The sequence below is a fragment of the Stegodyphus dumicola genome, chromosome 3 (assembly GCF_044657685.1).
Source record: "Stegodyphus dumicola isolate Sdum_Otavi_A_Nest chromosome 3, ASM4465768v1".
Classification (NCBI taxonomy): domain Eukaryota; kingdom Metazoa; phylum Arthropoda; class Arachnida; order Araneae; family Eresidae; genus Stegodyphus; species Stegodyphus dumicola.
The window spans coordinates 1,159,377-1,447,734 of NC_140770.1; positions in this window are offsets into that span (position 1 = coordinate 1,159,377).

Consider the following 288,358-nt stretch of genomic DNA (forward strand, 5'->3'; position numbering starts at 1 on the left):
GGGAGAAAGGCCGAAACCCTGTTAGGCCACGTCTCAAATTTCAAGTCGATCGGACAATTAGGGCCCGAGATATGGGGGGTCAAAATTTGTCCCATTTCCGTGACCATTTCCGTGACCCTATCGAAAATTCGGTCGCTTGCGAGGGGGTCAAAAATTGAGCTAGGAGAAAACGCTCGCGAGGGATTGTTTATGTGTCTGAATGGGAAGTGCTGTGTGAGCGGTTTAAAATTCGGTGCAACGGTTATAGGGAATTCTAGCGGCCGAAATGTGTCAAATTCGTGAAATTTGACCCTAAGAAAGTCGGGTCCTATTGGGCCTAGAGAGAAACTTTTTTTTTAAATTGATGTACTCTTCGAGAGCAACATTTTGGCTATCTCGGATTTTTAAAATTCGCGAATGGAGCTTCTGCAGGGAATTTCCGTTAGATTTTAGGCCTATTTTTTAAACATTCAAAAATTCGCCATAAAAAAACTATAGAAGCTAGGACCACGAAATTTGGAGGGTTTGTAAGTAAAAATAGGGAGCCCTTTCACACCAAAATTTGCGACATTCTATCGAACCGTTTCGGAGATATTTGCGAGTTTTTGTTTTAGTATTACGGCGTAAAGGTTCAGACCCCCCCCCATGGTGAGCCGCGACTGGCGAGCATGGGGAGAAAGGCCGAAACCCTGTTAGGCCACGTCTCAAATTTCAAGTCGATCGGACAATTAGGGCCCGAGATATGGGGGGTCAAAATTTGGCCCATTTCCGTGACCCCATCGAAAATTCGGTCGCTTGCGCCGGGTTCAAAAATTGAGCTACGAGAAAACGCTTGCGGGGGATTGTTTATGTGTCTGAATGGGAAGTGCTGTGTGAGCGGTTTGAAATTCGGTGCAACGCTTATAGGGAATTCTCGCGGCCGAAATGTGTCAAATTCGTGAACTTTGACCCTATGAAAGTCGGGTCCTATTGGGCCTAGAGAGAAACTTTTTTTTTAAATTGATGTACTCTTCGAGAGCAACATTTTGGCTATCTCGGATTTTTGGAATTCGCGAATGGAGTTTCTGCAGGGAATTTCCGTTCGATTTTTGGCCTATTTTTTAAACCTTCAAAAATTCGCCATAAAACGACTATGGAAGCTAGGACCACGAAATTTGGAGGGTTTGTAGGTAAAAATAGGGAGCCCTTTCACACCAAAATTTGCGACATTCTATCGAACCGTTTCGGAGGTATTTGGCAGTTTTTGTTTTAGCATTACGGCGAAAAGGGTCGGACCCCCCATGGTGAGCCGCGACTAGCGAGCATGGGGAGGAAGGCCGAAACCCTGTTAGGCCACGTTTCAAATTTCAAGTCGATCCGACAATTAGGGCCCGAGATATGGGGGGTCAAAGTTTGGCCCTTTTGCGTGACCATTCTCGACCATTTCCGTGACCCTATCGAAATTTCGGTCCCTCGCGCCGGGGTCAAAAATTAAGCTACGAGAAAACGCTTGCGGGAGATTGTTTATGTTTCTGAATGGGAAGTGCTGTGTGAGCGGTTTGAAATTCGGTGCAACGGTTATAAAGAATTCTAGCGGCCGAAATGTGTCAAATTCGTGAAATTTGACCCTAAGAAAGTCGGGTCCTATTGGGCCTAGAGAGAAACATTTCTTTTTTAAATTGATGTACTCTTCGAGAGCAACATTTTGGCTATCTCAGATTTTTAAAATTCGCGAATGGAGTTTCTGCAGGGAATTTCGGTTCAATTTTTGGCCTATTTTTTAAACCTTCAAAAATTCGCCATAAAAAAACTATGGAAGCTAGGACCACGAAATTTGGAGGGTTTGTAGGTAAAATTAGGGAGCCGTTTCACACCAAAATTTGCGACATTCTATCGAACCGTTTCAGGGATATTCACGAGTTTTTGTTTTAGCATTACGGCGAAAAGGGTCGGACCCCCCAATGGTGAGCCGCGACTGGCGAGCATGGGGAGGAAGGCCGAAACCCTGCTAGGCCACGTTTCAAATTTCAAGTCGATCGGACAATTAGGTCCCGAGATATGGTGGGTAAAAATTTGGCCCATTTCCGTGACCCCATCGAAAATTCGGTCGCTTGCGCCGGGTTCAAAAATTGAGCTACGAGAAAACGCTTGCGGGGGATTGTTTATGTGTCTGAATGGGAAGTGCTGTGTGAGCGGTTTGAAATTCGGTGCAACGCTTATAGGGAATTCTCGCGGCCGAAATGTGTCAAATTCGTGAACTTTGACCCTATGAAATTCGGGTCCTATTGGGCCTAGAGAGAAACTTTTTTTTAAATTGATGTACTCTTCGAGAGCAACATTTTGGCTATCTCGGATTTTTGGAATTCGCGAATGGAGTTTCTGCAGGGAATTTCCGTTCGATTTTTGGCCTATTTTTTAAACCTTCAAAAATTCGCCATAAAACAACTATGGAAGCTAGGACCACGAAATTTGGAGGGTTTGTAGGTAAAAATAGGGAGCCCTTTCACACCAAAATTTGCGACATTCTATCGAACCGTTTCGGAGGTATTTGCGAGTTTTTGTTTTAGAATTACGGCGAAAAGGGTCGGACCCCCCATGGTGAGCCGCGACTAGCGAGCATGGGGAGGAAGGCCAAAACCCTGTTAGGCCTCGTTTCAAATTTCAAGTCGATCGGACAATTAGGTCCCGAGATATGGTGGGTCAAAATTTGGCCCATTTCCGTGACCCCATCGAAAATTCGGTCGCTTGCGCCGGGGTCAAAAATTGAGCTACGAGAAAACGCTTGCGGGGGATTGTTTATGTGTCTGAATGGGAAGTGCTGTGTGAGCGGTTTGAAATTCGGTGCAACGCTTATAGGGAATTCTCGCGGCCGAAATGTGTCAAATTCGTGAACTTTGACCCTATGAAAGTCGGGTCCTATTGGGCCTAGAGAGAAACTTTTTTTTTAAATTGATGTACTCTTCGAGAGCAACATTTTGGCTATCTCGGATTTTTGGAATTCGCGAATGGAGATTCTGCAGGGAATTTCCGTTCGATTTTTGGCCTATTTTTTAAACCTTCAAAAATTCGCCATAAAACGACTATGGAAGCTAGGACCACGAAATTTGGAGGGTTTGTAGGTAAAAATAGGGAGCCCTTTCACACCAAAATTTGCGACATTCTATCGAACCGTTTCGGAGGTATTTCCGAGTTTTTGTTTTAGCATTACGGCGAAAAGGGTCGGACCCCCCCTGGTGAGCCGCGACTAGCGAGCATGGGGAGGAAGGCCGAAACCCTGTTAGGCCACGTTTCAAATTTCAAGTCGATCGGACATTTACGGCCCGAGATATGGGGGGTCAAATTTTGGCCCATATCCGTGACCATTTCCGTGACCCCATCGAAAATTCGGTCGCTTGCGCCGGGGTCAAAAATTGAGCTAGAAGAAAACGCTCGCGAGGGATTGTTTATGTGTCTGAATGGGAAGTGCTGTGTGAGCGGTTTGAAATTCGGTGCAACGGTTATAGGGAATTCTAGTGACCGAAATGTGTCAAATTCGTGAAATTTGACCCTAAGAAAGTCGGGTCCTATTGGGCCTAGAGAGAAACTTTTTTTTTAAATTGATGTACTCTTCGAGAGCAACATTTTGGCTATCTCGGATTTTTAAAATTCGCGAATGGAGCTTCTGCAGGGAATTTCCGTTAGATTTTAGGCCTACTTTTTAAACCTTCAAAAATTCGCCATAAAAAAACTATGGAAGCTAGGACCACGAAATTTGGAGGATTTGTATGTAAAAATAAGGAGCCCTTTCACACCAAAATTTGCGACATTCTATCGAACCGTTTCGGAGATATTTGCGAGTTTTTGTTTTAGTATTACGGCGTAAAGGGTCGGACCCCCCCCCATGGTGAGCCGCGACTGGCGAGCATGGGGAGAAAGGCCGAAACCCTGTTAGGCCACGTCTCAAATTTCAAGTCGATCGGACAATTAGGGCCCGAGATATGGGGGGTCAAAGTTTGGCCCTTTTGCGTGACCATTCTCGACCATTTCCGTGACCCTATCGAAATTTCGGTCGCTTGCGCCGGGGTCAAAAATTAAGCTACGAGAAAACGCTTGCGGTAGATTGTTTATGTGTCTGAATGGGAAGTGCTGTGTGAGTGGTTTGAAATTCGGTGCAACGGTTATAGGGAATTCTCGCGGCCGAAATGTGTCAAATTCGTGAACTTTGACCCTATGAAAGTCGGGTCCTAGTGGACCTAGAGAGAAACTTTTTTTTAAATTGATGTACTCTTCCAGAGCAACGTTTTGGCTATCTCGGATTTTTAAAATTCGCGAATGGAGTTTCTGCAGGGAATTTCCGTTCGATTTTTGGCCTATTTTTTAAACATTCAAAAATTCGCCATAAAAAAACTATGGAAGCTAGGACCACGAAATTTGGAGGGTTTGTAGGTAAAAATAGGGAGCCGTTTCACACCAAAATTTGCGACATTCTATCGAACCGTTTCAGGGATATTCGCGAGTTTTTGTTTTAGCATTACGGCGAAAAGGGTCGGACCCCCCCCTCCCATGGTGAGCCGCGACTGGCGAGCATGGGGATGAAGGCCGAAACCCTGCTAGGCCACGTTTCAAATTTCAAGTCGATCGGACAATTAGGTCCCGAGATATGGTGGGTCAAAATTTGGCCCATTTCCGTGACCCCATCGAAAATTCGGTCGCTTGCGCCGGGTTCAAAAATTGAGCTACGAGAAAACGCTTGCGGGGGATTGTTTATGTGTCTGAATGGGAAGTGCTGTGTGAGCGGTTTGAAATTCGGTGCAACGCTTATAGGGAATTCTCGCGGCCGAAATGTGTCAAATTCGTGAACTTTGACCCTATGAAAGTCGGGTCCTATTGGGCCTAGAGAGAAACTTTTTTTTTAAATTGATGTACTCTTCGAGAGCAACATTTTGGCTATCTCGGATTTTTGGAATTCGCGAATGGAGTTTCTGCAGGGAATTTCCGTTCGATTTTTGGCCTATTTTTTAAACCTTCAAAAATTCGCCATAAAACGACTATGGAAGCTAGGACCACGAAATTTGGAGGGTTTGTAGGTAAAAATAGGGAGCCCTTTCACACCAAAATTTGCGACATTCTATCGAACCGTTTCGGAGGTATTTGGGAGTTTTTGTTTTAGCATTACGGCGAAAAGGGTCGGACCCCCCATGGTGAGCCGCGACTAGCGAGCATGGGGAGGAAGGCCGAAACCCTGTTAGGCCACGTTTCAAATTTCAAGTCGATCCGACAATTAGGGCCCGAGATATGGGGGGTCAAAGTTTGGCCCTTTTGCGTGACCATTCTCGACCATTTCCGTGACCCTATCGAAATTTCGGTCCCTCGCGCCGGGGTCAAAAATTAAGCTACGAGAAAACGCTTGCGGGAGATTGTTTATGTTTCTGAATGGGAAGTGCTGTGTGAGCGGTTTGAAATTCGGTGCAACGGTTATAAAGAATTCTAGCGGCCGAAATGTGTCAAATTCGTGAAATTTGACCCTAAGAAAGTCGGGTCCTATTGGGCCTAGAGAGAAACATTTCTTTTTTAAATTGATGTACTCTTCGAGAGCAACATTTTGGCTATCTCAGATTTTTAAAATTCGCGAATGGAGTTTCTGCAGGGAATTTCCGTTCGATTTTTGGCCTATTTTTTAAACCTTCAAAAATTCGCCATAAAAAAAACTATGGAAGCTAGGACCACGAAATTTGGAGGGTTTGTAGGTAAAATTAGGGAGCCGTTTCACACCAAAATTTGCGACATTCTATCGAACCGTTTCAGGGATATTCGCGAGTTTTTGTTTTAGCATTACGGCGAAAAGGGTCGGACCCCCCAATGGTGAGCCGCGACTGGCGAGCATGCGGAGGAAGGCCGAAACCCTGTTAGGCCACGTTTCAAATTTCAAGTCGATCGGACAATTAGGGCCCGAGATATGGGGGGTCAAATTTTGGCCCATTTCCGTGACCCCATCGAAAATTCGGTCGCTTGCGCCGGGGTCAAAAATTGAGCTAGGAGAAAACGCTCGCGAGGGATTCTTTATGTGTCTGAATGGGAAGTGCTGTGTGAGCGGTTTGAAATTCGGTGCAACGGTTATAGGGAATTCTAGCGACCGAAATGTGTCAAATTCGTGAAATTTGACCCTAAGAAAGTCGGGTCCTATTGGGCCTACAGAGAAACTTTTTTTTTAAATTGATGTACTCTTCGAGAGCAACATTTTGGCTATCTCGGATTTTTAAAATTCGCGAATGGAGCTTCTGCAGGGAATTTCCGTTAGATTTTAGGCCTACTTTTTAAACCTTCAAAAATTCGCCATAAAAAAACTATGGAAGCTAGGACCACGAAATTTGGAGGATTTGTAAGTAAAAATAAGGAGCCCTTTCACACCAAAATTTGCGACATTCTATCGAACCGTTTCGGAGATATTCGCGAGTTTTTGTTTTAGCATTACGGCGAAAAGGGTCGGACCCTCCCATGGTGAGCCGCGACTGGCGAGCATGGGGAGGAAGGCCGAAACCCTGTTAGGCCACGTTTCAAATTTCAAGTCGATCGGACAATTAGGGCCCGAGATATGGGGGGTCAAAATTTGTCCCATTTCCGTGACCATTTCCGTGACCCTATCGAAAATTCGGTCGCTTGCGAGGGGGTCAAAAATTGAGCTAGGAGAAAACGCTCGCGAGGGATTGTTTATGTGTCTGAATGGGAAGTGCTGTGTGAGCGGTTTAAAATTCGGTGCAACGGTTATAGGGAATTCTAGCGGCCGAAATGTGTCAAATTCGTGAAATTTGACCCTAAGAAAGTCGGGTCCTATTGGGCCTAGAGAGAAACATTTCTTTTTTAAATTGATGTACTCTTCGAGAGCAACATTTTGGCTATCTCAGATTTTTAAAATTCGCGAATGGAGTTTCTGCAGGGAATTTCCGTTCGATTTTTGGCCTATTTTTTAAACCTTCAAAAATTCGCCATAAAAAAACTATGGAAGCTAGGACCACGAAATTTGGAGGGTTTGTAGGTAAAATTAGGGAGCCGTTTCACACCAAAATTTGCGACATTCTATCGAACCGTTTCAGGGATATTCGCGAGTTTTTGTTTTAGCATTACGGCGAAAAGGGTCGGACCCCCCAATGGTGAGCCGCGACTGGCGAGCATGCGGAGGAAGGCCGAAACCCTGTTAGGCCACGTTTCAAATTTCAAGTCGATCGGACAATTAGGGCCCGAGATATGGGGGGTCAAAATTTGGCCCATTTCCGTGACCCCATCGAAAATTCGGTCGCTTGCGCCGGGTTCAAAAATTGAGCTACGAGAAAACGCTTGCGGGGGATTGTTTATGTGTCTGAATGGGAAGTGCTGTGTGAGCGGTTTGAAATTCGGTGCAACGCTTATAGGGAATTCTCGCGGCCGAAATGTGTCAAATTCGTGAACTTTGACCCTATGAAAGTCGGGTCCTATTGGGCCTAGAGAGAAACTTTTTTTTTAAATTGATGTACTCTTCGAGAGCAACATTTTGGCTATCTCGGATTTTTGGAATTCGCGAATGGAGTTTCTGCAGGGAATTTCCGTTCGATTTTTGGCCTATTTTTTAAACCTTCAAAAATTCGCCATAAAACGACTATGGAAGCTAGGACCACGAAATTTGGAGGGTTTGTAGGTAAAAATAGGGAGCCCTTTCACACCAAAATTTGCGACATTCTATCGAACCGTTTCGGAGGTATTTGGGAGTTTTTGTTTTAGCATTACGGCGAAAAGGGTCGGACCCCCCATGGTGAGCCGCGACTAGCGAGCATGGGGAGGAAGGCCGAAACCCTGTTAGGCCACGTTTCAAATTTCAAGTCGATCCGACAATTAGGGCCCGAGATATGGGGGGTCAAAGTTTGGCCCTTTTGCGTGACCATTCTCGACCATTTCCGTGACCCTATCGAAATTTCGGTCCCTCGCGCCGGGGTCAAAAATTAAGCTACGAGAAAACGCTTGCGGGAGATTGTTTATGTTTCTGAATGGGAAGTGCTGTGTGAGCGGTTTGAAATTCGGTGCAACGGTTATAAAGAATTCTAGCGGCCGAAATGTGTCAAATTCGTGAAATTTGACCCTAAGAAAGTCGGGTCCTATTGGGCCTAGAGAGAAACATTTCTTTTTTAAATTGATGTACTCTTCGAGAGCAACATTTTGGCTATCTCAGATTTTTAAAATTCGCGAATGGAGTTTCTGCAGGGAATTTCCGTTCGATTTTTGGCCTATTTTTTAAACCTTCAAAAATTCGCCATAAAAAAACTATGGAAGCTAGGACCACGAAATTTGGAGGGTTTGTAGGTAAAATTAGGGAGCCGTTTCACACCAAAACTTGCGACATTCTATCGAACCGTTTCAGGGATATTCGCGAGTTTTTGTTTTAGCATTACGGCGAAAAGGGTCGGACCCCCCAATGGTGAGCCGCAACTGGCGAGCATGCGGAGGAAGGCCGAAACCCTGTTAGGCCACGTTTCAAATTTCAAGTCGATCGGACAATTAGGGCCCGAGATATGGGGGGTCAAATTTTGGCCCATTTCCGTGACCCCATCGAAAATTCGGTCGCTTGCGCCGGGGTCAAAAATTGAGCTAGGAGAAAACGCTCGCGAGGGATTCTTTATGTGTCTGAATGGGAAGTGCTGTGTGAGCGGTTTGAAATTCGGTGCAACGGTTATAGGGAATTCTAGCGACCGAAATGTGTCAAATTCGTGAAATTTGACCCTAAGAAAGTCGGGTCCTATTGGGCCTACAGAGAAACTTTTTTTTTAAATTGATGTACTCTTCGAGAGCAACATTTTGGCTATCTCGGATTTTTAAAATTCGCGAATGGAGCTTCTGCAGGGAATTTCCGTTAGATTTTAGGCCTACTTTTTAAACCTTCAAAAATTCGCCATAAAAAAACTATGGAAGCTAGGACCACGAAATTTGGAGGATTTGTAAGTAAAAATAAGGAGCCCTTTCACACCAAAATTTGCGACATTCTATCGAACCGTTTCGGAGATATTCGCGAGTTTTTGTTTTAGCATTACGGCGAAAAGGGTCGGACCCTCCCATGGTGAGCCGCGACTGGCGAGCATGGGGAGGAAGGCCGAAACCCTGTTAGGCCACGTTTCAAATTTCAAGTCGATCGGACAATTAGGGCCCGAGATATGGGGGGTCAAAATTTGTCCCATTTCCGTGACCATTTCCGTGACCCTATCGAAAATTCGGTCGCTTGCGAGGGGGTCAAAAATTGAGCTAGGAGAAAACGCTCGCGAGGGATTGTTTATGTGTCTGAATGGGAAGTGCTGTGTGAGCGGTTTAAAATTCGGTGCAACGGTTATAGGGAATTCTAGCGGCCGAAATGTGTCAAATTCGTGAAATTTGACCCTAAGAAAGTCGGGTCCTATTGGGCCTAGAGAGAAACATTTCTTTTTTAAATTGATGTACTCTTCGAGAGCAACATTTTGGCTATCTCAGATTTTTAAAATTCGCGAATGGAGTTTCTGCAGGGAATTTCCGTTCGATTTTTGGCCTATTTTTTAAACCTTCAAAAATTCGCCATAAAAAAACTATGGAAGCTAGGACCACGAAATTTGGAGGGTTTGTAGGTAAAATTAGGGAGCCGTTTCACACCAAAATTTGCGACATTCTATCGAACCGTTTCAGGGATATTCGCGAGTTTTTGTTTTAGCATTACGGCGAAAAGGGTCGGACCCCCCAATGGTGAGCCGCGACTGGCGAGCATGCGGAGGAAGGCCGAAACCCTGTTAGGCCACGTTTCAAATTTCAAGTCGATCGGACAATTAGGGCCCGAGATATGGGGGGTCAAATTTTGGCCCATTTCCGTGACCATTTCCGTGACCCCATCGAAAATTCGGTCGCTTGCGCCGGGGTCAAAAATTGAGCTAGGAGAAAACGCTCGCGAGGGATTCTTTATGTGTCTGAATGGGAAGTGCTGTGTGAGCGGTTTGAAATTCGGTGCAACGGTTATAGGGAATTCTAGCGACCGAAATGTGTCAAATTCGTGAAATTTGACCCTAAGAAAGTCGGGTCCTATTGGGCCTACAGAGAAACTTTTTTTTTAAATTGATGTACTCTTCGAGAGCAACATTTTGGCTATCTCGGATTTTTAAAATTCGCGAATGGAGCTTCTGCAGGGAATTTCCGTTAGATTTTAGGCCTACTTTTTAAACCTTCAAAAATTCGCCATAAAAAAACTATGGAAGCTAGGACCACGAAATTTGGAGGATTTGTAAGTAAAAATAAGGAGCCCTTTCACACCAAAATTTGCGACATTCTATCGAACCGTTTCGGAGATATTCGCGAGTTTTTGTTTTAGCATTACGGCGAAAAGGGTCGGACCCTCCCATGGTGAGCCGCGACTGGCGAGCATGGGGAGGAAGGCCGAAACCCTGTTAGGCCACGTTTCAAATTTCAAGTCGATCGGACAATTAGGGCCCGAGATATGGGGGGTCAAAATTTGTCCCATTTCCGTGACCATTTCCGTGACCCTATCGAAAATTCGGTCGCTTGCGAGGGGGTCAAAAATTGAGCTAGGAGAAAACGCTCGCGAGGGATTGTTTATGTGTCTGAATGGGAAGTGCTGTGTGAGCGGTTTAAAATTCGGTGCAACGGTTATAGGGAATTCTAGCGGCCGAAATGTGTCAAATTCGTGAAATTTGACCCTAAGAAAGTCGGGTCCTATTGGGCCTAGAGAGAAACTTTTTTTTAAATTGATGTACTCTTCGAGAGCAACATTTTGGCTATCTCGGATTTTTAAAATTCGCGAATGGAGCTTCTGCAGGGAATTTCCGTTAGATTTTAGGCCTATTTTTTAAACATTCAAAAATTCGCCATAAAAAAACTATAGAAGCTAGGACCACGAAATTTGGAGGGTTTGTAAGTAAAAATAGGGAGCCCTTTCACACCAAAATTTGCGACATTCTATCGAACCGTTTCGGAGATATTTGCGAGTTTTTGTTTTAGTATTACGGCGTAAAGGTTCAGACCCCCCCCCATGGTGAGCCGCGACTGGCGAGCATGGGGAGAAAGGCCGAAACCCTGTTAGGCCACGTCTCAAATTTCAAGTCGATCGGACAATTAGGGCCCGAGATATGGGGGGTCAAAATTTGGCCCATTTCCGTGACCCCATCGAAAATTCGGTCGCTTGCGCCGGGTTCAAAAATTGAGCTACGAGAAAACGCTTGCGGGGGATTGTTTATGTGTCTGAATGGGAAGTGCTGTGTGAGCGGTTTGAAATTCGGTGCAACGCTTATAGGGAATTCTCGCGGCCGAAATGTGTCAAATTCGTGAACTTTGACCCTATGAAAGTCGGGTCCTATTGGGCCTAGAGAGAAACTTTTTTTTTAAATTGATGTACTCTTCGAGAGCAACATTTTGGCTATCTCGGATTTTTGGAATTCGCGAATGGAGTTTCTGCAGGGAATTTCCGTTCGATTTTTGGCCTATTTTTTAAACCTTCAAAAATTCGCCATAAAACGACTATGGAAGCTAGGACCACGAAATTTGGAGGGTTTGTAGGTAAAAATAGGGAGCCCTTTCACACCAAAATTTGCGACATTCTATCGAACCGTTTCGGAGGTATTTGGCAGTTTTTGTTTTAGCATTACGGCGAAAAGGGTCGGACCCCCCATGGTGAGCCGCGACTAGCGAGCATGGGGAGGAAGGCCGAAACCCTGTTAGGCCACGTTTCAAATTTCAAGTCGATCCGACAATTAGGGCCCGAGATATGGGGGGTCAAAATTTGGCCCTTTTGCGTGACCATTCTCGACCATTTCCGTGACCCTATCGAAATTTCGGTCCCTCGCGCCGGGGTCAAAAATTAAGCTACGAGAAAACGCTTGCGGGAGATTGTTTATGTTTCTGAATGGGAAGTGCTGTGTGAGCGGTTTGAAATTCGGTGCAACGGTTATAAAGAATTCTAGCGGCCGAAATGTGTCAAATTCGTGAAATTTGACCCTAAGAAAGTCGGGTCCTATTGGGCCTAGAGAGAAACATTTCTTTTTTAAATTGATGTACTCTTCGAGAGCAACATTTTGGCTATCTCAGATTTTTAAAATTCGCGAATGGAGTTTCTGCAGGGAATTTCCGTTCGATTTTTGGCCTATTTTTTAAACCTTCAAAAATTCGCCATAAAAAAACTATGGAAGCTAGGACCACGAAATTTGGAGGGTTTGTAGGTAAAATTAGGGAGCCGTTTCACACCAAAATTTGCGACATTCTATCGAACCGTTTCAGGGATATTCGCGAGTTTTTGTTTTAGCATTACGGCGAAAAGGGTCGGACCCCCCAATGGTGAGCCGCGACTGGCGAGCATGGGGAGGAAGGCCGAAACCCTGCTAGGCCACGTTTCAAATTTCAAGTCGATCGGACAATTAGGTCCCGAGATATGGTGGGTAAAAATTTGGCCCATTTCCGTGACCCCATCGAAAATTCGGTCGCTTGCGCCGGGTTCAAAAATTGAGCTACGAGAAAACGCTTGCGGGGGATTGTTTATGTGTCTGAATGGGAAGTGCTGTGTGAGCGGTTTGAAATTCGGTGCAACGCTTATAGGGAATTCTCGCGGCCGAAATGTGTCAAATTCGTGAACTTTGACCCTATGAAATTCGGGTCCTATTGGGCCTAGAGAGAAACTTTTTTTTTAAATTGATGTACTCTTCGAGAGCAACATTTTGGCTATCTCGGATTTTTGGAATTCGCGAATGGAGTTTCTGCAGGGAATTTCCGTTCGATTTTTGGCCTATTTTTTAAACCTTCAAAAATTCGCCATAAAACAACTATGGAAGCTAGGACCACGAAATTTGGAGGGTTTGTAGGTAAAAATAGGGAGCCCTTTCACACCAAAATTTGCGACATTCTATCGAACCGTTTCGGAGGTATTTGCGAGTTTTTGTTTTAGAATTACGGCGTAAAGGGTCGGACCCCCCCCCATGGTGAGCCGCGACTGGCGAGCATGGGGAGAAAGGCCGAAACCCTGTTAGGCCACGTCTCAAATTTCAAGTCGATCGGACAATTAGGGCCCGAGATATGGGGGGTCAAAATTTGTCCCATTTCCGTGACCATTTCCGTGACCCTATCGAAAATTCGGTCGCTTGCGAGGGGGTCAAAAATTGAGCTAGGAGAAAACGCTCGCGAGGGATTGTTTATGTGTCTGAATGGGAAGTGCTGTGTGAGCGGTTTAAAATTCGGTGCAACGGTTATAGGGAATTCTAGCGGCCGAAATGTGTCAAATTCGTGAAATTTGACCCTAAGAAAGTCGGGTCCTATTGGGCCTAGAGAGAAACATTTCTTTTTTAAATTGATGTACTCTTCGAGAGCAACATTTTGGCTATCTCAGATTTTTAAAATTCGCGAATGGAGTTTCTGCAGGGAATTTCCGTTCGATTTTTGGCCTATTTTTTAAACCTTCAAAAATTCGCCATAAAAAAACTATGGAAGCTAGGACCACGAAATTTGGAGGGTTTGTAGGTAAAATTAGGGAGCCGTTTCACACCAAAATTTGCGACATTCTATCGAACCGTTTCAGGGATATTCGCGAGTTTTTGTTTTAGCATTACGGCGAAAAGGGTCGGACCCCCCAATGGTGAGCCGCGACTGGCGAGCATGCGGAGGAAGGCCGAAACCCTGTTAGGCCACGTTTCAAATTTCAAGTCGATCGGACAATTAGGGCCCGAGATATGGGGGGTCAAATTTTGGCCCATTTCCGTGACCATTTCCGTGACCCCATCGAAAATTCGGTCGCTTGCGCCGGGGTCAAAAATTGAGCTAGGAGAAAACGCTCGCGAGGGATTCTTTATGTGTCTGAATGGGAAGTGCTGTGTGAGCGGTTTGAAATTCGGTGCAACGGTTATAGGGAATTCTAGCGACCGAAATGTGTCAAATTCGTGAAATTTGACCCTAAGAAAGTCGGGTCCTATTGGGCCTACAGAGAAACTTTTTTTTTAAATTGATGTACTCTTCGAGAGCAACATTTTGGCTATCTCGGATTTTTAAAATTCGCGAATGGAGCTTCTGCAGGGAATTTCCGTTAGATTTTAGGCCTACTTTTTAAACCTTCAAAAATTCGCCATAAAAAAACTATGGAAGCTAGGACCACGAAATTTGGAGGATTTGTAAGTAAAAATAAGGAGCCCTTTCACACCAAAATTTGCGACATTCTATCGTACCGTTTCGGAGATATTCGCGAGTTTTTGTTTTAGCATTACGGCGAAAAGGGTCGGACCCTCCCATGGTGAGCCGCGACTGGCGAGCATGGGGAGGAAGGCCGAAACCCTGTTAGGCCACGTTTCAAATTTCAAGTCGATCGGACAATTAGGGCCCGAGATATGGGGGGTCAAAATTTGTCCCATTTCCGTGACCATTTCCGTGACCCTATCGAAAATTCGGTCGCTTGCGAGGGGGTCAAAAATTGAGCTAGGAGAAAACGCTCGCGAGGGATTGTTTATGTGTCTGAATGGGAAGTGCTGTGTGAGCGGTTTAAAATTCGGTGCAACGGTTATAGGGAATTCTAGCGGCCGAAATGTGTCAAATTCGTGAAATTTGACCCTAAGAAAGTCGGGTCCTATTGGGCCTAGAGAGAAACTTTTTTTTAAATTGATGTACTCTTCGAGAGCAACATTTTGGCTATCTCGGATTTTTAAAATTCGCGAATGGAGCTTCTGCAGGGAATTTCCGTTAGATTTTAGGCCTATTTTTTAAACATTCAAAAATTCGCCATAAAAAAACTATAGAAGCTAGGACCACGAAATTTGGAGGGTTTGTAAGTAAAAATAGGGAGCCCTTTCACACCAAAATTTGCGACATTCTATCGAACCGTTTCGGAGATATTTGCGAGTTTTTGTTTTAGTATTACGGCGTAAAGGTTCAGACCCCCCCCATGGTGAGCCGCGACTGGCGAGCATGGGGAGAAAGGCCGAAACCCTGTTAGGCCACGTCTCAAATTTCAAGTCGATCGGACAATTAGGGCCCGAGATATGGGGGGTCAAAATTTGGCCCATTTCCGTGACCCCATCGAAAATTCGGTCGCTTGCGCCGGGTTCAAAAATTGAGCTACGAGAAAACGCTTGCGGGGGATTGTTTATGTGTCTGAATGGGAAGTGCTGTGTGAGCGGTTTGAAATTCGGTGCAACGCTTATAGGGAATTCTCGCGGCCGAAATGTGTCAAATTCGTGAACTTTGACCCTATGAAAGTCGGGTCCTATTGGGCCTAGAGAGAAACTTTTTTTTTAAATTGATGTACTCTTCGAGAGCAACATTTTGGCTATCTCGGATTTTTGGAATTCGCGAATGGAGTTTCTGCAGGGAATTTCCGTTCGATTTTTGGCCTATTTTTTAAACCTTCAAAAATTCGCCATAAAACGACTATGGAAGCTAGGACCACGAAATTTGGAGGGTTTGTAGGTAAAAATAGGGAGCCCTTTCACACCAAAATTTGCGACATTCTATCGAACCGTTTCGGAGGTATTTGGCAGTTTTTGTTTTAGCATTACGGCGAAAAGGGTCGGACCCCCCATGGTGAGCCGCGACTAGCGAGCATGGGGAGGAAGGCCGAAACCCTGTTAGGCCACGTTTCAAATTTCAAGTCGATCCGACAATTAGGGCCCGAGATATGGGGGGTCAAAATTTGGCCCTTTTGCGTGACCATTCTCGACCATTTCCGTGACCCTATCGAAATTTCGGTCCCTCGCGCCGGGGTCAAAAATTAAGCTACGAGAAAACGCTTGCGGGAGATTGTTTATGTTTCTGAATGGGAAGTGCTGTGTGAGCGGTTTGAAATTCGGTGCAACGGTTATAAAGAATTCTAGCGGCCGAAATGTGTCAAATTCGTGAAATTTGACCCTAAGAAAGTCGGGTCCTATTGGGCCTAGAGAGAAACATTTCTTTTTTAAATTGATGTACTCTTCGAGAGCAACATTTTGGCTATCTCAGATTTTTAAAATTCGCGAATGGAGTTTCTGCAGGGAATTTCCGTTCGATTTTTGGCCTATTTTTTAAACCTTCAAAAATTCGCCATAAAAAAACTATGGAAGCTAGGACCACGAAATTTGGAGGGTTTGTAGGTAAAATTAGGGAGCCGTTTCACACCAAAATTTGCGACATTCTATCGAACCGTTTCAGGGATATTCGCGAGTTTTTGTTTTAGCATTACGGCGAAAAGGGTCGGACCCCCCAATGGTGAGCCGCGACTGGCGAGCATGGGGAGGAAGGCCGAAACCCTGCTAGGCCACGTTTCAAATTTCAAGTCGATCGGACAATTAGGTCCCGAGATATGGTGGGTAAAAATTTGGCCCATTTCCGTGACCCCATCGAAAATTCGGTCGCTTGCGCCGGGTTCAAAAATTGAGCTACGAGAAAACGCTTGCGGGGGATTGTTTATGTGTCTGAATGGGAAGTGCTGTGTGAGCGGTTTGAAATTCGGTGCAACGCTTATAGGGAATTCTCGCGGCCGAAATGTGTCAAATTCGTGAACTTTGACCCTATGAAATTCGGGTCCTATTGGGCCTAGAGAGAAACTTTTTTTTTAAATTGATGTACTCTTCGAGAGCAACATTTTGGCTATCTCGGATTTTTGGAATTCGCGAATGGAGTTTCTGCAGGGAATTTCCGTTCGATTTTTGGCCTATTTTTTAAACCTTCAAAAATTCGCCATAAAACAACTATGGAAGCTAGGACCACGAAATTTGGAGGGTTTGTAGGTAAAAATAGGGAGCCCTTTCACACCAAAATTTGCGACATTCTATCGAACCGTTTCGGAGGTATTTGCGAGTTTTTGTTTTAGAATTACGGCGAAAAGGGTCGGACCCCCCATGGTGAGCCGCGACTAGCGAGCATGGGGAGGAAGTTTGAAACCCTGTTAGGCCTCGTTTCAAATTTCAAGTCGATCGGACAATTAGGTCCCGAGATATGGTGGGTCAAAATTTGGCCCATTTCCGTGACCCCATCGAAAATTCGGTCGCTTGCGCCGGGGTCAAAAATTGAGCTACGAGAAAACGCTTGCGGGGGATTGTTTATGTGTCTGAATGGGAAGTGCTGTGTGAGCGGTTTGAAATTCGGTGCAACGCTTATAGGGAATTCTCGCGGCCGAAATGTGTCAAATTCGTGAACTTTGACCCTATGAAAGTCGGGTCCTATTGGGCCTAGAGAGAAACTTTTTTTTTAAATTGATGTACTCTTCGAGAGCAACATTTTGGCTATCTCGGATTTTTGGAATTCGCGAATGGAGATTCTGCAGGGAATTTCCGTTCGATTTTTGGCCTATTTTTTAAACCTTCAAAAATTCGCCATAAAACGACTATGGAAGCTAGGACCACGAAATTTGGAGGGTTTGTAGGTAAAAATAGGGAGCCCTTTCACACCAAAATTTGCGACATTCTATCGAACCGTTTCGGAGGTATTTCCGAGTTTTTGTTTTAGCATTACGGCGAAAAGGGTCGGACCCCCCCTGGTGAGCCGCGACTAGCGAGCATGGGGAGGAAGGCCGAAACCCTGTTAGGCCACGTTTCAAATTTCAAGTCGATCGGACATTTACGGCCCGAGATATGGGGGGTCAAATTTTGGCCCATATCCGTGACCATTTCCGTGACCCCATCGAAAATTCGGTCGCTTGCGCCGGGGTCAAAAATTGAGCTAGAAGAAAACGCTCGCGAGGGATTGTTTATGTGTCTGAATGGGAAGTGCTGTGTGAGCGGTTTGAAATTCGGTGCAACGGTTATAGGGAATTCTAGTGACCGAAATGTGTCAAATTCGTGAAATTTGACCCTAAGAAAGTCGGGTCCTATTGGGCCTAGAGAGAAACTTTTTTTTTAAATTGATGTACTCTTCGAGAGCAACATTTTGGCTATCTCGGATTTTTAAAATTCGCGAATGGAGCTTCTGCAGGGAATTTCCGTTAGATTTTAGGCCTACTTTTTAAACCTTCAAAAATTCGCCATAAAAAAACTATGGAAGCTAGGACCACGAAATTTGGAGGATTTGTATGTAAAAATAAGGAGCCCTTTCACACCAAAATTTGCGACATTCTATCGAACCGTTTCGGAGATATTTGCGAGTTTTTGTTTTAGTATTACGGCGTAAAGGGTCGGACCCCCCCCCATGGTGAGCCGCGACTGGCGAGCATGGGGAGAAAGGCCGAAACCCTGTTAGGCCACGTCTCAAATTTCAAGTCGATCGGACAATTAGGGCCCGAGATATGGGGGGTCAAAGTTTGGCCCTTTTGCGTGACCATTCTCGACCATTTCCGTGACCCTATCGAAATTTCGGTCGCTTGCGCCGGGGTCAAAAATTAAGCTACGAGAAAACGCTTGCGGTAGATTGTTTATGTGTCTGAATGGGAAGTGCTGTGTGAGCGGTTTGAAATTCGGTGCAACGGTTATAGGGAATTCTCGCGGCCGAAATGTGTCAAATTCGTGAACTTTGACCCTATGAAAGTCGGGTCCTAGTGGACCTAGAGAGAAACTTTTTTTTAAATTGATGTACTCTTCCAGAGCAACGTTTTGGCTATCTCGGATTTTTAAAATTCGCGAATGGAGTTTCTGCAGGGAATTTCCGTTCGATTTTTGGCCTATTTTTATACTTTCAAAAATTCGCCATAAAAAAACTATGGAAGCTAGGACCACGAAATTTGGAGGGTTTGTAGGTAAAAATAGGGAGCCCTTTCACACCAAAATTTTCGACATTCTATCGAACTGTTTCGAAAATATTCGCGAGTTTTTGTTTTAGCATTACAGCGAAAAGGGTCGGACCCCCCATGGTCAGCCGCGACTGGCGAGCATGGGGAGGAATGCCGAAACCCTGTTAGGCCACGTTTCAAATTTCAAGTTGATCGGACAATTAGGGCCCGAGATATGGGGGATCAGAGTTTGGCCCATTTCCGTGACCATTTCCGTGACCCCATCGAAAATTCGGTCGCTTGCGCCGGGGTCGAAAATTGAGGTACGAGAAAACGCTTGCGGAGGATTGTTTATGTGCCTGAATGGGAAGTGCTGTGTGAGCGGTTTGAAATTCGGTGCAACGGTTATAGGGAATTCTAGCGGCCGAAATGTGTCAAATTCGTGAACTTTGATCCTATGAAAGTCGTGTCCTATTGGGCCTAGAGAGAAACTTTTTTTTAAATTGATGTACTCTTCGAGAGCAACATTTTGGCTATCTCGGATTTTTGAAATTCGCGAATGGAGTTTCTGCAGGGAATTTCCGTTCGATTTTTGGCCTATTTTTTAAACCTTCAAAAATTCGCCATAAAACAACTATGGAAGCTAGGACTACGAAATTTGGAGGGTTTGTAGGTAAAAATAGGGAGCCCTTTCACACCAAAATTTGCGACATTCTATCGAACCGTTTCGGAGATATTTGCGAGTTTTTGTTTTAGAATTACGGCGAAAAGCGTCGGACCCCCATGGTGAGACGCGACTAGCGAGCATGGGGAGGAAGGCCGAAACCCTGTTAGGCCACGTTTCAAATTTCAAGTCGATCGGACAATTAGGGCCCGAGATATGGGGGGTCAAAGTTTGGCCCATTTCCGTGACCATTTCCGTGACCCCATCGAAAATTCGGTCGCTTGCGCCGGGGTCAAAAATTGAGCTACGAGAAAACGCTCGCGAGGGATTGTTTATGTGTCTGAATGGGAAGTGCTGTGTGAGCGGTTTGAAATTCGGTGCAACGGTTATAGGGAAATCTAGCGGCCGAAATGTGTCAAATTCGTGAAATTTGACCCTAAGAAAGTCGGGTCCTATTGGGCCTAGAGAGAAACTTTTTTTTTAAATTGATGTACTCTTCGAGAGCAACATTTTGGCTATCTCGGATTTTTAAAATTCGCGAATGGAGCTTCTGCAGGGAATTTCCGTTAGATTTTAGGCCTATTTTTTAAACCTTCAAAAATTCGCCATAAAAAAACTATGGAAGCTAGGACCACGAAATTTGGAGGGTTTGTAAGTAAAAATAGGGAGCCCTTTCACACCAAAATTTTTGACATTCTACCGAACCGTTTCGGAGATATTTGCGAGTTTTTGTTTTAGTATTACGGCGAAAAGGGTCGGACCCCCCCCCATGGTGAGCCGCGACTGGCGAGCATGGGGAGAAAGGCCGAAACCCTGTTAGGCCACGTCTCAAATTTCAAGTCGTTCGGACAATTAGGGCCCGAGATATGGGGGGTCAAAGTTTGGCCCATTTCTGTGACCATTTCCGTGACCCCATCGAAAATTCGGTCGCTTGCGCCGGGGTCAAAAATTGAGCTACGAGAATACGCTTGCGGGGGATTGTTCATGTGTCTGAATGGGAAGTGCTGTGTGAGCGGTTTGAAATTCGGTGCAACGTTTATAGGGAATTCTAGCGGCCGAAATGTGTCAAATTCGTGAACTTTGACCCTAAGAAAGTCGGGTCCTATTGGGCCTAGAGAGAAACATTTCTTTTTTAAATATATGTACTCTTCGAGAGCAACATTTTGGCTATCTCGGATTTTTAAAATTCGCGAATGGGGTTTCTGCAGGGAATTTCCGTTCGATTTTTGGCCTATTTTTTAGAACTTCAAAAATTCGCCATAAAAAAACTATGGAAGCTAGGACCACGAAATTTGGAGGGTTTGTAGGTAAAAATAGGGAGCCGTTTCACACCAAAATTTGCGACATTCTATCAAACCGTTTCAGGGATATTCGCGAGTTTTTGTTTTAGCATTACGGCGAAAAGGGTCGGACCCCCCCATGGTGAGCCGCGACTGGCGAGCATGGGGAGGAAGGCCGAAACCCTGTTAGGCCACGTTTCAAATTTCAAGTCGATCGGACAATTAGGTCCCGAGATATGGTGGGTCAAAATTTGGCCCATTTCCGTGACCCCATCGAAAATTCGGTCGCTTGCGCCGGGTTCAAAAATTGAGCTACGAGAAAACGCTTGCGGGGGATTGTTTATGTGTCTGAATGGGAAGTGCTGTGTGAGCGGTTTGAAATTCGGTGCAACGCTTATAGGGAATTCTCGCGGCCGAAATGTGTCAAATTCGTGAACTTTGACCCTATGAAAGTCGGGTCCTATTGGGCCTAGAGAGAAACTTTTTTTTTAAATTGATGTACTCTTCGAGAGCAACATTTTGGCTATCTCGGATTTTTGGAATTCGCGAATGGAGTTTCTGCAGGGAATTTCCGTTCGATTTTTGGCCTATTTTTTAAACCTTCAAAAATTCGCCATAAAACGACTATGGAAGCTAGGACCACGAAATTTGGAGGGTTTGTAGGTAAAAATAGGGAGCCCTTTCACACCAAAATTTGCGACATTCTATCGAACCGTTTCGGAGGTATTTGGGAGTTTTTGTTTTAGCATTACGGCGAAAAGGGTCGGACCCCCCATGGTGAGCCGCGACTAGCGAGCATGGGGAGGAAGGCCGAAACCCTGTTAGGCCACGTTTCAAATTTCAAGTCGATCCGACAATTAGGGCCCGAGATATGGGGGGTCAAAGTTTGGCCCTTTTGCGTGACCATTCTCGACCATTTCCGTGACCCTATCGAAATTTCGGTCCCTCGCGCCGGGGTCAAAAATTAAGCTACGAGAAAACGCTTGCGGGAGATTGTTTATGTTTCTGAATGGGAAGTGCTGTGTGAGCGGTTTGAAATTCGGTGCAACGGTTATAAAGAATTCTAGCGGCCGAAATGTGTCAAATTCGTGAAATTTGACCCTAAGAAAGTCGGGTCCTATTGGGCCTAGAGAGAAACATTTCTTTTTTAAATTGATGTACTCTTCGAGAGCAACATTTTGGCTATCTCAGATTTTTAAAATTCGCGAATGGAGTTTCTGCAGGGAATTTCCGTTCGATTTTTGGCCTATTTTTTAAACCTTCAAAAATTCGCCATAAAAAAACTATGGAAGCTAGGACCACGAAATTTGGAGGGTTTGTAGGTAAAATTAGGGAGCCGTTTCACACCAAAATTTGCGACATTCTATCGAACCGTTTCAGGGATATTCGCGAGTTTTTGTTTTAGCATTACGGCGAAAAGGGTCGGACCCCCCAATGGTGAGCCGCGACTGGCGAGCATGGGGAGGAAGGCCGAAACCCTGTTAGGCCACGTTTCAAATTTCAAGTCGATCGGACAATTAGGGCCCGAGATATGGGGGGTCAAAATTTGTCCCATTTCCGTGACCATTTCCGTGACCCTATCGAAAATTCGGTCGCTTGCGAGGGGGTCAAAAATTGAGCTAGGAGAAAACGCTCGCGAGGGATTGTTTATGTGTCTGAATGGGAAGTGCTGTGTGAGCGGTTTAAAATTCGGTGCAACGGTTATAGGGAATTCTAGCGGCCGAAATGTGTCAAATTCGTGAAATTTGACCCTAAGAAAGTCGGGTCCTATTGGGCCTAGAGAGAAACATTTCTTTTTTAAATTGATGTACTCTTCGAGAGCAACATTTTGGCTATCTCAGATTTTTAAAATTCGCGAATGGAGTTTCTGCAGGGAATTTCCGTTCGATTTTTGGCCTATTTTTTAAACCTTCAAAAATTCGCCATAAAAAAACTATGGAAGCTAGGACCACGAAATTTGGAGGGTTTGTAGGTAAAATTAGGGAGCCGTTTCACACCAAAATTTGCGACATTCTATCGAACCGTTTCAGGGATATTCGCGAGTTTTTGTTTTAGCATTACGGCGAAAAGGGTCGGACCCCCCAATGGTGAGCCGCGACTGGCGAGCATGCGGAGGAAGGCCGAAACCCTGTTAGGCCACGTTTCAAATTTCAAGTCGATCGGACAATTAGGGCCCGAGATATGGGGGGTCAAATTTTGGCCCATTTCCGTGACCATTTCCGTGACCCCATCGAAAATTCGGTCGCTTGCGCCGGGGTCAAAAATTGAGCTAGGAGAAAACGCTCGCGAGGGATTCTTTATGTGTCTGAATGGGAAGTGCTGTGTGAGCGGTTTGAAATTCGGTGCAACGGTTATAGGGAATTCTAGCGACCGAAATGTGTCAAATTCGTGAAATTTGACCCTAAGAAAGTCGGGTCCTATTGGGCCTACAGAGAAACTTTTTTTTTAAATTGATGTACTCTTCGAGAGCAACATTTTGGCTATCTCGGATTTTTAAAATTCGCGAATGGAGCTTCTGCAGGGAATTTCCGTTAGATTTTAGGCCTACTTTTTAAACCTTCAAAAATTCGCCATAAAAAAACTATGGAAGCTAGGACCACGAAATTTGGAGGATTTGTAAGTAAAAATAAGGAGCCCTTTCACACCAAAATTTGCGACATTCTATCGAACCGTTTCGGAGATATTCGCGAGTTTTTGTTTTAGCATTACGGCGAAAAGGGTCGGACCCTCCCATGGTGAGCCGCGACTGGCGAGCATGGGGAGGAAGGCCGAAACCCTGTTAGGCCACGTTTCAAATTTCAAGTCGATCGGACAATTAGGGCCCGAGATATGGGGGGTCAAAATTTGTCCCATTTCCGTGACCATTTCCGTGACCCTATCGAAAATTCGGTCGCTTGCGAGGGGGTCAAAAATTGAGCTAGGAGAAAACGCTCGCGAGGGATTGTTTATGTGTCTGAATGGGAAGTGCTGTGTGAGCGGTTTAAAATTCGGTGCAACGGTTATAGGGAATTCTAGCGGCCGAAATGTGTCAAATTCGTGAAATTTGACCCTAAGAAAGTCGGGTCCTATTGGGCCTAGAGAGAAACTTTTTTTTTAAATTGATGTACTCTTCGAGAGCAACATTTTGGCTATCTCGGATTTTTAAAATTCGCGAATGGAGCTTCTGCAGGGAATTTCCGTTAGATTTTAGGCCTATTTTTTAAACATTCAAAAATTCGCCATAAAAAAACTATAGAAGCTAGGACCACGAAATTTGGAGGGTTTGTAAGTAAAAATAGGGAGCCCTTTCACACCAAAATTTGCGACATTCTATCGAACCGTTTCGGAGATATTTGCGAGTTTTTGTTTTAGTATTACGGCGTAAAGGTTCAGACCCCCCCCATGGTGAGCCGCGACTGGCGAGCATGGGGAGAAAGGCCGAAACCCTGTTAGGCCACGTCTCAAATTTCAAGTCGATCGGACAATTAGGGCCCGAGATATGGGGGGTCAAAATTTGGCCCATTTCCGTGACCCCATCGAAAATTCGGTCGCTTGCGCCGGGTTCAAAAATTGAGCTACGAGAAAACGCTTGCGGGGGATTGTTTATGTGTCTGAATGGGAAGTGCTGTGTGAGCGGTTTGAAATTCGGTGCAACGCTTATAGGGAATTCTCGCGGCCGAAATGTGTCAAATTCGTGAACTTTGACCCTATGAAAGTCGGGTCCTATTGGGCCTAGAGAGAAACTTTTTTTTTAAATTGATGTACTCTTCGAGAGCAACATTTTGGCTATCTCGGATTTTTGGAATTCGCGAATGGAGTTTCTGCAGGGAATTTCCGTTCGATTTTTGGCCTATTTTTTAAACCTTCAAAAATTCGCCATAAAACGACTATGGAAGCTAGGACCACGAAATTTGGAGGGTTTGTAGGTAAAAATAGGGAGCCCTTTCACACCAAAATTTGCGACATTCTATCGAACCGTTTCGGAGGTATTTGGCAGTTTTTGTTTTAGCATTACGGCGAAAAGGGTCGGACCCCCCATGGTGAGCCGCGACTAGCGAGCATGGGGAGGAAGTTTGAAACCCTGTTAGGCCACGTTTCAAATTTCAAGTCGATCCGACAATTAGGGCCCGAGATATGGGGGGTCAAAATTTGGCCCTTTTGCGTGACCATTCTCGACCATTTCCGTGACCCTATCGAAATTTCGGTCCCTCGCGCCGGGGTCAAAAATTAAGCTACGAGAAAACGCTTGCGGGAGATTGTTTATGTTTCTGAATGGGAAGTGCTGTGTGAGCGGTTTGAAATTCGGTGCAACGGTTATAAAGAATTCTAGCGGCCGAAATGTGTCAAATTCGTGAAATTTGACCCTAAGAAAGTCGGGTCCTATTGGGCCTAGAGAGAAACATTTCTTTTTTAAATTGATGTACTCTTCGAGAGCAACATTTTGGCTATCTCAGATTTTTAAAATTCGCGAATGGAGTTTCTGCAGGGAATTTCCGTTCGATTTTTGGCCTATTTTTTAAACCTTCAAAAATTCGCCATAAAAAAACTATGGAAGCTAGGACCACGAAATTTGGAGGGTTTGTAGGTAAAATTAGGGAGCCGTTTCACACCAAAATTTGCGACATTCTATCGAACCGTTTCAGGGATATTCGCGAGTTTTTGTTTTAGCATTACGGCGAAAAGGGTCGGACCCCCCAATGGTGAGCCGCGACTGGCGAGCATGGGGAGGAAGGCCGAAACCCTGCTAGGCCACGTTTCAAATTTCAAGTCGATCGGACAATTAGGTCCCGAGATATGGTGGGTAAAAATTTGGCCCATTTCCGTGACCCCATCGAAAATTCGGTCGCTTGCGCCGGGTTCAAAAATTGAGCTACGAGAAAACGCTTGCGGGGGATTGTTTATGTGTCTGAATGGGAAGTGCTGTGTGAGCGGTTTGAAATTCGGTGCAACGCTTATAGGGAATTCTCGCGGCCGAAATGTGTCAAATTCGTGAACTTTGACCCTATGAAATTCGGGTCCTATTGGGCCTAGAGAGAAACTTTTTTTTTAAATTGATGTACTCTTCGAGAGCAACATTTTGGCTATCTCGGATTTTTGGAATTCGCGAATGGAGTTTCTGCAGGGAATTTCCGTTCGATTTTTGGCCTATTTTTTAAACCTTCAAAAATTCGCCATAAAACAACTATGGAAGCTAGGACCACGAAATTTGGAGGGTTTGTAGGTAAAAATAGGGAGCCCTTTCACACCAAAATTTGCGACATTCTATCGAACCGTTTCGGAGGTATTTGCGAGTTTTTGTTTTAGAATTACGGCGAAAAGGGTCGGACCCCCCATGGTGAGCCGCGACTAGCGAGCATGGGGAGGAAGTTTGAAACCCTGTTAGGCCTCGTTTCAAATTTCAAGTCGATCGGACAATTAGGTCCCGAGATATGGTGGGTCAAAATTTGGCCCATTTCCGTGACCCCATCGAAAATTCGGTCGCTTGCGCCGGGGTCAAAAATTGAGCTACGAGAAAACGCTTGCGGGGGATTGTTTATGTGTCTGAATGGGAAGTGCTGTGTGAGCGGTTTGAAATTCGGTGCAACGCTTATAGGGAATTCTCGCGGCCGAAATGTGTCAAATTCGTGAACTTTGACCCTATGAAAGTCGGGTCCTATTGGGCCTAGAGAGAAACTTTTTTTTTAAATTGATGTACTCTTCGAGAGCAACATTTTGGCTATCTCGGATTTTTGGAATTCGCGAATGGAGCTTCTGCAGGGAATTTCCGTTCGATTTTTGGCCTATTTTTTAAACCTTCAAAAATTCGCCATAAAACGACTATGGAAGCTAGGACCACGAAATTTGGAGGGTTTGTAGGTAAAAATAGGGAGCCCTTTCACACCAAAATTTGCGACATTCTATCGAACCGTTTCGGAGGTATTTCCGAGTTTTTGTTTTAGCATTACGGCGAAAAGGGTCGGACCCCCCCTGGTGAGCCGCGACTAGCGAGCATGGGGAGGAAGGCCGAAACCCTGTTAGGCCACGTTTCAAATTTCAAGTCGATCGGACATTTACGGCCCGAGATATGGGGGGTCAAATTTTGGCCCATATCCGTGACCATTTCCGTGACCCCATCGAAAATTCGGTCGCTTGCGCCGGGGTCAAAAATTGAGCTAGAAGAAAACGCTCGCGAGGGATTGTTTATGTGTCTGAATGGGAAGTGCTGTGTGAGCGGTTTGAAATTCGGTGCAACGGTTATAGGGAATTCTAGTGACCGAAATGTGTCAAATTCGTGAAATTTGACCCTAAGAAAGTCGGGTCCTATTGGGCCTAGAGAGAAACTTTTTTTTTTAAATTGATGTACTCTTCGAGAGCAACATTTTGGCTATCTCGGATTTTTAAAATTCGCGAATGGAGCTTCTGCAGGGAATTTCCGTTCGATTTTTGGCCTATTTTTATACTTTCAAAAATTCGCCATAAAAAAACTATGGAAGCTAGGACCACGAAATTTGGAGGGTTTGTAGGTAAAAATAGGGAGCCCTTTCACACCAAAATTTTCGACATTCTATCGAACTGTTTCGAAAATATTCGCGAGTTTTTGTTTTAGCATTACGGCGAAAAGGGTCGGACCCCCCATGGTCAGCCGCGACTGGCGAGCATGGGGAGGAATGCCGAAACCCTGTTAGGCCACGTTTCAAATTTCAAGTTGATCGGACAATTAGGGCCCGAGATATGGGGGATCAGAGTTTGGCCCATTTCCGTGACCATTTCCGTGACCCCATCGAAAATTCGGTCGCTTGCGCCGGGGTCGAAAATTGAGGTACGAGAAAACGCTTGCGGAGGATTGTTTATGTGCCTGAATGGGAAGTGCTGTGTGAGCGGTTTGAAATTCGGTGCAACGGTTATAGGGAATTCTAGCGGCCGAAATGTGTCAAATTCGTGAACTTTGATCCTATGAAAGTCGTGTCCTATTGGGCCTAGAGAGAAACTTTTTTTTAAATTGATGTACTCTTCGAGAGCAACATTTTGGCTATCTCGGATTTTTGAAATTCGCGAATGGAGTTTCTGCAGGGAATTTCCGTTCGATTTTTGGCCTATTTTTTAAACCTTCAAAAATTCGCCATAAAACAACTATGGAAGCTAGGACTACGAAATTTGGAGGGTTTGTAGGTAAAAATAGGGAGCCCTTTCACACCAAAATTTGCGACATTCTATCGAACCGTTTCGGAGATATTTGCGAGTTTTTGTTTTAGAATTACGGCGAAAAGCGTCGGACCCCCATGGTGAGACGCGACTAGCGAGCATGGGGAGGAAGGCCGAAACCCTGTTAGGCCACGTTTCAAATTTCAAGTCGATCGGACAATTAGGGCCCGAGATATGGGGGGTCAAAGTTTGGCCCATTTCCGTGACCATTTCCGTGACCCCATCGAAAATTCGGTCGCTTGCGCCGGGGTCAAAAATTGAGCTACGAGAAAACGCTCGCGAGGGATTGTTTATGTGTCTGAATGGGAAGTGCTGTGTGAGCGGTTTGAAATTCGGTGCAACGGTTATAGGGAATTCTAGCGGCCGAAATGTGTCAAATTCGTGAAATTTGACCCTAAGAAAGTCGGGTCCTATTGGGCCTAGAGAGAAACTTTTTTTTTAAATTGATGTACTCTTCGAGAGCAACATTTTGGCTATCTCGGATTTTTAAAATTCGCGAATGGAGCTTCTGCAGGGAATTTCCGTTAGATTTTAGGCCTATTTTTTAAACCTTCAAAAATTCGCCATAAAAAAACTATGGAAGCTAGGACCACGAAATTTGGAGGGTTTGTAAGTAAAAATAGGGAGCCCTTTCACACCAAAATTTTTGACATTCTACCGAACCGTTTCGGAGATATTTGCGAGTTTTTGTTTTAGTATTACGGCGAAAAGGGTCGGACCCCCCCCATGGTGAGCCGCGACTGGCGAGCATGGGGAGAAAGGCCGAAACCCTGTTAGGCCACGTCTCAAATTTCAAGTCGTTCGGACAATTAGGGCCCGAGATATGGGGGGTCAAAGTTTGGCCCATTTCTGTGAACATTTCCGTGACCCCATCGAAAATTCGGTCGCTTGCGCCGGGGTCAAAAATTGAGCTACGAGAATACGCTTGCGGGGGATTGTTCATGTGTCTGAATGGGAAGTGCTGTGTGAGCGGTTTGAAATTCGGTGCAACGTTTATAGGGAATTCTAGCGGCCGAAATGTGTCAAATTCGTGAACTTTGACCCTAAGAAAGTCGGGTCCTATTGGGCCTAGAGAGAAACATTTCTTTTTTAAATATATGTACTCTTCGAGAGCAACATTTTGGCTATCTCGGATTTTTAAAATTCCCGAATGGGGTTTCTGCAGGGAATTTCCGTTCGATTTTTGGCCTATTTTTTAGAACTTCAAAAATTCGCCATAAAAAAACTATGGAAGCTAGGACCACGAAATTTGGAGGGTTTGTAGGTAAAAATAGGGAGCCGTTTCACACCAAAATTTGCGACATTCTATCAAACCGTTTCAGGGATATTCGCGAGTTTTTGTTTTAGCATTACGGCGAAAAGGGTCGGACCCCCCCCATGGTGAGCCGCGACTGGCGAGCATGGGGAGGAAGGCCGAAACCCTGTTAGGCCACGTTTCAAATTTCAAGTCGATCGGACAATTAGGTCCCGAGATATGGTGGGTCAAAATTTGGCCCATTTCCGTGACCCCATCGAAAATTCGGTCGCTTGCGCCGGGTTCAAAAATTGAGCTACGAGAAAACGCTTGCGGGGGATTGTTTATGTGTCTGAATGGGAAGTGCTGTGTGAGCGGTTTGAAATTCGGTGCAACGCTTATAGGGAATTCTCGCGGCCGAAATGTGTCAAATTCGTGAACTTTGACCCTATGAAAGTCGGGTCCTATTGGGCCTAGAGAGAAACTTTTTTTTTAAATTGATGTACTCTTCGAGAGCAACATTTTGGCTATCTCGGATTTTTAAAATTCGCGAAAGGAGTTTCTGCAGGGAATTTCTGTTCGATTTTTGGCCTATTTTTTAAACATTCAAAAATTCGCCATAAAAAAACTATGGAAGCTAGGACCACGAAATTTGGAGGGTTTGTAGGTAAAAATAGGGAGCCGTTTCACACCAAAATTTGCGACATTCTATCAAACCGTTTCAGGGATATTCGCGAGTTTTTGTTTTAGCATTACGGCGAAAAGGGTCGGACCCCCCCCATGGTGAGCCGCGACTGGCGAGCATGGGGAGGAAGGCCGAAACCCTGTTAGGCCACGTTTCAAATTTCAAGTCGATCGGACAATTAGGTCCCGAGATATGGTGGGTCAAAATTTGGCCCATTTCCGTGACCCCATCGAAAATTCGGTCGCTTGCGCCGGGTTCAAAAATTGAGCTACGAGAAAACGCTTGCGGGGGATTGTTTATGTGTCTGAATGGGAAGTGCTGTGTGAGCGGTTTGAAATTCGGTGCAACGCTTATAGGGAATTCTCGCGGCCGAAATGTGTCAAATTCGTGAACTTTGACCCTATGAAAGTCGGGTCCTATTGGGCCTAGAGAGAAACTTTTTTTTTAAATTGATGTACTCTTCGAGAGCAACATTTTGGCTATCTCGGATTTTTGGAATTCGCGAATGGAGTTTCTGCAGGCAATTTCCGTTCGATTTTTGGCCTATTTTTTAAACCTTCAAAAATTCGCCATAAAACAACTATGGAAGCTAGGACCACGAAATTTGGAGGGTTTGTAGGTAAAAATAGGGAGCCCTTTCACACCAAAATTTGCGACATTCTATCGAACCGTTTCGGAGGTATTTGCGAGTTTTTGTTTTAGCATTACGGCGAAAAGGGTCGGAGTCCCCATGGTGAGCCGCGACTAGCGAGCATGGGGAGGAAGGCCGAAACCCTGTTAGGCCACGTTTCAAATTTCAAGTCGATCGGACAATTAGGTCCCGAGATATGGTGGGTCAAAATTTGGCCCATTTCCGTGACCCCATCGAAAATTCGGTCGCTTGCGCCGGGTTCAAAAATTGAGCTACGAGAAAACGCTTGCGGGGGATTGTTTATGTGTCTGAATGGGAAGTGCTGTGTGAGCGGTTTGAAATTCGGTGCAACGCTTATAGGGAATTCTCGCGGCCGAAATGTGTCAAATTCGTGAACTTTGACCCTATGAAAGTCGGGTCCTATTGGGCCTAGAGAGAAACTTTTTTTTTAAATTGATGTACTCTTCGAGAGCAACATTTTGGCTATCTCGGATTTTTGGAATTCGCGAATGGAGTTTCTGCAGGGAATTTCCGTTCGATTTTTGGCCTATTTTTTAAACCTTCAAAAATTCGCCATAAAACAACTATGGAAGCTAGGACTACGAAATTTGGAGGGTTTGTAGGTAAAAATAGGGAGCCCTTTCACACCAAAATTTGCGACATTCTATCGAACCGTTTCGGAGATATTTGCGAGTTTTTGTTTTAGAATTACGGCGAAAAGGGTCGGACCCCCATGGTGAGACGCGACTAGCGAGCATGGGGAGGAAGGCCGAAACCCTGTTAGGCCACGTTTCAAATTTCAAGTCGATCGGACAATTAGGGCCCGAGATATGGGGGGTCAAAGTTTGGCCCATTTCCGTGACCATTTCCGTGACCCCATCGAAAATTCGGTCGCTTGCGCCGGGGTCAAAAATTGAGCTACGAGAAAACGCTCGCGAGGGATTGTTTATGTGTCTGAATGGGAAGTGCTGTGTGAGCGGTTTGAAATTCGGTGCAACGGTTATAGGGAATTCTAGCGGCCGAAATGTGTCAAATTCGTGAACTTTGACCCTATGAAAGTCGGCTCCTATTGGGCCTACAGAGGAACTTTTTTTTAAAATTGCTGTACTCTTCGAGAGCAACATTTTGGCTATCTCGGATTTTTGGAATTCGCGAATGGAGTTTCTGCAGGGAATTTCCGTTCGATTTTTGGCCTATTTTTTAGAACTTCAAAAATTCGCCATAAAAAAACTATGGAAGCTAGGACCACGAAATTTGGAGGGTTTGTAGGTAAAAATAGGGAGCCCTTTCACACCAAAATTTGCGACATTCTATCGAACCGTCTTGGAGGTATTTGCGAGTTTTTGTTTTAGCATTACGGCGAAAAGGGTCGGAGTCCCCATGGTGAGCCGCGACTAGCGAGCATGGGGAGGAAGGCCGAAACCCTGTTAGGCCACGTTTCAAATTTCAAGTCGATCGGACAATTAGGTCCCGAGATATGGTGGGTCAAAATTTGGCCCATTTCCGTGAACCCATCGAAAATTCGGTCGCTTGCGCCGGGTTCAAAAATTGAGCTACGAGAAAACGCTTGCGGGGGATTGTTTATGTGTCTGAATGGGAAGTGCTGTGTGAGCGGTTTGAAATTCGGTGCAACGGTTATAGGGAATTCTTGCGGCCGAAATGTGTCAAATTCGTGAACTTTGACCCTATGAAAGTCGGCTCCTATTGGGCCTACAGAGGAACTTTTTTTTAAAATTGCTGTACTCTTCGAGAGCAACATTTTGGCTATCTCGGATTTTTAAAATTCGCGAATGGAGTTTCTGCAGGGAATTTCCGTTCGATTTTTGGCCTATTTTTTAAACCTTCAAAAATTCGTTATAAAACAACTATGGAAGCTAGGACCACGAAATTTGGAGGGTTTGTAGGTAAAAAGAGGGAGCCCTTTCACACCAAAATTTGCGACATTCTATCGAACCGTTTCGGAGGTATTTGCGAGTTTTTTTTTTAGCATTACGGCGAAAAGGGTCGGACCCCCCATGGTGAGCCGCGACTAGCGAGCATGGGGAGGAAGGCCGAAACCCTGTTAGGCCACGTTTCAAATTTCAAGTCGAACGGACAATTAGGGCCCGAGATATGGGGGGTCAAATTTTGGCCCATTTCCGTGACCATTTCCGTGACCCCATCGAAAATTCGGTCGCTTGCGCCGGGGTCAAAAATTGAGCTAGGAGAAAACGCTCGCGAGGGATTGTTTATGTGTCTGAATGGGAAGTGCTGTGTGAGCGGTTTGAAATTCGGTGCAACGGTTATAGGGAATTCTAGCGGCCGAAATGTGTCAAATTCGTGAAATTTGACCCTAAGAAAGTCGGGTCCTATTGGGCCTAGAGAGAAACTTTTTTTTAAATTGATGTACTCTTCGAGAGCAACATTTTGGCTATCTCGGATTTTTAAAATTCGCGAATGGAGCTTCTGCAGGGAATTTCCGTTAGATTTTAGGCCTACTTTTTAAACCTTCAAAAATTCGCCATAAAAAAACTATGGAAGCTAGGACCACGAAATTTGGAGGATTTGTAAGTAAAAATAAGGAGCCCTTTCACACCAAAATTTGCGACATTCTATCGAACCGTTTCGGAGATATTCGCGAGTTTTTGTTTTAGCATTACGGCGAAAAGGGTTGGACCCCCCATGGTGAGCCGCGACTGGCGAGCATGGGGAGGAAGGCCGAAGCCCTGTTAGGCCACGTTTCAAATTTGAAGTCGATCGGACAATTAGGTCCCGAGATATGGGGGGTCAAAATTTGGCACATTTCCGTGACCATTTTCGTGACCCCATCGAAAATTCGGTCGCTTGCGCCGGGGTCAAAAATTGAGCTACGAGAAAACGCTTGCGGGGGATTGTTTATGTGTCTGAATGGGAAGTGCTGTGTGAGCGGTTTGAAATTCGGTGCAACGCTTATAGGGAATTCTCGCGGCCGAAATGTGTCAAATTCGTGAACTTTGACCCTATGAAAGTCGGGTCCTATTGGGCCTAGAGATAAACTTTTTTTTTAAATTGATGTACTCTTCGAGAGCAACATTTTGGCTATCTCGGATTTTTAAAATTCGCGAATGGAGTTTCTGCAGGGAATTTCCGTTAGATTTTAGGCCTATTTTTTAAACCTTCAAAAATTCGCCATAAAAAAACTATGGAAGCTAGGACCACGAAATTTGGAGGATTTGTAAGTAAAAATAGGGAGCCCTTTGACACCAAAATTTGCGACATTATATCGAACCGTTTCGGAGATATTCGCGAGTTTTTGTTTTAGCATTACGGCGAAAAGGGTCGGACCCCCCATGGTGAGCCGCGACTGGCGAGCATGGGGAGGAAGGCCGAAACCCTGTTAGGCCACGTTTCAAATTTCAAGTCGATCGGACAATTAGGTCCCGAGATATGGGGGTCAAAATTTGGCCCATTTCCGTGACCATTTTCGTGACCCCATCGAAAATTCGGTCGCTTGCGCCGGGGTCAAAAATTGAGCTACGAGAAAACGCTTGCGGGGGATTGTTTATGTGTCTGAATGGGAAGTGCTGTGTGAGCGGTTTGAAATTCGGTGCAACGCTTATAGGGAATTCTCGCGGCCGAAATGTGTCAAATTCGTGAACTTTGACCCTATGAAAGTCGGGTCCTATTGAGCCTAGAGAGAAACTTTTTTTTTAATTGATGTACTCTTCGAGAGCAACATTTTGGCTATCTCGGATTTTTAAAATTCGCGAATGGAGCTTCTGCATGGAATTTCCGTTAGATTTTAGGCCTATTTTTTAAACCTTCAAAAATTCGCCATAAAAAAACTATGGAAGCTAGGACCACGAAATTTGGAGGATTTGTAAGTAAAAATAGGGAGCCCTTTCACACCAAAATTTGCGACATTCTATCGAACCGTTTCGGAGATATTCGCGAGTTTTTGTTTTAGCATTACGGCGAAAAGGGTCGGACCCCCCATGGTGAGCCGCGACTGGCGAGCATGGGGAGGAAGGCCGAAACCCTGTTAGGCCTTGTTTCAAATTTCAAGTCGATCGGACAATTAGGTCCCGAGATATGGGGGGTCAAAATTTGGCCCATTTCCGTGACCATTTCCGTGACCCCATCGAAAATTCGGTCGCTTGCGCCGGGGTCAAAAATTAAGCTACGAGAAAACGCTTGCGGGAGATTGTTTATGTGTCTGAATGGGAAGTGCTGTGTGAGCGGTTTGAAATTCGGTGCAACGGTTATAGGGAATTCTTGCGGCCGAAATGTGTCAAATTCGTGAACTTTGACCCTATGAAAGTCGGCTCCTATTGGGCCTACAGAGGAACTTTTTTTTAAAATTGCTGTACTCTTCGAGAGCAACATTTTGGCTATCTCGGATTTTTAAAATTCGCGAATGGAGTTTCTGCAGGGAATTTCCGTTCGATTTTTGGCCTATTTTTTAAACTTTCAAAAATTCGCCATAAAAAAACTATGGAAGCTAGGACCACGAAATTTGGAGGGTTTGTATGTAAAAATAGGGAGCCCTTTCAGACCAAAATTTGCGACATTCTATCGAACCGTTTCGGAGATATTCGCGAGTTTTTGTTTTAGCTTTACTGCGAAAAGGGTCGGACCCCCCATGGTGAGTTGCGACTGGCGAGCATGGGGAGAAAGGCCGAAACCCTGTTAGGCGACGTCTCAAATTTCAAGTCGATCGGACAATTAGGGCCCGAGATATGGGGGGTCAAAATTTGGCCCTTTTGCGTGACTATTCTCGACCATTTCCGTGACACTATCGAAATTTCGGTCGCTTGCGCCGGGGTCAAAAATTAAGCTACGAGAAAACGCTTGCGGGAGATTGTTTATGTGTCTGAATGGGAAGTGCTGTGTGAGCGGTTTGAAATTCGGCGCAACGCTTATAGGGAATTCTTGCGGCCGAAATGTGTCAAATTCGTGAACTTTGACCCTATGAAAGTCGGCTCCTATTGGGCCTACAGAGAAACTTTTTTTTAAAATTGATGTACTCTTCGAGAGCAACATTTTGGCTATCTCGGATTTTTAAAATTCGCGAATGGAGTTTCTGCAGGGAATTTCCGTTCGATTTTTGGCCTATTTTTTAAACCTTCAAAAATTCGCCATAAAAAAACTATGGAAGCTAGGACCACGAAATATGGAGGGTTTGTATGTAAAAATAGGGAGCACTTTCACACCAAAATTTGCGACATTCTATCGAACCGTTTCGGAGATATTCGCGAGTTTTTGTTTTAGCATTACTGCGAAAAGGGTCGGACCCCCCATGGTCAGTTGCGACTGGCGAGCATGGGGAGAAAGGCCGAAACCCTGTTAGGCCACGTCTCAAATTTCAAGTCGATCGGACAATTAGGGCCCGAGATATGGGGGGTCAAAGTTTGGCCCTTTTGCGTGACCATTCTCGACCATTTCCGTGACCCTATCGAAATTTCGGTCCCTCGCGCCGGGGTCAAAAATTAAGCTACGAGAAAACGCTTGCGGGAGATTGTTTATGTTTCTGAATGGGAAGTGCTGTGTGAGCGGTTTGAAATTCGGTGCAACGGTTATAAAGAATTCTAGCGGCCGAAATGTGTCAAATTCGTGAACTTTGACCCTAAGAAAGTCGGGTCCTATTGGGCCTAGAGAGAAACATTTCTTTTTTAAATTGATGTAGTCTTCGAGAGCAACATTTTGGCTATCTAAGATTTTTAAAATTCGCGAATGGAGTTTCTGCAGGGAATTTCCGTTCGATTTTTGGCCTATTTTTTAAACCTTCAAAAATTCGCCATAAAAAAACTATGGAAGCTAGGACCACGAAATTTGGAGGGTTTGTAGGTAAAAATAGGGAGCCGTTTCACACCAAAATTTGCAACATTCTATCGAACCGTTTCAGGGATATTCGCGAGTTTTTGTTTTAGCATTACGGCGAAAAGGGTCGGACCCCCCAATGGTGAGCCGCGACTGGCGAGCATGCGGTGGAAGGCCGAAACCCTGTTAGGCCACGTTTCAAATTTCACGTCGATCGGACAATTAGGGCCCGAGATATGGGGGGTCAAATTTTGGCCCATTTCCGTGACCATTTCCGTGACCCCATCGAAAATTCGGTCGCTTGCGCCGGGGTCAAAAATTGAGCTAGGAGAAAACGCTCGCGAGGGATTGTTTATGTGTCTGAATGGGAAGTGCTGTGTGAGCGGTTTGAAATTCGGTGCAACGGTTATAGGGAATTCTAGCGACCGAAATGTGTCAAATTCGTGAAATTTGACCCTAAGAAAGTCGGGTCCTATTGGGCCTACAGAGAAACTTTTTTTTTAAATTGATGTACTCTTCGAGAGCAACATTTTGGCTATCTCGGATTTTTAAAATTCGCGAATGGAGCTTCTGCAGGGAATTTCCGTTAGATTTTAGGCCTACTTTTTAAACCTTCAAAAATTCGCCATAAAAAAACTATGGAAGCTAGGACCACGAAATTTGGAGGATTTGTAAGTAAAAATAAGGAGCCCTTTCACACCAAAATTTGCGACATTCTATCGAACCGTTTCGGAGATATTCGCGAGTTTTTGTTTTAGCATTACGGCGAAAAGGGTCGGACCCTCCCATGGTGAGCCGCGAATGGCGAGCATGCGGAGGAAGGCCGAAACCCTGTTAGGCCACGTTTCAAATTTCAAGTCGATCGGACAATTAGGGCCCGAGATATGGGGGGTCAAAGTTTGGCCCATTTCCGTGACCATTTCCGTGACCCCATCGAATATTCGGTCGCTTGCGCCGGGGTCAAAAATTGAGCTACGAGAATACGCTTGCGGGGGATTGTTCATGTGTCTGAATGGGAAGTGCTGTGTGAGCGGTTTGAAATTCGGTGCAACGTTTATAGGGAATTCTAGCGGCCGAAATGTGTCAAATTCGTGAACTTTGACCCTAAGAAAGTCGGGTCCTATTGCGCCTAGAGAGAAACATTTCTTTTTTAAATTGATGTACTCTTCGAGAGCAACATTTTGGCTATCTCAGATTTTTAAAATTCGCGAATGGAGTTTCTGCAGGGAATTTCCGTTCGATTTTTGGCCTATTTTTTAAATCTTCAAAAATTCGCCATAAAAAAACTATGGAAGCTAGGACCACGAAATTGGAGGGTTTGTAGGTAAAAATAGGGAGCCGTTTCACACCAAAATTTGCGACATTCTATCGAACCGTTTCAGGGATATTCGCGAGTTTTTGTTTTAGCATTACGGCGAAAAGTGTCGGACCCCCCAATGGTGAGCCGCGACTGGCGAGCATGCGGAGGAAGGGCGAAACCCTGTTAGGCCACGTTTCAAATTTCAAGTCGATCGGACAATTAGGGCCCGAGATATGGGGGGTCAAAGTTTGGCCCTTTTGCGTGACCATTCTCGACCATTTCCGTGACCCTGTCGAAATTTCGGTCGCTTGCGCCGGGGTCAAAAATTAAGCTACGAGAAAACGCTTGCGGGAGATTGTTTATGTTTCTGAATGGGAAGTGCTGTGTGAGCGGTTTGAAATTCGGTGCAACGGTTATAAAGAATTCTAGCGGCCGAAATGTGTCAAATTCGTGAACTTTGACCCTAAGAAAGTCGGGTCCTATTGCGCCTAGGGAGAAACATTTCTTTTTTAAATTGATGTACTCTTCGAGAGCAACATTTTGGCTATCTCAGATTTTTAAAATTCGCGAATGGAGTTTCTGCAGGGAATTTCCGTTCGATTTTTGGCCTATTTTTTAAATCTTCAAAAATTCGCCATAAAAAAACTATGGAAGCTAGGACCACGAAATTTGGAGGGTTTGTAGGTAAAAGTAGGGAGCCGTTTCACACCAAAACTTGCGACATTCTATCGAACCGTTTCAGGGATATTCGCGAGTTTTTGTTTTAGCATTACGGCGAAAAGTGTCGGACCCCCCAATGGTGAGCCGCGACTGGCGAGCATGCGGAGGAAGGGCGAAACCCTGTTAGGCCACGTTTCAAATTTCAAGTCGATCGGACAATTAGGGCCCGAGATATGGGGGGTCAAATTTTGGCCCATTTCCGTGACCATTTCCGTGAGCCCATCGAAAATTCGGTCGCTTGCGCCGGGGTCAAAAATTGAGCTAGGAGAATACGCTTGCGGGGGATTGTTCATGTGTCTGAATGGGAAGTGCTGTGTGAGCGGTTTGAAATTCGGTGCAACGTTTATAGGGAATTCTAGCGGCCGAAATGTGTCAAATTCGTGAACTTTGACCCTAAGAAAGTCGGGTCCTATTGGGCCTAGAGAGAAACATTTCTTTTTTAAATATATGTACTCTTCGAGAGCAACATTTTGGCTATCTCGGATTTTTAAAATTCGCGAATGGGGTTTCTGCAGGGAATTTCCGTTCGATTTTTGGCCTATTTTTTAAAACTTCAAAAATTCGCCATAAAAAAACTATGGAAGCTAGGACCACGAAATTTGGAGGGTTTGTAGGTAAAAATAGGGAGCCGTTTCACACCAAAATTTGCGACATTCTATCGAACCGTTTCAGGGATATTCGCGAGTTTTTGTTTTAGCATTACGGCGAAAAGGGTCGGACCCCCCCATGGTGAGCCGCGAGTGGCGAGCATGGGGAGGAAGGCCGAAACCCTGTTAGGCCACGTTTCAAATTTCAAGTCGATCGGACAATTAGGTCCCGAGATATGGGGGGTCAAAATTTGGCCCATTTCCGTGACCCCATCGAAAATTCGGTCGCTTGCGCCGGGTTCAAAAATTGAGCTAGGAGAAAACGCTTGCGGGGGATTGTTTATGTGTCTGAATGGGAAGTGCTGTGTGAGCGGTTTGAAATTCGGTGCAACGCTTATAGGGAATTCTCGCGGCCGAAATGTGTGAAATTCGTGAACTTTGACCCTATGAAAGTCGGGTCCTATTGGGCCTAGAGAGAAACTTTTTTTTAAATTGATGTACTATTCGAGAGCAACATTTTGGCTATCTCGGATTTTTGGAATTCGCGAATGGAGTTTCTGTAGGAAATTTCCGTTCGATTTTTGGCCTATTTTTTAAACATTCAAAAATTCGCCATAAAACAACTATGGAAGCTAGGACCACGAAATTTGGAGGGTTTGTAGGTAAAAAGAGGGAGCCCTTTCACACCAAAATTTGCGACATTCTATCGAACCGTTTCGGAGGTATTTGCGAGTTTTTGTTTTAGCATTACGGCGAAAAGGGTCGGACCCCCCATGGTGAGCCGCGACTAGCGAGCATGGGGAGGAAGGCCGAAACCCTGTTAGGCCACGTTTCAAATTTCAAGTCGATCGGACAATTAGGGCCCGAGATATGGGGGGTCAAAGTTTGGCCCTTTTACGTGACCATTCTCGACCATTTCCGTGACCCTATCGAAATTTCGGTCGCTTGCGCCGGGGTCAAAAATTAAGCTACGAGAAAACGCTTGCGGGAGATTGTTTATGTTTCTTAATGGGAAGTGCTGTGTGAGCGGTTTGAAATTCGGTGCAACGGTTATAAAGAATTCTAGCGGCCGAAATGTGTCAAATTCGTGAACTTTGACCCTAAGAAAGTCGGGTCCTATTGGGCCTAGAGAGAAACTTTTTTTTTTAAATTGATGTACTCTTCGAGAGCAACATTTTGGCTATCTCGGATTTTTAAAATTCGGGAATGGAGCTTCTGCAGGGAATTTCCGTTAGATTTTAGGCCTACTTTTTAAACCTTCAAAAATTCGCCATAAAAAAACTATGGAAGCTAGGACCACGAAATTTGGAGGATTTGTAAGTAAAAATAAGGAGCCCTTTCACACCAAAATTTGCGACATTCTATCGAACCGTTTCGGAGATATTCGCGAGTTTTTGTTTTAGCATTACGGCGAAAATGGTTGGACCCCCCATGGTGAGCCGCGACTGGCGAGCATGGGGAGGAAGGCCGAAACCCTGTTAGGCCACGTTTCAAATTTCAAGTCGATCGGACAATTAGGTCCCGAGTTATGGGGGGTCAAAATTTGGCCCATTTCCGTGACCATTTCCGTGACCCCATCGAAAATTCGGTCGCTTGCGCCGGGGTCAAAAATTGAGCTACGAGAAAACGCTTGCGGGGGATTGTTTATGTGTTTGAATGGGAAGTGCTGTGTGAGCGGTTTGAAATTCGGTGCAACGCTTATAGGGAATTCTCGCGGCCGAAATGTGTCAAATTCGTGAACTTTGACCCTATGAAAGTCGGGTCCTATTGGGCCTAGAGAGAAACTTTTTTTTTAATTGATGTACTCTTCGAGAGCAACATTTTGGCTATCTCGGATTTTTAAAATTCGCGAATGGAGCTTCTGCAGGGAATTTCCGTTAGATTTTAGGCCTATTTTTTAAAACTTCAAAAATTCGCCATAAAAAAACTATGGAAGCTAGGACCACGAAATTTGGAGGATTTGTAAGTAAAAATAGGGAGCCCTTTCACACCAAAATTTGCGACATTCTATCGAACCGTTTCGGAGATATTCGCGAGTTTTTGTTTTAGCATTACGGCGAAAAGGGTCGGACCCCCCATGGTGAGCCGCGACTGGCGAGCATGGGGAGGAAGGCCGAAACCCTGTTAGGCCAGGTTTCAAATTTCAAGTCGATCGGACAATTAGGTCCCGAGATATGGGGGGTCAAAATTTGGCCCATTTCCGTGACCATTTCCGTGACCCCATCGAAAATTCGGTCGCTTGCGCCGGGGTCAAAAATTGAGCTACGAGAAAACGCTTGCGGGGGATTGTTTATGTGTTTGAATGGGAAGTGCTGTGTGAGCGGTTTGAAATTCGGTGCAACGCTTATAGGGAATTCTCGCGGCCGAAATGTGTCAAATTCGTGAACTTTGACCCTATGAAAGTCGGGTCCTATTGGGCCTAGAGAGAAACTTTTTTTAAAAATTGATGTACTCTTCGAGAGCAACATTTTGGCTATCTCGGATTTTCAAAAATTCGCGAAAGGAGTTTCTGCAGGGAATTTCTGTTCGATTTTTGGCCTATTTTTTAAACATTCAAAAATTCGCCATAAAACAACTATGGAAGCTAGGACCACGAAATTTGGAGGGTTTGTAGGTAAAAAGAGGGAGCCCTTTCACACCAAAATTTGCGACATTCTATCGAACCGTTTCGGAGGTATTTGCGAGTTTTTGTTTTAGCATTACGGCGAAAAGGGTCGGACCCCCCATGGTGAGCCGCGACTAGCGAGCATGGGGAGGAAGGCCGAAACCCTGTTAGGCCACGTTTCAAATTTCAAGTCGATCGGACAATTAGGGCCCGAGATATGGGGGGTCAAAGTTTGGCCCTTTTACGTGACCATTCTCGACCATTTCCGTGACCCTATCGAAATTTCGGTCGCTTGCGCCGGGGTCAAAAATTAAGCTACGAGAAAACGCTTGCGGGAGATTGTTTATGTTTCTTAATGGGAAGTGCTGTGTGAGCGGTTTGAAATTCGGTGCAACGGTTATAAAGAATTCTAGCGGCCGAAATGTGTCAAATTCGTGAACTTTGACCCTAAGAAAGTCGGGTCCTATTGGGCCTAGAGAGAAACTTTTTTTTTTAAATTGATGTACTCTTCGAGAGCAACATTTTGGCTATCTCGGATTTTTAAAATTCGGGAATGGAGCTTCTGCAGGGAATTTCCGTTAGATTTTAGGCCTACTTTTTAAACCTTCAAAAATTCGCCATAAAAAAACTATGGAAGCTAGGACCACGAAATTTGGAGGATTTGTAAGTAAAAATAAGGAGCCCTTTCACACCAAAATTTGCGACATTCTATCGAACCGTTTCGGAGATATTCGCGAGTTTTTGTTTTAGCATTACGGCGAAAATGGTTGGACCCCCCATGGTGAGCCGCGACTGGCGAGCATGGGGAGGAAGGCCGAAACCCTGTTAGGCCACGTTTCAAATTTCAAGTCGATCGGACAATTAGGTCCCGAGTTATGGGGGGTCAAAATTTGGCCCATTTCCGTGACCATTTCCGTGACCCCATCGAAAATTCGGTCGCTTGCGCCGGGGTCAAAAATTGAGCTACGAGAAAACGCTTGCGGGGGATTGTTTATGTGTTTGAATGGGAAGTGCTGTGTGAGCGGTTTGAAATTCGGTGCAACGCTTATAGGGAATTCTCGCGGCCGAAATGTGTCAAATTCGTGAACTTTGACCCTATGAAAGTCGGGTCCTATTGGGCCTAGAGAGAAACTTTTTTTTTAATTGATGTACTCTTCGAGAGCAACATTTTGGCTATCTCGGATTTTTAAAATTCGCGAATGGAGCTTCTGCAGGGAATTTCCGTTAGATTTTAGGCCTATTTTTTAAAACTTCAAAAATTCGCCATAAAAAAACTATGGAAGCTAGGACCACGAAATTTGGAGGATTTGTAAGTAAAAATAGGGAGCCCTTTCACACCAAAATTTGCGACATTCTATCGAACCGTTTCGGAGATATTCGCGAGTTTTTGTTTTAGCATTACGGCGAAAAGGGTCGGACCCCCCATGGTGAGCCGCGACTGGCGAGCATGGGGAGGAAGGCCGAAACCCTGTTAGGCCAGGTTTCAAATTTCAAGTCGATCGGACAATTAGGTCCCGAGATATGGGGGGTCAAAATTTGGCCCATTTCCGTGACCATTTCCGTGACCCCATCGAAAATTCGGTCGCTTGCGCCGGGGTCAAAAATTGAGCTACGAGAAAACGCTTGCGGGGGATTGTTTATGTGTTTGAATGGGAAGTGCTGTGTGAGCGGTTTGAAATTCGGTGCAACGCTTATAGGGACTTCTCGCGGCCGAAATGTGTCAAATTCGTGAACTTTGACCCTATGAAAGTCGGGTCCTATTGGGCCTAGAGAGAAACTTTTTTTAAAAATTGATGTACTCTTCGAGAGCAACATTTTGGCTATCTCGGATTTTCAAAAATTCGCGAAAGGAGTTTCTGCAGGGAATTTCTGTTCGATTTTTGGCCTATTTTTTAAACATTCAAAAATTCGCCATAAAACAACTATGGAAGCTAGGACCACGAAATTTGGAGGGTTTGTAGGTAAAAAGAGGGAGCCCTTTCACACCAAAATTTGCGACATTCTATCGAACCGTTTCGGAGGTATTTGCGAGTTTTTGTTTTAGCATTACGGCGAAAAGGGTCGGACCCCCCATGGTGAGCCGCGACTAGCGAGCATGGGGAGGAAGGCCGAAACCCTGTTAGGCCACGTTTCAAATTTCAAGTCGATCGGACAATTAGGGCCCGAGATATGGGGGGTCAAAGTTTGGCCCTTTTACGTGACCATTCTCGACCATTTCCGTGACCCTATCGAAATTTCGGTCGCTTGCGCCGGGGTCAAAAATTAAGCTACGAGAAAACGCTTGCGGGAGATTGTTTATGTTTCTTAATGGGAAGTGCTGTGTGAGCGGTTTGAAATTCGGTGCAACGGTTATAAAGAATTCTAGCGGCCGAAATGTGTCAAATTCGTGAACTTTGACCCTAAGAAAGTCGGGTCCTATTGGGCCTAGAGAGAAACTTTTTTTTTTAAATTGATGTACTCTTCGAGAGCAACATTTTGGCTATCTCGGATTTTTAAAATTCGGGAATGGAGCTTCTGCAGGGAATTTCCGTTAGATTTTAGGCCTACTTTTTAAACCTTCAAAAATTCGCCATAAAAAAACTATGGAAGCTAGGACCACGAAATTTGGAGGATTTGTAAGTAAAAATAAGGAGCCCTTTCACACCAAAATTTGCGACATTCTATCGAACCGTTTCGGAGATATTCGCGAGTTTTTGTTTTAGCATTACGGCGAAAATGGTTGGACCCCCCATGGTGAGCCGCGACTGGCGAGCATGGGGAGGAAGGCCGAAACCCTGTTAGGCCACGTTTCAAATTTCAAGTCGATCGGACAATTAGGTCCCGAGTTATGGGGGGTCAAAATTTGGCCCATTTCCGTGACCATTTCCGTGACCCCATCGAAAATTCGGTCGCTTGCGCCGGGGTCAAAAATTGAGCTACGAGAAAACGCTTGCGGGGGATTGTTTATGTGTTTGAATGGGAAGTGCTGTGTGAGCGGTTTGAAATTCGGTGCAACGCTTATAGGGAATTCTCGCGGCCGAAATGTGTCAAATTCGTGAACTTTGACCCTATGAAAGTCGGGTCCTATTGGGCCTAGAGAGAAACTTTTTTTTTAATTGATGTACTCTTCGAGAGCAACATTTTGGCTATCTCGGATTTTTAAAATTCGCGAATGGAGCTTCTGCAGGGAATTTCCGTTAGATTTTAGGCCTATTTTTTAAAACTTCAAAAATTCGCCATAAAAAAACTATGGAAGCTAGGACCACGAAATTTGGAGGATTTGTAAGTAAAAATAGGGAGCCCTTTCACACCAAAATTTGCGACATTCTATCGAACCGTTTCGGAGATATTCGCGAGTTTTTGTTTTAGCATTACGGCGAAAAGGGTCGGACCCCCCATGGTGAGCCGCGACTGGCGAGCATGGGGAGGAAGGCCGAAACCCTGTTAGGCCAGGTTTCAAATTTCAAGTCGATCGGACAATTAGGTCCCGAGATATGGGGGGTCAAAATTTGGCCCATTTCCGTGACCATTTCCGTGACCCCATCGAAAATTCGGTCGCTTGCGCCGGGGTCAAAAATTGAGCTACGAGAAAACGCTTGCGGGGGATTGTTTATGTGTTTGAATGGGAAGTGCTGTGTGAGCGGTTTGAAATTCGGTGCAACGCTTATAGGGACTTCTCGCGGCCGAAATGTGTCAAATTCGTGAACTTTGACCCTATGAAAGTCGGGTCCTATTGGGCCTAGAGAGAAACTTTTTTTAAAAATTGATGTACTCTTCGAGAGCAACATTTTGGCTATCTCGGATTTTCAAAAATTCGCGAAAGGAGTTTCTGCAGGGAATTTCTGTTCGATTTTTGGCCTATTTTTTAAACCTTCAAAAATTCGCCATAAAAAAACTATGGAAGCTAGGACCACGAAATTTGGAGGGTTTGTATGTAAAAATAGGGAGCCCTTTCACACCAAAATTTGCGACATTCTATCGAACCGTTTCGGAGATATTCGGGAGTTTTTGTTTTAGCATTACTGCGAAAAGGGTCGGACCCCCCATGGTGAGTTGCGACTGGCGAGCATGGGGAGAAAGGCCGAAACCCTGTTAGGCCTCGTCTCAAATTTCAAGTCGATCGGACAATTAGGGCCCGAGATATGGGGGTCAAAGTTTGGCCCTTTTGCGTGACCATTCTCGACCATTTCAGTGACCCTATCGAAATTTCGGTCGCTTGCGCCGGGGTCAAAAATTAAGCTACGAGAAAACGCTTGCGGGAGATTGTTTATGTGTCTGAATGGGAAGTGCTGTGTGAGCGGTTTGAAATTCGGTGCAACGGTTATAGGGAATTCTTGCGGCCGAAATGTGTCAAATTCGTGAACTTTGACCCTATGAAAGTCGGCTCCTATTGGGCCTACAGAGGAACTTTTTTTTAAAATTGCTGTACTCTTCGAGAGCAACATTTTGGCTATCTCGGATTTTTAAAATTCGCGAATGGAGTTTCTGCAGGGAATTTCCGTTCGATTTTTGGCCTATTTTTTAAACTTTCAAAAATTCGCCATAAAAAAACTATGGAAGCTAGGACCACGAAATTTGGAGGGTTTGTATGTAAAAATAGGGAGCCCTTTCAGACCAAAATTTGCGACATTCTATCGAACCGTTGCGGAGATATTCGCGAGTTTTTGTTTTAGCATTACTGCGAAAAGGGTGGGACCCCCCATGGTGAGTTGCGACTGGCGAGCATGGGGAGAAAGGCCGAAACCCTATTAAGCCACGTCTCAAATTTCAAGTCGATCGGACAATTAGGGCCCGAGATATGGGGGGTCAAAATTTGGCCCTTTTGCGTGACTATTCTCGACCATTTCCGTGACACTATCGAAATTTCGGTCGCTTGCGCCGGGGTCAAAAATTAAGCTACGAGAAAACGCTTGCGGGAGATTGTTTATGTGTCTGAATGGGAAGTGCTGTGTGAGTGGTTTGAAATTCGGTGCAACGCTTATAGGGAATTCTTGCGGCCGAAATGTGTCAAATTCGTGAACTTTGACCCTATGAAAGTCGGCTCCTATTGGGCCTACAGAGAAAATTTTTTTTAAAATTGATGTAATCTTCGAGAGCAACATTTTGGCTATCTCGGATTTTTAAAATTCGCGAATGGAGTTTCTGCAGGGAATTTCCGTTCGATTTTTGGCCTATTTTTTAAACATACAAAAATTCGCCATAAAAAAACTATGGAAGCTAGGACCACGAAATATGGAGGGTTTGTATGTAAAAATAGGGAGCCCTTTCACACCAAAATTTGCGACATTCTATCGAACCGTTTCGGAGATATTCGCGAGTTTTTGTTTTAGAATTACTGCGAAAAGGGTCGGAGCCCCCATGGTCAGTTGCGACTGGCGAGCATGGGGAGAAAGGCCGAAACCCTGTTAGGCCACGTCTCAAATTTCAAGTCGATCGGACAATTAGGGCCCGAGATATGGGGGGTCAAAGTTTGGCCCTTTTGCGTGACCATTCTCGACCATTTCCGTGACACTATCGAAATTTCGGTCGCTTGCGCCGGGGTCAAAAATTGAGCTACGAGAAAACGCTTGCGGGGGATTGTTTATGTGCCTGAATGGGAAGTGCTGTGTGAGCGGTTTGAAATTCGGTGCAACGCTTATAGGGAATTCTTGCGGCCGAAATGTGTCAAATTCGTGAATTTTGACCCTATGAAAGTCGGCTCCTATTGGGCCTACAGAGAAACTTTTTTTTAAAATTGATGTACTCTTCGAGAGCAACATTTTGGCTATCTCGGATTTTTAAAATTCGGGAATGGAGTTTCTGCAGAGAATTTCCGTTCGATTTTTGGCCTATTTTTTAAACATTCAAAAATTCGCCATAAAAAAACTATGGAAGCTAGGACCACGAAATTTGGAGGGTTTGTATGTAAAAATAGGGAGCCCTTTCCCACCAAAATTTGCGACATTCTATCGAACCGTTTCGGAGATATTCGCGAGTTTTTGTTTTAGCATTACTGCGAAAAGGGTCGGACCCCCCATGGTGAGTTGCGACTGGCGAGCATAGGGAGAAAGGCCGAAACCCTGTTAGGCCACGTCTCAAATTTCAAGTCGATCGGACAAATAGGGCCCGAGATATGGGGGGTCAAAGTTTGGCCCATTTCCGTGACCATTTCCGTGACCCCATCGAAAATTCGGTCGCTTGCGCCGGGGTCAAAAATTGAGCTACGAGAAAACGCTTGCGGGGGATTGTTTATGTGCCTGAATGGGAAGTGCTGTGTGAGCGGTTTGAAATTCGGTGCAACGCTTATAGGGAATTCTCGCGGCCGAAATGTGTCAAATTCGTGAACTTTGACCCTATGAAAGTCGGGTCCTATTGGGCCTAGAGAGAAACTTTTTTTTTAATTGATGTACTCTTCGAGAGCAACATTTTGGCTATCTCGGATTTTTAAAATTCGCGAATGGAGCTTCTGCAGGGAATTTCCGTTAGATTTTAGGCCTATTTTTTAAAACTTCAAAAATTCGCCATAAAAAAACTATGGAAGCTAGGACCACGAAATTTGGAGGATTTGTAAGTAAAAATAGGGAGCCCTTTCACACCAAAATTTGCGACATTCTATCGAACCGTTTCGGAGATATTCGCGAGTTTTTGTTTTAGCATTACGGCGAAAAGGGTCGGACCCCCCATGGTGAGCCGCGACTGGCGAGCATGGGGAGGAAGGCCGAAACCCTGTTAGGCCAGGTTTCAAATTTCAAGTCGATCGGACAATTAGGTCCCGAGATATGGGGGGTCAAAATTTGGCCCATTTCCGTGACCATTTCCGTGACCCCATCGAAAATTCGGTCGCTTGCGCCGGGGTCAAAAATTGAGCTACGAGAAAACGCTTGCGGGGGATTGTTTATGTGTTTGAATGGGAAGTGCTGTGTGAGCGGTTTGAAATTCGGTGCAACGCTTATAGGGACTTCTCGCGGCCGAAATGTGTCAAATTCGTGAACTTTGACCCTATGAAAGTCGGGTCCTATTGGGCCTAGAGAGAAACTTTTTTTAAAAATTGATGTACTCTTCGAGAGCAACATTTTGGCTATCTCGGATTTTCAAAAATTCGCGAAAGGAGTTTCTGCAGGGAATTTCTGTTCGATTTTTGGCCTATTTTTTAAACCTTCAAAAATTCGCCATAAAAAAACTATGGAAGCTAGGACCACGAAATTTGGAGGGTTTGTATGTAAAAATAGGGAGCCCTTTCACACCAAAATTTGCGACATTCTATCGAACCGTTTCGGAGATATTCGGGAGTTTTTGTTTTAGCATTACTGCGAAAAGGGTCGGACCCCCCATGGTGAGTTGCGACTGGCGAGCATGGGGAGAAAGGCCGAAACCCTGTTAGGCCTCGTCTCAAATTTCAAGTCGATCGGACAATTAGGGCCCGAGATATGGGGGTCAAAGTTTGGCCCTTTTGCGTGACCATTCTCGACCATTTCAGTGACCCTATCGAAATTTCGGTCGCTTGCGCCGGGGTCAAAAATTAAGCTACGAGAAAACGCTTGCGGGAGATTGTTTATGTGTCTGAATGGGAAGTGCTGTGTGAGCGGTTTGAAATTCGGTGCAACGGTTATAGGGAATTCTTGCGGCCGAAATGTGTCAAATTCGTGAACTTTGACCCTATGAAAGTCGGCTCCTATTGGGCCTACAGAGGAACTTTTTTTTAAAATTGCTGTACTCTTCGAGAGCAACATTTTGGCTATCTCGGATTTTTAAAATTCGCGAATGGAGTTTCTGCAGGGAATTTCCGTTCGATTTTTGGCCTATTTTTTAAACTTTCAAAAATTCGCCATAAAAAAACTATGGAAGCTAGGACCACGAAATTTGGAGGGTTTGTATGTAAAAATAGGGAGCCCTTTCAGACCAAAATTTGCGACATTCTATCGAACCGTTGCGGAGATATTCGCGAGTTTTTGTTTTAGCATTACTGCGAAAAGGGTGGGACCCCCCATGGTGAGTTGCGACTGGCGAGCATGGGGAGAAAGGCCGAAACCCTATTAAGCCACGTCTCAAATTTCAAGTCGATCGGACAATTAGGGCCCGAGATATGGGGGGTCAAAATTTGGCCCTTTTGCGTGACTATTCTCGACCATTTCCGTGACACTATCGAAATTTCGGTCGCTTGCGCCGGGGTCAAAAATTAAGCTACGAGAAAACGCTTGCGGGAGATTGTTTATGTGTCTGAATGGGAAGTGCTGTGTGAGTGGTTTGAAATTCGGTGCAACGCTTATAGGGAATTCTTGCGGCCGAAATGTGTCAAATTCGTGAACTTTGACCCTATGAAAGTCGGCTCCTATTGGGCCTACAGAGAAAATTTTTTTTAAAATTGATGTAATCTTCGAGAGCAACATTTTGGCTATCTCGGATTTTTAAAATTCGCGAATGGAGTTTCTGCAGGGAATTTCCGTTCGATTTTTGGCCTATTTTTTAAACATACAAAAATTCGCCATAAAAAAACTATGGAAGCTAGGACCACGAAATATGGAGGGTTTGTATGTAAAAATAGGGAGCCCTTTCACACCAAAATTTGCGACATTCTATCGAACCGTTTCGGAGATATTCGCGAGTTTTTGTTTTAGAATTACTGCGAAAAGGGTCGGAGCCCCCATGGTCAGTTGCGACTGGCGAGCATGGGGAGAAAGGCCGAAACCCTGTTAGGCCACGTCTCAAATTTCAAGTCGATCGGACAATTAGGGCCCGAGATATGGGGGGTCAAAGTTTGGCCCTTTTGCGTGACCATTCTCGACCATTTCCGTGACACTATCGAAATTTCGGTCGCTTGCGCCGGGGTCAAAAATTGAGCTACGAGAAAACGCTTGCGGGGGATTGTTTATGTGCCTGAATGGGAAGTGCTGTGTGAGCGGTTTGAAATTCGGTGCAACGCTTATAGGGAATTCTTGCGGCCGAAATGTGTCAAATTCGTGAATTTTGACCCTATGAAAGTCGGCTCCTATTGGGCCTACAGAGAAACTTTTTTTTAAAATTGATGTACTCTTCGAGAGCAACATTTTGGCTATCTCGGATTTTTAAAATTCGGGAATGGAGTTTCTGCAGAGAATTTCCGTTCGATTTTTGGCCTATTTTTTAAACATTCAAAAATTCGCCATAAAAAAACTATGGAAGCTAGGACCACGAAATTTGGAGGGTTTGTATGTAAAAATAGGGAGCCCTTTCCCACCAAAATTTGCGACATTCTATCGAACCGTTTCGGAGATATTCGCGAGTTTTTGTTTTAGCATTACTGCGAAAAGGGTCGGACCCCCCATGGTGAGTTGCGACTGGCGAGCATAGGGAGAAAGGCCGAAACCCTGTTAGGCCACGTCTCAAATTTCAAGTCGATCGGACAAATAGGGCCCGAGATATGGGGGGTCAAAGTTTGGCCCATTTCCGTGACCATTTCCGTGACCCCATCGAAAATTCGGTCGCTTGCGCCGGGGTCAAAAATTGAGCTACGAGAAAACGCTTGCGGGGGATTGTTTATGTGTCTGAATGGGAAGTGCTGTGTGAGCGGTTTGAAATTCGGTGCAACGGTTATAGGGAATTCTTGCGGCCGAAATGTGTCAAATTCGTGAACTTTGACCCTATGAAAGTCGGCTCCTATTGGGCCTACAGAGGAACTTTTTTTTAAAATTGCTGTACTCTTCGAGAGCAACATTTTGGCTATCTCGGATTTTTAAAATTCGCGAATGGAGTTTCTGCAGGGAATTTCCGTTCGATTTTTGGCCTATTTTTTAAACTTTCAAAAATTCGCCATAAAAAAACTATGGAAGCTAGGACCACGAAATTTGGAGGGTTTGTATGTAAAAATAGGGAGCCCTTTCAGACCAAAATTTGCGACATTCTATCGAACCGTTTCGGAGATATTCGCGAGTTTTTGTTTTAGCATTACTGCGAAAAGGGTCGGACCCCCCATGGTGAGTTGCGACTGGCGAGCATGGGGAGAAAGGCCGAAACCCTGTTAGGCCACGTCTCAAATTTCAAGTCGATCGGACAATTAGGGCCCGAGATATGGGGGGTCAAAGTTTGGCCCTTTTGCGTGACCATTCTCGACCATTTCCGTGACCCTATCGAAATTTCGGTCGCTTGCGCCGGGGTCAAAAATTAAGCTACGAGAAAACGCTTGCGGATGATTGTTTATGTGTCTGAATGGGAAGTGCTGTGTGAGCGGTTTGAAATTCGGTGCAACGGTTATAGGGAATTCTCGCGGCCGAAATGTGTCAAATTCGTGAACTTTGACCCTATGAAAGTCGGCTCCTATTGGGCCTACAGAGAAACTTTTTTTTAAAATTGATGTACTCTTCGAGAGCAACATTTTGGCTATCTCGGATTTTTAAAATTCGCGAATGGAGTTTCTGCAGAGAATTTCCGTTCGATTTTTGGCCTATTTTTTAAACCTTCAAAAATTCGCCATAAAAAACTATGGAAGCTAGGACCACGAAATTTGGAGGGTTTGTATGTAAAAATAGGGAGCCCTTTCCCACCAAAATTTGCGACATTCTATCGAACCGTATCGGAGATATTCGCGAGTTTTTGTTTTAGCATTACTGCGAAAAGGGTCGGACCCCCATGGTGAGTTGCGACTGGCGAGCATGGGGAGAAAGGCCGAAACCCTGTTAGGCCACGTCTCAAATTTCAAGTCGATCGGACAAATAGGGCCCGAGATATGGGGGGTCAAAGTTTGGCCCATTTCCGTGACCATTTCCGTGACCCCATCGAAAATTCGGTCGCTTGCGCCGGGGTCAAAAATTGAGCTACGAGAAAACGCTTGCGGGGGATTGTTTATGTGCCTGAATGGGAAGTGCTGTGTGAGCGGTTTGAAATTCGGTGCAACGCTTATAGGGAATTCTTGCGGCCGAAATGTGTCAAATTCGTGAAATTTGACCCTATGAAAGTCGGCTCCTATTGGGCCTACAGAGAAACTTTTTTTTAAAATTGATGTACTCTTCGAGAGCAACATTTTGGCCATCTCGGATTTTTAAAATTCGCGAGTGGAGTTTCTGCAGGGAATTTCCGTTAGATTTTAGGCCTATTTTTTAAAACTTCAAAAATTCGCCATAAAAAAACTATGGAAGCTAGGACCACGAAATTTGGAGGATTTGTAAGTAAAAATAGGGAGCCCTATCCCACCAAAATTTGCGACATTCTATCGAACCGTATCGGAGATATTCGCGAGTTTTTGTTTTAGCATTACTGCGAAAAGGGTCGGACCCCCCATGGTGAGTTGCGACTGGCGAGCATGGGGAGAAAGGCCGAAACCCTGTTAGGCCACGTCTCAAATTTCAAGTCGATCGGACAAATAGGGCCCGAGATATGGGGGGTCAAAATTTGGCCCATTTCCGTGACCATTTCCGTGACCCCATCGAAAATTCGGTCGCTTGCGCCGGGGTCAAAAATTGAGCTACGAGAAAACGCTTGCGGGGGATTGTTTATGTGCCTGAATGGGAAGTGCTGTGTGAGCGGTTTGAAATTCGGTGCAACGCTTATAGGGAATTCTCGCGGCCGAAATGTGTCAAATTCGTGAAATTTGACCCTATGAAAGTCGGCTCCTATTGGGCCTACAGAGAAACTTTTTTTTAAAATTGATGTACTCTTCGAGAGCAACATTTTGGCTATCTCGGATTTTTAAAATTCGCGAGTGGAGTTTCTGCAGGGAATTTCCGTTAGATTTTAGGCCTATTTTTTAAACCTTCAAAAATTCGCCATAAAAAAACTATGGAAGCTAGGACCACGAAATTTGGAGGATTTGTAAGTAAAAATAGGGAGCCCTTTCACACCAAAATTTGCGACATTCCATCGAACCGTTTCGGAGATATTCGCGAGTTTTTGTTTTAGCATTACGGCGAAAAGGGTCGGACCCCCCATGGTGAGCCGCGACTGGCGAGCATGGGGAGGAAGGCCGAAACCCTGTTAGGCCACGTTTCAAATTTCAAGTCGATCGGACAATTAGGTCCCGAGATATGGGGGGTCAAATTTTGGCCCATTTCCGTGACAATTTCCGTGACCCCATCGAAAATTCGGTCGCTTGCGCCGGGGTCAAAAATTGAGCTACGAGAAAACGCTTGCGGGGGATTGTTTATGTGTCTGAATGGGAAGTGCTGTGTGAGCGGTTTGAAATTCGGTGCAACGCTTATAGGGAATTCTCGCGGCCGAAATGTGTCAAATTCGTGAACTTTGACCCTATGAAAGTCGGGTCCTATTGGGCCTAGAGAGAAACTTTTTTTAAAAATTGATGTACTCTTCGAGAGCAACATTTTGGCTATCTCGGATTTTTAAAATTCGCGAAAGGAGTTTCTGCAGGGAATTTCTGTTCGATTTTTGGCCTATTTTTTAAACGTTCAAAAATTCGCCATAAAAAACTATCGAAGCTAGGACCACGAAATTTGGAGGGTTTGGTTGTAAAAATAGGGAGCCCTTTCACACCAAAATTTGCGACATTCTATCGAACCGTTTCGGAGATATTCGGGAGTTTTTGTTTTAGCATTACTGCGAAAAGGGTCGGACCGACCATGGTGAGTTGCGACTGGCGAGCATGGGGAGAAAGGCCGAAACCCTGTTAGGCCACGTCTCAAATTTCAAGTCGATCGGACAAATAGGACCCGAGATATGGGGGGTCAAAGTTTGGCCCATTTCCGTGACCATTTCCGTGACCCCATCGAAAATTCGGTCGCTTGCGCCGGGCTCAAAAATTGAGCTACGAGAAAACGCTTACGGGGGATTGTTTATGTGCCTGAATGGGAAGTGCTGTGTGAGCGGTTTCAAATTCGGTGCAACGCTTATAGGGAATTCTTGCGGCCGAAATGTGTCAAATTCGTGAAATTTGACCCTATGAAAGTCGGCTCCTATTGGGCCTACAGAGAAACTTTTTTTTAAAATTGATGTACTCTTCGAGAGCAACATTTTGGCTATCTCGGATTTTTAAAATTCGCGAGTGGAGTTTCTGCAGGGAATTTCCGTTAGATTTTAGGCCTATTTTTTAAACCTTCAAAAATTCGCCATAAAAAAACTATGGAAGCTAGGACCACGAAATTTGGAGGATTTGTAAGTAAAAATATGGAGCCCTTTCACACCAAAATTTGCGACATTCCATCGAACCGTTTCGGAGATATTCGCGAGTTTTTGTTTTAGCATTACGGCGAAAAGGGTCGGACCCCCCATGGTGAGCCGCGACTGGCGAGCATGGGGAGGAAGGCCGAAACCCTGTTAGGCCACGTTTCAAATTTCAAGTCGATCGGACAATTAGGGCCCGAGATATGGGGGGTCAAAGTTTGGCCCATTTCCGTGACCCCATCGAAAATTCGGTCGCTTGCGCCGGGGTCAAAAATTGAGCTACGAGAAAACGCTTGCGGGGGTTGTTTATGTGTCTGAATGGGAAGTGCTGTGTGAGCGGTTTGAAATTCGGTGCAACGCTTATAGGGATTTCTTGCGGCCGAAATGGGTCAAATTCGTGAACTTTGACCCTATGAAAGTCGGCTCCTATTGGGCCTACAGAGGAACTTTTTTTTTAAAATTGCTGTACTCTTCGAGAGCAACATTTTGGCTATCTCGGATTTTTAAAATTCGCGAATGGAGTCTCTGCAGGGAATTTCCGTTCGATGTTTGGCCTATTTTTTAAACTTTCAAAAATTCGCCATAAAAAAACTATGGAAGCTAGGACCACGAAATTTGGAGGGTTTGTATGTAAAAATAGGGAGCCCTTTCAGACCAAAATTTGTGACATTCTATCGAACCGTTTCGGAGATATTCGCGAGTTTTTGTTTTAGCATTACTGCGAAAAGGGTCGGACACCCCATGGTGAGTTGCGACTGGCTAGCATGGGGAGAAAGGCCGAAACCCTGTTAGGCCACGTCTCAAATTTCAAGTCGATCGGACAATTAGGGCCCGAGATATGGGGGGTCAAAGTTTGGCCGTTTTGCGTGACCATTCTCGACCATTTCCGTGACCCTATCGAAATTTCGGTCGCTTGCGCCGGGGTCAAATTTAAGCTACGAGAAAACGCTTGCGGGAGATTGTTTATGTGTCTGAATGGGAAGTGCTGTGTGAGCGGTTTGAAATTCGGTGCAACGGTTATAGGGAAATCTAGCGGCCGAAATGTGTCAAATTCGTGAACTTTGACCCTAAGAAAGTCGGGTCCTATTGGGCCTAGAGAGAAACATTTCTTTTTTAAATTGATGTACTCTTCGAGAGCAACATTTTGGCTATCTCGGATTTTGAAAATTCGCGAATGGAGTTTCTGCCGGGAATTTCCGTTCGATTTTTGGCCTATTTTTTAAACCTTCAAAAATTCGCTATAAAAAAACTATGGAAGCTAGGACCACGAAATTTGGAGGATTTGTAAGTAAAAATAGGGAGCCCTTTCACACCAAAATTTGCGACATTCTATCGAACCGTTTCGGAGATATTCGCGAGTTTTTGTTTTAGCATTACGGCGAAAAGGGTCGGACCCCCCATGGTGAGCCGCGACTGGCGAGCATGGGGAGGAAGGCCGAAACCCTGTTAGGCCACGTTTCAAATTTCAAGTCGATCGGACAATTAGATCCCGAGATATGGGGGGTCAAAATTTGGCCCATTTCCGTGACCCGATCGAAAATTCGGTCGCTTGCGCCGGGGTCAAAAATTAAGCTACGAGAAAACGCTTGCGGGAGATTGTTTATGTGTCTGAATGGGAAGTGCTGTGTGAGCATTTTGAAATTCGGTGCAACGCTTATAGGGAATTCTTGCGGCCGAAATGTGTCAAATTCGTGAAATTTGACCCTATGAAAGTCGGCTCCTATTGGGCCTACAGAGAAACTTTTTTTTAAAATTGATGTACTCTTCGAGAGCAACATTTTGGCTATCTCGGATTTTTAAAATTCGCGAATGGAGTTTCTGCAGGGAATTTCCGTTCGATTTTTGGCCTATTTTTTAAACCTTCAAAAATTCGCCATAAAAAAACTATGGAAGCTAGGACCACGAAATATGGAGGGTTTGTATGCAAAAATGGGGAGCCCTTTCACACCAAAATTTGCGACATTCTATCGAACCGTTTCGGAGATATTCGCGAGTTTTTGTTTTAGCATTACTGCGAAAAGGGTCGGAACCCCCATGGTGAGTTGGACTGGCGAGCATGGGGAGAAAGGCCGAAACCCTGTTAGGCCACGTCTCAAATTTCAAGTCGATCGGACAATTAGGGCCCGAGATATGGGGGGTCAAATTTGGCCCTTTTGCGTGACCATTCTCGACCATTTCCGTGACCCTATCGAAATTTCGGTCGCTTGCGCCGGGGTCAAAAATTGAGCTACGAGAAAACGCTTGCGGGGGATTGTTTATGTGCCTGAATGGGAAGTGCTGTGTGAGCGGTTTGAAATTCGGTGCAACGCTTATAGGGAATTCTTGCGGCCGAAATGTGTCAAATTCGTGAACATTGACCCTATGAAAGTCGGCTCCTATTGGGCCTACAGAGAAACTTTTTTTTAAAATTGATGTACTCTTCGAGAGTAACATTTTGGCTATCTCGGATTTTTAAAATTCGCGAATGGAGTTTCTGCAGGGAATTTCCGTTCGATTTTTGGCCTATTTTTTAAACATTCAAAAATTCGCCATAAAAAAACTATGGAAGCTAGGACCACGAAATTTGGAGGGTTTGTATGTAAAAATAGGGAGCCCTTTCAGACCAAAATTTGTGACATTCTATCGAACCGTTTCGGAGATATTCGCGAGTTTTTGTTTTAGCATTACTGCGAAAAGGGTCGGACACCCCATGGTGAGTTGCGACTGGCTAGCATGGGGAGAAAGGCCGAAACCCTGTTAGGCCACGTCTCAAATTTCAAGTCGATCGGACAATTAGGGCCCGAGATATGGGGGGTCAAAGTTTGGCCGTTTTGCGTGACCATTCTCGACCATTTCCGTGACCCTATCGAAATTTCGGTCGCTTGCGCCGGGGTCAAATTTAAGCTACGAGAAAACGCTTGCGGGAGATTGTTTATGTGTCTGAATGGGAAGTGCTGTGTGAGCGGTTTGAAATTCGGTGCAACGGTTATAGGGAAATCTAGCGGCCGAAATGTGTCAAATTCGTGAACTTTGACCCTAAGAAAGTCGGGTCCTATTGGGCCTAGAGAGAAACATTATTTTTTTAAATTGATGTACTCTTCGAGAGCAACATTTTGGCTATCTCGGATTTTGAAAATTCGCGAATGGAGTTTCTGCCGGGAATTTCCGTTCGATTTTTGGCCTATTTTTTAAACCTTCAAAAATTCGCTATAAAAAAACTATGGAAGCTAGGACCACGAAATTTGGAGGATTTGTAAGTAAAAATAGGGAGCCCTTTCACACCAAAATTTGCGACATTCTATCGAACCGTTTCGGAGATATTCGCGAGTTTTTGTTTTAGCATTACGGCGAAAAGGGTCGGACCCCCCATGGTGAGCCGCGACTGGCGAGCATGGGGAGGAAGGCCGAAACCCTGTTAGGCCACGTTTCAAATTTCAAGTCGATCGGACAATTAGATCCCGAGATATGGGGGGTCAAAATTTGGCCCATTTCCGTGACCCGATCGAAAATTCGGTCGCTTGCGCCGGGGTCAAAAATTAAGCTACGAGAAAACGCTTGCGGGAGATTGTTTATGTGTCTGAATGGGAAGTGCTGTGTGAGCATTTTGAAATTCGGTGCAACGCTTATAGGGAATTCTTGCGGCCGAAATGTGTCAAATTCGTGAAATTTGACCCTATGAAAGTCGGCTCCTATTGGGCCTACAGAGAAACTTTTTTTTAAAATTGATGTACTCTTCGAGAGCAACATTTTGGCTATCTCGGATTTTTAAAATTCGCGAATGGAGTTTCTGCAGGGAATTTCCGTTCGATTTTTGGCCTATTTTTTAAACCTTCAAAAATTCGCCATAAAAAAACTATGGAAGCTAGGACCACGAAATATGGAGGGTTTGTATGCAAAAATGGGGAGCCCTTTCACACCAAAATTTGCGACATTCTATCGAACCGTTTCGGAGATATTCGCGAGTTTTTGTTTTAGCATTACTGCGAAAAGGGTCGGAACCCCCATGGTGAGTTGGACTGGCGAGCATGGGGAGAAAGGCCGAAACCCTGTTAGGCCACGTCTCAAATTTCAAGTCGATCGGACAATTAGGGCCCGAGATATGGGGGGTCAAATTTGGCCCTTTTGCGTGACCATTCTCGACCATTTCCGTGACCCTATCGAAATTTCGGTCGCTTGCGCCGGGGTCAAAAATTGAGCTACGAGAAAACGCTTGCGGGGGATTGTTTATGTGCCTGAATGGGAAGTGCTGTGTGAGCGGTTTGAAATTCGGTGCAACGCTTATAGGGAATTCTTGCGGCCGAAATGTGTCAAATTCGTGAACATTGACCCTATGAAAGTCGGCTCCTATTGGGCCTACAGAGAAACTTTTTTTTAAAATTGATGTACTCTTCGAGAGTAACATTTTGGCTATCTCGGATTTTTAAAATTCGCGAATGGAGTTTCTGCAGGGAATTTCCGTTCGATTTTTGGCCTATTTTTTAAACATTCAAAAATTCGCCATAAAAAAACTATGGAAGCTAGGACCACGAAATTCGGAGGGTTTGTATGTAAAAATAGGGAGCCCTTTCCCACCAAAATTTGCGACATTCTATCGAACCGTTTCGGAGATATTCGCGAGTTTTTGTTTTAGCATTACTGCGAAAAGGGTCGGACCCCCCATGGTGAGTTGCGACTGGCGAGCATGGGGAGAAAGGCCGAAACCCTGTTAGGCCACGTCTGAAATTTCAAGTCGATCGGACAAATAGGGCCCGAGATATGGGGGTCAAAGTTTGGCCCATTTCCGTGACCATTTCCGTGACCCCATCGAAAATTCGGTCGCTTGCGCCGGGGTCAAAAATTGAGCTACGAGAAAACGCTTGCGGGGGATTGTTTATGTGCCTGAATGGGAAGTGCTGTGTGAGCGGTTTGAAATTCGGTGCAACGCTTATAGGGAATTCTTGCGGCCGAAATGTGTCAAATTCGTGAACTTTGACCCTATGAAAGTCGGCTCCTATTGGGCCTACAGAGAAATTTTTTCTTAAAATTGATGTACTCTTCGAGAGCAACATTTTGGCTATCTCGGATTTTTAAAATTCGCGAGTGGAGTTTCTGCAGGGAATTTCCGTTAGATTTTAGGCCTATTTTTTAAACCTTCAAAAATTCGCTATAAAAAAACTATGGAAGCTAGGACCACGAAATTTGGAGGATTTGTAAGTAAAAATAGGGAGCCCTTTCACACCAAAATTTGCGACATTCTATCGAACCGTTTCGGAGATATTCGCGAGTTTTTGTTTTAGCATTACGGCGAAAAGGGTCGGACCCCCCATGGTGAGTTGCGACTGGCGAGCATGGGGAGAAAGGCCGAAACCCTGTTAGGCCACGTTTCAAATTTCAAGTCGATCGGACAATTAGGTCCCGATATATGGGGGGTCAAAATTTGGCCCATTTAAGGGACCATTTCCGTGACCCCATCGAAAATTCGGTCGCTTGCGCCGGGGTCAAAAATTGAGCTACGAGAAAACGCTTGCGGGGGATTGTTTATGTGCCTGAATGGGAAGTGCTGTGTGAGCGGTTTGAAATTCGGTGCAACGCTTATAGGGAATTCTCGCGGCCGAATTGTGTCAAATTCGTGAACTTTGACCCTATGAAAGTCGGGTCCTATTGGGCCTAGAGAGAAACTTTTTTTAAAAATTGATGTACTCTTCGAGAGCAACATTTTGGCTATCTCGGATTTTTAAAATTCGCGAAAGGAGTTTCTGCAGGGAATTTCTGTTCGATTTTTGGCCTATTTTTTAAACATTCAAAAATTCGCCATAAAAAAACTATGGAAGCTAGGACCACGATATTTGGAGGGTTTGTATGTAAAAATAGGGAGCCCTTTCACACCAAAATTTGCGACATTCTATCGAACCGTTTCGGAGATATTCGGGAGTTTTTGTTTTAGCATTACTGCGAAAAGTGTCGGACCCCCCATGGTGAGTTGCGACTGGCGAGCATGGGGAGAAAGGCCGAAACCCTGTTAGGCCACGTCTCAAATTTCAAGTCGATCGGACAATTAGGGCCCGAGATATGGGGGGTCAAAGTTTGGCCCTTTTGCGTGACCATTCTCGACCATTTCAGTGACCCTATCGAAATTTCGGTCGCTTGCGCCGGGGTCAAAAATTAAGCTACGAGAAAACGCTTGCGGGAGATTGTTTATGTGTCTGAATGGGAAGTGCTGTGTGAGCGGTTTGAAATTCGGTGCAACGGTTATAGGGAATTCTTGCGGCCGAAATGTGTCAAATTCGTGAACTTTGACCCTATGAAAGTCGGCTCCTATTGGGCCTACAGAGGAACTTTTTTTTAAAATTGCTGTACTCTTCGAGAGCAACATTTTGGCTATCTCGGATTTTTAAAATTCGCGAATGGAGTTTCTGCAGGGAATTTCCGTTCGATTTTTGCCTATTTTTTAAACATTCAAAAATTCGCCATAAAAAAACTATGGAATCTAGGACCACGAAATTTGGAGGGTTTGTATGTAAAAATAGGGAGCCCTATTACACCAAAATTTGCGACATTCTATCGAACCGTTTCGGAGATATTTGCGAGTTTTTGTATTAGCATTACTGCGAAAAGGGTCGGACCCCCCATGGTGAGTTGCGACTGGCGAGCATGGGGAGAAAGGCCGAAACCCTGTTAGGCAACGTCTCAAATTTCAAGTCGATCGGACAATTAGGGCCCGAGATATGGGGGGTCAAAGTTTGGCCTTTTTGCGTGACCATTCTCGACCATTTCCGTGACCCTATCGAAATTTCGGTCGCTTGCGCCGGGGTCAAAATTTAAGCTACGAGAAAACGCTTGCGGGAGATTGTTTATGTGTCTAAATGGGAAGTGCTGTGTGAGCGGTTTGAAATTCGGTGCAACGGTTATAGGGAATTCTAGCGGCCGAAATGTGTCAAATTCGTGAACTTTGACCCTAAGAAAGTCGGGTCCTATTGGGCCTAGAGAGAAACATTTCTTTTTTAAATTGATGTACTCTTCGAGAGCAACATTTTGGCTATCTCGGATTTTTAAAATTCGCGAATGGAGTTTCTGCAGGGAATTTCCGTTCGATTTTTGGCCTATTTTTTAAACCTTCAAAAATTCGCTATAAAAAAACTATGGAAGCTAGGACCACGAAATTTGGAGGATTTGTAAGTAAAAATAGGGAGCCCTTTCACACCAAAATTTGCGACATTCTATCGAACCGTTTCGGAGATATTCGCGAGTTTTTGTTTTAGCATTACGGCGAAAAGGGTCGGACCCCCCATGGTGAGCCGCGACTGGCGAGCATGGGGAGGAATGCCGAAACCCTGTTAGGCCACGTTTCAAATTTCAAGTTGATCGGACAATTAGGTCCCGAGATATGGGGGTTCAAAATTTGGCCCATTTCCGTGACCATTTCCGTGACCCCATCGAAAATTCGGTCGCTTGCGCCGGGGTCAAAAATTGAGCTAGGAGAAAACGCTCGCGAGGGATTGTTTATGTGTCTGAATGGGAAGTGCTGTGTGAGCGGTTTGAAATTCGGTGCAACGCTTATAGGGAATTCTTGCGGCCGAAATGTGTCAAATTCGTGAACTTTGACCCTATGAAAGTCGGCTCCTATTGGGCCTACAGAGAAACTTTTTCTTAAAATTGATGTACTCTTCGAGAGCAACATTTTGGCTATCTCGGATTTTTAAAATTCGCGAGTGGAGTTTCTGCAGGGAATTTCCGTTAGATTTTAGGCCTATTTTTTATACCTTCAAAAATTCGCCATAAAAAAACTATGGAAGCTAGGACCACGAAATTTGGAGGATTTGTAAGTAAAAATAGGGAGCCCTTTCACACCAAAATTTGCGACATTCTATCGAACCGTTTCGGAGATATTCGCGAGTTTTTGTTTTAACATTACTGCGAAAAGGGTCGGACCCCCCATGGTGAGTTGCGACTGGCGAGCATGGGGAGAAAGGCCGAAACCCTGTTAGGCCACGTCTCAAATTTCAAGTCGATCGGACAATTAGGGCCCGAGATATGGGGGGTCAAAGTTTGGCCCTTTTGCGTCACCATTCTCGACCATTTCAGTGACCCTATCGAAATTTCGGTCGCTTGCGCCGGGGTCAAAAATTAAGCTACGAGAAAACGCTTGCGGGAGATTGTTTATGTGTCTGAATGGGAAGTGCTGTGTGAGCGGTTTGAAATTCGGTGCAACGGTTATAGGGAATTCTTGCGGCCGAAATGTGTCAAATTCGTGAACTTTGACCCTATGAAAGTCGGCTCCTATTGGGCCTACAGAGGAACTTTTTTTTAAAATTGCTGTACTCTTCGAGAGCAACATTTTGGCTATCTCGGATTTTTAAAATTCGCGAATGGAGTTTCTGCAGGGAATTTCCGTTCGATTTTTGCCTATTTTTTAAACATTCAAAAATTCGCCATAAAAAAACTATGGAAGCTAGGACCACGAAATTTGGAGGGTTTGTATGTAAAAATAGAGAGCCCTTTCAGACCAAAATTTGCGACATTCTATCGAACCGTTTCGGAGATATTCGCGAGTTTTTGTTTTAGCATTACTGCGAAAAGGGTCGGACCCCCCATGGTGAGTTGCGACTGGCGAGCATGGGGAGAAAGGCCGAAACCCTGTTAGGCCACGTCTCAAATTTCAAGTCGATCGGACAATTAGGGCCCGAGATATAGGGGGGTCAAAATTTGGCCCTTTTGCGTGACTATTCTCGACCATTTCCGTGACCCTATCGAAATTTCGGTCGCTTGCGCCGGGGTCAAAAATTAAGCTACGAGAAAACGCTTGCGGGAGATTGTTTATGTGTCTGAATGGCAAGTGCTGTGTGAGCGGTTTGAAATTCGGTGCAACGCTAATAGGGAATTCTTGCGGCCGAAATGTGTCAAATTCGTGAACTTTGACCCCATGAAAGTCGGCTCCTATTGGGCCTACAGAGAAACTTTTTTTTAAAAGTGATGTACTCTTCGAGAGCAACATTTTAGCTATCTCGGATTTTTAAAATTCGCGAGTGGAGTTTCTGCAGGGAATTTCCGTTCGATTTTTGGCCTATTTTTTAAACCTTCAAAAATTCGCCATAAAAAAACTATGGAATCTAGGACCACGAAATTTGGAGGGTTTGTATGTAAAAATAGGGAGCCCTATTACACCAAAATTTGCGACATTCTATCGAACCGTTTCGGAGATATTTGCGAGTTTTTGTATTAGCATTACTGCGAAAAGGGTCGGACCCCCCATGGTGAGTTGCGACTGGCGAGCATGGGGAGAAAGGCCGAAACCCTGTTAGGCAACGTCTCAAATTTCAAGTCGATCGGACAATTAGGGCCCGAGATATGGGGGGTCAAAGTTTGGCCTTTTTGCGTGACCATTCTCGACCATTTCCGTGACCCTATCGAAATTTCGGTCGCTTGCGCCGGGGTCAAAATTTAAGCTACGAGAAAACGCTTGCGGGAGATTGTTTATGTGTCTAAATGGGAAGTGCTGTGTGAGCGGTTTGAAATTCGGTGCAACGGTTATAGGGAATTCTAGCGGCCGAAATGTGTCAAATTCGTGAACTTTGACCCTAAGAAAGTCGGGTCCTATTGGGCCTAGAGAGAAACATTTCTTTTTTAAATTGATGTACTCTTCGAGAGCAACATTTTGGCTATCTCGGATTTTTAAAATTCGCGAATGGAGTTTCTGCAGGGAATTTCCGTTCGATTTTTGGCCTATTTTTTAAACCTTCAAAAATTCGCTATAAAAAAACTGTGGAAGCTAGGACCACGAAATTTGGAGGATTTGTAAGTAAAAATAGGGAGCCCTTTCACACCAAAATTTGCGACATTCTATCGAACCGTTTCGGAGATATTCGCGAGTTTTTGTTTTAGCATTACGGCGAAAAGGGTCGGACCCCCCATGGTGAGCCGCGACTGGCGAGCATGGGGAGGAATGCCGAAACCCTGTTAGGCCACGTTTCAAATTTCAAGTTGATCGGACAATTAGGTCCCGAGATATGGGGGTTCAAAATTTGGCCCATTTCCGTGACCATTTCCGTGACCCCATCGAAAATTCGGTCGCTTGCGCCGGGGTCAAAAATTGAGCTAGGAGAAAACGCTCGCGAGGGATTGTTTATGTGTCTGAATGGGAAGTGCTGTGTGAGCGGTTTGAAATTCGGTGCAACGCTTATAGGGAATTCTTGCGGCCGAAATGTGTCAAATTCGTGAACTTTGACCCTATGAAAGTCGGCTCCTATTGGGCCTACAGAGAAACTTTTTCTTAAAATTGATGTACTCTTCGAGAGCAACATTTTGGCTATCTCGGATTTTTAAAATTCGCGAGTGGAGTTTCTGCAGGGAATTTCCGTTAGATTTTAGGCCTATTTTTTAAACCTTCAAAAATTCGCCATAAAAAAACTATGGAAGCTAGGACCACGAAATTTGGAGGATTTGTAAGTAAAAATAGGGAGCCCTTTCACACCAAAATTTGCGACATTCTATCGAACCGTTTCAGAGATATTCGCGAGTTTTTTTTTAGCATTACTGCGAAAAGGGTCGGACCCCCCATGGTGAGTTGCGACTGGCGAGCATGCGGAGAAAGGCCGAAACCCTGTTAGGCCACGTCTCAAATTTCAAGTCGATCGGACAATTAGGGCCCGAGATATGGGGTTCAAAATTTGGCCCTTTTGCGTGACTATTCTCGACCATTTCCGTGACCCTATCGAAATTTCGGTCGCTTCCGCCGGGGTCAAAAATTAAGCTACGAGAAAACGCTTGCGGGAGATTGTTTATGTGTCTGAATGGCAAGTGCTGTGTGAGCGGTTTGAAATTCGGTGCAACGCTAATAGGGAATTCTTGCGGCCGAAATGTGTCAAATTCGTGAACTTTGACCCCATGAAAGTCGGCTCCTATTGGGCCTACAGAGAAACTTTTTTTTAAAAGTGATGTACTCTTCGAGAGAAACATTTTGGCTATCTCGGATTTTTAAAATTCGCGAATGGAGTTTCTGCAGGGAATTTCCGTTCGATTTTTGGCCTATTTTTTAAACCTTCAAAAATTCGCCATAAAAAAACTATGGAAGCTAGGACCACGAAATATGGAGCGTTTGTACGTAAAAATAGGGAGCCCTTTCACACCAAAATTTGCGACATTCTATCGAACCGTTTCGGAGATATTCGCGAGTATTTGTTTTAGCATTACTGCGAAAAGGGTCGGACCCCCCATGGTCAGTTGCGACTGGCGAGCATGGGGAGAAAGGCCGAAACCCTGTTAGGCCACGTCTCAAATTTCAAGTCGATCGGACAAATAGGGCCCGAGATATGGGGGGTCAAAGTTTGGCCCATTTCCGTGACCATTTCCGTGACCCCATCGAAAATTCGGTCGCTTGCGCCGGGGTCAAAAATTGAGCTACGAGAAAACGCTTGCGGGGGATTGTTTATGTGCCTGAATGGGAAGTGCTGTGTGAGCGGTTTGAAATTCGGTGCAACGCTTATAGGGAATTCTTGCGGCCGAAATGTGTCAAATTCGTGAACTTTGACCCTATGAAAGTCGGCTCCTATTTTGCCTACAGAGGAACTTTTTTTTAAAATTGCTGTACTCTTCGAGAGCAACATTTTGGCTATCTCGGATTTTTAAAATTCGCGAATGGAGTTTCTGCAGGGAATTTCCGTTCCATTTTTGGCCTATTTTTTAAACATTCAAAAATTCGCCATAAAAAAACTATGGAAGCTAGGACCACGAAATTTAGAGGGTTTGTATGTAAAAATAGGGAGCCCTTTCAGACCAAAATTTGCGACATTCTATCGAACCGTTTCGGAGATATTCGCGAGTTTTTGTTTTACATTACTGCGAAAAGGGTCGGACCCCCCATGGTCAGTTGCGACTGGCGAGCATGGGGAGAAAGGCCGAAACCCTGTTAGGCCACGTCTCAAATTTCAAGTCGATCGGACAATTAGGGCCCGAGATATGGGGGGGTCAAAGTTTGGCCCTTTTGCGTGACCATTCTCGACCATTTCCGTGACCCTATCGAAATTTCGGTCGCTTGCGCCGGGGTCAAAAATTGAGCTACGAGAAAACGCTTGCGGGGGATTGTTTATGTGCCTGAATGGGAAGTGCTGTGTGAGCGGTTTGAAATTCGGTGCAACGCTTATAGGGAATTCTTGCGGCCGAAATGTGTCAAATTCGTGAACTTTGACCCTATGAAAGTCGGCTCCTATTGGGCCTACAGAGAAACTTTTTTTTAAAATTGATGTACTCTTCGAGAGCAACATTTTGGCTATCTCGGATTTTTAAAATTCGCAAATGGAGTTTCTGCAGGGAATTTCCGTTCGATTTTTGGCCTATTTTTTAAACCTTCAAAAATTCGCCATAAAAAATTATGGAAGCTAGGACCACGAAATTTGGAGGGTTTGTATGTAAAAATAGGGAGCCCTTTCCCACCAAAATTTGCGACATTCTATCGAACCGTTTCGGAGATATTTGCGAGTTTTTGTTTTAGCATTACTGCGAAAAGGGTCGGACCCAACATGGTGAGTTGCGACTGGCGAGCATGGGGAGAAAGGCCGAAACCCTGTTAGGCCACGTCTCAAATTTCAAGTCGATCGGACAAATAGGGCCCGAGATATGGGGGGTCAAAGTTTGGCCCATTTCCGTGACCATTTCCGTGACCCCATCGAAAATTCGGTCGCTTGCGCCGGGGTCAAAAATTGAGCTACGAGAAAACGCTTGCGGGGGATTGTTTATGTGCCTGAATGGGAAGTGCTGTGTGAGCGGTTTGAAATTCGGTGCAACGCTTATAGGGAATTCTTGCGGCCGAAATGTGTCAAATTCGTGAACTTTGACCCTATGAAAGTCGGCTCCTATTGGGCCTACAGAGAAACTTTTTTTTAAAATTGCTGTACTCTTCGAGAGCAACATTTTGGCTATCTCGGATTTTTAAAATTCGCGAATGGAGTTTCTGCAGGGAATTTCCGTTCCATTTTTGGCCTATTTTTTAAACATTCAAAAATTCGCCATAAAAAAACTATGGAAGCTAGGACCACGAAATTTGGAGGGTTTGTATGTAAAAATAGGGAGCCCTATTACACCAAAATTTGCGACATTCTATCGAACCGTTTCGGAGATATTTGCGAGTTTTTGTTTTAGCATTCTGCGAAAAGGGTCGGACCCCCCATGGTGAGTTGCGACTGGCGAGCATGGGGAGAAAGGCCGAAACCCTGTTAGGCCACGTCTGAAATTTCAAGTCGATCGGACAATTAGGGCCCGAGATATGGGGGGTCAAAGTTTGGCCCTTTTGCGTGACAATTCTCGACCATTTCCGTGACCCTATCGAAATTTCGGTCGCTTGCGCCGGGGTCAAAAATTAAGCTACGAGAAAACGCTTGCGGGAGATTATTTATGTGTCTAAATGGGAAGTGCTGTGTGAGCGGTTTGAAATTCGGTGCAACGGTTATAGGGAATTCTAGCGGCCGAAATGTGTCAAATTCGTGAACTTTGACCCTAAGAAAGTCGTTTCCTATTGGGCCTAGAGAGAAACATTTCTTTTTTAAATTGATGTACTCTTTGAGAGCAACATTTTGGCTATCTCGGATTTTTAAAATTCGCGAATGGAGTTTCTGCAGGGAATTTCCGTTCGATTTTTGGCCTATTTTTTAAACCTTCAAAAATTCGCTATAAAAAAACTATGGAAGCTGAGACCACGAAATTTGGAGGATTTGTAAGTAAAAATAGGGAGCCCTTTCACACCAAAATTTGCGACATTCTATCGAATCGTTTCGGAGATATTCGCGAGTTTTTGTTTTAGCATTACGGCGAAAAGGGTCGGACCCCCCATGGTGAGCCGCGACTGGCGAGCATGGGGAGGAATGCCGAAACCCTGTTAGGCCACGTTTAAAATTTCAAGTTGATCGGACAATTAGGTCCCGAGATATGGGGGTTCAAAATTTGGCCCATTTCCGTGACCATTTCCGTGACCCCATCGAAAATTCGGTCGCTTGCGCCGGGGTCAAAAATTGAGCTAGGAGAAAACGCTTGCGGGGGATTGTTTATGTGCCTGAATGGGAAGTGCTGTGTGAGCGGTTTGAAATTCGGTGCAACGCTTATAGGGAATTCTTGCGGCCGAAATGTGTCAAATTCGTGAAATTTGACCCTATGAAAGTCGGCTCCTATTGGGCCTACAGAGAAACTTTTTTTTAAAATTGCTGTACTCTTCGAGAGCAACATTTTGGCTATCTCGGATTTTTAAAATTCGCGAATGGAGTTTCTGCAGGGAATTTCCGTTCCATTTTTGGCCTATTTTTTAAACATTCAAAAATTCGCCATAAAAAAACTATGGAAGCTAGAACCACGAAATTTGGAGGGTTTGTATGTAAAAATAGGGAGCCCTATTACACCAAAATTTGCGACATTCTATCGAACCGTTTCGGAGATATTTGCGAGTTTTTGTTTTAGCATTCTGCGAAAAGGGTCGGACCCCCCATGGTGAGTTGCGACTGGCGAGCATGGGGAGAAAGGCCGAAACCCTGTTAGGCCACGTCTGAAATTTCAAGTCGATCGGACAATTAGGGCCCGAGATATGGGGGGTCAAAGTTTGGCCCTTTTGCGTGACCATTCTCGACCATTTCCGTGACCCTATCGAAATTTCGGTCGCTTGCGCCGGGGTCAAAAATTGAGCTACGAGAAAACGCTTGCGGGGGATTGTTTATGTGCCTGAATGGGAAGTGCTGTGTGAGCGGTTTGAAATTCGGTGCAACGCTTATAGGGAATTCTTGCGGCCGAAATGTGTCAAATTCGTGAACTTTGACCCTATGAAAGTCGGGTCCTATTGGGCCTAGAGAGAAACTTTTTTTAAAAATTGATGTACTCTTCGAGAGCAACATTTTGGCTATCTCGGATTTTTAAAATTCGCGAAAGGAGTTTCTGCAGGGAATTTCTGTTCGATTTTTGGCCTATTTTTTAAACATTCAAAAATTCGCCATAAAAAAACTATGGAAGCTAGGACCACGAAATTTGGAGGGTTTGTATGTAAAAATAGGGAGCCCTATTACACCAAAATTTGCGACATTCTATCGAACCGTTTCGGAGATATTTGCGAGTTTTTGTTTTAGCATTCTGCGAAAAGGGTCGGACCCCCCATGGTGAGTTGCGACTGGCGAGCATGGGGAGAAAGGCCGAAACCCTGTTAGGCCACGTCTGAAATTTCAAGTCGATCGGACAATTAGGGCCCGAGATATGGGGGGTCAAAGTTTGGCCCTTTTGCGTGACAATTCTCGACCATTTCCGTGACCCTATCGAAATTTCGGTCGCTTGCGCCGGGGTCAAAAATTAAGCTACGAGAAAACGCTTGCGGGAGATTATTTATGTGTCTAAATGGGAAGTGCTGTGTGAGCGGTTTGAAATTCGGTGCAACGGTTATAGGGAATTCTAGCGGCCGAAATGTGTCAAATTCGTGAACTTTGACCCTAAGAAAGTCGTTTCCTATTGGGCCTAGAGAGAAACATTTCTTTTTTAAATTGATGTACTCTTTGAGAGCAACATTTTGGCTATCTCGGATTTTTAAAATTCGCGAATGGAGTTTCTGCAGGGAATTTCCGTTCGATTTTTGGCCTATTTTTTAAACCTTCAAAAATTCGCTATAAAAAAACTATGGAAGCTAGGACCACGAAATTTGGAGGATTTGTAAGTAAAAATAGGGAGCCCTTTCACACCAAAATTTGCGACATTCTATCGAATCGTTTCGGAGATATTCGCGAGTTTTTGTTTTAGCATTACGGCGAAAAGGGTCGGACCCCCCATGGTGAGCCGCGACTGGCGAGCATGGGGAGGAATGCCGAAACCCTGTTAGGCCACGTTTAAAATTTCAAGTTGATCGGACAATTAGGTCCCGAGATATGGGGGTTCAAAATTTGGCCCATTTCCGTGACCATTTCCGTGACCCCATCGAAAATTCGGTCGCTTGCGCCGGGGTCAAAAATTGAGCTAGGAGAAAACGCTCGCGAGGGATTGTTTATGTGTCTGAATGGGAAGTGCTGTGTGAGCGGTTTGAAATTCGGTGCAACGGTTATAGGGAATTCTAGCGGCCGAAATGTGTCAAATTCGTGAAATTTGACCCTAAGAAAGTCGGGTCCTATTGGGCCTAGAGAGAAACTTTTTTTTTAAATTGATGTACTCTTCGAGAGCAACATTTTGATTATCTCGGATTTTTAAAATTCGCGAATGGAGCTTCTGCAGGGAATTTCCGTTAGATTTTAGGCCTACTTTTTAAACCTTCAAAAATTCGCCATAAAAAAACTATGGAAGCTAGGACCACGAAATTTGGAGGATTTGTAAGTAAAAATAGGGAGCCTTTTCACACCAAAATTTGCGACATTCAATCGAACCGTTTCGGAGATATTCGCGAGTTTTTGTTTTAGCATTACGGCGAAAAGGGTCGGACCCCCCATGGTGAGCCGTGACTGGCGAGCATGGGGAGGAAGGCCGAAACCCATTAGGCCACGTTTCAAATTTCAAGTCGATCGGACAATTAGGTCCCGAGATATGGGGGGTCAAAATTTGGCCCATTTCCGTGACCATTTTCGTGACCCCATCGAAAATTCGGTCGCTTGCGCCGGGGTCAAAAATTGAGCTACGAGAAAACGCTTGCGGGGGATTGTTTATGTGCCTGAATGGGAAGTGCTGTGTGAGCGGTTTGAAATTCGGTGCAACGCTTATAGGGAATTCTTGCGGCCGAAATGTGTCAAATTCGTGAACTTTGACCCTATGAAAGTCGGCTCCTATTGGGCCTACAGAGAAACTTTTTTTTAAAATTGCTGTACTCTTCGAGAGCAACATTTTGGCTATCTCGGATTTTTAAAATTCGCGAATGGAGTTTCTGCAGGGAATTTCCGTTCCATTTTTGGCCTATTTTTTAAACATTCAAAAATTCGCCATAAAAAAACTATGGAAGCTAGGACCACGAAATTTGGAGGGTTTGTATGTAAAAATAGGGAGCCCTATTACACCAAAATTTGCGACATTCTATCGAACCGTTTCGGAGATATTTGCGAGTTTTTGTTTTAGCATTCTGCGAAAAGGGTCGGACCCCCCATGGTGAGTTGCGACTGGCGAGCATGGGGAGAAAGGCCGAAACCCTGTTAGGCCACGTCTGAAATTTCAAGTCGATCGGACAATTAGGGCCCGAGATATGGGGGGTCAAAGTTTGGCCCTTTTGCGTGACAATTCTCGACCATTTCCGTGACCCTATCGAAATTTCGGTCGCTTGCGCCGGGGTCAAAAATTAAGCGACGAGAAAACGCTTGCGGGAGATTATTTATGTGTCTAAATGGGAAGTGCTGTGTGAGCGGTTTGAAATTCGGTGCAACGGTTATAGGGAATTCTAGCGGCCGAAATGTGTCAAATTCGTGAACTTTGACCCTAAGAAAGTCGTTTCCTATTGGGCCTAGAGAGAAACATTTCTTTTTTAAATTGATGTACTCTTTGAGAGCAACATTTTGGCTATCTCGGATTTTTAAAATTCGCGAATGGAGTTTCTGCAGGGAATTTCCGTTCGATTTTTGGCCTATTTTTTAAACCTTCAAAAATTCGCTATAAAAAAACTATGGAAGCTGAGACCACGAAATTTGGAGGATTTGTAAGTAAAAATAGGGAGCCCTTTCACACCAAAATTTGCGACATTCTATCGAATCGTTTCGGAGATATTCGCGAGTTTTTGTTTTAGCATTACGGCGAAAAGGGTCGGACCCCCCATGGTGAGCCGCGACTGGCGAGCATGGGGAGGAATGCCGAAACCCTGTTAGGCCACGTTTAAAATTTCAAGTTGATCGGACAATTAGGTCCCGAGATATGGGGGTTCAAAATTTGGCCCATTTCCGTGACCATTTCCGTGACCCCATCGAAAATTCGGTCGCTTGCGCCGGGGTCAAAAATTGAGCTAGGAGAAAACGCTTGCGGGGGATTGTTTATGTGCCTGAATGGGAAGTGCTGTGTGAGCGGTTTGAAATTCGGTGCAACGCTTATAGGGAATTCTTGCGGCCGAAATGTGTCAAATTCGTGAAATTTGACCCTATGAAAGTCGGCTCCTATTGGGCCTACAGAGAAACTTTTTTTTAAAATTGCTGTACTCTTCGAGAGCAACATTTTGGCTATCTCGGATTTTTAAAATTCGCGAATGGAGTTTCTGCAGGGAATTTCCGTTCCATTTTTGGCCTATTTTTTAAACATTCAAAAATTCGCCATAAAAAAACTATGGAAGCTAGAACCACGAAATTTGGAGGGTTTGTATGTAAAAATAGGGAGCCCTATTACACCAAAATTTGCGACATTCTATCGAACCGTTTCGGAGATATTTGCGAGTTTTTGTTTTAGCATTCTGCGAAAAGGGTCGGACCCCCCATGGTGAGTTGCGACTGGCGAGCATGGGGAGAAAGGCCGAAACCCTGTTAGGCCACGTCTGAAATTTCAAGTCGATCGGACAATTAGGGCCCGAGATATGGGGGGTCAAAGTTTGGCCCTTTTGCGTGACCATTCTCGACCATTTCCGTGACCCTATCGAAATTTCGGTCGCTTGCGCCGGGGTCAAAAATTGAGCTACGAGAAAACGCTTGCGGGGGATTGTTTATGTGCCTGAATGGGAAGTGCTGTGTGAGCGGTTTGAAATTCGGTGCAACGCTTATAGGGAATTCTTGCGGCCGAAATGTGTCAAATTCGTGAACTTTGACCCTATGAAAGTCGGCTCCTATTGGGCCTACAGAGAAACTTTTTTTTAAAATTGATGTACTCTTCGAGAGCAACATTTTGGCTATCTCGGATTTTTAAAATTCGCGAGTGGAGTTTCTGCAGGGAATTTCCGTTCGATTTTTGGCCTATTTTTTAAACCTTCAAAAATTCGCCATAAAAAAACTATGGAAGCTAGGACCACGAAATTTGGAGGGTTTGTATGTAAAAATAGGGAGCCCTATTACACCAAAATTTGCGACATTCTATCGAACCGTTTCGGAGATATTTGCGAGTTTTTGTTTTAGCATTCTGCGAAAAGGGTCGGACCCCCCATGGTGAGTTGCGACTGGCGAGCATGGGGAGAAAGGCCGAAACCCTGTTAGGCCACGTCTGAAATTTCAAGTCGATCGGACAATTAGGGCCCGAGATATGGGGGGTCAAAGTTTGGCCCTTTTGCGTGACAATTCTCGACCATTTCCGTGACCCTATCGAAATTTCGGTCGCTTGCGCCGGGGTCAAAAATTAAGCTACGAGAAAACGCTTGCGGGAGATTATTTATGTGTCTAAATGGGAAGTGCTGTGTGAGCGGTTTGAAATTCGGTGCAACGGTTATAGGGAATTCTAGCGGCCGAAATGTGTCAAATTCGTGAACTTTGACCCTAAGAAAGTCGTTTCCTATTGGGCCTAGAGAGAAACATTTCTTTTTTAAATTGATGTACTCTTTGAGAGCAACATTTTGGCTATCTCGGATTTTTAAAATTCGCGAATGGAGTTTCTGCAGGGAATTTCCGTTCGATTTTTGGCCTATTTTTTAAACCTTCAAAAATTCGCTATAAAAAAACTATGGAAGCTAGGACCACGAAATTTGGAGGATTTGTAAGTAAAAATAGGGAGCCCTTTCACACCAAAATTTGCGACATTCTATCGAATCGTTTCGGAGATATTCGCGAGTTTTTGTTTTAGCATTACGGCGAAAAGGGTCGGACCCCCCATGGTGAGCCGCGACTGGCGAGCATGGGGAGGAATGCCGAAACCCTGTTAGGCCACGTTTAAAATTTCAAGTTGATCGGACAATTAGGTCCCGAGATATGGGGGTTCAAAATTTGGCCCATTTCCGTGACCATTTCCGTGACCCCATCGAAAATTCGGTCGCTTGCGCCGGGGTCAAAAATTGAGCTAGGAGAAAACGCTCGCGAGGGATTGTTTATGTGTCTGAATGGGAAGTGCTGTGTGAGCGGTTTGAAATTCGGTGCAACGGTTATAGGGAATTCTAGCGGCCGAAATGTGTCAAATTCGTGAAATTTGACCCTAAGAAAGTCGGGTCCTATTGGGCCTAGAGAGAAACTTTTTTTTTAAATTGATGTACTCTTCGAGAGCAACATTTTGATTATCTCGGATTTTTAAAATTCGCGAATGGAGCTTCTGCAGGGAATTTCCGTTAGATTTTAGGCCTACTTTTTAAACCTTCAAAAATTCGCCATAAAAAAACTATGGAAGCTAGGACCACGAAATTTGGAGGATTTGTAAGTAAAAATAGGGAGCCTTTTCACACCAAAATTTGCGACATTCAATCGAAAAGTTTCGGAGATATTCGCGAGTTTTTGTTTTAGCATTACGGCGAAAAGGGTCGGACCCCCCATGGTGAGCCGTGACTGGCGAGCATGGGGAGGAAGGCCGAAACCCATTAGGCCACGTTTCAAATTTCAAGTCGATCGGACAATTAGGTCCCGAGATATGGGGGGTCAAAATTTGGCCCATTTCCGTGACCATTTTCGTGACCCCATCGAAAATTCGGTCGCTTGCGCCGGGGTCAAAAATTGAGCTACGAGAAAACGCTTTCGGGGGATTGTTTATGTGTCTGAATGGGAAGTGCTGTGTGAGCGGTTTGAAATTCGGTGCAACGCTTATAGGGAATTCTCGCGGCCGAAATGTGTCAAATTCGTGAACTTTGACCCTATGAAAGTCGGGTCCTATTCGGCCTAGAGAGAAACTTTTTTTTTAAATTGATGTACTCTTCGAGAGCAACATTTTGGCTATCTCGGATTTTTAAAATTCGCGAATGGAGCTTCTGCAGGGAATTTCCGTTAGATTTTAGGCCTATTTCTTAAACCTTCAAAAATTCGCCATAAAAAAACTATGGAAGCTAGGACCACGAAATTTGGAGGATTTGTAAGTAAAAATAGGGAGCCCATTCACACCAAAATTTGCGACATTCTATCGAACCGTTTCGGAGATATTCGCGAGTTTTTGTTTTAGCATTACGGCGAAAAGGGTCGGACCCCCCATGGTGAGCCGCGACTGGCGAGCATGGGGAGGAATGCCGAAACCCTGTTAGGCCACGTTTAAAATTTCAAGTTGATCGGACAATTAGGTCCCGAGATATGGGGGTTCAAAATTTGGCCCATTTCCGTGACCATTTCCGTGACCCCATCGAAAATTCGGTCGCTTGCGCCGGGGTCAAAAATTGAGCTAGGAGAAAACGCTCGCGAGGGATTGTTTATGTGTCTGAATGGGAAGTGCTGTGTGAGCGGTTTGAAATTCGGTGCAACGGTTATAGGGAATTCTAGCGGCCGAAATGTGTCAAATTCGTGAAATTTGACCCTAAGAAAGTCGGGTCCTATTGGGCCTAGAGAGAAACTTTTTTTTTAAATTGATGTACTCTTCGAGAGCAACATTTTGATTATCTCGGATTTTTAAAATTCGCGAATGGAGCTTCTGCAGGGAATTTCCGTTAGATTTTAGGCCTACTTTTTAAACCTTCAAAAATTCGCCATAAAAAAACTATGGAAGCTAGGACCACGAAATTTGGAGGATTTGTAAGTAAAAATAGGGAGCCCTTTCACACCAAAATTTGCGACATTCAATCGAACCGTTTCGGAGATATTCGCGAGTTTTTGTTTTAGCATTACGGCGAAAAGGGTCGGACCCCCCATGGTGAGCCGTGACTGGCGAGCATGGGGAGGAAGGCCGAAACCCTGTTAGGCCACGTTTCAAATTTCAAGTCGATCGGACAATTAGGTCCCGAGATATGGGGGGTCAAAATTTGGCCCATTTCCGTGACCATTTTCGTGACCCCATCGAAAATTCGGTCGCTTGCGCCGGGGTCAAAAATTGAGCTACGAGAAAACGCTTTCGGGGGATTGTTTATGTGTCTAAATGGGAAGTGCTGTGTGAGCGGTTTGAAATTCGGTGCAACGGTTATAGGGAATTCTAGCGGCCGAAATGTGTCAAATTCGTGAAATTTGACCCTAAGAAAGTCGTTTCCTATTGGGCCAAGAGAGAAACATTTCTTTTTTAAATTGATGTACTCTTTGAGAGCAACATTTTGGCTATCTCGGATTTTTAAAATTCGCGAATGGAGTTTCTGCAGGGAATTTCCGTTCGATTTTTGGCCTATTTTTTAAACCTTCAAAAATTCGCTATAAAAAAACTATGGAAGCTAGGACCACGAAATTTGGAGGATTTGTAAGTAAAAATAGGGAGCCCTTTCACACCAAAATTTGCGACATTCTATCGAATCGTTTCGGAGATATTCGCGAGTTTTTGTTTTAGCATTACGGCGAAAAGGGTCGGACCCCCCATGGTGAGCCGCGACTGGCGAGCATGGGGAGGAATGCCGAAACCCTGTTAGGCCACGTTTAAAATTTCAAGTTGATCGGACAATTAGGTCCCGAGATATGGGGGTTCAAAATTTGGCCCATTTCCGTGACCATTTCCGTGACCCCATCGAAAATTCGGTCGCTTGCGCCGGGGTCAAAAATTGAGCTAGGAGAAAACGCTCGCGAGGGATTGTTTATGTGTCTGAATGGGAAGTGCTGTGTGAGCGGTTTGAAATTCGGTGCAACGGTTATAGGGAATTCTAGCGGCCGAAATGTGTCAAATTCGTGAAATTTGACCCTAAGAAAGTCGGGTCCTATTGGGCCTAGAGAGAAACTTTTTTTTTAAATTGATGTACTCTTCGAGAGCAACATTTTGATTATCTCGGATTTTTAAAATTCGCGAATGGAGCTTCTGCAGGGAATTTCCGTTAGATTTTAGGCCTACTTTTTAAACATTCAAAAATTCGCCATAAAAAAACTATGGAAGCTAGGACCACGAAATTTGGAGGATTTGTAAGTAAAAATAGGGAGCCCTTTCACACCAAAATTTGCGACATTCAATCGAACCGTTTCGGAGATATTCGCGAGTTTTTGTTTTAGCATTACGGCGAAAAGGGTCGGACCCCCCATGGTGAGCCGTGACTGGCGAGCATGGGGAGGAAGGCCGAAACCCTGTTAGGCCACGTTTCAAATTTCAAGTCGATCGGACAATTAGGTCCCGAGATATGGGGGGTCAAAATTTGGCCCATTTCCGTGACCATTTTCGTGACCCCATCGAAAATTCGGTCGCTTGCGCCGGGGTCAAAAATTGAGCTACGAGAAAACGCTTTCGGGGGATTGTTTATGTGTCTGAATGGGAAGTGCTGTGTGAGCGGTTTGAAATTCGGTGCAACGCTTATAGGGAATTCTCGCGGCCGAAATGTGTCAAATTCGTGAACTTTGACCCTATGAAAGTCGGGTCCTATTCGGCCTAGAGAGAAACTTTTTTTTTAAATTGATGTACTCTTCGAGAGCAACATTTTGGCTATCTCGGATTTTTAAAATTCGCGAATGGAGCTTCTGCAGGGAATTTCCGTTAGATTTTAGGCCTATTTCTTAAACCTTCAAAAATTCGCCATAAAAAACTATGGAAGCTAGGACCACGAAATTTGGAGGATTTGTAAGTAAAAATAGGGAGCCCATTCACACCAAAATTTGCGACATTCTATCGAACCGTTTCGGAGATATTCGCGAGTTTTTGTTTTAGCATTACGGCGAAAAGGGTCGGACCCCCCATGGTGAGCCGCGACTGGCGAGCATGGGGAGGAATGCCGAAACCCTGTTAGGCCACGTTTAAAATTTCAAGTTGATCGGACAATTAGGTCCCGAGATATGGGGGTTCAAAATTTGGCCCATTTCCGTGACCATTTCCGTGACCCCATCGAAAATTCGGTCGCTTGCGCCGGGGTCAAAAATTGAGCTAGGAGAAAACGCTCGCGAGGGATTGTTTATGTGTCTGAATGGGAAGTGCTGTGTGAGCGGTTTGAAATTCGGTGCAACGGTTATAGGGAATTCTAGCGGCCGAAATGTGTCAAATTCGTGAAATTTGACCCTAAGAAAGTCGGGTCCTATTGGGCCTAGAGAGAAACTTTTTTTTTAAATTGATGTACTCTTCGAGAGCAACATTTTGATTATCTCGGATTTTTAAAATTCGCGAATGGAGCTTCTGCAGGGAATTTCCGTTAGATTTTAGGCCTACTTTTTAAACCTTCAAAAATTCGCCATAAAAAAACTATGGAAGCTAGGACCACGAAATTTGGAGGATTTGTAAGTAAAAATAGGGAGCCCTTTCACACCAAAATTTGCGACATTCAATCGAACCGTTTCGGAGATATTCGCGAGTTTTTGTTTTAGCATTACGGCGAAAAGGGTCGGACCCCCCATGGTGAGCCGTGACTGGCGAGCATGGGGAGGAAGGCCGAAACCCTGTTAGGCCACGTTTCAAATTTCAAGTCGATCGGACAATTAGGTCCCGAGATATGGGGGGTCAAAATTTGGCCCATTTCCGTGACCATTTTCGTGACCCCATCGAAAATTCGGTCGCTTGCGCCGGGGTCAAAAATTGAGCTACGAGAAAACGCTTTCGGGGGATTGTTTATGTGTCTAAATGGGAAGTGCTGTGTGAGCGGTTTGAAATTCGGTGCAACGGTTATAGGGAATTCTAGCGGCCGAAATGTGTCAAATTCGTGAAATTTGACCCTAAGAAAGTCGTTTCCTATTGGGCCAAGAGAGAAACATTTCTTTTTTAAATTGATGTACTCTTTGAGAGCAACATTTTGGCTATCTCGGATTTTTAAAATTCGCGAATGGAGTTTCTGCAGGGAATTTCCGTTCGATTTTTGGCCTATTTTTTAAACCTTCAAAAATTCGCTATAAAAAAACTATGGAAGCTAGGACCACGAAATTTGGAGGATTTGTAAGTAAAAATAGGGAGCCCTTTCACACCAAAATTTGCGACATTCTATCGAATCGTTTCGGAGATATTCGCGAGTTTTTGTTTTAGCATTACGGCGAAAAGGGTCGGACCCCCCATGGTGAGCCGCGACTGGCGAGCATGGGGAGGAATGCCGAAACCCTGTTAGGCCACGTTTAAAATTTCAAGTTGATCGGACAATTAGGTCCCGAGATATGGGGGTTCAAAATTTGGCCCATTTCCGTGACCATTTCCGTGACCCCATCGAAAATTCGGTCGCTTGCGCCGGGGTCAAAAATTGAGCTAGGAGAAAACGCTCGCGAGGGATTGTTTATGTGTCTGAATGGGAAGTGCTGTGTGAGCGGTTTGAAATTCGGTGCAACGGTTATAGGGAATTCTAGCGGCCGAAATGTGTCAAATTCGTGAAATTTGACCCTAAGAAAGTCGGGTCCTATTGGGCCTAGAGAGAAACTTTTTTTTTAAATTGATGTACTCTTCGAGAGCAACATTTTGATTATCTCGGATTTTTAAAATTCGCGAATGGAGCTTCTGCAGGGAATTTCCGTTAGATTTTAGGCCTACTTTTTAAACATTCAAAAATTCGCCATAAAAAAACTATGGAAGCTAGGACCACGAAATTTGGAGGATTTGTAAGTAAAAATAGGGAGCCCTTTCACACCAAAATTTGCGACATTCAATCGAACCGTTTCGGAGATATTCGCGAGTTTTTGTTTTAGCATTACGGCGAAAAGGGTCGGACCCCCCATGGTGAGCCGTGACTGGCGAGCATGGGGAGGAAGGCCGAAACCCTGTTAGGCCACGTTTCAAATTTCAAGTCGATCGGACAATTAGGTCCCGAGATATGGGGGGTCAAAATTTGGCCCATTTCCGTGACCATTTTCGTGACCCCATCGAAAATTCGGTCGCTTGCGCCGGGGTCAAAAATTGAGCTACGAGAAAACGCTTTCGGGGGATTGTTTATGTGTCTGAATGGGAAGTGCTGTGTGAGCGGTTTGAAATTCGGTGCAACGCTTATAGGGAATTCTCGCGGCCGAAATGTGTCAAATTCGTGAACTTTGACCCTATGAAAGTCGGGTCCTATTCGGCCTAGAGAGAAACTTTTTTTTTAAATTGATGTACTCTTCGAGAGCAACATTTTGGCTATCTCGGATTTTTAAAATTCGCGAATGGAGCTTCTGCAGGGAATTTCCGTTAGATTTTAGGCCTATTTCTTAAACCTTCAAAAATTCGCCATAAAAAACTATGGAAGCTAGGACCACGAAATTTGGAGGATTTGTAAGTAAAAATAGGGAGCCCATTCACACCAAAATTTGCGACATTCTATCGAACCGTTTCGGAGATATTCGCGAGTTTTTGTTTTAGCATTACGGCGAAAAGGGTCGGACCCCCATGGTGAGCCGCGACTGGCGAGCATGGGGAGGAATGCCGAAACCCTGTTAGGCTACGTTTAAAATTTCAAGTTGATCGGACAATTAGGTCCCGAGATATGGGGGTTCAAAATTTGGCCCATTTCCGTGACCATTTCCGTGACCCCATCGAAAATTCGGTCGCTTGCGCCGGGGTCAAAAATTGAGCTAGGAGAAAACGCTCGCGAGGGATTGTTTATGTGTCTGAATGGGAAGTGCTGTGTGAGCGGTTTGAAATTCGGTGCAACGGTTATAGGGAATTCTAGCGGCCGAAATGTGTCAAATTCGTGAAATTTGACCCTAAGAAAGTCGGGTCCTATTGGGCCTAGAGAGAAACTTTTTTTTTAAATTGATGTACTCTTCGAGAGCAACATTTTGATTATCTCGGATTTTTAAAATTCGCGAATGGAGCTTCTGCAGGGAATTTCCGTTAGATTTTAGGCCTACTTTTTAAACCTTCAAAAATTCGCCATAAAAAAACTATGGAAGCTAGGACCACGAAATTTGGAGGATTTGTAAGTAAAAATAGGGAGCCCTTTCACACCAAAATTTGCGACATTCAATCGAACCGTTTCGGAGATATTCGCGAGTTTTTGTTTTAGCATTACGGCGAAAAGGGTCGGACCCCCCATGGTGAGCCGTGACTGGCGAGCATGGGGAGGAAGGCCGAAACCCTGTTAGGCCACGTTTCAAATTTCAAGTCGATCGGACAATTAGGTCCCGAGATATGGGGGGTCAAAATTTGGCCCATTTCCGTGACCATTTTCGTGACCCCATCGAAAATTCGGTCGCTTGCGCCGGGGTCAAAAATTGAGCTACGAGAAAACGCTTTCGGGGGATTGTTTATGTGTCTGAATGGGAAGTGCTGTGTGAGCGGTTTGAAATTCGGTGCAACGCTTATAGGGAATTCTCGCGGCCGAAATGTGTCAAATTCGTGAACTTTGACCCTATGAAAGTCGGGTCCTATTCGGCCTAGAGAGAAACTTTTTTTTTAAATTGATGTACTCTTCGAGAGCAACATTTTGGCTATCTCGGATTTTTAAAATTCGCGAATGGAGCTTCTGCAGGGAATTTCCGTTAGATTTTTAGGCCTATTTCTTAAACCTTCAAAAATTCGCCATAAAAAAACTATGGAAGCTAGGACCACGAAATTTGGAGGATTTGTAAGTAAAAATAGGGAGCCCATTCACACCAAAATTTGCGACATTCTATCGAACCGTTTCGGAGATATTCGCGAGTTTTTGTTTTAGCATTACGGCGAAAAGGGTCGGACCCCCCATGGTGAGCCGCGACTGGCGAGCATGGGGAGGAAGGCCGAAACCCTGTTAGGCCACGTTTCGAATTTCAAGTCGATCGGACAATTAGGTCCCGAGATATGGGGGGTCAAAGTTTGGCCCTTTTGCGTGACCATTCTCGACCATTTCAGTGACCCTATCGAAATTTCGGTCGCTTGCGCCGGGGTCAAAAATTAAGCTACGAGAAAACGCTTGCGGGAGATTGTTTATGTGTCTAAATGGGAAGTGCTGTGTGAGCGGTTTGAAATTCGGTGCAACGGTTATAGGGAATTCTAGCGGCCGAAATGTGTCAAATTCGTGAACTTTGACCCTAAGAAAGTCGTTTCCTATTGGGCCTAGAGAGAAACATTTCTTTTTTAAATTGATGTACTCTTTGAGAGCAACATTTTGGCTATCTCGGATTTTTAAAATTCGCGAATGGAGTTTCTGTAGGGAATTTCCGTTCGATTTTTGGCCTATTTTTTAAACCTTCAAAAATTCGCTATAAAAAAACTATGGAAGCTAGGACCACGAAATTTGGAGGATTTGTAAGTAAAAATAGGGAGCCCTTTCACACCAAAATTTGCGACATTCTATCGAATCGTTTCGGAGATATTCGCGAGTTTTTGTTTTAGCATTACGGCGAAAAGGGTCGGACCCCCCATGGTGAGCCGCGACTGGCGAGCATGGGGAGGAATGCCGAAACCCTGTTAGGCCACGTTTAAAATTTCAAGTTGATCGGACAATTAGGTCCCGAGATATGGGGGTTCAAAATTTGGCCCATTTCCGTGACCATTTCCGTGACCCCATCGAAAATTCGGTCGCTTGCGCCGGGGTCAAAAATTGAGCTAGGAGAAAACGCTCGCGAGGGATTGTTTATGTGTCTGAATGGGAAGTGCTGTGTGAGCGGTTTGAAATTCGGTGTAACGGTTATAGGGAATTCTAGCGGCCGAAATGTGTCAAATTCGTGAAATTTGACCCTAAGAAAGTCGGGTCCTATTGGGCCTAGAGAGAAACTTTTTTTTTAAATTGATGTACTCTTCGAGAGCAACATTTTGATTATCTCGGATTTTTAAAATTCGCGAATGGAGCTTCTGCAGGGAATTTCCGTTAGATTTTAGGCCTACTTTTTAAACCTTCAAAAATTCGCCATAAAAAAACTATGGAAGCTAGGACCACGAAATTTGGAGGATTTGTAAGTAAAAATAGGGAGCCCTTTCACACCAAAATTTGCGACATTCAATCGAACCGTTTCGGAGATATTCGCGAGTTTTTGTTTTAGCATTACGGCGAAAAGGGTCGGACCCCCCATGGTGAGCCGTGACTGGCGAGCATGGGGAGGAAGGCCGAAACCCTGTTAGGCCACGTTTCAAATTTCAAGTCGATCGGACAATTAGGTCCCGAGATATGGGGGGTCAAAATTTGGCCCATTTCCGTGACCATTTTCGTGACCCCATCGAAAATTCGGTCGCTTGCGCCGGGGTCAAAAATTGAGCTACGAGAAAACGCTTGCGGGGGATTGTTTATGTGTCTGAATGGGAAGTGCTGTGTGAGCGGTTTGAAATTCGGTGCAACGCTTATAGGGAATTCTCGCGGCCGAAATGTGTCAAATTCGTGAACTTTGACCCTATGAAAGTCGGGTCCTATTCGGCCTAGAGAGAAACTTTTTTTTTAAATTGATGTACTCTTCGAGAGCAACATTTTGGCTATCTCGGATTTTTAAAATTCGCGAATGGAGCTTCTGCAGGGAATTTCCGTTAGATTTTAGGCCTATTTCTTAAACCTTCAAAAATTCGCCATAAAAAAACTATGGAAGCTAGGACCACGAAATTTGGAGGATTTGTAAGTAAAAATAGGGAGCCCATTCACACCAAAATTTGCGACATTCTATCGAACCGTTTCGGAGATATTCGCGAGTTTTTGTTTTAGCATTACGGCGAAAAGGGTCGGACCCCCCATGGTGAGCCGCGACTGGCGAGCATGGGGAGGAAGGCCGAAACCCTGTTAGGCCACGTTTCAAATTTCAAGTCGATCGGACAATTAGGTCCCGAGATATGGGGGGTCAAAGTTTGGCCCTTTTGCGTGACCATTCTCGACCATTTCAGTGACCCTATCGAAATTTCGGTCGCTTGCGCCGGGGTCAAAAATTAAGCTACGAGAAAACGCTTGCGGGAGATTGTTTATGTGTCTGAATGGGAAGTGCTGTGTGAGCGGTTTGAAATTGGGTGCAACGGTTATAGGGAATTCTTGCGGCCGAAATGTGTCAAATTCGTGAACTTTGACCCTATGAAAGTCGGCTCCTATTGGGCCTACAGAGGAACTTTTTTTTAAAATTGCTGTACTCTTCGAGAGCAACATTTTGGCTATCTCGGATTTTTAAAATTCGCGAATGGAGTTTCTGCAGGGAATTTCCGTTCGATTTTTGGCCCATTTTTTAAACATTCAAAAATTCGCCATAAAAAAACTATGGAAGCTAGGACCACGAAATTTAGAGGGTTTGTATGTAAAAATAGGGAGCCCTTTCAGACCAAAATTTGCGACATTCTATCGAACCGTTTCGGAGATATTCGCGAGTTTTTGTTTTAGCATTACTGCGAAAAGGGTCGGACCCCCCATGGTGAGTTGCGACTGGCGAGCATGGGGAGAAAGGCCGAAACCCTGTTAGGCAACGTCTCAAATTTCAAGTCGATCGGACAAATAGGGCCCGAGATATGGGGGGTCAAAGTTTGGCCCATTTCCGTGACCATTTCCGTGACCCCATCGAAAATTCGGTCGCTTGCGCCGGGGTCAAAAATTGAGCTACCAGAAAACGCTTGCGGGGGATTGTTTATGTGCCTGAATGGGAAGTGCTCTGTGAGCGGTTTGAAATTCGGTGCAACGCTTATAGGGAATTCTCGCGGCCGAAATGTGTCAAATTCGTGAACTTTGACCCTATGAAAGTCGGGTCCTATTGGGCCTAGAGAGAAACTTTTTTTTTAAATTGATGTACTCTTCGAGAGCAACATTTTGGCTATCTCGGATTTTTAAAATTCGCGAAAGGAGTTTCTGCAGGGAATTTCTGTTCGATTTTTGGCCTATTCTTTAAACATTCAAAAATTCGCCATAAAAAATTATGGAAGCTAGGACTACGAAATTTGGAGGGTTTGTAGGAAAAAGTAGGGAGCCCTTTCACACCAAAATTTGCGACATTCTATCGAACCGTTTCGGAGATATTCGCGAGTTTTTGTTTTAGCATTACGGCGAAAAGGGTCGGACCCCCCATGGTGAACCGCGACTGGCGAGTATGGGGAGGAATGCCGTAACCCTGTTAGGCCACGTTTCAAATTTCAAGTTGATTGGACAATTAGGGCCCGAGATATGGGGGATCAAAGTTTGGCCCATTTCCGTGACCATTTCCGCGACCCCATCGAAAATTCGGTCGCTTGCGCCGGGGTCAAAAATTGAGCTACGAGAATAAGCTTGCTGGGGATTCTTCATGTGTCTGAATGGGAAGTGCTGTGTGAGCGGTTTGAAATTCGGTGCAACGCTTATAGGGAATTCTCGCGGCCGAAATGTGTCAAATTCGTGAAATTTGACCCTATGAAAGTCGGGTCCTATTGGGCCTAGAGAGAAACTTTTTTTTTAAATTGATGTACTCTTCGAGAGCAACATTTTGGCTATCTCGGATTTTTAAAATTCGCGAAAGGAGTTTCTGCAGGGAATTTCTGTTCGATTTTTGGCCTATTCTTTAAATATTCAAAAATTCGCCATAAAAAAACTATGGAAGCTAGGACCACGAAATTTGGATGGTTTGTAGGTAAAAATAGGGAGCCCTTACACACCAAAATTTTCGACATTCTATCGAACCGTTTCGGAGATTTTCGCGAGGTTTTCTTTTAGCATTACGGCGAAAAGGGTCGGACCCCCCATGGTGAGCCGCGACTGGCGAGCATGGGGAGGAAGGCCGAAACCCTGTTAGGTCACGTTTCAAATTTCAAGTCGATCGGACAATTAGGTCCCGAGATATGGGGGGTCAAAATTTGGCCCATTTCCGTGACCCCATCGAAAATTCGGTCGCTTGCGCCGGGGTGAAAAAATGAGCTACCAGAAAACGCTTGCGGGGTATTGTTTATGTGTCTGAATGGGAAGTGCTGTGTGAGCGGTTTGAAATTCGGTGCAACGCTTATAGGGAATTCTCGCGGCCGAAATGTGTCAAATTCGTGAACTTTGACCCTATGAAAGTCGGGTCCTATTGGGCCTAGAGAGAAACTTTTTTTTTAAATTGATGTACTCTTCGAGAGCAACATTTTGGCTATCTCGGATTTTTAAAATTCGCGAAAGGAGTTTCTGCAGGGAATTTCTGTTCGATTTTTGGCCTATTCTTTAAACATTCAAAAATTCGCCATAAAAAATTATGGAAGCTAGGACTACGAAATTTGGAGGGTTTGTAGGAAAAAGTAGGGAGCCCTTTCACACCAAAATTTGCGACATTCTATCGAACCGTTTCGGAGATATTCGCGAGTTTTTGTTTTAGCATTACGGCGAAAAGGGTCGGACCCCCCATGGTGAACCGCGACTGGCGAGTATGGGGAGGAATGCCGTAACCCTGTTAGGCCACGTTTCAAATTTCAAGTTGATTGGACAATTAGGGCCCGAGATATGGGGGATCAAAGTTTGGCCCATTTCCGTGACCATTTCCGCGACCCCATCGAAAATTCGGTCGCTTGCGCCGGGGTCAAAAATTGAGCTACGAGAATAAGCTTGCTGGGGATTCTTCATGTGTCTGAATGGGAAGTGCTGTGTGAGCGGTTTGAAATTCGGTGCAACGCTTATAGGGAATTCTCGCGGCCGAAATGTGTCAAATTCGTGAAATTTGACCCTATGAAAGTCGGGTCCTATTGGGCCTAGAGAGAAACTTTTTTTTTAAATTGATGTACTCTTCGAGAGCAACATTTTGGCTATCTCGGATTTTTAAAATTCGCGAAAGGAGTTTCTGCAGGGAATTTCTGTTCGATTTTTGGCCTATTCTTTAAATATTCAAAAATTCGCCATAAAAAAACTATGGAAGCTAGGACCACGAAATTTGGATGGTTTGTAGGTAAAAATAGGGAGCCCTTACACACCAAAATTTTCGACATTCTATCGAACCGTTTCGGAGATTTTCGCGAGGTTTTCTTTTAGCATTACGGCGAAAAGGGTCGGACCCCCCATGGTGAGCCGCGACTGGCGAGCATGGGGAGGAAGGCCGAAACCCTGTTAGGTCACGTTTCAAATTTCAAGTCGATCGGACAATTAGGTCCCGAGATATGGGGGGTCAAAATTTGGCCCATTTCCGTGACCCCATCGAAAATTCGGTCGCTTGCGCCGGGGTGAAAAAATGAGCTACCAGAAAACGCTTGCGGGGTATTGTTTATGTGTCTGAATGGGAAGTGCTGTGTGAGCGGTTTGAAATTCGGTGCAACGCTTATAGGGAATTCTCGCGGCCGAAATGTGTCAAATTCGTGAACTTTGACCCTATGAAAGTCGGGTCCTATTGGGCCTAGAGAGAAACTTTTTTTTTAAATTGATGTACTCTTCGAGAGCAACATTTTGGCTATCTCGGATTTTTAAAATTCGCGAAAGGAGTTTCTGCAGGGAATTTCTGTTCGATTTTTGGCCTATTTTTTAAACATTCAAAAATTCGCCATAAAAAAACTATGGAAGCTAGGACCACGAAATTTGGAGGGTTTGTAGGTAAAAGTAGGGAGCCCTTTCACACCAAAATTTGCGACATTCTATCGAACCGTTTCGGAGATATTCGCGAGTTTTTGTTTTAGCATCACGGCGAAAAGGGTCGGACCCCCCATGCTGAGCCGCGACTGGCGAGAATGGGGAGGAATGCCGAAACCCTGTTAGGCCACGTTTCAAATTTCAAGTCGATCGGACAATTAGGGCCCGAGATATGGGGGTCAAAGTTTGGCCCATTTCCGTGAACATTTCCGTGACCCCATCGAAAATTCGGTCGCTTGCGCCGGGGTCAAAAATTGAGCTACGAGAATACGCTTGCGGGGGATTGTTCATGTGTCTGAATGGGAAGTGCTGTGTGAGCGGTTTGAAATTCGGTGCAACGGTTATAGGGAATTCTTGCGGCCGAAATGTGTCAAATTCGTGAACTTTGACCCTATGAAAATCGGGTCCTATTGGGCCTAGAGAGAAACTTTTTTTTAAAATTGATGTACTCTTCGAGAGCAACGATTTGGCTATCTCGGATTTTTGAAATTCGCGAATGGAGTTTCTGCAGAGAATTTCCGTTCGATTTTTGGCCTATTTTTTAAACATTCAAAAATTCGCCATAAAAAACTATGGAAGCTAGGACCACGAAATTTGGAGGGTTTGTAGGTAAAAATAGGGAGCCCTTTCACACCAAAATTTGCGACATTCTATCGAACCGTTTCTGAGATATTTGCGAGTTTTTGTTTTAGCATTACGGCGAAAAGGGTCGGACCCTTCATGGTGAGCCGCGACTGGCGAGAATGGGGAGGAATGCCGAAACCCTGTTAGGCCACGTTTCAAATTTCAAGTCGATCGGACAATTAGGTCCCGAGATATTGGGGGTCAAAGTTTGGCCCATTTCCGTGACCCCATCGAAAATTCGGTCGCTTGCGCCGGGGTGAAAAATTGAGCTACGAGAAAACGCTTGCGGGGGATTGTTTATGTGCCTGAATGGGAAGTGCTGTGTGAGCGGTTTGAAATTCGGTGCAACGCTTATAGGGAATTCTCGCGGCCGAAATGTGTCAAATTCGTGAACTTTGACCCTATGAAAGTCGGGTCCTATTGGGCCTAGAGAGAAACTTTTTTTTTAAATTGATGTACTCTTCGAGAGCAACATTTTGGCTATCTCGGATTTTTAAAATTCGCGAAAGGAGTTTCTGCAGGGAATTTCTGTTCGATTTTTGGCCTATTTTTTAAACATTCAAAAATTCGCCATAAAAAAACTATGGAAGCTAGGACCACGAAATTTGGAGGGTTTGTAGGTAAAAGTAGGGAGCCCTTTAACACCAAAATTTGCGACATTCTATCGAACCGTTTCGGAGATATTCGCGAGTTTTTGTTTTAGCATCACGGCGAAAAGGGTCGGACCCCCCATGGCGAGCCGCGACTGGCGAGAATGGGGAGGAATGCCGAAACCCTGTTAGGCCACGTTTCAAATTTCAAGTCGATCGGACAATTAGGGCCCGAGATATGGGGGTCAAAGTTTGGCCCATTTCCGTGACCATTTCCGTGACCCCATCGAAAATTCGGTCGCTTGCGCCGGGGTCAAAAATTGAGCTACGAGAAAACGCTTGCGGGGGATTGTTTATGTGCCTGAATGGGAAGTGCTGTGTGAGCGGTTTGAAATTCGGTGCAACGCTTATAGGGAATTCTTGCGGCCGAAATGTGTCAAATTCGTGAACTTTGACCCTATGAAAATCGGGTCCTATTGGGAATAGAGAGAAACTTTTTTTTTAAATTGATGTACTCTTCGAGAGCAACGTTTTGGCTATCTCGGATATTTGAAATTCGCGAATGGAGTTTCTGCAGAGAATTTCCGTTCGATTTTTGGCCTATTTTTTAAACATTGAAAAATTCGCCATAAAAAAACTATGGAAGCTAGGACCACGAAATTTGGAGGGTTTGTAGGTAATAATAGGCAGCCCTTTCACACCAAAATTTGCGACATTCTATCGAACCGTTTCGGAGATATTTGCGAGTTTTTGTTTTAGAATTACGGCGAAAAGGGTCGGACCCCCCATGGGGAGCCGCGACTGGCGAGCATGGGGAGGAAGGCCGAAACCCTGTTAGGCCACGTTTCAAATTTCAAGTCGATCGGACAATTAGGTCCCGAGATATGGGGGGTCAAAATTTGGCCCATTTCCGTGACCCCATCGAAAATTCGGTCGCTTGCGCCGGGATGAAAAATTGAGCTACGAGAAAACGCTTGCGGGGGATTGTTTATGTGCCTGAATGGGAAGTGCTGTGTGAGCGGTTTGAAATTCGGTGCAACGCTTATAGGGAAATCTCGCGGCCGAAATGTGTCAAATTCGTGAACTTTGACCCTAAGAAATTCGTGTCCTATTGGGCCTAGAGAGAAACATTTCTTTTTTAAATTGATGTACTCTTCGAGAGCAACATTTTGGCTATCTCGGATTTTTAAAATTCGCGAATGGAGTTTCTGCAGGGAATTTCCGTTCGATTTTTGGCCTATTTTTTAAACTTTCAAAAATTTGCCATAAAAAAAACTATGGAAGCTAGGACCACGAAATTTGGATGGTTTGTAGGTAAAAATTGGGAGCCCTTTCACACCAAAATTTTCGACATTCTATCGAACCGTTTCGGAGATATTCGCGAGTTTTTCTTTTAGAATTACGGCGAAAAGGGTCGGACCCCCCATGGGGAGCCGCGACTGGCGAGCATGGGGAGGAAGGCCGAAACCCTGTTAGGCCACGTTTCAAATTTCAAGTTGATCGGACAATTAGGTCCCGAGATATGGGGGGTCAAAATTTGGCCCATTTCCGTGACCCCATCGAAAATTCGGTCGCTTGCGCCGGGGTGAAAAAATGAGCTACGAGAAAACGCTTGCGGGGGATTGTTTATGTGTCTGAATGGGAAGTGCTGTGTGAGCGGTTTGAAATTCGGTGCAACGCTTATAGGGAATTCTCGCGGCCGAAATGTGTCAAATTCGTGAACTTTGACCCTATGAAAGTCGGGTCCTATTGCGCCTAGAGAGAAACTTTTTTTTTAAATTGATGTACTCTTCGAGAGCAACATTTTGGCTATCTCGGATTTTTAAAATTCGCGAAAGGAGTTTCTGCAGGGAATTTCTGTTCGATTTTTGGCCTATTTTTTAAACATTCAAAAATTCGCCATAAAAAAATTATGGAAGCTAGGACTACGAAATTTGGACGGTTTGTAGGTAAAAGTAGGGAGCCCTTTCACACCAAAATTTGCGACATTCTATCGAACCGTTTCGGAGATATTCGCGAGTTTTTGTTTTAGCATTACGGCGAAAAGGGTCGGACCCCCCATGGTGAGCCGCGACTGGCGAGCATGGGGAGGAATGCGGTGACCCTGTTAGGCCACGTTTCAAATTTCAAGTTGATCGGACAATTAGGGCCCGAGATATGGGGGATCAAAGTTTGGCCCATTTCCGTGACCATTTCCGTGACCCCATCGAAAATTCGGTCGCTTGCGCCGGGGTCAAAAATTGAGCTACGAGAAAACGCTTGCGAGGGATTGTTTATGTGCCTGAATGGGAAGTGCTGTGTGAGCGGTTTGAAATTCGGTGCAACGCTTATAGGGAATTCTTGAGGCCGAAATGTGTCAAATTCGTGAACTTTGACCCTATGAAAGTCGGCTCCTATTGGGCCTACAGAGAAACTTTTTTTTAAAATTGATGTACTCTTCGAGAGCAACATTTTGGCTATCTCGGATTTTTAAAATTCGCGAATGGAGTTTCTGTAGGGAATTTCCGTTCGATTTTTGGCCTATTTTTTAAACATTCAAAAATTCGCCATAAAAAAACTATGGAAGCTAGGACCACGAAATTTGGAGGGTTTGTAGGTAAAAATAGGGAGCCCTGTCACACCAAAATTTTCGACATTCTATCGAACCGTTTCGGAGATATTCGCGAGTTTTTGTTTTAGCATTACTGCGAAAAGGGTCGGACCCCCCATGGTGAGCCGCGACTGGCGAGCATGGGGAGGAAGGCCGAAACCCTGTTAGGTCACGTTTCAAATTTTAAGTCGATCGGACAATTAGGGCCCGAGATATGGGGGGTCAAAATTTGGCCCTTTTGCGTGACCATTCTCGACCATTTACGTGACCACATCGAAATTTCGGTCGCTTGCGCCGGGGTCAAAATATGAGCTACGAGAAAACGCTTGCGGGGGATTGTTTATGTGCCTGAATGGGAAGTGCTGTGCGAGCGGTTTGAAATTGGGTGCAACGCTTATAGGGAATTCTTGCGGCCGAAATTTGTCAAATTCGTGAAATTTGACCCTATGAAAATCGGGTCCTATTGGGCCTAGAGAGAAACTTTTTTTTTAAATTGATGTACTCTTCGAGAGCAACGTTTTGGCTATCTCGGATTTTTAAAATTCGCGAATGGAGTTTCTGCAGGGAATTTCCGTTCGATTTTTGGCCTATTTTTTAAACATTCAAAAATTCGCCATAAAAAAACTATGGAAGCTAGGACCACGAAATTTGGAAGGTTTGTAGGTAAAAATAGGCAGCCCTTTCACACCAAAATTTGCGACATTCTATCGAACCGTTTCGGAGATATTTGCGAGTTTTTGTTTTAGAATTACGGCGAAAAGGGTCGGACCCCCCATGGTGAGCCGCGACTGGCGAGCATGGGGAGGAAGGCCGAAACCCTGTTAGGCCACGTTTCAAATTTCAAGTCGATCGGACAATTAGGTCCCGAGATATGGGGGGTCAAAATTTGGCCCATTTCCGTGACCCCATCGAAAATTCGGTCGCTTGCGCCAGGGTGAAAAAATGAGCTACGAGAAAACGCTTGCGGGGGATTGTTTATGTGTCTGAATGGGAAGTGCTGTGTGAGCGGTTTGAAATTCGGTGCAACGCTTATAGGGAATTCTCGCGGCCGAAATGTGTCAAATTCGTGAACTTTGACCCTATGAAAGTCGGGTCCTATTGCGCCTAGAGAGAAACTTTTTTTTTAAATTGATGTACTCTTCGAGAGCAACATTTTGGCTATCTCGGATTTTTAAAATTCGCGAAAGGAGTTTCTGCAGGGAATTTCTGTTCGATTTTTGGCCTATTTTTTAAACATTCAAAAATTCGCCATAAAAAAATTATGGAAGCTAGGACTACGAAATTTGGACGGTTTGTAGGTAAAAGTAGGGAGCCCTTTCACACCAAAATTTGCGACATTCTATCGAACCGTTTCGGAGATATTCGCGAGTTTTTGTTTTAGCATTACGGCGAAAAGGGTCGGACCCCCATGGTGAGCCGCGACTGGCGAGCATGGGGAGGAATGCCGTAACCCTGTTAGGCCACGTTTCAAATTTCAAGTTGATCGGACAATTAGGGCCCGAGATATGGGGGATCAAAGTTTGGCCCATTTCCGTGACCCCATCGAAAATTCGGTCGCTTGCGCCGGGGTCAAAAATTGAGCTACGAGAAAACGCTTGCGAGGGATTGTTTATGTGCCTGAATGGGAAGTGCTGTGTGAGCGGTTTGAAATTCGGTGCAACGCTTATAGGGAATTCTTGAGGCCGAAATGTGTCAAATTCGTGAACTTTGACCCTATGAAAGTCGGCTCCTATTGGGCCTACAGAGAAACTTTTTTTTTAAATTGATGTACTCTTCGAGAGCAACGATTTGGCTATCTCGGATTTTTGAAATTCGCGAATGGAGTTTCTGCAGAGAATTTCCGTTCGATTTTTGGCCTATTTTTTAAACATTCAAAAATTCGCCATAAAAAAACTATGGAAGCTAGGACCACGAAATTTGGAGTGTTTGTAAGTAAAAATAGGGAGCCCTTTCACACCAAATTTTGCGACATTCTATCGAACCGTTTCGGAGATATTCGCGAGTTTTTCTTTTAGTATTACGGCGAAATGGGTCGACCCCCCATGGTGAGCCGACACTGGCGAGCATGGGGAGGAAGGCCGAAACCCTGTTAGGCCACGTTTCAAATTTCAAGTCGATCGGACAATTAGGTCCCGAGATATGGGGGGTCAAAATTTGGTCCATTTCCGTGACCATTTCCGTGACCCCATCGAAAATTCGGTCGCTTGCGCCGGGGTGAAAAATTGAGCTACGAGAAAACGCTTGCGGGGGATTGTTTATGTGTCTGAATGGGAAGTGCTGTGTGAGCGGTTTGAAATTCGGTGCAACGGTTATAGGGAATTCTAGCGGCCGAAATGTGTCAAATTCGTGAACTTTGACCCTAAGAAAGTCGTGTCCTATTGGGCCTAGAGAGAAACTTTTTTTTTAAATTGATGTACTCTTCGAGAGCAACGATTTGGCTATCTCGGATTTTTGAAATTCGCGAATGGAGTTTCTGCAGAGAATTTCCGTTCGATTTTTGGCCTATTTTTTAAACATTCAAAAATTCGCCATAAAAAAACTATGGAAGCTAGGACCACGAAATTTGGAGGGTTTGTAGGTAAAAATAGGGAGCCCTTTCACACCAAAATTTGCGACATTCTATCGAACCGTTTCGGAGATATTTGCGAGTTTTTGTTTTAGCATTACGGCGAAAAGGGTCGGACCCTTCATGGTGAGCCGCGACTGGCGAGCATGGGGAGGAAGGCCGAAACCCTGTTAGGCCACGTTTCAAATTTCAAGTCGATCGGACAATTAGGTCCCGAGATATTGGGGGTCAAAGTTTGGCCCATTTCCGTGACCCCATCGAAAATTCGGTCGCTTGCGCCGGGGTGAAAAATTGAGCTACGAGAATACGCTTGCGGGGGATTGTTTATGTGCCTGAATGGGAAGTGCTGTGTGAGCGGTTTGAAATTCGGTGCAACGCTTATAGGGAATTCTCGCGGCCGAAATGTGTCAAATTCGTGAACTTTGACCCTATGAAAGTCGGGTCCTAATGGGCCTAGAGAGAAACTTTTTTTTTAAATTGATGTACTCTTCGAGAGCAACATTTTGGCTATCTCGGATTTTTAAAATTCGCGAAAGGAGTTTCTGCAGGGAATTTCTGTTCGATTTTTGGCCTATTTTTTAAACATTCAAAAATTCGCCATAAAAAAACTATGGAAGCTAGGACCACGAAATTTGGAGGGTTTGTAGGTAAAAGTAGGGAGCCCTTTCACACCAAAATTTGCGACATTCTATCGAACCGTTTCGGAGATATTCGCGAGTTTTTGTTTTAGCATCACGGCGAAAAGGGTCGGACCCCCCATGGCGAGCCGCGACTGGCGAGAATGGGGAGGAATGCCGAAACCCTGTTAGGCCACGTTTCAAATTTCAAGTCGATCGGACAATTAGGGCCCGAGATATGGGGGTCAAAGTTTGGCCCATTTCCGTGACCATTTCCGTGACCCCATCGAAAATTCGGTCGCTTGCGCAGGGGTCAAAAATTGAGCTACGGGAATACGCTTGCGGGGGATTGTTCATGTGTCTGAATGGGAAGTGCTGTGTGAGCGGTTTGAAATTCGGTGCAACGGTTATAGGGAATTCTAGCGGCCGAAATGTGTCAAATTCGTGAACTTTGACCCTAAGAAAGTCGTGTCCTATTGGGCCTAGAGAGAAACATTTCTTTTTTAAATTGATGTACTCTTCGAGAGCAACATTTCGGCTATCTCGGATTTTTAAAATTCGCGAATGGAGTTTCTGCAGGGAATTTCCGTTCGATTTTTGGCCTATTTTTTAAACATTCAAAAATTCGCCATAAAAAAACTATGGAAGCTAGGACCACGAAATTTGGAGTGTTTGTAAGTAAAAATAGGGAGCCCTTTCACACCAAATTTTGCGACATTCTATCGAACCGTTTCGGAGATATTCGCGAGTTTTTCTTTTAGTATTACGGCGAAAAGGGTCGACCCCCCATGGTGAGCCGACACTGGCGAGCATGGGGAGGAAGGCCGAAACCCTGTTAGGCCACGTTTCAAATTTCAAGTCGATCGGACAATTAGGTCCCGAGATATGGGGGGTCAAAATTTGGCCCATTTCCGTGACCATTCTCGACCATTTCCGTGACCACATCGAAATTTCGGTCGCTTGCGCCGGGGTCAAAAATTGAGCTACGAGAAAACGCTTGCGGGGGATTGTTTATGTGCCTGAATGGGAAGTGCTGTGTGAGCGGTTTGAAATTCGGTGCAACGCTTATCGGGAATTCTTGCGGCCGAAATGTGTCAAATTCGTGAACTTTGACCCTATGAAAATCGGGTCCTATTGGGAATAGAGAGAAAATTTTTTTTAAATTGATGTACTCTTCGAGAGCAACGTTTTGGCTATCTCGGATATTTGAAATTCGCGAATGGAGTTTCTGCAGAGAATTTCCGTTCGATTTTTGGCCTATTTTTTAAACATTGAAAAATTCGCCATAAAAAAACTATGGAAGCTAGGACCACGAAATTTGGAAGGTTTGTAGGTAAAAATAGGCAGCCCTTTCACACCAAAATTTGCGACATTCTATCGAACCGTTTCGGAGATATTTGCGAGTTTTTGTTTTAGAATTACGGCGAAAAGGGTCGGACCCCCCATGGGGAGCCGCGACTGGCGAGCATGGGGAGGAAGGCCGAAACCCTGTTAGGCCACGTTTCAAATTTCAAGTCGATCGGACAATTAGGTCCCGAGATATGGGGGGTCAAAATTTGGCCCATTTCCGTGACCCCATCGAAAATTCGGTCGCTTGCGCCGGGGTGAAAAATTGAGCTACGAGAAAACGCTTGCGGGGGATTGTTTATGTGCCTGAATGGGAAGTGCTGTGTGAGCGGTTTGAAATTCGGTGCAACGCTTATAGGGAAATCTCGCGGCCGAAATGTGTCAAATTCGTGAACTTTGACCCTAAGAAAGTCGTGTCCTATTGGGCCTAGAGAGAAACATTTCTTTTTTAAATTGATGTACTCTTCGAGAGCAACATTTTGGCTATCTCGGATTTTTAAAATTCGCGAATGGAGTTTCTGCAGGGAATTTCCGTTCGATTTTTGGCCTATTTTTTAAACTTTCAAAAATTTGCCATAAAAAAAACTATGGAAGCTAGGACCACGACATTTGGATGGTTTGTAGGTAAAAATTGGGAGCCCTTTCACACCAAAATTTTCGACATTCTATCGAACCGTTTCGGAGATATTCGCGAGTTTTTCTTTTAGCATTACGGCGAAAAGGGTCGGACCCCCCATGGGGAGCCGCGACTGGCGAGCATGGGGAGGAAGGCCGAAACCCTGTTAGGCCACGTTTCAAATTTCAAGTTGATCGGACAATTAGGTCCCGAGATATGGGGGGTCAAAATTTGGCCCATTTCCGTGACCCCATCGAAAATTCGGTCGCTTGCGCCGGGGTGAAAAAATGAGCTACGAGAAAACGCTTGCGGGGGATTGTTTATGTGTCTGAATGGGAAGTGCTGTGTGAGCGGTTTGAAATTCGGTGCAACGCTTATAGGGAATTCTCGCGGCCGAAATGTGTCAAATTCGTGAACTTTGACCCTATGAAAGTCGGGTCCTATTGCGCCTAGAGAGAAACATTTCTTTTTTAAATTGATGTACTCTTCGAGAGCAACATTTTGGCTATCTCGGATTTTTAAAATTCGCGAAAGGAGTTTCTGCAGGGAATTTCTGTTCGATTTTTGGCCTATTCTTTAAACATTCAAAAATTCGCCATAAAAAAATTATGGAAGCTAGGACTACGAAATTTGGCCGGTTTGTAGGTAAAAGTTGGGAGCCCTTTCACACCAAAATTTGCGACATTCTATCGAACCGTTTCGGAGATAATCGCGAGTTTTTGTTTTAGCATTACGGCGAAAAGGGTCGGACCCCCCATGGTGAGCCGCGACTGGCGAGCATGGGGAGGAATGCCGTAACCCTGTTAGGCCACGTTTCAAATTTCAAGTTGATCGGACAATTAGGGCCCGAGATATGGGGGATCAAAGTTTGGCCCATTTCCGTGACCATTTCCGTGACCCCATCGAAAATTCGGTCGCTTGCGCCGGGGTCAAAAATTGAGCTACGAGAAAACGCTTGCGGGGGATTGTTTATGTGCCTGAATGGGAAGTGCTGTGTGAGCGGTTTGAAATTCGGTGCAACGCTTATAGGGAAATCTCGCGGCCGAAATGTGTCAAATTCGTGAACTTTGACCCTAAGAAAGTCGTGTCCTATTGGGCCTAGAGAGAAACATTTCTTTTTTAAATTGATGTACTCTTCGAGAGCAACATTTTGGCTATCTCGGATTTTTGAAATTCGCGAATGGAGTTTCTGCAGAGAATTTCCGTTCGATTTTTGGCCTATTTTTTAAACATTCAAAAATTCGCCATAAAAAAACTATGGAAGCTAGGACCACGAAATTTGGAGGGTTTGTAGGTAAAAATAGGGAGCCCTTTCACACCAAAATTTGCGACATTCTATCGAACCGTTTCGGAGATATTTGCGAGTTTTTGTTTTAGCATTACGGCGAAAAGGGTCGGACCCTTCATGGTGAGCCGCGACTGGCGAGCATGGGGAGGAAGGCCGAAACCCTGTTAGGCCACGTTTCAAATTTCAAGTCGATCGGACAATTAGGTCCCGAGATATTGGGGGTCAAAGTTTGGCCCATTTCCGTGACCCCATCGAAAATTCGGTCGCTTGCGCCGGGGTGAAAAATTGAGCTACGAGAAAACGCTTGCGGGGGATTGTTTATGTGCCTGAATGGGAAGTGCTGTGTGAGCGGTTTGAAATTCGGTGCAACGCTTATAGGGAATTCTCGCGGCCGAAATGTGTCAAATTCGTGAACTTTGACCCTATGAAAGTCGGGTCCTATTGGGCCTAGAGAGAAACTTTTTTTTTTAAATTGATGTACTCTTCGAGAGCAACATTTTGGCTATCTCGGATTTTTAAAATTCGCGAAAGGAGTTTCTGCAGGGAATTTCTGTTCGATTTTTGGCCTATTTTTTAAACATTCAAAAATTCGCCATAAAAAAACTATGGAAGCTAGGACCACGAAATTTGGAGGGTTTGTAGGTAAAAGTAGGGAGCCCTTTCACACCAAAATTTGCGACATTCTATCGAACCGTTTCGGAGATATTCGCGAGTTTTTGTTTTAGCATCACGGCGAAAAGGGTCGGACCCCCCATGGCGAGCCGCGACTGGCGAGAATGGGGAGGAATGCCGAAACCCTGTTAGGCCACGTTTCAAATTTCAAGTCAATCGGACAATTAGGGCCCGAGATATGGGGGTCAAAGTTTGGCCCATTTCCGTGACCATTTCCGTGACCCCATCGAAAATTCGGTCGCTTGCGCAGGGGTCAAAATTTGAGCTACGAGAATACGCTTGCGGGGGATTGTTCATGTGTCTGAATGGGAAGTGCTGTGTGAGCGGTTTGAAATTCGGTGCAACGGTTATAGGGAATTCTAGCGGCCGAAATGTGTCAAATTCGTGAACTTTGACCCTAAGAAAGTCGTGTCCTATTGGGCCTAGAGAGAAACATTTCTTTTTTAAATTGATGTACTCTTCGAGAGCAACATTTCGGCTATCTCGGATTTTTAAAATTCGCGAATGGAGTTTCTGCAGGGAATTTCCGTTCGATTTTTGGCCTATTTTTTAAACCTTCAAAAATTCGCCATAAAAAAACTATGGAAGCTAGGACCACGAAATTTGGAGTGTTTGTAAGTAAAAATAGGGAGCCCTTTCACACCAAATTTTGCGACATTCTATCGAACCGTTTCGGAGATATTCGCGAGTTTTTCTTTTAGTATTACGGCGAAAAGGGTCGACCCCCCATGGTGAGCCGACACTGGCGAGCATGGGGAGGAAGGCCGAAACCCTGTTAGGCCACGTTTCAAATTTCAAGTCGATCGGACAATTAGGTCCCGAGATATGGGGGGTCAAAATTTGGCCCATTTCCGTGACCATTCTCGACCATTTCCGTGACCACATCGAAATTTCGGTCGCTTGCGCCGGGGTCAAAAATTGAGCTACGAGAAAACGCTTGCGGGGGATTGTTTATGTGCCTGAATGGGAAGTGCTGTGTGAGCGGTTTGAAATTCGGTGCAACGCTTATCGGGAATTCTTGCGGCCGAAATGTGTCAAATTCGTGAACTTTGACCCTATGAAAATCGGGTCCTATTGGGAATAGAGAGAAAATTTTTTTAAATTGATGTACTCTTCGAGAGCAACGTTTTGGCTATCTCGGATATTTGAAATTCGCGAATGGAGTTTCTGCAGAGAATTTCCGTTCGATTTTTGGCCTATTTTTTAAACATTGAAAAATTCGCCATAAAAAAACTATGGAAGCTAGGACCACGAAATTTGGAAGGTTTGTAGGTAAAAATAGGCAGCCCTTTCACACCAAAATTTGCGACATTCTATCGAACCGTTTCGGAGATATTTGCGAGTTTTTGTTTTAGAATTACGGCGAAAAGGGTCGGACCCCCCATGGGGAGCCGCGACTGGCGAGCATGGGGAGGAAGGCCGAAACCCTGTTAGGCAACGTTTCAAATTTCAAGTCGATCGGACAATTAGGTCCCGAGATATGGGGGGTCAAAATTTGGCCCATTTCCGTGACCCCATCGAAAATTCGGTCGCTTGCGCCGGGGTGAAAAATTGAGCTACGAGAAAACGCTTGCGGGGGATTGTTTATGTGCCTGAATGGGAAGTGCTGTGTGAGCGGTTTGAAATTCGGTGCAACGCTTATAGGGAAATCTCGCGGCCGAAATGTGTCAAATTCGTGAACTTTGACCCTAAGAAAGTCGTGTCCTATTGGGCCTAGAGAGAAACATTTCTTTTTTAAATTGATGTACTCTTCGAGAGCAACATTTTGGCTATCTCGGATTTTTAAAATTCGCGAATGGAGTTTCTGCAGGGAATTTCCGTTCGATTTTTGGCCTATTTTTTAAACTTTCAAAAATTTGCCATAAAAAAAACTATGGAAGCTAGGACCACGAAATTTGGATGGTTTGTAGGTAAAAATTGGGAGCCCTTTCACACCAAAATTTTCGACATTCTATCGAACCGTTTCGGAGATAATCGCGAGTTTTTGTTTTAGCATTACGGCGAAAAGGGTCGGACCCCCCATGGTGAGCCGCGACTGGCGAGCATGGGGAGGAATGCCGTAACCCTGTTAGGCCACGTTTCAAATTTCAAGTTGATCGGACAATTAGGGCCCGAGATATGGGGGATCAAAGTTTGGCCCATTTCCGTGACCATTTCCGTGACCCCATCGAAAATTCGGTCGCTTGCGCCGGGGTCAAAAATTGAGCTACGAGAAAACGCTTGCGAGGGATTATTTATGTGCCTGAATGGGAAGTGCTGTGTGAGCGGTTTGAAATTCGGTGCAACGCTTATAGGGAAATCTCGCGGCCGAAATGTGTCAAATTCGTGAACTTTGACCCTAAGAAAGTCGTGTCCTATTGGGCCTAGAGAGAAACATTTCTTTTTTAAATTGATGTACTCTTCGAGAGCAACATTTTGGCTATCTCGGATTTTTAAAATTCGCGAATGGAGTTTCTGCAGGGAATTTCCGTTCGATTTTTGGCCTATTTTTTAAACTTTCAAAAATTTGCCATAAAAAAAACTATGGAAGCTAGGACCACGAAATTTGGATGGTTTGTAGGTAAAAATTGGGAGCCCTTTCACACCAAAATTTTCGACATTCTATCGAACCGTTTCGGAGATATTCGCGAGTTTTTCTTTTAGCATTACGGCGAAAAGGGTCGGACCCCCCATGGGGAGCCGCGACTGGCGAGCATGGGGAGGAAGGCCGAAACCCTGTTAGGCCACGTTTCAAATTTCAAGTTGATCGGACAATTAGGTCCCGAGATATGGGGGGTCAAAATTTGGCCCATTTCCGTGACCCCATCGAAAATTCGGTCGCTTGCGCCGGGGTGAAAAAATGAGCTACGAGAAAACGCTTGCGGGGGATTGTTTATGTGTCTGAATGGGAAGTGCTGTGTGAGCGGTTTGAAATTCGGTGCAACGCTTATAGGGAATTCTCGCGGCCGAAATGTGTCAAATTCGTGAACTTTGACCCTATGAAAGTCGGGTCCTATTGCGCCTAGAGAGAAACTTTTTTTTTAAATTGATGTACTCTTCGAGAGCAACATTTTGGCTATCTCGGATTTTTAAAATTCGCGAAAGGAGTTTCTGCAGGGAATTTCTGTTCGATTTTTGGCCTATTTTTTAAACATTCAAAAATTCGCCATAAAAAAATTATGGAAGCTAGGACTACGAAATTTGGACGGTTTGTAGGTAAAAGTAGGGAGCCCTTTCACACCAAAATTTGCGACATTCTATCGAACCGTTTCGGAGATATTCGCGAGTTTTTGTTTTAGCATTACGGCGAAAAGGGTCGGACCCCCCATGGTGAGCCGCGACTGGCGAGCATGGGGAGGAATGCCGTAACCCTGTTAGGCCACGTTTCAAATTTCAAGTTGATCGGACAATTAGGGCCCGAGATATGGGGGATCAAAGTTTGGCCCATTTCCGTGACCCCATCGAAAATTCGGTCGCTTGCGCCGGGGTGAAAAATTGAGCTACGAGAAAACGCTTGCGGGGGATTGTTTATGTGCCTGAATGGGAAGTGCTGTGTGAGCGGTTTGAAATTCGGTGCAACGCTTATAGGGAATTCTTGCGGCCGAAATTTGTCAAATTCGTGAAATTTGACCCTATGAAAATCGGGTCCTATTGGGCCTAGAGAGAAACTTTTTTTTTAAATTGATGTACTCTTCGAGAGCAACGTTTTGGCTATCTCGGATTTTTGAAATTCGCGAATGGAGTTTCTGCAGAGAATTTCCGTTCGATTTTTGGCCTATTTTTTAAACTTTCAAAAATTCGCCATTAAAAAACTATGGAAGCTAGGACCACGAAATTTGGAGGGTTTGTAGGTAAAAATAGGGAGCCCTTTCACACCAAAATTTGCGACATTCTATCGAACCGTTTCGGAGATATTTGCGTGTTTTTGTTTTAGCATTACGGCGAAAAGGGTCGGACCCCCCATGGTGAGCCGCGACTGGCGAGCATGGGGAGGAAGGCCGAAACCCTGTTAGGCCACGTTTCAAATTTCAAGTCGATCGGACAATTAGGTCCCGAGATATTGGGGGTCAAAGTTTGGCCCATTTCCGTGACCCCATCGAAAATTCGGTCGCTTGCGCCGGGGTGAAAAATTGAGCTACGAGAAAACGCTTGCGGGGGATTGTTTATGTGCCTGAATGGGAAGTGCTGTGTGAGCGGTTTGAAATTCGGTGCAACGCTTATAGGGAATTCTCGCGGCCGAAATGTGTCAAATTCGTGAACTTTGACCCTATGAAAGTCGGGTCCTATTGGGCCTAGAGAGAAACTTTTTTTTTAAATTGATGTACTCTTCGAGAGCAACATTTTGGCTATCTCGGATTTTTAAAATTCGCGAAAGGAGTTTCTGCAGGGAATTTCTGTTCGATTTTTGGCCTATTTTTTAAACATTCAAAAATTCGCCATAAAAAAACTATGGAAGCTAGGACCACGAAATTTGGAGGGTTTGTAGGTAAAAGTAGGGAGCCCTTTCACACCAAAATTTGCGACATTCTATCGAACCGTTTCGGAGATATTCGCGAGTTTTTGTTTTAGCATCACGGCGAAAAGGGTCGGACCCCCCATGGCGAGCCGCGACTGGCGAGAATGGGGAGGAATGCCGAAACCCTGTTAGGCCACGTTTCAAATTTCAAGTCGATCGGACAATTAGGGCCCGAGATATGGGGGTCAAAGTTTGGCCCATTTCCGTGACCATTTCCGTGACCCCATCGAAAATTCGGTCGCTTGCGCAGGGGTCAAAAATTGAGCTACGAGAATACGCTTGCGGGGGATTGTTCATGTGTCTGAATGGGAAGTGCTGTGTGAGCGGTTTGAAATTCGGTGCAACGGTTATAGGGAATTCTAGCGGCCGAAATGTGTCAAATTCGTGAACTTTGACCCTAAGAAAGTCGTGTCCTATTGGGCCTAGAGAGAAACATTTCTTTTTTAAATTGATGTACTCTTCGAGAGCAACATTTCGGCTATCTCGGATTTTTAAAATTCGCGAATGGAGTTTCTGCAGGGAATTTCCGTTCGATTTTTGGCCTATTTTTTAAACCTTCAAAAATTCGCCATAAAAAAACTATGGAAGCTAGGACCACGAAATTTGGAGTGTTTGTAAGTAAAAATAGGGAGCCCTTTCACACCAAATTTTGCGACATTCTATCGAACCGTTTCGGAGATATTCGCGAGTTTTTCTTTTAGTATTACGGCGAAAAGGGTCGACCCCCCATGGTGAGCCGACACTGGCGAGCATGGGGAGGAAGGCCGAAACCCTGTTAGGCCACGTTTCAAATTTCAAGTCGATCGGACAATTAGGTCCCGAGATATGGGGGGTCAAAATTTGGCCCATTTCCGTGACCCCATCGAAAATTCGGTCGCTTGCGCCGGGGTGAAAAATTGAGCTACGAGAAAACGCTTGCGGGGGATTGTTTATGTGCCTGAATGGGAAGTGCTGTGTGAGCGGTTTGAAATTCGGTGCAACGCTTATAGGGAAATCTCGCGGCCGAAATGTGTCAAATTCGTGAACTTTGACCCTAAGAAAGTCGTGTCCTATTGGGCCTAGAGAGAAACATTTCTTTTTTAAATTGATGTACTCTTCGAGAGCAACATTTTGGCTATCTCGGATTTTTAAAATTCGCGAATGGAGTTTCTGCAGGGAATTTCCGTTCGATTTTTGGCCTATTTTTTAAACTTTCAAAAATTTGCCATAAAAAAAACTATGGAAGCTAGGACCACGAAATTTGGATGGTTTGTAGGTAAAAATTGGGAGCCCTTTCACACCAAAATTTTCGACATTCTATCGAACCGTTTCGGAGATATTCGCGAGTTTTTCTTTTAGCATTACGGCGAAAAGGGTCGGACCCCCCATGGGGAGCCGCGACTGGCGAGCATGGGGAGGAAGGCCGAAACCCTGTTAGGCCACGTTTCAAATTTCAAGTTGATCGGACAATTAGGTCCCGAGATATGGGGGGTCAAAATTTGGCCCATTTCCGTGACCCCATCGAAAATTCGGTCGCTTGCGCCGGGGTGAAAAAATGAGCTACGAGAAAACGCTTGCGGGGGATTGTTTATGTGTCTGAATGGGAAGTGCTGTGTGAGCGGTTTGAAATTCGGTGCAACGCTTATAGGGAATTCTCGCGGCCGAAATGTGTCAAATTCGTGAACTTTGACCCTATGAAAGTCGGGTCCTATTGCGCCTAGAGAGAAACATTTCTTTTTTAAATTGATGTACTCTTCGAGAGCAACATTTTGGCTATCTCGGATTTTTAAAATTCGCGAAAGGAGTTTCTGCAGGGAATTTCTGTTCGATTTTTGGCCTATTTTTTAAACATTCAAAAATTCGCCATAAAAAAATTATGGAAGCTAGGACTACGAAATTTGGACGGTTTGTAGGTAAAAGTAGGGAGCCCTTTCACACCAAAATTTGCGACATTCTATCGAACCGTTTCGGAGATAATCGCGAGTTTTTGTTTTAGCATTACGGCGAAAAGGGTCGGACCGCCCATGGTGAGCCGCGACTGGCGAGCATGGGGAGGAATGCCGTAACCCTGTTAGGCCACGTTTCAAATTTCAAGTTGATCGGACAATTAGGGCCCGAGATATGGGGGATCAAAGTTTGGCCCATTTCCGTGACCATTTCCGTGACCCCATCGAAAATTCGGTCGCTTGCGCCGGGGTCAAAAATTGAGCTACGAGAAAACGCTTGCGAGGGATTGTTTATGTGCCTGAATGGGAAGTGCTGTGTGAGCGGTTTGAAATTCGGTGCAACGCTTATAGGGAATTCTTGAGGCCGAAATGTGTCAAATTCGTGAACTTTGACCCTATGAAAGTCGGCTCCTATTGGGCCTACAGAGAAACTTATTTTAAAATTGATGTACTCTTCGAGAGCAACATTTTGGCTATCTCGGATTTTTAAAATTCGCGAATGGAGTTTCTGTAGGGAATTTCCGTTCGATTTTTGGCCTATTTTTTAAACATTCAAAAATTCGCCATAAAAAAACTATGGAAGCTAGGACCACGAAATTTGGAGGGTTTGTAGGTAAAAATAGGGAGCCCTTTCACACCAAAATTTTCGACATTCTATCGAACCGTTTCGGAGATATTCGCGAGTTTTTGTTTTAGCATTACTGCGAAAAGGGTCGGACCCCCCATGGTGAGCCGCGACTGGCGAGCATGGGGAGGAAAGCCGAAACCCTGTTAGGTCACGTTTCAAATTTTAAGTCGATCGGACAATTAGGGCCCGAGATATGGGGGGTCAAAATTTGGCCCTTTTGCGTGACCATTCTCGACCATTTACGTGACCACATCGAAATTTCGGTCGCTTGCGCCGGGGTCAAAATATGAGCTACGAGAAAACGCTTGCGGGGGATTGTTTATGTGCCTGAATGGGAAGTGCTGTGCGAGCGGTTTGAAATTCGGTGCAACGCTTATAGGGAATTCTTGCGGCCGAAATTTGTCAAATTCGTGAAATTTGACCCTATGAAAATCGGGTCCTATTGGGCCTAGAGAGAAACTTTTTTTTTAAAATGATGTACTCTTCGAGAGCAACGTTTTGGCTATCTCGGATTTTTGAAATTCGCGAATGGAGTTTCTGCAGAGAATTTCCGTTCGATTTTTGGCCTATTTTTTAAACCTTCAAAAATTCGTTATAAAACAACTATGGAAGCTAGGACCACGAACTTTGGAGGGTTTGTAGGTAAAAAGAGGGAGCCCTTTCACACCAAAATTTGCGACATTCTATCGAACCGTTTCGGAGGTATTTGCGAGTTTTTGTTTTAGCATTACGGCGAAAAGGGTCGGACCCCCCATGGTGAGCCGCGACTAGCGAGCATGGGGAGGAAGGCCGAAACCCTGTTAGGCCACGTTTCAAATTTCAAGTCGATCGGACAATTAGGGCCCGAGATATGGGGGGTCAAATTTTGGCCCATTTCCGTGACCATTTCCGTGACCCCATCGAAAATTCGGTCGCTTGCGCCGGGGTGAAAAATTGAGCTACGAGAAAACGCTTGCGGGGGATTGTTTATGTGTCTGAATGGGAAGTGCTGTGTGAGCGGTTTGAAATTCGGTGCAACGGTTATAGGGAATTCTAGCGGCCGAAATGTGTCAAATTCGTGAACTTTGACCCTAAGAAAGTCGTGTCCTATTGGGCCTAGAGAGAAACATTTCTTTTTTAAATTGATGTACTCTTCGAGAGCAACATTTTGGCTATCTCGGATTTTTAAAATTCGCGAAAGGAGTTTCTGCAGGGAATTTCTGTTCGATTTTTGGCCTATTTTTTAAACATTCAAAAATTCGCCATAAAAAAACTATGGAAGCTAGGACCACGAAATTTGGAGGGTTTGTAGGTAAAAGTAGGGAGCCCTTTCACACCAAAATTTGCGACATTCTATCGAACCGTTTCGGAGATATTCGCGAGTTTTTGTTTTAGCATCACGGCGAAAAGGGTCGGACCCCCCATGGCGAGCCGCGACTGGCGAGAATGGGGAGGAATGCCGAAACCCTGTTAGGCCACGTTTCAAATTTCAAGTCGATCGGACAATTAGGGCCCGAGATATGGGGGTCAAAGTTTGGCCCATTTCCGTGACCGTTTCCGTGACCCCATCGAAAATTCGGTCGCTTGCGCAGGGGTCAAAAATTGAGCTACGAGAATACGCTTGCGGGGGATTGTTCATGTGTCTGAATGGGAAGTGCTGTGTGAGCGGTTTGAAATTCGGTGCAACGCTTATAGGGAATTCTCGCGGCCGAAATGTGTCAAATTCGTGAACTTTGACCCTATGAAAGTCGGGTCCTATTGCGCCTAGAGAGAAACTTTTTTTTTAAATTGATGTACTCTTCGAGAGCAACATTTTGGCTATCTCGGATTTTTAAAATTCGCGAAAGGAGTTTCTGCCGGGAATTTCTGTTCGATTTTTGGCCTATTTTTTAAACATTCAAAAATTCGCCATAAAAAAATTATGGAAGCTAGGACTACGAAATTTGGACGGTTTGTAGGTAAAAGTAGGGAGCCCTTTCACACCAAAATTTGCGACATTCTATCGAACCGTTTCGGAGATATTCGCGAGTTTTTGTTTTAGCATTACGGCGAAAAGGGTCGGACCCCCCATGGTGAGCCGCGACTGGCGAGCATGGGGAGGAATGCCGTAACCCTGTTAGGCCACGTTTCAAATTTCAAGTCGATCGGACAATTAGGGCCCGAGATATGGGGGTCAAAATTTGGCCCATTTCCGTGTCCATTTCCGTGACCCCATCGAAAATTCGGTCGCTTGCGCCGGGGTCAAAAATTGAGCTACGAGAAAACGCTTGCGAGGGATTGTTTATGTGCCTGAATGGGAAGTGCTGTGTGAGCGGTTTGAAATTCGGTGCAACGCTTATAGGGAATTCTTGAGGCCGAAATGTGTCAAATTCGTGAACTTTGACCCTATGAAAGTCGGCTCCTATTGGGCCTACAGAGAAACTTTTTTTTAAAATTGATGTACTCTTCGAGAGCAACATTTTGGCTATCTCGGATTTTTAAAATTCGCGAATGGAGTTTCTGTAGGGAATTTCCGTTCGATTTTTGGCCTATTTTTTAAACATTCAAAAATTCGCCATAAAAAAACTATGGAAGCTAGGACCACGAAATTTGGAGGGTTTGTAGGTAAAAATAGGGAGCCCTTTCACACCAAAATTTTCGACATTCTATCGAACCGTTTCGGAGATATTCGCGAGTTTTTGTTTTAGCATTACTGCGAAAAGGGTCGGACCCCCCATGGTGAGCCGCGACTGGCGAGCATGGGGAGGAAGGCCGAAACCGTGTTAGGTCACGTTTCAAATTTTAAGTCGATCGGACAATTAGGTCCCGAGATATGGGGGGTCAAAATTTGGCCCATTTCCGTGACCCCATCGAAAATTCGGTCGCTTGCGCCGGGGTGAAAAAATGAGCTACGAGAAAACGCTTGCGGGGGATTGTTTATGTGTCTGAATGGGAAGTGCTGTGTGAGCGGTTTGAAATTCGGTGCAACGCTTATAGGGAATTCTCGCGGCCGAAATGTGTCAAATTCGTGAACTTTGACCCTATGAAAGTCGGGTCCTATTGCGCCTAGAGAGAAACTTTTTTTTTAAATTGATGTACTCTTCGAGAGCAACATTTTGGCTATCTCGGATTTTTAAAATTCGCGAAAGGAGTTTCTGCCGGGAATTTCTGTTCGATTTTTGGCCTATTTTTTAAACATTCAAAAATTCGCCATAAAAAAATTATGGAAGCTAGGACTACGAAATTTGGACGGTTTGTAAGTAAAAGTAGGGAGCCCTTTCACACCAAAATTTGCGACATTCTATCGAACCGTTTCGGAGATATTCGCGAGTTTTTGTTTTAGCATTACGGCGAAAAGGGTCGGACCCCCCATGGTGAGCCGCGACTGGCGAGCATGGGGAGGAATGCCGTAACCCTGTTAGGCCACGTTTCAAATTTCAAGTTGATCGGACAATTAGGGCCCGAGATATGGGGGATCAAAGTTTGGCCCATTTCCGTGTCCATTTCCGTGACCCCATCGAAAATTCGGTCGCTTGCGCCGGGGTCAAAAATTGAGCTACGAGAAAACGCTTGCGAGGGATTGTTTATGTGCCTGAATGGGAAGTGCTGTGTGAGCGGTTTGAAATTCGGTGCAACGCTTATAGGGAATTCTTGAGGCCGAAATGTGTCAAATTCGTGAACTTTGACCCTATGAAAGTCGGCTCCTATTGGGCCTACAGAGAAACTTTTTTTTAAAATTGATGTACTCTTCGAGAGCAACATTTTGGCTATCTCGGATTTTTAAAATTCGCGAATGGAGTTTCTGTAGGGAATTTCCGTTCGATTTTTGGCCTATTTTTTAAACATTCAAAAATTCGCCATAAAAAAACTATGGAAGCTAGGACCACGAAATTTGGAGGGTTTGTAGGTAAAAATAGGGAGCCCTTTCACACCAAAATTTTCGACATTCTATCGAACCGTTTCGGAGATATTCGCGAGTTTTTGTTTTAGCATTACTGCGAAAAGGGTCGGACCCCCCATGGTGAGCCGCGACTGGCGAGCATGGGGAGGAAGGCCGAAACCCTGTTAGGTCACGTTTCAAATTTTAAGTCGATCGGACAATTAGGTCCCGAGATATGGGGGGTCAAAATTTGGCCCATTTCCGTGACCCCATCGAAAATTCGGTCGCTTGCGCCGGGGTGAAAAAATGAGCTACGAGAAAACGCTTGCGGGGGATTGTTTATGTGTCTGAATGGGAAGTGCTGTGTGAGCGGTTTGAAATTCGGTGCAACGCTTATAGGGAATTCTCGCGGCCGAAATGTGTCAAATTCGTGAACTTTGACCCTATGAAAGTCGGGTCCTATTGCGCCTAGAGAGAAACTTTTTTTTTAAATTGATGTACTCTTCGAGAGCAACATTTTGGCTATCTCGGATTTTTAAAATTCGCGAAAGGAGTTTCTGCCGGGAATTTCTGTTCGATTTTTGGCCTATTTTTTAAACATTCAAAAATTCGCCATAAAAAAATTATGGAAGCTAGGACTACGAAATTTGGACGGTTTGTAGGTAAAAGTAGGGAGCCCTTTCACACCAAAATTTGCGACATTCTATCGAACCGTTTCGGAGATATTCGCGAGTTTTTGTTTTAGCATTACGGCGAAAAGGGTCGGACCCCCCATGGTGAGCCGCGACTGGCGAGCATGGGGAGGAATGCCGTAACCCTGTTAGGCCACGTTTCAAATTTCAAGTTGATCGGACAATTAGGGCCCGAGATATGGGGGATCAAAGTTTGGCCCATTTCCGTGTCCATTTCCGTGACCCCATCGAAAATTCGGTCGCTTGCGCCGGGGTCAAAAATTGAGCTACGAGAAAACGCTTGCGAGGGATTGTTTATGTGCCTGAATGGGAAGTGCTGTGTGAGCGGTTTGAAATTCGGTGCAACGCTTATAGGGAATTCTTGAGGCCGAAATGTGTCAAATTCGTGAACTTTGACCCTATGAAAGTCGGCTCCTATTGGGCCTACAGAGAAACTTTTTTTTAAAATTGATGTACTCTTCGAGAGCAACATTTTGGCTATCTCGGATTTTTAAAATTCGCGAATGGAGTTTCTGTAGGGAATTTCCGTTCGATTTTTGGCCTATTTTTTAAACATTCAAAAATTCGCCATAAAAAAACTATGGAAGCTAGGACCACGAAATTTGGAGGGTTTGTAGGTAAAAATAGGGAGCCCTTTCACACCAAAATTTTCGACATTCTATCGAACCGTTTCGGAGATATTCGCGAGTTTTTGTTTTAGCATTACTGCGAAAAGGGTCGGACCCCCCATGGTGAGCCGCGACTGGCGAGCATGGGGAGGAAGGCCGAAACCCTGTTAGGTCACGTTTCAAATTTTAAGTCGATCGGACAATTAGGGCCCGAGATATGGGGGGTCAAAATTTGGCCCTTTTGCGTGACCATTCTCGACCATTTACGTGACCACATCGAAATTTCGGTCGCTTGCGCCGGGGTCAAAATATGAGCTACGAGAAAACGCTTGCGGGGGATTGTTTATGTGCCTGAATGGGAAGTGCTGTGCGAGCGGTTTGAAATTCGGTGCAACGCTTATAGGGAATTCTTGCGGCCGAAATTTGTCAAATTCGTGAAATTTGACCCTATGAAAATCGGGTCCTATTGGGCCTAGAGAGAAACTTTTTTTTTAAAATGATGTACTCTTCGAGAGCAACGTTTTGGCTATCTCGGATTTTTGAAATTCGCGAATGGAGTTTCTGCAGAGAATTTCCGTTCGATTTTTGGCCTATTTTTTAAACCTTCAAAAATTCGTTATAAAACAACTATGGAAGCTAGGACCACGAAATTTGGAGGGTTTGTAGGTAAAAAGAGGGAGCCCTTTCACACCAAAATTTGCGACATTCTATCGAACCGTTTCGGAGGTATTTGCGAGTTTTTGTTTTAGCATTACGGCGAAAAGGGTCGGACCCCCCATGGTGAGCCGCGACTAGCGAGCATGGGGAGGAAGGCCGAAACCCTGTTAGGCCACGTTTCAAATTTCAAGTCGATCGGACAATTAGGGCCCGAGATATGGGGGGTCAAATTTTGGCCCATTTCCGTGACCATTTCCGTGACCCCATCGAAAATTCGGTCGCTTGCGCCGGGGTGAAAAATTGAGCTACGAGAAAACGCTTGCGGGGGATTGTTTATGTGTCTGAATGGGAAGTGCTGTGTGAGCGGTTTGAAATTCGGTGCAACGGTTATAGGGAATTCTAGCGGCCGAAATGTGTCAAATTCGTGAACTTTGACCCTAAGAAAGTCGTGTCCTATTGGGCCTAGAGAGAAACATTTCTTTTTTAAATTGATGTACTCTTCGAGAGCAACATTTTGGCTATCTCGGATTTTTAAAATTCGCGAATGGAGTTTCTGCAGGGAATTTCCGTTCGATTTTTGGCCTATTTTTTAAAACTTCAAAAATTCGCCATAAAAAACTATGGAAGCTAGGACCACGAAATTTGGATGGTTTGTAGGTAAAAATAGGGAGCCCTTTCACACCAAAATTTGCGACATTCTATCGAACCGTTTCGGAGATATTCGCGAGTTTTTGTTTTAGCATTACGGCGAAAAGGGTCGGACCCCCCATGGTGAGCCGCGACTGGCGAGCATGGGGAGGAAGGCCGAAACCCTGTTAGGCTACGTTTCAAATTTCAAGTCGATCGGACAATTAGGTCCCGAGATATGGGGGGTCAAAATTTGGCCCATTTCCGTGACCATTTCCGTGACCCCATCGAAAATTCGGTCGCTTGCGCCGGGGTCAAAAATTGAGCTACGAGAAAACGCGTGCGGGGGATTGTTTATGTGTCTGAATGGGAAGTGCTGTGTGAGCGGTTTGAAATTCGGTGCAACGGTTATAGGGAATTCTCGCGGCCGAAATGTGTCAAATTCGTGAACTTTGACCCTATGAAAGTCGGGTCCTATTGGGCCTAGAGAGAAACTTTTTTTTTTAAATTAATGTACTCTTCGAGAGCAACATTTTGGCTATCTCGGATTTTTAAAATTCGCGAAAGGAGTTTCTGCAGGGAATTTCTGTTCGATTTTTGGCCTATTCTTTAAACATTCAAAAATTCGCCATAAAAAAATTATGGAAGCTAGGACTACGAAATTTGGAGGGTTTGTAGGTAAAACTAGGGAGCCCTTTCACACCAAAATTTGCGACATTCTATCGAACCGTTTCGGAGATATTCGCGAGTTTTTGTTTTAGCATTACGGCGAAAAGGGTCGGACCCCCCATGGTGAACCGCGACTGGCGAGCATGGGGAGGAATGCCGTAACCCTGTTAGGCAACGTTTCAAATTTCAAGTTGATCGGACAATTAGGGCCCGTGATATGGGGGATCAAAGTTTGGCCCATTTCCGTGACCATTTCCGTGACCCCATCGAAAATTCGGTCGCTTGCGCCGGGGTCAAAAATTGAGCTACGAGAATAAGCTTGCTAGGGTTTCTTCATGTGTCTGAATGGGAAGTGCTGTGTGAGCGGTTTGAAATTCGGTGCAACGGTTATAGGGAATTCTAGCGGCCGAAATGTGTCAAATTCGTGAACTTTGACCCTAAGAAAGTCGTGTCCTATTGGGCCTAGAGAGAAACATTTCTTTTTTAAATTGATGTACTCTTCGAGAGCAACATTTTGCTATCTCGGATTTTTAAAATTCGCGAATGGAGTTTCTGCAGGGAATTTCCGTTCGATTTTTGGCCTATTTTTTAAACATTCAAAAATTCGCCATAAAAAAACTATGGAAGCTAGGACTACGAAATTTGGAGGGTTTGTAGGTAAAAGTAGGGAGCCCTTTCACACCAAAATTTGCGACATTCTATCGAACCGTTTCGGAGATATTCGCGACTTTTTGTTTTAGCATTACGGCGAAAAGGGTCGGACCCCCCATGGTGAACCGCGACTGGCGAGCATGGGGAGGAATGCCGTAACCCTGTTAGGCAACGTTTCAAATTTCAAGTTGATCGGACAATTAGGGCCCGTGATATGGGGGATCAAAGTTTGGCCCATTTCCGTGACCCCATCGAAAATTCGGTCGCTTGCGCCGGGGTCAAAAATTGAGCTACGAGAATAAGCTTGCTAGGGTTTCTTCATGTGTCTGAATGGGAAGTGCTGTGTGAGCGGTTTGAAATTCGGTGCAACGGTTATAGGGAATTCTAGCGGCCGAAATGTGTCAAATTCGTGAACTTTGACCCTAAGAAAGTCGTGTCCTATTGGGCCTAGAGAGAAACATTTCTTTTTTAAATTGATGTACTCTTCGAGAGCAACATTTTGGCTATCTCGGATTTTTAAAATTCGCGAATGGAGTTTCTGCAGGGAATTTCTGTTCGATTTTTGGCCTATTCTTTAAACATTCAAAAATTCGCCATAAAAAAATTATGGAAGCTAGGACTACGAAATTTGGAGGGTTTGTAGGTAAAAGTAGGGAGCCCTTTCACACCAAAATTTGCGACATTCTATCGAACCGTTTCGGAGATATTCGCGAGTTTTTGTTTTAGCATTACGGCGAAAAGGGTCGGACCCCCCATGGTGAGCCGCGACTGGCGAGAATGGGGAGGAATGCCGAAACCCTGTTAGGCCACGTTTCAAATTTCAAGTCGATCGGACAATTAGGGCCCGAGATATGGGGGTCAAAGTTTTGCCCATTTCCGTGACCATTTCCGTGACCCCATCGAAAATTCGGTCGCTTGCGCCGGGGTCAAAAATTGAGCTACGAGAATACGCTTGCGGGGGATTGTTCATGTGTCTGAATGGGAAGTGCTGTGTGAGCGGTTTGAAATTCGGTGCAACGGTTATAGGGAATTCTAGCGGCCGAAATGTGTCAAATTCGTGAAATTTGACCCTAAGAAAGTCGTGTCCTATTGGGCCTAGAGAGAAACATTTCTTTTTTAAATTGATGTACTCTTCGAGAGCAACATTTTGGCTATCTCGGATTTTTAAAATTCGCGAATGGAGTTTCTGCAGGGAATTTCCGTTCGATTTTTGGCCTATTTTTTAAACCTTCAATAATTCGCCATAAAAAAACTATGGAAGCTAGGACCACGAAATTTGGAGGGTTTGTAGGTAAAAATAGGGAGCCCTTTCACACCAAAATTTTCGACATTCTATCGAACCGTTTCGGAGATATTCGCGAGTTTTTCTTTTAGTATTACGGCGAAAAGGGTCGGACCCCCCATGGTGAGCCGCGACTGGCGAGCATGGGGAGGAAGGCCGAAACCCTGTTAGGCCACGTTTCAAATTTCAAGTCGATCGGACAATTAGGTCCCGAGATATGGGGGGTCAAAGTTTGGCCCATTTCCGTGACCATTCTCGACCATTTCCGTGACCACATCGAAATTTCGGTCGCTTGCGCCGGGGTCAAAAATTGAGCTACGAGAAAACGCTTGCGGGGGATTGTTTATGTGCCTGAATGGGAAGTGCTGTGTGAGCGCTTTGAAATTCGGTGCAACGCTTATAGGGAATTCTTGCGGCCGAAATGTGTCAAATTCGTGAATTTTGACCCTATGAAAATCGGGTCCTATTGGGAATAGAGAGAAACTTTTTTTTTAAATTGATGTACTCTTCGAGAGCAACGTTTTGGCTATCTCGGATATTTGAAATTCGCGAATGGAGTTTCTGCAGAGAATTTCCGTTCGATTTTTGGCCTATTTTTTAAACATTCAAAAATTCGCCATAAAAAAACTATGGAAGCTAGGACCACGAAATTTGGAGGTTTTGTAGGTAAAAATAGGCAGCCCTTTCACATCAAAATTTGCGACATTCTATCGAACCGTTTCGGAGATATTTGCGAGTTTTTGTTTTAGAATTACGGCGAAAAGGGTCGGACCCCCCATGGTGAGCCGCGACTGGCGAGCATGGTGAGGAAGGCCGAAACCCTGTTAGGCCACGTTTCAAATTTCAAGTCGATCGGACAATTAGGTCCCGAGATATGGGGGGTCAAAATTTGGCCCATTTCCGTGACCCCATCGAAAATTCGGTCGCTTGCGCCGGGGTGAAAAATTGAGCTACGAGAAAACGCTTGCGGGGGATTGTTTATGTGCCTGAATGGGAAGTGCTGTGTGAGCGGTTTGAAATTCGGTGCAACGCTTATAGGGAAATCTCGCGGCCGAAATGTGTCAAATTCGTGAACTTTGACCCTAAGAAAGTCGTGTCCTATTGGGCCTAGAGAGAAACATTTCTTTTTTAAATTGATGTACTCTTCGAGAGCAACATTTTGGCTATCTCGGATTTTTAAAATTCGCGAATGGAGTTTCTGCAGGGAATTTCCGTTCGATTTTTGGCCTATTTTTTAAACTTTCAAAAATTTGCCATAAAAAAACTATGGAAGCTAGGACCACGAAATTTGGATGGTTTGTAGGTAAAAATTGGGAGCCCTTTCACACCAAAATTTTCGACATTCTTTCGAACCGTTTCGGAGATATTCGCGAGTTTTTCTTTTAGCATTACGGCGAAAAGGGTCGGACCCCCCATGGTGAGCCGCGACTGGCGAGCGTGGGGAGGAATGCCGTAACCCTGTTAGGCCACGTTTCAAATTTCAAGTTGATCGGACAATTAGGGCCCGAGATATGGGGGATCAAAGTTTGGCCCATTTCCGTGACCATTTCCGTGACCCCATCGAAAATTCGGTCGCTTGCGCCGGGGTCAAAAATTGAGCTACGAGAAAACGCTTGCGAGGGATTGTTTATGTGCCTGAATGGGAAGTGCTGTGTGAGCGGTTTGAAATTCGGTGCAACGCTTATAGGGAATTCTTGAGGCCGAACTGTGTCAAATTCGTGAACTTTGACCCTATGAAAGTCGGCTCCTATTGGGCCTACAGAGAAACTTTTTTTTAAAATTGATGTACTCTTCGAGAGCAACATTTTGGCTATCTCGGATTTTTAAAATTCGCGAATGGAGTTTCTGCAGGGAATTTCCGTTCGATTTTTGGCCTATTTTTTAAACATTCAAAAATTCGCCATAAAAAAACTATGGAAGCTAGGACCACGAAATTTGGAGGGTTTGTAGGTAAAAATAGGGAGCCCTTTCACACCAAAATTTTCGACATTCTATCGAACCGTTTCGGAGATATTCGCGAGTTTTTGTTTTAGCATTACTGCGAAAAGGGTCGGACCCCCCATGGTGAGCCGCGACTGGCGAGCATGGGGAGGAAGGCCGAAACCCTGTTAGGCCACGTTTCAAATTTTAAGTCGATCGGACAATTAGGGCCCGAGATATGGGGGGTCAAAATTTGGCCCTTTTGCGTGACCATTCTCGACCATTTACGTGACCACATCGAAATTTCGGTCGCTTGCGCCGGGGTCAAAATATGAGCTACGAGAAAACGCTTGCGGGGGATTGTTTATGTGCCTGAATGGGAAGTGCTGTGCGAGCGGTTTGAAATTCGGTGCAACACTTATAGGGAATTCTTGCGGCCGAAATTTGTCAAATTCGTGAAATTTGACCCTATGAAAATCGGGTCCTATTGGGCCTAGAGAGAAACTTTTTTTTTTAAATTGATGTACTCTTCGAGAGCAACGTTTTGGCTATCTCGGATTTTTGAAATTCGCGAATGGAGTTTCTGCAGAGAATTTCCGTTCGATTTTTGGCCTATTTTTTAAACTTTCAAAAATTCGCCATTAAAAAACTATGGAAGCTAGGACCACGAAATTTGGAGGGTTTGTAGGTAAAAATAGGGAGCCCTTTCACACCAAAATTTGCGACATTCTATCGAACCGTTTCGGAGATATTTGCGTGTTTTTGTTTTAGCATTACGGCGAAAAGGGTCGGACCCCCCATGGTGAGCCGCGACTGGCGAGCATGGGGAGGAAGGCCGAAACCCTGTTAGGCCACGTTTCAAATTTCAAGTCGATCGGACAATTAGGTCCCGAGATATGGGGGGTCAAAATTTGGTCCATTTCCGTGACCATTTCCGTGACCCCATCGAAAATTCGGTCGCTTGCGCCGGGGTGAAAAATTGAGCTACGAGTGGGCCTAGAGAGAAACATTTCTTTTTTAAATTGATGTACTCTTCGAGAGCAACATTTTGGCTATCTCGGATTTTTAAAATTCGCGAATGGAGTTTCTGCAGGGAATTTCCGTTCGATTTTTGGCCCATTTTTTAAACCTTCAAAAATTCGCCATAAAAAAACTATGGAAGCTAGGACCACGAAATTTGGATGGTTTGTAGGTAAAAATAGGGAGCCCTTTCACACCAAAATTTTCGACATTCTATCGAACCGTTTCGGAGATATTGGCGAGTTTTTCTTTTAGCATTACGGCGAAAAGGGTCGGACCCCCCATGGTGAGCCGCGACTGGCGAGCGTGGGGAGGAATGCCGTAACCCTGTTAGGCCACGTTTCAAATTTCAAGTTGATCGGACAATTAGGGCCCGAGATATGGGGGATCAAAGTTTGGCCCATTTCCGTGACCATTTCCGTGACCCCATCGAAAATTCGGTCGCTTGCGCCGGGGTCAAAAATTGAGCTACGAGAAAACGCTTGCGAGGGATTGTTTATGTGCCGGAATGGGAAGTGCTGTGTGAGCGGTTTGAAATTCGGTGCAACGCTTATAGGGAATTCTTGAGGCCGAAATGTGTCAAATTCGTGAACTTTGACCCTATGAAAGTCGGCTCCTATTGGGCCTACAGAGAAACTTTTTTTTAAAATTGATGTACTCTTCGAGAGCAACATTTTGGCTATCTCGGATTTTTAAAATTCGCGAATGGAGTTTCTGCAGGGAATTTCCGTTCGATTTTTGGCCTATTTTTTAAACATTTAAAATTCGCCATAAAAAAACTATGGAAGCTAGGACCACGAAATTTGGAGGGTTTGTAGGTAAAAATAGGGAGCCCTTTCACATCAAAATTTTCGACATTCTATCGAACCGTTTCGGAGATATTCGCGAGTTTTTGTTTTAGCATTACTGCGAAAAGGGTCGGACCCCCATGGTGAGCCGCGACTGGCGAGCATGGGGAGGAAGGCCGAAACCCTGTTAGGCCACGTTTCAAATTTTAAGTCGATCGGACAATTAGGGCCCGAGATATGGGGGGTCAAAATTTGGTCCATTTCCGTGACCATTTCCGTGACCCCATCGAAAATTCGGTCGCTTGCGCCGGGGTGAAAAATTGAGCTACGAGAAAACGCTTGCGGGGGATTGTTTATGTGTCTGAATGGGAAGTGCTGTGTGAGCGGTTTGAAATTCGGTGCAACGGTTATAGGGAATTCTAGCGGCCGAAATGTGTCAAATTCGTGAACTTTGACCCTAAGAAAGTCGTGTCCTATTGGGCCTAGAGAGAAACATTTCTTTTTTAAATTGATGTACTCTTCGAGAGCAACATTTTGGCTATCTCGGATTTTTAAAATTCGCGAATGGAGTTTCTGCAGGGAATTTCCGTTCGATTTTTGGCCCATTTTTTAAACCTTCAAAAATTCGCCATAAAAAAACTATGGAAGCTAGGACCACGAAATTTGGATGGTTTGTAGGTAAAAATAGGGAGCCCTTTCACACCAAAATTTTCGACATTCTATCGAACCGTTTCGGAGATATTGGCGAGTTTTTCTTTTAGCATTACGGCGAAAAGGGTCGGACCCCCCATGGTGAGCCGCGACTGGCGAGCATGGGGAGGAAGGCCGAAACCCTGTTAGGCCACGTTTCAAATTTCAAGTCGATCGGACAAATAGGTCCCGAGATATGGGGGGTCAAAATTTGGCCCATTTCCGTGACCATTTCCGTGACCCCATCGAAAATTCGGTCGCTTGCGCCGGGGTGAAAAATTGAGCTACGAGAAAACGCTTGCGGGGGATTGTTTATGTGTCTGAATGGGAAGTGCTGTGTGAGCGGTTTGAAATTCGGTGCAACGGTTATAGGGAATTCTAGCGGCCGAAATGTGTCAAATTCGTGAACTTTGACCCTATGAAAGTCGGGTCCTATTGGGCCTAGAGAGAAACTTTTTTTTTAAATTGATGTACTCTTCGAGAGCAACATTTTGGCTATCTCGGATTTTTAAAATTCGCGAAAGGAGTTTCTGCAGGGAATTTCTGTTCGATTTTTGGCCTATTTTTTAAACATTCAAAAATTCGCCATAAAAAAATTATGGAAGCTAGGACTACGAAATTTGGACGGTTTGTAGGTAAAAATAGGGAGCCCTTTCACACCAAAATTTGCGACATTCTATCGAACCGTTTCGGAGATATTTGCGTGTTTTTGTTTTAGCATTACGGCGAAAAGGGTCGGACCCCCCATGGTGAGCCGCGACTGGCGAGCATGGGGAGGAAGGCCGAAACCCTGTTAGGCCACGTTTCAAATTTCAAGTCGATCGGACTATTAGGTCCCGAGATATGGGGGGTCAAAATTTGGTCCATTTCCGTGACCACATCGACATTTCGGTCGCTTGCGCCGGGGTCAAAATATGAGCTACGAGAAAACGCTTGCGGGGGATTGTTTATGTGCCTGAATGGGAAGTGCTGTGCGAGCGGTTTGAAATTCGGTGCAACGCTTATAGGGAATTCTTGCGGCCGAAATTTGTCAAATTCGTGAAATTTGACCCTATGAAAATCGGGTCCTATTGGGCCTAGAGAGAAACTTTTTTTTTAAATTGATGTACTCTTCGAGAGCAACGTTTTGGCTATCTCGGATTTTTAAAATTCGCGAATGGAGTTTCTGCAGAGAATTTCCGTTCGATTTTTGGCCTATTTTTTAAACTTTCAAAAATTCGCCATTAAAAAACTATGGAAGCTAGGACCACGAAATTTGGAGGGTTTGTAGGTAAAAATAGGGAGCCCTTTCACACCAAAATTTGCGACATTCTATCGAACCGTTTCGGAGATATTTGCGTGTTTTTGTTTTAGCATTACGGCGAAAAGGGTCGGACCCCCCATGGTGAGCCGCGACTGGCGAGCATGGGGAGGAAGGCCGAAACCCTGTTAGGCCACGTTTCAAATTTCAAATCGATCGGACAAATAGGTCCCGAGATATGGGGGGTCAAAGTTTGGCCCATTTCCGTGACCATTTCCGTGACTCCATCGAAAATTCGGTCGCTTGCGTCGGGGTGAAAAATTGAGCTACGAGAAAACGCTTGCGGGGGATTGTTTATGTGTCTGAATGGGAAGTGCTGTGTGAGCGGTTTGAAATTCGGTGCAACGGTTATAGGGAATTCTAGCGGCCGAAATGTGTCAAATTCGTGAACTTTGACCCTATGAAAGTCGGGTCCTATTGGGCCTAGAGAGAAACTTTTTTTTTAAATTGATGTACTCTTCGAGAGCAACATTTTGGCTATCTCGGATTTTTAAAATTCGCGAAAGGAGTTTCTGCAGGGAATTTCTGTTCGATTTTTGGCCTATTTTTTAAACATTCAAAAATTCGCCATAAAAAAATTATGGAAGCTAGGACTACGAAATTTGGACGGTTTGTAGGTAAAAGTAGGGAGCCCTTTCACACCAAAATTTGCGACATTCTATCGAACCGTTTCGGAGATATTCGCGAGTTTTTGTTTTAGCATTACGGCGAAAAGGGTCGGACCCCCCATGGTGAGCCGCGACTGGCGAGCATGGGGAGGAATGCCGTAACCCTGTTAGGCCACGTTTCAAATTTCAAGTTGATCGGACAATTAGGGCCCGAGATATGGGGGATCAAAGTTTGGCCCATTTCCGTGACCATTTCCGTGACCCCATCGAAAATTCGGTCGCTTGCGCCGGGGTCAAAAATTGAGCTACGAGAAAACGCTTGCGAGGGATTGTTTATGTGCCTGAATGGGAAGTGCTGTGTGAGCGGTTTGAAATTCGGTGCAACGCTTATAGGGAATTCTTGCGGCCGAAATGTGTCAAATTCGTGAACTTTGACCCTATGAAAGTCGGCTCCTATTGGGCCTACAGAGAAATTTTTTTTTAAAATTGATGTACTCTTCGAGAGCAACATTTTGCCTATCTCGGATTTTTAAAATTCGCGAATGGAGTTTCTGCAGGGAATTTCCGTTCGATTTTTGGCCTATTTTTTAAACATTCAAAAATTCGCCATAAAAAAACTATGGAAGCTAGGACCACGAAATTTGGAGGGTTTGTAGGTAAAAATAGGGAGCCCTTTCACACCAAAAGTTTCGACATTCTATCGAACCGTTTCGGAGATATTCGCGAGTTTTTGTTTTAGCATTACTGCGTAAAGGGTCGGACCCCCCATGGTGAGCCGCGACTGGCGAGCATGGGGAGGAAGGCCGAAACCCTGTTAGGCCACGTTTCAAATTTTAAGTCGATCGGACTATTAGGTCCCGAGATATGGGGGGTCAAAATTTGGTCCATTTCCGTGACCATTTCCGTGACCACATCGACATTTCGGTCGCTTGCGCCGGGGTCAAAATATGAGCTACGAGAAAACGCTTGCGGGGGATTGTTTATGTGCCTGAATGGGAAGTGCTGTGCGAGCGGTTTGAAATTCGGTGCAACGCTTATAGGGAATTCTTGCGGCCGAAATTTGTCAAATTCGTGAAATTTGACCCTATGAAAATCGGGTCCTATTGGGCCTAGAGAGAAACTTTTTTTTTAAATTGATGTACTCTTCGAGAGCAACGTTTTGGCTATCTCGGATTTTTGAAATTCGCGAATGGAGTTTCTGCAGAGAATTTCCGTTCGATTTTTGGCCTATTTTTTAAACTTTCAAAAATTCGCCATTAAAAAACTATGGATGCTAGGACCACGAAATTTGGAGGGTTTGTAGGTAAAAATAGGGAGCCCTTTCACACCAAAATTTGCGACATTCTATCGAACCGTTTCGGAGATATTTGCGTGTTTTTGTTTTAGCATTACGGCGAAAAGGGTCGGACCCCCCATGGTGAGCCGCGACTGGCGAGCATGGGGAGGAAGGCCGAAACCCTGTTAGGCCACGTTTCAAATTTCAGGTCGATCGGACAATTAGGTCCCGAGATATGGGGGGTCAAAATTTGGCCCATTTCCGTGACCATTTCCATGACCCCATCGAAAATTCGGTCGCTTGCGCCGGGGTGAAAAATTGAGCTACGAGAAAACGCTTGCGGGGGATTGTTTATGTGTCTGAATGGGAAGTGCTGTGTGAGCGGTTTGAAATTCGGTGCAACGGTTATAGGGAATTCTAGCGGCCGAAATGTGTCAAATTCGTGAACTTTGACCCTAAGAAAGTCGTGTCCTATTGGGCCTAGAGAGAAACATTTCTTTTTTAAATTGATGTACTCTTCGAGAGCAACATTTTGGCTATCTCGGATTTTTAAAATTCGCGAATGGAGTTTCTGTAGGGAATTTCCGTTCGATTTTTGGCCTATTTTTTAAACCTTCAAAAATTCGCCATAAAAAAACTATGGAAGCTAGGACCACGAAATTTGGATGGTTTGTAGGTAAAAATAGGTAGCCCTTTCACACCAAAATTTTCGACATTCTATCGAACCGTTTCGGAGATATTCGCGAGTTTTTCTTTTAGCATTACGGCGAAAAGGGTCGGACTCCCCATGGTGAGCCGCGACTGGCGAGCATGGGGAGGAAGGCCGAAACCCTGTTAGGCCACGTTTCAAATTTCAAGTCGATCGGACAAATAGGTCCCGAGATATGGGGGGTCAAAATTTGGCCCATTTCCGTGACCATTTCCGTGACCCCATCGAAAATTCGGTCGCTTGCGCCGGGGTGAAAAATTGAGCTACGAGAAAACGCTTGCGGGGGATTGTTTATGTGTCTGAATGGGAAGTGCTGTGTGAGCGGTTTGAAATTCGGTGCAACGGTTATAGGGAATTCTAGCGGCCGAAATGTGTCAAATTCGTGAACTTTGACCCTAAGAAAGTCGTGTCCTATTGGGCCTAGAGAGAAACATTTCTTTTTTAAATTGATGTACTCTTCGAGAGCAACATTTTGGCTATCTCGGATTTTTAAAATTCGCGAATGGCGTTTCTGCAGGGAATTTCCGTTCGATTTTTGGCCTATTTTTTAAACCTTCAAAAATTCGCCATAAAAAAACTATGGAAGCTAGGACCACGAAATTTGGATGGTTTGTAGGTAAAAATAGGGAGCCCTTTCAAACCAAAATTTTCGACATTCTATCGAACCGTTTCGGAGATATTCGCGAGTTTTTCTTTTAGCATTACGGCGAAAAGGGTCGGACCCCCCATGGTGAGCTGCGACTGGCGAGCATGGGGAGGAAGGCCGAAACCCTGTTAGGCCACGTTTCAAATTTCAAGTCGATCGGACAAATAGGTCCCGAGATATGGGGGGTCAAAATTTGGCCCATTTCCGTGACCCCATCGAAAATTCGGTCGCTTGCGCCGGGGTCAAAAATTGAGCTACGAGAAAACGCTTGCGGGGGATTGTTTATGTGCCTGAATGGGAAGTGCTGTGTGAGCGGTTTGAAATTCGGTGCAACGCTTATAGGGAATTCTTGCGGCCGAAATGTGTCAAATTCGTGAACTTTGACCCTATGAAAGTCGGCTCCTATTGGGCCTACAGAGAAACTTTTTTTGAAAATTGATGTACTCTTCGAGAGCAACATTTTGGCTATCTCGGATTTTTAAAATTCGCGAATGGAGTTTCTGCAGGGAATTTCCGTTCGATTTTTGGCCTATTTTTTAAACCTTCAAAAATTCGCCATAAAAAAACTATGGAAGCTAGGACCACGAAATTTGGAGGGTTTGTATGTAAAAATAGGGAGCCCTTTCACACCAAAATTTGCGACATTCTATCGAACCGTTTCGGAGATATTCGCGAGTTTTTGTTTTAGAATTACTGCGAAAAGGGTCGGACCCCCCATGGTGAGTTGCGACTGGCGAGCATGGGGAGAAAGGCCGAAACCCTGTTAGGCCACGTCTCAAATTCCAAGTCGATCGGACAATTAGGGCCCGAGATATGGGGGGTCAAAATTTGGCCCTTTTGCGTGACGATTCTCGACCATTTCCGTGACCCTATCGAAATTTCGGTCGCTTGCGCCGGGGTCAAAAATTAAGCTACGAGAAAACGCTTGCGGGAGATTGTTTATGTGTCTGAATGGGAAGTGCTGTGTGAGCGGTTTGAAATTCGGTGCAACGGTTATAGGGAATTCTAGCGGCCGAAATGTGTCAAATTCGTGAACTTTGACCCTAAGAAAGTCGTGTCCTATTGGGCCTAGAGAGAAACATTTCTTTTTTAAATTGATGTACTCTTCGAGAGCAACATTTTGGCTATCTCGGATTTTTAAAATTCGCGAATGGAGTTTCTGCAGGGAATTTCCGCTCGATTTTTGGCCTATTTTTTAAACCTTCAAAAATTCGCCATAAAAAACTATGGAAGCTAGGACCACGAAATTTGGAGGGTTTGTAGGTAAAAATAGTGAGCCCTTTCACTCCAAAATTTTCGACATTCTATCGAACCGTTTCGGAGATATTCGCGAGTTTTTGTTTTAGCATTACGGCGAAAAGGGTCGGACCCCCCATGGTGAGCCGCGACTGGCGAGCATGGGGAGGAAGGCCGAGACCCTGTTAGGCCACGTTTCAAATTTCAAGTCGATCGGACAATTAGGTCCCGAGATATGGGGGGTCAAAGTTTGGCCCATTACCGTGACCATTTCCGTGACCCCATCGAAAATTCGGTCGCTTGCGCCGGGGTCAAAAATTAAGCTACGAGAAAACGCTTGCGGGAGATTGTTTATGTGTCTGAATGGGAAGTGCTGTGTGAGCGGTTTGAAATTCGGTGCAACGCTTATAGGGAATTCTCGCGGCCGAAATGTGTCAAATTCGTGAACTTTGACCCTATGAAAGTCGGGTCCTATTCGGCCTAGACAGAAACTTTTTTTTAAATTGATGTACTCTTCGAGAGCAACATTTTGGCTATCTCGGATTTTTAAAATTCGCAAAAGGAGTTTCTGCAGTGAATTTCTGTTCGATTTTTGGCCTATTTTTTAAACATTCAAAAATTCGCCATAAAAAAACAAGGAAGATAGGACTACGAAATTTGGAGGGTTTGTAGGTAAAAGTAGGGAGCCCTCTCACACCAAAATTTGCGACATTCTATCGAACCGTTTCGGAGATATTCGCGAGTTTTTGTTTTAGCATTACTGCGAAAAGGGTCGGACCCCCATGGTGAGCCGCGACTGGCGAGCATGGGGAGGAAGGCCGAAACCCTGTTAGGCCACGTTTCAAATTTCACGTCGATCAGACAATTAGGTCGCGAGATATGGGGGGTCAAAATTTGGCCCGTTTCCGTGACCATTTCCGTGACCCCATCGAAAACTCGGTCGCTTGCGCAGGGGTCAAAAATTGAGCTACGAGAATACGCTTGCGGGGGATTGTTGATGTGTCTGAATGGGAAGTGCTGTGTGAGCGGTTTGAAATTCGGTGCAACGGTTATAGGGTATTCTAGCGGCCGAAATGTGTCAAATTCGTGAACTTTGACCCTAAGAAAGTCGGGTCCTATTGGGCCTAGAGAGAAACATTTCTTTTTTAAATTGATGTACTCTTCGAGAGCAACATTTTGGCTATCTCGGATTTTTAAAATTCCCGAATGGAGTTTCTGCAGGGAATTTCCGTTCGATTTTTGGCCTATTTTTTAAACATTCAAAAATTCGCCATAAAAAAACTATGGAAGCTAGGACCACGAAATTTGGAGGGTTTGTAAGTAAAAATAGGGAGCCCTTTCACACCAAAATTTGCGACATTCTATCGAACCGTTTCGGAGATATTCGCGAGTTTTTGTTTTAGCATTACGGCGAAAAGGGTCGGACCCCCCATGGTGAGCCGCGACTGGCGAGCATGGGGAGGAAGGCCGAAACCCTGTTAGGCCACGTTTCAAATTTCAAGTCGATCGGACAATTAGGTCCCGAGATATGGGGGGTCAAAATTTGGCCCATTTCCGTGACCCCATCGAAAATTCGGTCGCTTGCGCCGGGGTCAAACATTGAGCTACGAGAAAAGGCTTGCGGGGGATTGTTTATGTGTCTGAATGGGAAGTGCTGTGTAAGCGGTTTGAAATTCGGTGCAACGCTTATAGGGAATTCTCGCGGCCGAAATGTGTCAAATTCGTGAACTTTGACCCTATGAAAGTCGGGTCCTATTGGGCCTAGAGAGAAACTTTTTTTTTAAATTGATGTACTCTTCGAGAGCAACATTTTGGCTATCTCGGATTTTTAAAATTCGCGAAAGGAGTTTCTGCAGGGAATTTCTGTTCGATTTTTGGCCTATTTTTTAAACTTTCAAAAATTCGCCATAAAAAAACTATGGAAGCTAGAACCACGAAATTTGGAGGGTTTGTAGGTAAAAATAGGGAGCCCTTTCACACCAAAATTTGCGACATTCTATCGAACCGTTTCGGAGATATTCGCGAGTTTTTGTTTTAGCATTACGGCGAAAAGGGTCGGACCCCCCATGGTCAGCCGCGACTGGCGAGCATGGGGAGGAATGCCGAAACCCTGTTAGGCCATGTTTCAAATTTCAAGTTGATCGGACAATTAGGGCCCGAGATATGGGGGATCAGAGTTTGGCCCATTTCCGTGACCATTTCCGTGACCCCATCGAAAATTCGGTCGCTTGCGCCGGGGTCAAACATTGAGCTACGAGAAAACGCTTGCGGAGGATTGTTTATGTGCCTGAATGGGAAGTGCTGTGTGAGCGGTTTGAAATTCGGTGCAACGCTTATAGGGAATTCTAGCGGCCGAAATGTGTCAAATTCGTGAACTTTGACCCTATGAAAGTCGGGTCCTATTGGGCCTAGAGAGAAACTTTTTTTTAAATTGATGTACTCTTCGAGAGCAACATTTTGGCTATCTCGGATTTTTGAAATTCGCGAATGGAATTTCTGCAGGGAATTTCCGTTCGATTTTTGGCCTATTTTTTAAACTTTCAAAAATTCGCCATAAAACAACTATGGAAGCTAGGATTACGAAATTTGGAGGGTTTGTAGGTAAAAATAGGGAGCCCTTTCACACCAAAATTTGCGACATTCTATCGAACCGTTTCGGAGATATTTGCGAGTTTTTGTTTTAGCATTACGGCAAAAAGGGTCGGACCCCCCATGGTGAGCCGCGACTAGCGAGCATGGGGAGGAAGGCCGAAACCCTGTTAGGCCACGTTTCAAATTTCAAGTCGATCGGACAATTAGGACTCGAGATATGGGGTTCAAAGTTTGGCCCATTTCCGTGACCCCATCGAAAATTCGGTCGCTTGCGCCGGGGTCAAAAATTGAGCTACGAGAAAACGCTCGCGAGGGATTGTTTAAGTGTCTGAATGGGAAGTGCTGTGTGAGCGGTTTGAAATTCGGTGCAACGGTTATAGGGAATTCTAGCGGGCGAAATGTGTCATATTCGTGAAATTTGACCCTAAGAAAGTCGGGTCCTATTGGGCCTAGAGAGAAACTTTCTTTTTAAATTGACGTACTCTTCGAGAGCAACATTTTGGATATCTCGAATTTTTAAAATTCGCGAATGGAGCTTCTGCAGGGAATTTCCGTTAGATTTTAGGCCTATTTTTTAAACCTTCAAAAATTCGCCATAAAACAACTATGGAAGCTAGGACCACGAAATTTGGAGGGTTTGTAGGTAAAAATAGGGAGCCCTTTCACACCAAAATTTGCGACATTCTATCGAACCGTTTCGGAGATATTTGCGAGTTTTTGTTTTAGTATTACGGCGTAAAGGGTCGGACCCCCCCCATGGTGAGCTGCGACTGGCGAGGATGGGGAGGAAGGCCGAAACCCTGTTAGGCCACGTTTCAAATTTCAAGTCGATCGGACAATTAGGGCCCGATATATGGGGGGTCAAAGTTTGGCCCATTTCCGTGACCATTTCCGTGACCCCATCGAAATTCGGTCGCTTGCGCCGGGGTCATAAATTGAGCTACGAGAATACGCTTGCGGGGGATTGTTCATGTGTCTGAATGGGAAGTGCTGTGTGAGCGGTTTGAAATTCGGTGCAACGGTTATAGGGAATTCTAGCGGCCGAAATGTGTCATATTCGTGAACTTTGACCCTATGAAAGTCGGGTCCTATTGGGCCTAGAGAGAAACTTTTTTTTAAATTGATGTACTCTTCGAGAGCAACATTTTGGCTATCTCGGATTTTTGAAATTCGCGAATGGAGTTTCTGCAGGGAATTTCCGTTCGATTTTTGGCCTATTTTTTAAACCTTCAAAAATTCGCCATAAAACAACTTTGGAAGCTAGGACTACGAAATTTGGAGGGTTTGTAGGTAAAAATAGGGAGCCCTTTCACACCAAAATTTGCGACACTCTATCGAACCGTTTCGGAGATATTTGCGAGTTTTTGTTTTAGCATTACGGCGAAAAGGGTCAAACCCCCATGGTGAGCCTCGACTAGCGAGCATGGGGAGGAAGGCCGAAACCCTGTTAGGCCACGTTTCAAATTTCAAGTCGATCGGACAATTAGGGCTCGAGATATGGGGGGTTAAAGTTTGGCCCATTTCCGTGACCCCATCGAAAATTCGGTCGCTTGCGCCGGGGTCAAAAATTGAGCTACGAGAAAACGCTCGGGAGGGATTGTTTATGTGTCTGAATGGGAAGTGCTGTGTGAGCGGTTTGAAATTCGGTGCAACGGTTATAGGGAATTCTAGCGTCCGAAATGTGTCAAATTCGTGAAATTTGACCCTAAGAAAGTCGGGTCCTATTGGGCCTAGAGAGAAACTTTTTTTTTAAATTGATGTACTCTTCGAGAGCAACATTTTGGCTATCTCGGATTTTTAAAATTCGCGAATGGAGCTTCTGCAGGGAATTTCCGTTAGATTTTAGGCCTATTTTTTAAACTTTCAAAAATTCGCCATAAAAAAACTATGGAAGCTAGGACCACGAAATTTGGAGGGTTTGTAAGTAAAAATAGGGAGACCTTTCACACCAAAATTTGCGACATTCTATCGAACCGTTTCGGAGATATTCGCGAGTTTTTGTTTTAGAATTACGGCGAAAAGGGTCGGACCCCCCATGGTGAGCCGCGACTGGCGAGCATGGGGAGGAAGGCCGAAACCCTGTTAGGCCACGTTTAAAATTTCAAGTCGATCGGACAATTAGGTCCCGAGATATGGTGGGTCAAAATTTGGCCCATTTCCGTGACCCCATCGAAAATTCGGTCGCTTGCGCCGGGGTCAAAAATTGAGCTACGAGAAAACTCTTGCGGGGGATTGTTTATGTGTCTGAATGGGAAGTGCTGTGTGAGCGGTTTGAAATTCGGTGCAACGCTTATAGGGAATTCTCGCGGCCGAAATGTGTCAAATTCGTGAACTTTGACCCTATGAAAGTCGGGTCCTATTGGGCCTAGAGAGAAACTTTTTTTTAAAATTGATGTACTCTTCGAGAGCAACATTTTGGCTATCTCGGATTTTTGAAATTCGCGAATGGAGTTTCTGCAGGGAATTTCCGTTCGATTTTTGGCCTATTTTTTAAACCTTCAAAAATTCGCCATAAAAAAACTATGGAAGCTAGGACCACGAAATTTGGAGGGTTTGTATGTAAAAATAGGGAGCCCTTTCACACCAAAATTTGCGACATTCTATCGAACCGTTTCGGAGATATTCGCGAGTTTTTGTTTTAGCATTACTGCGAAAAGGGTCGGAGCCCCCATGGTGAGTTGCGACTGGCGAGCATGGGGAGAAAGGCCGAAACCCTGTTAGGCCACGTCTCAAATTCCAAGTCGATCCGACAATTAGGGCCCGAGATATGGGGGATCAAAGTTTGGCCCTTTTGCGTGACCATTCTCGACCATTTCCGTGACCCTATCGAAATTTCGGTCGCTTGCGCCGGGGTCAAAAATTAAGCTACGAGAAAACGCTTGCGGGTGATTGTTTATGCGTCTGAATGGGAAGTGCTGTGTGAGCGGTTTGAAATTCGGTGCAATGGTTATAGGGAATTCTCGCGGCCGAAATGTGTCAAATTCGTGAACTTCGACCCTATGAAAGTCGGGTCCTAATGGACCTAGAGAGAAACTTTTTTTTTCAATTGATGTACTCTTTGAGAGCAACGTTTTGGCTATCTCGGATTTTTAAAATTCGCGAATGGAGTTTCTGCAGGGAATTTCCGTTCGATTTTTGGCCTATTTTTATACATTCAAAAATTCGCCATAAAAAAACTATGGAAGCTAGGACCACGAAATTTGGAGGGTTTGTAGGTAAGAATAGGGAGCCCTTTCACACCAAAATTTTCGACATTCTATCGAACCGTTTCGGAGATATTCGCGAGTTTTTGTTTTAGCATTATGGCGAAAAGGGTCGGACCCCCCATGGTCAGCCGCGACTGGCGAGCATGGGGAGGAATGCCGAAACCCTGTTAGGCCATGTTTCAAATTTCAAGTTGAACGGACAATTAGGGCCCGAGATATGGGGGATCAGAGTTTCGCCCATTTCCGTGACCATTTCCGTGACCCCATCGAAAATTCGGTCGCTTGCGCCGGGGTCGAAAATTGAGGTACGAGAAAACGCTTGCGGAGGATTGTTTATGTGCCTGAATGGGAAGTGCTGTGTGAGCGGTTTGAAATTCGGTGCAACGCTTATAGGGAATTCTCGCGGCCGAAATGTGTCAAATTCGTGAACTTTGACCCTATGAAAGTCGGGTCCTATTGGGCCTAGAGAGAAACTTTTTTTTTAAATTGATGTACTCTTCGAGAGCAACATTTTGGCTATCTCGGATTTTTGAAATTCGCGAATGGAATTTCTGCAGGGAATTTCCGTTCGATTTTTGGCCTATTTTTTAAACCTTCAAAAATTCGCCATAAAACAACTATGGAAGCTAGGATTACGAAATTTGGAGGGTTTGTAGGTAAAAATAGGGAGCCCTTTCACACCAAAATTTGCGACATTCTATCGAACCGTTTCGGAGATATTTGCGAGTTTTTGTTTTAGCATTACGGCGAAAAGGGTCGGACCCCCCATGGTGAGCCGCGACTAGCGAGCATGGGGAGGAAGGCCGAAACCCTGTTAGGCCACGTTTCAAATTTCAAGTCGATCGGACAATTAGGACTCGAGATATGGGGTTCAAAGTTTGGCCCATTTCCGTGACCCCATCGAAAATTCGGTCGCTTGCGCCGGGGTCAAAAATTGAGCTACGAGAAAACGCTCGCGAGGGATTGTTTAAGTATCTGAATGGGAAGTGCTGTGTGAGCGGTTTGAAATTCGGTGCAACGGTTATAGGGAATTCTAGCGGGCGAAATGTGTCATATTCGTGAAATTTGACTCTAAGAAAGTCGGGTCCTATTGGGCCTAGAGAGAAACTTTCTTTTTAAATTGACGTACTCTTCGAGAGCAACATTTTGGATATCTCGAATTTTTAAAATTCGCGAATGGAGCTTCTGCAGGGAATTTCCGTTAGATTTTAGGCCTATTTTTTAAACCTTCAAAAATTCGCCATAAAACAACTATGGAAGCTAGGACCACGAAATTTGGAGGGTTTGTAGGTAAAAATAGGGAGCCCTTTCACACCAAAATTTGCGACATTCTATCGAACCGTTTCGGAGATATTTGCGAGTTTTTGTTTTAGTATTACGGCGTAAAGGGTCGGACCCCCCCCCCCCCATGGTGAGCTGCGACTGGCGAGGATGGGGAGGAAGGCCGAAACCCTGTTAGGCCACGTTTCAAATTTCAAGTCGATCGGACAATTAGGGCCCGATATATGGGGGGTCAAAGTTTGGCCCATTTCCGTGACCATTTCCGTGACCCCATCGAAATTCGGTCGCTTGCGCCGGGGTCATAAATTGAGCTACGAGAATACGCTTGCGGGGGATTGTTCATGTGTCTGAATGGGAAGTGCTGTGTGAGCGGTTTGAAATTCGGTGCAACGGTTATAGGGAATTCTAGCGGCCGAAATGTGTCATATTCGTGAACTTTGACCCTATGAAAGTCGGGTCCTATTGGGCCTAGAGAGAAACTTTTTTTTAAATTGATGTACTCTTCGAGATCAACATTTTGGCTATCTCGGATTTTTGAAATTCGCGAATGGAGTTTCTGCAGGGAATTTCCGTTCGATTTTTGGCCTATTTTTTAAACCTTCAAAAATTCGCCATAAAAAAACTATGGAAGCTAGGACCACGAAATTTGGAGGGTTTGTATGTAAAAATAGGGAGCCCTTTCACACCAAAATTTGCGACATTCTATCGAACCGTTTCGGAGATATTCGCGAGTTTTTGTTTTAGCATTACTGCGAAAAGGGTCGGAGCCCCCATGGTGAGTTGCGACTGGCGAGCATGGGGAGAAAGGCCGAAACCCTGTTAGGCCACGTCTCAAATTCCAAGTCGATCCGACAATTAGGGCCCGAGATATGGGGGATCAAAGTTTGGCCCTTTTGCGTGACCATTCTCGACCATTTCCGTGACCCTATCGAAATTTCGGTCGCTTGCGCCGGGGTCAAAAATTAAGCTACGAGAAAACGCTTGCGGGTGATTGTTTATGCGTCTGAATGGGAAGTGCTGTGTGAGCGGTTTGAAATTCGGTGCAATGGTTATAGGGAATTCTCGCGGCCGAAATGTGTCAAATTCGTGAACTTCGACCCTATGAAAGTCGGGTCCTAATGGACCTAGAGAGAAACTTTTTTTTTAAATTGATGTACTCTTCGAGAGCAACGTTTTGGCTATCTCGGATTTTTAAAATTCGCGAATGGAGTTTCTGCAGGGAATTTCCGTTCGATTTTTGGCCTATTTTTATACATTCAAAAATTCGCCATAAAAAAACTATGGAAGCTAGGACCACGAAATTTGGAGGGTTTGTAGGTAAGAATAGGGAGCCCTTTCACACCAAAATTTTCGACATTCTATCGAACCGTTTCGGAGATATTCGCGAGTTTTTGTTTTAGCATTATGGCGAAAAGGGTCGGACCCCCCATGGTCAGCCGCGACTGGCGAGCATGGGGAGGAATGCCGAAACCCTGTTAGGCCATGTTTCAAATTTCAAGTTGAACGGACAATTAGGGCCCGAGATATGGGGGATCAGAGTTTGGCCCATTTCCGTGACCATTTCCGTGACCCCATCGAAAATTCGGTCGCTTGCGCCGGGGTCGAAAATTGAGGTACGAGAAAACGCTTGCGGAGGATTGTTTATGTGCCTGAATGGGAAGTGCTGTGTGAGCGGTTTGAAATTCGGTGCAACGCTTATAGGGAATTCTCGCGGCCGAAATGTGTCAAATTCGTGAACTTTGACCCTATGAAAGTCGGGTCCTTTTGGGCCTAGAGAGAAACTTTTTTTTAAAATTGATGTACTCTTCGAGAGCAACATTTTGGCTATCTCGGATTTTTGAAATTCGCGAATGGAATTTCTGCAGGGAATTTCCGTTCGATTTTTGGCCTATTTTTTAAACCTTCAAAAATTCGCCATAAAACAACTATGGAAGCTAGGATTACGAAATTTTGAGGGTTTGTAGGTAAAAATAGGGAGCCCTTTCACACCAAAATTTGCGACATTCTATCGAACCGTTTCGGAGATATTTGCGAGTTTTTGTTTTAGCATTACGTCGAAAAGGGTCGGACCCCCCATGGTGAGCCGCGACTAGCGAGCATGGGGAGGAAGGCCGAAACCCTGTTAGGCCACGTTTCAAATTTCAAGTCGATCGGACAATTAGGACTCGAGATATGGGGTTCAAAGTTTGGCCCATTTCCGTGACCCCATCGAAAATTCGGTCGCTTGCGCCGGGGTCAAAAATTGAGCTACGAGAAAACGCTCGCGAGGGATTGTTTAAGTATCTGAATGGGAAGTGCTGTGTGAGCGGTTTGAAATTCGGTGCAACGGTTATAGGGAATTCTAGCGGGCGAAATGTGTCATATTCGTGAAATTTGACCCTAAGAAAGTCGGGTCCTATTGGGCCTAGAGAGAAACTTTCTTTTTAAATTGACGTACTCTTCGAGAGCAACATTTTGGATATCTCGAATTTTTAAAATTCGCGAATGGAGCTTCTGCAGGGAATTTCCGTTAGATTTTAGGCCTATTTTTTAAACCTTCAAAAATTCGCCATAAAACAACTATGGAAGCTAGGACCACGAAATTTGGAGGGTTTGTAGGTAAAAATAGGGAGCCCTTTCACACCAAAATTTGCGACATTCTATCGAACCGTTTCGGAGATATTTGCGAGTTTTTGTTTTAGTATTACGGCGTAAAGGGTCGGACCCCCCCCCCATGGTGAGCTGCGACTGGCGAGGATGGGGAGGAAGGCCGAAACCCTGTTAGGCCACGTTTCAAATTTCAAGTCGATCGGACAATTAGGGCCCGATATATGGGGGGTCAAAGTTTGGCCCATTTCCGTGACCATTTCCGTGACCCCATCGAAATTCGGTCGCTTGCGCCGGGGTCATAAATTGAGCTACGAGAATACGCTTGCGGGGGATTGTTCATGTGTCTGAATGGGAAGTGCTGTGTGAGCGGTTTGAAATTCGGTGCAACGGTTATAGGGAATTCTAGCGGCCGAAATGTGTCATATTCGTGAACTTTGACCCTATGAAAGTCGGGTCCTATTGGGCCTAGAGAGAAACTTTTTTTTAAATTGATGTACTCTTCGAGAGCAACATTTTGGCTATCTCGGATTTTTGAAATTCGCGAATGGAGTTTCTGCAGGGAATTTCCGTTCGATTTTTGGCCTATTTTTTAAACCTTCAAAAATTCGCCATAAAACAACTTTGGAAGCTAGGACTACGAAATTTGGAGGGTTTGTAGGTAAAAATAGGGAGCCCTTTCACACCAAAATTTGCGACACTCTATCGAACCGTTTCGGAGATATTTGCGAGTTTTTGTTTTAGCATTACGGCGAAAAGGGTCAAACCCCCCATGGTGAGCCTCGACTAGCGAGCATGGGGAGGAAGGCCGAAACCCTGTTAGGCCACGTTTCAAATTTCAAGTCGATCGGACAATTAGGGCTCGAGATATGGGGGGTTAAAGTTTGGCCCATTTCCGTGACCCCATCGAAAATTCGGTCGCTTGCGCCGGGGTCAAAAATTGAGCTACGAGAAAACGCTCGGGAGGGATTGTTTATGTGTCTGAATGGGAAGTGCTGTGTGAGCGGTTTGAAATTCGGTGCAACGGTTATAGGGAATTCTAGCGTCCGAAATGTGTCAAATTCGTGAAATTTGACCCTAAGAAAGTCGGGTCCTATTGGGCCTAGAGAGAAACTTTTTTTTTAAATTGACGTACTCTTCGAGAGCAACATTTTGGCTATCTCGGATTTTTAAAATTCGCGAATGGAGCTTCTGCAGGGAATTTCCGTTAGATTTTAGGCCTATTTTTTAAACCTTCAAAAATTCGCCATAAAAAAACTATGGAAGCTAGGACCACGAAATTTGGAGGTTTTGTAAGTAAAAATAGGGAGACCTTTCACACCAAAATTTGCGACATTCTATCGAACCGTTTCGGAGATATTCGCGAGTTTTTGTTTTAGAATTACGGCGAAAAGGGTCGGACCCCCCATGGTGAGCCGCGACTGGCGAGCATGGGGAGGAAGGCCGAAACCCTGTTAGGCCACGTTTCAAATTTCAAGTCGATCGGACAATTAGGTCCCGAGATATGGTGGGTCAAAATTTGGCCCATTTCCGTGACCCCATCGAAAATTCGGTCGCTTGCGCCGGGGTCAAAAATTGAGCTACGAGAAAACTCTTGCGGGGGATTGTTTATGTGTCTGAATGGGAAGTGCTGTGTGAGCGGTTTGAAATTCGGTGCAACGCTTATAGGGAATTCTCGCGGCCGAAATGTGTCAAATTCGTGAACTTTGACCCTATGAAAGTCGGGTCCTATTGGGCCTAGAGAGAAACTTTTTTTTTAAAATGATGTACTCTTCGAGAGCAACATTTTGGCTATCTCGGATTTTTGAAATTCGCGAATGGAGTTTCTGCAGGGAATTTCCGTTCGATTTTTGGCCTATTTTTTAAACCTTCAAAAATTCGCCATAAAAAAACTATGGAAGCTAGGACCACGAAATTTGGAGGGTTTGTATGTAAAAATAGGGAGCCCTTTCACACCAAAATTTGCGACATTCTATCGAACCGTTTCGGAGATATTCGCGAGTTTTTGTTTTAGCATTACTGCGAAAAGGGTCGGACCCCCCATGGTGAGTTGCGACTGGCGAGCATGGGGAGAAAGGCCGAAACCCTGTTAGGCCACGTCTCAAATTCCAAGTCGATCCGACAATTAGGGCCCGAGATATGGGGGATCAAAGTTTGGCCCTTTTGCGTGACCATTCTCGACCATTTCCGTGACCCTATCGAAATTTCGGTCGCTTGCGCCGGGGTCAAAAATTAAGCTACGAGAAAACGCTTGCGGGTGATTGTCTATGCGTCTGAATGGGAAGTGCTGTGTGAGCGGTTTGAAATTCGGTGCAATGGTTATAGGGAATTCTCGCGGCCGAAATGTGTCAAATTCGTGAACTTCGACCCTATGAAAGTCGGGTCCTAATGGACCTAGAGAGAAACTTTTTTTTAAATTGATGTACTCTTCGAGAGCAACGTTTTGGCTATCTCGGATTTTTAAAATTCGCGAATGGAGTTTCTGCAGGGATTTTCCGTTCGATTTTTGGCCTATTTTTATACATTCAAAAATTCGCCATAAAAAAACTATGGAAGCTAGGACCACGAAATTTGGAGGGTTTGTAGGTAAGAATAGGGAGCCCTTTCACACCAAAATTTTCGACATTCTATCGAACCGTTTCGGAGATATTCGCGAGTTTTTGTTTTAGCATTATGGCGAAAAGGGTCGGACCCCCCATGGTCAGCCGCGACTGGCGAGCATGGGGAGGAATGCCGAAACCCTGTTAGGCCATGTTTCAAATTTCAAGTTGAACGGACAATTAGGGCCCGAGATATGGGGGATCAGAGTTTGGCCCATTTCCGTGACCATTTCCGTGACCCCATCGAAAATTCGGTCGCTTGCGCCGGGGTCGAAAATTGAGGTACGAGAAAACGCTTGCGGAGGATTGTTTATGTGCCTGAATGGGAAGTGCTGTGTGAGCGGTTTGAAATTCGGTGCAACGCTTATAGGGAATTCTCGCGGCCGAAATGTGTCAAATTCGTGAACTTTGACCCTATGAAAGTCGGGTCCTATTGGGCCTAGAGAGAAACTTTTTTTTAAATTGATGTACTCTTCGAGAGCAACATTTTGGCTATCTCAGATTTTTGAAATTCGCGAATGGAATTTCTGCAGGGAATTTCCGTTCGATTTTTGGCCTATTTTTTAAACTTTCAAAAATTCGCCATAAAACAACTATCGAAGCTAGGACCACGAAATTTGGAGGGTTTGTATGTAAAAATAGGGAGCCCTTTCACACCAAAATTTGCGACATTCTATCGAACCGTTTCGGAGATATTCGCGAGTTTTTGTTTTAGCATTACTGCGAAAAGGGTCGGACCCCCCATGGTGAGTTGCGACTGGCGAGCATGGGGAGAAAGGCCGAAACCCTGTTAGGCCACGTCTCAAATTCCAAGTCGATCCGACAATTAGGGCCCGAGATATGGGGGGTCAAAGTTTGGACCTTTTGCGTGACCATTCTCGACCATTTCCGTGACCCTATCGAAATTTCGGTCGCTTGCGCCGGGGTCAAAAATTAAGCTACGAGAAAACGCTTGCGGAGGATTGTTTATGTGCCTGAATGGGAAGTGCTGTGTGAGCGGTTTGAAATTCGGTGCAACGCTTATAGGGAATTCTAGCGGCCGAAATGTGTCAAATTCGTGAACTTTGACCCTATGAAAGTCGGGTCCTATTGGGCCTAGAGAGAAACTTTTTTTTAAATTGATGTACTCTTCGAGAGCAACATTTTGGCTATCTCAGATTTTTGAAATTCGCGAATGGAATTTCTGCAGGGAATTTCCGTTCGATTTTTGGCCTATTTTTTAAACCTTCAAAAATTCGCCATAAAACAACTATGGAAGCTAGGATTACGAAATTTGGAGGGTTTGTAGGTAAAAATAGGGAGCCCTTTCACACCAAAATTTGCGACATTCTATCGAACCGTTTTGGAGATATTTGCGAGTCTTTGTTTTAGCATTACGGCGAAAAGGGTCGGACGCCCCATGGTGAGCCGCGACTAGCGAGCATGGGGAGGAAGGCCGAAACCCTGTTAGGCCACGTTTCAAATTTCAAGTCGATCGGACAATTAGGACTCGAGATATGGGGGGTCAAAGTTTGGCCCATTTCCGTGACCCCATCGAAAATTCGGTCGCTTGCGCCGGGGTCAAAAATTGAGCTACGAGAAAACGCTCGCGAGGGATTGTTTAAGTGTCTGAATGGGAAGTGCTGTGTGAGCGGTTTGAAATTCGGTGCAACGGTTATAGGGAATTCTAGCGGCCGAAATGTGTCATATTCGTGAAATTTGACCCTAAGAAAGTCGGGTCCTTTTGGGCCTAGAGAGAAACTTTTTTTTTAAATTGACGTACTCTTCAAGAGCAACATTTTGGATATCTCGAATTTTTAAAATTCGCGAATGGAGCTTCTGCAGTTAATTTCCGTTAGATTTTAGGCCTATTTTTTAAACCTTCAAAAATTCGCCATAAAACAACTATGGAAGCTAGGACCACGAAATTTGGAGGGTTTGTAGGTAAAAATAGGGAGCCCTTTCACACCAAAATTTGCGACATTCTATCGAACCGTTTCGGAGATATTTGCGAGTTTTTGTTTTAGTATTACGGCGTAAAGGGTCGGACCCCCCCCCATGGTGAGCTGCGACTGGCGAGGATGGGGAGGAAGGCCGAAACCCTGTTAGGCCACGTTTCAAATTTCAAGTAGATCGGACAATTAGGGCCCGATATATGGGGGGTCAAAATTTGGCCCATTTCCGTGACCATTTCCGTGACCCCATCGAAAATTCGGTCGCTTGCGCCGGGGTCATAAATTGAGCTACGAGAATACGCTTGCGGGGGATTGTTCATGTGTCTGAATGGGAAGTGCTGTGTGAGCGGTTTGAAATTCGGTGCAACGGTTATAGGGAATTCTAGCGGCCGAAATGTGTCATATTCGTGAACTTTGACCCTATGAAAGTCGGGTCCTATTGGGCCTAGAGAGAAACTTTTTTTTAAATTGATGTACTCTTCGAGAGCAACATTTTGGCTATCTCGGATTTTTGAAATTCGCGAATGGAGTTTCTGCAGGGAATTTCCGTTCGATTTTTGGCCTATTTTTTAAACCTTCAAAAATTCGCCATAAAACAACTATGGAAGCTAGGACTACGAAATTTGGAGGGTTTGTAGGTAAAAATAGGGAGCCCTTTCACACCAAAATTTGCGACACTCTATCGAACCGTTTCGGAGATATTTGCGAGTTTTTGTTTTAGCATTACGGCGAAAAGGGTCAAACCCCCCATGGTGAGCCTCGTCTAGCGAGCATGGGGAGGAAGGCCGAAACCCTGTTAGGCCACGTTTCAAATTTCAAGTCGATCGGACAATTAGGGCTCGAGATATGGGGGGTCAAAGTTTGGCCCATTTCCGTGACCCCATCGAAAATTCGGTCGCTTGCGCCGGGGTCAAAAATTGAGCTACGAGAAAACGCTCGGGAGGGATTGTTTATGTGTCTGAATGGGAAGTGCTGTGTGAGCGGTTTGAAATTCGGTGCAACGGTTATAGGGAATTCTAGCGGCCGAAATGTGTCAAATTCGTGAAATTTGACCCTAAGAAAGTCGGGTCCTATTGGGCCTAGAGAGAAACTTTTTTTTTAAATTGATGTACTCTTCGAGAGCAACATTTTGGCTATCTCGGATTTTTGAAATTCGCGAATGGAGTTTCTGCAGGGAATTTCCGTTCGATTTTTGGACTATTTTTTAAACCTTCAAAAATTCGCCATAAAAAAACTATGGAAGCTAGGACCACGAAATTTGGAGGGTTTGTATGTAAAAATAGGGAGCCCTTTCACACCAAAATTTGCGACATTCTATCGAACCGTTTCGGAGATATTCGCGAGTTTTTGTTTTAGCATTACTGCGAAAAGGGTCGGACCCCCCATGGTGAGTTGCGACTGGCAAGCATGGGGAGAAAGGCCGAAACCCTGTTAGGCCACGTCTCAAATTCCAAGTCGATCCGACAATTAGGGCCCGAGATATGGGGGGTCAAATTTTGGCCCTTTTGCGTGACCATTCTCGACCATTTCCGTGACCCTATCGAAATTTCGGTCGCTTGCGCCGGGGTCAAAAATTAAGCTACGAGAAAACGCTTGCGGGAGATTGTTTATGTGTCTGAATGGGAAGTGCTGTGTGAGCGGTTTGAAATTCGGTGCAACGCTTATAGGGAATTCTCGCGGCGGAAATGCGTCAAATCCGTGAACTTTGACCCTATGAAAGTCGGGTCCTATTCGGCCTAGACAGAAACTTTTTGTTTAAATTGATGTACTCTTCGAGAGCAACATTTTGGCTATCTCGGATTTTTAAAATTCGCGAAAGGAGTTTCTGCAGGGAATTTCTGTTCGATTTTTGGCCTAGTTTTTAAACATTCAAAAATTCGCCATAAAAAAACTATGGAAGCTAGGACTACGAAATTTGGAGGGTTTGTAGGTAAAAGTAGGGAGCCCTTTCACACCAAAATTTGCGACATTCTATCGAACCGTTTCGGAGATATTCGCGAGTTTTTGTTTTAGAATTACTGCGAAAAGGGTCGGACCCCCCATGGTGAGCCGCGACTGGCGAGCATGGGGAGGAAGGCCGAAACCCTGTTAGGCCACGTTTCAAATTCCAAGTCGATCGGACAATTAGGGCCCGAGATATGGGGGGTCAAAGTTTGGCCCATTTCCGTGACCCCATCGAAAATTCGGTCGCTTGCCCCGGGGTCAAAAATTGAGCTACGAGAATACGCTTGCGGGGGATTGTTGATGTGTCTGAATGGGAAGTGCTGTGTGAGCGGTTTGAAATTCGGTGCAACGGTTATAGGGAATTCTAGCGGCCGAAATGTGTCAAATTCGTGAACTTTGACCCTAAGAAAGTCGGTTTTTATTGGGCCTAGAGAGAAACATTTCTTTTTTAAATTGTTGTACTCTTCGAGAGCAACATTTTGGCTATCTCGGATTTTTAAAATTCGCGAATGGAGTTTCTGCAGGGAATTTCCGTTCGATTTTTGGCCTATTTTTTAAACATTCAAAAATTCGCCATAAAAAACTATGGAAGCTAGGACCACGAAATTTGGAGGGTTTGTAGGTAAAAATAGGGAGCCCTTTCACACCAAAATTTGCTATATTCTATCGAACCGTTTCAGAGATTTTCGCGAGTTTTTGTTTTAGCATTACGGCGAAAAGGGTCGGACCCCCCATGGTGAGCCGCGACTGGCGAGCATGGGGAGGAAGGCCGAAACCCTGTTAGGCCACGTTTCAAATTTCAAGTCGATCGGACAATTAGGTCCCGAGATATGGGGGGTCAAAATTTGGCCCATTTCCGTGACCCCATCGAAAATTCGGTCGCTTGCGCCGGGGTCAAAAATTGAGCTACGAGAAAAGGCTTGCGGGGGATTGTTTATGTGTCTGAATGGGAAGTGCTGTGTGAGCGGTTTGAAATTCGGTGCAACGCTTATAGGGAATTCTCGCGGCCGAAATGTGTCAAATTCGTGAACTTTGACCCTATGAAAGTCGGGTCCTATTGGGCCTAGAGAGAAACTTTTTTTTTAAATTGATGTACTCTTCGAGAGCAACATTTTGGCTATCTCGGATTTTTAAAATTCGCGAAAGGAGTTTCTGCAGGGAATTTCTGTTCGATTTTTGGCCTATTTTTTAAACTTTCAAAAATTCGCCATAAAAAAACTATGGAAGCTAGGACCACGAAATTTGGAGGGTTTGTAGGTAAAAGTAGGGAGCCCTTACACACCAAAATTTGCGACATTCTATCGAACCGTTTCGGAGATATTCGCGAGTTTTTGTTTTAGCATTACTGCGAAAAGGGTCGGACCCCCCATGGTGAGTTGCGACTGGTGAGCATGGGGAGAAAGGCCGAAACCCTGTTAGGCCACGTCTCAAATTTCAAGTCGATCGGACAATTAGGGCCCGAGATATGGGGGGTCAAAGTTTGGCCCTTTTGCGTGACCATTCTCGACCATTTCCGTGACCCTATCGAAATTTCGGTCGCTTGTGCCGGGGTCAAAAATTAAGCTACGAGAAAACGCTTGCGGGAGATTGTTTATGTGTCTGAATGGGAAGTGCTGTGTGAGCGGTTTGAAATTCGGTGCAACGCTTATAGGGAATTCTCGCGGCCGAATTGTGTCAAATTCGTGAACTTTGACCCTATGAAAGTCGGGTCCTAATGGACCTAGAGAGAAACTTTTTTTTAAATTGATGTACTCTTCGAGAGCAACGTTTTGGCTATCTCGGATTTTTAAAATTCGCGAAAGGAGTTTCTGCAGGGAATTTCCGTTCGATTTTTGGCCTATTTTTATACTTTCAAAAATTCGCCATAAAAAAACTATGGAAGCTAGGACCACGAAATTTGGAGGGTTTGTAGGTAAAAATAGGGAGCCCTTTCACACCAAAATTTTCGCCATTCTATCGAATCGTTTCGGAGATATTCGCGAGTTTTTGTTTTAGCATTACGGCGAAAAGGGTCGGACACCCCCATGGTGAGCCGCGACTGGCGAGCATGGGGAGGAAGGCCGAAACCCTGTTAGGCCACTTTTCAAATTTCAAGTCGATCGGACAATTAGGGCCCGAGATATGGGGGGTCAAAATTTGTCCCATTTCCGTGACCATTTCCGTGACCCCATCGAAAATTCGGTCGCTTGCGCGGGGGTCGAAAATTGAGCTAGGAGAAAACGCTCGCGAGGGATTGTTTATGTGTCTGAATGGGAAGTGCTGTGTGAGCGGTTTGAAATTCGGTGCAACGGTTATAGGGAATTCTAGCGGCCGAAATGTGTCAAATTCGTGAAATTTGACCCTAAGAAAGTCGGGTCCTATTGGGCCTAGAGAGAAACTTTTTTTTTAAATTGATGTACTCTTCGAGAGCAACATTTTGGCTATCTCGGATTTTTAAAATTCGCGAATGGAGCTTCTGCAGGGAATTTCCGTTAGATTTTAGGCCTATTTTTTAAACTTTCAAAAATTCGCCATAAAAAAACTATGGAAACTAGGACCACGAAATTTGGAGGGTTTGTAAGTAAAAATAGGGAGCCCTTTCACACCAAAATTTGCGACATTCTATCGAACCGTTTCGGAGATATTTGCGAGTTTTTGTTTTAGTATTACGGCGTAAAGGGTCGGACCCCCCCCCATGGTGAGCCGCGACTGGCGAGCATGGGGAGAAAGGCCGAAACCCTGTTAGGCCACGTCTCAAATTTCAAGTCGATCGGACAATTAGGGCCCGAGATATGGGGGGTCAAATTTTGGCCCTTTTGCGTGACCATTCTCGACCATTTCCATGACCCTATCGAAATTTCGGTCGCTTGGGCCGGGGTCAAAAATTAAGCTACGAGAAAACGCTTGCGGGAGATTGTTTATGTGTCTGAATGGGAAGGGCTGTGTGAGCGGTTTGAAATTCGGTGCAACGGTTATAGGGAATTCTCGCGGCCGAAATGTGTCAAATTCGTGAACTTTGACCCTATGAAAGTCGGGTCCTAATGGACCTAGAGAGAAACCTTTTTTTTTAAATTGATGTACTGTTCGAGAGCAACATTTTGGCTATCTCGGATTTTTGAAATTCGCGAATGGAGTTTCTGCAGGGAATTTCCGTTCGATTTTTGGCCTATTTTTTACACCTTCAAAAATTCGCCATAAAACAACTATGGAAGCTAGGACTACGAAATTTGGAGGGTTTGTAGGTAAAAATAGGGAGCCCTTTCACACCAAAATTTGCGACATTCTATCGAACCGTTTCGGAGATATTTGCGAGTTTTTGTTTTAGCATTACGGCGAAAAGGGTCGGACCCCCCATGGTGAGCCTCGACTAGCGATCATGGGGAGGAAGGCCGAAACCCTGTTAGTCCACGTTTCAAATTTCAAGTCGATCGGACAATTAGGGCCCGAGATATGGGGGGTCAAAGTTTGGCCCATTTCCGTGACCATTTCCGTGACCCCATCGAAAATTCGGTCGCTTGCGCCGGGGTCAAATTTGAGCTACGAGAAAACGCTCGCGAGGGATTGTTTATGTGTCTGAATGGGAAGTGCTGTGTGAGCGGTTTGAAATTCGGTGCAACGGTTATAGGGAATTCTAGCGGCCGAAATGTGTCATATTCGTGAAATTTGACCCTAAGAAAGTCGGGTCCTATTGGGCCTAGAGAGAAACTTTTTTTTTAAATTGACGTACTCTTCGAGAGCAACATTTTGGCTATCTCGGATTTTTAAAAATCGCGAATGGGGTTTCTGCAGGGAATTTCCGTTCGATTTTTGGCCTATTTTTTAAACCTTCAAAAATTCGCCATAAAAAAACTATGGAAGCTAGGACTACGAAATTTGGAGGGTTTGTAGGTAAAAATAGGGAGCCCTTTCACACCAAAATTTGCGACATTCTATCGAACCGTTTCGGAGATATTTGCAAGTTTTTGTTTTAGCATTACGGCGAAAAGGGTCGGACCCCCCCATGGTGAGCCGCGACTGGCGAGCATGGGGAGGAAAGCCGAAACCCTGTTAGGCCACGTTTCAAATTTCAAGTCGATCGGACAATTAGGGCCCGAGATATGGGGGGTCAAAGTTTGGCCCATTTCCGTGACCATTTCCGTGACCCCATCGAAAATTCGGTCGCTTGCGCCGGGGTCAAATTTGAGCTACGAGAAAACGCTCGCGAGGGATTGTTTATGTGTCTGAATGGGAAGTGCTGTGTGAGCGGTTTGAAATTCGGTGCAACGGTTATAGGGAATTCTAGCGGCCGAAATGTGTCATATTCGTGAAATTTGACCCTAAGAAAGTCGGGTCCTATTGGGCCTAGAGAGAAACTTTTTTTTTAAATTGACGTACTCTTCGAGAGCAACATTTTGGCTATCTCGGATTTTTAAAAATCGCGAATGGGGTTTCTGCAGGGAATTTCCGTTCGATTTTTGGCCTATTTTTTAAACCTTCAAAAATTCGCCATAAAAAAACTATGGAAGCTAGGACTACGAAATTTGGAGGGTTTGTAGGTAAAAATAGGGAGCCCTTTCACACCAAAATTTGCGACATTCTATCGAACCGTTTCGGAGATATTTGCAAGTTTTTGTTTTAGCATTACGGCGAAAAGGGTCGGACCCCCCCATGGTGAGCCGCGACTGGCGAGCATGGGGAGGAAAGCCGAAACCCTGTTAGGCCACGTTTCAAATTTCAAGTCGATCGGACAATTAGGGCCCGAGATATGGGGGGTCAAAATTTGGCCCATTTCCGTGACCATTTCCGTGACCCCATCGAAAATTCGGTCGCTTGCGCCGGGGTCAAAAATTGAGCTAGGAGAAAACGCTCGCGAGGGATTGTTTATGTGTCTGAATGGGAAGTGATGTGTGAGCGGTTTGAAATTCGGTGCAACGGTTATAGGGAATTCTAGCGGCCGAAATGTGTCAAATTCGTGAAATTTGACCCTAAGAAAGTCGGGTCCTATTGGGCCTAGAGAGAAACTTTTTTTTTAAATTGACGTACTCTTCGAGAGCAACATTTTGGCTATCTCGGATTTTTAAAATTCGCGAATGGAGCTTCTGCAGGGAATTTCCGTTAGATTTTCGGCCTATTTTTTAAACCTTCAAAAATTCGCCACAAAAAAACTATGGAAGCTAGGACCACGAAATTTGGAGGGTTTGTAAGTAAAAATAGGGAGCCCTTTCACACCAAAATTTGCGTCATTCTATCGAACCGTTTCGGAGATATTCGCGAGTTTTTGTTTTAGCATTACGGCGAAAAGGGTCGGACCCCCCATGGTGAGCCGCGACTGGCGAGCATGGGGAGGAAGGCCGAAACCCTGTTAGGCCACGTTTCAAATTTCAAGTCGATCGGACAATTAGGTCCCGAGATATGGTGGGTCAAAATTTGGCCCATTTCCGTGACCCCATCGAAAATTCGGTCGCTTGCGCCGGGGTCAAAAATTGAGCTACGAGAAAACGCTTGCGGGGGATTGTTTATGTGTCTGAATGGGAAGTGCTGTGTGAGCGGTTTGAAATTCGGTGCAACGCTTATAGGGAATTCTCGCGGCCGAAATGTGTCAAATTCGTGAACTTTGACCCTATGAAAGTCGGGTCCTATTGGGCCTAGAGAGAAACTTTTTTTTTAAATTGATGTACTCTTCGAGAGCAACATTTTGGCTATCTCGGATTTTTAAAATTCGCGAATGGAGCTTCTGCAGGGAATTTCCGTTAGATTTTAGGCCTATTTTTTAAACCTTCAAAAATTCGCCATAAAAAAACTATGGAAGCTAGGACCACGAAATTTGGAGGATTTGTAAGTAAAAATAGGGAGCCCTTTCACACCAAAATTTGCGACATTCTATCGAACCGTTTCGGAGATATTCGCGAGTTTTTGTTTTAGCATTACGGCGAAAAGTTCGGACACCCCATGGTGAGCCGCGACTGGCGAGCATGGGGAGGAAGGCCGAAACCCTGTTAGGCCACGTTTCAAATTTCAAGTCGATCGGACAATTAGGTCCCGAGATATGGGAGGTCAAAATTTGGCCCATTTCCGTGACCATTTTCGTGACCCCATCGAAAATTCGGTCGCTTGCGCCGGGGTCAAAAATTGAGCTACGAGAAAACGCTTGCGGGGGATTGTTTATGTGTCTGAATGGGAAGTGCTGTGTGAGTGGTTTGAAATTCGGTGCAACGCTTATAGGGAATTCTCGCGGCCGAAATGTGTCAAATTCGTGAACTTTGACCCTATGAAAGTCGGGTCCTATTGGGCCTAGAGAGAAACTTTTTTTTAAATTGATGTACTCTTCGAGAGCAACATTTTGGCTATCTCGGATTTTTAAAATTCGCGAATGGAGCTTCTGCAGGGAATTTCCGTTAGATTTTAGGCCTATTTTTTAAACCTTCAAAAATTCGCCATAAAAAAACTATGGAAGCTAGGACCACGAAATTTGGAGGATTTGTAAGTAAAAATAGGGAGCACTTTCACACCAAAATTTGCGACATTCTATCGAACCGTTTCGGAGATATTCGCGAGTTTTTGTTTTAGCATTACGGCGAAAAGGTCGGACCCCCCATGGTGAGCCGCGACTGGCGAGCATGGGGAGGAAGGCCGAAACCCTGTTAGGCCACGTTTCAATTTTCAAGTCGATCGGACAATTAGGTCCCGAGATATGGGAGGTCAAAATTTGGCCCATTTCCGTGACCATTTTCGTGACCCCATCGAAAATTCGGTCGCTTGCGCCGGGGTCAAAAATTGAGCTACGAGAAAACGCTTGCGGGGGATTGTTTATGTGTCTGAATGGGAAGTGCTGTGTGAGTGGTTTGAAATTCGGTGCAAGGCTTATAGGGAATTCTCGCGGCCGAAATGTGTCAAATTCGTGAACTTTGACCCTATGAAAGTCGGGTCCTATTGGGCCTAGAGAGAAACTTTTTTTTAAATTGATGTACTCTTCGAGAGCAACATTTTGGCTATCTCGGATTTTTAAAATTCTCGAATGGAGCTTCTGCAGGGAATTTCCGTTAGATTTTAGGCCTATTTTTTAAACTTTCAAAAATTCGCCATAAAAAAACTATGGAAGCTAGGACCACGAAATTTAGAGGGTTTGTAGGTAAAAATAGGGAGCCGTTTCACACCAAAATTTGCGACATTCTATCGAACCGTTTCGGAGATATTCGCGAGTTTTTGTTTTAGCATTACGGCGAAAAGGGTCGGACCCCCCATGGTGAGCCGCGACTAGCGAGCATGGGGAGGAAGGCCGAAACCCTGTTAGGCCACGTTTCAAATTTCAAGTCGATCGGACAATTAGGGCCCGAGATATGGGGGGTCAAAGTTTGGCCCTTTTGCGTGACCATTCTCGACCATTTCCGTGACCCTATCGAAATTTCGGTCGCTTGCGCCGGGGTCAAAAATTAAGCTACGAGAAAACGCTTGCGGGAGATTGTTTATGTTTCTGAATGGGAAGTGCTGTGTGAGCGGTTTGAAATTCGGTGCAACGGTTATAGGGAATTCTAGCGGCCGAAATGTGTCAAATTCGTGAACGTTGACCCTAAGCAAGTCGGGTCCTATTGGGCCTAGAGAGAAACATTTCTTTTTTAAATTGATGTACTCTTCGAGAGCAACATTTTGGCTATCTCAGATTTTTAAAATTCGCGAATGGAGTTTCTGCAGGGAATTTCCGTTCGATTTTTGGCCTATTTTTTAAACTTTCAAAAATTCGCCATAAAAAAACTATGGAAGCTAGGACCACGAAATTTGGAGGGTTTGTAGGTAAAAATAGGGAGCCGTTTCACACCAAAATTTGCGACATTCTATCGAACCGTTTCAGGGATATTCGCGAGTTTTTGTTTTAGCATTACGGCGAAAAGGGTCGGACCCCCCATGGTGAGCCGCGACTGGCGAGCATGCGGAGGAAGGCCGAAACTCTGTTAGGCCACGTTTCAAATTTCAAGTCGATCGGACAATTAGGGCCCGAGATATGGGGGGTCAAATTTTGGCCCATTTCCGTGACCATTTCCGTGACCCCATCGAAAATTCGGTGGCTTGCGCCGGGGTCAAAAATTGAGCTAGGAGAAAACGCTCGCGAGGGATTGTTTATGTGTCTGAATGGGAAGTGCTGTGTGAGCGGTTTGAAATTCGGTGCAACGGTTATAGGGAATTCTAGCGGCCGAAATGTGTCAAATTCGTGAAATTTGACCCTAAGAAAGTCGGGTCCTATTGGGCCTAGAGAGAAACTTTTTTTTTAAATTGATGTACTCTTCGAGAGCAACATTTTGATTATCTCGGATTTTTAAAATTCGCGAATGGAGCTTCTGCAGGGAATTTCCGTTAGATTTTAGGCCTACTTTTTAAACCTTCAAAAATTCGTCATAAAAAAACTATGGTAGCTAGGACCACGAAATTTGGAGGATTTGTAAGTAAAAATAGGGAGCCCTTTCACACCAAAATTTGCGACATTCTATCGAACCGTTTCGGAGATATTCGCGAGTTTTTGTTTTAGCATTACGGCGAAAAGGGTCGGACCCCCCATGGTGAGCCGCGACTGGCGAGCATGGGGAGGAAGGCCGAAACCCTGTTAGGCCACGTTTCAAATTTCAAGTCGATCGGACAATTAGGTCCCGAGATATGGGGGGTCAAAATTTGGCCCATTTCTGTGACCATTTTCGTGACCCCATCGAAAATTCGGTCGCTTGCGCCGGGGTCAAAAATTGAGCTACGAGAAAACGCTTGCGGGGGATTGTTTATGTGTCTGAATGGGAAGTGCTGTGTGAGCGGTTTGAAATTCGGTGCAACGCTTATAGGGAATTCTCGCGGCCGAAATGTGTCAAATTCGTGAACTTTGACCCTATGAAAGTCAGGTCCTATTGGGCCTAGAGAGAAACTTTTTTTTTAAATTGATGTACTCTTCGAGAGCAACATTTTGGCTATCTCGGATTTTTCAAATTCGCGAATGGAGCTTCTGCAGGGAATTTCCGTTAGATTTTAGGCCTATTTTTTAAACCTTCAAAAATTCGCCATAAAAAAACTATGGAAGCTAGGACCACGAAATTTGGAGGATTTGTAAGTAAAAATAGGGAGCCCTTTCACACCAAAATTTGCGACATTCTATCGAGCCGTTTCGGAGATATTCGCGAGTATTTGATTTAGCATTACGGCGAAAAGGGTCGGACCCCCCATGGTGAGCCGCGACTGGCGAGCATGGGGAGGAAGGCCGAAACCCTGTTAGGCCACGTTTCAAATTTCAAGTCGATCGGACAATTAGGTCCCGAGATATGGGGGGTCAAAATTTGGCCCATTTCCGTGACCCCATCGAAAATTCGGTCGCTTGCGCCGGGGTCAAAAATTGAGCTACGAGAAAACGCTCGGGAGGGATTGTTTATGTGTCTGAATGGGAAGTGCTGTGTGAGCGGTTTGAAATTCGGTGCAACGGTTATAGGGAATTCTAGCGGCCGAAATGTGTCAAATTCGTGAAATTTGACCCTAAGAAAGTCGGGTCCTATTGGGCCTAGAGAGAAACTTTTTTTTTAAATTGATGTACTCTTCGAGAGCAACATTTTGGCTATCTCGGATTTTTGAAATTCGCGAATGGAGTTTCTGCAGGGAATTTCCGTTCGATTTTTGGCCTATTTTTTAAACCTTCAAAAATTCGCCATAAAAAAACTATGGAAGCTAGGACCACGAAATTTGGAGGGTTTGTATGTAAAAATAGGGAGCCCTTTCACACCAAAATTTGCGACATTCTATCGAACCGTTTCGGAGATATTTGCGAGTTTTTGTTTTAGCATTACTGCGAAAAGGGTCGGACCCCCCATGGTGAGTTGCGACTGGCAAGCATGGGGAGAAAGGCCGAAACCCTGTTAGGCCACGTCTCAAATTCCAAGTCGATCCGACAATTAGGGCCCGAGATATGGGGGGTCAAAGTTTGGCCCTTTTGCGTGACCATTCTCGACCATTTCCGTGACCCTATCGAAATTTCGGTCGCTTGCGCCGGGGTCAAAAATTAAGCTACGAGAAAACGGTTGCGGGAGATTGTTTATGTGTCTGAATGGGAAGTGCTGTGTGAGCGGTTTGAAATTCGGTGCAACGCTTATAGGGAATTCTCGCGGCGGAAATGCGTCAAATTCGTGAACTTTGACCCTATGAAAGTCGGGTCCTATTCGGCCTAGACAGAAACTTTTTGTTTAAATTGATGTACTCTTCGAGAGCAACATTTTGGCTATCTCGGATTTTTAAAATTCGCGAAAGGAGTTTCTGCAGGGAATTTCTGTTCGATTTTTGGCCTATTTTTTAAACTTTCAAAAATTCGCCATAAAAAAACTATGGAAGCTAGGACTACGAAATTTGGAGGGTTTGTAGGTAAAAGTAGGGAGCCCTTTCACACCAAAATTTGCGACATTCTATCGAACCGTTTCGGAGATATTCGCGAGTTTTTGTTTTAGCATTACTGCGAAAAGGGTCGGACCCCCCATGGTGAGCCGCGACTGGCGAGCATGGGGAGGAAGGCCGAAACCCTGTTATGCCACGTTTCAAATTCCAAGTCGATCGGACAATTAGGGCCCGAGATATGGGGGGTCAAATTTTGGCCCATTTCCGTGACCCCATCGAAAATTCGGTCGCTTGCCCCGGGGTCAAAAATTGAGCTACGAGAATACGCTTGCGGGGGATTGTTGATGTGTCTGAATGGGAAGTGCTGTGTGAGCGGTTTGAAATTCGGTGCAACGGTTATAGGGAATTCTAGCGGCCGAAATGTGTCAAATTCGTGAACTTTGACCCTAAGAAAGTCGGTTTTTATTGGGCCTAGAGAGAAACATTTCTTTTTTAAATTGATGTACTCTTCGAGAGCAACATTTTGGCTATCTCGGATTTTTAAAATTCGCGAATGGAGTTTCTGCAGGGAATTTCCGTTCGATTTTTGGCCTATTTTTTAAACATTCAAAAATTCGCCATAAAAAAACTATGGAAGCTAGGACCACGAAATTTGGAGGGTTTGTAGGTAAAAATATGGAGCCCTTTCACACCAAAATTTGCTATATTCTATCGAACCGTTTCAGAGATATTCGCGAGTTTTTGTTTTAGCATTACGGCGAAAAGGGTCGGACCCCCCATGGTGAGCCGCGACTGGCGAGCATGGGGAGGAAGGCCGAAACCCTGTTAGGCCACGTTTCAAATTTCAAGTCGATCGGACAATTAGGTCCCGAGATATGGGGGGTCAAAATTTGGCCCATTTCCGTGACCCCATCGAAAATTCGGTCGCTTGCGCCGGGGTCAAAAATTGAGCTACGAGAAAAGGCTTGCGGGGGATTGTTCATGTGTCTGAATGGGAAGTGCTGTGTGAGCGGTTTGAAATTCGGTGCAACGCTTATAGGGAATTCTCGCGGCCGAAATGTGTCAAATTCGTGAAATTTGACCCTATGAAAGTCGGGTCCTATTGGGCCTAGAGAGAAACTTTTTTTTTAAATTGATGTACTCTTCGAGAGCAACATTTTGGCTATCTCGGATTTTTAAAATTCGCGAAAGGAGTTTTTGCAGGGAATTTCTGTTCGATTTTTGGCCTATTTTTTAAACTTTCAAAAATTCGCCATAAAAAAACTATGGAAGCTAGGACCACGAAATTTGGAGGGTTTGTAGGTAAAAGTAGGGAGCCCTTACACACCAAAATTTGCGACATTCTATCGAACCGTTTCGGAGATATTCGCGAGTTTTTGTTTTAGCATTACTGCGAAAAGGGTCGGACCCCCCATGGTGAGTTGCGACTGGTGAGCATGGGGAGAAAGGCCGAAACCCTGTTAGGCCACGTCTCAAATTTCAAGTCGATCGGACAATTAGGGCCCGAGATATGGGGGGTCAAAGTTTGGCCCTTTTGCGTGACCATTCTCGACCATTTCCGTGACCCTATCGAAATTTCGGTCGCTTGTGCCGGGGTCAAAAATTAAGCTACGAGAAAACGCTTGCGGGAGATTGTTTATGTGTCTGAATGGGAAGTGCTGTGTGAGCGGTTTGAAATTCGGTGCAACGCTTATAGGGAATTCTCGCGGCCGAATTGTGTCAAATTCGTGAACTTTGACCCTATGAAAGTCGGGTCCTAATGGACCTAGAGAGAAACTTTTTTTTTAAATTGATGTACTCTTCGAGAGCAACGTTTTGGCTATCTCGGATTTTTAAAATTCGCGAATGGAGTTTCTGCAGGGAATTTCCGTTCGATTTTTGGCCTATTTTTATACTTTCAAAAATTCGCCATAAAAAAACTATGGAAGCCAGGACCACGAAATTTGGAGGGTTTGTAGGTAAAAATAGGGAGCCCTTTCACACCAAAATTTTCGCCATTCTATCGAATCGTTTCGGAGATATTCGCGAGTTTTTGTTTTAGCAGTACGGCGAAAAGGGTCGCACACCCCCATGGTGAGCCGCGACTGGCGAGCATGGGGAGGAAGGCCGAAACCCTGTTAGGCCACTTTTCAAATTTCAAGTCGATCGGACAATTAGGGCCCGAGATATGGGGGGTCAAAATTTGTCCCATTTCCGTGACCCCATCGAAAATTCGGTCGCTTGCGCGGGGGTCAAAAATTGAGCTAGGAGAAAACGCTCGCGAGGGATTGTTTATGTGTCTGAATGGGAAGTGCTGTGTGAGCGGTTTGAAATTCGGTGCAACGGTTATAGGGAATTCTAGCGGCCGAAATGTGTCAAATTCGTGAAATTTGACCCTAAGAAAGTCGGGTCCTATTGGGCCTAGAGAGAAACTTTTTTTTTAAATTGATGTACTCTTCGAGAGCAACATTTTGGCTATCTCGGATTTTTAAAATTCGCGAATGGAGCTTCTGCAGGGAATTTCCGTTAGATTTTAGGCCTATTTTTTAAACTTTCAAAAATTCGCCATAAAAAAACTATGGAAACTAGGACCACGAAATTTGGAGGGTTTGTAAGTAAAAATAGGGAGCCCTTTCACACCAAAATTTGCGACATTCTATCGAACCGTTTCGGAGATATTTGCGAGTTTTTGTTTTAGTATTACGGCGTAAAGGGTCGGACCCCCCCCCATGGTGAGCCGCGACTGGCGAGCATGGGGAGAAAGGCCGAAACCCTGTTAGGCCACGTCTCAAATTTCAAGTCAATCGGACAATTAGGGCCCGAGATATGGGGGGTCAAATTTTGGCCCTTTTGCGTGAGCTTTCTCGACCATTTCCGTGACCCTATCGAAATTTCGGTCGCTTGCGCCGGGGTCAAAAATTAAGCTACGAGAAAACGCTTGCGGGAGATTGTTTATGTGTCTGAATGGGAAGTTCTGTGTGAGCGGTTTGAAATTCGGTGCAACGGTTATAGGGAATTCTCGCGGCCGAAATGTGTCAAATTCGTGAACTTTGACCCTATGAAAGTCGGGTCCTAATGGACCTAGAGAGAAAACTTTTTTTTTAAATTGATGTACTGTTCGAGAGCAACATTTTGGCTATCTCGGATTTTTGAAATTCGCGAATGGAGTTTCTGCAGGGAATTTCCGTTCGATTTTTGGCCTATTTTTTACACCTTCAAAAATTCGCCATAAAACAACTATGGAAGCTAGGACTACGAAATTTGGAGGGTTTGTAGGTAAAAATAGGGAGCCCTTTCACACCAAAATTTGCGACATTCTATCGAACCGTTTCGGAGATATTTGCGAGTTTTTGCTTTAGCATTACGCCGAAAAGGGTCGGACCCCCCATGGTGAGCCTCGACTAGCGATCATGGGGAGGAAGGCCGAAACCCTGTTAGTCCACGTTTCAAATTTCAAGTCGATCGGACAATTAGGGCCCGAGATATGGGGGGTCAAAGTTTGGCCCATTTCCGTGACCATTTCCGTGACCCCATCGAAAATTCGGTCGCTTGCGCCGGGGTCAAATTTGAGCTACGAGAAAACGCTCGCGAGGGATTGTTTATGTGTCTGAATGGGAAGTGCTGTGTGAGCGGTTTGAAATTCGGTGCAACGGTTATAGGGAATTCTAGCGGCCGAAATGTGTCATATTCGTGAAATTTGACCCTAAGAAAGTCGGGTCCTATTGGGCCTAGAGAGAAACTTTTTTTTTAAATTGACGTACTCTTCGAGAGCAACATTTTGGCTATCTCGGATTTTTAAAAATCGCGAATGGGGTTTCTGCAGGGAATTTCCGTTCGATTTTTGGCCTATTTTTTTAAACCTTCAAAAATTCGCCATAAAAAAACTATGGAAGCTAGGACTACGAAATTTGGAGGGTTTGTAGGTAAAAATAGGGAGCCCTTTCACACCAAAATTTGCGTCATTCTATCGAACCGTTTCGGAGATATTCGCGAGTTTTTGTTTTAGAATTACGGCGAAAAGGGTCGGACCCCCCATGGTGAGCCGCGACTGGCGAGCATGGGGAGGAAGGCCGAAACCCTGTTAGGCCACGTTTCAAATTTCAAGTCGATCGGACAATTAGGTCCCGAGATATGGTGGGTCAAAATTTGGCCCATTTCCGTGACCCCATCGAAAATTCGGTCGCTTGCGCCGGGGTCAAAAATTGAGCTACGAGAAAACGCTTGCGGGGGATTGTTTATGTGTCTGAATGGGAAGTGCTGTGTGAGCGGTTTGAAATTCGGTGCAACGCTTATAGGGAATTCTCGCGGCCGAAATGTGTCAAATTCGTGAACTTTGACCCTATGAAAGTCGGGTCCTATTGGGCCTAGAGAGAAACTTTTTTTTTAAATTGATGTACTCTTCGAGAGCAACATTTTGGCTATCTCGGATTTTTAAAATTCGCGAATGGAGCTTCTGCAGGGAATTTCCGTTAGATTTTAGGCCTATTTTTTAAACCTTCAAAAATTCGCCATAAAAAAACTATGGAAGCTAGGACCACGAAATTTGGAGGATTTGTAAGTAAAAATAGGGAGCCCTTTCACACCAAAATTTGCGACATTCTATCGAACCGTTTCGGAGATATTCGCGAGTTTTTGTTTTAGCATTACGGCGAAAAGTTCGGACACCCCATGGTGAGCCGCGACTGGCGAGCATGGGGAGGAAGGCCGAAACCCTGTTAGGCCACGTTTCAAATTTCAAGTCGATCGGACAATTAGGTCCCGAGATATGGGAGGTCAAAATTTGGCCCATTTCCGTGACCATTTTCGTGACCCCATCGAAAATTCGGTCGCTTGCGCCGGGGTCAAAAATTGAGCTACGAGAAAACGCTTGCGGGGGATTGTTTATGTGTCTGAATGGGAAGTGCTGTGTGAGTGGTTTGAAATTCGGTGCAACGCTTATAGGGAATTCTCGCGGCCGAAATGTGTCAAATTCGTGAACTTTGACCCTATGAAAGTCGGGTCCTATTGGGCCTAGAGAGAAACTTTTTTTTAAATTGATGTACTCTTCGAGAGCAACATTTTGGCTATCTCGGATTTTTAAAATTCGCGAATGGAGCTTCTGCAGGGAATTTCCGTTAGATTTTAGGCCTATTTTTTAAACCTTCAAAAATTCGCCATAAAAAAACTATGGAAGCTAGGACCACGAAATTTGGAGGATTTGTAAGTAAAAATAGGGAGCCCTTTCACACCAAAATTTGCGACATTCTATCGAACCGTTTCGGAGATATTCGCGAGTTTTTGTTTTAGCATTACGGCGAAAAGGTCGGACCCCCCATGGTGAGCCGCGACTGGCGAGCATGGGGAGGAAGGCCGAAACCCTGTTAGGCCACGTTTCAAATTTCAAGTCGATCGGACAATTAGGTCCCGAGATATGGGAGGTCAAAATTTGGCCCATTTCCGTGACCATTTTCGTGACCCCATCGAAAATTCGGTCGCTTGCGCCGGGGTCAAAAATTGAGCTACGAGAAAATGCTTGCGGGGGATTGTTTATGTGTCTGAATGGGAAGTGCTGTGTGAGTGGTTTGAAATTCGGTGCAACGCTTATAGGGAATTCTCGCGGCCGAAATGTGTCAAATTCGTGAACTTTGACCCTATGAAAGTCGGGTCCTATTGGGCCTAGAGAGAAACTTTTTTTTAAATTGATGTACTCTTCGAGAGCAACATTTTGGCTATCTCGGATTTTTAAAATTCTCGAATGGAGCTTCTGCAGGGAATTTCCGTTAGATTTTAGGCCTATTTTTTAAACTTTCAAAAATTCGCCATAAAAAAACTATGGAAGCTAGGACCACGAAATTTAGAGGGTTTGTAGGTAAAAATAGGGAGCCGTTTCACACCAAAATTTGCGACATTCTATCGAACCGTTTCGGAGATATTCGCGAGTTTTTGTTTTAGCATTACGGCGAAAAGGGTCGGACCCCCCATGGTGAGCCGCGACTAGCGAGCATGGGGAGGAAGGCCGAAACCCTGTTAGGCCACGTTTCAAATTTCAAGTCGATCGGACAATTAGGGCCCGAGATATGGGGGGTCAAAGTTTGGCCCTTTTGCGTGACCATTCTCGACCATTTCCGTGACCCTATCGAAATTTCGGTCGCTTGCGCCGGGGTCAAAAATTAAGCTACGAGAAAACGCTTGCGGGAGATTGTTTATGTTTCTGAATGGGAAGTGCTGTGTGAGCGGTTTGAAATTCGGTGCAACGGTTATAGGGAATTCTAGCGGCCGAAATGTGTCAAATTCGTGAACGTTGACCCTAAGCAAGTCGGGTCCTATTGGGCCTAGAGAGAAACATTTCTTTTTTAAATTGATGTACTCTTCGAGAGCAACATTTTGGCTATCTCGGATTTTTAAAATTCGCGAATGGAGCTTCTGCAGGGAATTTCCGTTAGATTTTAGGCCTATTTTTTAAACCTTCAAAAATTCGCCATAAAAAAACTATGGAAGCTAGGACCACGAAATTTGGAGGATTTGTAAGTAAAAATAGGGAGCCCTTTCACACCAAAATTTGCGACATTCTATCGAACCGTTTCGGAGATATTCGCGAGTTTTTGTTTTAGCATTACGGCGAAAAGGTCGGACCCCCCATGGTGAGCCGCGACTGGCGAGCATGGGGAGGAAGGCCGAAACCCTGTTAGGCCACGTTTCAAATTTCAAGTCGATCGGACAATTAGGTCCCGAGATATGGGAGGTCAAAATTTGGCCCATTTCCGTGACCATTTTCGTGACCCCATCGAAAATTCGGTCGCTTGCGCCGGGGTCAAAAATTGAGCTACGAGAAAACGCTTGCGGGGGATTGTTTATGTGTCTGAATGGGAAGTGCTGTGTGAGTGGTTTGAAATTCGGTGCAACGCTTATAGGGAATTCTCGCGGCCGAAATGTGTCAAATTCGTGAACTTTGACCCTATGAAAGTCGGGTCCTATTGGGCCTAGAGAGAAACTTTTTTTTAAATTGATGTACTCTTCGAGAGCAACATTTTGGCTATCTCGGATTTTTAAAATTCTCGAATGGAGCTTCTGCAGGGAATTTCCGTTAGATTTTAGGCCTATTTTTTAAACTTTCAAAAATTCGCCATAAAAAAACTATGGAAGCTAGGACCACGAAATTTAGAGGGTTTGTAGGTAAAAATAGGGAGCCGTTTCACACCAAAATTTGCGACATTCTATCGAACCGTTTCGGAGATATTCGCGAGTTTTTGTTTTAGAATTACGGCGAAAAGGGTCGGACCCCCCATGGTGAGCCGCGACTAGCGAGCATGGGGAGGAAGGCCGAAACCCTGTTAGGCCACGTTTCAAATTTCAAGTCGATCGGACAATTAGGGCCCGAGATATGGGGGGTCAAAGTTTGGCCCTTTTGCGTGACCATTCTCGACCATTTCCGTGACCCTATCGAAATTTCGGTCGCTTGCGCCGGGGTCAAAAATTAAGCTACGAGAAAACGCTTGCGGGAGATTGTTTATGTTTCTGAATGGGAAGTGCTGTGTGAGCGGTTTGAAATTCGGTGCAACGGTTATAGGGAATTCTAGCGGCCGAAATGTGTCAAATTCGTGAACGTTGACCCTAAGCAAGTCGGGTCCTATTGGGCCTAGAGAGAAACATTTCTTTTTTAAATTGATGTACTCTTCGAGAGCAACATTTTGGCTATCTCAGATTTTTAAAATTCGCGAATGGAGTTTCTGCAGGGAATTTCCGTTCGATTTTTGGCCTATTTTTTAAACTTTCAAAAATTCGCCATAAAAAAACTATGGAAGCTAGGACCACGAAATTTGGAGGGTTTGTAGGTAAAAATAGGGAGCCGTTTCACACCAAAATTTGCGACATTCTATCGAACCGTTTCAGGGATATTCGCGAGTTTTTGTTTTAGCATTACGGCGAAAAGGGTCGGACCCCCCCATGGTGAGCCGCGACTGGCGAGCATGCGGAGGAAGGCCGAAACTCTGTTAGGCCACGTTTCAAATTTCAAGTCGATCGGACAATTAGGGCCCGAGATATGGGGGGTCAAAGTTTGGCCCATTTCCGTGACCATTTCCGTGACCCCATCGAAAATTCGGTCGCTTGCGCCGGGGTCAAATTTGAGCTACGAGAAAACGCTCGCGAGGGATTGTTTATGTGTCTGAATGGGAAGTGCTGTGTGAGCGGTTTGAAATTCGGTGCAACGGTTATAGGGAATTCTAGCGGCCGAAATGTGTCATATTCGTGAAATTTGACCCTAAGAAAGTCGGGTCCTATTGGGCCTAGAGAGAAACTTTTTTTTTAAATTGACGTACTCTTCGAGAGCAACATTTTGGCTATCTCGGATTTTTAAAAATCGCGAATGGGGTTTCTGCAGGGAATTTCCGTTCGATTTTTGGCCTATTTTTTTAAACCTTCAAAAATTCGCCATAAAAAAACTATGGAAGCTAGGACTACGAAATTTGGAGGGTTTGTAGGTAAAAATAGGGAGCCCTTTCACACCAAAATTTGCGACATTCTATCGAACCGTTTCGGAGATATTAGCGAGTTTTTGTTTTAGCATTACGGCGAAAAGGAACGGACCCCCCCATGGTGAGCCGCGACTGGCGAGCATGGGGAGGAAGGCCGAAACCCTGTTAGGCCACGTTTCAAATTTCAAGTCGATCGGACAATTAGGGCCCGAGATATGGGGGTCAAAATTTGGCCCATTTCCGTGACCATTTCCGTGACCCCATCGAAAATTCGGTCGCTTGCGCCGGGGTCAAAAATTGAGCTAGGAGAAAACGCTCGCGAGGGATTGTTTATGTGTCTGAATGGGAAGTGATGTGTGAGCGGTTTGAAATTCGGTGCAACGGTTATAGGGAATTCTAGCGGCCGAAATGTGTCAAATTCGTGAAATTTGACCCTAAGAAAGTCGGGTCCTATTGGGCCTAGAGAGAAACTTTTTTTTAAATTGATGTACTCTTCGAGAGCAACATTTTGGCTATCTCGGATTTTTAAAATTCTCGAATGGAGCTTCTGCAGGGAATTTCCGTTAGATTTTAGGCCTATTTTTTAAACTTTCAAAAATTCGCCATAAAAAAACTATGGAAGCTAGGACCACGAAATTTAGAGGGTTTGTAGGTAAAAATAGGGAGCCGTTTCACACCAAAATTTGCGACATTCTATCGAACCGTTTCGGAGATATTCGCGAGTTTTTGTTTTAGCATTACGGCGAAAAGGGTCGGACCCCCCATGGTGAGCCGCGACTAGCGAGCATGGGGAGGAAGGCCGAAACCCTGTTAGGCCACGTTTCAAATTTCAAGTCGATCGGACAATTAGGGCCCGAGATATGGGGGGTCAAAGTTTGGCCCTTTTGCGTGACCATTCTCGACCATTTCCGTGACCCTATCGAAATTTCGGTCGCTTGCGCCGGGGTCAAAAAATAAGCTACGAGAAAACGCTTGCGGGAGATTGTTTATGTTTCTGAATGGGAAGTGCTGTGTGAGCGGTTTGAAATTCGGTGCAACGGTTATAGGGAATTCTAGCGGCCGAAATGTGTCAAATTCGTGAACGTTGACCCTAAGCAAGTCGGGTCCTATTGGGCCTAGAGAGAAACATTTCTTTTTTAAATTGATGTACTCTTCGAGAGCAACATTTTGGCTATCTCAGATTTTTAAAAATCGCGAATGGGGTTTCTGCAGGGAATTTCCGTTCGATTTTTGGCCTATTTTTTTAAACCTTCAAAAATTCGCCATAAAAAAACTATGGAAGCTAGGACTACGAAATTTGGAGGGTTTGTAGGTAAAAATAGGGAGCCCTTTCACACCAAAATTTGCGACATTCTATCGAACCGTTTCGGAGATATTAGCGAGTTTTTGTTTTAGCATTACGGCGAAAAGGAACGGACCCCCCCATGGTGAGCCGCGACTGGCGAGCATGGGGAGGAAGGCCGAAACCCTGTTAGGCCACGTTTCAAATTTCAAGTCGATCGGACAATTAGGGCCCGAGATATGGGGGTCAAAATTTGGCCCATTTCCGTGACCATTTCCGTGACCCCATCGAAAATTCGGTCGCTTGCGCCGGGGTCAAAAATTGAGCTAGGAGAAAACGCTCGCGAGGGATTGTTTATGTGTCTGAATGGGAAGTGATGTGTGAGCGGTTTGAAATTCGGTGCAACGGTTATAGGGAATTCTAGCGGCCGAAATGTGTCAAATTCGTGAAATTTGACCCTAAGAAAGTCGGGTCCTATTGGGCCTAGAGAGAAACTTTTTTTTAAATTGATGTACTCTTCGAGAGCAACATTTTGGCTATCTCGGATTTTTAAAATTCGCGAATGGAGCTTCTGCATTGAATTTCCGTTAGATTTTCGGCCTAATTTTTAAACCTTCAAAAATTCGCCATAAAAAAACTATGGAAGCTAGGACCACGAAATTTGGAGGGTTTGTAAGTAAAAATAGGGAGCCCTTTCACACCAAAATTTGCGTCATTCTATCGAACCGTTTCGGAGATATTCGCGAGTTTTTGTTTTAGAATTACGGCGAAAAGGGTCGGACCCCCCATGGTGAGCCGCGACTGGCGAGCATGGGGAGGAAGGCCGAAACCCTGTTAGGCCACGTTTCAAATTTCAAGTCGATCGGACAATTAGGTCCCGAGATATGGTGGGTCAAAATTTGGCCCATTTCCGTGACCCCATCGAAAATTCGGTCGCTTGCGCCGGGGTCAAAAATTGAGCTACGAGAAAACGCTTGCGGGGGATTGTTTATGTGTCTGAATGGGAAGTGCTGTGTGAGCGGTTTGAAATTCGGTGCAACGCTTATAGGGAATTCTCGCGGCCGAAATGTGTCAAATTCGTGAAATTTGACCCTATGAAAGTCGGGTCCTATTGGGCCTAGAGAGAAACTTTTTTTTTAAATTGATGTACTCTTCGAGAGCAACATTTTGGCTATCTCGGATTTTTAAAATTCGCGAATGGAGCTTCTGCAGGGAATTTCCGTTAGATTTTAGGCCTATTTTTTAAACCTTCAAAAATTCGCCATAAAAAAACTATGGAAGCTAGGACCACGAAATTTGGAGGATTTGTAAGTAAAAATAGGGAGCCCTTTCACACCAAAATTTGCGACATTCTATCGAACCGTTTCGGAGATATTCGCGAGTTTTTGTTTTAGCATTACGGCGAAAAGTTCGGACACCCCATGGTGAGCCGCGACTGGCGAGCATGGGGAGGAAGGCCGAAACCCTGTTAGGCCACGTTTCAAATTTCAAGTCGATCGGACAATTAGGTCCCGAGATATGGGAGGTCAAAATTTGGCCCATTTCCGTGACCATTTTCGTGACCCCATCGAAAATTCGGTCGCTTGCGCCGGGGTCAAAAATTGAGCTACGAGAAAACGCTTGCGGGGGATTGTTTATGTGTCTGAATGGGAAGTGCTGTGTGAGTGGTTTGAAATTCGGTGCAACGCTTATAGGGAATTCTCGCGGCCGAAATGTGTCAAATTCGTGAACTTTGACCCTATGAAAGTCGGGTCCTATTGGGCCTAGAGAGAAACTTTTTTTTTAAATTGATGTACTCTTCGAGAGCAACATTTTGGCTATCTCGGATTTTTAAAATTCGCGAATGGAGCTTCTGCAGGGAATTTCCGTTAGATTTTAGGCCTATTTTTTAAACCTTCAAAAATTCGCCATAAAAAAACTATGGAAGCTAGGACCACGAAATTTGGAGGATTTGTAAGTAAAAATAGGGAGCCCTTTCACACCAAAATTTGCGACATTCTATCGAACCGTTTCGGAGATATTCGCGAGTTTTTGTTTTAGCATTACGGCGAAAACGTCGGACCCCCCATGGTGAGCCGCGACTGGCGAGCATGGGGAGGAAGGCCGAAACCCTGTTAGGCCACGTTTCAAATTTCAAGTCGATCGGACAATTAGGTCCCGAGATATGGGAGGTCAAAATTTGGCCCATTTCCGTGACCATTTTCGTGACCCCATCGAAAATTCGGTCGCTTGCGCCGGGGTCAAAAATTGAGCTACGAGAAAACGCTTGCGGGGGATTGTTTATGTGTCTGAATGGGAAGTGCTGTGTGAGTGGTTTGAAATTCGGTGCAACGCTTATAGGGAATTCTCGCGGCCGAAATGTGTCAAATTCGTGAACTTTGACCCTATGAAAGTCGGGTCCTATTGGGCCTAGAGAGAAACTTTTTTTTAAATTGATGTACTCTTCGAGAGCAACATTTTGGCTATCTCGGATTTTTAAAATTCTCGAATGGAGCTTCTGCAGGGAATTTCCGTTAGATTTTAGGCCTATTTTTTAAACTTTCAAAAATTCGCCATAAAAAAACTATGGAAGCTAGGACCACGAAATTTAGAGGGTTTGTAGGTAAAAATAGGGAGCCGTTTCACACCAAAATTTGCGACATTCTATCGAACCGTTTCGGAGATATTCGCGAGTTTTTGTTTTAGCATTACGGCGAAAAGGGTCGGACCCCCCATGGTGAGCCGCGACTAGCGAGCATGGGGAGGAAGGCCGAAACCCTGTTAGGCCACGTTTCAAATTTCAAGTCGATCGGACAATTAGGGCCCGAGATATGGGGGGTCAAAGTTTGGCCCTTTTGCGTGACCATTCTCGACCATTTCCGTGACCCTATCGAAATTTCGGTCGCTTGCGCCGGGGTCAAAAATTAAGCTACGAGAAAACGCTTGCGGGAGATTGTTTATGTTTCTGAATGGGAAGTGCTGTGTGAGCGGTTTGAAATTCGGTGCAACGGTTATAGGGAATTCTAGCGGCCGAAATGTGTCAAATTCGTGAACGTTGACCCTAAGCAAGTCGGGTCCTATTGGGCCTAGAGAGAAACATTTCTTTTTTAAATTGATGTACTCTTCGAGAGCAACATTTTGGCTATCTCAGATTTTTAAAATTCGCGAATGGAGTTTCTGCAGGGAATTTCCGTTCGATTTTTGGCCTATTTTTTAAACTTTCAAAAATTCGCCATAAAAAAACTATGGAAGCTAGGACCACGAAATTTGGAGGGTTTGTAGGTAAAAATAGGGAGCCGTTTCACACCAAAATTTGCGACATTCTATCGAACCGTTTCAGGGATATTCGCGAGTTTTTGTTTTAGCATTACGGCGAAAAGGGTCGGACCCCCCCATGGTGAGCCGCGACTGGCGAGCATGCGGAGGAAGGCCGAAACTCTGTTAGGCCACGTTTCAAATTTCAAGTCGATCGGACAATTAGGGCCCGAGATATGGGGGGTCAAATTTTGGCCCATTTCCGTGACCATTTCCGTGACCCCATCGAAAATTCGGTCGCTTGCGCCGGGGTCAAAAATTGAGCTAGGAGAAAACGCTTGCGGGGGATTGTTTATGTGTCTGAATGGGAAGTGCTGTGTGAGCGGTTTGAAATTCGGTGCAACGCTTATAGGGAATTCTCGCGGCCGAAATGTGTCAAATTCGTGAACTTTGACCCTATGAAAGTCGGGTCTTATTGGGCCTAGAGAGAAACTTTTTTTTTAAATTGATGTACTCTTCGAGAGCAACATTTTGGCTATCTCGCATTTTTCAAATTCGCGAATGGAGCTTCTGCAGGGAATTTCCGTTAGATTTTAGGCCTATTTTTTAAACCTTCAAAAATTCGCCATAAAAAAACTATGGAAGCTAGGACCACGAAATTTGGAGGATTTGTAAGTAAAAATAGGGAGCCCTTTCACACCAAAATTTGCGACATTCTATCGAGCCGTTTCGGAGATATTCGCGAGTTTTTTTTTTAGCATTACGGCGAAAAGGGTCGGACCCCCCATGGTGAGCCGCGACTGGCGAGCATGGGGAGGAAGGCCGAAACCCTGTTAGGCCACGTTTCAAATTTCAAGTCGATCGGACAATTAGGTCCCGAGATATGGGGGGTCAAAATTTGGCCCATTTCTGTGACCATTTTCGTGACCCCATCGAAAATTCGGTCGCTTGCGCCGGGGTCAAAAATTGAGCTACGAGAAAACGCTTGCGGGGGATTGTTTATGTGTCTGAATGGGAAGTGCTGTGTGAGCGGTTTGAAATTCGGTGCAACGCTTATAGGGAATTCTCGCGGCCGAAATGTGTCAAATTCGTGAACTTTGACCCTATGAAAGTCGGGTCCTATTGGGCCTAGAGAGAAACTTTTTTTTTAAATTCATGTACTCTTCGAGAGCAACATTTTGGCTATCTCGGATTTTTCAAATTCGCGAATGGAGCTTCTGCAGGGAATTTCCGTTAGATTTTAGGCCTATTTTTTAAACCTTCAAAAATTCGCCATAAAAAAACTATGGAAGCTAGGACCACGAAATTTGGAGGATTTGTAAGTAAAAATAGGGAGCCCTTTCACACCAAAATTTGCGACATTCTATCGAGCCGTTTCGGAGATATTCGCGAGTTTTTGTTTTAGCATTACGGCGAAAAGGGTCGGACCCCCCATGGTGAGCCGCGACTGGCGAGCATGGGGAGGAAGGCCGAAACCCTGTTAGGCCACGTTTCAAATTTCAAGTCGATCGGACAATTAGGTCCCGAGATATGGGGGGTCAAAATTTGGCCCATTTCCGTGACCCCATCGAAAATTCGGTCGCTTGCGCCGGGGTCAAAAATTGAGGTACGAGAAAACGCTTGCGGGGGATTGTTTATGTGTCTGAATGGGAAGTGCTGTGTGAGCGGTTTGAAATTCGGTGCAACGCTTATAGGGAATTCTCGCGGCCGAAATGTGTGAAATTCGTGAACTTTGACCCTATGAAAGTCGGGTCCTATTGGGCCTAGAGAGAAACTTTTTTTTAAATTGATGTACTCTTCGAGAGCAACATTTTGGCTATCTCGGATTTTTAAAATTCGCGAATGGAGCTTCTGCAGGGAATTTCCGTTAGATTTTAGGCCTATTTTTTAAACTTTCAAAAATTCGCCATAAAAAAACTATGGAAGCTAGGACCACGAAATTTAGAGGGTTTGTAGGTAAAAATAGGGAGCCGTTTCACACCAAAATTTGCGACATTCTATCGAACCGTTTCGAAGATATTCGCGAGTTTTTGTTTTAGCATTACGGCGAAAAGGGTCGGACCCCCCATGGTGAGCCGCGACTAGCGAGCATGGGGAGGAAGGCCGAAACCCTGTTAGGCCACGTTTCAAATTTCAAGTCGATCGGACAATTAGGGCCCGAGATATGGGGGGTCAAAGTTTGGGCCTTTTGCGTGACCATTCTCGACCATTTCCGTGACCCTATCGAAATTTCGGTCGCTTGCGCCGGGGTCAAAAATTAAGCTACGAGAAAACGCTTGCGGGAGATTGTTTATGTTTCTGAATGGGAAGTGCTGTGTGAGCGGTTTGAAATTCGGTGCAACGGTTATAGGGAATTCCTGCGGCCGAAATGTGTCAAATTCGTGAACGTTGACCCTAAGCAAGTCGGGTCCTATTGGGCCTAGAGAGAAACATTTCTTTTTTAAATTGATGTACTCTTCGAGAGCAACATTTTGGCTATCTCAGATTTTTAAAATTCGCGAATGGAGTTTCTGCAGGGAATTTCCGTTCGATTTTTGGCCTATTTTTTAAACTTTCAAAAATTCGCCATAAAAAAACTATGGAAGCTAGGACCACGAAATTTGGAGGGTTTGTAGGTAAAAATAGGGAGCCCTTTCACACCAAAATTTGCGACATTCTATCGAACCGTTTCGGAGATATTCGCGAGTTTTTGTTTTAGCATTACGGCGAAAAGGTCGGACCCCCCATGGTGAGCCGCGACTGGCGAGCATGGGGAGGAAGGCCGAAACCCTGTTAGGCCACGTTTCATATTTCAAGTCGATCGGACAATTAGGTCCCGAGATATGGGAGGTCAAAATTTGGCCCATTTCCGTGACCATTTTCGTGACCCCATCGAAAATTCGGTCGCTTGCGCCGGGGTCAAAAATTGAGCTACGAGAAAACGCTTGCGGGGGATTGTTTATGTGTCTGAATGGGAAGTGCTGTGTGAGTGGTTTGACATTCGGTGCAACGCTTATAGGGAATTCTCGCGGCCGAAATGTGTCAAATTCGTGAACTTTGACCCTATGAAAGTCGGGTCTTATTGGGCCTAGAGAGAAACTTTTTTTTAAATTGATGTACTCTTCGAGAGCAACATTTTGGCTATCTCGGATTTTTAAAATTCGCGAATGGAGCTTCTGCATGGAATTTCCGTTAGATTTTAGGCCTATTTTTTAAACCTTCAAAAATTCGCCATAAAAAAACTATGGAAGCTAGGACCACGAAATTTAGAGGGTTTGTAGGTAAAAATAGGGAGCCGTTTCACACCAAAATTTGCGACATTCTATCGAACCGTTTCGGAGATATTCGCGAGTTTTTGTTTTAGCATTACGGCGAAAAGGGTCGGACCCCCCATGGTGAGCCGCGACTAGCGAGCATGGGGAGGAAGGCCGAAACTCTGTTAGGCCACGTTTCAAATTTCAAGTCGATCGGACAATTAGGGCCCGAGATATGGGGGGTCAAATTTTGGCCCATTTCCGTGACCATTTCCGTGACCCCATCGAAAATTCGGTCGCTTGCGCCGGGGTCAAAAATTGAGCTAGGAGAAAACGCTCGCGAGGGATTGTTTATGTGTCTGAATGGGAAGTGCTGTGTGAGCGGTTTGAAATTCGGTGCAACGGTTATAGGGAATTCTAGCGGCCTAAATGTGTCAAATTCGTGAAATTTGACCCTAAGAAAGTCGGGTCCTATTGGGCCTAGAGAGAAACTTTTTTTTTAAATTGATGTACTCTTCGAGAGCAACATTTTGATTATCTCGGATTTTTAAAATTCGCGAATGGAGCTTCTGCAGGGAATTTCCGTTAGATTTTAGGCCTACTTTTTAAACCTTCAAAAATTCGTCATAAAAAAACTATGGTAGCTAGGACCACGAAATTTGGAGGATTTGTAAGTAAAAATAGGGAGCCCTTTCACACCAAAATTTGCGACATTCTATGGAACCGTTTCGGAGATATTCGCGAGTTTTTGTTTTATAATTACGGCGAAAAGGGTCGGACCCCCCATGGTGAGCCGCGACTAGCGAGCATGGGGAGGAAGGACGAAACCCTGTTAGGCCACGTTTCAAATTTCAAGTCGATCGGACAATTAGGGCCCGAGATATGGGGGGTCAAAGTTTGGCCCTTTTGCGTGACCATTCTCGACCATTTCCGTGACCCTATCGAAATTTCGGTCGCTTGCGCCGGGGTCAAAAATTAAGCTACGAGAAAACGCTTGCGGGAGATTGTTTATGTTTCTGAATGGGAAATGCTGTGTGAGCGGTTTGAAATTCGGTGCAACGGTTATAGGGAATTCTAGCGGCCGAAATGTGTCAAATTCGTGAACGTTGACCCTAAGCAAGTCGGGTCCTATTGGGCCTAGAGAGAAACATTTCTTTTTTAAATTGATGTACTCTTCGAGAGCAACATTTTGGCTATCTCAGATTTTTAAAATTCGCGAATGGAGTTTCTGCAGGGAATTTTCGTTCGATTTTTGGCCTATTTTTTAAACTTTCAAAAATTCGCCATAAAAAAACTATGGAAGCTAGGACCACGAAATTTGGAGGGTTTGTAGGTAAAAATAGGGAGCCCTTTCACACCAAAATTTGCGACATTCTATCGAACCGTTTCAGGGATATTCGCGAGTTTTTGTTTTAGCATTACGGCGAAAAGGGTCGGACCCCCCATGGTGAGCCGCGACTGGCGAGCATGGGGAGGAAGGCCGAAACCCTGTTAGGCCAGGTTTCAAATTTCAAGTCGATCGGACAATTAGGTCCCGAGATATGGGGGGGTCAAAATTTGGCCCATTTCCGTGACCATTTCCGTGACCCCATCGAAAATTCGGTCGCTTGCGCCGGGGTCAAAAATTGAGCTACGAGAAAACGCTTGCGGGGGATTGTTTATGTGTCTGAATGGGAAGTGCTGTGTGAGCGGTTTGAAATTCGGTGCAACGCTTATAGGGAACTCTCGCGCCCGAAATGTGTCAAATTCGTGAACTTTGACCCTATGAAAGTCGGGTCCTATTGGGCCTAGAGAGAAACTTTTTTTAAAAATTGATGTACTCTTCGAGAGCAACATTTTGGCTATCTCTGCTTTTTAAAATTCGCGAATGGAGTTTCTACAGGGAATTTCCGTTCGATTTTTCGTCTATTATTTAAACCTTCAAAAATTCGCCATAAAAAACTATGGAAAATAGGACCACGAAATTTGGAGGGTTTCTAAGTAAAAATAGGGAGCCCTTTCACACCAAAATTTGCGACATTCTATCGAACCGTTTCGGAGATATTGGCGAGTTTTTGTTTTAGCATTACGGCGAAAAGGGTCGGACCCCCCATGGTGAGCCGCGACTGGCGAGCATGGGGAGGAAGGCCGAAACCCTGTTAGGCCACGTTTCAAATTTCAAGTCGATCGGACAATTAGGGCCCGAGATATGGGGGGTCAAAGTTTGGCCCTTTTGCGTGACCATTCTCGACCATTTCCGTGACCCTATCGAAATTTCGGTCGCTTGCGCCGGGGTCAAAAATTAAGCTACGAGAAAACGCTTGCGGGAGATTGTTTATGTTTCTGAATGGGAAGTGCTGTGTGAGCGGTTTGAAATTCGGTGCAACGGTTATAGGGAATTCTAGCGGCCGAAATGTGTCAAATTCGTGAACTTTGACCCTAAGCAAGTCGGGTCCTATTGGGCCTAGAGAGAAACATTTCTTTTTTAAATTGATGTACTCTTCGAGAGCAACATTTTGGCTATCTCAGATTTTTAAAATTCGCGAATGGAGTTTCTGCAGGGAATTTCCGTTCGATTTTTGGCCTATTTTTTAAACTTTCAAAAATTAGCCATAAAAAAACTATGGAAGCTAGGATACGAAATTTGGAGGGTTTGTAGGTAAAAATAGGGAGCCGTTTCACACCAAAATTTGCGACATTCTATCGAACCGTTTCAGGGATATTCGCGAGTTTTTGTTTTAGCATTACGGCGAAAAGGGTCGGACCCCCCATGGTGAGCCGCGACTGGCGAGCATGGGGAGGAAGGCCGAAACCCTGTTAGGCCAGGTTTCAAATTTCAAGTCGATCGGACAATTATGTCCCGAGATATGGGGGGTCAAAATTTGGCCCATTTCCGTGACCATTTCCGTGACCCCATCGAAAATTCGGTCGCTTGCGCCGGGGTCAAAAATTGAGCTACGAGAAAACGCTTGCGGGGGATTGTTTATGTGTCTGAATGGGAAGTGCAGTGTGAGCGGTTTGAAATTCGGTGCAACGCTTATAGGGAATTCTCGCGGCCGAAATGTGTCAAATTCGTGAAATTTGACCCTATGAAAGTCGGGTCCTATTGGGGCAAGAGAGAAACTTTTTTTTTAAATTGATGTACTCTTCGAGAGCAACATTTTGGCTATCTCGGATTTTTAAAATTCGCGAATGGAGCTTCTGCAGGGAATTTCCGTTAGATTTTAGGCCTATTTTTTAAACCTTCAAAAATTCGCCATAAAAAAACTATGGAAGCTAGGACCACGAAATTTGGAGGATTTGTAAGTAAAAATAGGGAGCCTTTTCACACCAAAATTTGCGACATTCTATCGAACCGTTTCGGAGATATTCGCGAGTTTTTGTTTTAGCATTACGGCGAAAAGGGGCGGACCCCCCATGGTGAGCCGCGGCTGGCGAGCATGGGGAGGAAGGCCGAAACCCTGTTAGGCCACGTTTCAAATTTCAAGTCGATCGGACAATTAGGTCCCGAGATATGGGGGGTCAAAATTTGGCCCATTTCCGTGACCCCATCGAAAATTCGGTCGCTTGCGCCGGGGTCAAAAATTGAGCTACGAGAAAACGCTTGCGGGGGATTGTTTCTGTGTCTGAATGGGAAGTGCTGTGTGAGCGGTTTGAAATTCGGTGCAACGCTTATAGGGAATTCTCCGGCCGAAATGTGTCAAATTCGTGAACTTTGACCCTATGAAAGTCGGGTCCTATTGGGCCTAGAGAGAAACTTTTTTTAAAAATTGATGTACTCTTCGAGAGCAACATTTTGGCTATCTCTGCTTGTTAAAATTCGCGAATGGAGTTTCTGCAGGGAATTTCCGTTCGATTTTTCGTCTATTATTTAAACCTTCAAAAATTCGCCATAAAAAAACTATGGAAGCTAGGACCACGAAATTTGGAGGGTTTGTAAGTAAAAATAGGGAGCCCTTTCACACCAAAATTTGCGACATTCTATCGAACCGTTTCGGAGATATTCGCGAGTTTTTGTTTTAGCATTACGGCGAAAAGGGTCGGACCCCCCATGGTGAGCCGCGACTAGCGAGCATGGGGAGGAAGGCCGAAACCCTGTTAGGCCACGTTTCAAATTTCAAGTCGATCGGACAATTAGGGCCCGAGATATGGGGGGTCAAATTTTGGCCCTTTTGCGTGACCATTCTCGACCATTTCCGTGACCCTATCGAAATTTCGGTCGCTTGCGCCGGGGTCAAAAATTAAGCTACGAGAAAACGCTTGCGGGAGATTGTTTATGTTTCTGAATGGGAAGTGCTGTGTGAGCGGTTTGAAATTCGGTGCAACGGTTATAGGGAATTCTAGCGGCCGAAATGTGTCAAATTCGTGAACTTTGACCCTAAGCAAGTCGGGTCCTATTGGGCCTAGAGAGAAACATTTCTTTTTTAAATTGATGTACTCTTCGAGAGCAACATTTTGGCTATCTCAGATTTTTAAAATTCGCGAATGGAGTTTCTGCAGGGAATTTCCGTTCGATTTTTGGCCTATTTTTTAAACTTTCAAAAATTCGCCATAAAAAAACTATGCAAGCTAGGACCACGAAATTTGGAGGGTTTGTAGGTAAAAATAGGGAGCCGTTTCACACCAAAATTTGCGACATTCTATCGAACCGTTTCAGGGATATTCGCGAGTTTTTGTTTTAGCATTACGGCGAAAAGGGTCGGACCCCCCCATGGTGAGCCGCGACTGGCGAGCATGCTGAGGAAGGTCGAAACTCTGTTAGGCCACGTTTCAAATTTCAAGTCGATCGGACAATTAGGGCCCGAGATATGGGGGGTCAAATTTTGGCCCATTTCCGTGACCATTTCCGTGACCCCATCGAAAATTCGGTCGCTTGCGCCGGGGTCAAAAATTGAGCTAGGAGAAAACGCTCGCGAGGGATTGTTTATGTGTCTGAATGGGAAGTGCTGTGTGAGCGGTTTGAAATTCGGTGCAACGGTTATAGGGAATTCTAGCGGCCGAAATGTGTCAAATTCGTGAAATTTGACCCTAAGAAAGTCGGGTCCTATTGGGCCTAGAGACAAACTTTTTTTTTAAATTGATGTACTCTTCGAGAGCAACATTTTGATTATCTCGGATTTTTAAAATTCGCGAATGGAGCTTCTGCAGGGAATTTCCGTTAGATTTTAGGCCTACTTTTTAAACCTTCAAAAATTCGCCATAAAAAAACTATGGTAGCTAGGACCACGAAATTTGGAGGATTTGTAAGTAAAAATAGGGAGCCCTTTCACAATAAAATTTGCGACATTCTATCGAAGCGTTTCGGAGATATTCGCGAGTTTTTGTTTTAGCATTACAGCGAAAAGGGTCGGACCCCCCATGGTGAGCCGCGACTGGCGAGCATGGGGAGGAAGGCCGAAACCCTGTTAGGCCACGTTTCAAATTTCAAGTCGATCGGACAATTAGGTCCCGAGATATGGGGGGTCAAAATTTGGCCCATTTCCGTGACCATTTTCGTGACCCCATCGAAAATTCGGTCGCTTGCGCCGGGGTCAAAAATTGAGCTACGAGAAAACGCTTGCGGGGGATTGTTTATGTGTCTGAATGGGAAGTGCTGTGTGAGCGGTTTGAAATTCGGTGCAACGCTTATAGGGAATTCTCGCGGCCGAAATGTGTCAAATTCGTGAACTTTGACCCTATGAAAGTCGGGTCTTTTGGGCCTAGAGAGAAACTTTTTTTTTAAATTGATGTACTCTTCGAGAGCAACATTTTGGCTATCTCGGATTTTTAAAATTCGCGAATGGAGCTTCTGCAGGGAATTTCCGTTAGATTTTAGGCCTATTTTTTAAACCTTCAAAAATTCGCCATAAAAAAACTATGGAAGCTAGGACCACGAAATTTTGTAGGATTTGTAAGTAAAAATAGGGAGCCCTTTCACACCAAAATTTGCGACATTCTATCGAACCGTTTCGGAGATATTGGGAGTTTTTGTTTTAGCATTACGGCGAAAAGGGTCGCACCCCCCATGGTGAGCCGCGACTGGCGAGCATGGGGAGGAATGCCGTAACCCTGTTAGGCCACGTTTCAAATTTCAAGTTGATCGGACAATTAGGGCCCGAGATATGGGGGATCAAAGTTTGGCCCATTTCCGTGACCCCATCGAAATTTCGGTCGCTTGCGCAGGGGTCAAAAATTGAGCTACGAGAAAACGCTTGCGGGGGATTGTTTATGTGCCTGAATGGGAAGTGCTGTGTGAGCGGTTTGAAATTCGGTGCAACGCTTATAGGGAATTCTTGCGGCCGAAATGTGTCAAATTCGTGAACTTTGACCCTATGAAAATCGGGTCCTATTGGGCCTAGAGAGAAACTTTTTTTTTTAAATTGATGTACTCTTCGAGAGCAACGTTTTGGCTATCTCGGATTTTTGAAATTCGCGAATGGAGTTTCTGCAGAGAATTTCCGTTCGATTTTTGGCCTATTTTTTAAACATTCAAAAATTCGCCATAAAAAAACTATGGAAGCTAGGACCACGAAATTTGGAGAGTTTTTAGGTAAAAATAGGGAGCCCTTACACACCAAAATTTTCGACATTCTATCGAACCGTTTCGGAGATATTCGCGAGTTTTTGTTTTAGCATTACGGCGAAAAGGGTCGGACCCCCCATGGTGAGCCGCGACTGGCGAGCATGGGGAGGAAGGCCGAAACCCTGTTAGGTCACGTTTCAAATTTCAAGTCGATCGGACATTTAGGTCCCGAGATATGGGGGGTCAAAATTTGGCCCATTTCCGTGACCCCATCGAAAATTCGGTCGCTTGCGCCGCGGTGAAAAAATGAGCTTCCAGAAAACGCTTGCGGGGGATTGTTTATGTGTCTGAATGGGAAGTGCTGTGTGAGCGGTTTGAAATTCGGTGCAACGCTTATAGGGAATTCTCGCGGCCGAAATGTGTCAAATTCGTGAACTTTGACCCTATGAAAGTCGGGTCCTATTGGGCCTAGAGAGAAACTTTTTTTTTAAATTGATGTACTCTTCGAGAGCAACATTTTGGCTATCTCGGATTTTTAAAATTTCCGAAAGGAGTTTCTGCAGGGAATTTCTGTTCGATTTTTGGCCTATTCTTTAAACATTCAAAAATTTGCCATAAAAAAATTATGGAAGCTAGGACTACGAAATTTGGAGGGTTTGTAGGTAAAAGTAGGGAGCCCTTTCACAACAAAATTTGCGACATTCTATCGAACCGTTTCGGAGATATTGGGAGTTTTTGTTTTAGCATTACGGCGAAAAGGGTCGGACCCCCCATGGTGAGCCGCGACTGGCGAGCATGGGGAGGAATGCCGTAACCCTGTTAGGCCACGTTTCAAATTTCAAGTTGATCGGACAATTAGGGCCCGAGATATGGGGGATCAAAGTTTGGCCCATTTCCGTGACCCCATCGAAATTTCGGTCGCTTGCGCAGGGGTCAAAAATTGAGCTACGAGAAAACGCTTGCGGGGGATTGTTTATGTGCCTGAATGGGAAGTGCTGTGTGAGCGGTTTGAAATTCGGTGCAACGCTTATAGGGAATTCTTGCGGCCGAAATGTGTCAAATTCGTGAACTTTGACCCTATGAAAATCGGGTCCTATTGGGCCTAGAGAGAAACTTTTTTTTTTAAATTGATGTACTCTTCGAGAGCAACGTTTTGGCTATCTCGGATTTTTAAAATTCGCGAATGGAGCTTCTGCAGGGAATTTCCGTTAGATTTTAGGCCTATTTTTTAAACATTCAAAAATTCGCCATAAAAAAACTATGGAAGCTAGGACCACGAAATTCGGAGGATTTGTAAGTAAAAATAGGGAGCCCTTTCACACCAAAATTTGCGACATTCTATCGAACCGTTTCGGAGATATTCGCGAGTTTTTGTTTTAGCATTACGGCGAAAAGGTCGGACCCCCCATGGTGAGCCGCGACTGGCGAGCATGGGGAGGAAGGCCGAAACCCTGTTAGGCCACGTTTCAAATTTCAAGTCGATCGGACAATTCGGTCCCGAGATATGGGGGGTCAAAATTTGGCCCATTTCCGTGACCATTTCCGTGACCCCATCGAAAATTCGGTCGCTTGCGCCGGGGTCAAAAATTGAGCTACGAGAAAACGCTTGCGGGGGATTGTTTATGTGTCTGAATGGGAAGTGCTGTGTGAGCGGTTTGAAATTCGGTGCAACGCTTATAGGGAATTCTTGCGGCCGAAATGTGTCAAATTCGTGAAGTTTGACCCTATGAAAGTCGGCTCCTATTGGGCCTACAGAGAAACTTTTTTTTAAAATTGATGTACTCTTCGAGAGCAACATTTTGGCTATCTCGGATTTTTAAAATTCGCGAATGGAGTTTCTGCAGGGAATTTCCGTTTGATTTTTGGCCTATTTTTTAAACCTTCAAAAATTCGCCATAAAAAAACTATGGAAGCTAGGACCACGAAATTTGGAGGGTTTGTATGTAAAAATAGGGAGCCCTTTCCCACCAAAATTTGCGACATTCTTTCGAACCGTTTCGGAGATATTCGCGAGTTTTTGTTTTAGCATTACTGCGAAAAGGGTCGGACCCCCCATGGTGAGTTGCGACTGGCGAGCATGGGGAGAAAGGCCGAAACCCTGTTAGGCCACGTCTCAAATTTCAAGTCGATCGGACAAATAGGGCTCGAGATATGGGGGGTCAAATTTTGGCCCATTTCCGTGACCATTTCCGTGACCCCATCGAAAATTCGGTCGCTTGCGCCGGGGTCAAAAATTGAGCTACGAGAAAACGCTTGCGGGGGATTGTTTATGTGCCTGAATGGGAAGTGCTGTGTGAGCGGTTTGAAATTCGGTGCAACGCTTATAGGGAATTCTTGCGGCCGAATTGTGTCAAATTCGTGAATTTTGACCCTATGAAAGTCGGCTCCTATTGGGCCTACAGAGAAACTTTTTTTTAAAATTGATGTACTCTTCGAGAGCAACATTTTGGCTATCTCGGATTTTTAAAATTCGCGAATGGAGTTCCTGCAGGGAATTTCGGTTCGATTTTTGGCCTATTTTTTAAACTTTCAAAAATTCGCCATAAAAAAACTATGGAAGGTAGGACCACGAAATTTGGAGGGTTTGTATGTAAAAATAGGGAGCCCTTTCACACCAAAATTTGCGACATTCTATCGAACCGTTTCGGAGATATTCGCGAGTTTTTGTTTTAGCATTACTGCGAAAAGGGTCGGACCCCCCATGGTGAGTTGCGACTGGCGAGCATGGGGAGAAAGGCCGAAACCCTGTTAGGCCACGTCTCAAATTTCAAGTCGATCGGACAATTAGGGCCCGAGATATGGGGGGTCAAAGTTTGGCCCTTTTGCGTGACCATTCTCGACCATTTCCGTGACCCTATCGAAATTTCGGTCGCTTGCGCCGGGGTCAAAAATTAAGCTACGAGAAAACGCTTGCGGGAGATTGTTTATGTGTCTGAATGGGAAGTGCTGTGTGAGCAGTTTGAAATTCGGTGCAACGGTTATAGGGAATTCTAGCGGCCGAAATGTGTCATATTCGTGAAATTTGACCCTAAGAAAGTCGTGTCCTATTGGGCCTAGAGAGAAACATTTCTTTTTTAAATTGATGTACTCTTCGAGAGCAACATTTTGGCTATCTCGGATTTTTAAAATTCGCGAATGGAGTTTCTGCAGGGAATTTCCGTTCGATTTTTGGCCTATTTTTTAAACTTTCAAAAATTCGCCATAAAAAAACTATGGAAGCTAGGACCACGAAATTTGGAGGGTTTGTAGGTAAAAATAGGGAGCCCTTACACACCAAAATTTTCGACATTCTATCGAACCGTTTCGGAGATATTCGCGAGTTTTTCTTTTAGCATTACGGCGAAAAGGGTCGGACCCCCCATGGTGAGCCGCGACTGGCGAGCATGGGGAGGAAGGCCGAAACCCTGTTAGGTCACGTTTCAAATTTCAAGTCGATCGGACAAATAGGTCCCGAGATATGGGGGGTCAAAATTTGGCCCATTTCCGTGACCCCATCGAAAATTCGGTCGCTTGCGCCGGGGTGAAAAAATGAGCTACCAGAAAACGCTTGCGGGGGATTGTTTATGTGTCTGAATGGGAAGTGCTGTGTGAGCGGTTTGAAATTCGGTGCAACGCTTATAGGGAATTCTTGCGGCCGAAATGTGTCAAATTCGTGAACTTTGACCCTATGAAAGTCGGCTCCTATTGGGCCTACATAGAAACTTTTTTTTAAAATTGATGTACTCTTCGAGAGCAACATTTTGGCTATCTCGGAATTTTTAATATTCGCGAATGGAGTTTCTGCAGGGAATTTCCGTTCGATTTTTGGCCTATTTTTTAAACATTCAAAAATTCGCCATAAAAAAACTATGGAAGCTAGGACCACGAAATTTGGAGGGTTTGTAGGTAAAAATAGGGATCCCTTTCACACCAAAATTTTCGACATTCTATCGAACCGTTTCGGAGATATTCGCGAGTTTTTGTTTTAGCATTATTGCGAAAAGGGTCGGACCCCCCATGGTGAGCCGCGACTGGCGAGCATGGGGAGGAAGGCCGAAACCCTGTTAGGCCACGTTTCAAATTTCAAGTCGATCGGACAATTAGGTCCCGAGATATGGGGGGTCAAAATTTGGCCCATTTCCGTGACCATTTCCGTGACCCCATCGAAAATTCGGTCGCTTGCGCCGGGGTCAAAAATTGAGCTACGAGAAAACGCTTGCGGGGGATTGTTTATGTGTCTGAATGGGAAGTGCTGTGTGAGCGGTTTGAAATTCGGTGCAACGCTTATAGGGAATTCTCGTGGCCGAAATGTGTCAAATTCGTGAACTTTGACCCTATGAAAGTCGGCTCCTATTGGGCCTACAGAGAAACTTTTTTTTAAAATTGATGTACTCTTCGAGAGCAACATTTTGGCTATCTCGGATTTTTAAAATTCGCGAGTGAAGTTTCTGCAGGGAATTTCCGTTCGATTTTTGGCCTATTTTTTAAACATTGAAAAATTCGCCATAAAAAAACTATGGAAGCTAGGACCACGAAATTTGGAGGGTATGAATGTAAAAATAGGGAGCCCTATTACACCAAAATTTGCGACATTCTATCGAACCGTTTCGGAGTTATTCGCGAGTTTTTGTTTTAGCATTACTGCGAAAAGGGTCGGACCCCCCATGGTGAGTTGCGACTGGCGAGCATGGGGAGGAAGGCCGAAACCCTGTTAGGCCACGTTTCAAATTTCAAGTTGATCGGACAATTAGGGCCCGAGATATGGGGGATCAAAGTTTGGCCCATTTCCGTGACCATTTCCGTGACCCCATCGAAAATTCGGTCGCTTGCGCCGGGGTCAAAAATTGAGCTACGGGAAAACGCTTGCGGGGGATTGTTTATGTGCCTGAATGGGAAGTGCTGTGTGAGCGGTTTGAAATTCGGTGCAACGCTTATAGGGAATTCTTGCGGCCGAAATGTGTCAAATTCGTGAATTTTGACCCTATGAAAGTCGGCTCCTATTGGGCCTACAGAGAAACTTTTTTTTAAAATTGATGTACTCTTCGAGAGCAACATTTTGGCTATCTCGGATTTTTAAAATTCGCGAATGGAGTTTCTGCAGGGAATTTCCGTTCGATTTTTGGCCTATTTTTTAAACCTTCAAAAATTCGCCATAAAAAAACTATGGAAGCTAGGACCACGAAATTTGGAGGGTTTGTATGCAAAAATAGGGAGCCCTTTCACACCAAAATTTGCGACATTCTATCGAACCGTTTCGGAGATATTCGCGAGTTTTTGTTTTAGCATTACTGCGAAAAGGGTCGGACCCCCCATGGTGAGTTGCGACTGGCGAGCATGGGGAGAAAGGCCGAAACCCTGTTAGGCCACGTCTCAAATTTCAAGTCGATCGGACAATTAGGGCCCGAGATATGGGGGGTCAAAGTTTGGCCCTTTTGCGTTACCATTCTCGACCATTTCCGTGACCTTATCGAAATTTCGGTCGCTTGCGCCGGGGTCAAAAATTAAGCTACGAGAAAACGCTTGCGGGAGATTGTTTATGTGTCTGAATGGTAAGTGCTGTGTGAGCGGTTTGAAATTCGGTGCAACGCTTATAGGGAATTCTTGCGGCCGAAATGTGTCAAATTCGTGAATTTTGACCCTATGAAAGTCGGCTCCTATTGGGCCTACAGAGAAACTTTTTTTTAAAATTGATGTACTCTTCGAGAGCAACATTTTGGCTATCTCGGATTTTTAAAATCGCGAATGGAGTTTCTGCAGGGAATTTCCGTTCGATTTTTGGCCTATTTTTTAAACCTTCAAAAATTCGCCATAAAAAAACTATGGAAGCTAGGACCACGAAATTTGGAGGGTTTGTATGTAAAAATAGGGAGCCCTTTCACACCAAAATTTGCGACATTCTATCGAACCGTTTCGGAGATATTCGCGAGTGTTTGTTTTAGCATTACTGCGAAAAGGGTCGGACCCCCCATGGTGAGTTGCGACTGGCGAGCATGGGGAGAAAGGCCGAAACCCTGTTAGGCCACGTTTCAAATTTCAAGTCGATCGGACAATTAGGTCCCAAGATATGGGGGGTCAAAATTTGGCCCATTTCCGTGACCATTTTCGTGACCCCATCGAAAATTCGGTCGCTTGCGCCGGGGTCAAAAATTGAGCTACGAGAAAACGCTTGCGGGGGATTGTTTATGTGTCTGAATGGGAAGTGCTGTGTGAGCGGTTTGAAATTCGATGCAACGCTTATAGGGAATTCTCGTGGCCGAAATGTGTCAAATTCGTGAACTTTGACCCTATGAAAGTCGGGTCCTATTGGGCCTAGAGAGAAACTTTTTTTTTAAATTGATGTACTCTTCGAGAGCAACATCTTGGCTATCTCGGATTTTTAAAATTCGCGAATGGAGCTTCTGCAGGGAATTTCCGTTAGATTTTAGGCCTATTTTTTAAACCATCAAAAATTCGCCTTAATAAAAACTATGGAAGCTAGGACCACGAAATTTGGAGGATTTGTAAGTAAAAATAGGGAGCCCTTTCACACCAAAATTTGCGACATTCTATCGAACCGTTTCGGAGATATTCGCGAGTTTTTGTTTTAGCATTACGGCGAAAAGGGTCAGACCCCCCATGGTGAGCCGCGACTGGCGAGCATGGGGAGGAAGGCCGAAACCCTGTTAGGCCACGTTTCAAATTTCAAGTCGATCGGACAATTAGGTCCCGAGATATGGGGGGTCAAAATTTGGCCCATTTCCGTGACCATTTCCGTGACCCCATCGAAAATTCGGTCGCTTGCGCCGGGGTCAAAAATTGAGCTACGAGAAAACGCTTGCGGGGGATTGTTTATGTGTCTGAATGGGAAGTGCTGTGTGAGCGGTTTGAAATTCGGTGCAACGCTTATAGGGAATTCTTGCGGCCGAAATGTGTCAAATTCGTGAAGTTTGACCCTATGAAAGTCGGCTCCTATTGGGCCTACAGAGAAACTTTTTTTTAAAATTGATGTACTCTTCGAGAGCAACATTTTGGCTATCTCGGATTTTTAAAATTCGCGAATGGAGTTTCTGCAGGGAATTTCCGTTCGATTTTTGGCCTATTTTTTAAACCTTCAAAAATTCGCCATAAAAAAACTATGGAAGCTAGGACCACGAAATATGGAGGGCTTGTATGTGAAAATAGGGAGCCCTTTCACACCAAAATTTGCGACATTCTATCGAACCGTTTCGGAGATATTCGCGAGTTTTTGTTTTAGCATTACTGCGAAAAGGGTCGGACCCCCCATGGTGAGTTGCGACTGGCGAGCATGGGGAGAAAGGCCGAAACCCTGTTAGGCCACGTCTCAAATTTCAAGTCGATCGGACAATTAGGGCCCGAGATATGGGGAGTCAAAGTTTGGCCCTTTTGCGTGACAATTCTCGACCATTTCCGTGACCCTATCGAAATTTCGGTCGCTTGCGCCGGGGTCAAAAATTGAGCTACGAGAAAACGCTTGCGGATGATTGTTTATGTGCCTGAATGGAAAGCGCTGTGTGAGCGGTTTGAAATTCGGTGCAACGCTTATAGGGAATTCTTGCGGCCGAAATGTGTCAAATTCGTGAACTTTGACCCTATGAAAGTCGGCTCCTATTGGGCCTACAGAGAAACTTTTTTTTAAAATTGATGTACTCTTCGAGAGCAACATTTTGGCTATCTCGGATTTTTAAAATTCGCGAGTGAAGTTTCTGCAGGGAATTTCCGTTCGATTTTTGGCCTATTTTTTAAACATTGAAAAATTCGCCATAAAAAAACTATGGAAGCTAGGACCACGAAATTTGGAGGGTTTGTATGTAAAAATAGGGAGCCCTATTACACCAAAATTTGCGACATTCTATCGAACCGTTTCGGAGATATTCGCGAGTTTTTGTTTTAGCATTACTGCGAAAAGGGTCGGACCCCCCATGGTGAGTTGCGACTGGCGAGCATGGGGAGGAAGGCCGAAACCCTGTTAGGCCACGTTTCAAATTTCAAGTTGATCGGACAATTAGGGCCCGAGATATGGGGGATCAAAGTTTGGCCCATTTCCGTGACCATTTCCGTGACCCCATCGAAAATTCGGTCGCTTGCGCCGGGGTCAAAAATTGAGCTACGGGAAAACGCTTGCGGGGGATTGTTTATGTGCCTGAATGGGAAGTGCTGTGTGAGCGGTTTGAAATTCGGTGCAACGCTTATAGGGAATTCTTGCGGCCGAAATGTGTCAAATTCGTGAATTTTGACCCTATGAAATTCGGCTCCTATTGGGCCTACAGAGAAACTTTTTTTTAAAATTGATGTACTCTTCGAGAGCAACATTTTGGCTATCTCGGATTTTTAAAATTCGCGAATGGAGTTTCTGCAGGGAATTTCCGTTCGATTTTTGGCCTATTTTTTAAACCTTCAAAAATTCGCCATAAAAAAACTATGGAAGCTAGGACCACGAAATTTGGAGGGTTTGTATGTAAAAATAGGGAGCCCTTTCACACCAAAATTTGCGACATTCTATCGAACCGTTTCGGAGATATTCGCGAGTTTTTGTTTTAGCATTACTGCGAAAAGGGTCGGACCCCCCAAGGTGAGTTGCGACTGGCGAGCATGGGGAGAAAGGCCGAAACCCTGTTAGGCCACGTCTCAAATTTCAAGTCGATCGGACAATTAGGGCCCGAGATATGGGGGGTCAAAGTTTGGCCCTTTTGCGTTACCATTCTCGACCATTTCCGTGACCTTATCGAAATTTCGGTCGCTTGCGCCGGGGTCAAAAATTAAGCTACGAGAAAACGCTTGCGGGAGATTGTTTATGTGTCTGAATGGGAAGTGCTGTGTGAGCGGTTTGAAATTCGGTGCAACGCTTATAGGGAATTCTTGCGGCCGAAATGTGTCAAATTCGTGAATTTTGACCCTATGAAAGTCGGCTCCTATTGGGCCTACAGAGAAACTTTTTTTTAAAATTGATGTACTCTTCGAGAGCAACATTTTGGCTATCTCGGATTTTTAAAATCGCGAATGGAGTTTCTGCAGGGAATTTCCGTTCGATTTTTGGCCTATTTTTTAAACCTTCAAAAATTCGCCATAAAAAAACTATGGAAGCTAGGACCACGAAATTTGGAGGGTTTGTATGTAAAAATAGGGAGCCCTTTCACACCAAAATTTGCGACATTCTATCGAACCGTTTCGGAGATATTCGCGAGTTTTTGTTTTAGCATTACTGCGAAAAGGGTCGGACCCCCCATGGTGAGTTGCGACTGGCGAGCATGGGGAGAAAGGCCGAAACCCTGTTAGGCCACGTCTCAAATTTCAAGTCGATCGGACAATTAGGGCCCGAGATATGGGGGGTCCAAGTTTGGCCCATTTCCGTGACCATTTCCGTGACCCCATCGAAAATTCGGTCGCTTGCGCCGGGGTCAAAAATTGAGCTACGAGAATACGCTTGCGGGGGATTGTGCATGTGTCTGAATGGGAAGTGCTGTGTGAGCGGTTTGAAATTCGGTGCAACGGTTATAGGGAATTCTAGCGGCCGAAATGTGTCAAATTCGTGAACTTTGACCCTAAGAAAGTCGTGTCCTATTGGGCCTAGAGAGAAACAATTCTTTTTTAAATTGATGTACTCTTCGAGAGCTACATTTTGGCTATCTCGGATTTTTAAAATTCGCGAATGGAGTTTCTGCAGGGAATTTCCGTTCGATTTTTGGCCTATTTTTTAAACATTGAAAAATTCGCCATAAAAAAACTATGGAAGCTAGGACCACGAAATTTGGAGGGTTTGTAGGTAAAAATAGGGAGCCCTTTCACACCAAAAATTTTCGACATTCTATCGAACCGTTTCGGAGATATTCGCGAGTTTTTCTTTTAGTATTACGGCGAAAAGGGTCGGACCCCCCATGGTGAGCCGCGACTGGCGAGCATGGGGAGGAAGGCCGAAACCCTGTTAGGCCACGTTTCAAATTTCAAGTTGATCGGACAATTAGGGCCCGAGATATGGGGGATCAAAGTTTGGCCCATTTCCGTGACCATTTCCGTGACCCCATCGAAAATTCGGTCGCTTGCGCCGGGGTCAAAAATTGAGCTACGGGAAAACGCTTGCGGGGGATTGTTTATGTGCCTGAATGGGAAGTGCTGTGTGAGCGGTTTGAAATTCGGTGCAACGCTTATAGGGAATTCTTGCGGCCGAAATGTGTCAAATTCGTGAATTTTGACCCTATGAAAGTCGGCTCCTATTGGGCCTACAGAGAAACTTTTTTTTAAAATTGATGTACTCTTCGAGAGCAACATTTTGGCTATCTCGGATTTTTAAAATTCGCGAATGGAGTTTCTGCAGGGAATTTCCGTTCGATTTTTGGCCTATTTTTTAAACCTTCAAAAATTCGCCATAAAAAAACTATGGAAGCTAGGACCACGAAATTTGGACGGTTTGTATGTAAAAATAGGGAGCCCTTTCACACCAAAATTTGCGTCATTCTATCGAACCGTTTCGGAGATATTCGCGAGTTTTTGTTTTAGCATTACTGCGAAAAGGGTCGGACCCCCCATGGTGAGCCGCGACTGGCGAGCATGGGGAGGAAGGCCGAAACCCTGTTAGGCCACGTTTCAAATTTCAAGTTGATCGGACAATTAGGGCCCGAGATATGGGGGATCAAAGTTTGGCCCATTTCCGTGACCATTTCCGTGACCCCATCGAAAATTCGGTCGCTTGCGCCGGGGTCAAAAATTGAGCTACGGGAAAACGCTTGCGGGGGATTGTTTATGTGCCTGAATGGGAAGTGCTGTGTGAGCGGTTTGAAATTCGGTGCAACGCTTATAGGGAATTCTTGCGGCCGAAATGTGTCAAATTCGTGAATTTTGACCCTATGAAAGTCGGCTCCTATTGGGCCTACAGAGAAACTTTTTTTTAAAATTGATGTACTCTTCGAGAGCAACATTTTGGCTATCTCGGATTTTTAAAATTCGCGAATGGAGTTTCTGCAGGGAATTTCCGTTCGATTTTTGGCCTATTTTTTAAACCTTCAAAAATTCGCCATAAAAAAACTATGGAAGCTAGGACCACGAAATTTGGACGGTTTGTATGTAAAAATAGGGAGCCCTTTCACACCAAAATTTTCGACATTCTATCGAACCGTTTCGGAGATATTCGCGAGTTTTTGTTTTAGCATTACTGCGAAAAGGGTCGGACCCCCCATGGTGAGTTGCGACTGGCGAGCATGGGGAGAAAGGCCGAAACCCTGTTAGGCCACGTCTCAAATTTCAAGTTGATCGGACAATTAGGGCCCGAGATATGGGGGGTCAAAGTTTGGCCCTTTTGCGTGACCATTCTCGACCATTTCCGTGACCCTATCGAAATTTCGGTCGCTTGCGCCGGGGTCAAAAATTAAGCTACGAGAAAACGCTTGCGGGAGATTGTTTATGTGTCTGAATGGGAAGTGCTGTGTGAGCGGTTTGAAATTCGGTGCAACGCTTATAGGGAATTCTTGCGGCCGAAATGTGTCAAATTCGTGAATTTTGACCCTATGAAAGTCGGCTCCTATTGGGCCTACAGAGAAACTTTTTTTTAAAATTGATGTACTCTTCGAGAGCAACATTTTGGCTATCTCGGATTTTTAAAATTCGCGAATGGAGTTTCTGCAGGGAATTTCCGTTCGATTTTTGGCCTATTTTTTAAACCTTCAAAAATTCGCCATAAAAAAACTATGGAAGCTAGGACCACGAAATTTGGAGGGTTTGTATGTAAAAATAGGGAGCCCTTTCACACCAAAATTTGCGACATTCTATCGAACCGTTTCGGAGATATTCGCGAGTTTTTGTTTTAGCATTACTGCGAAAAGGGTCGGACCCCCCATGGTGAGTTGCGACTGGCGAGCATGGGGAGAAAGGCCGAATCCCTGTTAGGCCACGTCTCAAATTTCAAGTCGATCGGACAATTAGGGCCCGAGATATGGGGGGTCAAAATTTGGCCCTTTTGCGTGACCATTCTCGACCATTTCCGTGACCCTATCGAAATTTCGGTCGCTTGCGCCGGGGTCAAAAATTAAGCTACGAGAAAACGCTTGCGGGAGATTGTTTATGTGTCTGAATGGGAAGTGCTGTGTGAGCGGTTTGAAATTCGGTGCAACGCTTATAGGGAATTCTTGCGGCCGAAATGTGTCAAATTCGTGAATTTTGACCCTATGAAAGTCGGCTCCTATTGGGCCTAAAGAGAAACTTTTTTTTAAAATTGATGTACTCTTCGAGAGCAACATTTTGGCTATCTCGGATTTTTAAAATTCGCGAATGGAGTTTCTGCAGGGAATTTCCGTTCGATTTTTGGCCTATTTTTTAAACCTTCAAAAATTCGCCATAAAAAAACTATGGAAGCTAGAACCACGAAATTTGGAGGGTTTGTAGGTAAAAATAGGGAGCCCTTTCACACCAAAATTTTCGACATTCTATCGAACCGTTTCGGAGATATTCGCGAGTTTTTCTTTTAGCATTACTGTGAAAAGGGTCGGACCCCCCATGGTGAGCCGCGACTGGCGAGCATGGGGAGGAAGGCCAAAACCCTGTTAGGCCACGTTTCAAATTTTAAGTCGATCGGACAATTAGGGCCCGAGATATGGGGGGTCAAAGTTTGGCCCTTTTGCGTGACCATTGTCGACCATTTCCGTGACCACATCGAAATTTCGGTCGCTTGCGTCGGGGTCAAAAATTGAGCTACGAGAAAACGCTTGCGGGGGATTGTTTATGTGCTTGAATGGGAAGTGCTGTGTGAGCAGTTTGAAATTCGGTGCAACGGTTATAGGGAATTCTAGCGGCCGAAATGTGTCATATTCGTGAAATTTGACCCTAAGAAAGTCGTGTCCTATTGGGCCTAGAGAGAAACATTTCTTTTTTAAATTGATGTACTCTTCGAGAGCAACATTTTGGCTATCTCGGATTTTTAAACTTCGCGAATGGAGTTTCTGCAGGGAATTTCCGTTCGATTTTTGGCCTATTTTTTAAACATTCAAAAATTCGCCATAAAAAAACTATGGAAGCTAGGACCACGAAATTTGTAGGGTTTGTAGGTAAAAATAGGGAGCCCTTACACACCAAAATTTTCGACATTCTATCGAACCGTTTCGGAGATATTCGCGAGTTTTTCTTTTAGCATTACGGCGAAAAGGGTCGGACCCCCCATGGTGAGCCGCGACTGGCGAGCATGGGGAGGAAGGCCGAAACCCTGTTAGGTCACGTTTCAAATTTCAAGTCGATCGGACATTTAGGTCCCGAGATATGGGGGGTCAAAATTTGGCCCATTTCCGTGACCCCATCGAAAATTCGGTCGCTTGCGCCGGGGTGAAAAAATGAGCTACCAGAAAACGCTTGCGGGGGATTGTTTATGTGTCTGAATGGGAAGTGCTGTGTGAGCGGTTTGAAATTCGGTGCAACGCTTATAGGGAATTCTCGCGGCCGAAATGTGTCAAATTCGTGAACTTTGACCCTATGAAAGTCGGGTCCTATTGGGCCTAGAGAGAAACTTTTTTTTTAAATTGATGTACTCTTCGAGAGCAACATTTTGGCTATCTCGGATTTTTAAAATTCCCGAAAGGAGTTTCTGCAGGGAATTTCTGTTCGATTTTTGGCCTATTCTTTAATCATTCAAAAATTCGCCATAAAAAAATTATGGAAGCTAGGACTACGAAATTTGGAGGGTTCGTAGGTAAATGTAGGGAGCCCTTTCACACCAAAATTTTCGACATTCTATCGAACCGTTTCGGAGATATTCGCGAGTTTTTCTTTAGCATTACGGCGAAAAGGGTCGGACCCCCCATGGTGAGCCGCGACTGGCGAGCATGGGGAGGAATGCCGTAACCCTGTTAGGCCACGTTTCAAATTTCAAGTTGATCGGACAATTAGGGCCCGAGATATGGGGGATCAAAATTTGGCCCATTTCCGTGACCCCATCGAAAATTCGGTCGCTTGCGCCGGGGTCAAAAATTGAGCTACGAGAAAACGCTTGCGGGGGATTGTTTATGTGCCTGAATGGGAAGTGCTGTGTGAGCGGTTTGAAATTCGGTGCAACGCTTATAGGGAATTCTTGCGGCCGAAATGTGTCAAATTCGTGAATTTTGACCCTATGAAAGTCGGCTCCTATTGGGCCTACAGAGAAACTTTTTTTTAAAATTGATGTACTCTTCGAGAGCAACATTTTGGCTATCTCGGATTTTTAAAATTCGCGAATGGAGTTTCTGCAGGGAATTTCCGTTCGATTTTTGGCCTATTTTTTAAACTTTTAAAAATTCGCCATAAAAAAACTATGGAAGCTAGGACCACGAAATTTGGAGGGTTTGTATGTAAAAATAGGGAGCCCTTTCACACCAAAATTTGCGACATTCTATCGAACCGTTTCGGAGATATTCGCGAGTTTTTGTTTTAGCATTACTGCGAAAAGGGTCGGACCCCCCATGGTGAGTTGCGACTGGCGAGCATGGGGAGAAAGGCCGAAACCCTGTTAGGCCACGTCTCAAATTTCAAGTCGATCGGACAATTAGGGCTCGAGATATGGGGGGTCAATGTTTGGCCCTTTTGCGTGACCATTCTCGACCATTTCCGTGACCCTATCGAAATTTCGTCGCTTGCGCCGGGGTCAAAAATTAAGCTACGAGAAAACGCTTGCGGGAGATTGTTTATGTGTCTGAATGGGAAGTGCTGTGTGAGCAGTTTGAAATTCGGTGCAACGGTTATAGGGAATTCTAGCGGCCGAAATGTGTCATATTCGTGAAATTTGACCCTAAGAAAGTCGTGTCCTATTGGGCCTAGAGAGAAACATTTCTTTTTTAAATTGATGTACTCTTCGAGAGCAACATTTTGGCTATCTCGGATTTTTAAAATTCGCGAATGGAGTTTCTGCAGGGAATTTCCGTTCGATTTTTGGCCTATTTTTTAAACCTTCAAAAATTCGCCATAAAAAAACTATGGAATCTAGGACCACGAAATTTGGAGGGTTTGTAGGTAAAAATAGGGAGCCCTTACACAGCAAAATTTTCGACATTCTATCGAACCGTTTCGGAGATATTCGCGAGTTTTTCTTTTAGCATTACTGCGAAAAGGGTCGGAACCCCATGGTGAGCCGCGACTGGCGAGCATGGGGAGGAAGGCCGAAACCCTGTTAGGTCACGTTTCAAATTTCAAGTCGATCGGACAAATAGGTCCCGAGATATGGGGGGTCAAAATTTGGCCCATTTCCGTGACCCCATCGAAAATTCGGTCGCTTGCGCCGCGGTGAAAAAATGAGCTACCAGAAAACGTTTGCGGGGGATTGTTTATGTGTCTAAAAGGGAAGTGCTGTGTGAGCGGTTTGAAATTCGGTGCAACGCTTATAGGGAATTCTTGCGGCCGAAATGTGTCAAATTCGTGAACTTTGACCCTATGAAAGTCGGCTCCTATTGGGCCTACATAGAAACTTTTTTTTAAAATTGATGTACTCTTCGAGAGCAACATTTTGGCTATCTCGGAATTTTTAATATTCGCGAATGGAGTTTCTGCAGGGAATTTCCGTTCGATTTTTGGCCTATTTTTTAAACATTCAAAAATTCGCCATAAAAAAACTATGGAAGCTAGGACCACGAAATTTGGAGGGTTTGTAGGTAAAAATAGGGATCCCTTTCACACCAAAATTTTCGACATTCTATCGAACCGTTTCGGAGATATTCGCGAGTTTTTGTTTTAGCATTACTGCGAAAAGGGTCGGACCCCCATGGTGAGCCGCGACTGGCGAGCATGGGGAGGAAGGCCGAAACGCTGTTAGGCCACGTTTCAAATTTCAAGTCGATCGGACAATTAGGTCCCGAGATATGGGGGGTCAAAATTTGGCCCATTTCCGTGACCCCATCGAAAATTCGGTCGCTTGCGCCGCGGTGAAAAAATGAGCTCCCAGAAAACGTTTGCGGGGGATTGTTTATGTGTCTGAATGGGAAGTGCTGTGTGAGCGGTTTGAAATTCGGTGCAACGCTTATAGGGAATTCTCGCGGCCGAAATGTGTCAAATTCGTGAACTTTGACCCTATGAAAGTCGGGTCCTATTGGGCCTAGAGAGAAACTTTTTTAAAAAATTGATGTACTCTTCGAGAGCAACATTTTGGCTATCTCGGATTTTTAAAATTCGCGAAAGTAGTTTCTGCGGGGAATTTCTGTTCGATTTTTGGCCTATTTTTTAAACATTCAAAAATTCCCCATAAAAAAACTATGGAAGCTAGGACCACGAAAGTTGGAGGGTTTGTATGTAAAAATAGGGAGCCCTTTCACACCAAAATTTGCGACATTCTATCGAACCGTTTCGGAGATATTCGGGAGTTTTTGTTTTAGCATTACTGCGAAAAGGGTCGGACCCCCCATGGTGAGTTGCGACTGGCGAGCATGGGGAGAAAGGCCGAAACCCTGTTAGGCCACGTCTCAAATTTCAAGTCGATCGGACAATTAGGGCCCGAGATATGGGGGGTCAAAGTTTGGCCCTTTGCGTGACCATTCTCGACGATTTCAGTGACCCTATCGAAATTTCGGTCGCTTGCGCCGGGTTCAAAAATTAAGCTACGAGAAAACGCTTGCGGGAGATTGTTTATGTGTCTGAATGGGAAGTGCTGTGTGAGCAGTTTGAAATTCGGTGCAACGGTTATAGGGAATTCTAGCGGCCGAAATGTGTCATATTCGTGAAATTTGACCCTAAGAAAGTCGTGTCCTATTGGGCCTAGAGAGAAACATTTCTTTTTTAAATTGATGTACTCTTCGAGAGCAACATTTTGGCTATCTCGGATTTTTAAAATTCGCGAATGGAGTTTCTGCAGGGAATTTCCGTTCGATTTTTGGCCTATTTTTTAAACCTTCAAAAATTCGCCATAAAAAAACTATGGAAGCTAGGACCACGAAATTTGGAGGGTTTGTAGGTAAAAATAGGGAGCCCTTTCACACCAAAATTTGCGACATTCTATCGAACCGTTTCGGAGATATTCGGGAGTTTTTGTTTTAGCATTACTGCGAAAAGGGTCGGACCCCCCATGGTGAGTTGCGACTGGCGAGCATGCGGAGAAAGGCCGAAACCCTGTTAGGCCACGTCTCAAATTTCAAGTCGATCGGACAATTAGGGCCCGAGATATGGGGGGTCAAAGTTTCGCCCTTTGCGTGACCATTCTCGACGATTTCAGTGACCCTATCGAAATTTCGGTCGCTTGCGCCGGGTTCAAAAATTAAGCTACGAGAAAACGCTTGCGGGAGATTGTTTATGTGTCTGAATGGGAAGTGCTGTGTGAGCGGTTTGAAATTCGGTGCAACGCTTATAGGGAATTCTTGCGGCCGAAATGTGTCAAATTCGTGAAGTTTGACCCTATGAAAGTCGGCTCCTATTGGGCCTACAGAGAAAGTTTTTTTTAAAATTGATGTACTCTTCGAGAGCAACATTTTGGCTATCTCGGATTTTTAAAATTCGCGAATGGAGTTTCTGCAGGGAAGTTCCGTTTGATTTTTGGCCTATTTTTTAAACTTTCAAAAATTCGCCATAAAAAAGCTATGGAAGCTAGGACCACGAAATATGGAGGGTTTGTATGTAAAAATAAAAGGGAGCCCTTTCCCACCAAAATTTGCGACATTCTATCGAACCGTTTCGGAGATATTCGCGAGTTTTTGTTTTAGCATTACTGCGAAAAGGGTCGGACCCCCATGGTGAGTTGCGACTGGCGAGCATGGGGAGAAAGGCCGAAACCCTGTTAGGCCACGTCTCAAATTTCAAGTCGATCGGACAAATAGGGCTCGAGATATGGGGGGTCAAATTTTGGCCCATTTCCGTGACCATTTCCGTGACCCCATCGAAAATTCGGTCGCTTGCGCCGGGGTCAACAATTGAGCTACGAGAAAACGCTTGCGGGGGATTGTTTATGTGCCTGAATGGGAAGTGCTGTGTGAGCGGTTTGAAATTCGGTGCAACGCTTATAGGGAATTCTTGCGGCCGAAATGTGTCAAATTCGTGAATTTTGACCCTATGAAAGTCGGCTCCTATTGGGCCTACAGAGAAACTTTTTTTTAAAATTGATGTACTCTTCGAGAGCAACATTTTGGCTATCTCGGATTTTTAAAATTCGCGAATGGAGTTTCTGCAGGGAATGTCCGTTCGATTTTTGGCCTATTTTTTAACTTTCAAAAATTCGCCATAAAAAAACTATGGAAGCTAGGACCACGAAATTTGGAGGGTTTGTATATAAAAATAGGGAGCCCTTTCACACCAAAATTTGCGTCATTCTATCGAACCGTTTCGGAGATATTCGCGAGTTTTTGTTTTAGCATTACTGCGAAAAGGGTCGGACCCCCCATGGTGAGTTGCGACTGGCGAGCATGGGGAGAAAGGCCGAAACCCTGTTAGGCCACGTCTCAAATTTCAAGTCGATCGGACAATTAGGGCCCGAGATATGGGGGGTCAAAGTTTGGCCCTTTTGCGTGACCATTCTCGACCATTTCCGTGACCCTATCGAAATTTCGGTCGCTTGCGCCGGGGTCAAAAATTGAGCTACGAGAAAACGCTTGCGGGAGATTGTTTATGTGTCTGAATGGGAAGTGCTGTGTGAGCAGTTTGAAATTCGGTGCAACGGTTATAGGGAATTCTAGCGGCCGAAATGTGTCATATTCGTGAAATTTGACCCTAAGAAAGTCGTGTCCTATTGGGCCTAGAGAGAAACATTTCTTTTTTAAATTGATGTACTCTTCGAGAGCAACATTTTGGCTATCTCGGATTTTTAAAATTCGCGAATGGAGTTTCTGCAGGGAATTTCCGTTCGATTTTTGGCCTATTTTTTAAACCTTCAAAAATTCGCCATAAAAAAACTATGGAAGCTAGGACCACGAAATTTGGAGGGTTTGTAGGTAAAAATAGGGATCCCTTTCACACCAAAATTTTCGACATTCTATCGAACCGTTTCGGAGGTATTCGCGAGTTTTTGTTTTAGCATTACGGCGAAAAGGGTCGGAACCCCATGGTGAGCCGCGACTGGCGAGCATGGGGAGGAAGGCCGAAACGCTGTTAGGCCACGTTTCATAATTTCAAGTCGATCGGACAATTAGGTCCCGAGATATGGGGGGGTCAAAATTTGGCCCATTTCCGTGACCCCATCGAAAATTCGGTCGCTTGCGCCGCGGTGAAAAAATGAGCTACCAGAAAACGTTTGCGGGGGATTGTTTATGTGTCTGAATCGGAAGTGCTGTGTGAGCGGTTTGAAATTCGGTGCAACGCTTATAGGGAATTCTCGCGGCCGAAATGTGTCAAATTCGTGAACTTTGACCCTATGAAAGTCGGGTCCTATTGGGCCTAGAGAGAAACTTTTTTTAAAAATTGATGTACTCTTCGAGAGCAACATTTTGGCTATCTCGGGTTTTTAAAATTCGCGAAAGGAGTTTCTGCAGGGAATTTCTGTTCGATTTTTGGCCTATTTTTTAAACATTCAAAAATTCCCCATAAAAAAACTATGGAAGCTAGGACCACGAAAGTTGGAGGGTTTGTATGTAAAAATAGGGAGCCCTTTCACACCAAAATTTGCGACATTCTATCGAACCGTTTCGGAGATATTCGGGAGTTTTTGTTTTAGCATTACTGCGAAAAGGGTCGGACCCCCCATGGTGAGTTGCGACTGGCGAGCACGGGGAGAAAGGCCGAAACCCTGTTAGGCCACGTCTCAAATTTCAAGTCGATCGGACAATTAGGGCCCGAGATATGGGGGGTCAAAGTTTGGCCCTTTGCGTGACCATTCTCGACGATTTCAGTGACCCTATCGAAATTTCGGTCGCTTGCGCCGGGTTCAAAAATTAAGCTACGAGAAAACGCTTGCGGGAGATTGTTTATGTGTCTGAATGGGAAGTGCTGTGTGAGCGGTTTGAAATTCGGTGCAACGCTTATAGGGAATTCTTGCGGCCGAAATGTGTCAAATTCGTGAAGTTTGACCCTATGAAAGTCGGCTCCTATTGGGCCTACAGACAAAGTTTTTTTTAAAATTGATGTACTCTTCGAGAGCAACATTTTGGCTATCTCGGATTTTTAAAATTCGCGAATGGAGTTTCTGCAGGGAAGTTCCGTTTGATTTTTGGCCTATTTTTTAAACTTTCAAAAATTCGCCATAAAAAAGCTATGGAAGCTAGGACCACGAAATATGGAGGGTTTGTATGTAAAAATAGGGAGCCCTTTCCCACCAAAATTTGCGACATTCTATCGAACCGTTTCGGAGATATTCGCGAGTTTTTGTTTTAGCATTACTGCGAAATGGGTCGGACCCCCATGGTGAGTTGCGACTGGCGAGCACGGGGAGAAAGGCCGAAACCCTGTTAGGCCACGTCTCAAATTTCAAGTCGATCGGACAAATAGGGCTCGAGATATGGGGGGTCAAATTTTGGCCCATTTCCGTGACCATTTCCGTGACCCCATCGAAAATTCCGTCTCTTGCGCCGGGGTCAACAATTGAGCTACGAGAAAACGCTTGCGGGGGATTGTTTATGTGCCTGAATGGGAAGTGCTGTGTGAGCGGTTTGAAATTCGGTGCAACGCTTATAGGGAATTCTTGCGGCCGAAATGTGTCAAATTCGTGAATTTTGACCCTATGAAAGTCGGCTCCTATTGGGCCTACAGAGAAACTTTTTTTTAAAATTGATGTACTCTTCGAGAGCAACATTTTGGCTATCTCGGATTTTTAAAATTCGCGAATGGAGTTTCTGCAGGGAATTTCCGTTCGATTTTTGGCCTATTTTTTAACTTTCAAAAATTCGCCATAAAAAAACTATGAAAGCTAGGACCACGAAATTTGGAGGGTTTGTATGTAAAAATAGGGAGCCCTTTCACACCAAAATTTGCGTCATTCTATCGAACCGTTTCGGAGATATTCGCGAGTTTTTGTTTTAGCATTACTGCGCAAAGGGTCGGACCCCCCATGGTGAGTTGCGACTGGCGAGCATGGGGAGAAAGGCCGAAACCCTGTTAGGTCACGTCTCAAATTTCAAGTCGATCGGACAATTAGGGCCCGAGATATGGGGGGTCAAAGTTTGGCCCTTTTGCGTGACCATTCTCGACCATTTCCGTGACCATATCGAAATTTCGGTCGCTTGCGCCGGGGTCAAAAATTGAGCTACGAGAAAACGCTTGCGGGAGATTGTTTATGTGTCTGAATGGGAAGTGCTGTGTGAGCAGTTTGAAATTCGGTGCAACGGTTATAGGGAATTCTAGCGGCCGAAATGTGTTATATTCGTGAAATTTGACCCTAAGAAAGTCGTGTCCTATTGGGCCTAGAGAGAAACATTTCTTTTTTAAATTGATGTACTCTTCGAGAGCAACATTTTGGCTATCTCGGATTTTTAAAATTCGCGAATGGAGTTTCTGCAGGGAATTTCCGTTCGATTTTTGGCCTATTTTTTAAACCTTCAAAAATTCGCCATAAAAAAACTATGGAAGCTAGGACCACGAAATTTGAAGGGTTTGTAGGTAAAAATAGGGAGCCCTTTCACACCAAAATTTGCGACATTCTATCGAACCGTTTCGGAGATATTCGGGAGTTTTTGTTTTAGAATTACTGCGAAAAGGGTCGGACCCCCCATGGTGAGTTGCGACTGGCGAGCATGGGGAGAAAGGCCGAAACCCTGTTAGGCCACGTCTCAAATTTCAAGTCGATCGGACAATTAGGGCCCGAGATATGGGGGGTCAAAGTTTGGCCCTTTTGCGTGACCATTCTCGACCATTTCCGTGACCCTATCGAAATTTCGGTCGCTTGCGCCGGGGTCAAAAATTGAGCTACGAGAAAACGCTTGCGGGAGATTGTTTATGTGTCTGAATGGGAAGTGCTGTGTGAGCAGTTTGAAATTCGGTGCAACGGTTATAGGGAATTCTAGCGGCCGAAATGTGTCATATTCGTGAAATTTGACCCTAAGAAAGTCGTGTCCTATTGGGCCTAGAGAGAAACATTTCTTTTTTAAATTGATGTACTCTTCGAGAGCAACATTTTGGCTATCTCGGATTTTTAAAATTCGCGAATGGAGTTTCTGCAGGGAATTTCCGTTCGATTTTTGGCCTATTTTTTAAACCTTCAAAAATTCGCCATAAAAAAACTATGGAAGCTAGGACCACGAAATTTGGAGGGTTTGTAGGTAAAAATAGGGAGCCCTTACACACCAAAATTTTCGACATTCTATCGAACCGTTTCGGAGATATTCGCGAGTTTTTCTTTTAGCATTACGGCGAAAAGGGTCGGAACCCCATGGTGAGCCGCGACTGGCGAGCATGGGGAGGAAGGCCGAAACCCTGTGAGGTCACGTTTCAAATTTCAAGTCGATCGGACAAATAGGTCCCGAGATATGGGGGGTCAAAATTTGGCCCATTTCCGTGACCCCATCGAAAATTCGGTCGCTTGCGCCGCGGTGAAAAAATGAGCTACCAGAAAACGTTTGCGGGGGATTGTTTATGTGTCTGAATGGGAAGTGCTGTGTGAGCGGTTTGAAATTCGGTGCAACGCTTATAGGGAATTCTTGCGGCCGAAATGTGTCAAATTCGTGAACTTTGACCCTATGAAAGTCGGCTCCTATTGGGCCTACATAGAAACTTTTTTTTAAAATTGATGTACTCTTCGAGAGCAACATTTTGGCTATCTCGGAATTTTTAATATTCGCGAATGGAGTTTCTGCAGGGAATTTCCGTTCGATTTTTGGCCTATTTTTTAAACATTCAAAAATTCGCCATAAAAAAACTATGGAAGCTAGGACCACGAAATTTGGAGGGTTTGTAGGTAAAAATAGGGATCCCTTTCACACCAAAATTTTCGACATTCTATCGAACCGTTTCGGAGATATTCGCGAGTTTTTGTTTTAGCATTACTGCGAAAAGGGTCGGACCCCCATGGTGAGCCGCGACTGGCGAGCATGGGGAGGAAGGCCGAAACGCTGTTAGGCCACGTTTCATAATTTCAAGTCGATCGGACAATTAGGTCCCGAGATATGGGGGGGTCAAAATTTGGCCCATTTCCGTGACCCCATCGAAAATTCGGTCGCTTGCGCCGCGGTGAAAAAATGAGCTACCAGAAAACGTTTGCGGGGGATTGTTTATGTGTCTGAATCGGAAGTGCTGTGTGAGCGGTTTGAAATTCGGTGCAACGCTTATAGGGAATTCTTGCGGCCGAAATGTGTCAAATTCGTGAATTTTGACCCTATGAAAGTCGGCTCCTATTGGGCCTACAGAGAAACTTTTTTTTAAAATTGATGTACTCTTCGAGAGCAACATTTTGGCTATCTCGGATTTTTAAAATTCGCGAATGGAGTTTCTGCAGGGAATTTCCGTTCGATTTTTGGCCTATTTTTTAACTTTCAAAAATTCGCCATAAAAAAACTATGGAAGCTAGGACCACGAAATTTGGAGGGTTTGTATGTAAAAATAGGGAGCCCTTTCACACCAAAATTTGCGTCATTCTATCGAACCGTTTCGGAGATATTCGCGAGTTTTTGTTTTAGCATTACTGCGAAAAGGGTCGGACCCCCCATGGTGAGTTGCGACTGGCGAGCATGGGGAGAAAGGCCGAAACCCTGTTAGGCCACGTCTCAAATTTCAAGTCGATCGGACAATTAGGGCCCGAGATATGGGGGGTCAAAGTTTGGCCCTTTTGCGTGACCATTCTCGACCATTTCCGTGACCCTATCGAAATTTCGGTCGCTTGCGCCGGGGTCAAAAATTGAGCTACGAGAAAACGCTTGCGGGAGATTGTTTATGTGTCTGAATGGGAAGTGCTGTGTGAGCAGTTTGAAATTCGGTGCAACGGTTATAGGGAATTCTAGCGGCCGAAATGTGTCATATTCGTAAAATTTGACCCTAAGAAAGTCGTGTCCTATTGGGCCTAGAGAGAAACATTTCTTTTTTAAATTGATGTACTCTTCGAGAGCAACATTTTGGCTATCTCGGATTTTTAAAATTCGCGAATGGAGTTTCTGCAGGGAATTTCCGTTCGATTTTTGGCCTATTTTTTAAACCTTCAAAAATTCGCCATAAAAAAACTATGGAAGCTAGGACCACGAAATTTGGAGGGTTTGTAGGTAAAAATAGGGAGCCCTTACACACCAAAATTTTCGACATTCTATCGAACCGTTTCGGAGATATTCGCGAGTTTTTCTTTTAGCATTACGGCGAAAAGGGTCGGAACCCCATGGTGAGCCGCGACTGGCGAGCATGGGGAGGAAGGCCGAAACCCTGTGAGGTCACGTTTCAAATTTCAAGTCGATCGGACAAATAGGTCCCGAGATATGGGGGGTCAAAATTTGGCCCATTTCCGTGACCCCATCGAAAATTCGGTCGCTTGCGCCGCGGTGAAAAAATGAGCTACCAGAAAACGTTTGCGGGGGATTGTTTATGTGTCTGAATGGGAAGTGCTGTGTGAGCGGTTTGAAATTCGGTGCAACGCTTATAGGGAATTCTTGCGGCCGAAATGTGTCAAATTCGTGAACTTTGACCCTATGAAAGTCGGCTCCTATTGGGCCTACATAGAAACTTTTTTTTAAAATTGATGTACTCTTCGAGAGCAACATTTTGGCTATCTCGGAATTTTTAATATTCGCGAATGGAGTTTCTGCAGGGAATTTCCGTTCGATTTTTGGCCTATTTTTTAAACATTCAAAAATTCGCCATAAAAAAACTATGGAAGCTAGGACCACGAAATTTGAAGGGTTTGTAGGTAAAAATAGGGATCCCTTTCACACCAAAATTTTCGACATTCTATCGAACCGTTTCGGAGATATTCGCGAGTTTTTGTTTTAGCATTACTGCGAAAAGGGTCGGACCCCCATGGTGAGCCGCGACTGGCGAGCATGGGGAGGAAGGCCGAAACGCTGTTAGGCCACGTTTCATAATTTCAAGTCGATCGGACAATTAGGTCCCGAGATATGGGGGGGTCAAAATTTGGCCCATTTCCGTGACCCCATCGAAAATTCGGTCGCTTGCGCCGCGGTGAAAAAATGAGCTACCAGAAAACGTTTGCGGGGGATTGTTTATGTGTCTGAATGGGAAGTGCTGTGTGAGCGGTTTGAAATTCGGTGCAACGCTTATAGGGAATTCTCGCGGCCGAAATGTGTCAAATTCGTGAACTTTGACCCTATGAAAGTCGGGTCCTATTGGGCCTAGAGAGAAACTTTTTTTAAAAATTGATGTACACTTCGAGAGCAACATTTTGGCTATCTCGGAATTTTTAATATTCGCGAATGGAGTTTCTGCAGGGAATTTCCGTTCGATTTTTGGCCTATTTTTTAAACATTCAAAAATTCGCCATAAAAAAACTATGGAAGCTAGGACCACGAAATTTGAAGGGTTTGTAGGTAAAAATAGGGATCCCTTTCACACCAAAATTTTCGACATTCTATCGAACCGTTTCGGAGATATTCGCGAGTTTTTGTTTTAGCATTACTGCGAAAAGGGTCGGACCCCCATGGTGAGCCGCGACTGGCGAGCATGGGGAGGAAGGCCGAAACGCTGTTAGGCCACGTTTCATAATTTCAAGTCGATCGGACAATTAGGTCCCGAGATATGGGGGGGTCAAAATTTGGCCCATTTCCGTGACCCCATCGAAAATTCGGTCGCTTGCGCCGCGGTGAAAAAATGAGCTACCAGAAAACGTTTGCGGGGGATTGTTTATGTGTCTGAATGGGAAGTGCTGTGTGAGCGGTTTGAAATTCGGTGCAACGCTTATAGGGAATTCTCGCGGCCGAAATGTGTCAAATTCGTGAACTTTGACCCTATGAAAGTCGGGTCCTATTGGGCCTAGAGAGAAACTTTTTTTAAAAATTGATGTACACTTCGAGAGCAACATTTTGGCTATCTCGGATTTTTAAAATTCGCGAAAGGAGTTTCTGCAGGGAATTTCTGTTCGATTTTTGGCCTATTTTTTAAACATTCAAAAATTCCCCATAAAAAAACTATGGAAGCTAGGACCACGAAATTTGGAGGGTTTGTATGTAAAAATAGGGAGCCCTTTCACACCAAAATTTGCGACATTCTATCGAACCGTTTCGGAGATATTCGGGAGTTTTTGTTTTAGCATTACTGCGAAAAGGGTCGGACCCCCCATGGTGAGTTGCGACTGGCGAGCATGGGGAGAAAGGCCGAAACCCTGTTAGGCCACGTCTCAAATTTCAAGTCGATCGGACAATTAGGGCCCGAGATATGGGGGGTCAAAGTTTGGCCCTTTGCGTGACCATTCTCGACGATTTCAGTGACCCTATCGAAATTTCGGTCGCTTGCGCCGGGTTCAAAAATTAAGCTACGAGAAAACGCTTGCGGGAGATTGTTTATGTGTCTGAATGGGAAGTGCTGTGTGAGCGGTTTGAAATTCGGTGCAACGCTTATAGGGAATTCTTGCGGCCGAAATGTGTCAAATTCGTGAATTTTGACCCTATGAAAGTCGGCTCCTATTGGGCCTACAGAGAAAGTTTTTTTTAAAATTGATGTACTGTTCGAGAGCAACATTTTGGCTATCTCGGATTTTTAAAATTCGCGAATGGAGTTTCTGCAGGGAATTTCCGTTTGATTTTTGGCCTATTTTTTAAACATTCAAAAATTCGCCATAAAAAAGCTATGGAAGCTAGGACCACGAAATATGGAGGGTTTGTGTGTAAAAATAGGGAGCCCTTTCCCACCAAAATTTGCGACATTCTATCGAACCGTTTCGGAGATATTCGCGAGTTTTTGTTTTAGCATTACTGCGAAAAGGGTCGGACCCCCATGGTGAGTTGCGACTGGCGAGCATGGGGAGAAAGGCCGAAACCCTGTTAGGCCACGTATCAAATTTCAAGTCGATCGGACAAATAGGGCTCGAGATATGGGGGGTCAAATTTTGGCCCATTTCCGTGACCCCATCGAAAATTCGGTCGCTTGCGCCGGGGTCAAAAATTGAGCTACGAGAAAACGCTTGCGGGGGATTGTTTATGTGCCTGAATGGGAAGTGCTGTGTGAGCGGTTTGAAATTCGGTGCAACGCTTATAGGGAATTCTTGCGGCCGAAATGTGTCAAATTCGTGAATTTTGACCCTATGAAAGTCGGCTCCTATTGGGCCTACAGAGAAACTTTTTTTTAAAATTGATGTACTCTTCGAGAGCAACATTTTGGCTATCTCGGATTTTTAAAATTCGCGAATGGAGTTTCTGCAGGGAATTTCCGTTCGATTTTTGGCCTATTTTTTAACTTTCAAAAATTCGCCATAAAAAAACTATGGAAGCTAGGACCACGAAATTTGGAGGGTTTGTATGTAAAAATAGGGAGCCCTTTCACACCAAAATTTGCGTCATTCTATCGAACCGTTTCGGAGATATTCGCGAGTTTTTGTTTTAGCATTACTGCGAAAAGGGTCGGACCCCCCATGGTGAGTTGCGACTGGCGAGCATGGGGAGAAAGGCCGAAACCCTGTTAGGCCACGTCTCAAATTTCAAGTCGATCGGACAATTAGGGCCCGAGATATGGGGGGTCAAAGTTTGGCCCTTTTGCGTGACCATTCTCGACCATTTCCGTGACCCTATCGAAATTTCGGTCGCTTGCGCCGGGGTCAAAAATTGAGCTACGAGAAAACGCTTGCGGGAGATTGTTTATGTGTCTGAATGGGAAGTGCTGTGTGAGCAGTTTGAAATTCGGTGCAACGCTTATAGGGAATTCTTGCGGCCGAAATGTGTCAAATTCGTGAAGTTTGACCCTATGAAAGTCGGCTCCTATTGGGCCTACAGAGAAAGTTTTTTTTAAAATTGATGTACTCTTCGAGAGCAACATTTTGGCTATCTCGGATTTTTAAAATTCGCGAATGGAGTTTCTGCAGGGAAGTTCCGTTTGATTTTTGGCCTATTTTTTAAACTTTCAAAAATTCGCCATAAAAAAGCTATGGAAGCTAGGACCACGAAATATGGAGGGTTTGTATGTAAAAATAGGGAGCCCTTTCCCACCAAAATTTGCGACATTCTATCGAACCGTTTCGGAGATATTCGCGAGTTTTTGTTTTAGCATTACTGCGAAAAGGGTCGGACCCCCATGGTGAGTTGCGACTGGCGAGCATGGGGAGAAAGGCCGAAACCCTGTTAGGCCAGGTCTCAAATTTCAAGTCGATCGGACAAATAGGGCTCGAGATATGGGGGGTCAAATTTTGGCCCATTTCCGTGACCATTTCCGTGACCCCATCGAAAATTCGGTCGCTTGCGCCGGGGTCAACAATTGAGCTACGAGAAAACGCTTGCGGGGGATTGTTTATGTGCCTGAATGGGAAGTGCTGTGTGAGCGGTTTGAAATTCGGTGCAACGCTTATAGGGAATTCTTGCGGCCGAAATGTGTCAAATTCGTGAATTTTGACCCTATGAAAGTCGGCTCCTATTGGGCCTACAGAGAAACTTTTTTTTAAAATTGATGTACTCTTCGAGAGCAACATTTTGGCTATCTCGGATTTTTAAAATTCGCGAATGGAGTTTCTGCAGGGAATTTCCGTTCGATTTTTGGCCTATTTTTTAACTTTCAAAAATTCGCCATAAAAAAACTATGGAAGCTAGGACCACGAAATTTGGAGGGTTTGTATGTAAAAATAGGGAGCCCTTTCACACCAAAATTTGCGTCATTCTATCGAACCGTTTCGGAGATATTCGCGAGTTTTTGTTTTAGCATTACTGCGAAAAGGGTCGGACCCCCCATGGTGAGTTGCGACTGGCGAGCATGGGGAGAAAGGCCGAAACCCTGTTAGGCCACGTCTCAAATTTCAAGTCGATCGGACAATTAGGGCCCGAGATATGGGGGGTCAAAGTTTGGCCCTTTTGCGTGACCATTCTCGACCATTTCCGTGACCCTATCGAAATTTCGGTCGCTTGCGCCGGGGTCAAAAATTGAGCTACGAGAAAACGCTTGCGGGAGATTGTTTATGTGTCTGAATGGGAAGTGCTGTGTGAGCAGTTTGAAATTCGGTGCAACGGTTATAGGAAATTCTAGCGGCCGAAATGTGTCATATTCGTGAAATTTGACCCTAAGAAAGTCGTGTCCTATTGGGCCTAGAGAGAAACATTTCTTTTTTAAATTGATGTACTCTTCGAGAGCAACATTTTGGCTATCTCGGATTTTTAAAATTCGCGAATGGAGTTTCTGCAGGGAATTTCCGTTCGATTTTTGGCCTATTTTTTAAACCTTCAAAAATTCGCCATAAAAAAACTATGGAAGCTAGGACCACGAAATTTGGAGGGTTTGTAGGTAAAAATAGGGAGCCCTTACACACCAAAATTTTCGACATTCTATCGAACCGTTTCGGAGATATTCGCGAGTTTTTCTTTTAGCATTACGGCGAAAAGGGTCGGAACCCCATGGTGAGCCGCGACTGGCGAGCATGGGGAGGAAGGCCGAAACCCTGTGAGGTCACGTTTCAAATTTCAAGTCAATCGGACAAATAGGTCCCGAGATATGGGGGGTCAAAATTTGGCCCATTTCCGTGACCCCATCGAAAATTCGGTCGCTTGCGCCGCGGTGAAAAAATGAGCTACCAGAAAACGTTTGCGGGGGATTGTTTATGTGTCTGAATGGGAAGTGCTGTGTGAGCGGTTTGAAATTCGGTGCAACGCTTATAGGGAATTCTTGCGGCCGAAATGTGTCAAATTCGTGAACTTTGACCCTATGAAAGTCGGCTCCTATTGGGCCTACATAGAAACTTTTTTTTAAAATTGATGTACTCTTCGAGAGCAACATTTTGGCTATCTCGGAATTTTTAATATTCGCGAATGGAGTTTCTGCAGGGAATTTCCGTTCGATTTTTGGCCTATTTTTTAAACATTCAAAAATTCGCCATAAAAAAACTATGGAAGCTAGGACCACGAAATTTGGAGGGTTTGTAGGTAAAAATAGGGATCCCTTTCACACCAAAATTTTCGACATTCTATCGAACCGTTTCGGAGATATTCGCGAGTTTTTGTTTTAGCATTACTGCGAAAAGGGTCGGACCCCCATGGTGAGCCGCGACTGGCGAGCATGGGGAGGAAGGCCGAAACGCTGTTAGGCCACGTTTCATAATTTCAAGTCGATCGGACAATTAGGTCCCGAGATATGGGGGGGTCAAAATTTGGCCCATTTCCGTGACCCCATCGAAAATTCGGTCGCTTGCGCCGCGGTGAAAAAATGAGCTACCAGAAAACGTTTGCGGGGGATTGTTTATGTGTCTGAATGGGAAGTGCTGTGTGAGCGGTTTGAAATTCGGTGCAACGCTTATAGGGAATTCTCGCGGCCGAAATGTGTCAAATTCGTGAACTTTGACCCTATGAAAGTCGGGTCCTATTGGGCCTAGAGAGAAACTTTTTTTAAAAATTGATGTACTCTTCGAGAGCAACATTTTGGCTATCTCGGATTTTTAAAATTCGCGAAAGGAGTTTCTGCAGGGAATTTCTGTTCGATTTTTGGCCTATTTTTTAAACATTCAAAAATTCCCCATAAAAAAACTATGGAAGCTAGGACCACGAAATTTGGAGGGTTTGTATGTAAAAATAGGGAGCCCTTTCACACCAAAATTTGCGACATTCTATCGAACCGTTTCGGAGATATTCGGGAGTTTTTGTTTTAGCATTACTGCGAAAAGGGTCGGACCCCCCATGGTGAGTTGCGACTGGCGAGCATGGGGAGAAAGGCCGAAACCCTGTTAGGCCACGTCTCAAATTTCAAGTCGATCGGACAATTAGGGCCCGAGATATGGGGGGTCAAAGTTTGGCCCTTTGCGTGACCATTCTCGACGATTTCAGTGACCCTATCGAAATTTCGGTCGCTTGCGCCGGGTTCAAAAATTAAGCTACGAGAAAACGCTTGCGGGAGATTGTTTATGTGTCTGAATGGGAAGTGCTGTGTGAGCGGTTTGAAATTCGGTGCAACGCTTATAGGGAATTCTTGCGGCCGAAATGTGTCAAATTCGTGAATTTTGACCCTATGAAAGTCGGCTCCTATTGGGCCTACAGAGAAAGTTTTTTTTAAAATTGATGTACTCTTCGAGAGCAACATTTTGGCTATCTCGGATTTTTAAAATTCGCGAATGGAGTTTCTGCAGGGAATTTCCGTTTGATTTTTGGCCTATTTTTTAAACTTTCAAAAATTCGCCATAAAAAAGCTATGGAAGCTAGGACCACGAAATATGGAGGGTTTGTGTGTAAAAATAAGGAGCCCTTTCCCACCAAAATTTGCGACATTCTATCGAACCGTTTCGGAGATATTCGCGAGTTTTTGTTTTAGCATTACTGCGAAAAGGGTCGGACCCCCATGGTGAGTTGCGACTGGCGAGCATGGGGAGAAAGGCCGAAACCCTGTTAGGCCACGTCTCAAATTTCAAGTCGATCGGACAAATAGGGCTCGAGATATGGGGGGTCAAATTTTGGCCCATTTCCGTGACCCCATCGAAAATTCGGTCGCTTGCGCCGGGGTCAAAAATTGAGCTACGAGAAAACGCTTGCGGGGGATTGTTTATGTGCCTGAATGGGAAGTGCTGTGTGAGCGGTTTGAAATTCGGTGCAACGCTTATAGGGAATTCTTGCGGCCGAAATGTGTCAAATTCGTGAATTTTGACCCTATGAAAGTCGGCTCCTATTGGGCCTACAGAGAAACTTTTTTTTAAAATTGATGTACTCTTCGAGAGCAACATTTTGGCTATCTCGGATTTTTAAAATTCGCGAATGGAGTTTCTGCAGGGAATTTCCGTTCGATTTTTGGCCTATTTTTTAACTTTCAAAAATTCGCCATAAAAAAACTATGGAAGCTAGGACCACGAAATTTGGAGGGTTTGTATGTAAAAATAGGGAGCCCTTTCACACCAAAATTTGCGTCATTCTATCGAACCGTTTCGGAGATATTCGCGAGTTTTTGTTTTAGCATTACTGCGAAAAGGGTCGGACCCCCCATGGTGAGTTGCGACTGGCGAGCATGGGGAGAAAGGCCGAAACCCTGTTAGGCCACGTCTCAAATTTCAAGTCGATCGGACAATTAGGGCCCGAGATATGGGGGGTCAAAGTTTGGCCCTTTTGCGTGACCATTCTCGACCATTTCCGTGACCCTATCGAAATTTCGGTCGCTTGCGCCGGGGTCAAAAATTGAGCTACGAGAAAACGCTTGCGGGAGATTGTTTATGTGTCTGAATGGGAAGTGCTGTGTGAGCAGTTTGAAATTCGGTGCAACGGTTATAGGGAATTCTAGCGGCCGAAATGTGTCATATTCGTGAAATTTGACCCTAAGAAAGTCGTGTCCTATTGGGCCTAGAGAGAAACATTTCTTTTTTAAATTGATGTACTCTTCGAGAGCAACATTTTGGCTATCTCGGATTTTTAAAATTCGCGAATGGAGTTTCTGCAGGGAATTTCCGTTCGATTTTTGGCCTATTTTTTAAACATTCAAAAATTCGCCATAAAAAAACTATGGAAGCTAGGACCACGAAATTTGGAGGGTTTGTAGGTAAAAATAGGGAGGCCTTACACACCAAAATTTTCGACATTCTATCGAACCGTTTCGGAGATATTCGCGAGTTTTTCTTTTAGCATTACGGCGAAAAGGGTCGGACCCCCCATGGTGAGCCGCGACTGGCGAGCATGGGGAGGAAGGCCGAAACCCTGTTAGGTCACGTTTCAAATTTCAAGTCGATCGGACAAATAGGTCCCGAGATATGGGGGGTCAAAATTTGGCCCATTTCCGTGACCCCATCGAAAATTCGGTCGTTTGCGCCGGGGTGAAAAAATGAGCTACCAGAAAACGTTTGCGGGGGATTGTTTATGTGTCTGAATGGGAAGTGCTGTGTGAGCGGTTTGAAATTCGGTGCAACGCTTATAGGGAATTCTTGCGGCCGAAATGTGTCAAATTCGTGAACTTTGACCCTATGAAAGTCGGCTCCTATTGGGCCTACATAGAAACTTTTTTTTAAAATTGATGTACTCTTCGAGAGCAACATTTTGGCTATCTCGGAATTTTTAATATTCGCGAATGGACTTTCTGCAGGGAATTTCCGTTCGATTTTTGGCCTATTTTTTAAACATTCAAAAATTCGCCATAAAAAAACTATGGAAGCTAGGACCACGAAATTTGGAGGGTTTGTAGGTAAAAATAGGGATCCCTTTCACACCAAAATTTTCGACATTCTATCGAACCGTTTCGGAGATATTCGCGAGTTTTTCTTTTAGCATTACGGCGAAAAGGGTCGGAACCCCATGGTGAGCCGCGACTGGCGAGCATGGGGAGGAAGGCCGAAACCCTGTGAGGTCACGTTTCAAATTTCAAGTCGATCGGACAAATAGGTCCCGAGATATGGGGGGTCAAAATTTGGCCCATTTCCGTGACCCCATCGAAAATTCGGTCGCTTGCGCCGCGGTGAAAAAATGAGCTACCAGAAAACGTTTGCGGGGGATTGTTTATGTGTCTGAATGGGAAGTGCTGTGTGAGCGGTTTGAAATTCGGTGCAACGCTTATAGGAAATTCTAGCGGCCGAAATGTGTCAAATTCGTGAACTTTGACCCTATGAAAGTCGGCTCCTATTGGGCCTACATAGAAACTTTTTTTTAAAATTGATGTACTCTTCGAGAGCAACATTTTGGCTATCTCGGAATTTTTAATATTCGCGAATGGAGTTTCTGCAGGGAATTTCCGTTCGATTTTTGGCCTATTTTTTAAACATTCAAAAATTCGCCATAAAAAAACTATGGAAGCTAGGACCACGAAATTTGGAGGGTTTGTAGGTAAAAATAGGGATCCCTTTCACACCAAAATTTTCGACATTCTATCGAACCGTTTCGGAGATATTCGCGAGTTTTTGTTTTAGCATTACTGCGAAAAGGGTCGGACCACCATGGTGAGCCGCGACTGGCGAGCATGGGGAGGAAGGCCGAAACGCTGTTAGGCCACGTTTCATAATTTCAAGTCGATCGGACAATTAGGTCCCGAGATATGGGGGGGTCAAAATTTGGCCCATTTCCGTGACCCCATCGAAAATTCGGTCGCTTGCGCCGCGGTGAAAAAATGAGCTACCAGAAAACGTTTGCGGGGGATTGTTTATGTGTCTGAATGGGAAGTGCTGTGTGAGCGGTTTGAAATTCGGTGCAACGCTTATAGGGAATTCTCGCGGCCGAAATGTGTCAAATTCGTGAACTTTGACCCTATGAAAGTCGGGTCCTATTGGGCCTAGAGAGAAACTTTTTTTAAAAATTGATGTACTCTTCGAGAGCAACATTTTGGCTATCTCGGATTTTTAAAATTCGCGAAAGGAGTTTCTGCAGGGAATTTCTGTTCGATTTTTGGCCTATTTTTTAAACATTCAAAAATTCCCCATAAAAAAACTATGGAAGCTAGGACCACGAAATTTGGAGGGTTTGTATGTAAAAATAGGGAGCCCTTTCACACCAAAATTTGCGACATTCTATCGAACCGTTTCGGAGATATTCGGGAGTTTTTGTTTTAGCATTACTGCGAAAAGGGTCGGACCCCCCATGGTGAGTTGCGACTGGCGACCATGGGGAGAAAGGCCGAAACCCTGTTAGGCCACGTCTCAAATTTCAAGTCGATCGGACAATTAGGGCCCGAGATATGGGGGGTCAAAGTTTGGCCCTTTGCGTGACCATTCTCGACGATTTCAGTGACCCTATCGAAATTTCGGTCGCTTGCGCCGGGTTCAAAAATTAAGCTACGAGAAAACGCTTGCGGGAGATTGTTTATGTGTCTGAATGGGAAGTGCTGTGTGAGCGGTTTGAAATTCGGTGCAACGCTTATAGGGAATTCTTGCGGCCGAAATGTGTCAAATTCGTGAATTTTGACCCTATGAAAGTCGGCTCCTATTGGGCCTACAGAGAAACTTTTTTTTAAAATTGATGTACTCTTCGAGAGCAACATTTTGGCTATCTCGGATTTTTAAAATTCGCGAATGGAGTTTCTGCAGGGAATTTCCGTTTGATTTTTGGCCTATTTTTTAAACATTGAAAAATTCGCCATAAAAAAGCTATGGAAGCTAGGACCACGAAATATGGAGGGTTTGTGTGTAAAAATAGGGAGCCCTTTCCCACCAAAATTTGCGACATTCTATCGAACCGTTTCGGAGATATTCGCGAGTTTTTGTTTTAGCATTACTGCGAAAAGGGTCGGACCCCCATGGTGAGTTGCGACTGGCGAGCATGGGGAGAAAGGCCGAAACCCTGTTAGGCCACGTCTCAAATTTCAAGTCGATCGGACAAATAGGGCTCGAGATATGGGGGGTCAAATTTTGGCCCATTTCCGTGACCCCATCGAAAATTCGGTCGCTTGCGCCGGGGTCAAAAATTGAGCTACGAGAAAACGCTTGCGGGGGATTGTTTATGTGCCTGAATGGGAAGTGCTGTGTGAGCGGTTTGAAATTCGGTGCAACGCTTATAGGGAATTCTTGCGGCCGAAATGTGTCAAATTCGTGAATTTTGACCCTATGAAAGTCGGTTCCTATTGGGCCTACAGAGAAACTTTTTTTTAAAATTGATGTACTCTTCGAGAGCAACATTTTGGCTATCTCGGATTTTTAAAATTCGCGAATGGAGTTTCTGCAGGGAATTTCCGTTCGATTTTTGGCCTATTTTTTAACTTTCAAAAATTCGCCATAAAAAAACTATGGAAGCTAGGACCACGAAATTTGGAGGGTTTGTATGTAAAAATAGGGAGCCCTTTCACACCAAAATTTGCGTCATTCTATCGAACCGTTTCGGAGATATTCGCGAGTTTTTGTTTTAGCATTACTGCGAAAAGGGTCGGACCCCCCATGGTGAGTTGCGACTGGCGAGCATGGGGAGAAAGGCCGAAACCCTGTTAGGCCACGTCTCAAATTTCAAGTCGATCGGACAATTAGGGCCCGAGATATGGGGGGTCAAAGTTTGGCCCTTTTGCGTGACCATTCTCGACCATTTCCGTGACCCTATCGAAATTTCGGTCGCTTGCGCCGGGGTCAAAAATTGAGCTACGAGAAAACGCTTGCGGGAGATTGTTTATGTGTCTGAATGGGAAGTGCTGTGTGAGCAGTTTGAAATTCGGTGCAACGGTTATAGGGAATTCTAGCGGCCGAAATGTGTCATATTCGTGAAATTTGACCCTAAGAAAGTCGTGTCCTATTGGGCCTAGAGAGAAACATTTCTTTTTTAAATTGATGTACTCTTCGAGAGCAACATTTTGGCTATCTCGGATTTTTAAAATTCGCGAATGGAGTTTCTGCAGGGAATTTCCGTTCGATTTTTGGCCTATTTTTTAAACCTTCAAAAATTCGCCATATAAAAACTATGGAAGCTAGGACCACGAAATTTGGAGGGTTTGTAGGTAAAAATAGGGAGGCCTTACACACCAAAATTTTCGACATTCTATCGAACCGTTTCGGAGATATTCGCGAGTTTTTCTTTTAGCATTACGGCGAAAAGGGTCGGACCCCCCATGGTGAGCCGCGACTGGCGAGCATGGGGAGGAAGGCCGAAACCCTGTTAGGTCACGTTTCAAATTTCAAGTCGATCGGACAAATAGGTCCCGAGATATGGGGGGTCAAAATTTGGCCCATTTCCGTGACCCCATCGAAAATTCGGTCGTTTGCGCCGGGGTGAAAAAATGAGCTACCAGAAAACGTTTGCGGGGGATTGTTTATGTGTCTGAATGGGAAGTGCTGTGTGAGCGGTTTGAAATTCGGTGCAACGCTTATAGGGAATTCTTGCGGCCGAAATGTGTCAAATTCGTGAACTTTGACCCTATGAAAGTCGGCTCCTATTGGGCCTACATAGAAACTTTTTTTTAAAATTGATGTACTCTTCGAGAGCAACATTTTGGCTATCTCGGAATTTTTAATATTCGCGAATAACTTTCTGCAGGGAATTTCCGTTCGATTTTTGGCCTATTTTTTAAACATTCAAAAATTCGCCATAAAAAAACTATGGAAGCTAGGACCACGAAATTTGGAGGGTTTGTAGGTAAAAATAGGGATCCCTTTCACACCAAAATTTTCGACATTCTATCGAACCGTTTCGGAGATATTCGCGAGTTTTTGTTTTAGCATTACTGCGAAAAGGGTCGGACCCCCCATGGTGAGCCGCGACTGGCGAGCATGGGGAGGAAGGCCGAAACCCTGTTAGGCCACGTTTCAAATTTTAAGTCGATCGGACAATTAGGGCCCGAGATATGTGGGGTCAAAATTTGGCCCTTTTGCGTGACCATTCTCGACCATTTCCGTGACCACATCGAAATTTCGGTCGCTTGCGCCGGGGTCAAAAATTGAGCTACGAGAAAACGCTTGCGGGGGATTGTTTATGTGCCTGAATGGGAAGTGCTGTGTGAGCGGTTTGAAATTCGGTGCAACGCTTATAGGGAATTCTTGCGGCCGAAATGTGTCAAATTCGTGAACTTTGACCCTATGAAAATGGGGTCCTATTGAGCCTAGAGAGAAACTTTTTTTTTAAATTGATGTACTCTTCGAGAGCAACGTTTTGACTATCTCGGATTTTTGAAATTCGCGAATGGAGTTTCTGCAGAGAATTTCCGTTCGATTTTTGGCCTATTTTTTAAACATTCAAAAATTCGCCATAAAAAAACTATGGAAGCTAGGACCACGAAATTTGGAGGATTTGTAAGTAAAAATAGGGAGCCCTTTCACACCAAAATTTGCGACATTCTATCGAACCGTTTCGGAGATATTCGCGAGTTTTTGTTTTAGCATTACGGCGAAAAGGGTCGGACCCCCCATGGTGAGCCGCGACTGGCGAGCATGGGGAGGAAGGCCGAAACCCTGTTAGGCCACGTTTCAAATTTCAAGTCGATCGGACAATTAGGTCCCGAGATATGGGGGGTCAAAATTTGGCCCATTTCCGTGACCATTTTCGTGACCCCATCGAAAATTCGGTTTCTTGCGCCGGGGTCAAAAATTGAGCTACGAGAAAACGCTTGCGGGGGATTGTTTATGTGTCTGAATGGGAAGTGCTGTGTGAGCGGTTTGAAATTCGGTGCAACGCTTATAGGGAATTCTCGTGGCCGAAATGTGTCAAATTCGTGAACTTTGACCCTATGAAAGTCGGGTCCTATTGGGCCTAGAGAGAAACGTTTTTTTTAAATTGATGTACTCTTCGAGAGCAACATTTTGGCTATCTCGGATTTTTAAAATTAGCGAATGGAGCTTCTGCAGGGAATTTCCGTTAGATTTTACGCCTATTTTTTAAACCTTCAAAAATTCGCCATAAAAAAACTATGGAAGCTAGGACCACGAAATTTGGAGGGTTTGTATGTAAAAATAGGGAGCCCTTTCACACCAAAATTTGCGACATTCTATCGAACCGTTTCGGAGATATTCGCGAGTTTTTGTTTTAGCATTACTGCGAAAAGGGTCGGACCCCCCATGGTGAGTTGCGACTGGCGAGCATGGGGAGAAAGGCCGAAACCCTGTTAGGCCACGTCTCAAATTTCAAGTCGATCGGACAATTAGGGCCCGAGATATGGGGGGTCAAAGTTTGGCCCTTTTGCGTGACCATTCTCGACCATTTCCGTGACCCTATCGAAATTTCGGTCGCTTGCGCCGGGGTCAAAAATTGAGCTACGAGAAAACGCTTGCGGGAGATTGTTTATGTGTCTGAATGGGAAGTGCTGTGTGAGCAGTTTGAAATTCGGTGCAACGGTTATAGGGAATTCTAGCGGCCGAAATGTGTCATATTCGTGAAATTTGACCCTAAGAAAGTCGTGTCCTATTGGGCCTAGAGAGAAACATTTCTTTTTTAAATTGATGTACTCTTCGAGAGCAACATTTTGGCTATCTCGGATTTTTAAAATTCGCGAATGGAGTTTCTGCAGGGAATTTCCGTTCGATTTTTGGCCTATTTTTTAAACCTTCAAAAATTCGCCATATAAAAACTATGGAAGCTAGGACCACGAAATTTGGAGGGTTTGTAGGTAAAAATAGGGAGGCCTTACACACCAAAATTTTCGACATTCTATCGAACCGTTTCGGAGATATTCGCGAGTTTTTCTTTTAGCATTACGGCGAAAAGGGTCGGACCCCCCATGGTGAGCCGCGACTGGCGAGCATGGGGAGGAAGGCCGAAACCCTGTTAGGTCACGTTTCAAATTTCAAGTCGATCGGACAAATAGGTCCCGAGATATGGGGGGTCAAAATTTGGCCCATTTCCGTGACCCCATCGAAAATTCGGTCGTTTGCGCCGGGGTGAAAAAATGAGCTACCAGAAAACGTTTGCGGGGGATTGTTTATGTGTCTGAATGGGAAGTGCTGTGTGAGCGGTTTGAAATTCGGTGCAACGCTTATAGGGAATTCTTGCGGCCGAAATGTGTCAAATTCGTGAACTTTGACCCTATGAAAGTCGGCTCCTATTGGGCCTACATAGAAACTTTTTTTTAAAATTGATGTACTCTTCGAGAGCAACATTTTGGCTATCTCGGAATTTTTAATATTCGCGAATAACTTTCTGCAGGGAATTTCCGTTCGATTTTTGGCCTATTTTTTAAACATTCAAAAATTCGCCATAAAAAAACTATGGAAGCTAGGACCACGAAATTTGGAGGGTTTGTAGGTAAAAATAGGGATCCCTTTCACACCAAAATTTTCGACATTCTATCGAACCGTTTCGGAGATATTCGCGAGTTTTTGTTTTAGCATTACTGCGAAAAGGGTCGGACCCCCCATGGTGAGCCGCGACTGGCGAGCATGGGGAGGAAGGCCGAAACCCTGTTAGGCCACGTTTCAAATTTTAAGTCGATCGGACAATTAGGGCCCGAGATATGTGGGGTCAAAATTTGGCCCTTTTGCGTGACCATTCTCGACCATTTCCGTGACCACATCGAAATTTCGGTCGCTTGCGCCGGGGTCAAAAATTGAGCTACGAGAAAACGCTTGCGGGGGATTGTTTATGTGCCTGAATGGGAAGTGCTGTGTGAGCGGTTTGAAATTCGGTGCAACGCTTATAGGGAATTCTTGCGGCCGAAATGTGTCAAATTCGTGAACTTTGACCCTATGAAAATGGGGTCCTATTGAGCCTAGAGAGAAACTTTTTTTTTAAATTGATGTACTCTTCGAGAGCAACGTTTTGGCTATCTCGGATTTTTGAAATTCGCGAATGGAGTTTCTGCAGAGAATTTCCGTTCGATTTTTGGCCTATTTTTTAAACATTCAAAAATTCGCCATAAAAAAACTATGGAAGCTAGGACCACGAAATTTGGAGGATTTGTAAGTAAAAATAGGGAGCCCTTTCACACCAAAATTTGCGACATTCTATCGAACCGTTTCGGAGATATTCGCGAGTTTTTGTTTTAGCATTACGGCGAAAAGGGTCGGACCCCCCATGGTGAGCCGCGACTGGCGAGCATGGGGAGGAAGGCCGAAACCCTGTTAGGCCACGTTTCAAATTTCAAGTCGATCGGACAATTAGGTCCCGAGATATGGGGGGTCAAAATTTGGCCCATTTCCGTGACCATTTTCGTGACCCCATCGAAAATTCGGTTTCTTGCGCCGGGGTCAAAAATTGAGCTACGAGAAAACGCTTGCGGGGGATTGTTTATGTGTCTGAATGGGAAGTGCTGTGTGAGCGGTTTGAAATTCGGTGCAACGCTTATAGGGAATTCTCGTGGCCGAAATGTGTCAAATTCGTGAACTTTGACCCTATGAAAGTCGGGTCCTATTGGGCCTAGAGAGAAACGTTTTTTTTAAATTGATGTACTCTTCGAGAGCAACATTTTGGCTATCTCGGATTTTTAAAATTAGCGAATGGAGCTTCTGCAGGGAATTTCCGTTAGATTTTACGCCTATTTTTTAAACCTTCAAAAATTCGCCATAAAAAAACTATGGAAGCTAGGACCACGAAATTTGGAGGATTTGTAAGTTAAAATAGGGAGCCCTTTCACACCAAAATTTGCGACATTCTATCGAACCGTTTCGGAGATATTCGCTAGTTTTTGTTTTAGCATTACAGCGAAAAGGGTCGGAGCCCCCATGGTGAGCCGCGACTGGCGAGCATGGGGAGAAAGGCCGAAACCCTGTTAGGCCACGTTTCAAATTTCAAGTCGATCGGACAATTAGGTCCCGAGATATGGGGGGTCAAAATTTGGCCCATTTCCGTGACCATTTCCGTGACCCCATCGAAAATTCGGTCGCTTGCGCCGGGGTCAAAAATTGAGCTACGAGAAAACGCTTGCGGGGGATTGTTTATGTGTCTGAATGGGAAGTGCTGTGTGAGCGGTTTGAAATTCGGTGCAACGCTTATAGGGAATTCTCGCGGCCGAAATGTGTCAAATTCGTGAACTTTGACCCTATGAAAGTCGGATCCTATTGGGCCTAGAGAGAAACTTTTTTTAAAAATTGATGTACTCTTCGAGAGCAACATTTTGGCTATCTCGGATTTTTAAAATTCGCGAAAGGAGTTTCTGCAGGGAATTTCTGTTCGATTTTTGGCCTATTTTTTAAACATTCAAAAATTCCCCATAAAAAAACTATGGAAGCTAGGACCACGAAATTTGGAGGGTTTGTACGTAAAAATAGGGAGCCCTTTCACACCAAAATTTGCGACATTCTATCGAACCGTTTCGGAGATATTCGGGAATTTTTGTTTTAGCATTACTGCGAAAAGGGTCGGACCCCCCATGGTGAGTTGCGACTGGCGAGCATGGGGAGAAAGGCCGAAACCCTGTTAGGCCACGTCTCAAATTTCAAGTCGATCGGACAATTAGGTCCCGAGATATGGGGGGTCAAAATTTGGCCCATTTCCGTGACCATTTCCGTGACCCCATCGAAAATTCGGTCGCTTGCGCCGGGGTCAAAAATTGAGCTACGAGAAAACGCTTGCGGGGGATTGTTTATGTGTCTGAATGGGAAGTGCTGTGTGAGCGGTTTGAAATTCGGTGCAACGCTTATAGGGAATTCTCGCGGCCGAAATGTGTCAAATTCGTGAACTTTGACCCTCTGAAAGTCGGATCCTATTGGGCCTAGAGAGAAACTTTTTTTAAAAATTGATGTACTCTTCGAGAGCAACATTTTGGCTATCTCGGATTTTTAAAATTCGCGAAAGGAGTTTCTGCAGGGAATTTCTGTTCGATTTTTGGCCTATTTTTTAAACATTCAAAAATTCCCCATAAAAAAACTATGGAAGCTAGGACCACGAAATTTGGAGGGTTTGTATGCAAAAATAGGGAGCCCTTTCACACCAAAATTTGCGACATTCTATCGAACCGTTTCGGAGATATTCGGGAATTTTTGTTTTAGCATTACTGCGAAAAGGGTCGGACCCCCCATGGTGAGTTGCGACTGGCGAGCATGGGGAGAAAGGCCGAAACCCTGTTAGGCCACGTCTCGAATTTCAAGTCGATCGGACAATTAGGGCCCGAGATATGGGGGGTCAAAGTTTGGCCCTTTTGCGTGACCATTCTCGACCATTTCCGTGACCCTATCGAAATTTCGGTCGCTTGCGCCGGGGTCAAAAATTGAGCTACGAGAAAACGCTTGCGGGGGATTGTTTATGTGCCTGAATGGAAAGCGCTGTGTGAGCGGTTTGAAATTCGGTGCAACGCTTATAGGGAATTCTTGCGGCCGAAATGTGTCAAATTCGTGAACTTTGACCCTATGAAAGTCGGCTCCTATTGGGCCTACAGAGAAACTTTTTTTTAAAATTGATGTACTCTTCGAGAGCAACATTTTGGCTATCTCGGATTTTTAAAATTCGCGAATGGAGTTTCTGCAGGGAATTTCCGTTCGATTTTTGGCCTATTTTTTAAACATTCAAAAATTCCCCATAAAAAAACTATGGAAGCTAGGACCACGAAATTTGGAGGGTTTGTATGTAAAAATAGGGAGCCCTTTCCCACCAAAATTTGCGACATTCTATCGAACCGTTTCGGAGATATTCCCGAGTTTTTTTTTTAGAATTACTGCGAAAAGGGTCGGACCCCCCATGGTGAGTTGCGACTGGCGAGCATGGGGAGAAAGGCCGAAACCCTGTTAGGCCACGTTTCAAATTTCAAGTCGATCGGACAATTAGGTCCCGAGATATGGGGGGTCAAAATTTGGCCCATTTCCGTGACCCCATCGAAAATTCGGTCGCTTGAACCGGGGTCAAAAATTGAGCTACGAGAAAACGCTTGCGGGGGATTGTTTATGTGTCTGAATGGGAAGTGCTGTGTGAGCGGTTTGAAATTCGGTGCAACGCTTATAGGGAATTCTTGCGGCCGAAATGTGTCAAATTCGTGAACTTTGACCCTATGAAAGTCGGCTCTTATTGGGCCTACAGAGAAACTTTTTTTTAAAATTGATGTACTCTTCGAGAGCAACATTTTGGCTATCTCGGATTTTTAAAATTCGCGAATGGAGTTTCTGCAGGGAATTTCCGTTCGATTTTTGGCCTATTTTTTAAACTTTCAAAAATTCGCCATAAAAAAACTATGGAAGCTAGGACCACGAAATTTGGAGGGTTTGTATGTAAAAATAGGGAGCCCTTTCCCACCAAAATTTGCGACATTCTATCGAACCGTTTCGGAGATATTCGCGAGTTTTTTTTTAGAATTACTGCGAAAAGGGTCGGACCCCCCATGGTGAGCTGCGACTGGCGAGCATGGGGAGAAAGGCCGAAACCCTGTTAGGCCACGTCTCAAATTTCAAGTCGATCGGACAAATAGGGCCCGAGATATGGGGGTCAAAGTTTGGCCCATTTCCGTGACCATTTCCGTGACCCCATCGAAAATTCGGTCGCTTGTGCCGGGGTCAAAAATTGAGCTACGAGAAAACGCTTGCGGGGGATTGTTTATGTGCCTGAATGGGAAGTGCTGTGTGAGCGGTTTGAAATTCGGTGCAACGCTTATAGGGAATTCTTGCGGCCGAAATGTGTCAAATTCGTGAACTTTGACCCTATGAAAGTCGGCTCCTATTCGGCCTACAGAGAAACTTTTTTTTAAAATTGATGTACTCTTCGAGAGCAACATTTTGGCTATCTCGGATTTTTAAAATTCGCGAGTTAAGTTTCTGCAGGGAATTTCCGTTCGATTTTTGGCCTATTTTTTAAACCTTGAAAAATTCGCCATAAAAAAACTATGGAAGCTAGGACCACGAAATTTGGAGGGTTTGTATGTAAAAATAGGGAGCCCTATTACACCAAAATTTGCGACATTCTATCGAACCGTTTCGGAGATATTCGCGAGTTTTTGTTTTAGCATTACTGCGAAAAGGGTCGGAACCCCCATGGTGAGTTGCGACTGGCGAGAATGGGGAGGAATGCCGAAACCCTGTTAGGCCATGTTTCAAATTTCAAGTTGATCGGACAATTAGGGCCCGAGATATGGGGGATCAAAGTTTGGCCCATTTCCGTGACCATTTCCGTGACCCCATCGAAAATTCGGTCGCTTGCGCCGGGGTCAAAAATTGAGCTACGGGAAAACGCTTGCGGGGGATTGTTTATGTGCCTGAATGGGAAGTGCTGTGTGAGCGGTTTGAAATTCGGTGCAACGCTTATAGGGAATTCTTGCGGCCGAAATGTGTCAAATTCGTGAATTTTGACCCTATGAAAGTCGGCTCCTATTGGGCCTACAGAGAAACTTTTTTTTAAAATTCATGTACTCTTCGAGAGCAACATTTTGTCTATCTCGGATTTTTAAAATTCGCGAATGGAGTTTCCGCAGGGAATTTCCGTTCGATTTTTGGCCTATTTTTTAAACCTTCAAAAATTCGCCATAAAAAAACTATGGAAGCTAGGACCACGAAATTAGGAGGGTTTGTATGTAAAAATAGGGAGCCCTTTCACACCAAAATTTGCGACATTCTATCGAACCGTTTCGGAGATATTCGCGAGTTTTTGTTTTAGCATTACTGCGAAAAGGGTCGGACCCCCCATGGTGAGTTGCGACTGGCGAGCATGGGGAGAAAGGCCGAAACCCTGTTAGGCCACGTCTCAAATTTCAAGTCGATCGGACATTTAGGGCCCGAGATATGGGGGGTCCAAGTTTGGCCCATTTCCGTGACCCCATCGAAAATTCGGTCGCTTGCGCCGGGGTCAAAAATTGAGCTACGAGAATACGCTTGCGGGGGATTGTGCATGTGTCTGAATGGGAAGTGCTGTGTGAGCGGTTTGAAATTCGGTGCAACGGTTATAGGGAATTCTAGCGGCCGAAATGTGTCAAATTCGTGAACTTTGACCCTAAGAAAGTCGTGTCCTATTGGGCCTAGAGAGAAACATTTCTTTTTTAAATTGATGTACTCTTCGAGAGCTACATTTTGGCTATCTCGGATTTTTAAAATTCGCGAATGGAGTTTCTGCAGGGAATTTCCGTTCGATTTTTGTCCTATTTTTTAAACCTTGAAAAATTCGCCATAAAAAAACTATGGAAGCTAGGACCACGAAATTTGGAGGGTTTGTAGGTAAAAATAGGGAGCCCTTTCACACCAAAAGTTTCGACATTCTATCGAACCGTTTCGGAGATATTCGCGAGTTTTTCTTTTAGTATTACGGCGAAAAGTGTCGGACCCCCCATGGTGAGCCGCGACTGGCGAGCATGGGGAGGAAGGCCGAAACCCTGTTAGGCCACGTTTCAAATTTCAAGTTGATCGGACAGATAGGGCCCGAGATATGGGGGATCAAAGTTTGGCCCATTTCCGTGACCATTTCCGTGACCCCATCGAAAATTCGGTCGCTTGCGCCGGGGTCAAAAATTGAGCTACGGGAAAACGCTTGCGGGGGATTGTTTATGTGCCTGAATGGGAAGTGCTGTGTGAGCGGTTTGAAATTCGGTGCAACGCTTATAGGGAATTCTTGCGGCCGAAATGTGTCAAATTCGTGAATTTTGACCCTATGAAAGTCGGCTCCTATTGGGCCTACAGAGAAACTTTTTTTTAAAATTGATGTACTCTTCGAGAGCAACATTTTGGCTATCTCGGATTTTTAAAATTCGCGAATGGAGTTTCTGCAGGGAATTTCCGTTCGATTTTTGGCCTATTTTTTAAACCTTCAAAAATTCGCCATAAAAAAACTATGGAAGCTAGGACCACGAAATTTGGAGGGTTTGTATGTAAAAATAGGGAGCCCTTTCACACCAAAATTTGCGACATTCTATCGAACCGTTTCGGAGATATTCGCGAGTTTTTGTTTTAGCATTACTGCGAAAAGGGTCGGACCCCCCATGGTGAGTTGCGACTGGCGAGATGGGGGAGAAAGGCCGAAACCCTGTTAGGCCACGTCTCAAATTTCAAGTCGATCGGACAATTAGGGCCCGAGATATGGGGGGTCAAAGTTTGGCCCTTTTGCGTGACCATTCTCGACCATTTCCGTGACCCTATCGAAATTTAGGTCGCTTGCGCCGGGGTCAAAAATTAAGCTACGAGAAAACGCTTGCGGGAGATTGTTTATGTGTCTGAATGGGAAGTGCTGTGTGAGCGGTTTGAAATTCGGTGCAACGCTTATAGGGAATTCTTGCGGCCGAAATGTGTCAAATTCGTGAATTTTGACCCTATGAAAGTCGGCTCCTATTGGGCCTACAGAGAAACTTTTTTTTAAAATTGATGTACTCTTCGAGAGCAACATTTTGGCTATCTCGGATTTTTAAAATTCGCGAATGGAGTTTCTGCAGGGAATTTCCGTTCGATTTTTGGCCTATTTTTTAAACCTTCAAAAATTCGCCATAAAAAAACTATGGAAGGCTAGGACCACGAAATTTGGAGGGTTTGTATGTAAAAATAGGGAGCCCTTTCACACCAAAATTTGCGACATTCTATCGAACCGTTTCGGAGATATTCGCGAGTTTTTGTTTTAGAATTACTGCGAAAAGTGTCGGACCCCCCATGGCGAGTTGCGACTGGCGAGCATGGGGAGAAAGGCCGAAACCCTGTTAGGCCACGTCTCAAATTTCAAGTCGATCGGACAATTAGGGCCCGAGATATGGGGGGTCCAAGTTTGGCCCATTTCCGTGACCATTTCCGTGACCCCATCGAAAATTCGGTCGCTTGCGCCGGGGTCAAAAATTGAGCTACGAGAATACGCTTGCGGGGGATTGTGCATGTGTCTGAATGGGAAGTGCTGTGTGAGCGGTTTGAAATTCGGTGCAACGGTTATAGGGAATTCTAGCGGCCGAAATGTGTCAAATTCGTGAACTTTGACCCTAAGAAAGTCGTGTCCTATTGGGCCTAGAGAGAAATATTTCTTTTTTAAATTGATGTACTCTTCGAGAGCTACATTTTGGCTATCTCGGATTTTTAAAATTCGCGAATGGAGTTTCTGCAGGGAATTTCCGTTCGATTTTTGGCCTATTTTTTAAACATTCAAAAATTCGCCATAAAAAAACTATGGAAGCTAGGACCACGAAATTTGGAGGGTTTGTAGGTAAAAATAGGGAGCCCTTTCACACCAAAATTTTCGACATTCTATCGAACCGTTTCGGAGATATTCGCGAGTTTTTCTTTTAGTATTACGGCGAAAAGGGTCGGACCCCCCATGGTGAGCCGCGACTGGCGAGCATGGGGAGGAAGGCCGAAACCCTGTTAGGCCACGTTTCAAATTTCAAGTTGATCGGACAATTAGGGCCCGAGATATGGGGGATCAAAGTTTGGCCCATTTCCGTGACCATTTCCGTGACCCCATCGAAAATTCGGTCGCTTGCGCCGGGGTCAAAAATTGAGCTACGGGAAAACGCTTGCGGGGGATTGTTTATGTGCCTGAATGGGAAGTGCTGTGTGAGCGGTTTGAAATTCGGTGCAACGCTTATAGGGAATTCTTGCGGCCGAAATGTGTCAAATTCGTGAATTTTGACCCTATGAAAGTCGGCTCCTATTGGGCCTACAGAGAAACTTTTTTTTAAAATTGATGTACTCTTCGAGAGCAACATTTTGGCTATCTCGGATTTTTAAAATTCGCGAATGGAGTTTCTGCAGGGAATTTCCGTTCGATTTTTGGCCTATTTTTTAAACCTTCAAAAATTCGCCATAAAGAAACTATGGAAGCTAGGACCACGAAATTTGGAGGGTTTGTATGTAAAAATAGGGAGCCCTTTCACACCAAAATTTGCGACATTCTATCGAACCGTTTCGGAGATATTCGCGAGTTTTTGTTTTAGCATTACTGCGAAAAGGGTCGGACCCCCCATGGTGAGTTGCGACTGGCGAGCATGGGGAGAAAGGCCGAAACCCTGTTAGGCCACGTCTCAAATTTCAAGTCGATCGGACAATTAGGGCCCGAGATATGGGGGGTCAAAGTTTGGCCCTTTTGCGTGACCATTCTCGACCATTTCCGTGACCCTATCGAAATTTCGGTCGCTTGCGCCGGGGTCAAAAATTAAGCTACGAGAAAACGCTTGCGGGAGATTGTTTATGTGTCTGAATGGGAAGTGCTGTGTGAGCGGTTTGAAATTCGGTGCAACGCTTATAGGGAATTCTTGCGGCCGAAATGTGTACAATTCGTGAATCTTGACCCTATGAAAGTCGGCTCCTATTGGGCCTACAGAGAAACTTTTTTTTAAAATTGATGTACTCTTCGAGAGCAACATTTTGGCTATCTCGGATTTTTAAAATTCGGGAATGGAGTTTCTGCAGGGAATTTCCGTTCGATTTTTGGCCTATTTTTTAAACCTTCAAAAATTCGCCATAAAAAAACTATGGAAGCTAGGACCACGAAATTTGGAGGGTTTGTATGTAAAAATAGGGAGCCCTTTCACACCAAAATTTGCGACATTCTATCGAACCGTTTCGGAGATATTCGCGAGTTTTTGTTTTAGAATTACTGCGAAAAGTATCGGACCCCCCATGGCGAGTTGCGACTGGCGAGCATGGGGAGAAAGGCCGAAACCCTGTTAGGCCACGTCTCAAATTTCAAGTCGATCGGACAATTAGGGCCCGAGATATGGGGGGTCCAAGTTTGGCCCATTTCCGTGACCATTTCCGTGACCCCATCGAAAATTCGGTCGCTTGCGCCGGGGTCAAAAATTGAGCTACGAGAATACGCTTGCGGGGGATTGTGCATGTGTCTGAATGGGAAGTGCTGTGTGAGCGGTTTGAAATTCGGTGCAACGGTTATAGGGAATTCTAGCGGCCGAAATGTGTCAAATTCGTGAAATTTGACCCTAAGAAAGTCGTGTCCTATTGGGCCTAGAGAGAAACATTTCTTTTTTAAATTGATGTACTCTTCGAGAGCTACATTTTGGCTATCTCGGATTTTTGAAATTCGCGAATGGAGTTTCTGCAGAGAATTTCCGTTCGATTTTTGGCCTATTTTTTAAACATTCAAAAATTCGCCATAAAAAAACTATGGAAGCTAGGACCACGAAATTTTCGGTCGCTTTCGCCGGGGTGAAAAATTGAGCTACGAGAAAACGCTTGCGGGGGATTGTTTATGTGTCTGAATGGGAAGTGCTGTATGAGCGGTTTGAAATTTGGTGCAACGCTTATAGGGAATTCTCGCGGCCGAAATGTGTCAAATTCGTGAACTTTGACCCTATGAAAGTCGGGTCCTATTGGGCCTAGAGAGAAACTTTTTTTTAAATTGATGTACTCTTCGAGAGCAACATTTTGGCTATCTCGGATTTTTAAAATTCGCGAATGGAGTTTCTGCAGGGAATTTCCGTTCGATTTTTGGCCTACTTTTTAAACATTCAAAAATTCGCCATAAAAAAACTATGGAAGCTAGGACTACGAAATTTGGAGGGTTTGTAGGTAAAACTAAGGAGCCCTTTCGCACCAAAATTTGCGACATTCTATCGAACCGTTTCGGAGATATTTGCGAGTCTTTGTTTTAGCATTACGGCGTAAAGGGTCGTACCCCCCATGGTGAGCCGCAACTGGCGAGCATGGGGAGGAAGGCCGAAACCCTGTTAGGCCACGTTTCAAATTTCAAGTCGATCGGACAATTAGGTCCCGAGATATGGGGGGTCAAAGTTTGGCCCATTTCCGTGACCCCATGGAAAATTCGGTCGCTTGCGCCGGGGTGAAAAATTGAGCTACGAGAAAACGCTTGCGGGGGATTGTTTATGTGCCTGAATGGGAAGTGCTGTGTGAGCGGTTTGAAACTCGGTGCAACGCTTATAGGGAATTCTTGCGGCCGAAATTTGTTAAATTCGTGAAATTTGACCCTATGAAAGTCGGGTCCTATTGGGCCTACAGAGAAACTTTTTTTAAAAATTGATGTACTCTTCGAGAGCAACATTTTGGCTATCTCGGATTTTTAAAATTCGCGAATGGAGCTTCTGCAGGGAATTTCCGTTAGATTTTAGGCCTATTTTTTAAACATTCAAGAATTCGCCATAAAAAAACTATGGAAGCTAGGACCACGAAATTTGGAGGGTTTGTAGGTAAAAATAGGGAGCCCTTTCACACCGAAATTTGCGACATTCTATCGAACCGTTTCGGAGATATTTGCGAGTTTTTGTTTTAGTATTACGGCGAAAAGTGTCCGACCCCCCATGGTGAGCCGCGACTGGCGAGCATGGGGAGGAAGGCCGAAACCCTGTTAGGCCACGTTTCAAATTTTAAGTCGATCGGACAATTAGGGCCGGAGATATGGGGGGTCAAAATTTGGCCCTTTTGCGTGACCATTCTCGACCATTTACGTGACCACATCGAAATTTCGGTCGCTTGCGCCGGGGTCAAAAATTGAGCTACGAGAAAACGCTTGCGGGGGATTGTTTATGTGCCTGAATGGGAAGTGCTGTGTGAGCGGTTTGAAATTCGGTGCAACGCTTATAGGGAATTCTTGCGACCGAAATGTGTCAAATTCGTGAACTTTGACCCTATGAAAATCGGGTCCTATTGGGCCTAGAGAGAAACTTTTTTTTTAAATTGATGTACTCTTCGAGAGCAACGTTTTGGCTATCTCGGATTTTTGAAATTCGCGAATGGAGTTTCTGCAGAGAATTTCCGTTCGATTTTTGGCCTATTTTTTAAACATTCAAAAATTCGCCATAAAAAAACTATGGAAGCTAGGACCACGAAATTTTCGGTCGCTTGCGCCGGGGTGAAAAATTGAGCTACGAGAAAACGCTTGCGGGGGATTGTTTATGTGTCTGAATGGGAAGTGCTGTATGAGCGGTTTGAAATTTGGTGCAACGCTTATAGGGAATTCTCGCGGCCGAAATGTGTCAAATTCGTGAACTTTGACCCTATGAAAGTCGGGTCCTATTGGGCCTAGAGAGAAACTTTTTTTTTAAATTGATGTACTCTTCGAGAGCAACGTTTTGGCTATCTCGGATTTTTGAAATTCGCGAATGGAGTTTCTGCAGGGAATTTCCGTTCGATTTTTGGCCTATTTTTTAAACATTCAAAAATTCGCCATAAAAAAACTATAGAAGCTAGGACCACGAAATTTGGAGGGTTTGTATGTAAAAATAGGGAGCCCTTTCCCACCAAAATTTGCGACATTCTATCGAACCGTTTCGGAGATATTCGCGAGTTTTTGTTTTAGCATTACGGCGAAAAGGGTCGGACCCCCCATGGTGAGCCGCGACTGGCGAGCATGGGGAGGAAGGCCGAAACCCTGTTAGGCCACGTTTCAAATATCAAGTTTATCGGGCAATTAGGGCCCGAGATATGGGGGATCAAAGTTTGGCCCATTTCCGTGACCATTTCCATGACCCCATCGAAAATTCGGTCGCTTGCGCCGGTGTCAAAAATTGAGCTACGAGAAAACGCTTGCGGGGGATTGTTTATGTGCCTGAATGGGAAGTGCTGTGTGAGCGGTTTGAAATTCGGTGCAACGCTTATAGGGAATTTTGCGGCCGAAATTTGTCAAATTCGTGAAATTTGACCCTATGAAAGTCGGGTCCTATTGGGCCTACAGAGAAACTTTTTTTAAAAATTGATGTACTCTTCGAGAGCAACATTTTGTCTATCTCGGATTTTTAAAATTCGCGAAAGGAGTTTCTGCAGGGAATTTCTGTTCGATTGTTGGCCTATTTTTTAAACATTCAAAAATTCGCCATAAAAAAATTATGGAAGCTAGGACTACAAAATTTGGAGGGTTTGTAGGTAAAAGTAGGGAGCCCTTTCGCACCAAAATTTGCGACATTCTATCGAACCGTTTCGGAGATATTTGCGAGTTTTTGTTTTAGCATTACGGCGAAAAGGGTCGGACCCCCCATGGTGAGCCGCGACTGGCGAGCATGGGGAGGAAGGCCGAAACCCTGTTAGGCCACGTTTCAAATTTCAAGTCGATCGGACAATTAGGGCCCGAGATATGGGGGGTCAAATTTTGGCCCTTTTGCGTGACCATTCTCGACCATTTCCGTGACCACATCGAAATTTCGGTCGCTTGCGCCGGGGTCAAAAATTGAGCTACGAGAAAACGCTTGCGGGGGATTGTTTATGTGCCTGAATGGGAAGTGCTGTGTGAGCGGTTTGAAATTCGGTGCAACGCTTATAGGGAATTCTTGCGGCCGAAATGTGTCAAATTCGTGAACTTTGACCCTATGAAAATCGGGTCCTATTGGGCCTAGAGAGAAACATTTCTTTTTTAAATTGATGTACTCTTCGAGAGCTACATTTTGGCTATCTCGGATTTTTAAAATTCGCGAATGGAGTTTCTGCAGGGAATTTCCGTTCGATTTTTGGCCTATTTTTTAAACATTCAAAAATTCGCCATAAAAAAACTATGGAAGCTAGGACCACGAAATTTGGAGGGTTTGTAGGTAAAAATAGGGAGCCCTTTCACACCAAAATTTTCGACATTCTATCGAACCGTTTCGGAGATATTCGCGAGTTTTTGTTTTAGCATTACTGCGAAAAGGGTCGGACCCCCCATGGTGAGCCGCGACTGGCGAGCATGGGGAGGAAGGCCGAAACCCTGTTAGGCCACGTTTCAAATTTTAAGTCGATCGGACAATTAGGGCCCGAGATATGGGGGGTCAAAGTTTGGCCCATTTCCGTGACCATTTCCGTGACCCCATCGAAAATTCGGTCGCTTGCGCCGGGGTCAAAACTTGAGCTACGAGAATACGCTAACGGGGGATTGTTCATGTGTCTGAATGGGAAGTGCTGTGTGAGCGGTTTGAAATTCAGTGCAACGGTTATAGGGAATTCTAGCGGCCGAAATGTGTCAAATTCGTGAACTTTGACCCTAAGAAAGTCGGGTCCTATTGGGCCTAGAGAGAAACATTTCTTTTTTAAATTGATGTACTCTTCGAGAGCAACATTTTGGCTATCTCGGATTTTTAAAATTCGCGAATGGAGCTTCTGCAGGGAATTTCCGTTAGATTTTAGACCTATTTTTTAAACCTTCAAAAATTCGCCATAAAAAAACTATGGAAGCTAGGACCACGAAATTTGGAGTGTTTCTAAGTAAAAATAGGGAGCCCTTTCACACCAAATTTTGCGACATTCTATCGAACCGTTTCGGAGATATTCGCGAGTTTTTGTTTTAGCATTACGGCGAAAAGGGTCGGACCCCCCATGGTGAGACGCGACTGGCGAGCATGGGGAGGAAGGCCGAAACCCTGTTAGGCCACGTTTCAAATTTCAAGTCGATCGGACAATTAGGGCCCGAGATATGGGGGGTCAAAATTTGGCCCATTTCCGTGACCATTTCCGTGACCCCATCGAAAATTCGGTCGCATGCGCCAGGGTCAAAAATTGAGCTAGGAGAAAACGCTCGCGAGGGATTGTTTATGTGTCTGAATGGGAAGTGCTGTGTGAGCGGTTTGAAATTCGGTGCAACGGTTATAGGGAATTCTAGCGGGCGAAATGTGTCAAATTCGTGAAATTTGACCCTAAGAAAGTCGGGTCCTATTGGGCCTAGAGAGAAACTTTTTTTTTTAAATTGATGTACTCTTCGAGAGCAACATTTTGGCTATCTCGGATTTTTAAAATTCGCGAATGGAGCTTCTGCAGGGAATTGCCGTTAGATTTTTGGCCTATTTTTTAAACCTTCAAGAATTCGCCATAAAAAAACTATGGAAGCTAGGACCACGAAATTTGGAGGGTTTGTAGGTAAAAATAGGGAGCCCTTTCACACCAAAATTTGCGACATTCTATCGAACCGTTTCGGAGATATTTGCGAGTTTTTGTTTTAGTTTTACGGCGAAAAGGGTCGGACCCCCCCATGGTGAGCCGCGACTGGCGAGCATGGGGAGGAAGGCCGAAACCCTGTTAGGCCACGCTTCAAATTTCAAGTCGATCGGACAATTAGGGCCCGAGATATGGGGGGTCAAAATTTGGCCCATTTCCGTGACCATTTCCGTGACCCCATCGAAAATTCGGTCGCTTGCGCCGGGGTCAAAACTTGAGCTACGAGAATACGCTTGCGGGGGATTGTTCATGTGTCTGAATGGGAAGTGCTGTGTGAGCGGTTTGAAATTCAGTGCAACGGTTATAGGGAATTCTAGCGGCCGAAATGTGTCAAATTCCTGAACTTTGACCCTAAGAAAGTCGGGTTCTATTGGGCCTAGAGAGAAACATTTCTTTTTTAAATTGATGTACTCTTCGAGAGCAACATTTTGGCTATCTCGGATTTTTAAAATTCGCGAATGGAGTTTCTGCAGGGAATTTCCGTTCGATTTTTGGACTATTTTTTAAACATTCAAAAATTCGCCATAAAAAAACTATGGAAGCTAGGACCATGAAATTTGGAGGGTTTGTAGGTACAAATAGGGAGCCCTTTCACACCAAAATTTGCGACATTCTATCGAACCGTTTCGGAGATATTCGCGAGTTTTTGTTTTAGCATTACGGCGAAAAGTGTCGGACCCCCCTATGGTGAGCCGCGACTGGCGAGCATGGGGAGGAAGGCCGAAACCCTGTTAGGCCACGTTTCAAATTTCAAGTCGATCGGACAATTAGGGCCCGAGATATGGGGGGTCAAAGTTTGGCCCATTTCCGTGACCCCATCGAAAATTCGGTCGCTTGCGCCGGGGTCAAAACTTGAGCTAGGAGAAAACGCTCGCGAGGGATTGTTTATGTGTCTCAATGGGAAGTGCTGTGTGAGCGGTTTGAAATTCAGTGCAACGGTTATAGGGAATTCTAGCGGCCGAAATGTGTCAAATTCGTGAACTTTGACCCTAAGAAAGTCGGGTCCTATTGGGCCTAGAGAGAAACATTTCTTTTTTAAATTGATGTACTCTTCGAGAGCAACATTTTGGTTATCTCGGATTTTTAAAATTCTCGAATGGAGTTTCTGCAGGGAATTTCCGTTCGATTTTTGGACTATTTTTTAAACATTCAAAAATTCGCCATAAAAAAACTATGGAAGCTAGGACCACGAAATTTGGAGGGTTTGTAGGTACAAATAGGGAGCCCTTTCACACCAAAATTTGCGACATTCTATCGAACCGTTTCGGAGATATTCGCGAGTTTTTGTTTTAGCATTACGGCGAAAAGTGTCGGACCCCCCTATAGTGAGCCGCGACTGGCGAGCATGGGGAGGAAGGCCGAAACCCTGTTAGGCCACGTTTCAAATTTCAAGTCGATCGGACAATTAGGGCCCGAGATATGGGGGGTCAAAGTTTGGCCCATTTCCGTGACCCCATCGAAAATTCGGTCGCTTGCGCCGGGGTCAAAACTTGAGCTAGGAGAAAACGCTCGCGAGGGATTGTTTATGTGTCTCAATGGGAAGTGCTGTGTGAGCGGTTTGAAATTCAGTGCAACGGTTATAGGGAATTCTAGCGGCCGAAATGTGTCAAATTCGTGAACTTTGACCCTAAGAAAGTCGGGTCCTATTGGGCCTAGAGAGAAACATTTCTTTTTTAAATTGATGTACTCTTCGAGAGCAACATTTTGGTTATCTCGGATTTTTAAAATTCTCGAATGGAGTTTCTGCAGGGAATTTCCGTTCGATTTTTGGACTATTTTTTAAACATTCAAAAATTCGCCATAAAAAAACTATGGAAGCTAGGACCACGAAATTTGGAGGGTTTGTAGGTAAAAATAGGGAGCCCTTTCACACCAAAATTTGCGACATTCTATCGAACCGTTTCGGAGATATTTGCGAGTTTTTGTTTTAGCATTACGGCGAAAAGTGTCGGACCCCCCTATGGTGAGCCGCGACTGGCGAGCATGGGGAGGAAGGCCGAAACCCTGTTAGGCCACGTTTCAAATTTCAAGTCGATCGGACAATTAGGGCCCGAGATATGAGGGGTCAAAGTTTGGCCCATTTCCGTGACCATTTCCGTGACCCCATCGAAAATTCGGTCGCTTGCGCCGGGGTCAGAAATTGAGCTAGGAGAAAACGCTCGCGAGGGATTGTTTATGTGTCTCAATGGGAAGTGCTGTGTGAGCGGTTTGAAATTCGGTGCAACGGTTATAGGGAATTCTAGCGGCCGAAATGTGTCAAATTCGTGAAATTTGACCCTAAGAAAGTCGGGTCCTATTGGGCCTAGAGAGAAACTTTTTTTTTAAATTGATGTACTCTTCGAGAGCAACATTTTGGCTATCTCGGATTTTTAAAATTCGCGAATGGAGCTTCTGCAGGGAATTTCCGTTAGATTTTTGGCCTATTTTTTAAACCTTCAAGAATTCGCCATAAAAAAACTATGGAAGCTAGGACCACGAAATTTGGAGGGTTTGTAGGTAAAAATAGGGAGCCCTTTCACACCAAAATTTGCGACATTCTATCGAACCGTTTCGGAGATATTTGCGATTTTTTGTTTTAGTTTTACGGCGAAAAGGGTCGGACTCCCCCATGGTGAGCCGCGACTGGCGAGCATGGGGAGGAAGGCCGAAACCCTGTTAGGCCACGTTTCAAATTTCAAGTCGATCGGACAATTAGGGCCCGAGATATGGGGGATCAAAATTTGGCCCATTTCCGTGACCATTTCCGTGACCCCATCGAAAATTCGGTCGCTTGCGCCGGGGTCAAAACTTGAGCTACGAGAATACGCTTGCGGGGGATTGTTCATGTGTCTGAATGGGAAGTGCTGTGTGAGCGGTTTGAAATTCGGTGCAACGGTTATAGGGAATTCTAGCGGGCGAAATGTGTCAAATTCGTGAAATTTGACCCTAAGAAAGTCGGGTCCTATTGGGCCTAGAGAGAAACTTTTTTTTTTAAATTGATGTACTCTTCGAGAGCAACATTTTGGCTATCTCGGATTTTTAAAATTCGCGAATGGAGCTTCTGCAGGGAATTTCCGTTAGATTTTTGGCCTATTTTTTAAACTTTCAAGAATTCGCCATAAAAAAACTATGGAAGCTAGGACCACGAAATTTGGAGGGTTTGTAGGTAAAAATAGGGAGCCCTTTCACACCAAAATTTGCGACATTCTATCGAACCGTTTCGGAGATATTTGCGAGTTTTTGTTTTAGTTTTACGGCGAAAAGGGTCGGACCCCCCATGGTGAGCCGCGACTGGCGAGCATGGGGAGGAAGGCCGAAACCCTGTTAGGCCACGTTTTAAATTTCAAGTCGATCGGACAATTAGGGCCCGAGATATGGGGGGTCAAAGTTTGGCCCATTTCCGTGACCATTTCCGTGACCCCATCGAAAATTCGGTCGCTTGCGCCGGGGTCAAAACTTGAGCTATGAGAATACGCTTGCGGGGGATTGTTCATGTGTCTGAATGGGAAGTGCTGTGTGAGCGGTTTGAAATTCAGTGCAACGGTTATAGGGAATTCTAGCGGCCGAAATGTGTCAAATTCGTGAACTTTGACCCTAAGAAAGTCGGGTCCTATTGGGCCTAGAGAGAAACATTTCTTTTTTAAATTGATGTACTCTTCGAGAGCAACATTTTGGCTATCTCGGATTTTTAAAATTCGCGAATGCAGCTTCTGCAGGGAATTTCCGTTAGATTTTAGGCCTATTTTTTAAACATTCAAAAATTCGCCATAAAAAAACTATGGAAGCTAGGACCACGAAATTTGGAGTGTTTCTAAGTAAAAATAGGGAGCCCTTTCACACCAAAATTTGCGACATTCTATCGAACCGTTTCGGAGATATTCGCGAGTTTTTGTTTTAGCATTACGGCGAAAAGTGTCGGACCCCCCATGGTGAGACGCGACTGGCGAGCATGGGGAGGAAGGCCGAAACCCTGTTAGGCCACGTTTCAAATTTCAAGTCGATCGGACAATTAGGGCCCGAGATATGGGGTGTCAAAGTTTGGCCCATTTCCGTGACCCCATCGAAAATTCGGTCGCTTGCGCCAGGGTCAAAAATTGAGCTAGGAGAAAACGCTCGCGAGGGATTGTTTATGTGTCTGAATGGGAAGTGCTGTGTGAGCGGTTTGAAATTCGGTGCAACGGTTATAGGGAATTCTAGCGGCCGAAATGTGTCAAATTCGTGAAATTTGACCCTAAGAAAGTCGGGTCCTATTGGGCCTAGAGAGAAACTTTTTTTTTTAAATTGATGTACTCTTCGAGAGCAACATTTTGGCTATCTCGGATTTTTAAAATTCGCGAATGGAGCTTCTGCAGGGAATTTCCGTTAGATTTTTGGCCTATTTTTTAAACCTTCAAGAATTCGCCATAAAAAAACTATGGAAGCTAGGACCACGAAATTTGGAGGGTTTGTAGGTAAAAATAGGGAGCCCTTTCACACCAAAATTTGCGACATTCTATCGAACCGTTTCGGAGATATTTGCGAGTTTTTGTTTTAGTTTTACGGCGAAAAGGGTCGGACCCCCCATGGTGAGCCGCGACTGGCGAGCATGGGAAGGAAGGCCGAAACCCTGTTAGGCCACGCTTCAAATTTCAAGTCGATCGGACAATTAGGGCCCGAGATATGGGGGGTCAAAGTTTGGCCCATTTCCGTGACCATTTCCGTGACCCCATCGAAAATTCGGTCGCTTGCGCCAGGGTCAAAAATTGAGCTAGGAGAAAACGCTCGCGAGGGATTGTTTATGTGTCTGAATGGGAAGTGCTGTGTGAGCGGTTTGAAATTCGGTGCAACGGTTATAGGGAATTCTAGCGGCCGAAATGTGTCAAATTCGTGAAATTTGACCCTAAGAAAGTCGGGTCCTATTGGGCCTAGAGAGAAACTTTTTTTTTTAAATTGATGTACTCTTCGAGAGCAACATTTTGGCTATCTCGGATTTTTAAAATTCGCGAATGGAGCTTCTGCAGGGAATTTCCGTTAGATTTTTGGCCTATTTTTTAAACCTTCAAGAATTCGCCATAAAAAAACTATGGAAGCTAGGACCACGAAATTTGGAGGGTTTGTAGGTAAAAATAGGGAGCCCTTTCACACCAAAATTTGCGACATTCTATCGAACCGTTTCGGAGATATTTGCGAGTTTTTGTTTTAGTTTTACGGCGAAAAGGGTCGGACCCCCCATGGTGAGCCGCGACTGGCGAGCATGGGAAGGAAGGCCGAAACCCTGTTAGGCCACGCTTCAAATTTCAAGTCGATCGGACAATTAGGGCCCGAGATATGGGGGGTCAAAGTTTGGCCCATTTCCGTGACCATTTCCGTGACCCCATCGAAAATTCGGTCGCTTGCGCCGGGGTCAAAACTTGAGCTACGAGAATACGCTTGCGGGGGATTGTTCATGTGTCTGAATGGGAAGTGCTGTGTGAGCGGTTTGAAATTCAGTGCAACGGTTATAGGGAATTCTAGCGGCCGAAATGTGTCAAATTCGTGAACTTTGACCCTAAGAAAGTCGGGTCCTATTGGGACTAGAGAGAAACATTTCTTTTTTAAATTGATGTACTCTTCGAGAGCAACATTTTGGCTATCTCGGATTTTTAAAATTCGCGAATGGAGTTTCTGCAGGGAATTTCCGTTCGATTTTTGGACTATTTTTTAAACATTCAAAAATTCGCCATAAAAAAACTATGGAAGGTAGGACCACGAAATTTGGAGTGTTTGTAGGTACAAATAGGGAGCCCTTTCACACCAAAATTTGCGACATTCTATCGAACCGTTTCGGAGATATTCCCGAGTTTTTGTTTTAGCATTACGGCGAAAAGTGTCGGACCCCCCTATGGTGAGCCGCGACTGGCGAGCATGGGGAGGAAGGCCGAAACCCTGTTAGGCCACGTTTCAAATTTTAAGTCGATCGGACAATTAGGGCCCGAGATATGTGGGGTCAAAATTTGGCCCTTTTGCTTGACCATTCTCGACCATTTCCGTGACCACATCGAAAATTCGGTCGCTTGCGCCGGGGTCAAAAATTGAGCTACGAGAAAACGCTTGCGGGGGATTGTTTATGTGCCTGAATGGGAAGTGCTGTGTGAGCGGTTTGAAATTCGGTGCAACGCTTATAGGGAATTCTTGCGGCCGAAATGTGTCAAATTCGTGAACTTTGACCCTATGAAAATGGGGTCCTATTGAGCCTAGAGAGAAACTTTTTTTTTAAATTGATGTACTCTTCGAGAGCAACGTTTTGGCTATCTCGGATTTTTGAAATTCGCGAATGGAGTTTCTGCAGAGAATTTCCGTTCGATTTTTGGCCTATTTTTTAAACATTCAAAAATTCGCCATAAAAAAACTATGGAAGCTAGGACCACGAAATTTGGAGGATTGTAAGTAAAAATAGGGAGCCCTTTCACACCAAAATTTGCGACATTCTATCGAACCGTTTCGGAGATATTCGCGAGTTTTTGTTTTAGCATTACGGCGAAAAGGGTCGGACCCCCCATGGTGAGCCGCGACTGGCGAGCATGGGGAGGAAGGCCGAAATCCTGTTAGGTCACGTTTCAAATTTTAAGTCGATCGGACAATTAGGGCCCGAGATATGTGGGGTCAAAATTTGGCCCTTTTGCGTGACCATTCTCGACCATTTCCGTGACCACATCCAAAATTCGGTCGCTTGCGCCGGGGTCAAAAATTGAGCTACGAGAAAACGCTTGCGGGGGATTGTTTATGTGCCTGAATGGGAAGTGCTGTGTGAGCGGTTTGAAATTCGGTGCAACGCTTATAGGGAATTCTTGCGGCCGAAATGTGTCAAATTCGTGAACTTTGACCCTATGAAAATGGGGTCCTATTGAGCCTAGAGAGAAACTTTTTTTTTAAATTGATGTACTCTTCGAGAGCAACGTTTTGGCTATCTCGGATTTTTGAAATTCGCGAATGGAGTTTCTGCAGAGAATTTCCGTTCGATTTTTGGCCTATTTTTTAAACATTCAAAAATTCGCCATAAAAAAACTATGGAAGCTAGGACCACGAAATTTGGAGGATTTGTAAGTAAAAATAGGGAGCCCTTTCACACCAAAATTTGCGACATTCTATCGAACCGTTTCGGAGATATTCGCGAGTTTTTGTTTTAGCATTACGGCGAAAAGGGTCGGACCCCCCATGGTGAGCCGCGACTGGCGAGCATGGGGAGGAAGGCCGAAACCCTGTTAGGTCACGTTTCAAATTTCAAGTCGATCGGACAAATAGGTCCCGAGATATGGGGGGTCAAAATTTGGCCCATTTCCGTGACCCCATCGAAAATTCGGTCGCTTGCGCCGGGGTGAAAAAATGAGCTACCAGAAAACGCTTGCGGGGGATTGTTTATGTGTCTGAATGGAAAGTGCTGTGTGAGCGGTTTGAAATTCGGTGCAACGCTTATAGGGAATTCTTGCGGCCGAAATGTGTCAAATTCGTGAACTTTGACCCTATGAAAGTCGGCTCCTATTGGGCCTACATAGAAACTTTTTTTTAAAATTGATGTACTCTTCGAGAGCAACATTTTGGCTATCTCGGAATTTTTAATATTCGCGAATGGAGTTTCTGCAGGGAATTTCCGTTCGATTTTTGGCCTATTTTTTAAACATTCAAAAATTCGCCATAAAAAAACTATGGAAGCTAGGACCACGAAATTTGGAGGGTTTGTAGGTAAAAATAGGGAGCCCTTACACACCAAAATTTTCGACATTCTATCGAACCGTTTCGGAGATATACGCGAGTTTTTGTTTTAGCATTACTGCGAAAAGGGTCGGACCCCCCATGGTGAGCCGCGACTGGCGAGCATGGGGAGGAAGGCCGAAACCCTGTTAGGCCACGTTTCAAATTTTAAGTCGATCGGACAATTAGGGCCCGAGATATGTGGGGTCAAAATTTGGCCCTTTTGCGTGACCATTCTCGACCATTTCCGTGACCACATCGAAATTTTGGTCGCTTGCGCCGGGGTCAAAAATTGAGCTACGAGAAAACGCTTGCGGGGGATTGTTTATGTGCCTGAATGGGAAGTGCTGTGTGAGCGGTTTGAAATTCGGTGCAACGCTTATAGGGAAGTCTTGCGGCCGAAATGTGTCAAATTCGTGAACTTTGACCCTATGAAAATGGGGTCCTATTGAGCCTAGAGAGAAACTTTTTTTTTAAATTGATGTACTCTTCGAGAGCAACGTTTTGGCTATCTCGGATTTTTGAAATTCGCGAATGGAGTTTCTGCAGAGAATTTCCGTTCGATTTTTGGCCTATTTTTTAAACATTCAAAAATTCGCCATAAAAAAACTATGGAAGCTAGGACCACGAAATTTGGAGGATTTGTAAGTAAAAATAGGGAGCCCTTTCACACCAAAATTTGCGACATTCTATCGAACCGTTTCGGAGATATTCGCGAGTTTTTGTTTTAGCATTACGGCGAAAAGGGTCGGACCCCCCATGGTGAGCCGCGACTGGCGAGCATGGGGAGGAAGGCCGAAACCCTGTTAGGCCACGTTTCAAATTTCAAGTCGATCGGACAATTAGGTCCCGAGATATGGGGGGTCAAAATTTGGCCCATTTCCGTGACCCCATCGAAAATTCGGTTTCTTGCGCCGGGGTCAAAAATTGAGCTACGAGAAAACGCTTGCGGGGGATTGTTTATGTGTCTGAATGGGAAGTGCTGTGTGAGCGGTTTGAAATTCGGTGGAACGCTTATAGGGAATTCTCGTGGCCGAAATGTGTCAAATTCGTGAACTTTGACCCTATGAAAGTCGGGTCCTATTGGGCCTAGAGAGAAACTTTTTTTTTAAATTGATGTACTCTTCGAGAGCAACATTTTGGCTATCTCGGATTTTTAAAATTAGCGAATGGAGCTTCTGCAGGGAATTTCCGTTAGATTTTACGCCTATTTTTTAAACCTTCAAAAATTCGCCATAAAAAAACTATGGAAGCTAGGACCACGAAATTTGGAGGATTTGTAAGTTAAAATAGGGAGCCCTTTCACACCAAAATTTGCGACATTCTATCGAATCGTTTCGGAGATATTCGCGAGTTTTTTTTTAGCATTACGGCGAAAAGGGTCGGAGCCCCCATGGTGAGCCGCGACTGGCGAGCATGGGGAGAAAGGCCGAAACCCTGTTAGGCCACGTTTCAAATTTCAAGTCGATCGGACAATTAGGTCCCGAGATATGGGGGGTCAAAATTTGGCCCATTTCCGTGACCATTTCCGTGACCCCATCGAAAATTCGGTCGCTTGCGCCGGGGTCAAAAATTGAGCTACGAGAAAACGCTTGCGGGGGATTGTTTATGTGTCTGAATGGGAAGAGCTGTGTGAGCGGTTTGAAATTCGGTGCAACGCTTATAGGGAATTCTCGCGGCCGAAATGTGTCAAATTCGTGAACTTTGACCCTATGAAAGTCGGATCCTATTGGGCCTAGAGAGAAACTTTTTTTTAAAATTGATGTACTCTTCGAGAGCAACATTTTGGCTATCTCGGATTTTTAAAATTCGCGAAAGGAGTTTCTGCAGGGAATTTCTGTTCGATTTTTGGCCTATTTTTTAAACATTCAAAAATTCCCCATAAAAAAACTATGGAAGCTAGGACCACGAAATTTGGAGGGTTTGTATGCAAAAATAGGGAGCCCTTTCACACCAAAATTTGCGACATTCTATCGAACCGTTTCGGAGATATTCGGGAATTTTTGTTTTAGAATTACTGCGAAAAGGGTCGGACCCCCCATGGTGAGTTGCGACTGGCGAGCATGGGGAGAAAGGCCGAAACCCTGTTAGGCCACGTCTCAAATTTCAAGTCGATCGGACAATTGGGGCCCGAGATATGGGGGGTCAAAATTTGGCCCTTTTGCGTGACTATTCTCGACCATTTCCGTGACCCTATCGAAATTTCGGTCGCTTGCGCCGGCGTCAAAAATTAAGCTACGAGAAACCGCTTGCGGGAGATTGTTTATGTGTCTGAATGGGAAGTGCTGTGTGAGCGGTTTGAAATTCGGTGCAACGCTTATAGGGAATTCTTCGGCCGAAATGTGTCAAATTCGTGAAGTTTGACCCTATGAAAGTCGGCTCCTATTGGGCCTACAGAGAAACTTTTTTTAAAATTGATGTACTCTTCGAGAGCAACATTTTGGCTATCTCGGATTTTTAAAATTCGCGAATGGAGTTTCTGCAGGGAATTTCCGTTCGATTTTTGGCCTATTTTTTAAACCTTCAAAAATTCGCCATAAAAAAACTATGGAAGCTAGGACCACGAAATATGGAGGGTTTGTATGTGAAAATAGGGAGCCCTTTCACACCAAATTTTGCGACATTCTATCGAACCGTTTCGGAGACATTCGCGAGTTTTTGTTTTAGCATTACGGCGAAAAGGGTCGGACCCCCCATGGTGAGCCGCGACTGGCGAGCATGGGGAGGAAGGCCGAAACCCTGTTAGGCCACGTTTCAAATTTCAAGTCGATCGGACAATTAGGGCCCGAGATATAGGGGGTCAAAGTTTGGCCCATTTCCGTGACCATTTCCGTGACCCCATCGAAAATTCGGTCGCTTGCGCCGGGGTCAAAACTTGAGCTACGAGAATACGCTTGCGGGGGATTGTTCATGTGTCTGAATGGGAAGTGCTGTGTGAGCGGTTTGAAATTCAGTGCAACGGTTATAGGGAATTCTAGCGGCCGAAATGTGTCAAATTCGTGAAATTTGACCCAAAGAAAGTCGGGTCCTATTGTGCCTAGAGAGGAACATTTCTTTTTTAAATTGATGTACTCTTCGAGAGCAACATTTTGGCTAACTCGGATTTTTAAAATTCGCGAATGGAGTTCCTGTAGGGAATTTCCGTTCGATTTTTGGACTATTTTTTAAACATTCAAAAATTCGCCATAAAAAAACTATGGAAGCTAGGACCACGAAATTTGGAGCGTTTGTAGGTACAAATAGGGAGCTCTTTCACACCAAAATTTGCGACATTCTATCGAACCGTTTCGGAGATATTCGCGAGTTTTTTTTTAGAATTACTGCCAAAAGGGTCGGACCCCCCATGGTGAGCTGCGACTGGCGAGCATGGGGAGAAAGGCCGAAACCCTGTTAGGCCACGTCTCAAATTTCAAGTCGATCGGACAAATAGGGCCCGAGATATGGGGGGTCAAAGTTTGGCCCATTTCCGTGACCATTTCCGTGACCCCATCGAAAATTCGGTCGCTTGTGCCGGGGTCAAAAATTGAGCTACGAGAAAACGCTTGCGGGGGATTGTTTATGTGCCTGAATGGGAAGTGCTGTGTGAGCGGTTTGAAATTCGGTGCAACGCTTATAGGGAATTCTTGCGGCCGAAATGTGTCAAAATCGTGAACTTTGACCCTATGAAAGTCGGCTCCTATTGGGCCTACATAGAAACTTTTTTTTAAAATTGATGTACTCTTCGAGAGCAACATTTTGGCTATCTCGGAATTTTTAATATTCGCGAATGGAGTTTCTGCAGGGAATTTCCGTTCGATTTTTGGCCTATTTTTTAAACATTCAAAAATTCGCCATAAAAAAACTATGGAAGCTAGGACCACGAAATTTGGAGGGTTTGTAGGTAAAAATAGGGAGCCCTTACACACCAAAATTTTCGACATTCTATCGAACCGTTTCGGAGATATACGCGAGTTTTTGTTTTAGCATTACTGCGAAAAGGGTCGGACCCCCCATGGTGAGCCGCGACTGGCGAGCTTGGGGAGGAAGGCCGTAACCCTGTTAGGCCACGTTTCAAATTTTAAGTCGATCGGACAATTAGGGCCCGAGATATGTGGGGTCAAAATTTGGCCCTTTTGCGTGACCATTCTCGACCATTTCCGTGACCACATCGAAATTTTGGTCGCTTGCGCCGGGGTCAAAAATTGAGCTACGAGAAAACGCTTGCGGGGGATTGTTTATGTGCCTGAATGGGAAGTGCTGTGTGAGCGGTTTGAAATTCGGTGCAACGCTTATAGGGAAGTCTTGCGGCCGAAATGTGTCAAATTCGTGAACTTTGACCCTATGAAAATGGGGTCCTATTGAGCCTAGAGAGAAACTTTTTTTTTAAATTGATGTACTCTTCGACAGCAACGTTTTGGCTATCTCGGATTTTTGAAATTCGCGAATGGAGTTTTTGCAGAGAATTTCCGTTCGATTTTTGGACTATTTTTTAAACATTCAAAAATTCGCCATAAAAAAACTATGGAAGCTAGGACCACGAAATTTGGAGGATTTGTAAGTAAAAATAGGGAGCCCTTTCACACCAAAATTTGCGACATTCTATCGAACCGTTTCGGAGATATTCGCGAGTTTTTGTTTTAGCATTACGGCGAAAAGGGTCGGACCCCCCATGGTGAGCCGCGACTGGCGAGCATGGGGAGGAAGGCCGAAACCCTGTTAGGCCACGTTTCAAATTTCAAGTCGATCGGACAAATAGGGCCCGAGATATGGGGGGTCAAAGTTTGGCCCATTTCCGTGACCATTTCCGTGACCCCATCGAAAATTCGGTCGCTTGTGCCGGGGTCAAAAATTGAGCTACGAGAAAACGCTTGCGGGGGATTTTTTATGTGCCTGAATAGGAAGTGCTGTGTGAGCGGTTTGAAATTCGGTGCAACGCTTATAGGGAATTCTTGCGGCCGAAATGTGTCAAAATCGTGAACTTTGACCCTATGAAAGTCGGCTCCTATTGGGCCTACATAGAAACTTTTTTTTAAAATTGATGTACTCTTCGAGAGCAACATTTTGGCTATCTCGGAATTTTTAATATTCGCGAATGGAGTTTCTGCAGGGAATTTCCGTTCGATTTTTGGCCTATTTTTTAAACATTCAAAAATTCGCCATAAAAAAACTATGGAAGCTAGGACCACGAAATTTGGAGGGTTTGTAGGTAAAAATAGGGAGCCCTTACACACCAAAATTTTCGACATTCTATCGAACCGTTTCGGAGATATACGCGAGTTTTTGTTTTAGCATTACTGCGAAAAGGGTCGGACCCCCCATGGTGAGCCGCGACTGGCGAGCATGGGGAGGAAGGCCGTAACCCTGTTAGGCCACGTTTCAAATTTTAAGTCGATCGGACAATTAGGGCCCGAGATATGTGGGGTCAAAATTTGGCCCTTTTGCGTGACCATTCTCGACCATTTCCGTGACCACATCGAAATTTTGGTCGCTTGCGCCGGGGTCAAAAATTGAGCTACGAGAAAACGCTTGCGGGGGATTGTTTATGTGCCTGAATTGGAAGTGCTGTGTGAGCGGTTTGAAATTCGGTGCAACGCTTATAGGGAAGTCTTGCGGCCGAAATGTGTCAAATTCGTGAACTTTGACCCTATGAAAATGGGGTCCTATTGAGCCTAGAGAGAAACTTTTTTTTTAAATTGATGTACTCTTCGAGAGCAACGTTTTGGCTATCTCGGATTTTTGAAATTCGCGAATGGAGTTTCTGCAGAGAATTTCCGTTCGATTTTTGGCCTATTTTTTAAACATTCAAAAATTCGCCATAAAAAAACTATGGAAGCTAGGACCACGAAATTTGGAGGATTTGTAAGTAAAAATAGGGAGCCCTTTCACACCAAAATTTGCGACATTCTATCGAACCGTTTCGGAGATATTCGCGAGTTTTTGTTTTAGCATTACGGCGAAAAGGGTCGGACCCCCCATGGTGAGCCGCGACTGGCGAGCATGGGGAGGAAGGCCGAAACCCTGTTAGGCCACGTTTCAAATTTCAAGTCGATCGGACAATTAGGTCCCGAGATATGGGGGGTCAAAATTTGGCCCATTTCCGTGACCATTTTCGTGACCCCATCGAAAATTCGGTTTCTTGCGCCGGGGTCAAAAATTGAGCTACGAGAAAACGCTTGCGGGGGATTGTTTATGTGTCTGAATGGGAAGTGCTGTGTGAGCGGTTTGAAATTCGGTGCAACGCTTATAGGGAATTCTCGTGGCCGAAATGTGTCAAATTCGTGAACTTTGACCCTATGAAAGTCGGGTCCTATTGGGCCTAGAGAGAAACTTTTTTTTTAAATTGATGTACTCTTCGAGAGCAACATTTTGGCTATCTCGGATTTTTAAAATTAGCGAATGGAGCTTCTGCAGGGAATTTCCGTTAGATTTTACGCCTATTTTTTAAACCTTCAAAAATTCGCCATAAAAAAACTATGGAAGCTAGGACCACGAAATTTGGAGGATTTGTAAGTTAAAATAGGGAGCCCTTTCACACCAAAATTTGCGACATTCTATCGAACCGTTTCGGAGATATTCGCGAGTTTTTGTTTTAGCATTACGGCGAAAAGGGTCGGAGCCCCCATGGTGAGCCGCGACTGGCGAGCATGGGGAGAAAGGCCGAAACCCTGTTAGGCCACGTTTCAAATTTCAAGTCGATCGGACAATTAGGTCCCGAGATATGGGGGGTCAAAATTTGGCCCATTTCCGTGACCCCATCGAAAATTCGGTCGCTTGCGCCGGGGTCAAAAATTGAGCTACGAGAAAACGCTTGCGGGGGATTGTTTATGTGTCTGAATGGGAAGTGCTGTGTGAGCGGTTTGAAATTCGGTGCAACGCTTATAGGGAATTCTTGCGGCCGAAATGTGTCAAAATCGTGAACTTTGACCCTATGAAAGTCGGCTCCTATTGGGCCTACATAGAAACTTTTTTTTAAAATTGATGTACTCTTCGAGAGCAACATTTTGGCTATCTCGGAATTTTTAAAATTCGCGAATGGAGTTTCTGCAGGGAATTTCCGTTCGATTTTTGGCCTATTTTTTAAACTTTCAAAAATTCGCCATAAAAAAACTATGGAAGCTAGGACCACGAAATTTGGAGGGTTTGTATGCAAAAATAGGGAGCCCTTTCACACCAAAATTTGCGACATTCTATCGAACCGTTTCGGAGATATTCGGGAATTTTTGTTTTAGAATTACTGCGAAAAGGGTCGGACCCCCCATGGTGAGTTGCGACTGGCGAGCATGGGGAGAAAGGCCGAAACCCTGTTAGGCCACGTCTCAAATTTCAAGTCGATCGGACAATTAGGGCCCGAGATATGGGGGGTCAAAATTTGGCCCTTTTGCGTGACTATTCTCGACCATTTCCGTGACCCTATCGAAATTTCGGTCGCTTGCGCCGGCGTCAAAAATTAAGCTACGAGAAAACGCTTGCGGGAGATTGTTTATGTGTCTGAATGGGAAGTGCTGTGTGAGCGGTTTGAAATTCGGTGCAACGCTTATAGGGAATTCTTCGGCCGAAATGTGTCAAATTCGTGAAGTTTGACCCTATGAAAGTCGGCTCCTATTGGGCCTACAGAGAAACTTTTTTTTAAAATTGATGTACTCTTCGAGAGCAACATTTTGGCTATCTCGGATTTTTAAAATTCGCGAATGGAGTTTCTGCAGGGAATTTCCGTTCGATTTTTGGCCTATTTTTTAAACCTTCAAAAATTCGCCATAAAAAAACTATGGAAGCTAGGACCACGAAATATGGAGGGTTTGTATGTGAAAATAGGGAGCCCTTTCACACCAAAATTTGCGACATTCTATCGAACCGTTTCGGAGATATTCGCGAGTTTTTGTTTTAGCATTACTGCGAAAAGGGTCGGACCCCCCATGGTGAGTTGCGACTGGCGAGCATGGGGAGAAAGGCCGAAACCCTATTAGGCCACGTCTCAAATTTCAAGTCGATCGGACAATTAGGGCCCGAGATATGGGGGGTCAAAGTTTGGCCCTTTTGCGTGACCATTCTCGACCATTTCCGTGACCCTATCGAAATTTCGGTCGCTTGCGCCGGGGTCAAAAATTGAGCTACGAGAAAACGCTTGCGGGGGATTGTTTATGTGCCTGAATGGAAAGCGCTGTGTGAGCGGTTTGAAATTCGGTGCAACGCTTATAGGGAATTCTTGCGGCCGAAATGTGTCAAATTCGTGAACTTTGACCCTATGAAAGTCGGCTCTTATTGGGCCTACAGAGAAACTTTTTTTTAAAATTGATGTACTCGAGAGCAACATTTTGGCTATCTCGGATTTTTAAAATTCGCGAATGGAGTTTCTGCAGGGAATTTCCGTTCGATTTTTGGCCTATTTTTTAAACTTTCAAAAATTCGCCATAAAAAAACTATGGAAGCTAGGACCACGAAATTTGGAGGGTTTGTATGTAAAAATAGGGAGCCCTTTCCCACCAAAATTTGCGACATTCTATCGAACCGTTTCGGAGATATTCGCGAGTTTTTTTTTAGAATTACTGCCAAAAGGGTCGGACCCCCCATGGTGAGCTGCGACTGGCGAGCATGGGGAGAAAGGCCGAAACCCTGTTAGGCCACGTCTCAAATTTCAAGTCGATCGGACAAATAGGGCCCGAGATATGGGGGGTCAAAGTTTGGCCCATTTCCGTGACCATTTCCGTGACCCCATCGAAAATTCGGTCGCTTGTGCCGGGGTCAAAAATTGAGCTACGAGAAAACGCTTTCGGGGGATTGTTTATGTGCCTGAATGGGAAGTGCTGTGTGAGCGGTTTGAAATTCGGTGCAACGCTTATAGGGAATTCTTGCGGCCGAAATGTGTCAAAATCGTGAACTTTGACCCTATGAAAGTCGGCTCCTATTGGGCCTACATAGAAACTTTTTTTTAAAATTGATGTACTCTTCGAGAGCAACATTTTGGCTATCTCGGAATTTTTAATATTCGCGAATGGAGTTTCTGCAGGGAATTTCCGTTCGATTTTTGGCCTATTTTTTAAACATTCAAAAATTCGCCATAAAAAAACTATGGAAGCTAGGACCACGAAATTTGGTGGGTTTGTAGGTAAAAATAGGGAGCCCTTACACACCAAAATTTTCGACATTCTATCGAACCGTTTCGGAGATATACGCGAGTTTTTGTTTTAGCATTACTGCGAAAAGGGTCGGACCCCCCATGGTGAGCCGCGACTGGCGAGCATGGGGAGGAAGGCCGTAACCCTGTTAGGCCACGTTTCAAATTTTAAGTCGATCGGACAATTAGGGCCCGAGATATGTGGGGTCAAAATTTGGCCCTTTTGCGTGACCATTCTCGACCATTTCCGTGACCACATCGAAATTTTGGTCGCTTGCGCCGGGGTCAAAAATTGAGCTACGAGAAAACGCTTGCGGGGGATTGTTTATGTGCCTGAATGGGAAGTGCTGTGTGAGCGGTTTGAAATTCGGTGCAACGCTTATAGGGAAGTCTTGCGGCCGAAATGTGTCAAATTCGTGAACTTTGACCCTATGAAAATGGGGTCCTATTGAGCCTAGAGAGAAACTTTTTTTTTAAATTGATGTACTCTTCGAGAGCAACGTTTTGGCTATCTCGGATTTTTGAAATTCGCGAATGGAGTTTCTGCAGAGAATTTCCGTTCGATTTTTGGCCTATTTTTTAAACATTCAAAAATTCGCCATAAAAAAACTATGGAAGCTAGGACCACGAAATTTGGAGGATTTGTAAGTAAAAATAGGGAGCCCTTTCACACCAAAATTTGCGACATTCTATCGAACCGTTTCGGAGATATTCGCGAGTTTTTGTTTTAGCATTACGGCGAAAAGGGTCGGACCCCCCATGGTGAGCCGCGACTGGCGAGCATGGGGAGGAAGGCCGAAACCCTGTTAGGCCACGTTTCAAATTTCAAGTCGATCGGACAATTAGGTCCCGAGATATGGGGGGTCAAAATTTGGCCCATTTCCGTGACCATTTTCGTGACCCCATCGAAAATTCGGTTTCTTGCGCCGGGGTCAAAAATTGAGCTACGAGAAAACGCTTGCGGGGGATTGTTTATGTGTCTGAATGGGAAGTGCTGTGTGAGCGGTTTGAAATTCGGTGCAACGCTTATAGGGAATTCTCGTGGCCGAAATGTGTCAAATTCGTGAACTTTGACCCTATGAAAGTCGGGTCCTATTGGGCCTAGAGAGAAACTTTTTTTTTAAATTGATGTACTCTTCGAGAGCAACATTTTGGCTATCTCGGACTTTTGAAATTCGCGAATGGAGTTTCTGCAGAGAATTTCCGTTCGATTTTTGGCCTATTTTTTAAACATTCAAAAATTCGCCATAAAAAAACTATGGAAGCTAGGACCACGAAATTTGGAGGATTTGTAAGTAAAAATAGGGAGCCCTTTCACACCAAAATTTGCGACATTCTATCGAACCGTTTCGGAGATATTCGCGAGTTTTTGTTTTAGCATTACGGCGAAAAGGGTCGGACCCCCCATGGTGAGCCGCGACTGGCGAGCATGGGGAGGAAGGCCGAAACCCTGTTAGGCCACGTTTCAAATTTCAAGTCGATCGGACAATTAGGTCCCGAGATATGGGGGGTCAAAATTTGGCCCATTTCCGTGACCATTTTCGTGACCCCATCGAAAATTCGGTTTCTTGCGCCGGGGTCAAAAATTGAGCTACGAGAAAACGCTTGCGGGGGATTGTTTATGTGTCTGAATGGGAAGTGCTGTGTGAGCGGTTTGAAATTCGGTGCAACGCTTATAGGGAATTCTCGTGGCCGAAATGTGTCAAATTCGTGAACTTTGACCCTATGAAAGTCGGGTCCTATTGGGCCTAGAGAGAAACTTTTTTTTTAAATTGATGTACTCTTCGAGAGCAACATTTTGGCTATCTCGGATTTTTAAAATTAGCGAATGGAGCTTCTGCAGGGAATTTCCGTTAGATTTTACGCCTATTTTTTAAACCTTCAAAAATTCGCCATAAAAAAACTATGGAAGCTAGGACCACGAAATTTGGAGGATTTGTAAGTTAAAATAGGGAGCCCTTTCACACCAAAATTTGCGACATTCTATCGAACCGTTTCGGAGATATTCGCGAGTTTTTGTTTTAGCATTACGGCGAAAAGGGTCGGAGCCCCCATGGTGAGCCGCGACTGGCGAGCATGGGGAGAAAGGCCGAAACCCTGTTAGGCCACGTTTCAAATTTCAAGTCGATCGGACAATTAGGTCCCGAGATATGGGGGGTCAAAATTTGGCCCATTTCCGTGACCCCATCGAAAATTCGGTCGCTTGCGCCGGGGTCAAAAATTGAGCTACGAGAAAACGCTTGCGGGGGATTGTTTATGTGTCTGAATGGGAAGTGCTGTGTGAGCGGTTTGAAATTCGGTGCAACGCTTATAGGGAATTCTTCGGCCGAAATGTGTCAAATTCGTGAACTTTGACCCTATGAAAGTCGGCTCCTATTGGGCCTACAGAGAAACTTTTTTTTAAAATTGATGTACTCTTCGAGAGCAACATTTTGGCTATCTCGGATTTTTAAAATTCGCGAATGGAGTTTCTGCAGGGAATTTCCGTTCGATTTTTGGCCTATTTTTTAAACCTTCAAAAATTCGCCATAAAAAAACTATGGAAGCTAGGACCACGAAATATGGAGGGTTTGTATGTGAAAATAGGGAGCCCTTTCACACCAAAATTTGCGACATTCTATCGAACCGTTTCGGAGATATTCGCGAGTTTTTGTTTTAGCATTACTGCGAAAAGGGTCGGACCCCCCATGGTGAGTTGCGACTGGCGAGCATGGGGAGAAAGGCCGAAACCCTATTAGGCCACGTCTCAAATTTCAAGTCGATCGGACAATTAGGGCCCGAGATATGGGGGGTCAAAGTTTGGCCCTTTTGCGTGACCATTCTCGACCATTTCCGTGACCCTATCGAAATTTCGGTCGCTTGCGCCGGGGTCAAAAATTGAGCTACGAGAAAACGCTTGCGGGGGATTGTTTATGTGCCTGAATGGAAAGCGCTGTGTGAGCGGTTTGAAATTCGGTGCAACGCTTATAGGGAATTCTTGCGGCCGAAATGTGTCAAATTCGTGAACTTTGACCCTATGAAAGTCGGCTCCTATTGGGCCTACAGAGAAACTTTTTTTTAAAATTGATGTACTCTTCGAGAGCAACATTTTGGCTATCTCGGATTTTTAAAATTCGCGAATGGAGTTTCTGCAGGGAATTTCCGTTCGATTTTTGGCCTATTTTTTAAACATTCAAAAATTCCCCATAAAAAAACTATGGAAGCTAGGACCACGAAATTTGGAGGGTTTGTATGTAAAAATAGGGAGCCCTTTCCCACCAAAATTTGCGACATTCTATCGAACCGTTTCGGAGATATTCGCGAGTTTTTTTTTTAGAATTACTGCGAAAAGGGTCGGACCCCCCATGGTGAGTTGCGACTGGCGAGCATGGGGAGAAAGGCCGAAACCCTGTTAGGCCACGTTTCAAATTTCAAGTCGATCGGACAATTAGGTCCCGAGATATGGGGGGCAAAATTTGGCCCATTTCCGTGACCCCATCGAAAATTCGGTCGCTTGAACCGGGGTCAAAAATTGAGCTACGAGAAAACGCTTGCGGGGGATTGTTTATGTGTCTGAATGGGAAGTGCTGTGTGAGCGGTTTGAAATTCGGTGCAACGCTTATAGGGAATTCTCGCGGCCGAAATGTGTCAAATTCGTGAACTTTGACCCTATGAAAGTCGGCTCCTATTGGGCATACAGAGAAACTTTTTTTTAAAATTGATGTACTCTTCGAGAGCAACATTTTGGCTATCTCGGATTTTTAAAATTCGCGAAAGCAGTTTCTGCAGGGAATTTCTGTTCGATTTTTGGCCTATTTTTTAAACATTCAAAAATTCCCCATAAAAAACTATGGAAGCTAGGACCACGAAATTTGGAGGGTTTGTATGCAAAAATAGGGAGCCCTTTCACACCAAAATTTGCGACATTCTATCGAACCGTTTCGGAGATATTCGGGAATTTTTGTTTTAGAATTACTGCGAAAAGGGTCGGACCCCCCATGGTGAGTTGCGACTGGCGAGCATGGGGAGAAAGGCCGAAACCCTGTTAGGCCACGTCTCAAATTTCAAGTCGATCGGACAATAAGGGCCCGAGATATGGGGGGTCAAAATTTGGCCCTTTTGCGTGACTATTCTCGACCATTTCCGTGACCCTATCGAAATTTCGGTCGCTTGCGCCGGCGTCAAAAATTAAGCTACGAGAAAACGCTTGCGGGAGATTGTTTATGTGTCTGAATGGGAAGTGCTGTGTGAGCGGTTTGAAATTCGGTGCAACGCTTATAGGGAATTCTTCGGCCGAAATGTGTCAAATTCGTGAAGTTTGACCCTATGAAAGTCGGCTCCTATTGGGCCTACAGAGAAACTTTTTTTTAAAATTGATGTACTCTTCGAGAGCAACATTTTGGCTATCTCGGATTTTTAAAATTCGCGAATGGAGTTTCTGCAGGGAATTTCCGTTCGATTTTTGGCCTATTTTTTAAACCTTCAAAAATTCGCCATAAAAAAACTATGGAAGCTAGGACCACGAAATATGGAGGGTTTGTATGTGAAAATAGGGAGCCCTTTCACACCAAAATTTGCGACATTCTATCGAACCGTTTCGGAGATATTCGCGAGTTTTTGTTTTAGCATTACTGCGAAAAGGGTCGGACCCCCCATGGTGAGTTGCGACTGGCGAGCATGGGGAGAAAGGCCGAAACCCTATTAGGCCACGTCTCAAATTTCAAGTCGATCGGACAATTAGGGCCCGAGATATGGGGGGTCAAAGTTTGGCCCTTTTGCGTGACCATTCTCGACCATTTCCGTGACCCTATCGAAATTTCGGTCGCTTGCGCCGGGGTCAAAAATTGAGCTACGAGAAAACGCTTGCGGGGGATTGTTTATGTGCCTGAATGGAAAGCGCTGTGTGAGCGGTTTGAAATTCGGTGCAACGCTTATAGGGAATTCTTGCGGCCGAAATGTGTCAAATTCGTGAACTTTGACCCTATGAAAGTCGGCTCTTATTGGGCCTACAGAGAAACTTTTTTTTAAAATTGATGTACTCGAGAGCAACATTTTGGCTATCTCGGATTTTTAAAATTCGCGAATGGAGTTTCTGCAGGGAATTTCCGTTCGATTTTTGGCCTATTTTTTAAACTTTCAAAAATTCGCCATAAAAAAACTATGGAAGCTAGGACCACGAAATTTGGAGGGTTTGTATGTAAAAATAGGGAGCCCTTTCCCACCAAAATTTGCGACATTCTATCGAACCGTTTCGGAGATATTCGCGAGTTTTTTTTTAGAATTACTGCCAAAAGGGTCGGACCCCCCATGGTGAGCTGCGACTGGCGAGCATGGGGAGAAAGGCCGAAACCCTGTTAGGCCACGTCTCAAATTTCAAGTCGATCGGACAAATAGGGCCCGAGATATGGGGGGTCAAAGTTTGGCCCATTTCCGTGACCATTTCCGTGACCCCATCGAAAATTCGGTCGCTTGTGCCGGGGTCAAAAATTGAGCTACGAGAAAACGCTTGCGGGGGATTGTTTATGTGCCTGAATGGGAAGTGCTGTGTGAGCGGTTTGAAATTCGGTGCAACGCTTATAGGGAATTCTTGCGGCCGAAATGTGTCAAAATCGTGAACTTTGACCCTATGAAAGTCGGCTCCTATTGGGCCTACATAGAAACTTTTTTTTAAAATTGATGTACTCTTCGAGAGCAACATTTTGGCTATCTCGGAATTTTTAATATTCGCGAATGGAGTTTCTGCAGGGAATTTCCGTTCGATTTTTGGCCTATTTTTTAAACATTCAAAAATTCGCCATAAAAAAACTATGGAAGCTAGGACCACGAAATTTGGAGGGTTTGTAGGTAAAAATAGGGAGCCCTTACACACCAAAATTTTCGACATTCTATCGAACCGTTTCGGAGATATACGCGAGTTTTTGTTTTAGCATTACTGCGAAAAGGGTCGGACCCCCCATGGTGAGCCGCGACTGGCGAGCATGGGGAGGAAGGCCGTAACCCTGTTAGGCCACGTTTGAAATTTTAAGTCGATCGGACAATTAGGGCCCGAGATATGTGGGGTCAAAATTTGGCCCTTTTGCGTGACCATTCTCGACCATTTCCGTGACCACATCGAAATTTTGGTCGCTTGCGCCGGGGTCAAAAATTGAGCTACGAGAAAACGCTTGCGGGGGATTGTTTATGTGCCTGAATGGGAAGTGCTGTGTGAGCGGTTTGAAATTCGGTGCAACGCTTATAGGGAAGTCTTGCGGCCGAAATGTGTCAAATTCGTGAACTTTGACCCTATGAAAATGGGGTCCTATTGAGCCTAGAGAGAAACTTTTTTTTTAAATTGATGTACTCTTCGAGAGCAACGTTTTGGCTATCTCGGATTTTTGAAATTCGCGAATGGAGTTTCTGCAGAGAATTTCCGTTCGATTTTTGGCCTATTTTTTAAACATTCAAAAATTCGCCATAAAAAAACTATGGAAGCTAGGACCACGAAATTTGGAGGATTTGTAAGTAAAAATAGGGAGCCCTTTCACACCAAAATTTGCGACATTCTATCGAACCGTTTCGGAGATATTCGCGAGTTTTTGTTTTAGCATTACGGCGAAAAGGGTCGGACCCCCCATGGTGAGCCGCGACTGGCGAGCATGGGGAGGAAGGCCGAAACCCTGTTAGGCCACGTTTCAAATTTCAAGTCGATCGGACAATTAGGTCCCGAGATATGGGGGGTCAAAATTTGGCCCATTTCCGTGACCATTTTCGTGACCCCATCGAAAATTCGGTTTCTTGCGCCGGGGTCAAAAATTGAGCTACGAGAAAACGCTTGCGGGGGATTGTTTATGTGTCTGAATGGGAAGTGCTGTGTGAGCGGTTTGAAATTCGGTGCAACGCTTATAGGGAATTCTCGTGGCCGAAATGTGTCAAATTCGTGAACTTTGACCCTATGAAAGTCGGGTCCTATTGGGCCTAGAGAGAAACTTTTTTTTTAAATTGATGTACTCTTCGAGAGCAACATTTTGGCTATCTCGGATTTTTGAAATTCGCGAATGGAGTTTCTGCAGAGAATTTCCGTTCGATTTTTGGCCTATTTTTTAAACATTCAAAAATTCGCCATAAAAAAACTATGGAAGCTAGGACCACGAAATTTGGAGGATTTGTAAGTAAAAATAGGGAGCCCTTTCACACCAAAATTTGCGACATTCTATCGAACCGTTTCGGAGATATTCGCGAGTTTTTGTTTTAGCATTACGGCGAAAAGGGTCGGACCCCCCATGGTGAGCCGCGACTGGCGAGCATGGGGAGGAAGGCCGAAACCCTGTTAGGCCACGTTTCAAATTTCAAGTCGATCGGACAATTAGGTCCCGAGATATGGGGGGTCAAAATTTGGCCCATTTCCGTGACCATTTTCGTGACCCCATCGAAAATTCGGTTTCTTGCGCCGGGGTCAAAAATTGAGCTACGAGAAAACGCTTGCGGGGGATTGTTTATGTGTCTGAATGGGAAGTGCTGTGTGAGCGGTTTGAAATTCGGTGCAACGCTTATAGGGAATTCTCGTGGCCGAAATGTGTCAAATTCGTGAACTTTGACCCTATGAAAGTCGGGTCCTATTGGGCCTAGAGAGAAACTTTTTTTTTAAATTGATGTACTCTTCGAGAGCAACATTTTGGCTATCTCGGATTTTTAAAATTAGCGAATGGAGCTTCTGCAGGGAATTTCCGTTAGATTTTACGCCTATTTTTTAAACCTTCAAAAATTCGCCATAAAAAAACTATGGAAGCTAGGACCACGAAATTTGGAGGATTTGTAAGTTAAAATAGGGAGCCCTTTCACACCAAAATTTGCGACATTCTATCGAACCGTTTCGGAGATATTCGCGAGTTTTTGTTTTAGCATTACGGCGAAAAGGGTCGGAGCCCCCATGGTGAGCCGCGACTGGCGAGCATGGGGAGAAAGGCCGAAACCCTGTTAGGCCACGTTTCAAATTTCAAGTCGATCGGACAATTAGGTCCCGAGATATGGGGGGTCAAAATTTGGCCCATTTCCGTGACCCCATCGAAAATTCGGTCGCTTGCGCCGGGGTCAAAAATTGAGCTACGAGAAAACGCTTGCGGGGGATTGTTTATGTGTCTGAATGGGAAGTGCTGTGTGAGCGGTTTGAAATTCGGTGCAACGCTTATAGGGAATTCTCGCGGCCGAAATGTGTCAAATTCGTGAACTTTGACCCTATGAAAGTCGGATCCTATTGGGCCTAGAGAGAAACTTTTTTTTAAAATTGATGTACTCTTCGAGAGCAACATTTTGGCTATCTCGGATTTTTAAAATTCGCGAAAGGAGTTTCTGCAGGGAATTTCTGTTCGATTTTTGGCCTATTTTTTAAACATTCAAAAATTCCCCATAAAAAAACTATGGAAGCTAGGACCACGAAATTTGGAGGGTTTGTATGCAAAAATAGGGAGCCCTTTCACACCAAAATTTGCGACATTCTATCGAACCGTTTCGGAGATATTCGGGAATTTTTGTTTTAGAATTACTGCGAAAAGGGTCGGACCCCCCATGGTGAGTTGCGACTGGCGAGCATGGGGAGAAAGGCCGAAACCCTGTTAGGCCACGTCTCAAATTTCAAGTCGATCGGACAATTAGGGCCCGAGATATGGGGGGTCAAAATTTGGCCCTTTTGCGTGACTATTCTCGACCATTTCCGTGACCCTATCGAAATTTCGGTCGCTTGCGCCGGCGTCAAAAATTAAGCTACGAGAAAACGCTTGCGGGAGATTGTTTATGTGTCTGAATGGGAAGTGCTGTGTGAGCGGTTTGAAATTCGGTGCAACGCTTATAGGGAATTCTTCGGCCGAAATGTGTCAAATTCGTGAAGTTTGACCCTATGAAAGTCGGCTCCTATTGGGCCTACAGAGAAACTTTTTTTTAAAATTGATGTACTCTTCGAGAGCAACATTTTGGCTATCTCGGATTTTTAAAATTCGCGAATGGAGTTTCTGCAGGGAATTTCCGTTCGATTTTTGGCCTATTTTTTAAACCTTCAAAAATTCGCCATAAAAAAACTATGGAAGCTAGGACCACGAAATATGGAGGGTTTGTATGTGAAAATAGGGAGCCCTTTCACACCAAAATTTGCGACATTCTATCGAACCGTTTCGGAGATATTCGCGAGTTTTTGTTTTAGCATTACTGCGAAAAGGGTCGGACCCCCCATGGTGAGTTGCGACTGGCGAGCATGGGGAGAAAGGCCGAAACCCTATTAGGCCACGTCTCAAATTTCAAGTCGATCGGACAATTAGGGCCCGAGATATGGGGGGTCAAAGTTTGGCCCTTTTGCGTGACCATTCTCGACCATTTCCGTGACCCTATCGAAATTTCGGTCGCTTGCGCCGGGGTCAAAAATTGAGCTACGAGAAAACGCTTGCGGGGGATTGTTTATGTGCCTGAATGGAAAGCGCTGTGTGAGCGGTTTGAAATTCGGTGCAACGCTTATAGGGAATTCTTGCGGCCGAAATGTGTCAAATTCGTGAACTTTGACCCTATGAAAGTCGGCTCCTATTGGGCCTACAGAGAAACTTTTTTTTAAAATTGATGTACTCTTCGAGAGCAACATTTTGGCTATCTCGGATTTTTAAAATTCGCGAATGGAGTTTCTGCAGGGAATTTCCGTTCGATTTTTGGCCTATTTTTTAAACATTCAAAAATTCCCCATAAAAAAACTATGGAAGCTAGGACCACGAAATTTGGAGGGTTTGTATGTAAAAATAGGGAGCCCTTTCCCACCAAAATTTGCGACATTCTATCGAACCGTTTCGGAGATATTCGCGAGTTTTTTTTTTAGAATTACTGCGAAAAGGGTCGGACCCCCCATGGTGAGTTGCGACTGGCGAGCATGGGGAGAAAGGCCGAAACCCTGTTAGGCCACGTTTCAAATTTCAAGTCGATCGGACAATTAGGTCCCGAGATATGGGGGGCAAAATTTGGCCCATTTCCGTGACCCCATCGAAAATTCGGTCGCTTGAACCGGGGTCAAAAATTGAGCTACGAGAAAACGCTTGCGGGGGATTGTTTATGTGTCTGAATGGGAAGTGCTGTGTGAGCGGTTTGAAATTCGGTGCAACGCTTATAGGGAATTCTCGCGGCCGAAATGTGTCAAATTCGTGAACTTTGACCCTATGAAAGTCGGCTCCTATTGGGCATACAGAGAAACTTTTTTTTAAAATTGATGTACTCTTCGAGAGCAACATTTTGGCTATCTCGGATTTTTAAAATTCGCGAAAGCAGTTTCTGCAGGGAATTTCTGTTCGATTTTTGGCCTATTTTTTAAACATTCAAAAATTCCCCATAAAAAACTATGGAAGCTAGGACCACGAAATTTGGAGGGTTTGTATGCAAAAATAGGGAGCCCTTTCACACCAAAATTTGCGACATTCTATCGAACCGTTTCGGAGATATTCGGGAATTTTTGTTTTAGAATTACTGCGAAAAGGGTCGGACCCCCCATGGTGAGTTGCGACTGGCGAGCATGGGGAGAAAGGCCGAAACCCTGTTAGGCCACGTCTCAAATTTCAAGTCGATCGGACAATAAGGGCCCGAGATATGGGGGGTCAAAATTTGGCCCTTTTGCGTGACTATTCTCGACCATTTCCGTGACCCTATCGAAATTTCGGTCGCTTGCGCCGGCGTCAAAAATTAAGCTACGAGAAAACGCTTGCGGGAGATTGTTTATGTGTCTGAATGGGAAGTGCTGTGTGAGCGGTTTGAAATTCGGTGCAACGCTTATAGGGAATTCTTCGGCCGAAATGTGTCAAATTCGTGAAGTTTGACCCTATGAAAGTCGGCTCCTATTGGGCCTACAGAGAAACTTTTTTTTAAAATTGATGTACTCTTCGAGAGCAACATTTTGGCTATCTCGGATTTTTAAAATTCGCGAATGGAGTTTCTGCAGGGAATTTCCGTTCGATTTTTGGCCTATTTTTTAAACCTTCAAAAATTCGCCATAAAAAAACTATGGAAGCTAGGACCACGAAATATGGAGGGTTTGTATGTGAAAATAGGGAGCCCTTTCACACCAAAATTTGCGACATTCTATCGAACCGTTTCGGAGATATTCGCGAGTTTTTGTTTTAGCATTACTGCGAAAAGGGTCGGACCCCCCATGGTGAGTTGCGACTGGCGAGCATGGGGAGAAAGGCCGAAACCCTATTAGGCCACGTCTCAAATTTCAAGTCGATCGGACAATTAGGGCCCGAGATATGGGGGGTCAAAGTTTGGCCCTTTTGCGTGACCATTCTCGACCATTTCCGTGACCCTATCGAAATTTCGGTCGCTTGCGCCGGGGTCAAAAATTGAGCTACGAGAAAACGCTTGCGGGGGATTGTTTATGTGCCTGAATGGAAAGCGCTGTGTGAGCGGTTTGAAATTCGGTGCAACGCTTATAGGGAATTCTTGCGGCCGAAATGTGTCAAATTCGTGAACTTTGACCCTATGAAAGTCGGCTCTTATTGGGCCTACAGAGAAACTTTTTTTTAAAATTGATGTACTCTTCGAGAGCAACATTTTGGCTATCTCGGATTTTTAAAATTCGCGAATGGAGTTTCTGCAGGGAATTTCCGTTCGATTTTTGGCCTATTTTTTAAACTTTCAAAAATTCGCCATAAAAAAACTATGGAAGCTAGGACCACGAAATTTGGAGGGTTTGTATGTAAAAATAGGGAGCCCTTTCCCACCAAAATTTGCGACATTCTATCGAACCGTTTCGGAGATATTCGCGAGTTTTTTTTTAGAATTACTGCCAAAAGGGTCGGACCCCCCATGGTGAGCTGCGACTGGCGAGCATGGGGAGAAAGGCCGAAACCCTGTTAGGCCACGTCTCAAATTTCAAGTCGATCGGACAAATAGGGCCCGAGATATGGGGGGTCAAAGTTTGGCCCATTTCCGTGACCATTTCCGTGACCCCATCGAAAATTCGGTCGCTTGTGCCGGGGTCAAAAATTGAGCTACGAGAAAACGCTTGCGGGGGATTGTTTATGTGCCTGAATGGGAAGTGCTGTGTGAGCGGTTTGAAATTCGGTGCAACGCTTATAGGGAATTCTTGCGGCCGAAATGTGTCAAATTCGTGAACTTTGACCCTATGAAAGTCGGCTCCTATTCGGCCTACAGAGAAACTTTTTTTTAAAATTGATGTACTCTTCGAGAGCAACATTTTGGCTATCTCGGATTTTTAAAATTCGCGAGTTAAGTTTCTGCAGGGAATTTCCGTTCGATTTTTGGCCTATTTTTTAAACCTTGAAAAATTCGCCATAAAAAAACTATGGAAGCTAGGACCACGAAATTTGGAGGGTTTGTATGTAAAAATAGGGAGCCCTATTACACCAAAATTTGCGACATTCTATCGAACCGTTTCGGAGATATTCGCGAGTTTTTGTTTTAGCATTACTGCGAAAAGGGTCGGAACCCCCATGGTGAGTTGCGACTGGCGAGCATGGGGAGGAATGCCGAAACCCTGTTAGGCCACGTTTCAAATTTCAAGTTGATCGGACAATTAGGGCCCGAGATATGGGGGATCAAAGTTTGGCCCATTTCCGTGACCATTTCCGTGACCCCATCGAAAATTCGGTCGCTTGCGCCGGGGTCAAAAATTGAGCTACGGGAAAACGCTTGCGGGGGATTGTTTATGTGCCTGAATGGGAAGTGCTGTGTGAGCGGTTTGAAATTCGGTGCAACGCTTATAGGGAATTCTTGCGGCCGAAATGTGTCAAATTCGTGAAATTTGACCCTATGAAAGTCGGCTCCTATTGGGCCTACAGAGAAACTTTTTTTTAAAATTCATGTACTCTTCGAGAGCAACATTTTGTCTATCTCGGATTTTTAAAATTCGCGAATGGAGTTTCCGCAGGGAATTTCCGTTCGATTTTTGGCCTATTTTTTAAACCTTCAAAAATTCGCCATAAAAAAAACTATGGAAGCTAGGACCACGAAATTTGGAGGGTTTGTATGTAAAAATAGGGAGCCCTTTCCCACCAAAATTTGCGACATTCTATCGAACCGTTTCGGAGATATTCGCGAGTTTTTTTTTTAGAATTACTGCGAAAAGGGTCGGACCCCCCATGGTGAGTTGCGACTGGCGAGCATGGGGAGAAAGGCCGAAACCCTGTTAGGCCACGTTTCAAATTTCAAGTCGATCGGACAATTAGGTCCCGAGATATGGGGGGTCAAAATTTGGCCCATTTCCGTGACCCCATCGAAAATTCGGTCGCTTGAACCGGGGTCAAAAATTGAGCTACGAGAAAACGCTTGCGGGGGATTGTTTATGTGTCTGAATGGGAAGTGCTGTGTGAGCGGTTTGAAAGTCGGTGCAACGCTTATAGGGAATTCTCGCGGCCGAAATGTGTCAAATTCGTGAACTTTGACCCTATGAAAGTCGGCTCCTATTGGGCCTACAGAGAAACTTTTTTTTAAAATTGATGTACTCTTCGAGAGCAACATTTTGGCTATCTCGGATTTTTAAAATTCGCGAAAGCAGTTTCTGCAGGGAATTTCTGTTCGATTTTTGGCCTATTTTTTAAACATTCAAAAATTCCCCATAAAAAACTATGGAAGCTAGGACCACGAAATTTGGAGGGTTTGTATGCAAAAATAGGGAGCCCTTTCACACCAAAATTTGCGACATTCTATCGAACCGTTTCGGAGATATTCGGGAATTTTTGTTTTAGAATTACTGCGAAAAGGGTCGGACCCCCCATGGTGAGTTGCGACTGGCGAGCATGGGGAGAAAGGCCGAAACCCTGTTAGGCCACGTCTCAAATTTCAAGTCGATCGGACAATTAGGGCCCGAGATATGGGGGGTCAAAATTTGGCCCTTTTGCGTGACTATTCTCGACCATTTCCGTGACCCTATCGAAATTTCGGTCGCTTGCGCCGGCGTCAAAAATTAAGCTACGAGAAAACGCTTGCGGGAGATTGTTTATGTGTCTGAATGGGAAGTGCTGTGTGAGCGGTTTGAAATTCGGTGCAACGCTTATAGGGAATTCTTCGGCCGAAATGTGTCAAATTCGTGAAGTTTGACCCTATGAAAGTCGGCTCCTATTGGGCCTACAGAGAAACTTTTTTTTAAAATTGATGTACTCTTCGAGAGCAACATTTTGGCTATCTCGGATTTTTAAAATTCGCGAATGGAGTTTCTGCAGGGAATTTCCGTTCGATTTTTGGCCTATTTTTTAAACCTTCAAAAATTCGCCATAAAAAAACTATGGATGCTAGGACCACGAAATATGGAGGGTTTGTATGTGAAAATAGGGAGCCCTTTCACACCAAAATTTGCGACATTCTATCGAACCGTTTCGGTAGATATTCGCGAGTTTTTGTTTTAGCATTACTGCGAAAAGGGTCGGACCCCCCATGGTGAGTTGCGACTGGCGAGCATGGGGAGAAAGGCCGAAACCCTATTAGGCCACGTCTCAAATTTCAAGTCGATCGGACAATTAGGGCCCGAGATATGGGGGGTCAAAGTTTGGCCCTTTTGCGTGACCATTCTCGACCATTTCCGTGACCCTATCGAAATTTCGGTCGCTTGCGCCGGGGTCAAAAATTGAGCTACGAGAAAACGCTTGCGGGGGATTGTTTATGTGCCTGAATGGAAAGCGCTGTGTGAGCGGTTTGAAATTCGGTGCAACGCTTATAGGGAATTCTTGCGGCCGAAATGTGTCAAATTCGTGAACTTTGACCCTATGAAAGTCGGCTCTTATTGGGCCTACAGAGAAACTTTTTTTTAAAATTGATGTACTCTTCGAGAGCAACATTTTGGCTATCTCGGATTTTTAAAATTCGCGAATGGAGTTTCTGCAGGGAATTTCCGTTCGATTTTTGGCCTATTTTTTAAACTTTCAAAAATTCGCCATAAAAAAACTATGGAAGCTAGGACCACGAAATTTGGAGGGTTTGTATGTAAAAATAGGGAGCCCTTTCCCACCAAAATTTGCGACATTCTATCGAACCGTTTCGGAGATATTCGCGAGTTTTTTTTTAGAATTACTGCCAAAAGGGTCGGACCCCCCATGGTGAGCTGCGACTGGCGAGCATGGGGAGAAAGGCCGAAACCCTGTTAGGCCACGTCTCAAATTTCAAGTCGATCGGACAAATAGGGCCCGAGATATGGGGGGTCAAAGTTTGGCCCATTTCCGTGACCATTTCCGTGACCCCATCGAAAATTCGGTCGCTTGTGCCGGGGTCAAAAATTGAGCTACGAGAAAACGCTTGCGGGGGATTGTTTATGTGCCTGAATGGGAAGTGCTGTGTGAGCGGTTTGAAATTCGGTGCAACGCTTATAGGGAATTCTTGCGGCCGAAATGTGTCAAATTCGTGAACTTTGACCCTATGAAAGTCGGCTCCTATTCGGCCTACAGAGAAACTTTTTTTTAAAATTGATGTACTCTTCGAGAGCAACATTTTGGCTATCTCGGATTTTTAAAATTCGCGAGTTAAGTTTCTGCAGGGAATTTCCGTTCGATTTTTGGCCTATTTTTTAAACCTTGAAAAATTCGCCATAAAAAAACTATGGAAGCTAGGACCACGAAATTTGGAGGGTTTGTATGTAAAAATAGGGAGCCCTATTACACCAAAATTTGCGACATTCTATCGAACCGTTTCGGAGATATTCGCGAGTTTTTGTTTTAGCATTACTGCGAAAAGGGTCGGAACCCCCATGGTGAGTTGCGACTGGCGAGCATGGGGAGGAATGCCGAAACCCTGTTAGGCCACGTTTCAAATTTCAAGTTGATCGGACAATTAGGGCCCGAGATATGGGGGATCAAAGTTTGGCCCATTTCAGTGACCATTTCCGTGACCCCATCGAAAATTCGGTCGCTTGCGCCGGGGTCAAAAATTGAGCTACGGGAAAACGCTTGCGGGGGATTGTTTATGTGCCTGAATGGGAAGTGCTGTGTGAGCGGTTTGAAATTCGGTGCAACGCTTATAGGGAATTCTTGCGGCCGAAATGTGTCAAATTCGTGAAATTTGACCCTATGAAAGTCGGCTCCTATTGGGCCTACAGAGAAACTTTTTTTTAAAATTCATGTACTCTTCGAGAGCAACATTTTGTCTATCTCGGATTTTTAAAATTCGCGAATGGAGTTTCCGCAGGGAATTTCCGTTCGATTTTTGGCCTATTTTTTAAACCTTCAAAAATTCGCCATAAAAAAACTATGGAAGCTAGGACCACGAAATTTGGAGGGTTTGTATGTAAAAATAGGGAGCCCTTTCACACCAAAATTTGCGACATTCTATCGAACCGTTTCGGAGATATTCGCGAGTTTTTGTTTTAGCATTACTGCGAAAAGGGTCGGACCCCCCATGGTGAGTTGCGACTGGCGAGCATGGGGAGAAAGGCCGAAACCCTGTTAGGCCACGTCTCAAATTTCAAGTCGATCGGACATTTAGGGCCCGAGATATGGGGGGTCCAAGTTTGGCCCATTTCCGTGACCATTTCCGTGACCCCATCGAAAATTCGGTCGCTTGCGCCGGGGTCAAAAATTGAGCTACGAGAATACGCTTGCGGGGGATTGTGCATGTGTCTGAATGGGAAGTGCTGTGTGAGCGGTTTGAAATTCGGTGCAACGGTTATAGGGAATTCTAGCGGCCGAAATGTGTCAAATTCGTGAACTTTGACCCTAAGAAAGTCGTGTCCTATTGGGCCTAGAGAGAAACATTTCTTTTTTAAATTGATGTACTCTTCGAGAGCTACATTTTGGCTATCTCGGATTTTTAAAATTCGCGAATGGAGTTTCTGCAGGGAATTTCCGTTCGATTTTTGTCCTATTTTTTAAACCTTGAAAAATTCGCCATAAAAAAACTATGGAAGCTAGGACCACGAAATTTGGAGGGTTTGTAGGTAAAAATAGGGAGCCCTTTCACACCAAAATTTTCGACATTCTATCGAACCGTTTCGGAGATATTCGCGAGTTTTTCTTTTAGTATTACGGCGAAAAGGGTCGGACCCCCCATGGTGAGCCGCGACTGGCGAGCATGGGGAGGAAGGCCGAAACCCTGTTAGGCCACGTTTCAAATTTCAAGTTGATCGGACAATTAGGGCCCGAGATATGGGGGATCAAAGTTTGGCCCATTTCCGTGACCATTTCCGTGACCCCATCGAAAATTCGGTCGCTTGCGCCGGGGTCAAAAATTGAGCTACGGGAAAACGCTTGCGGGGGATTGTTTATGTGCCTGAATGGGAAGTGCTGTGTGAGCGGTTTGAAATTCGGTGCAACGCTTATAGGGAATTCTTGCGGCCGAAATGTGTCAAATTCGTGAATTTTGACCCTATGAAAGTCGGCTCCTATTGGGCCTACAGAGAAACTTTTTTTTAAAATTGATGTACTCTTCGAGAGCAACATTTTGGCTATCTCGGATTTTTAAAATTCGCGAATGGAGTTTCTGCAGGGAATTTCCGTTCGATTTTTGGCCTATTTTTTAAACCTTCAAAAATTCGCCATAAAAAAACTATGGAAGCTAGGACCACGAAATTTGGAGGGTTTGTATGTAAAAATAGGGAGCCCTTTCCCACCAAAATTTGCGACATTCTATCGAACCGTTTCGGAGATATTCGCGAGTTTTTGTTTTAGAATTACTGCGAAAAGGGTCGGACCCCCCATGGTGAGTTGCGACTGGCGAGCATGGGGAGAAAGGCCGAAACCCTGTTAGGCCACGTTTCAAATTTCAAGTCGATCGGACAATTAGGTCCCGAGATATGGGGGGTCAAAATTTGGCCCATTTCCGTGACCCCATCGAAAATTCGGTCGCTTGAACCGGGGTCAAAAATTGAGCTACGAGAAAACGCTTGCGGGGGATTGTTTATGTGTCTGAATGGGAAGTGCTGTGTGAGCGGTTTGAAATTCGGTGCAACGCTTATAGGGAATTCTCGCGGCCGAAATGTGTCAAATTCGTGAACTTTGACCCTATGAAAGTCGGCTCCTATTGGGCCTACAGAGAAACTTTTTTTTAAAATTGATGTACTCTTCGAGAGCAACATTTTGGCTATCTCGGATTTTTAAAATTCGCGAAAGCAGTTTCTGCAGGGAATTTCTGTTCGATTTTTGGCCTATTTTTTAAACATTCAAAAATTCCCCATAAAAAACTATGGAAGCTAGGACCACGAAATTTGGAGGGTTTGTATGCAAAAATAGGGAGCCCTTTCACACCAAAATTTGCGACATTCTATCGAACCGTTTCGGAGATATTCGGGAATTTTTGTTTTAGAATTACTGCGAAAAGGGTCGGACCCCCCATGGTGAGTTGCGACTGGCGAGCATGGGGAGAAAGGCCGAAACCCTGTTAGGCCACGTCTCAAATTTCAAGTCGATCGGACAATTAGGGCCCGAGATATGGGGGGTCAAAATTTGGCCCTTTTGCGTGACTATTCTCGACCATTTCCGTGACCCTATCGAAATTTCGGTCGCTTGCGCCGGCGTCAAAAATTAAGCTACGAGAAAACGCTTGCGGGAGATTGTTTATGTGTCTGAATGGGAAGTGCTGTGTGAGCGGTTTGAAATTCGGTGCAACGCTTATAGGGAATTCTTCGGCCGAAATGTGTCAAATTCGTGAAGTTTGACCCTATGAAAGTCGGCTCCTATTGGGCCTACAGAGAAACTTTTTTTTAAAATTGATGTACTCTTCGAGAGCAACATTTTGGCTATCTCGGATTTTTAAAATTCGCGAATGGAGTTTCTGCAGGGAATTTCCGTTCGATTTTTGGCCTATTTTTTAAACTTTCAAAAATTCGCCATAAAAAAACTATGGAAGCTAGGACCACGAAATTTGGAGGGTTTGTATGTAAAAATAGGGAGCCCTTTCCCACCAAAATTTGCGACATTCTATCGAACCGTTTCGGAGATATTCGCGAGTTTTTTTTTAGAATTACTGCCAAAAGGGTCGGACCCCCCATGGTGAGCTGCGACTGGCGAGCATGGGGAGAAAGGCCGAAACCCTGTTAGGCCACGTCTCAAATTTCAAGTCGATCGGACAAATAGGGCCCGAGATATGGGGGGTCAAAGTTTGGCCCATTTCCGTGACCATTTCCGTGACCCCATCGAAAATTCGGTCGCTTGTGCCGGGGTCAAAAATTGAGCTACGAGAAAACGCTTGCGGGGGATTGTTTATGTGCCTGAATGGGAAGTGCTGTGTGAGCGGTTTGAAATTCGGTGCAACGCTTATAGGGAATTCTTGCGGCCGAAATGTGTCAAATTCGTGAACTTTGACCCTATGAAAGTCGGCTCCTATTCGGCCTACAGAGAAACTTTTTTTTTAAATTGATGTACTCTTCGAGAGCAACATTTTGGCTATCTCGGATTTTTAAAATTCGCGAGTTAAGTTTCTGCAGGGAATTTCCGTTCGATTTTTGGCCTATTTTTTAAACCTTGAAAAATTCGCCATAAAAAAACTATGGAAGCTAGGACCACGAAATTTGGAGGGTTTGTATGTAAAAATAGGGAGCCCTATTACACCAAAATTTGCGACATTCTATCGAACCGTTTCGGAGATATTCGCGAGTTTTTGTTTTAGCATTACTGCGAAAAGGGTCGGAACCCCCATGGTGAGTTGCGACTGGCGAGCATGGGGAGGAATGCCGAAACCCTGTTAGGCCACGTTTCAAATTTCAAGTTGATCGGACAATTAGGGCCCGAGATATGGGGGATCAAAGTTTGGCCCATTTCAGTGACCATTTCCGTGACCCCATCGAAAATTCGGTCGCTTGCGCCGGGGTCAAAAATTGAGCTACGGGAAAACGCTTGCGGGGGATTGTTTATGTGCCTGAATGGGAAGTGCTGTGTGAGCGGTTTGAAATTCGGTGCAACGCTTATAGGGAATTCTTGCGGCCGAAATGTGTCAAATTCGTGAAATTTGACCCTATGAAAGTCGGCTCCTATTGGGCCTACAGAGAAACTTTTTTTTAAAATTCATGTACTCTTCGAGAGCAACATTTTGTCTATCTCGGATTTTTAAAATTCGCGAATGGAGTTTCCGCAGGGAATTTCCGTTCGATTTTTGGCCTATTTTTTAAACCTTCAAAAATTCGCCATAAAAAAACTATGGAAGCTAGGACCACGAAATTTGGAGGGTTTGTATGTAAAAATAGGGAGCCCTTTCACACCAAAATTTGCGACATTCTATCGAACCGTTTCGGAGATATTCGCGAGTTTTTGTTTTAGCATTACTGCGAAAAGGGTCGGACCCCCCATGGTGAGTTGCGACTGGCGAGCATGGGGAGAAAGGCCGAAACCCTGTTAGGCCACGTCTCAAATTTCAAGTCGATCGGACATTTAGGGCCCGAGATATGGGGGGTCCAAGTTTGGCCCATTTCCGTGACCATTTCCGTGACCCCATCGAAAATTCGGTCGCTTGCGCCGGGGTCAAAAATTGAGCTACGAGAATACGCTTGCGGGGGATTGTGCATGTGTCTGAATGGGAAGTGCTGTGTGAGCGGTTTGAAATTCGGTGCAACGGTTATAGGGAATTCTAGCGGCCGAAATGTGTCAAATTCATGAACTTTGACCCTAAGAAAGTCGTGTCCTATTGGGCCTAGAGAGAAACATTTCTTTTTTAAATTGATGTACTCTTCGAGAGCTACATTTTGGCTATCTCGGATTTTTAAAATTCGCGAATGGAGTTTCTGCAGGGAATTTCCGTTCGATTTTTGTCCTATTTTTTAAACCTTGAAAAATTCGCCATAAAAAAACTATGGAAGCTAGGACCACGAAATTTGGAGGGTTTGTAGGTAAAAATAGGGAGCCCTTTCACACCAAAATTTGCGACATTCTATCGAACCGTTTCGGAGATATTCGCGAGTTTTTCTTTTAGTATTACGGCGAAAAGGGTCGGACCCCCCATGGTGAGCCGCGACTGGCGAGCATGGGGAGGAAGGCCGAAACCCTGTTAGGCCACGTTTCAAATTTCAAGTTGATCGGACAATTAGGGCCCGAGATATGGGGGATCAAAGTTTGGCCCATTTCCGTGACCATTTCCGTGACCCCATCGAAAATTCGGTCGCTTGCGCCGGGGTCAAAAATTGAGCTACGGGAAAACGCTTGCGGGGGATTGTTTATGTGCCTGAATGGGAAGTGCTGTGTGAGCGGTTTGAAATTCGGTGCAACGCTTATAGGGAATTCTTGCGGCCGAAATGTGTCAAATTCGTGAATTTTGACCCTATGAAAGTCGGCTCCTATTGGGCCTACAGAGAAACTTTTTTTTAAAATTGATGTACTCTTCGAGAGCAACATTTTGGCTATCTCGGATTTTTAAAATTCGCGAATGGAGTTTCTGCAGGGAATTTCCGTTCGATTTTTGGCCTATTTTTTAAACCTTCAAAAATTCGCCATAAAAAAACTATGGAAGCTAGGACCACGAAATTTGGAGGGTTTGTATGTAAAAATAGGGAGCCCTTTCACACCAAAATTTGCGACATTCTATCGAACCGTTTCGGAGATATTCGCGAGTTTTTGTTTTAGCATTACTGCGAAAAGGGTCGGACCCCCCATGGTGAGTTGCGACTGGCGAGCATGGGGAGAAAGGCCGAAACCCTGTTAGGCCACGTCTCAAATTTCAAGTCGATCGGACAATTAGGGCCCGAGATATGGGGGGTCAAAGTTTGGCCCTTTTGCGTGACCATTCTCGACCATTTCCGTGACCCTATCGAAATTTCGGTCGCTTGCGCCGGGGTCAAAAATTAAGCTACGAGAAAACGCTTGCGGGAGATTGTTTATGTGTCTGAATGGGAAGTGCTGTGTGAGCGGTTTGAAATTCGGTGCAACGCTTATAGGGAATTCTTGCGGCCGAAATGTGTCAAATTCGTGAAATTTGACCCTATGAAAGTCGGCTCCTATTGGGCCTACAGAGAAACTTTTTTTTAAAATTGATGTACTCTTCGAGAGCAACATTTTGGCTATCTCGGATTTTTAAAATTCGCGAATGGAGTTTCTGCAGGGAATTTCCGTTCGATTTTTGGCCTATTTTTTAAACCTTCAAAAATTCGCCATAAAAAAACTATGGAAGCTAGGACCACGAAATTTGGAGGGTTTGTATGTAAAAATAGGGAGCCCTTTCACACCAAAATTTGCGACATTCTATCGAACCGTTTCGGAGATATTCGCGAGTTTTTGTTTTAGAATTACTGCGAAAAGTGTCGGACCCCCCATGGCGAGTTGCGACTGGCGAGCATGGGGAGAAAGGCCGAAACCCTGTTAGGCCACGTCTCAAATTTCAAGTCGATCGGACAATTAGGGCCCGAGATATGGGGGGTCCAAGTTTGGCCCATTTCCGTGACCATTTCCGTGACCCCATCGAAAATTCGGTCGCTTGCGCCGGGGTCAAAAATTGAGCTACGAGAATACGCTTGCGGGGGATTGTGCATGTGTCTGAATGGGAAGTGCTGTGTGAGCGGTTTGAAATTCGGTGCAACGGTTATAGGGAATTCTAGCGGCCGAAATGTGTCAAATTCGTGAACTTTGACCCTAAGAAAGTCGTGTCCTATTGGGCCTAGAGAGAAACATTTCTTTTTTAAATTGATGTACTCTTCGAGAGCTACATTTTGGCTATCTCGGATTTTTAAAATTCGCGAATGGAGTTTCTGCAGGGAATTTCCGTTCGATTTTTGGCCTATTTTTTAAACCTTGAAAAATTCGCCATAAAAAATCTATGGAAGCTAGGACCACGAAATTTGGAGGGTTTGTAGGTAAAAATAGGGAGCCCTTTCACACCAAAATTTTCGACATTCTATCGAACCGTTTCGGAGATATTCGCGAGTTTTTCTTTTAGTATTACGGCGAAAAGGGTCGGACCCCCCATGGTGAGCCGCGACTGGCGAGCATGGGGAGGAATGCCGAAACCCTGTTAGGCCACGTTTCAAATTTCAAGTTGATCGGACAATTAGGGCCCGAGATATGGGGGATCAAAGTTTGGCCCAAATCCGTGACCATTTCCGTGACCCCATCGAAAATTCGGTCGCTTGCGCCGGGGTCAAAAATTGAGCTACGGGAAAACGCTTGCGGGGGATTGTTTATGTGCCTGAATGGGAAGTGCTGTGTGAGCGGTTTGAAATTCGGTGCAACGCTTATAGGGAATTCTTGCGGCCGAAATGTGTCAAATTCGTGAATTTTGACCCTATGAAAGTCGGCTCCTATTGGGCCTACAGAGAAACTTTTTTTTAAAATTGATGTACTCTTCGAGAGCAACATTTTGGCTATCTCGGATTTTTAAAATTCGCGAATGGAGTTTCTGCAGGGAATTTCCGTTCGATTTTTGGCCTATTTTTTAAACCTTCAAAAATTCGCCATAAAGAAACTATGGAAGCTAGGACCACGAAATTTGGAGGGTTTGTATGTAAAAATAGGGAGCCCTTTCACACCAAAATTTGCGACATTCTATCGAACCGTTTCGGAGATATTCGCGAGTTTTTGTTTTAGCATTACTGCGAAAAGGGTCGGACCCCCCATGGTGAGTTGCGACTGGCGAGCATGGGGAGAAAGGCCGAAACCCTGTTAGGCCACGTCTCAAATTTCAAGTCGATCGGACAATTAGGGCCCGAGATATGGGGGGTCAAAGTTTGGCCCTTTTGCGTGACCATTCTCGACCATTTCCGTGACCCTATCGAAATTTCGGTCGCTTGCGCCGGGGTCAAAAATTAAGCTACGAGAAAACGCTTGCGGGAGATTGTTTATGTGTCTGAATGGGAAGTGCTGTGTGAGCGGTTTGAAATTCGGTGCAACGCTTATAGGGAATTCTTGCGGCCGAAATGTGTCAAATTCGTGAATTTTGACCCTATGAAAGTCGGCTCCTATTGGGCCTACAGAGAAACTTTTTTTTGAAATTGATGTACTCTTCGAGAGCAACATTTTGGCTATCTCGGATTTTTAAAATTCGCGAATGGAGTTTCTGCAGGGAATTTCCGTTCGATTTTTGGCCTATTTTTTAAACCTTCAAAAATTCGCCATAAAAAAACTATGGAAGCTAGGACCACGAAATTTGGAGGGTTTGTATGTAAAAATAGGGAGCCCTTTCACACCAAAATTTGCGACATTCTATCGAACCGTTTCGGAGATATTCGCGAGTTTTTGTTTTAGAATTACTGCGAAAAGTGTCGGACCCCCCATGGCGAGTTGCGACTGGCGAGCATGGGGAGAAAGGCCGAAACCCTGTTAGGCCACGTCTCAAATTTCAAGTCGATCGGACAATTAGGGCCCGAGATATGGGGGGTCCAAGTTTGGCCCATTTCCGTGACCATTTCCGTGACCCCATCGAAAATTCGGTCGCTTGCGCCGGGGTCAAAAATTGAGCTACGAGAATACGCTTGCGGGGGATTGTGCATGTGTCTGAATGGGAAGTGCTGTGTGAGCGGTTTGAAATTCGGTGCAACGGTTATAGGGAATTCTAGCGGCCGAAATGTGTCAAATTCGTGAACTTTGACCCTAAGAAAGTCGTGTCCTATTGGGCCTAGAGAGAAACATTTCTTTTTTAAATTGATGTACTCTTCGAGAGCTACATTTTGGCTATCTCGGATTTTTAAAATTCGCGAATGGAGTTTCTGCAGGGAATTTCCGTTCGATTTTTGGCCTATTTTTTAAACATTCAAAAATTCGCCATAAAAAAACTATGGAAGCTAGGACCACGAAATTTGGAGGGTTTGTAGGTAAAAATAGGGAGCCCTTTCACACCAAAATTTTCGACATTCTATCGAACCGTTTCGGAGATATTCGCAATTTTTTCTTTTAGTATTACGGCGAAAAGGGTCGGACCCCCCATGGTGAGCCGCGACTGGCGAGCATGGGGAGGAAGGCCGAAATCCTGTTAGGCCACGTTTCAAATTTCAAGTCGATCGGACAATTAGGTCCCGAGATATGGGGGGTCAAAATGTGGCCCATTTCCGTGACCATTCTCGACCATTTCCGCGACCACATCGAAATTTCGGTCGCTTGCGCCGGGGTCAAAAATTGAGCTACGAGAAAACGCTTGCGGGGGATTGTTTATGTGCCTGAATGGGAAGTGCTGTGTGAGCGGTTTGAAATTCGGTGCAACGCTTATAGGGAATTCTTGCGGCCGAAATGTGTCAAATTTGTGAACTTTGACCCTAAGAAAGTCGTGTCCTATTGGGCCTAGAGAGAAACATTTCTTTTTTAAATTGATGTACTCTTCGAGAGCAAAATTTTGGCTATCTCGGATTTTTAAAATTCGCGAATGGAGTTTCTGCAGGGAATTTCCGTTCGATTTTTGGCCTATTTTTTAAAACTTCAAAAATTCGCCATAAAAAACTATGGAAGCTAGGACCACGAAATTTGGAGGGTTTGTAGGTAAAAATAGGGAGCCCTTTCACACCAAAATTTTCGACATTCTATCGAACCGTTTCGGAGATATTCGCGAGTTTTTGTTTTAGAATTACTGCGAAAAGTGTCGGACCCCCCATGGCGAGTTGCGACTGGCGAGCATGGGGAGAAAGGCCGAAACCCTGTTAGGCCACGTCTCAAATTTCAAGTCGATCGGACAATTAAGGCCCGAGATATGGGGGGTCCAAGTTTGGCCCATTTCCGTGACCCCATCGAAAATTCGGTTGCTTGCGCCGGGGTCAAAAATTGAGCTACGAGAATACGCTTGCGGGGGATTGTGCATGTGTCTGAATGGGAAGTGCTGTGTGAGCGGTTTGAAATTCGGTGCAACGGTTATAGGGAATTCTAGCGGCCGAAATGTGTCAAATTCGTGAACTTTGACCCTAAGAAAGTCGTGTCCTATTGGGCCTAGAGAGAAACATTTCTTTTTTAAATTGATGTACTCTTCGAGAGCTACATTTTGGCTATCTCGGATTTTTAAAATTCGCGAATGGAGTTTCTGCAGGGAATTTCCGTTCGATTTTTGGCCTATTTTTTAAACCTTCAAAAATTCGCCATAAAAAAACTATGGAAGCTAGGACCACGAAATTTGGAGGGTTTGTATGTAAAAATAGGGAGCCCTTTCACACCAAAATTTGCGACATTCTATCGAACCGTTTCGGAGATATTCGCGAGTTTTTGTTTTAGCATTACTGCGAAAAGGGTCGGACCCCCCATGGTGAGTTGCGACTGGCGAGCATGGGGAGAAAGGCCGAAACCCTGTTAGGCCACGTCTCAAATTTCAAGTCGATCGGACAATTAGGGCCCGAGATATGGGGGGTCAAAGTTTGGCCCTTTTGCGTGACCATTCTCGACCATTTCCGTGACCCTATCGAAATTTCGGTCGCTTGCGCCGGGGTCAAAAATTAAGCTACGAGAAAACGCTTGCGGGAGATTGTTTATGTGTCTGAATGGGAAGTGCTGTGTGAGCGGTTTGAAATTCGGTGCAACGCTTATAGGGAATTCTTGCGGCCGAAATGTGTCAAATTCGTGAATTTTGACCCTATGAAAGTCGGCTCCTATTGGGCCTACAGAGAAACTTTTTTTTAAAATTGATGTACTCTTCGAGAGCAACATTTTGGCTATCTCGGATTTTTAAAATTCGCGAATGGAGTTTCTGCAGGGAATTTCCGTTCGATTTTTGGCCTATTTTTTAAACCTTCAAAAATTCGCCATAAAAAAACTATGGAAGCTAGGACCACGAAATTTGGAGGGTTTGTATGTAAAAATAGGGAGCCCTTTCACACCAAAATTTGCGACATTCTATCGAACCGTTTCGGAGATATTCGCGAGTTTTTGTTTTAGAATTACTGCGAAAAGTGTCGGACCCCCCATGGCGAGTTGCGACTGGCGAGCATGGGGAGAAAGGCCGAAACCCTGTTAGGCCACGTCTCAAATTTCAAGTCGATCGGACAATTAGGGCCCGAGATATGGGGGGTCCAAGTTTGGCCCATTTCCGTGACCATTTCCGTGACCCCATCGAAAATTCGGTCGCTTGCGCCGGGGTCAAAAATTGAGCTACGAGAATACGCTTGCGGGGGATTGTGCATGTGTCTGAATGGGAAGTGCTGTGTGAGCGGTTTGAAATTCGGTGCAACGGTTATAGGGAATTCTAGCGGCCGAAATGTGTCAAATTCGTGAACTTTGATCCTAAGAAAGTCGTGTCCTATTGGGCCTAGAGAGAAACATTTCTTTTTTAAATTGATGTACTCTTCGAGAGCTACATTTTGGCTATCTCGGATTTTTAAAATTCGCGAATGGAGTTTCTGCAGGGAATTTCCGTTCGATTTTTGGCCTATTTTTTAAACATTCAAAAATTCGCCATAAAAAAACTATGGAAGCTAGGACCACGAAATTTGGAGGGTTTGTAGGTAAAAATAGGGAGCCCTTTCACACCAAAATTTTCGACATTCTATCGAACCGTTTCGGAGATATTCGCGAGTTTTTCTTTTAGTATTACGGCGAAAAGGGTCGGACCCCCCATGGTGAGCCGCGACTGGCGAGCATGGGGAGGAAGGCCGAAATCCTGTTAGGCCACGTTTCAAATTTCAAGTCGATCGGACAATTAGGTCCCGAGATATGGGGGGTCAAAATGTGGCCCATTTCCGTGACCATTCTCGACCATTTCCGCGACCACATCGAAATTTCGGTCGCTTGCGCCGGGGTCAAAAATTGAGCTACGAGAAAACGCTTGCGGGGGATTGTTTATGTGCCTGAATGGGAAGTGCTGTGTGAGCGGTTTGAAATTCGGTGCAACGCTTATAGGGAATTCTTGCGGCCGAAATGTGTCAAATTTGTGAACTTTGACCCTAAGAAAGTCGTGTCCTATTGGGCCTAGAGAGAAACATTTCTTTTTTAAATTGATGTACTCTTCGAGAGCAAAATTTTGGCTATCTCGGATTTTTAAAATTCGCGAATGGAGTTTCTGCAGGGAATTTCCGTTCGATTTTTGCCCTATTTTTTAAAACTTCAAAAATTCGCCATAAAAAACTATGGAAGCTAGGACCACGAAATTTGGAGGGTTTGTAGGTAAAAATAGGGAGCCCTTTCACACCAAAATTTTCGACATTCTATCGAACCGTTTCGGAGATATTCGCGAGTTTTTGTTTTAGAATTACTGCGAAAAGTGTCGGACCCCCCATGGCGAGTTGCGACTGGCGAGCATGGGGAGAAAGGCCGAAACCCTGTTAGGCCACGTCTCAAATTTCAAGTCGATCGGACAATTAAGGCCCGAGATATGGGGGGTCCAAGTTTGGCCCATTTCCGTGACCCCATCGAAAATTCGGTCGCTTGCGCCGGGGTCAAAAATTGAGCTACGAGAATACGCTTGCGGGGGATTGTGCATGTGTCTGAATGGGAAGTGCTGTGTGAGCGGTTTGAAATTCGGTGCAACGGTTATAGGGAATTCTAGCGGCCGAAATGTGTCAAATTCGTGAACTTTGACCCTAAGAAAGTCGTGTCCTATTGGGCCTAGAGAGAAACATTTCTTTTTTAAATTGATGTACTCTTCGAGAGCTACATTTTGGCTATCTCGGATTTTTAAAATTCGCGAATGGAGTTTCTGCAGGGAATTTCCGTTCGATTTTTGGCCTATTTTTTAAACCTTCAAAAATTCGCCATAAAAAAACTATGGAAGCTAGGACCACGAAATTTGGAGGGTTTGTAGGAAAAATAGGGAGCCCTTTCACACCAAAATTTTCGACATTCTATCGAACCGTTTCGGAGATATTCGCGAGTTTTTCTTTTAGTATTACGGCGAAAAGGGTCGGACCCCCCATGGTGAGCCGCGACTGGCGAGCATGGGGAGGAAGGCCGAAATCCTGTTAGGCCACGTTTCAAATTTCAAGTCGATCGGACAATTAGGTCCCGAGATATGGGGGGTCAAAATGTGGCCCATTTCCGTGACCATTCTCGACCATTTCCGCGACCACATCGAAATTTCGGTCGCTTGCGCCGGGGTCAAAAATTGAGCTACGAGAAAACGCTTGCGGGGGATTGTTTATGTGCCTGAATGGGAAGTGCTGTGTGAGCGGTTTGAAATTCGGTGCAACGCTTATAGGGAATTCTTGCGGCCGAAATGTGTCAAATTCGTGAAGTTTGACCCTATGAAAATCGGGTCCTATTGGGCCTAGAGAGAAACTTTTTTTTTAAATTGATGTACTCTTCGAGAGCAACGTTTTGGCTATCTCGGATTTTTGAAATTCGCGAATGGAGTTTCTGCAGAGAATTTCCGTTCGATTTTTGGCCTATTTTTTAAACATTCAAAAATTCGCCATAAAAAACTATGGAAGCTAGGACCACGAAATTTGGAGGGATTGTAGGTAAAAATAGGGAGCCCTTTCACACCAAAATTTGCGACATTCTATCGAACCGTTTCGGAGATATTTGCGAGTCTTTGTTTTAGCATTACGGCGTAAAGGGTCGGACCCCCCATGGTGAGCCGCAACTGGCGAGCATGGGGAGGAAGGCCGAAACCCTGTTAGGCCACGTTTCAAATTTTAAGTCGATCGGACAATTAGGGCCGGAGATATGGGGGGTCAAAATTTGGCCCTTTTGCGTGACCATTCTCGACCATTTACGTGACCACATCGAAATTTCGGTCGCTTGCGCCGGGGTCAAAAATTGAGCTACGAGAAAACGCTTGCGGGGGATTGTTTATGTGCCTGAATGGGAAGTGCTGTGTGAGCGGTTTGAAATTCGGTGCAACGCTTATAGGGAATTCTTGCGGCCGAAATTTGTTAAATTCGTGAAATTTGACCCTATGAAAGTCGGGTCCTATTGGGCCTACAGAGAAACTTTTTTTAAAAATTGATGTACTCTTCGAGAGCAACATTTTGGCTATCTCGGATTTTTAAAATTCGCGAATGGAGCTTCTGCAGGGAATTTCCGTTAGATTTTAGGCCTATTTTTTAAACATTCAAGAATTCGCCATAAAAAAACTATGGAAGCTAGGACCACGAAATTTGGAGGGTTTGTAGGTAAAAATAGGGAGCCCTTTCACACCGAAATTTGCGACATTCTATCGAACCGTTTCGGAGATATTTGCGAGTTTTTGTTTTAGTATTACGGCGAAAAGTGTCCGACCCCCCATGGTGAGCCGCGACTGGCGAGCATGGGGAGGAAGGCCGAAACCCTGTTAGGCCACGTTTCAAATTTTAAGTCGATCGGACAATTAGGGCCGGAGATATGGGGGGTCAAAATTTGGCCCTTTTGCGTGACCATTCTCGACCATTTACGTGACCACATCGAAATTTCGGTCGCTTGCGCCGGGGTCAAAAATTGAGCTACGAGAAAACGCTTGCGGGGGATTGTTTATGTGCCTGAATGGGAAGTGCTGTGTGAGCGGTTTGAAATTCGGTGCAACGCTTATAGGGAATTCTTGCGACCGAAATGTGTCAAATTCGTGAACTTTGACCCTATGAAAATCGGGTCCTATTGGGCCTAGAGAGAAACTTTTTTTTTAAATTGATGTACTCTTCGAGAGCAACGTTTTGGCTATCTCGGATTTTTGAAATTCGCGAATGGAGTTTCTGCAGAGAATTTCCGTTCGATTTTTGGCCTATTTTTTAAACATTCAAAAATTCGCCATAAAAAAACTATGGAAGCTAGGACCACGAAATTTTCGGTCGCTTGCGCCGGGGTGAAAAATTGAGCTACGAGAAAACGCTTGCGGGGGATTGTTTATGTGTCTGAATGGGAAGTGCTGTATGAGCGGTTTGAAATTTGGTGCAACGCTTATAGGGAATTCTCGCGGCCGAAATGTGTCAAATTCGTGAACTTTGACCCTATGAAAGTCGGGTCCTATTGGGCCTAGAGAGAAACTTTTTTTTAAATTGATGTACTCTTCGAGAGCAACACTTTGGCTATCTCGGATTTTTAAAATTCGCGAATGGAGTTTCTGCAGGGAATTTCCGTTCGATTTTTGGCCTACTTTTTAAACATTCAAAAATTCGCCATAAAAAAACTATGGAAGCTAGGACTACGAAATTTGGAGGGTTTGTAGGTAAAAGTAAGGAGCCCTTTCGCACCAAAATTTGCGACATTCTATCGAACCGTTTCGGAGATATTCGCGAGTTTTTGTTTTAGCATTACGGCGAAAAGGGTCGGACCCCCCATGGTGAGCCGCGACTGGCGAGCATGGGGAGGAAGGCCGAAACCCTGTTAGGCCACGTTTCAAATATCAAGTTTATCGGGCAATTAGGGCCCGAGATATGGGGGATCAAAGTTTGGCCCATTTCCGTGACCATTTCCATGACCCCATCGAAAATTCGGTCGCTTGCGCCGGTGTCAAAAATTGAGCTACGAGAAAACGCTTGCGGGGGATTGTTTATGTGCCTGAATGGGAAGTGCTGTGTGAGCGGTTTGAAATTCGGTGCAACGCTTATAGGGAATTCTTGCGGCCGAAATTTGTCAAATTCGTGAAATTTGACCCTATGAAAGTCGGGTCCTATTGGGCCTACAGAGAAACTTTTTTCTAAAAATTGATGTACTCTTTGAGAGCAACATTTTGGCTATCTCGGATTTTTAAAATTCGCGAATGGAGCTTCTGCAGGGAATTTCCGTTAGATTTTAGGCCTATTTTTTAAACATTCAAGAATTCGCCATAAAAAAACTATGGAAGCTAGGACCACGAAATTTGGAGGGTTTGTAGGTAAAAATAGGGAGCCCTTTCACACCGAAATTTGCGACATTCTATCGAACCGTTTCGGAGATATTTGCGAGTTTTTGTTTTAGTATTACGGCGAAAAGTGTCCGACCCCCCATGGTGAGCCGCGACTGGCGAGCATGGGGAGGAAGGCCGAAACCCTGTTAGGCCACGTTTCAAATTTTAAGTCGATCGGACAATTAGGGCCGGAGATATGGGGGGTCAAAATTTGGCCCTTTTGCGTGACCATTCTCGACCATTTACGTGACCACATCGAAATTTCGGTCGCTTGCGCCGGGGTCAAAAATTGAGCTACGAGAAAACGCTTGCGGGGGATTGTTTATGTGCCTGAATGGGAAGTGCTGTGTGAGCGGTTTGAAATTCGGTGCAACGCTTATAGGGAATTCTTGCGACCGAAATGTGTCAAATTCGTGAACTTTGACCCTATGAAAATCGGGTCCTATTGGGCCTAGAGAGAAACTTTTTTTTTAAATTGATGTACTCTTCGAGAGCAACGTTTTGGCTATCTCGGATTTTTGAAATTCGCGAATGGAGTTTCTGCAGAGAATTTCCGTTCGATTTTTGGCCTATTTTTTAAACATTCAAAAATTCGCCATAAAAAAACTATGGAAGCTAGGACCACGAAATTTTCGGTCGCTTGCGCCGGGGTGAAAAATTGAGCTACGAGAATACGCTTGCGGGGGATTGTGCATGTGTCTGAATGGGAAGTGCTGTGTGAGCGGTTTGAAATTCGGTGCAACGGTTATAGGGAATTCTAGCGGCCGAAATGTGTCAAATTCGTGAACTTTGACCCTAAGAAAGTCGTGTCCTATTGGGCCTAGAGAGAAACATTTCTTTTTTAAATTGATGTACTCTTCGAGAGCTACATTTTGGCTATCTCGGATTTTTAAAATTCGCGAATGGAGTTTCTGCAGGGAATTTCCGTTCGATTTTTGGCCTATTTTTTAAACCTTCAAAAATTCGCCATAAAAAAACTATGGAAGCTAGGACCACGAAATTTGGAGGGTTTGTAGGAAAAATAGGGAGCCCTTTCACACCAAAATTTTCGACATTCTATCGAACCGTTTCGGAGATATTCGCGAGTTTTTCTTTTAGTATTACGGCGAAAAGGGTCGGACCCCCCATGGTGAGCCGCGACTGGCGAGCATGGGGAGGAAGGCCGAAATCCTGTTAGGCCACGTTTCAAATTTCAAGTCGATCGGACAATTAGGTCCCGAGATATGGGGGGTCAAAATGTGGCCCATTTCCGTGACCATTCTCGACCATTTCCGCGACCACATCGAAATTTCGGTCGCTTGCGCCGGGGTCAAAAATTGAGCTACGAGAAAACGCTTGCGGGGGATTGTTTATGTGCCTGAATGGGAAGTGCTGTGTGAGCGGTTTGAAATTCGGTGCAACGCTTATAGGGAATTCTTGCGGCCGAAATGTGTCAAATTCGTGAAGTTTGACCCTATGAAAATCGGGTCCTATTGGGCCTAGAGAGAAACTTTTTTTTTAAATTGATGTACTCTTCGAGAGCAACGTTTTGGCTATCTCGGATTTTTGAAATTCGCGAATGGAGTTTCTGCAGAGAATTTCCGTTCGATTTTTGGCCTATTTTTTAAACATTCAAAAATTCGCCATAAAAAACTATGGAAGCTAGGACCACGAAATTTGGAGGGATTGTAGGTAAAAATAGGGAGCCCTTTCACACCAAAATTTGCGACATTCTATCGAACCGTTTCGGAGATATTTGCGAGTCTTTGTTTTAGCATTACGGCGTAAAGGGTCGGACCCCCCATGGTGAGCCGCAACTGGCGAGCATGGAGAGGAAGGCCGAAACCCTGTTAGGCCACGTTTCAAATTTCAAGTCGATCGGACAATTAGGTCCCGAGATATGGGGGGTCAAAGTTTGGCCCATTTCCGTTACCCCATGGAAAATTCGGTCGCTTGCGCCGGGGTGAAAAATTGAGCTACGAGAAAACGCTTGCGGGGGATTGTTTATGTGCCTGAATGGGAAGAGCTGTGTGAGCGGTTTGAAACTCGGTGCAACGCTTATAGGGAATTCTTGCGGCCGAAATTTGTTAAATTCGTGAAATTTGACCCTATGAAAGTCGGGTCCTATTGGGCCTACAGAGAAACTTTTTTTAAAAATTGATGTACTCTTCGAGAGCAACATTTTGGCTATCTCGGATTTTTAAAATTCGCGAATGGAGCTTCTGCAGGGAATTTCCGTTAGATTTTAGGCCTATTTTTTAAACATTCAAGAATTCGCCATAAAAAAACTATGGAAGCTAGGACCACGAAATTTGGAGGGTTTGTAGGTAAAAATAGGAAGCCCTTTCACACCGAAATTTGCGACATTCTATCGAACCGTTTCGGAGATATTTGCGAGTTTTTGTTTTAGTATTACGGCGAAAAGTGTCCGACCCCCCATGGTGAGCCGCGACTGGCGAGCATGGGGAGGAAGGCCGAAACCCTGTTAGGCCACGTTTCAAATTTTAAGTCGATCGGACAATTAGGGCCGGAGATATGGGGGGTCAAAATTTGGCCCTTTTGCGTGACCATTCTCGACCATTTACGTGACCACATCGAAATTTCGGTCGCTTGCGCCGGGGTCAAAAATTGAGCTACGAGAAAACGCTTGCGGGGGATTGTTTATGTGCCTGAATGGGAAGTGCTGTGTGAGCGGTTTGAAATTCGGTGCAACGCTTATAGGGAATTCTTGCGGCCGAAATTTGTCAAATTCGTGAAATTTGACCCTATGAAAGTCGGGTCCTATTGGGCCTACAGAGAAACTTTTTTCTAAAAATTGATGTACTCTTTGAGAGCAACATTTTGGCTATCTCGGATTTTTAAAATTCGCGAATGGAGCTTCTGCAGGGAATTTCCGTTAGATTTTAGGCCTATTTTTTAAACATTCAAGAATTCGCCATAAAAAAACTATGGAAGCTAGGACCACGAAATTTGGAGGGTTTGTAGGTAAAAATAGGGAGCCCTTTCACACCGAAATTTGCGACATTCTATCGAACCGTTTCGGAGATATTTGCGAGTTTTTGTTTTAGTATTACGGCGAAAAGTGTCCGACCCCCCATGGTGAGCCGCGACTGGCGAGCATGGGGAGGAAGGCCGAAACCCTGTTAGGCCACGTTTCAAATTTTAAGTCGATCGGACAATTAGGGCCGGAGATATGGGGGGTCAAAATTTGGCCCTTTTGCGTGACCATTCTCGACCATTTACGTGACCACATCGAAATTTCGGTCGCTTGCGCCGGGGTCAAAAATTGAGCTACGAGAAAACGCTTGCGGGGGATTGTTTATGTGCCTGAATGGGAAGTGCTGTGTGAGCGGTTTGAAATTCGGTGCAACGCTTATAGGGAATTCTTGCGACCGAAATGTGTCAAATTCGTGAACTTTGACCCTATGAAAATCGGGTCCTATTGGGCCTAGAGAGAAACTTTTTTTTTAAATTGATGTACTCTTCGAGAGCAACGTTTTGGCTATCTCGGATTTTTGAAATTCGCGAATGGAGTTTCTGCAGAGAATTTCCGTTCGATTTTTGGCCTATTTTTTAAACATTCAAAAATTCGCCATAAAAAAACTATGGAAGCTAGGACCACGAAATTTTCGGTCGCTTGCGCCGGGGTGAAAAATTGAGCTACGAGAATACGCTTGCGGGGGATTGTGCATGTGTCTGAATGGGAAGTGCTGTGTGAGCGGTTTGAAATTCGGTGCAACGGTTATAGGGAATTCTAGCGGCCGAAATGTGTCAAATTCGTGAACTTTGACCCTAAGAAAGTCGTGTCCTATTGGGCCTAGAGAGAAACATTTCTTTTTTAAATTGATGTACTCTTCGAGAGCTACATTTTGCTATCTCGGATTTTTAAAATTCGCGAATGGAGTTTCTGCAGGGAATTTCCGTTCGATTTTTGGCCTATTTTTTAAACCTTCAAAAATTCGCCATAAAAAAACTATGGAAGCTAGGACCACGAAATTTGGAGGGTTTGTAGGAAAAATAGGGAGCCCTTTCACACCAAAATTTTCGACATTCTATCGAACCGTTTCGGAGATATTCGCGAGTTTTTCTTTTAGTATTACGGCGAAAAGGGTCGGACCCCCCATGGTGAGCCGCGACTGGCGAGCATGGGGAGGAAGGCCGAAATCCTGTTAGGCCACGTTTCAAATTTCAAGTCGATCGGACAATTAGGTCCCGAGATATGGGGGGTCAAAATGTGGCCCATTTCCGTGACCATTCTCGACCATTTCCGCGACCACATCGAAATTTCGGTCGCTTGCGCCGGGGTCAAAAATTGAGCTACGAGAAAACGCTTGCGGGGGATTGTTTATGTGCCTGAATGGGAAGTGCTGTGTGAGCGGTTTGAAATTCGGTGCAACGCTTATAGGGAATTCTTGCGGCCGAAATGTGTCAAATTCGTGAAGTTTGACCCTATGAAAATCGGGTCCTATTGGGCCTAGAGAGAAACTTTTTTTTTAAATTGATGTACTCTTCGAGAGCAACGTTTTGGCTATCTCGGATTTTTGAAATTCGCGAATGGAGTTTCTGCAGAGAATTTCCGTTCGATTTTTGGCCTATTTTTTAAACATTCAAAAATTCGCCATAAAAAACTATGGAAGCTAGGACCACGAAATTTGGAGGGATTGTAGGTAAAAATAGGGAGCCCTTTCACACCAAAATTTGCGACATTCTATCGAACCGTTTCGGAGATATTTGCGAGTCTTTGTTTTAGCATTACGGCGTAAAGGGTCGGACCCCCCATGGTGAGCCGCAACTGGCGAGCATGGGGAGGAAGGCCGAAACCCTGTTAGGCCACGTTTCAAATTTCAAGTCGATCGGACAATTAGGTCCCGAGATATGGGGGGTCAAAGTTTGGCCCATTTCCGTTACCCCATGGAAAATTCGGTCGCTTGCGCCGGGGTGAAAAATTGAGCTACGAGAAAACGCTTGCGGGGGATTGTTTATGTGCCTGAATGGGAAGAGCTGTGTGAGCGGTTTGAAACTCGGTGCAACGCTTATAGGGAATTCTTGCGGCCGAAATTTGTTAAATTCGTGAAATTTGACCCTATGAAAGTCGGGTCCTATTGGGCCTACAGAGAAACTTTTTTTAAAAATTGATGTACTCTTCGAGAGCAACATTTTGGCTATCTCGGATTTTTAAAATTCGCGAATGGAGCTTCTGCAGGGAATTTCCGTTAGATTTTAGGCCTATTTTTTAAACATTCAAGAATTCGCCATAAAAAAACTATGGAAGCTAGGACCACGAAATTTGGAGGGTTTGTAGGTAAAAATAGGAAGCCCTTTCACACCGAAATTTGCGACATTCTATCGAACCGTTTCGGAGATATTTGCGAGTTTTTGTTTTAGTATTACGGCGAAAAGTGTCCGACCCCCCATGGTGAGCCGCGACTGGCGAGCATGGGGAGGAAGGCCGAAACCCTGTTAGGCCACGTTTCAAATTTTAAGTCGATCGGACAATTAGGGCCGGAGATATGGGGGGTCAAAATTTGGCCCTTTTGCGTGACCATTCTCGACCATTTACGTGACCACATCGAAATTTCGGTCGCTTGCGCCGGGGTCAAAAATTGAGCTACGAGAAAACGCTTGCGGGGGATTGTTTATGTGCCTGAATGGGAAGTGCTGTGTGAGCGGTTTGAAATTCGGTGCAACGCTTATAGGGAATTCTTGCGACCGAAATGTGTCAAATTCGTGAACTTTGACCCTATGAAAATCGGGTCCTATTGGGCCTAGAGAGAAACTTTTTTTTTAAATTGATGTACTCTTCGAGAGCAACGTTTTGGCTATCTCGGATTTTTGAAATTCGCGAATGGAGTTTCTGCAGAGAATTTCCGTTCGATTTTTGGCCTATTTTTTAAACATTCAAAAATTCGCCATAAAAAAACTATGGAAGCTAGGACCACGAAATTTTCGGTCGCTTGCGCCGGGGTGAAAAATTGAGCTACGAGAAAACGCTTGCGGGGGATTGTTTATGTGTCTGAATGGGAAGTGCTGTATGAGCGGTTTGAAATTTGGTGCAACGCTTATAGGGAATTCTCGCGGCCGAAATGTGTCAAATTCGTGAACTTTGACCCTATGAAAGTCGGGTCCTATTGGGCCTAGAGAGAAACTTTTTTTTAAATTGATGTACTCTTCGAGAGCAACACTTTGGCTATCTCGGATTTTTAAAATTCGCGAATGGAGTTTCTGCAGGGAATTTCCGTTCGATTTTTGGCCTACTTTTTAAACATTCAAAAATTCGCCATAAAAAAACTATGGAAGCTAGGGCTACGAAATTTGGAGGGTTTGTAGGTAAAAGTAAGGAGCCCTTTCGCACCAAAATTTGCGACATTCTATCGAACCGTTTCGGAGATATTCGCGAGTTTTTGTTTTAGCATTACGGCGAAAAGGGTCGGACCCCCCATGGTGAGCCGCGACTGGCGAGCATGGGGAGGAAGGCCGAAACCCTGTTAGGCCACGTTTCAAATATCAAGTTTATCGGGCAATTAGGGCCCGAGATATGGGGGATCAAAGTTTGGCCCATTTCCGTGACCATTTCCATGACCCCATCGAAAATTCGGTCGCTTGCGCCGGTGTCAAAAATTGAGCTACGAGAAAACGCTTGCGGGGGATTGTTTATGTGCCTGAATGGGAAGTGCTGTGTGAGCGGTTTGAAATTCGGTGCAACGCTTATAGGGAATTCTTGCGGCCGAAATTTGTCAAATTCGTGAAATTTGACCCTATGAAAGTCGGGTCCTATTGGGCCTACAGAGAAACTTTTTTTAAAAATTGATGTACTCTTTGAGAGCAACATTTTGGCTATCTCGGATTTTTAAAATTCGCGAATGGAGTTTCTGCAGGAATTTCCGTTCGATTTTTGGCCTATTTTTTAAAGCTTCAAAAATTCGCCATAAAAAAACTATGGAAGCGAGGACCACGAAATTTGGAGGGTTTGTAGGTAAAAATAGGGAGCCCTTTCACACCAAAATTTTCGACATTCTATCGAACCGTTTCGGAGATATTCGCGAGTTTTTCTTTTAAAATTACGGCGAAAAGGGTCGGACCCCCCATGGTGAGCCGCGACTGGCGAGCATGGGGAGGAAGGCCGAAACCCTGTTAGGCCACGTTTCAAATTTCAAGTCGATCGGACAATTAGGTCCCGAGATATGGGGGGTCAAAATTTGGCCCATTTCCGTGACCCCATCGAAAATTCAGTCGCTTGCGCCGGGGTGAAAAAATGAGCTACGAGAAAACGCTTGCGGGGGATTGTTTATGTGTCTGAATGGGAAGTGCTGTGTGAGCTGTTTGAAATTCGGTGCAACGCTTATAGGGAATTCTCGCGGCCGAAATGTGTCAAATTCGTGAATTTTGACCCTATGAAAGTCGGGTCCTATTGGGCCTAGAGAGAAACGTTTTTTTTTAAATTGATGTACTCTTCGAGAGCAACATTTTGGCTATCTCGGATTTTTAAAATTCGCGAAAGGAGTTTCTGCAGGGAATTTCTGTTCGATTTTTGGCCTATTTTTTAAACATTCAAAAATTCGCCATAAAAAACTATGGAAGCTAGGACCACGAAATTTGGAGGGTTTGTAGGTAAAAGTAGGGAGCCCTTTCACGCCAAAATTTGCGACATTCTATCGAACCGTTTTGGAGATATTTGCGAGTTTTTGTTTTAGCATTATGGCAAAAAGGGTCGGACCCCCCATGGTGAGCCGCGACTGGCGAGCATGGGGAGGAAGGCCGAAATCCTGTTAGGCCACGTTTCAAATTTCAAGTCGATCGGACAATTAGGTCCTAAGATATGGGGGGTCAAAATTTGGCCCATTTCCGTGACCATTTCCGTGACCCCATCGAAAATTCGGTCGCTTGCGCCGGGGTGAAACATTGAGCTACGAGAAAACGCTTGCGGGGGATTGTTTATGTGCCTGAATGGGAAGTGCTGTGTGAGCGGTTTGAAATTCGGTGCAACGCTTATAGGGAATTCTCGCGGCCGAAATGTGTCAAATTCGTGAACTTTGACCCTATGAAAGTCGGGTCCTATTGGGCCTACAGAGAAACTTTTTTTTAAAATTGATGTACTCTTCGAGAGCAACATTTTGGCTATCTCGGATTTTTAAAATTCGCGAATGGAGTTTCTGCAGGGAATTTCCGTTCGATTTTTGGCCTATTTTTTAAACATTCAAAAATTCGCCATAAAAAAACTATGGAAGCTAGGACCACGAAATTTGGAGGGTTTGTAGGTAAAAATAGGGAGCCCTTTCACACCAAAAGTTTCGACATTCTATCGAACCGTTTCGGAGATATTCGCGAGTTTTTGTTTTAGCATTACTGCGAAAAGGGTCGGACCCCCCATGGTGAGTTGCGACTGGCGAGCATGTGGAGGAAGGCCGAAACCCTGTTAGGCCACGTTTCAAATTTTAAGTCGATCGGACAATTAGGGCCCGAGATATGGGGGGTCAAAGTTTGGCCCATTTCCGTGACCCCATCGAAAATTCGGTCGCTTGCGCCGGGGTGAAAAATTGAGCTACGAGAAAACGCTTGCGGGGGATTCTTTATGTGTCTGAATGGGAAGTGCTGTGTGAGCGGTTTGAAATTTGGTGCAACGCTTATAGGGAATTCTCGCGGCCGAAATGTGTCAAATTCGTGAACTTTGACCCTATGAAAGTCGGGTCCTATTGGGCCTAGAGAGAAACTTTTTTTTTAAATTGATGTACTCTTCGAGGCCAACATTTTCGCTATCTCGGATTTTTGAAATTCGCGAATGGAGTTTCTGCAGGGAATTTCCGTTCGATTTTTGGCCTATTTTTTAAACATTCAAAAATTCGCCATAAAAAAACTATAGAAGCTAGGACCACGAAATTTGGAGGGTTTGTATGTAAAAATAGGGAGCCCTTTCCCACCAAAATTTGCGACATTCTATCGAACCGTTTCGGAGATATTCGCGAGTTTTTGTTTTAGCATTACGGCGAAAAGGGTCGGACCCCCCATGGTGAGCCGCGACTGGCGAGCATGGGGAGGAAGGCCGAAACCCTGTTAGGCCACGTTTCAAATATCACGTTTATCGGGCAATTAGGGCCCGAGATATGGGGGATCAAAGTTTGGCCCATTTCCGTGACCATTTCCATGACCCCATCGAAAATTCGGTCGCTTGCGCCGGTGTCAAAAATTGAGCTACGAGAAAACGCTTGCGGGGGATTGTTTATGTGCCTGAATGGGAAGTGCTGTGTGAGCGGTTTGAAATTCGGTGCAACGCTTATAGGGAATTCTTGCGGCCGAAATTTGTCAAATTCGTGAAATTTGACCCTATGAAAGTCGGGTCCTATTGGGCCTACAGAGAAACTTTTTTTAAAAATTGATGTACTCTTCGAGAGCAACATTTTGGCTATCTCGGATTTTTAAAATTCGCGAAAGGAGTTTCTGCAGGGAATTTCTGTTCGATTTTTGGCCTATTTTTTAAACATTCAAAAATTCGCCATAAAAAAATTATGGAAGCTAGGACTACAAAATTTGGAGGGTTTGTAAATAAAAGTAGGGAGCCCTTTCGCACCAAAATTTGCGACATTCTATCGAACCGTTTCGGAGATATTTGCGAGTTTTTGTTTTAGCATTACGGCGAAAAGGGTCGGACCCCCCATGGTGAGCCGCGACTGGCGAGCATGGGGAGGAAGGCCGAAACCCTGTTAGGCCACGTTTCAAATTTCAAGTCGATCGGACAATTAGGTCCCGAGATATGGGGGGTCAAAGTTTGGCCCATTTCCGTGACCCCATCGAAAATTCGGTCGCTTGCGCCGGGGTGAAAAATTGAGCTACGAGAGAACGCTTGCGGGGGATTGTTTATGTGTCTGAATGGGAAGTGCTGTGTGAGCGGTTTGAAATTTGGTGCAACGCTTATAGGGAATTCTCGCGGCCGAAATGTGTCAAATTCGTGAACTTTGACCCTATGAAAGTCGGGTCCTATTGGGCCTAGAGAGAAACTTTTTTTTTAAATTGATGTACTCTTCGAGAGCAACATTTTGGCTATCTCGGATTTTTAAAATTCGCGAATGGAGTTTCTGCAGGGAATTTCCGTTCGATTTTTGGCCTATTTTTTAAACATTCGAAAATTCGCCATAAAAAAACTATGGAAGCTAGGACCACGAAATTTGGAGGGTTTGTAGGTAAAAATAGGGAGCCCTTTCACACCAAAATTTTCGACATTCTATCGAACCGTTTCGGAGATATTCGCGAGTTTTTGTTTTAGCATTACTGCGAAAAGGGTCGGACCCCCCATGGTGAGCCGCGACTGGCGAGCATGGGGAGGAAGGCCGAAACCCTGTTAGGCCACGTTTCAAATTTTTGGTCGATCGGACAATTAGGGCCCGAGATATGGGGGGTCAAATTTTGGCCCTTTTGCGTGACCATTCTCGACCATTTCCGTGACCACATCGAAATTTCGGTCGCTTGCGCCGGGGTCAAAAATTGAGCTACGAGAAAACGCTTGCGGGGGATTGTTTATGTGCCTGAATGGGAAGTGCTGTGTGAGCGGTTTGAAATTCGGTGCAACGCTTATAGGGAATTCTTGCGGCCGAAATGTGTCAAATTCGTGAACTTTGACCCTATGAAAATCGGGTCCTATTGGGCCTAGAGAGAAACATTTCTTTTTTAAATTGATGTACTCTTCGAGAGCTACATTTTGGCTATCTCGGATTTTTAAAATTCGCGAATGGAGTTTCTGCAGGGAATTTCCGTTCGATTTTTGGCCTATTTTTTAAACATTCAAAAATTCGCCATAAAAAAACTATGGAAGCTAGGACCACGAAATTTGGAGGGTTTGTAGGTAAAAATAGGGAGCCCTTTCACACCAAAATTTTCGACATTCTATCGAACCGTTTCGGAGATATTCGCGAGTTTTTGTTTTAGCATTACTGCGAAAAGGGTCGGACCCCCCATGGTGAGCCGCGACTGGCGAGCATGGGGAGGAAGGCCGAAACCCTGTTAGGCCACGTTTCAAATTTTAAGTCGATCGGACAATTAGGGCCCGAGATATGGGGGGTCAAAGTTTGGCCCATTTCCGTGACCATTTCCGTGACCCCATCGAAAATTCGGTCGCTTGCGCCGGGGTCAAAACTTGAGCTACAAGAATACGCTTACGGGGGATTGTTCATGTGTCTGAATGGGAAGTGCTGTGTGAGCGGTTTGAAATTCAGTGCAACGGTTATAGGGAATTCTAGCGGCCGAAATGTGTCAAATTCGTGAAATTTGACCCTAAGAAAGTCGGGTCCTATTGGGCCTAGAGAGAAACATTTCTTTTTTAAATTGATGTACTCTTCGAGAGCAACATTTTGGCTATCTCGGATTTTTAAAATTCGCGAATGGAGCTTCTGCAGGGAATTTCCGTTAGATTTTAGACCTATTTTTTAAACCTTCAAAAATTCGCCATAAAAAAACTATGGAAGCTAGGACCACGAAATTTGGAGTGTTTCTAAGTAAAAATAGGGAGCCCTTTCACACCAAATTTTGCGACATTCTATCGAACCGTTTCGGAGATATTCGCGAGTTTTTGTTTTAGCATTACGGCGAAAAGGGTCGGACCCCCCATGGTGAGACGCGACTGGCGAGCATGGGGAGGAAGGCCGAAACCCTGTTAGGCCACGTTTCAAATTTCAAGTCGATCGGACAATTAGGGCCCGAGATATGGGGGGCCAAAATTTGGCCCATTTCCGTGACCATTTCCGTGACCCCATCGAAAATTCGGTCGCATGCGCCAGGGTCAAAAATTGAGCTAGGAGAAAACGCTCGCGAGGGATTGTTTATGTGTCTGAATGGGAAGTGCTGTGTGAGCGGTTTGAAATTCGGTGCAACGGTTATAGGGAATTCTAGCGGGCGAAATGTGTCAAATTCGTGAAATTTGACCCTAAGAAAGTCGGGTCCTATTGGGCCTAGAGAGAAACTTTTTTTTTAAATTGATGTACTCTTCGAGAGCAACATTTTGGCTATCTCGGATTTTTAAAATTCGCGAATGGAGCTTCTGCAGGGAATTGCCGTTAGATTTTTGGCCTATTTTTTAAACCTTCAAGAATTCGCCATAAAAAAACTATGGAAGCTAGGACCACGAAATTTGGAGGGTTTGTAGGTAAAAATAGGGAGCCCTTTCACACCAAAATTTGCGACATTCTATCGAACCGTTTCGGAGATATTTGCGAGTTTTTGTTTTAGTTTTACGGCGAAAAGGGTCGGACCCCCCCATGGTGAGCCGCGACTGGCGAGCATGGGGAGGAAGGCCGAAACCCTGTTAGGCCACGCTTCAAATTTCAAGTCGATCGGACAATTAGGGCCCGAGATATGGGGGGTCAAAATTTGGCCCATTTCCGTGACCATTTCCGTGACCCCATCGAAAATTCGGTCGCTTGCGCCGGGGTCAAAACTTGAGCTACGAGAATACGCTTGCGGGGGATTGTTCATGTGTCTGAATGG